Source organism: Perna viridis, chromosome 1 (genome assembly GCF_037379345.1).
Source record: "Perna viridis isolate PV_CMFRI_1.1 ecotype Kerala chromosome 1, ASM3737934v1, whole genome shotgun sequence".
NCBI classification, from domain to species: domain Eukaryota; kingdom Metazoa; phylum Mollusca; class Bivalvia; order Mytilida; family Mytilidae; genus Perna; species Perna viridis.
Genome location: NC_142445.1, coordinates 38,452,872 through 38,674,810, shown reverse-complemented (window position 1 = coordinate 38,674,810; position 221,939 = coordinate 38,452,872). Strand labels below are relative to the sequence as shown.

General features: G+C 32.0%; 10 protein-coding genes and 2 long non-coding RNA genes across 33 annotated transcripts; 5 read left to right on the top strand and 7 right to left on the bottom strand.

Moving 5' to 3' along the window:
- Positions 1 to 1,334: 1,334 nt before the first annotated feature.
- On the bottom strand, positions 1,335 to 18,958 carry LOC148628673 (uncharacterized). The gene is made up of 9 exons (XM_088592282.1): positions 18,802 to 18,958; positions 17,691 to 17,801; positions 16,329 to 16,427; positions 14,500 to 14,598; positions 13,773 to 13,970; positions 13,064 to 13,162; positions 11,562 to 11,657; positions 10,977 to 11,075; positions 1,335 to 9,854 (listed from the first exon to the last, which is right to left on the bottom strand). The coding sequence occupies exons 1-9, from the start codon at positions 18,811 to 18,813 to the stop codon at positions 9,720 to 9,722; spliced, it is 948 nt and encodes a 315-aa protein (XP_088448408.1). The 5' UTR covers positions 18,814 to 18,958; the 3' UTR covers positions 1,335 to 9,719.
- Positions 18,959 to 21,402: 2,444 nt separating this feature from the next.
- On the top strand, positions 21,403 to 74,259 carry LOC148628671 (MYCBP-associated protein-like). Of its 12 annotated transcripts, XM_088592117.1 has the most exons (22): positions 24,470 to 24,589; positions 27,346 to 27,461; positions 50,219 to 50,370; positions 51,110 to 51,219; positions 52,894 to 52,952; positions 53,686 to 53,792; positions 54,303 to 54,474; positions 55,156 to 55,275; positions 56,188 to 56,251; positions 57,394 to 57,598; positions 57,987 to 58,105; positions 58,597 to 58,819; positions 59,411 to 59,483; positions 61,178 to 61,365; positions 61,875 to 62,021; positions 62,721 to 62,831; positions 64,278 to 64,402; positions 65,705 to 65,811; positions 69,827 to 69,940; positions 70,492 to 70,577; positions 71,429 to 71,626; positions 73,041 to 74,259. In XM_088592117.1, the coding sequence occupies exons 2-22, from the start codon at positions 27,362 to 27,364 to the stop codon at positions 73,131 to 73,133; spliced, it is 2,673 nt and encodes an 890-aa protein (XP_088448243.1). In that variant the 5' UTR covers positions 24,470 to 24,589; positions 27,346 to 27,361; the 3' UTR covers positions 73,134 to 74,259. The 12 variants fall into 12 exon arrangements, with proteins under 12 accessions (XP_088448283.1, XP_088448243.1, XP_088448292.1 ...); XM_088592157.1 differs by lacking the exons at positions 24,470 to 24,589; positions 27,346 to 27,461 and adding an exon at positions 21,403 to 21,487; XM_088592166.1 differs by lacking the exons at positions 24,470 to 24,589; positions 27,346 to 27,461 and adding an exon at positions 28,130 to 28,285.
- On the bottom strand, positions 26,507 to 44,868 carry LOC148628672 (uncharacterized). 2 transcript variants are annotated; one of them, XR_015924155.1, is made up of 6 exons: positions 44,723 to 44,830; positions 43,076 to 43,161; positions 38,766 to 38,844; positions 36,579 to 36,683; positions 30,988 to 31,865; positions 26,507 to 27,287 (listed from the first exon to the last, which is right to left on the bottom strand). It is a non-coding gene; the product is annotated as an uncharacterized LOC148628672 (long non-coding RNA). The 2 variants fall into 2 exon arrangements; XR_015924154.1 differs by lacking the exon at positions 43,076 to 43,161 and having other exon boundaries at positions 44,723 to 44,868.
- Positions 74,260 to 75,726: 1,467 nt separating the features above from the next.
- LOC148628669 (mitochondrial fission regulator 2-like) lies at positions 75,727 to 87,441 on the bottom strand. Of its 2 annotated transcripts, none has more exons than XM_088592186.1 (9): positions 87,374 to 87,441; positions 81,472 to 81,585; positions 80,718 to 80,939; positions 80,124 to 80,275; positions 78,621 to 78,868; positions 78,156 to 78,328; positions 77,558 to 77,676; positions 77,109 to 77,292; positions 75,727 to 75,934 (listed from the first exon to the last, which is right to left on the bottom strand). In XM_088592186.1, exons 2-9 carry the CDS (start codon positions 81,544 to 81,546, stop codon positions 75,857 to 75,859), a joined length of 1,251 nt encoding a protein of 416 aa, XP_088448312.1. In that variant the 5' UTR covers positions 81,547 to 81,585; positions 87,374 to 87,441; the 3' UTR covers positions 75,727 to 75,856. The 2 variants fall into 2 exon arrangements, with proteins under 2 accessions (XP_088448312.1, XP_088448319.1); XM_088592193.1 differs by having other exon boundaries at positions 81,472 to 81,572; positions 87,374 to 87,423.
- LOC148628670 (uncharacterized) lies at positions 84,529 to 86,803 on the bottom strand. 2 transcript variants are annotated; one of them, XR_015924153.1, is made up of 3 exons: positions 86,453 to 86,803; positions 84,960 to 85,081; positions 84,529 to 84,616 (listed from the first exon to the last, which is right to left on the bottom strand). It is a non-coding gene; the product is annotated as an uncharacterized LOC148628670 (long non-coding RNA). The 2 variants fall into 2 exon arrangements; XR_015924151.1 differs by having other exon boundaries at positions 84,529 to 85,081.
- A 25-nt stretch (positions 87,442 to 87,466) lies between the features above and the next one.
- LOC148628668 (armadillo repeat-containing protein 1-like) lies at positions 87,467 to 98,999 on the top strand. Its single transcript, XM_088592203.1, has 9 exons — positions 87,467 to 87,584; positions 91,039 to 91,118; positions 92,405 to 92,479; positions 93,404 to 93,495; positions 93,829 to 93,942; positions 95,344 to 95,425; positions 95,911 to 96,027; positions 97,757 to 97,831; positions 98,089 to 98,999. The coding sequence occupies exons 1-9, from the start codon at positions 87,572 to 87,574 to the stop codon at positions 98,281 to 98,283; spliced, it is 843 nt and encodes a 280-aa protein (XP_088448329.1). The 5' UTR covers positions 87,467 to 87,571; the 3' UTR covers positions 98,284 to 98,999.
- A 3,994-nt stretch (positions 99,000 to 102,993) lies between these two features.
- LOC148628666 (uncharacterized) lies at positions 102,994 to 128,999 on the top strand. Of its 3 annotated transcripts, none has more exons than XM_088592051.1 (2): positions 102,994 to 103,130; positions 125,638 to 128,999. In XM_088592051.1, the coding sequence occupies exon 2, from the start codon at positions 125,661 to 125,663 to the stop codon at positions 128,970 to 128,972; it is 3,312 nt and encodes a 1,103-aa protein (XP_088448177.1). In that variant the 5' UTR covers positions 102,994 to 103,130; positions 125,638 to 125,660; the 3' UTR covers positions 128,973 to 128,999. The 3 variants fall into 3 exon arrangements, with proteins under 3 accessions (XP_088448177.1, XP_088448170.1, XP_088448161.1); XM_088592044.1 differs by lacking the exon at positions 102,994 to 103,130 and adding an exon at positions 121,843 to 122,557; XM_088592035.1 differs by lacking the exon at positions 102,994 to 103,130 and adding an exon at positions 125,146 to 125,266.
- On the bottom strand, positions 109,044 to 113,943 carry LOC148628667 (uncharacterized). Of its 2 annotated transcripts, none has more exons than XM_088592071.1 (2): positions 113,344 to 113,943; positions 109,044 to 112,340 (listed from the first exon to the last, which is right to left on the bottom strand). In XM_088592071.1, the coding sequence occupies exon 2, from the start codon at positions 112,190 to 112,192 to the stop codon at positions 109,076 to 109,078; it is 3,117 nt and encodes a 1,038-aa protein (XP_088448197.1). In that variant the 5' UTR covers positions 112,193 to 112,340; positions 113,344 to 113,943; the 3' UTR covers positions 109,044 to 109,075. The 2 variants fall into 2 exon arrangements, with proteins under 2 accessions (XP_088448197.1, XP_088448189.1); XM_088592063.1 differs by having other exon boundaries at positions 109,044 to 112,221; positions 113,344 to 113,942.
- An 11,562-nt stretch (positions 129,000 to 140,561) lies between the features above and the next one.
- LOC148628665 (uncharacterized) lies at positions 140,562 to 145,013 on the top strand. 2 transcript variants are annotated; one of them, XM_088592011.1, is made up of 2 exons: positions 140,562 to 140,668; positions 141,960 to 145,012. In XM_088592011.1, exon 2 carries the CDS (start codon positions 141,966 to 141,968, stop codon positions 143,613 to 143,615), a length of 1,650 nt encoding a protein of 549 aa, XP_088448137.1. In that variant the 5' UTR covers positions 140,562 to 140,668; positions 141,960 to 141,965; the 3' UTR covers positions 143,616 to 145,012. The 2 variants fall into 2 exon arrangements, with proteins under 2 accessions (XP_088448137.1, XP_088448147.1); XM_088592021.1 differs by having other exon boundaries at positions 140,634 to 140,785; positions 141,960 to 145,013.
- A 12,181-nt stretch (positions 145,014 to 157,194) lies between these two features.
- LOC148628664 (regulator of MON1-CCZ1 complex-like) lies at positions 157,195 to 182,810 on the bottom strand. The gene is made up of 21 exons (XM_088591995.1): positions 182,662 to 182,810; positions 180,620 to 180,696; positions 179,293 to 179,377; positions 178,465 to 178,527; positions 178,069 to 178,155; positions 177,157 to 177,228; positions 176,632 to 176,700; positions 175,720 to 175,823; positions 175,359 to 175,445; positions 174,646 to 174,751; positions 173,919 to 174,030; positions 171,500 to 171,544; positions 170,906 to 170,959; positions 166,750 to 166,808; positions 165,834 to 166,007; positions 161,947 to 162,045; positions 160,479 to 160,556; positions 159,644 to 159,817; positions 158,904 to 158,974; positions 157,935 to 158,089; positions 157,195 to 157,426 (listed from the first exon to the last, which is right to left on the bottom strand). The coding sequence occupies exons 1-21, from the start codon at positions 182,770 to 182,772 to the stop codon at positions 157,350 to 157,352; spliced, it is 1,959 nt and encodes a 652-aa protein (XP_088448121.1). The 5' UTR covers positions 182,773 to 182,810; the 3' UTR covers positions 157,195 to 157,349.
- Positions 182,811 to 185,580: 2,770 nt separating this feature from the next.
- LOC148628663 (nuclear receptor-binding protein-like) lies at positions 185,581 to 207,556 on the bottom strand. Of its 4 annotated transcripts, XM_088591949.1 has the most exons (16): positions 207,366 to 207,549; positions 205,782 to 205,904; positions 205,103 to 205,204; positions 204,664 to 204,753; positions 204,111 to 204,151; positions 202,985 to 203,079; positions 200,823 to 200,876; positions 196,252 to 196,332; positions 194,991 to 195,014; positions 193,558 to 193,616; positions 192,849 to 192,953; positions 191,451 to 191,583; positions 190,817 to 190,916; positions 190,278 to 190,328; positions 188,686 to 188,983; positions 185,581 to 187,778 (listed from the first exon to the last, which is right to left on the bottom strand). In XM_088591949.1, exons 1-16 carry the CDS (start codon positions 207,480 to 207,482, stop codon positions 187,692 to 187,694), a joined length of 1,560 nt encoding a protein of 519 aa, XP_088448075.1. In that variant the 5' UTR covers positions 207,483 to 207,549; the 3' UTR covers positions 185,581 to 187,691. The 4 variants fall into 4 exon arrangements, with proteins under 4 accessions (XP_088448075.1, XP_088448086.1, XP_088448097.1 ...); XM_088591960.1 differs by lacking the exon at positions 194,991 to 195,014; XM_088591971.1 differs by lacking the exon at positions 200,823 to 200,876.
- Positions 207,557 to 209,600: 2,044 nt separating this feature from the next.
- On the top strand, positions 209,601 to 221,316 carry LOC148628662 (protein phosphatase 1G-like). Its single transcript, XM_088591936.1, has 10 exons — positions 209,601 to 209,802; positions 211,367 to 211,436; positions 211,732 to 211,923; positions 212,764 to 213,365; positions 214,687 to 214,979; positions 215,428 to 215,521; positions 217,164 to 217,398; positions 219,284 to 219,413; positions 219,958 to 220,051; positions 221,032 to 221,316. The coding sequence occupies exons 1-10, from the start codon at positions 209,692 to 209,694 to the stop codon at positions 221,200 to 221,202; spliced, it is 1,992 nt and encodes a 663-aa protein (XP_088448062.1). The 5' UTR covers positions 209,601 to 209,691; the 3' UTR covers positions 221,203 to 221,316.
- The last annotated feature ends 623 nt before the right edge of the window (positions 221,317 to 221,939 follow it).

Below are 221,939 nucleotides of genomic sequence, written 5' to 3'. Positions count from 1 at the left end.
CAGCATTTGTTTTCTGTGGCTATGGATTTATTATTTTTCTAAGTTTGTTTCCAATTTTTTTTAAGGGAGAAAAAAAATCATCACCAGAAATGTGAAATAAAAACGTGTTCCACTCCCAACTTTTCAAAGCTTAAACAGTATATTTGAAAACAAAAAATGTTTCTAACTTGTTGTGAAAAGGAATAATAAATTGGTTTTCTCCAAAGGGGAAAACTAATTGTCTTGGAGAAAAACCTTTAGGCCCTCCTAGAAAATCCAATGGTTGCTGCCTTTAAAATTTCCAGATCTGTCCCTGAACTGGAGCTACTTTTTCTAACTTTAAAAGAGTGGATCTTTCATTAGTATTCTACCACAATTTGTAGTAAAGGGTGCAATCAATATGTGAATAATATTTAAAAACATGTTAACTTCAAATTTTCTAAAATTCTTGAGTCTTTCATCTTTCTTTGGACAATATTCTATATTCTAACAATTCAGTGTTTATTTTACTTAACAGGACCCTGTTAAATAATTTGGCTAACTGTGATCTGAATCCTTGAGATATTGGGCCCTGACTCTCAAAATGTTTAAAGAAACTTAATCCTCGTCACATCAACTTCAAAAGGACCTTTCCTTCTGTTTGTAGCAACCAGGGTTAAATCTGAAACATTGTTTAGTGATAAGAAACCTTGTTCACTAATTTTTTATTTGCTTACCAGTATGCTAGCCCTTGCTATAAAATATGTCGCATGACCAACCATCATAATTTTTTAAAATCATTTTTAGTCCGAGACTATTTTTCTATCTACAATTAACAATATATAAACATTTACTGTATTCATAAAAATCCATTCTTAACACTATTTCCTAACACTAATAAACTTTTGCTGTTTTCACACAATCTCTCGAGACCATTTTGCACTGAAGTCCAGGAAGTCTAAGACAAAGACAATTTTCTTCTCCTGGGGGCCCTGGGATTTTCTTGCAAGTTTGAAATTTATTTTTTGTTCAAGAGCAAAAATAATTTTTTCAGCAGCACCTAGAGATAAAAATTTTATTTTTTATTTTTTGCTCAAATTTAGAATAACTTTATTTTTCAAAAAAAATCCCAGCCCCTCTCCCCTCAATATATTGAAAGTAAGAACCAAATGTCCCAACACAACAATAGCCACAAAAAATATTTAGTTCAAGAAAAACTCACTTGAAATCTTAATTAACAGGGCCCTGATCACAAAAACTCATTTAGGACTTGAACTATGAAGGGTAAGAATTCTCGGGAAACTGGCCAATGTCATTCAAGATGTTCATGAAACAAGGCCCTGATCTTGGATGGATAAGAGTAAATAAAATCAAACTTGTATGTTGAAATTTTTACTTTTTCTGCATTTTCTCATTACACATTTGAAAAATATAGGCAATGAATCATAGCACAATGGTAGTTGGTAAACAATCCAGATGAAACCAACACAATTTTCAAAGCTTCATCATGTTTCTAGTTTAAAAAAAACAGTTATCTAATAACCATTTAAAGATAAATTTAGGAAAAATTGGCCCAAAAATGTGTGAAAATTATCTTAAGAGGCACATCAAATTACAAAAATTATTACTTCTTTTTCAGTATTGAAACCAATTAGCAATACCTTTATTCAAAATACATTTGAAATATTTACACTGATGCAAGCTTTTTTTTTTTGCAAAATTAAAAAAATACATGATTTACAATAACTCAAAATGCTTTGCCTTGCAGAGATTCACTATGTGTACATATATATCTGAAATAAAATATCTATAGCATTCACTAAGATAGACAGCATAATTCTCATAAAACTATTCAATATAATTTAAACACTAATAAATAGAGAATATTCAAAATAGCAAAATTTTCAAAATAGCGATATATCAAAATGACGTAGAAAAGCATATCATTATGGCAATTTTTTTTTAAAATAGGGAACTTTTAGTAAAATACAGGTAAATTACTAGTAAATCTCACATTTTTTTTGTGAAATTACCCTTTCCGTTAGCCAGAATAAATAGATACACTTGTATAAAAATGTATCTATTATTCTGTTGTGCCCTGCTCACCAACAGGGAGGTGGAAGTAGGATTGTATCCAGATGTGTAAAACAACTGTCTTTTTCAATTTATAAAATCCACTTTAAAAAAAAATGCTTCTATCAAATTTTTCTAAATTTGATACATTTTAGAATAAATTTATCTATATTTCAATGTGCTTTTAAAAATTTCACTATCTTGAAAATTTGCTTTATTGATCTACATGTACTACATGTATCGCTATTTTGATATTCCCTTTTTTGAAATGTCACTGTTTCGATTTAGCCACTAATAAACTATTGGAAGAGTTAAATTTTGTCCTTCAGAAAAATCAAAGATACGTCATTTGCAAAATGTCCGACTTGATTACAAAATCAAAAATTAATCCAATGCTTGTACATAAAAAAAAATTTGCAGTCTTTCTTTACAAACTATACAATATTTGTTAGGAAGGAAATATTGATATCAAAAATAGAAATGTGACCATTATTACTCAAAAGAATACCGTATAGCATAAAATTTTTGCAAGGTTCTAATTTTCGCAACATTCACGAGGTTTGTTAAATCGCAAAAATAAAAGCTCGCCAAATTTAAATCCAGCTATTTGAAAGTATTTTTGTGTACACTGTATCTATGGAAGAGTAAAATAAAAATAGTGAATATTTTATACTCCTTCCAATAGGAAACTGCAAAATTTGGCATCCCACTTTCCGGTATATGACCAGATGAATACTGCAGGTCAACTTTAATTTTCAGAAAACATACATAATTGAATAAGTGTCTGATCAAATACATCTTGCCTACAACTATTTAAAAAATTGCACAAGTCAAAATTATTAACCCTTCAGGATGACTCATCACATCCTTAATTCCTTAAACCCTACCAAGCTGAATCACCATCTGCATTTGAGACTCTGAAATCCTACTAATACAAAAACTTCTTTTAAGGAGTATACATGGCTACAAGCAACCTAATTTTTCATATTTAAGGAAACATTTTTATATATTTTCAATAACAAATTCAAAATTTAAAGTCTGTATCAACAGCCACAAAAAAGCTTGTTTTCAGAATAGAAATGTGCAATAATGAGTTTTTATAGTTGAATACAAAGTGAAACAATTAAATACACAGTTGACATTGTTTTGCAGTAGTGTAATACACAGTACAATATAATCTTATAAGGAGCACCAATATACATAAATGCCAAGGCAAGACTCAACTTCAAACACATTACGATTAAATTATATACACAAAAACTCAAAACATTCTTCATTTGCAATTATAAGGGTTATTCAAGTAAAAATTCTTTAGAGAGGACAAATGCCTCTAATTCTACTACCTTCTCAAGTAAATTGCTACAGAAACCTTTTTTTCTCACTTGTGTGAATATCAAAATTACTGAAAAAAGAAAAGTTGCTTCTATCAAATTATCATTTTTCAAAACAAAACTGTTTTATTCTAAAAATTAACTTGTAAGGTATGTTAATGTGACCACAAATTTTTTGTTACAAAAACCACAACATCTGAAATTGCAAATATGGGAAACACCTTGGTTCATGCCCAATACACAAGAGGTACATAAATACATGTAGTATGTACTGTGAACTTCACATGAATTCTGATAATATATATAGACAGTAACCAATTTCAATATTTTGTAAAGGTAGGTTTGTGCAATTTAATTCAATATCATTAATAAAAATTATCGAATTACTCACCCTTAAAAAATTAAGTACCAATATATATCTACAACCTTGGATATCATAAGTATATAATACATGTATTGCTGGAAAATATCAAATTTATTTGCCCAGCTTTAGGAACAGTCAGATCCAAAGCTAATCTGAATATTTCGGAGCGAGAACAACTAAATATATTGATATTTTCAGCAATGTTCATGTATTGTTTTTATCCTGCAACCACATTTTCTAAATAAAACGTGAAAGTTTCCACAAAATAGCAGATTTTTTTCAGCAATCGTTCAAGCACAGCAGTCTGAGCATGTACCATTTAACTTGTTAACTGTTTCCTGTTTTTGACTGAACCATAACTGAAAAGATAACTGGGAGATCTTATTGTGCTGTAGCTGAATAAAGCTTTGCGTTATTCAACACCCTTTATTTGTATAGTAAAAGCTTAGTTGCAGGATAAAATCAGATAAGAATATAGTATACTTTACTAGTGTTAGAGCTACATTATAAAACTATCATAACTAAATCTTTACTGTGACTCTTCCCCCATCTTTGTCCAGCCTGTGCCTTTAGCCACAAGCCCAAAGCCTGAGACTAGTAAAAATCTATTCAGGTTAGTGTAAAAATCAGAGAATTTTGGTTGCATTCTTAAGTAAAAAATGACTGAAACTGACTGTTTGGGCTAGCAGCTGAAAGAGTTGATGGCACAGACTTTTTGTCTAGTCAGACAAAACTTGATATTTATTGAACTGCTATACTAGAAACACTTCAAATTATACTAACAATTCATAAGTATCATATTTACAGTACCTGTATACAAAATAAGTAACTGACGAAAAATAATTCATTAATACTAAAAACATCATTGAAATATCAACCCATCCCTGAATAACCAATCAATTCACCAATAGATACTGGGTTATTTTTATTATTTCAATAATTTTTAATTGTTCTTCATGATGACAAATGTTTATTTTTCTCTAGCACATACATTTACGTTGTTTTAGTCTTTACTACTTCAGCTGGGCTAGTGTCATTCAAAAGCTATTTTCTTCAACAACAAAAAAATTGTAGACATTACAAATGAATGTACAAATCTATTAATCTACAACTACTTAACCTTTGAACTACATTAAACATAGAATTTATTGAGGTTTATTTAATTTGGCAATGTCAGCATTTGAACAAAGGAGTCAAAACTGGTTACTATAACCAATTTTTTTTTACATACAATGAAACAACTGCCTCTTTCCTAAGATGCATTAATTGATAATCACAGACTTGTACATTTGACAAAATTGGTAACTAATGACAACTAAATGAAAAATATTTATAGTTAAAAGCAATAAATAATCAGTAAGACTTGTACAAAAAGACATTCTAACCATCATCAATAAAAAAAACTATGTCAGAGAACAAAAATGACATTCACTTGCAATTAACAAGAAAAATAGTCAATAAGAATCATAAATTCTACAAAAAATGCTCTAAAACAGAAGAATTTCATTTCTAACAAGAAACATAGCCTATTTAAACAAAAAAAAAGATTCTCATTGAAAAACATAGTATCTGTTGATTACAGGTAGAATCATATGTTGGTTAAGATTTCAAGCTAGCCCACTACTTAATACATTACAATATATTGTAAACAACTTCAAATCTAAAGAGGTAAAAAAACTTTATGCTTATCCACTTTTAACTAGTGTTAAGTTATTCACAGTTTGCTAGAGGAGACATTTCAGAGTATATGCCATGGAGTACAAGCAAAATAAATGCCATCATACAATGAAATTTTCAAAACTGCTACCATTTTGACAGTATAAATATAATATCATCTTTCATTCACTATATACATAAATAGATAGAAGACAACATTAGCATTACAAATATGATATTGTAATTGTAATTATTTTCGTGGTGTACAAATTTTGGCTATTTTCACAGTGGAAATAAATGGGAAAATAGAACCTGCGCAATTGATTTTTAAGTGTCAGTCTTTGTAAGAATCAGGCAGTGGGTGAAACATGCTATAAAAAAAACCCCACCATTTTGATACTGTATTTGACTGCACCATCAGGATCAAGGAATAAAGACAATATTCTGCTGGAAATGAACATTTCAAGAGCAGATAACTCTGTCAAAAACCTCATTTTTCTAATATTCTATTGAAGAAATTATAAGCAAATCCAATGATGTTGAGATCAAATAATGGTCTTTTCAAATAGAGAAAGTATCCTTGAGTGAAATTTTATTGTCAGATTGGTGGGATTTTGACATTCTTGTATTTTGATTTTTCCAATTTTACCTGATTATTACAAATACTTACACTTACCACTATACATGTGTAACGTTAAATTAAAATTAATACCTGAACACATGTTCATTTGACAGAATAAGCAACAATTAGCAGTTGCAAAAATTGATACATTTACAGTAATTCACTGTGCAAAAACCTTTGTGGTCTGTATTATCTTGACATCTTAATTAACCCAATTATTTATCTAATATAAAAAAATTACATCTTTAACCCATGTGCAATGTAAGATAATCAAAATACAAAATGTACTACCCTCAGCCTTGTGCTCTCCTTGATATATAGGTATAAAAAGTGAAAAGGTACATTAGATAACATTGTTTACTTGAGTAAATGTAACATGTTCATCCATGAAAGTCAGTTTGGTAATATATCCTTTTTCTCATGTGCTCTTGTGATATATATAGGTATTAAGTGTGAATAGCTACATTAGATAGTATTGTTTACTTAAACATATGTAAGTACATGTTCATCCTTGAAATTAAGATTGGAAACACTCTTTTACTACTAACAATTTAAGTAGCACTCCAGCTAAGGATCATGCAAAATGTGATTCATGGGTAAAAAGCCTACATAATTTTTATTTTTGATATTTTGTTTCAAATGTCATAGTAAACAGAAATAAACATGTGGTTTTTCATATAGCTCGTGCTCTTAGGAGATAAAAATTACATAGAATGCACTGTAGATATCAAAATTAAGGGAGATAGCTCTGTAAATAGCACTCAAATAAAATAGAATCTACTGTATTTTCAATGTAGATTATCTCCTAAGAGCAGGCAAATTTGAATGAATAATTACACATTTCATAGTATAGACCCATAAAACAACTTAATTACAAAAATAAAAATATGTAGCCTTTTTGGGGTGTATCACATTTTTCAGATTTTGCATGATTCTTACAAAGACAGCTACTTAAGCAATAAAACTATTTATAAATTTTACAGTTTTGCACACAGTAGTAAAGTTCAGTTGTACACCTTAAAAATATAAATAATTGCAAGGCTTGAGGTTATTAAAAAGAAAACAAATATTTATAGTAGTTTGAAATAGAGAAATTGTAATCCACAAGTTATTGTTAATGGTACTGTTTCTCAAAAAAAGATGCTCATTTCAGTATTTCCCATGACTCCAGTCGTATATATTTATGTGAGTTTTCCCAATTTTCAATCAATTTTAAGACTTGACCTATCGTAATCTTAAATAGACGATAAAACTATTTTCATCAGCATCAAACTGGTTGATTACTTGTAAAAATATCTTTATGACACAGGGCAGCTAAATAGGGTACAGCAATTAAAATGTAACAAATAGACTTCTTCACAAGACAGTACAAAACTTTCCCCACACCAAACAAACATAGTTTCATTCACACTAATAAATATAGATATAATATGGCAGTAATAAATAATGACTAAAAGTATACAGCAAATGGTGGGTAAAAAATTTGATTGCAACGTATTTCATTGTATTTAATGAGGTATAGGGAGCAAGCAATCTAAATTGCAATCACACATGCTTTAACGAAAAGAAAACAAAAGCCATGCATAATATTCACTATCTAATGAATACCTATACAAATTGCAATAAGAATGTAATTTGCTGTACATCAAACTCAATGGTTTCTACAGGTACTGGTAGTCTTAAATGATATAGCATACTTTGTGTACAAAGTTAAGGTAGTTCTTGCTTACTTCATAGGGATGGAGCGTCAGCAATATCCTAAATGTAATTACTCTGAAACATGGTTCTGTCAGAAACGACATATTTCAGAAATGACCTATGCAGTTAGGAAGTTACTGTTTGAGTTTAAACTCAGATGGACCTCATGTTTAATAGAAAGTCACTCATATTCCTGTTGGTTGAGACATCAGTGATATAACAACATAGCGGCACATTACACAGGCAAATATGCCAGATATGATAATCATATGGTGCTCGATTCATATGAGAATCATATAATATTTAACATATGATAGTCATATGATTATCATACACTTCTCATGTGTAAATTTTGGCTTGAAAACATATGACAATCATATGTTCGTGAAAAACATGAGATTATCATATGTAAACCAAAACATGATTATCATATGGGACTCGATTTATTTGAAAATCATATGATGCAAACCACATGATTCTCATGTGTGGCACATTTGCCTGTGTATAAATTTAGTTATTTTAATACAAATAGTTCCTTTCCTCATAGGCAAAGACTAAAATCATTTTAAATCCATACTGGTAATTTTTTTCAGTAGCAGTGCATCCCCATCATTATATAGGAAGTATGAAATGAGATTTCAATAATCCATAGTAATTAGATGTAAAATGAAATTCGAGTAAGACAGCAAACAGTGAATATACCGTGAGCTGAATTCTTCTCAGAGTAAGATTTTGTTCAAATATCTTTATTATTAGTAAAATATTCAAATGAAATTCTATACGTCAGACCAAATTCAGATCTTTTTGACTTTATGCAGAATACAATATTCAGGATTTGATTGAATCTAACTTACCCTTCTCTTAAAGTTTAAAATAAGAGAAGAAGCATTCTATTCCACCTATTAAGATAATAAATTAGTTACATCAATTATAATTCATAGTTAATAAATGAGCAGAGTATGTTCATAAAAATATTAAATTTGTATAAATAATAAGATGAATTGTGCAATAACTTACAACAAAAATGCAGCCTTCCTCAACAACGCAAATAACAAACAATGGGTCTAAATACTGGAAATATATTCGTTGAATCGTGGATTATCAACTTTATTATGCATTGCCTGACTGTTTACCCTTTATAATTCCCCCAACCCGCAAGTTAAATAACAAAATATTCAGGTACAAGTGAGGGATTTGAGGGTTGGAAAAAAATTGTCAGAAAATTTTTGTTAATTTTGGGCAAGAAAGAGCAAACAATAACCTGGAAACCCATACCCTGTATAAATATCTGGATATGAATGATCCCTACCAACATTTTTTTTTTTTTTTATCAAAAAAACTTTTTTCTAAATTACTGAAATTTCTAGGGGACACCTTAAGCTTATCTACTACAACAGGCATTAAAAATCTATCTAAATAAAAATTGTTGCTGCATCAACTATATAAGTATTTTCTACAATCTCTTACAAAAATGGAACACTTCACATCAAAAGCAAACAAAATATCATATTGTGAAAGTACTTTAATTCGTGGATACCAATTTTCATGGATTAGGGAAGAAACACAAGTTAATGTATTCTTGAATTCATGGTTTTGAGGATTTCATTCAACACATCAGTGGAAATCTCCTATTCGTTGGGAACCAAATTTCGTGGTTTGACATACCCACGAAATCCGCGAAAATTGGTACCCCATGAACAATAATACTTTCACAGTGAACAGCAGTGTAGTATGTTTATATAACATTTTAACATGCACCAAATTCTTGAACATCAATAGAGATGTTCCATGCATCTAAAAATAGCCATTACAAAATGAAAGTAGATGCACTCATTTTCTCTTGTACAACCATTCATAATCAAGCAGATAAAAAATCATTAAAAATAAATTGTGACATCACAGTTCTATATCACATTGGCAAGTGTCCAAAGCTTTTCGGCATCATAAAAAAGCTTTCACACATGCAAATTCAATAAATAACAGTTCAGTTCTCATTCCTCTCAGGTCTTTCCTTCTATCAAGATGGGGAAGGAGTTGAAGACCCATTAGGAATGCTGTTTCTCCTATCTGTACTGGTTTGGTAACTTTCTATGAATTTGGATATATGTTCATTTCCAGCTTCTCTTGCTAATTCCGCAGCTGTTCTCCCTTCCTGCAAAAATAAAACCAAATTTGTCTTAAATTTCAGGCTAAGGATTTAGACTGATTGTCCTATAATTCAATTTGATAGTTTATTTCTCATCTGGGCAAGATAGCTTACTTTCCATAAACTAACTTGGTACTGTGACTTCATTAACATCGATTGGTCAACAGTCCACAATTCAAATAGTGCCTAACTAAATAAGACTTTGATGACGAGACAATTCTTAATTCTTTATATCAATTACAAATTAAATCAGGATTGTTTTTGATTTGTGACCTAGTTATGCTTGCTTAACTAATTTTGGGGCAGTTAACGCTTGATCATTAACCAATTTGCAATTCATGAAGCGTAAACTGCCCAAAAGTTCGTTATTTCACATTACCAGGTAAAAAAAAACAGTCTTTAAAAGGCAAAAATTTCATGGATTTCAGGACAAGAATGTTTACCAATCAAACAGACCCTGCATTGCACATTTACTCCAACATGCTGAGCAAAGATTTTTCATGTGCTGGCTCGCAGGAGCAATAGTCCAAAGGTAGACTATCATCCCATTCAGACACAGTATTTTGACTCTGAGCCAACCATTCATTATTCTATTTCCCATATGCTGTGCTTGGCAGAGAAGCAGTTGAGGATCAAACTCAAGACATCTCCTGCACTTGGGGCAAGAATGCTACAACCAGACCATGAAGCGGTCTCTTAGGCTAAGTATACCCTACTAATTTCAAAGTTTAACTTTTATGAGTACGATATATATCAGTGCTCTTTCATTTGTTTTGTACCGATGTCTATATTTGGTACAATTTTGAATTCTTTGCAAAAGTTAAGGTCCGATAACATTAAGCTCATTTCTGATTATTTGCTAAAGCATGACCAAAGCTCGGCCCCCTTTCTTTCTGTTAATATTGTTTAATCAACAGTTCGTTAAATCTTAGCTGACCCAATTTTTAAAAGCAAAATGCATTTTTCATAGTTTGATATGATTCAGATGAGCAGTTACCTTTATTGGGGGGGAAGAAATCAAAGTGAAGTGGAAAAATGAACAAATGAACAGACAAATAGACATGTAATTTTCTAACCCCAACCATGTTTAGCAAGGTATAAATAAATAAACGAATGAAAAGAACTAACCTTATTTTTGATTTTGGTATCTACTTCATAAGACATCAACAATTTAATCACTTTCAGATGACCAAATAAAGCAGCAGCATGAAGGGGTGTCTCTCCATTCTGCAAAAAAAATACAGAAATGCATGAACAATGTTTGTCAAATTTTCACATTTACCATGTAATTAGCACTGGTCTGTACAATAAATAAAGATCAAACAAACAGAGCAACTATGAAAAAATGGATTGGAATTTCACATGGGACCTTCTAAAATTACACTGCTTTCCCTTTGTCTTCTAAACTTTAACTTTTTTAACTACCAGTCCACCTAAAATTCATGCATATGATAACTTACAGAAGACCACGTTTCTAGCTTTTATAGTGAAATAACATTCACATGATACCTATAATTTACCCGTATTAGCCTGTTATTTTCATATCAGCTCACTGTACACTTTCATTTAACATAACATCTACTTCCAATGAAATTGTTATTGCATACTGACTGTGACGAGACTTACATATCCTATACTCTGAAGAATTTCTTAAGTCTGCAATATTCAGAGCTAGATATTTGTTTCAAAGTACAAGTACTTTCTGTGACAAACCTTTAACATTCCTAATTCTGGCTTGTGTTTAAGTAACTGTTCTGCAACTTCTAAGTGCCCTTTGTGACAAGCTTTAAACAAAGGTGTTGCTCCATCCTAGAAATTAACAAAAGACTTACAGTAACAATTATACATGTATATGAATGAGTCTTGGTGAGCTTGTTCGCAAACCCAATGAGCCTGCATATTTGATAGTCAGCCCAACATTAAGGTCTACTTGAGAGATTGAAGTAAAAATTAATCCCAACCTGTCTTTAATTCAGTGTTTTCACCAGGATTTTTGGATACCTTGGTATTCAGTGCATGTGACATGGCGTTAATAGGTACCTTGTCGAATCATGCAACTTTGTATTTAATGTATGATATAAAAATTGATCTGTGTATTAAAAAAGTACAATTATGCATTACTGTTTGTGTTTACATGAATTATCTATCAGTAAATACTTCACCTTTTTTCTTCAACTGGAATAACTTTAATACCATTTTTTATTTTTACTTTTTATATTTAACACAAAAATTTAAAAAATATTCTATCAAATTATGATAAGTAATTCTTCATCAACATTTTCTAATCAGGTACATGTAATAGACTACTCTGGTCTGAATATTCATGTTTCCAAAAATTTTCAGGAAGTCAGTAGTGTGGAGTTGACCTATTATATGAGAAAAAACATAAATCTTATCCTTGTTATTTAATGTTGACACACTAGTTATTTTGTTTTGTTTTTTAATTTATTATCATTATGTTAAAATGAAGTTTATTCATGAAAGAAACCCCATATCATGACTTACAAAAAAAATGTAAGTCCATATTTTCTCATAAATTATTATTGGCTTCAGAAACGTGACCTGTGCAGTCATGCCATGATCAACAGACCATAGCATGTTTGAAGAGCTAATTTCCTTGTAGGATGTCATAAATGACCTCGGGGCACACATGTTTCCTGTCGTAATTGATTTTTAATCATCATATTTAAGTTTATAGCAGCATTCTGGTATCATGATAGCACAGTCCTGAGGTCAATAGCGCTGTAACACACAGTGCTTTAAGGGCCTAGGGAGAACACTGTTCAACTGTTACCAACACTTAACCCAAGTTTGAGGAAAATCCAACAAAAAAAGGAAGGTATTATCCAGGTGAAAAGCCCTACAATATTTTATATCTCCTTGAGGTCCCCCCATTTATAGATTTTTTTTTATAAATCATTCCTATGCAAGCCTTTATGATAACCAACACATCCTGCAAGTCCTAAAGAAATGAGACAAAAAAATGAAGGCAGTATTAGAAAGATAACATACTGAAAATCAATCGACTAAAGAACAGACAACCCAACCAGAAACATTATACTCTCCAAAACTCTACCAACTAGATATTTATTGAAACTACCCCTTTAAAATGAAAGAAGCAACTAAAATTCCTCAGAAATTGGGAGCTGAGATTATGTGCATCTTTTCTTTCTTATTCTTATATGATTGGCAAACAACCTATTCTAAGAAAATACCTCTCTGGTTGCATCAACTTTGGCACCTAAATTGAGTAATTCTCTGACAACCTGTGTGTGTCCCATCTGAGAAGCTATCCATAATGGAGATGCTTGATCCTATAAAGAAAAAAAATTATGGCAATTAAATTTTAAATTGTAATAATAGATTTTAAAGGGTTATTCAACTCCTTATTACATATGTAATTGATTTAAAGGAATAAAAGTTTACTAGCGTGCCCCTGACAACAGGAAAAGAACTTACCAGGTTAAAGTAATATCACAAAAATTTTGCAAGTATGAGGAGAAGTTGAAGTTGTCGCATTTATTTACAAATATATAATATATATTTAAATTGTGAAAATGTTAGCACAGCAGGTTATTTTCAAGTGTGCACCAAGAGCATTGATGTTATTGTAAATAGACAGAAAAAATATCACAGACATTCCTTAAATGCATTTTCAGAGTGTCAAAATTTAAGGAATAAATCAACAAAAAAGGTTGATGACATCCAAGTCACATTACAAAATTTGGTCTATGAGATGATGGACAAATTTTTTTGTCCAATCAGAAAATGTGCTACTTCTGAAATTTAAATCATAAGAGTATACACAATTTTAACCTTTAGCATTGTACATAAACCTGGCTCTTATCACAAATTACCATATCTTTAATTCTTCTACAATGTATATAGTCAAAAGATACCATAATAGTCTAACATTATCCATACCTGTCTACAAGAGTCAACTTCAGAGCCTTTCGAAACAAGGTACTTCATTAATCTTACATGACCATTCTGTGCTGTGATAAAAAGGGGTGTGGCACCATCAACCATTTGGGCATGTAGATCTGCCCCTTTGTTTAACAATTCATCTACAACCTCTTGGTGATTACACTGACAGGCAACGAAAAGTGGAGTTCCACCATCCTGTAAAATTAATTATGTTAAAATCAATTTCTTTTTCCACAGAATTCAAAATATGGTGAATATAATTAATTTCCTTCATATCTCTTTGTGAAAAATGAATTTGTAAGTCCATTTGTTCCTACTTCAAAAGAGGTCTCCATTATAAGTATTCATTGTGTTTACTGTTCAGTTTAAAGCAGATCTGACTATTTTGGGGTGGTACATTTTTGGATGAATCTATTTCAAAGGTAAACTTTTAAAATACATTGGTCACAGAACTTTACTTAAGATCAATTTTTTGTCAATTTAATAACGGGTCTAAAAAATTTTTTTATAAAATTGTGAAAAAAAAAGTTTCCTTGACACACTTTCAACAAATATATTCAATACTGCCAATTATCTCCCCTTGTACATAACTTTTATATCTTCCCAATATGTATGAAGTCTTGTTATCTAGTTAAGAAAGTAAAATGTTCTTTCCCAAGATCATGTACTTGTTTTTAACTCTAATAGACATCTACTGAATATCATTTTTAAAATGACAACTTACATAGCTTGCTAAATCTACAGAGGCTCCACTGTCTAACAAAAGCTTCACAATATCTATAAACCCTCCTTGAGCAGCAAAAAATAAAGCACATGTACCAGTCTAAAAAATAGAAGAAAATATAAGAACAGTATTTTTAAAAAATGCAAAAGTTTTTTATCATAATTTGAGAGTTACATATTTTTCTCTCCTTCATTTTGATTATTGATGCAATTATTGTCATAATTGATACACAAGTACACAACAAAATAAGTTTGTTTCAGTACTTAAAACAGGACATGAATATATTGTATATTAACAGTAAATCTCATGTCTATATTAGCATTTCATTAATCCTATATGAAATTTGGAGACATGAAAACATACAATGCAAGAACCAACAAAGCTTTAGTTGCTTCGACCATAAATAAGCTGACTTTTTGTTGTTTTTTTTCCTCTCCAGACTTTACTCTGTACATTACTCTAGTTTGCTACAGTACATGGTTTGCTTTTTTATTGTTATAATACAGTGATAGATGTACTTTATATTTATTTGTTAAAACTGCAGGATGGTCTTTAAGCATGCCCAATACATACATGTAATTCAGCGAGAAATCATTTGCTCTACCTCAAACCCTACCCCCATGTAAGTTATGTCATGCATGTTCATCAACAGCCCCTTCAGTTAAGACTAAAGTTCTATAGTCTGAAAACTGTGTTAAACAGTGTTTTCTATAGTATAAAAAGGTTTTGACTGACTAATATAATCAATTTAATGAGTTCTATCAATTATACACATGCAAAGTGTCCTTGTAATACACAAGCAGTGTGTCTTGGTAATGCAAATGCAGTGTGTCTTGGTAATGCAAATGCAGTATGTCTTTGTACTTAGCTTGCAGTGTGTCTTTGTAATACACATGCAGTGTAACTTTGTAATACACAAGCAGTGTCTTTGTAATACACATGCATTGTGTCTTTGTAATACACATGCAGTGTGTCTTTATAATACACATGCAGAGTGTCTGTAATTCACATGCAGTGTGTCTTTGCACTACACATTGAGTGTGTCTCTGTTCTTTTCACTAACATAACAATAAAACAGTTGTCCACTGGGAATTTTTTAAATTTACATATAAATAATACTATGTCTAATCTAAGTGTTCCTACAAAAACCATACATGTACATCAATTACATGTAATTACAATGTTTGTACCAAAATATAGATAATACCCCCAAGGCAATATGTTTTGGTATTGTCAGTGTTGTGGGATAATAATAGTGGATTAAGATTGAATGAGATCTATAAAAGTGTCACTACTGGCTTTTGGATACAGTGTACTAATATTGTCTATGATTTTATTTAGAATGACTTCTTTTGGAGTTGTGCAAACTTTACTATCTTTTGTGTTTTATATTACAAGCAACCTAATCATGTAACTTTATAAAAAATGGCATAAAAAAGTACAAATATTTAAAAAAAAGTGTCGCTTTTTATGTTATTGATTTTAGAATGAACACATTTTCATAACTAATGCTGCTACATGTACACTATAAACCAGGACATTTTCGTGTCAACATTTTTTTTTTAGATTTTTGTGATCAATCTCCTTTTGCACAGTTTTTAATCTGCAATCTTTCCCCTAATAATATTAAAATGTTCTTCAAAAATATTCACAACAGTTTTATTTTCATACTACAGCTCCAAATACAGTGAAAATAAAACTGCCAATAAAATTGCACAGTTTACAGTATAAAAGTATATATACAACAAGGTTGTCTAACACTTGTAACACAATGCCTAGTAAAATATATTTTGAAGTCATTTCTCATTATGCAGGCTTTTCATACTTACCAATCTTCGAGAATTAGGATCAGCACCCTGCTTCAACAATTCTTTAACACAATCTAAGTGATTATTTGCTGCAGCCAAAATCAGAGGTGTAGTTCCTTCCTAAAATGAGAAAAAAATTACATATGCTACAGCATGTACATTATGAGCATATAAGAAGGGTTCAATTAGTGTGGCTCCAAGATCCAAGACACTCTTACTTTGACCTTTGAATTTCATTGACCTACCGGTATGTCTTGTACCTTCAACCCTTTCCAGAAGAGGAAAAGGCATAATTTTGGTGTTTTTAAGATCCAAGACACTCTTATTTTGACCTTTGACCTTTGAAATTCATTGACCTACCGGTATGTCTTGTACCTTCAACCCTTTCCAGAAGAGGAAAAGGCATAATTTTGGTGTTTTTCTGAAGTAGACAACTCCTTTGAAACTTTGAAAAGTCCAGCATATATTTGAACCTCTAATTCATGTACACCTCCTTCTTAAGATACTGATGTAATGTCTATACTGGTACTACACATGTTTCTTTACTATATAAGACAAAAACACAACATTTTCTATGTTGAAACAATTAAGATCATTCTATTTACAACAACTGAATATTGTATATTTTATTTTCCAAATTACAGGGCCCATAAAGAGCACATAAATCAAGTTCAATGACTGATGTAATTAAGTAAACAATAACACATTACACAGTAGTACTCATGTATCATTACACCATCATAAGCCTCAGTCAGAATCAGAGCCATAACAAAAGCACATTGTTATCAAATAATAATAGTATCAATGCATGTTCTTTTTAGGTCAAAGGAGCTACTAATAAAATCACCGATTCTCTCCATAATAGACAAGTTTTTTTCAAGTGTTAATAGCCAGAAAAATTTTGAATATTTATCTAGATTACCAAAGTTTTACAACAGAAATTGTAATGTTATTGGTTACCTGCAATACCTCTACATTAAAAACATTGGGGTTGTGACATGTATTGGCTCAATGTACTAAAATTAATGCATTCCAATTTGGGTTGTGTAATGAAGATTGTATAAATTTATATGTACAAGTACTACACTATTGCTACATTTTGATTTGTTAAGACTAAAGTTCATTTAGTGAGACATACTATGTTTTATTTTTTCACTGGTTATTTTAGAGAAAACCCCAAACTTGCAGTTGGTCAAACAAATTTAAAATGTTTCAAAAAATCTGCTATATGTACATCTACAGCAGATTTGTAAAATTGCATCTACATGTACCTAAGAAACAAATAAATTAACTTTTTTTGTTACTACATGTAGTTCTTGACTTAAGCAATAAGCTATAGTTCAAAATGCCAATGACATTCTATTTAAACTCTGCTCCATGTACCTTATCTTTACAATCCACATGAACTTTTCCACTATCTAGTACACGTTTAAGCTTCTCAATGTTTCCTTGAAGTGCTGCAAGATGCAGCTGTTGATCTGATGGTGTTTCTTTCTAAAAAAAAAGAAAAAAAAACAATGTGTCAAGATAATATATATAAATGTCTTTTTGAAGAGTTATGGGTTCTTAATACAACTATGAAACTTGTGCTGTCAAACTAAGACAAGCTGCAAGTGCAAGGTAAAATTTTGACTATGTATATGCATGTAATATAATCTTTACTACATACATGTAGATGAACTTAACAAAGTCAAAATGAGTAAAACCACAACAATGTCAAAGTATAAATGATCATCATTCCTAAAGTTTTAATTTCCTTGCTCAATATTATGATCTTACTATATGTCACAATGAGAACTTGAAGTGGAAAAATTATATATAAGGAAATTGGCTCTGAAACTGAACATCAATGAAACTAATGTTTGAACTTAATGATCCAACTTAAGTTCCTAGAACCCAAACTACTTAAAAAAATAGTTGAATCATATTCATATGAAAGAAAAACCTTCTTTAAAAAAAAATCCTTATGTAACAAATAAGACTGTTCCTAGAATACAAAAACTGGATTTCTATGAGTTAAATGCAGATTAGTCAAGCAAGTTCTATAAATTATGATGAATTAAAAAGTAGGCAATACACATGTACCTTGTCATTTAGAAGGCACATCAGCATCACTCAGGCAATTCAGGGTTCACAAATTTGTTAAGGTACTATTTTGTATGCTAACATAATGTATATCCAAATACATGGTTCAACTTCAAATGTTAACTTTATGACATTTATTTCTTTCAGTTTACAATGCACAACATCTCTCAAATAACGAGACAATAGTATATCAATATGGAACGACTGTAGTGTTGGAAGCTGTTAAAAATACAAAATGACATTTTCAAGGAATATCTAATTTAAAGCAAATGCAGAAGTGTTCGTAAATACAGCAGCTGTCAAATTCTGTCCGCTGGTCCTACTTCAACAATTAAGTTATGATCGAAAGAATGAAAATGTTAGTATTCGCTCATTTTTACCCTAAGAATTGATTTGCACATTTCATTACCTTGTACGACATTGCGTAGACGGGGCGATAACAAGATAATCTGTCTACAAAAGGTCAGTAATCAACGAAATTCTTATCTCCCAAGTCTGACAGATTCCCATTCCACAACCGGAAGTGTGTGTTTGATGAAAGAAAACAATAATATCATGCACAAAACGGGACTTTTTTCCGGTATGTGAGGAATTTCGAAATCAAATCTCTGTATAATATAATCGATGTTATTTTATAGCATTGGTGTTAAATATTTTAACAGAGAAGTTAAAACATTTATCTTTTTTAGTTTGTTATAAGTAAACTGTCATTAAACTGCTATATATGGCAAGCATCATTTCCCGATCTTATGGCTTAAAAGAAAACGATGTACTACCATGTGTGAACGGAAGTTGACGAGTTTTTGAATGCAAGAGACCGTTAAATTTTCTATTTTTTATGACTTTTGAAATCTTCAATTTTCAAAGCAGATTTTTATATAGCAAAATCATTGATATTATATACATGCCCCGCCCGGATCCAGACACTTTGAGCTAAAGGATGGATGTCAGCCGAGGTTCCGCAGAGGTGGTGATTGGACATTGTTTGCCATTTTTTGTCAATTGTACACATTAAAATGACATTTTTTTCAATAAAAAAGGGGGTGCTAACCCCCGGCACCCCTCTGTGTTCGCCACTGTGTGCGTAAAATGAAGAAAAACTTTTGCTTTTTCATATTTTAAGCCATGATTCCCTATTTAAGGATATCAGTAATTCATATATTGATATGTTATTAAATCATCCATTTATTGGTATCAATAATTCCTTTATTGGTAATTATCAAATCATCTATTTATATATATATCAGTAATAAAATTATGAACTTGTTGATAAATATTTATTAACATATTGTAAAATATGGTTCACAAGTTAGTAAATATTTGATCACGTTATCAAATATTTATCGATATCAATAAATGTGGAATAAATTCCAAAAAAGACTTGCCATAGATGAATTTTTAGACACATTATCTCTCTTTATTGGTCTTAAATCATTAAAATTTTTATTAATATCTATTCATTTTTTATCCCGCAGTCTTCATATATTAATTATTTACTGTGCAAAAATAAATTTATATACTGTTCATTACCTTTGTGGGTATTGATATATATTGTATATTAATTGCGAGACAAGAACTTATTCCTTTTCACAATCATCTATTCACTTCTTTGTTTCTTCCTTATAATGATTATGTTGTCTATGATTTTTACTTTATTGCTTTATGCAAACTTTGTGCTGAAAGTAATTATCAATATTATATATTGCGCCGTATATAAATACTGCATTATATCATGTATTTAGATTAAAATATAACTTTTTTGTATATGCATTATAAGTGTTTGTTAAACCCTATATCATCTATCATATTACCCTATATCGCATAACCTATATCCCATACCTATAGGCCGAGATATAGGCTAAAAACCACTAATTCCACTTTCCATAGGCTTCTATGCTAATTTCACAATATTCAATGGCTTCTCTGGACTTTACCTTAACTTTAACCTGCAGAGGACTATATATCAGCAAGATTCTACATATGTCAGCTCACAATCCTCAGAATGGCATGTGGGGTTAGCAGACTTGCAGTGCAGTACTGGTCACCGGAAGTGAAGGGTCTATAAATAGCATGGGAAATCCCAGTGTTTTCACAAGATAGCGGTATATTTAAAAATCATTGTGGAGATTAGGCTTCACATCACAAGAAACAAAATGCACCTATAAAATGTACAGAAATGTTTTTCTGTACAGAAACTGTTTAAATTTTTTAAATAAGATGAGAACTTTTTTCACAGCACTATGAGGAACAGGGGTAATTTCTGCGTAGGACTATTTTTGCGTACCTTCCAAATGCTCATTGGTTGAATTGGTGGTCTGTAACCTATAGGAGTCTCGGGTTGATACAGCATGTGATACAGATTTTGAAATGTAATATTCAGTATATAATAACATGATATGCTATGTCCAGAGTGCTGTGTCGAAGTTCTCATATTCAATTAGTACACAAATTGTCATTATTCGATTAGTAAATACAATTTACCGAGTTCAGCACTGTCCTACTCTGACGATAAACATACTTACCAAACGTACTTTTCAACCAACGTTTGGCATCCGTCGTCGTCGTCCGTAAACTTTTTCAAACATCTTCTCCTCTGAAACTACTCAATAGATTGTATTCAAACTTTGCCTGAATGTTGTCTGGCAAGCTATTGTCTGACTTGGTGCCATCCTAACCTCTAGCATCTGATGCGTTGAAAGCCACCGCAAATGTGAATTAGCTTAACATACGTTTTAAAACATTTTAAGTATTTTATTTACATAAAAGAAATTTATCCTACCGGAAATCGAGCGATAAAAATCCTAAATATTTGTTAAATATCTAGAAAACATTTGCAATGAAGACAATTGTCAAAATGACCAGCAATTTTGAATTAGGTCACTAATTTTACAGAATACAATATATTTTTGACAAAACGAAAACTTAAAGTTGGTAAAGGCAATGCGTTGGTTAATTTGATATGTTCGTTTCGCAAATTTTTAAATTCGTAATTTAATCAAACGGTATTACGCACTCAAAAAGCTTAAAACCAAATATGAAGTTCATTTTAACTGCATTTACAAAGGATTTCCAGGATTGCTGGATTTTCTCATCACGTAGGTCATTTATTTTTCTTCAATTTAGTCACCTTCTACCGTATTATGGTAAAGAAACTGTATAAAACGCTTTAAATGGTTAATAGTTTTCTTAAATTCTGTCGATTTCAAAGAACGGCGGAACGAGCGTTATGCAATATGGCGCTCGGAGATAAGAGGTTGGGATATGAAGGAACGGAATTCCAACCTCTTACGTTGGAGGAGTAGTAGGGTATTAAATTGTTCAGCATGATGGGATGGACCTATGCCGAAATTTTCAAAAAGATCCGTTGACGAATGAATGAGTTATGGTTCTAAAATGGATTTTTTCCCTGAATTTCACATTTCCTACAATGAAAATCTTCTCTGAAACTACTGGATGGGTTCAAACAAAACTTTACGTGACTAGTATGTAGAATATTTTTAGCAATATATACGTGTGGATTTTTGATCTTGTGAAAAACATGGCCACTGTTTCTAAAGATAGACCATAGGGGTCAAATTGAAGAATTATGCAAATAACTCAAAAACAATTGGGTTCAGCTATAATCTGGCAGGAGTTAAAATTTTTCAGCATGATGGGAATTCCTACATGCACGTGAATACCGAAATTTTCAGAAAGATCCGTTTACAGGTTACAGACCACCAATTCAACCAATGAGCATTTGGAAGGTACGCAAAAATAGTCCTACGCAGAAATTACCCCTGTTCCTCATAGTGCTGTGAAAAAAGTTCTCATCTTATTTAAAAAATTTAAACAGTTTGAAAGGAAAAACATTTCTGTACATTTTATAGGTGCATTTTGCTTCTTGTGATGTGAAGCCTAATCTCCATAATGATTTTTAAATATACCGCTATCTTGTGAAAACACTGGGATTTCCCATGCTATTTATAGACCCTTCACTTCCGGTGACCAGTACTGCACTGCAAGTCTGCTAACCCCACATGCCATTCTGAGGATTGTGAGCTGACATATGTAGAATCATGCTGATATATAGTCCTCTGCAGGTTAAAGTTAAGGTAAAGTCCAGAGAAGCCATTGAATATTGTGAAATTAGCATAGAAGCCTATGGGAAGTGGAATTAGTGGTTTTTAGCCTTACAAATGAATGAGTTGTGGGTTCTGAAATTGATTTTTTTTTAATCTCCTCTTAGACAACTTGTAGGATGGATTGTAACCAAACATTGCATGAATGTTTGTTAAGATGTCCTTAACAATTTTTTATCTGTCGAAAACATGGCCTCTAGTAATAAAACGACGACTTTTTGAAATAACTTGAAAACCAAAGGGTTTAGCCTAATTTTCTAGGGGGATTGATCAGCATGGTGGACCGATCGACCTATGCTGAAATTTTCATAAAGATCTGTTGCCCAATGTTGGAGTTATTGCCCTTGAAGAGAAAAAAATGACAATAATATGAAAACTGGGTGGATAACTAAGATGCTCTGCATTGATTAAATAATTCTTGCGACAATAGTACGGTAAGGTCAAGAGTCAAGCCTTAGAAAGCTATAAAGACTATTTTTGACAAGGTGAGCGATTCAGGCTCTCTGAAGCCTCTAGTATATTCTTTTGCGGCTGACTTTGTAGAAACTGTTCAAAAGTCGATAACGGTATTTACCCAGGTCTTTTAATCGCACTTTTCGCAATAATAATGTATAGTTACGACAGCTCTCAGAAATGTATCGTTCGTCTCAACCACTTAAAACTGCTTGCAACCTTGACTTACCTTTTTTAATCACATGAATGAGATCAACGACAGACTCGATGATATGCCATTCCTTCTATGAAAGCATTCCACCCATCTTCATATATGCGTATGTTAATCGAGATCTAGAATAACCTTGATCAGTTTTTTAAAACTTTTCAGGCAATATTAGAATAATTTTTTACTATGATAACTGTGCAAAATTGCAAATGACATCAAAAGTCTGTCATAAATTGGTCCTAGTTTTTTTTAAATATTGTAGACTTTTCGTGTGGAAATTGTTTGCGATACCGAACGTTATATAGGTAAACAAGATGGTGGGTGTTGGGAGACTTGGGGAAACATTTTAGCATCTTTCCTTTTTTCACTTCTTAGGTTTGTTTAGATAAAGTTCTGCAAATATACCCCAGGGTTCGTATATACTTTAGAAAAGGATCTACAGTAGAAAAGTTAAAATATTTTGAAAATAAATTATAAGAATTTTTTTCGAATGTTTATAAAACTCCGACTATAACCACCGTGATTTTAGGGCGATATTATGTCAATTTCTACATTGAGAAACTCCAGTCTTTGGCGTTGACGAAAACCTGAGAACAGTGCTCCTAATATCGGCTGTTCGGTTTGTTTTATTTTTTTATGTAATTTCTGACGATTTCTCTCGTTTGTTTGCTGTGTTTGTTCTTGAATTTCTCCTTCGGCGCATTGTTCTTTTACTTATCCACTAACTTATTCGTTTAGAATTTATGCAAACAAAACAGCTAAGGTCTTAACGTTTTTTCTGTAGTGGAGTATTGAAACATGCTGTTTTTAGTCAATGAAGTATCCCAATTCAAACAAGTGCAAATTATATAAACTGACTCTTCAATGTGGTTGATTTTAAAGAGAAGATAGTGCATATTTTAGATGTAAGAAGAGGGCTAATAGGTATATTCCCGAGCTTATACGAGAATCAGTCATAAACTTTCTTTTTAAGCTGTTTGGACTGAGTCCTATAATTATTTATTGCATAAGAGAAAAAAACTACGCGTGCTTTTCTTCTGAATGTACGGCAGTACAAATACAATAGCGTTTTCATCGAACTACAATTGGTCTTTTGATTAAATTTGCAAACTCCCCATCCCAATAAATACACTGGGTGTATACAGAAATACTAGTGTTTTCTTGGTACATAATTATTGGCATGGTATTGATTGTGTCAAACATTCTTTGTTGCTTGGACAAACGAAAATTGAAGCCTCTTCGTGTTTGTTTAAGAATGTGTATTGATTTCTAGTTGTTTAATTACCTGTCATTTTATTGCTAAGTACAAGTACATGTATGCATTAGGGTTGAGCAATTGGTGAAATTCTAGTTCTTCAATCGAAAATCGTTCATAGGTAATGTAGTCGGGTACTTTTGATTTGTGGAGCGGCAATGTAAGTTCCTTTGTGTTTATATTATTTATCCATAATTTGGCTGATAGATTTACTTAGGATGGTGATATTTCATGGAAATAACGTTTCTCTTTCTCTTTCATTTCACTATTTGTTTGTTTTTAAGTTTTCCAATCTGCAATCATATAGCCAACATAACAAGGCGTATTCATTTGGATTTAATTGTAGTTTTGTCTGTTGTGCGTCTGTCGTTTCTTTCTGCATCCAGTGTGTCTGGATCTTATCTTGCGCGCGTTTGGTAGGAAAAAAGAACCGTGGTGTCGATTTGATAATTAGGGCGAGTTGTCTTTGATTTTTAACTTGGTGGAAACTGAACTCTAGAGCATTCGACTTAAAGCCTCGCCTTTGCTAATAGTAAAAAAGCTTGAATTTATATTTCCCCTTATTCACCATACCTCCAGATTTAAAGTCGTTTCTGGATGATTATACTAGTTGATATGTTTATCTGGTATTAGATAGAGAAAAAATAGTTTGTGGAAAACCACACAGATTTTAACAAGAAATAATTTTAGTCTAAAATTGTTAAATGTTGGAACTTTTGGTAGTCGGTCAATTTTCGTCGAGTTTGAACCATACGTGTCCAAAGGAAAACTATTGACCAAACTTTACGACAAACGTGATGACTTTTCATTCAGAATTGTCAACTTTCCTTTCATCTGTGGCAACATCCCTTCAGCACCTGCGTATGGAGTGTTCATATCACAGCGTTCATATCATACGTTATGCCAGAGCTTGCCGAAACTACGAAGACGTTTTGTATCGCGCTAGAATTCTGAAAATTAGGCTTCTGGAACAGGGTTATGTTGCTACAAGATTGAAGTCATCACTACAGAAGTTTTATGGTCGTCATCATGAACTCGTGGGTCGCTACGGTGTATCCATCTGCGCCATGAAAACTGATTTGTTCAACGTGTCATAGTTTTCCTTTCGTCTACCCCGGACTTGACTTTTTATGAGCAACTCGGCGGGTGTTTCTAGAAAAGCAGAGGACGCTTACCCTACCGGTGCACCTTGGCCATGCATGTTACAGGTTTCCAGTGGAGTCCGAGTTGCTCATTTGCTTCTATTACTTTGTATGTATGATTTTAGTTAATTTATGTTCTTTGTTGTGTATGTCTGTTTTCCATGTCTGGTCTTTGTCCCTGGATTACATTCTTTTGATTACCGCTATATCCTTGGTTCCCTTGATTACTCTTCCAATAGGCCGTTGGAATGCCTATGGGAACAAACTGTGCGCACTATGGCTGTCATGTTTCTTTCTGGATTTTACAATGACTGTGGCAAAAGCAAAAGGAGAAGCGAATAGTCCTGTCATTCAATTTCACTTCCGTTATGTAGATGTATATTCTGAATAATCCTAACTTTTTGGATTCCTTTGTTTTATCTATCTAAATGAACTTAAAATAATATAAACAACCGATATATCTCGGTCTGTTTCATACTTAGACATTAACCTATTCATAGATGACACAGGACGCTTGATATCGAAACTTTACGACAACTGAACGTGACGATTTTGACTTTCCAATTGTAAATTTTCGCCAAATCCGAAATGCGAAATACCAACATCACCATATGGAGTATATTTTTCGAAGTTGATCCGTGGAAGTCAAGCTTTTGACTGAGGCACGGGTATGTTAACCTTTGTTAAAATCATCACTTTAGTAGCTTTATTTACATCGTCAAAAGTTGAAGTTTCTGTCTCACAAATAAGACAATTTAGATTTCACGTCAACTAACATTTAACATGACGCTTAGTGGATTTTACTCACTTGCAATGTAACGAGTGTCACTGGTGAAACAGGACATGGTTACCCATCCACAATGCATGCACCTCGTGACCTGATGTAATCACTCCCGATCTTTTTTTTTTTTTTTTTTTTTTTTGTGGGGGGGGGGGGGGGGGGGGTCATATTGCAAGTGCTTAGTTTTGTCGTTTAGTGGGTGTTGTTTTGTTTTAATTTCCTTCCATTCTCGTAGGTTTTAATAACATTTCTGTGGCCATTTTCACAAAAATTCGTAAGAGTAAAATTAGTCGTAAGTTATGACGTCACAATACTTTTATTTACTATGGCGTCATAACTTACGACTAATTTTACTCTTACGATTTTTTTGTGGAAAGGACCACTGTTGTTTACAATGTATGTATGTGGGTCATCTCTGCGACCTGTTTTCGCTTTTTTGCCATGTCTTCTGATTCTGATGTCCCCGAGTCGTCCCTCTGTGTTGATGCGACGGTGTTTTTGTCGATATTATAAAGAAAAGCTTTTCATGATTCGGGTAGAACGCACGCAGAAACTATAAATTTTATCATTATTAGAAGTTAAATATACACATAAATGGTTGAGGCAAAAAAGAATTCAATTATTTCATCAAAACCTATTTGATGCCTCACTTGTAATAAATAACATTAAATTTTACGCAAAATGAAACAAATATGTCTATGCACATTATCGAAACAGACGCATCAAAGGTGTAAAAAGCATTTGCTCATAAAATTTACCGCTTATTCAAACTTGATTGAAAATACAACATTTTTAGTGCATTATTATAAATCTTGATGTAACAACCATTCGATGTCATCAAACTCTGTTCAATGTGTTATTGGATTCAGATAGGTTTTTTTTTCTTTTTTGATACTGTACTTGAAACCAGATCTTTAAGACGAATCTGTGTGTATCTGAAAAAGAAAAGCAATAATAGCATTTACTTTTAACACTATCAACGTTTTCACTCAGTTAAAAGCAGGAAAGTATGGCGTCAGAGAAATCATCTTCAAGTACATTGGACAGAAGTCCTTCTGTTAGGACATTTTCGGCCATCAGTCGCATGAAGATGGGAAGTGCTAATAAAGGTAGGTTTTCTGCAATTCATTTAAGTGTGAGTCTGTTTAAAACCAGGTAGGCTTGATTCATTATGTCCCAAGATAATCGAAGACAATTTTCAAATACATTTGTTATGGCCTTAAGAACAACTCTCCTACGTTCATTTCCTTGGATCGTGTTATGTACCGTGAATTATTTTGTGACTTCTTTTGTGTAAAAATTCTGACTTGAAATTTGCCCGTACTAATCAGTTTTAGAGCGCAACCAAATTTTAAATGTTAATATCTCCAGAGACCAACTTTCATTTGCACTCTTATTGTCGAATACATATTTTTATGATGCCGACTGAGGATTTCCAAACAAAAAATATTTGGGATTAAGAAATACATGACTCACTAATCATAAGCTTCTGTCTTGTTTTTAGATGGAGTTGTCCTTAAAAGACCATGTAACTATAGACTTCAGCTGTTCTGTCGAACAAATATGTATAACGAGAAAAAACACAACCCGTGTGTTCACACATTGTAAAATTTTTTTTTACAATGTGTGAACACAATTTGTGTTTTTGTCTTGTTTTGTTTTGTTTTGTTTTTGTTTTTGTTTTCGGTTCGAGTGTTGCTGCGGCGAGAGTAATTGCGAAAGCATTCTTATTTGAGACGACCCCTGACAGGTGCCCGGAAGCAGATACGTTTTTCTCGCGAGATATTTTGTTGTGCATAGAAACAACATGGCCGCCAGAATTTGAGCAGTAGCCTAGATTTTACAGTTCATAGTATTTTTTTGACAAGATACAAGATGAGTAAACAAATGAAAGGAAAACAGTCGAGTGTTCAGTCGAGGCCGAGATCAGGTGGTGCGTTAAACAAAAATCTACACCTTATCTCCGTAAGCCATCGGGTTATACACCCGAAATAAAGGAAAATAATACGAACACCTGTCATCTTGGCCCTCACTTGGCATATTCTGTTTAATGAATAACCCAATCATATACACAGTCAGGTGAAACCTTTAATGCCCATAAAGGGTTTGGGCTGATTAGTGCTTTAGGACCTGAAAGATTTCACTTAGGCGTGTATTGACTATTCACTTCGGTCTATTGTATTTGTAGTATTGACAGATCTACTGTATACTTTACTATTTCAGTGTTGATTTTATATATAGATGGCCTGGATGACAATCATTTTCACATGAAAACCCCTACCATGTTTACATTTCCACATCGGGGGCCCACTTCTATTTACAAGATGATACAACTGTAGGATGTGCCGCTGGAATACTATACCAGTTTTCAAATTTGTGAATAGGTGGGGAAACTAAAAATAATTATCAGGGATCTCCATGGATCAAAATGAACACATGGCTCACTTTCCAGTTGGACAAATTTTCATCGTGGCAGGTGTCCTTTCGCGCAGTAAATAAATTGCCAAAGAAAGTATGATAAGGTTGAATGAGACATGTTTAATACATGTAGCACAAGCTATATTAGGTACAACATAGAAATTAATAATCAACAATGGTAAATCTTTCTGTCTGTTCTGTCTAACTCAAATATACCAAGGTGAAGTTTTCTCTTCCCTAGGCTTGACCATAGGTCCACAGCTCTAGAGAAATTAAACTCACTGATAGGTGTGATCATTTTGTTAATATCATTAAAAAAGCTCTTTATAATTTAACCACAAGAACTTACACAGTCAAATGTTGGTTTCGTCGGAATCTGTGTCATTAAACAATATTTTTGAACTTTTGGGAGTCGAACTATCACCCTTTCAAAAAAGTTAAGCAAATTGGATTGCTTTTCTGTGTCAGATAAATGCAGAGATCATTAAGAAATTGTTGTATAAATTTAAGATCATCTTCCCCCTCTGTGATCTTTCTCAAAATTCAACTCTTGATACTTTCTATTTTTAGTGAAATGAAAAGTTATCAAATTTGCGTTTGACCGATTCAAGATTTGTTTACATGTACGTTTCATTCCCTGACACATCAACCCCCTGGAAATTACGAATCAAAACATTGTATTACCTTTAGAATAAACACACATGCCAATCATCATATTGATTATGACAGGTATAGGGGATTAATAAGCAAGAGTAATTGGGAATACAGTGCTGATTTGCAATGCGTGACACAAATTTGAATACATGGCACACACGAAATGAACACATAACACTCATTTTGAATTTATGGTGCACAGAAAGTAACACACGGCACAGGGCCTTGCAAAAAGAGGTCTTGGAGAACCCTGATTATATAATAAATCAAGAAAATTGACATTAGGAATTAAATGGATAGACCAAAACATTCTTTTCCTGTCATCTGTTGTAATTATTTTCATATTTGTAGACTTATTGTTATCACATTATGTATATACACAGAAATAGATAGTGGTGCAATATTATACCAGTTCGCAAATCTGTGTTTGATAGGTCTACACACCTACGAATATATATATAAATGTAGGACAACTTTTTCAGTGTACATAAGGACTAGTTTTTTCTTACATGTATATGTGGCTGAAAATACCAAAAAATGCATATATGGGAGAATTTCAAAGCTAGTTTTAGTTTTTATACAAATTAAAAAAATTGCAGTTGTATTATAATGGTAAAATTGCAGTTGTATTATAATGGTACATGTATCATGCTATCCTCATCTGATTAGTCACGGTCCTATAACAATCTGGATTCAATAGACAATTACATGTAAGTTTCAGGACAAGACTTGGGTATAAGTGAATGGATCTTTATGAAATTATTCCACAAAGTGCCATACCACAAATAGAGGGCTTGGAATGATTGAACTGTTTATAAATTAGGTGATGAAAAGGGGCCAGAAACAAGCATTATCATGATATCCAGACAATAATTTGTCTATGAGTAAATGAATCTGTTTGAATTTTGAATCACAACATGCTACATCACAAAAAGAAGGCTTGGATTGATATTGGGGGTTGTCATTTGAACTGTGTATGAAAAAAAAACAGGACAAAAAGGGGACCACTTTGATTTTTGTCAAATTTTTATCTTGTGTCAAATATTAAACCAGAATCAAAATTCAGTGCTGCATCAAGTTTGAATGGTGTGTCCATACTTGCCCCAACTGTTCAGGGTTGGTCATCTGCAGTTGTATCATGTTGCGCCCAGCAAAGTGTTATTATTTGAGTTTTTTTACCATCTCCTCAAATATTGGAATAAAAGGATTGTTCAGATGGTACTGCGGTACAGTTTATCTTATTTTTCATCTCAATTATACCATCTATTATTTGGATATACAACAGCTGTTTCACTTTGATGTTATCCAGTGTTCTAGGATTTTTTCAGAATTTTAGAATTCCACTGGAAAACTCGAAGCGAAAGAAGTTTGCTTTCCATTAAAAAATCAAGCTGTCTACTTGCCAAAGGGAAAGTGGAGCATGATAAACAACTTTCACTTACCCTGGAAAGTGGAATCCTAGAACACTGTATCATGTGTATGCATGTGTTGTGTCTATTACATTGATGGAAGTCTCTATTGCATCAACACTTCACTAGATATTCCATATACCAATACACATACCTTATATTCACTGTGACAAAGATTATTTTCCTGTTCAGGGTTTGACACTAATTTTTCTAGCTAGGTAGCCCAAAGGACTTTCTGATCGATAAATTAGATAGTCCTCAAAATTATCTTGCGGCCCTGTCTTTAGGTGCATTTGTATAGTAAGATTTTAAGACTAAATTTAGGTAGCCCAAAGGACTACCAATTCAAATTTTTAGGTAGTCCTCTCTAAAAATAGGTAAGCATAGGACTACTGAACTACTGTTAGTGTCGAACACTGCTGTTTCTTTGAATTGTCATGCAGAAATCTGTTGATATTCCTCTTACATTTAATTAATGTCAGTTGTGTCTGAATTTTGCATCACTATTGGTTTGTGCATCTGTTGAATGTTTAGAATTATTCTTCTTATTTCATTGGTACAAATATTTCCATGCTATCTCATATGCAGTGGTTCTTAAATGAGAAAATACGTCTTTTGATTAGTACATCTGGATTGTACTAGTAAACATATTCCTATCATTCTGTTTGACTCTTGGTTGGTACAACAGCACTAATTTCAGCATGTTGAATTGTTTGATCCTTTTGTCACATTCATTAAATTCTACCCAGGTTTAGTAATTAGTTGCTCATTTCAGACACTGGACATTCCTTTTAATCAAAAATTTCTGGCTGATTGCAGGCTTTAGCAAAATGCCTGTAGAAGTTGTCAGACCAAAACTCAATTTTGACCTTTTTTCTTCCTATACATCCAGCCAAAATATCTGAATATTCCTGCCATGTTTATCATATGGTCTTCCAAATTGTCCCTTTACTGTTGATGTAGTCATGTTCTCTGTATACTATGTTGCCTCTCCATATGATGAACAATTTTTTGCCATCTGTCATGATTAAGCTGAAGGGAAAGCAAAAAAAATATTAAAACTTCCATAGGGTACTGTTGTAAGCATACTGCTAAATTGTATTTTAAGATATAAAGTATCTCAAAGTAAATATATGGCTGGTGCATTTTGACTGATCAAATAGAATAATTTCAGTATATACTTTTGTGGACTCCTTATGGAACAGAGTTCAACATGCTGAGTTATTGTAATGCTGTGCTCTGGGACACTATTTATTATGTTTGTACATGCATGGGTATTATTCTTAACCAAACAATGGATATTCCAAGCTTTACCTCATACTTTGTGATTCTTTATATATATACAAAGATATATTATTTTTTTTTTTTGCAAAAGTCATCTTTTTTAAATGATTCAACACAATAAAATAAATTAATTACAAATGAATTGAATTATGAAATTTTGTGCCAGTGTCATTTGAACTTAACAGGATGAAAACAGGATCTACATGTACATCTGAATCTGAACGATTTTAATTTGATATCAAATATATTGAATGTTTCTGTAAATACAAGTGGTTGATGTGGCTGTAGAAAAAATACATTCTTTTGCTTAAAATAGACATCATTAATTAAAATTTCAGCTGATGTGTTTATATTTATATCCAGTTGGCACTAAATTTCTTTTTATCACACGTTTCTTCTATTTGTCCCTAATGGATTGCTTAAAGTTCAGTAATGATTCTGTTTATTTTATTGAAGTTTGCTTTTGAGTTATTTCCCTTTGTTCATAAAATTCAAATTTATGTAGCTTATCTGGCGTTATTAAAAAGAGTGTTACTGGCATTTATAATTTTGATTAAATATGATATTGGGGATTTGGATACATAGATAGTGTGTATTACAGTTTTATTACCCCTATAAAATAAACACGTAGTGTCTCCAGCGAAAGTAAAATTCAGATGATCGATCTTTAGTGGTCAATTTATATGTATTTATGGATACTTCAAAATTTGATTTTATTTGTTTTTCCAAACACATCCAGGTATAATTTACAATTAGTACTGTATCAAAAACTTTCAAGTTTGTATGGAACTTGTAAAATCTGCAGTTTACATGAATATTGGATATCTAAAATTTATTATGCAACCAATTCAAAGTTCAAGTGTATGCCTGACTTTTATTAACTTAGATAAGATGAATATAAGTTGAAAATTTCATTCTTATGTATACCTTATGTTGTCAATGGGGAAAACTTAAAATTTAAAAAGCAGTGACTATGGAAATGAACTTTTTGTGTCTTTCTGGAATTTCTGTTGTATGGAATTGCACACAGGAGATGTAATGAGAGATTGGAAAAACTTCATAATTTTCAGTGGAAAACTTTATGCAGAATTCATCTATTTCATGTGGTCTTTTTCTGTTCCTTTCTAAACATGCATTAGTTGATTTACAATGAGTAAGAAAACTCTTTTATTTGACATTAAGTGTGAATAAGTTTAATATATTGTGGATTTTGAAAATGACAACAAAATCGGTCTCACGTTCAAAATCCAAAAATAAACTTTTCAATGACAAAGTGTCCACTCCTCTGGACAATGGGCAATTTAGTAAATTAAATTTGGAACCAAATGAGACACCAAGTGCTCTGATAAAATTAAGAGGATCAGTCCATACTCTAAGGATGGTTGCTAGACTCAGCATGAACAGTAAGTAATTAAGTAGCAGTCTTTATAAAAATCAGACAGAAGGTGATTCATGCATCTCAGAAACCCATGGAATTTACTTTTTTTTATTATTCAGAAACAGTTACAGACCATATTGACAGTCATAGTTTTTTATTTTATTGTTGCACTTTTGAGATAAAAATTATATAGATTGCGTATGAAATTAGCACTTTGTAAGAGTTATGGTTCTTGATTTGGTTTTTTTGGTTGATTTTAGTGGGATATGAATGTAAGGTTTTCTCAAAAATACAGAACTGAATACAGGAAGGACTATTGTTATGTAATATAGCATGTGTAGATTGAAAAAATAGAGTTATGGTTCTTGATTTTTTTTTTTTTTTGGTTGATTTTAGTGGGGTATGAATGTAAGGTTTCTCAAAAAATACAGAACTCAAAACAGAAAGGACTATTGTTATTTAATATAGCATGTGTAGATTGAAAAAGCATGATTTTTTATACCATGAATCACCTCTACCAAAGGCAGTGTCTGAATTTTAAATGGAGTAGTACTAAAGTGCTTAATCACTAAAGTCAGTTATGTGGATCTTGATCAAGTAGCTCTTATTGAGAATGGATGAAAGGGGTTAAAAATTAGGATTGTTTTAGTTAATGTTATGCTGAAACCAGGACCTTTTGTGTTTACACGCTTCCTTCAATACTATGAAAACCATTTCTTACTTGCAGTATTACACGAAAAAATGCTTGTCAATTTTCTTTCTTTTTATAAAATTTCCCTGAGCTTACTTCATATTTATGGGTATTCCAAATAAATAACATTTTTTCAAAGAAACCCAACTCTCCCAGTGTTCTAGGATTTTTCAGAAATTGAGGTTTCCTCTGGAAAAATCCATATAAAATCAACTTTCCCACAGTCAATGACGGCTTTCCTTACAAAACAAATCCTTACAGCATATGAAGTTTTCAGCTTGCCACGGGAAAGTGTAAATAAGTACCTAACTTTCTCTGATCCAAATTTCACTTGCCCTGGGTAACGAGGAAATAGGAATCCTAGAATACTGTCTCCCAATCAATTGACTGGGTTTATGAATCTTTGAAACGACTGTTTTGGCTTGTGGCTATATTCATTTCTTTGAAAATGTAGCAATTTCCAAGGTATATAATACTGAATGGAATGACTTAAAAGGACCAACTAATTTAAATGGGTGAAATGGAAACCATCCACTTGGCACAGACCTTTACAGTTACCTAAAATTACCGTCTCCCATTTCCTGTGGCAAGTTTTTAACCCAGGAATAATTGAATTTATACCCCTTGCTATGCGATCATGGTCTATTCTTTAGTGATATTTGTCACTATGGATAGCCAAAAGATGAGTGTATTGTTATACCCCCCACTTTGAGTTTGGAGTTTATAGTGATAGGGGTGGCCATCCTTCCTTCCTTCCATTACGCATATGGGGTACCTATCTCTTATCTGTTATTTTTCCAACACAACTGAATGGAATTTAATTAAGTTTTCCCGGTATTTTTATTACATATGCCCATTGTGAACTTACTTTTAAAGATTTTGAACTAAATATATTTGAAAGTCAGAAGGTAAATATTATTTTAAAAATGGGGGAGTTGGGATATCAAGTTGGTGAGCATTACTCAGTTTTTCTAGTTTTTTTCATGTACATGTACTTACAGTACTTTTTTAAAATTAATTTTCCATTGTTTGCAAAGGCAAACCATATTGGTTCATTAATTTGTAAGGATGAAAAAATGTTGCTTGCCTGCAGTTTACAAGGAAAAAGCTATTGATATGGAAAGCCTTGTGTATAAATAGTTGCTGCAGAGGTCATAAGGTAACCTTTTGCTTTCAAAGGTGATTAGGTTAAAAATTGTTGCATAGTTTGAAAGGAAAACATATTTGTTATCAGAGATGAATAAAGATTTTTTTTAAAGAGGAGGGAGGTGGTCTGGTGTACCATTTCTTAATTTTTCATAAAATTTTTCAACCCCTGTAACCAAACCCTCTAGACCCACCACTGCTTGTTGCATGGGCAGTTGACTATGGATAAGAGTTAACCTTATTTGTTTCAGTTGTTCATTTACGTTAGATTTAAGTTGCTACATGGTTTGAAGTGGAAACGAAGGTACTGGTACAAAGATGATTATAGATTTGTTAAGTCTATGAGTGAAATGTTCAAGGCTTCTTATAGATAACAATTCATTGACTAATCTTAAGTGCTAGTACAGCTCCTGTTAAAGTTTTAATCATTTAGTTCAGTGACATATTTTAACAGTGCACCTGTTAAGGCATCAGCTCTTTTAAAATTAAGCTAATTAAATTTAAAACTTCTTGTTCAGATTTAAGAAAAAATATTATAAAGCATCAAGTTACACAAGATTAATTTGTCAAGTCGCCCTCTTATACAATGATAATAGTCATCAAGTCTTGCCCCCAACCTTGATTACATGCCAAAATAATAGTTTTTTTCCACTTGAACTTTTTAGCTATTAACTAATCTTTTAATCCATTCATTAATGAATGATCCATAACTCTGGTAATAATGTCCTTCATTGATTTATTATTCCATGCTAGTTATAAATGTAAAAGAATTGTTAAAAGACTATATTAGGATTATCATTATTGTCTTTTTCATATCTAAAAATCTATCTTTTCAAATTTGGATTTCATTGATTTCATCTGTTATATAGAGGGGAAAAAAGGGAAAAGAAATGAATTTTCTACATGGTTACATGGATATTTGTTAGTTTAAGGAAGAAATTTTCAACAATATCTTATACTGCAACAAAAATAGTGCATTGCTTTCCTTTTCAAGGATTTACCATTTGTGTGGTAAGAAATTAAATTGTCTTTCCTTCCAAAAAAAATTAAGATTTTGTTAAAGCGTACTTTGTTTTATGTCTGATTTAAATTTATTTTTATTTATGAATAAAAAAAGTATATTTTCCTTTATTTACCATTCATATATTACATGTTATTCCAGAAAAAATCTGAAGAAATTTTTTTTTTTAAATATTTGAACTTTAGGTTATGCAGTTTTATATATATTTATTTCATTAAATCTTACCTCTGTGGTACATCATATGTAATGGAATTTTTCACAAATTTAATGAAGTTCCACTTTCTGTTCGCTTCATAATGAATTCTGGTTGCTAACATAACTTTTCAAAAGCTGAAATTTAAATCGTTATTTTAATTTGTTTTCATGATAATTGACCCCTAATTTTAACGTAATTGTACACCATACTTATTTCTAAGTAAATGGTCAGTGACAAAAGAGCCTTTCGTGATAAGTGTTAGACCTTTTAAAATGATCTATGCCTTGTTTGTTTTATTATTTGAAATGACTGGCCTCTGCTAATAGCTACTGCTTTTTCAGCTGATTTCAAAAGGTTAAACAATGAAACATGTTAGATTTTAGATTACTTTGTTACTCGGTGGTTTTACTTTTCAATTTGGGTGGAGAGAACAAATATTTAGGTAGTAACTTCATTAAATTTGTAGGTTTGAAAATATTGTTTGATCTGCCATTTGGAAAGACTCAGAATTGCTTTCAAATATTTTTGGGCCGTGTCTTTGATGTTTGGTCAGGGTTTTGGTCTTTTGTGGACGGGTCACAAATAAGTGTTTTAAAACTTCATTTTAGTGTTTAGGAAACCAATGAAAAGACTTCCTGTGAATTGTTAGGGAGATTTTATATTAAGTTTAGGATTTATTTTTCTTTGACAAGGTAAACTTTATCTAAAATAGATCATTAAAACATCGAACAATGTTTAGAAATACTGGATTTTATTCTTTACTGAAATAAAGGCATTCCAAAAGATGCACTATTGTTAATCAGCTGATGACTGTAACTACTTGTACACGTTAAATAGAATTTGAAAAATTTACCTGAATTTATACCAAAAATAATAGTACAAGTATTTTTAAAAGAAACTTACATATGGCTTTTTAGAAATCAGATTTTGTGAATATTTTTTTTTTTTATAATTGATATAGGAAATTTAATGTCTAAGTATAAGTTTTCCATACCATTGAACTTTGTGTAATTTGCTACAGATATTGTAGCAGATTAGTCAAAATGGCTGGGTTAGGCAAGGCTGGCCTCTTGCTGAGAAAAGCTCTTGGTAGCAATTTACCAGGGGGAGACCAACCTAAAAAGATGTCAGCTAGTTCTGATGACAGTTCCAAAAAGTCTAAATGGGGAGATACTAATAAGAAAATTTCAGCATCTGCTTTCTTAGGTAAGTTATTTGTTTTATAAAGGTATTGAGTGGTTTCATCCTGATTGTTTGCCAGGTGTCACTTTGTCCTGTTCGCCCTGGGTCATTTTATACCGGATTTTTTTTTTGTTGTAAGTTAATCTATTTCCCTATCATCCATGTGCATTCTGTGTATTTTTATTTTAAAGAGCATGTTTCAAACATCAAAATTGAAAAAACTCTTTAATTGATGACTTAAGTAAAAGAAAATTTCATACTCTTTCCACCCTTTTAGGTTCATGTTTTTATTTTTAAATACATTTATGGAAAGCAATAATTTCTTAATCAAATGCTGACAATGCTGGATTTATTTCCCTTTGGGCTACAAGCCTTGAACTACTGCAAGTAGCAATATGTTGGTGTGCATTTTATTAAAATATAATTATGTACTAGTTTTTTGCTTTTTTCAATAATTTAGTATTTCTATTGATTTATTGTAAGATTAAAATTGTCTATACTCATTGTTAATCTTCCTTTAAAATGTGATTTTTTTTTTAATTCAAAATATTTTTTATGATATACATCAAATACAATTAAGTGTAAGTTTATGTAAGAATCGGGCATAATGGGAAAAATCAGAAACATGCATGTCAAAAACCCACAGAATTGGCAATATAATTTCTCGCAAATTTGTTTTCTCTATTTTAAAAGACCATTTATAAGATCTGTGCACCTCTGGATAGAACTCAGAAATTTTTCAGTAGAATGTTATAAAAATGAGGTTTTTGACAGAGTTATCTGCCCTTGAAATTTTCATTATCAGTGCACATATCATTTAAACAATAACTCAATTTACCAACTCAATATACCAAAATGGAAAAGAAATTTTGTCTATTTTCCATGATTCTGAAAAAAAGTGCACAAAGTCCAATTAAACTTTCAAAATGATAGATTTTTTCATAATATGTTTCACCCACTGCCTGGCTCTTATTGAGACTATCTTTTAACAAATAAAAATAAAAATAAAATAAAAACTGCATTTTAAGAGTTACCTTGTGTTTTTCCCTTCTGGTATTATCACACTTTCATCACTAAATCATCTTAATTAATTTGTAAGAGTTCCCTGGATCCCTGGAAAATTCAAATGTGCTTTAAAATAAATATTCATCTAATGTATGCTTTTCAATTACTAACTGACATTTTTAATAAATTCATTTTAATTTTGTTTTGGGGACATCTCTATCAAACACATTCCAGCATTAAATTTGCATAGTCTTTTTTATGGAAAGGTGCCTGAGAAATCCAAACAGGGTATATTTATAGAATAAACATCAATCTAAGGCTAAACAAACGAAGCTAGAGTATTATTCATAATTAGCCTGTCAGATTTGTATGATCATGTGTATATGTTAAGTAAATTTCCTGGGTATTTTTGCATAGGGCAAACTATTTTTGTGGTTACAAAGGCTTGACTCTCTCTTTTATTTTACTTTTGATGACAGGCTGTTGTCTTTTTGTTTGCTTGTTTGTTTTTGTGTTGTAGCACAAATATTGTCTACTTCTGTATTGTTTGTAAATTCTTGTTGGAATATTTGAATAATTTTCATGAGAACCTTCAGAATTGACAGTTTTTTAAATGTTTTTGGTTTAAAAGTGAATCTGGAATTAAATTAAAAATGTAGGAAGTTCTGACATGGAAAAATTGTACATTTGTAACTAATACAAAAGGTTGAATTATATACTTTTTTGTTAGTACTTGATTATTATGGATCCCATCGCAAAGAGGAGAATGTCAGTTCAAATTGGTTCGGTTTCAGCCTCTGTTTCAAGTGGCCGTAAACACAATTCAGCCCCACCCTCTGCAACTAGGAGGGGTGGGGATAGGAGATTTTCCATGATTTCGAATACTGGATCTAATGATTCAAGACGCAGGAGTGCAAGTAAGGATTTTATCTTCAGCAGTATTGCATTTATTTTATAATTAGCAGTGATTTATCAAATATTAAGAAAAATTAAGATAAAGGTTACTTCTTCTCAGACTCTCTCACCAAAATATCAATCTGCTGATCACAAAATTTAAGAATTTATATTTAAAATAACAATAAATTATGGAGAAAACCTATAGAATAAATAGGATAATCTATTGTTTATCATAAAAAAACAAAATAAATTCACTCATAAGAAAACGGAAAAAAACCTGTCTAAGCCAAAACACTCCTAGAAGTTCCTTTTCATAAGTTTAAACGTATTGAGTTAGTTTAATTAGTTTAACCCAAATTAACTGCAAACCTGTCTTAGCTTTACAAATTTAGCAGTTACAAAGGGCTTCGATTTAGACAGGTTTCACTGTAATTTTATTTGTGAAAATAAGCAAAATAAGAAATGGAATAGGTTATGATTGTTTTACTTGAAATTTCTTGTAATTCACAATAAAAGCTTATGGCATTTTTACACACTGTTTTATAAATTGTGAAGAAAAATATCTCAACCCTAATTTCCAGAGCTTTAAATGATTAAAGTTATTTTACTGAAAGGTGAAAAAATGAGACTGTTAAAAATGGGGAAGAAGGTATCTTTGAGCTTAAAAAACCAACTAATGTGTGTGTAGTACAGACTAGTTATAATTGTTTAATATCTGTTTAGAAAAGACTATATCTGGAAGAAGAATGAATAAGTTTGTCTAACTTGTGTCTAATCCCTTTTGCATAATTATGCAAGTAAAATATGTTTAAACTAATCTGTTTAGAAAAAAATGAAGAGAAAAGTTTTGGAAAAATAAAGAATCATTTCTTGTAATAATTAAGATTGTTGATAAAATAAGAGATATACTAGAGCGTGTAATTATATTAAGCTTATATGGTATTTCAAGATATGATTCTCTTACAAATTAGAGTTATTCCCCTTTAACTTGTTTGCGACCATGTTTGGTTGCTAAGAACATCAATATTTTCAGTGTAAACAAAATTATAATCTGTAAAGAATAAATTACCCTAACCTGTCAAGATAATACTATGTTCAACTAATCACATAATTTATCATATTTTAAAGGGAAAATGAGATTTTAATATCGTCTTATTAAATTACATATTTCTTCACTGTTAAGAAGCTTGGGTTACACAAAAGCTCAAAGTTTATTAGCAAATACAACAAGGTGAAGAGAAGATGAAAGGGTTCTTTTGTAAAATTCCCATATATAATTTTATAATTAGAAGAAAATAATTTCATGTATTTTGTATAAAATTGATTTTTCATTGCCTTTTCAAGTTTACACTTATTCATAAGGATATAGGCTTTCTGAAGTAAGGGACAGGTTTAAAATGAAATTTGCATACTTGAACTAAACTGTAAGAGTTAAAATAAGCTTACTTTATTTTATTTAAGTAACAAAATTCATCTGTTGAAAAAAATATCAGGAATTTAATATATGGTGGTCAAAACAAACTGCTTTCTTTGAAAAAAAAAAACATTACTGTAAATTAGTTTGCCATTAGTGAACCACCATCTTGAAGTGGAAAAATTTGGCTGGGAGAAATTTGGGTAGGATACTTAAGTACTACTCCAGATAAGAATTATGCAAAATCTGATTCTTGGTTGGAAAGCCTACATATTTTTATTTTTGATAATTTGTTTAAAACGCTTAATTAAACAGTCTGTAATATGTTGCTTTTCATATAACCTGTTTTCATAAGAAATAAAAATTATGTAGTATGTACTGTAAAATTTCAAAATTAAGGGAGATAACTCTGTATATGACACTAAAATACAATAGAAACTGTTGGATTTTTAATGTGAATTATTTCCTAAGAGCAGACAGATTGGAAAGAATAATTATACATTTCATCATATAGACCTATAAAGCAACTTTAACAAAAATAAAAATGTGTAGCCACATATTACAGAATTAGCAGCATTCTTACAAAGACTACTTCTTAATATGTATTTGCCAGTTATCCTTAAACTGTGTTGTAAATTTATCGCAAAGGACAATACATGATTTATATTGCAAAGAGACATTTATTCACAACACAATTATTTCTATCCTGAAATAAATCTACCCCTTAGCAGTGTAAGTGTAGATTGGGTGTTGCTGTCTTTTTTGCAATACACGAATCATTTCTGTTAAATTTCTTACTTTATCTTGCTTTTTTCCTTTATCTTAAAAGTGATACTTTGTGGGTTGACAAAACTATATGCATATTCATTATTAAATAAGTTGTATCTAATTATTTATAAAAGGGGTAAATCCTATCTTGAAATTAAAAAATAATGGTGTTCCAGGCTATCATTTGCTTATTTTGCCCAGTTTGTTCCTTTTACCCTAAGTCTACTAAAAAATAACCAAACTTTTCATCAGAACCCATCCTTTCTTCTTGATCTATCAAGTAAGCAGTCTTTGTCATATGAATTTCTGACAACAAACCCGAGCTCAAAAATTTTAATGAACTAATAAAGCACTCATTGACATGTTAGCCGAAATCTGCAAGGCCCCAGCATTTTGACCAGCCATAGCTGTCGGGCTAGTGTCAGTTTCGAAAATTGAGTAATTAAGCAAAGCATTTACTCAGCGACTTTCTTTTAGATTATTGCCTTAAGTTAGTCAAGCTGGGTAATTTTGTTATTACCCTTCATATACGTAGGTACACATTAACTATTCTCTAATTATATTTTTATTATTTTTATCGACATTTAAATCTGTCAGGTTTTCTATAAAGGTATCAGTGATTAAATCTATTAGCTGCTTAAGCCCTTTATTGACTTATTTACTTCAATGATTACAGTTTGCATTTGTACTTAAGATAATTAAAGCTTAATGATAAGTCTTACTCGAATAAAATTTTTAAATTTGAATTGCATGTGACTAAGTATAATGTTTTTTATTTAACTCACGATGTGTTAGTTTGATAATTTTTTTTCGTATTTTAATCAATGTTTAAAGTTAAAGTATGACACATAAGGCCAGATAAAATTAATTAGTAGGTTGTCATCCCCTCCTACCCCTAAAAAATTAATTAAATTTTTTTTTTAAAATGGGGGGGGGGTTTCAAATTCATGATTTTTTTTTTTTTTGCATCAATTTTTAGTATTTTGATACCATAATATACAATTTCTTGGCCACTTTAATGATGTTTCTTCTCTGACAAGGATGTGGCTATAGATTTAGAAGATAACTATACTTCAAATAACTAAAATTAGGCTAGGAAATATCTGGTAAAAAATAAATATAAAAAATAAAATCCTCCCACCCACCCCATATTTTTTGTGAGGGTTGAATAAAAATCTACCATTTGTGTTTTCTGCACCTAACATGAAATCACAGAATACAAAAAGAAATTAAATGTGTATTCATGCATCTTCAACTCACTCTGTAGTGTGTTTACATCTTTCACCACTCCACTGACTCTTGGGCAATACTTGTGCTCTGCATATCTTTTCTCCATTGATAATTCTCTTTGAATAAAATTGAATTTTATTGCTAATTTGCTAGTTAAAGGTTCTTTCAAAGTCAAGATCTGGGATGCACACTTAAAAAGTAACAGTGTTCCCCCATAAAACCAAGACGTCAAAGGAACAGTTAAAAAAATATTTTGAAATGAAATATTTATTTCCCTTGCCTGTGCATTAAAAAAATCACATTTTCACACACTTATTTGGAGAGAAAAAATACTGCATTAAAAAGGACACAAAGTATGAAAACTTTCCAGAATTTCAGATTTTGTCTTTGTAAGAACCTTATATGGGTGTGAAATTTGTAAAATGTATTATTGTGGAAGAGTCAGTCAATTTTGAAGGAAGATATTGGTGTTAATGATATTTGTACACATTATTCTATCCATGTACCATACAGGTATTGATCTAAGTCAGGACAATAAGTAAATCTATATAATGACTTGGGTTAGGAGGAATGATCTCTGAAATTGCGCAATAAAGTGCTATATCCCCAAAGGAAGGTTGACCATTTAGGAATAAAAGGGGAAAAAAGGACCGCTCCAAAACAGGTCAAATATTTATCCTGCATCAAATGTCTAATCAAAATTCAAGGCTGTATCAGGCTTAAATGGTGTGTATATACTTGCCCCAATTGATCTGGGTTCTATCTCATTGATTGTATCAAGACATACCCTGTAAAGCATTTTATTGTGGGTTTTTGTTTTTATCCAATCAAAAAGTATGTTACTTCTGAAATAAAATTATATGTAGATACTAAAAACACATTGTAAATGTTTGTTTTTTCGCTTTTGGGTTTTCTTTTTGCAGCATGATATACCATTGGCAGTGTCTGAATTTTATATGGATTAGTACATACAAAATGCATCAATTTGGAAGTTTTTATAAATTATATGAATTAATATTTACAAGGTGTAAACACAGATTTTACAAAATCTTTTTGCTATTTTTTTTTATTGAAAATGTGAAACTCCAATTATAATCAGTAACAAATTATTATGTTCTTTTGACAATAGACAGACAGACATTAAAGAACTCTACTTTCAAACTGAGTATTTTGATGGATTCATTCAGTAAAATGTTTTTGAGATTTGTAACTGCATGTATTGTTTTACCATAGGTGTAGGAACTGGTACGGTTGGTACTGCTCCAACCGTACCAATAATTTTGACAGGTACAGCATGCCCTGCCAAAAATTTTCACATTTTCACAGTAAGGCCTTGTGTCCCTATTTCAAAAACAGTACCAATAATTTTTTGCTTCCTATGCCTATTTTTACAGTTGAAATACTAGCAAATTTGTCTCTATTGCTTAAAATATTACAATTTTAAAAAAATCCTTCAGTTTTTTAAACAAGAATTAAATTTGTTTTAAATTTGATGCTGGAAGAAAAATTATAAGACAATTAAAGGAAGTACTCAGTTAACTCTCTACTAATGCTTGTTATAGTGTAAATTTCAAACGTAAATATTAAATCTTCGAAATGAGATTACTCTTTGGTTTTGGGAAGTCATTCCTTAAAAAGTAGCTTAAAATTTATAGATCTTTTGACTAAAATTCTTACCTTACATTGTGAGCTCATGTGAGTGGATTAACTTTTTTCTCAGAGTGAGGTTTTTAAACCAACATCAACTTGTTCGCATAGGTAAACTGCACATTAAGTTGACGTCCACTGAAATTTGGCCAGAATTAAAGTTCTGCATGACAAGACTCTTTCAAACGATACCTTTTTGTGATCATAATTATTTAATTACTTCTTATTTCTTACCTATGAATGACACCAGTGTGACTGGATAAAGTTAGATCGAAAATATTGATAGGTTTTTTGTGTGTATCAGAAGTTCTTTGCAAATAGTCATTAAAGGAGAATATGGAATGAAAGTTAATCCTCTTACATTGAGTGGAAGATCCTTTATAGGAAACTAATTCCTGCTGTGAAGAATTGATGTAGAACTTGTTTGTAATTTGCACCAAACGAGAAAATCATTATCAAGATACTTCAGTGAAATTATTTGGATTGTTCGAACTCAACTGGAGATTTAATGATAGTTTTAATGTATTGCACTATTCCATAGGAAGTAATTATATTGTCATAAACTGTGCTTGGTATCATTTTTCCATAAAATATGTATATACATGCATAGAAATTTAAATAGACTTGAAAAAATTCAAAATTTTTAGAATTTTAAATGGAATAAAAAATGGATTGTTAGTTACGGTTGCTACTGAGAGCTTTAAAGCATCGAATCAAAAAAAAAAAAATTGCGTTATAACTTGTGTGATAAAATTGGAAGTGAGAACTTTGTTGATTTTCAAAAGTTTTTACTATGGTAAAAGAGGAGGGTAAACTTCGTAGGCCCAGTAAAGACCATGGACATCCAAAGGAAAGACGTATGTCTGTGTTGTCTCAAACTGGACGTAAGTTGGACAGGTTTTTTTTTATTTCTACTTTTACTAAATAGAATGTAAATCTGTATTAATACAGTGATGTAATCTGTATTAAGTACATTTTTTGTACACATAAGGCAAGTGGTCTTTGACATATACTCAAAGAATTTCAAGAAAACCAAAAACCATATTTCATTAGAGCATGTATGGGATAGATATAGGAATAATTTGAAGTACGACTGGGTCTTAACCATTTTTGACAATTAAATATAGTATAATGCAAGTTTAATTACTGAACTAATTTTAACTTACATTTTCTTCTATGAGGAGAAATTGTGCAGAAATTAAAACATCATGGAGGCTTTTGTGTCCAAGCATTTGTTTTTGAACAGCAAATTAGTTATGAGGCCTAATTGATCCCCTCCCCCAAACGATCTTATAGAGAAGAAAGTTATGCAAGTGATATTAATATTTGTGTTTATTGCTATGACAAAGTAATTTTTGAATATTGTGTCTTATGGTATATATATCAAAGAGACAACAACCCCATGAAGATGTAGATGTCAGCCCAAGGCCACCAATTGGTCTTCAATGAACAAATAGGAAACCCTCACAAGAAGGTAGGCTTCAGCTGGCCCCAAAACATTATTATACACAGGTGCATCAAAATAGTTGCTCTTATATACTCAAGTAACATGAAAAAGATAAACTAAAGGTGGAAACGAAACAAGACATACATAAGTCAGAAATTCTTGACTTGGGAAAGACTGTCATTTTTTTAATTCAAATTTCATAAATGTCTTAGGTGAAAATGCAAGAGGTCTAATCTTCCCCTTTTCTTTTTTTTGGTAAAAAACAGGATTCCACATGTAACAGTAGCTATAAGTTTGATAATTATTTATGAAATGTCAAATCAAAATGGTTAAATTCAAAGTTCATTGTTCTATAAGCAGATTAACTGATCTGTTAAATGATATAAATGCCATTACCAAACCTAACCCGCATGTTTTGAAAAACAGGTGATTGACCTAGCTCTAGTACATTTACATGTATTTCTGCCAGGCAACATTTAAACAGTGATTTACTTCAGCAAATAAGTACCATAAACACAATTTATTTTCATATGCAATTTATTTTTCGCAAAAATATATTGTCTTGAATAAGTGCACTTGTATTTGTCCTGTAACTAGGCTTATTGGTATACCAGTAGTATACAAATATATGATGTCAAACTTTGTACCTTAATTTTGTCTTCTGTTTACTTTTTGCATTTTGAGCATTATCTAAATCAGAGAACAGGTTACCAGTTTTAGGGTGTTTCCTAATATGTCTGATAAAAAGATACCGGTACTATTGAATCATCTTTTTTTCTGTGTATATTTTAGATTTTTAACTGTAAACTAAAGTTGCTAGATGAAAACAATACATTTTGAACATTGCCAGAAATATCAAATTTGTTTGGTACTCTCTGAAACAGTCAGAATCACTTGGGACATCCTCATGATTTGACTGTTTCTAAAACTCATACAAATCAATTTGATATTTTCTGGCAATGTACATGTATTGTTTATGAGAATTACTAAGGTGTCAGGTCTTTTCCTAGTGACACCCTAATGTTAAGACCTATTGGTATTTAAGAGTGTAATTATAGTAAACTGAATTACCCAGACCTTATTGTTAAAGCCTTTTTTTATTATTATACATCATGGAAATTAGGTCTTCATTTTATTACATGAAAATAAAATCTTTACAAAGCTCATGAAAGAAATTAGAATACCTTGAATACAGTCATGATCTTAAGATACATTTTTTGTATTTACTCTTTGTGGTAATTACTTCCAACATGCAAATTAGGAAATTAGAAGTAATAAGCTGACGTTATGAACTTCGATTTTAGTTAAAACATTTGATTAAAAATTTCATTTGAAAATGATTATAAGTTGTGGTATAATTATTTGGCCTGAACTTTTCACTCAGTACAAACTACTTGAGCTCAGAAAACGGATGGCTTAGATGTTTTTTTTTTTATTTTTTGTTACTTCATTAAAAAAAACTCAGATTCTGATTCAGAGTCTGAGAAAGCAAAATATATTTCAAAAAATAATTTGTAATCTAGAATTGTATTTAAAATAACACAAGTGAATACATTGAATATTTTTTTTCTCATTTTTCTTCAGGAAAAATTAGTGGCCAAGGATAAGAGGCATCTCTTTTTGCAAATCTAGTGACCCACCACTTATGTGTTAAAATTGACATGCAATTATTTTCAAAATGATATTGGTAAAAGCTACTTACATTACCACTGGCAATTCAGGGTATGAATCAACATTGCATGTTGGATTTCAATATAATTACCCATTCTTCATACCTAATGCATAATGCAGTTTACCAGAGCAATTATATCGACTGATTTCTGAAAGGGTCATAATTCTATAGACTTAAATAATAGTGTAGAGGGGGTTGGTGCAAGATAAATTGTAGTAACAAACCAACGTCGACTTATAAATATTGTAAAGGCTATAGGGTTAGATAAAAAAAATCTTGATTGAATATAAATTGATAAACTGCATGCATTTGTTCCATTCTAAAACCATAAAATTAGATTCTTATGATAGTTTGTTAGGGATATTTAATCTTTTTAATTGTTACTAATTTGTTGGTTTATTGGAAACCACCCTTGGATTTATTGACAAATATCATGGCTGATTTTTGTACCTAGAATTCTGGATTTTGCAGCTTTTTATGCCATTTTTTTGGGCGTTTTTCTAGCTCTTCTGATTAGTGATCTTTTGTCTTCGTAACAATGCGTAAGTAGAGTAGTGAAGTTGGAACGTGATTTGAATAAAGAAGAACACCTAAGGGGTAGGTTTTTGAATTGTTGTTAGGTAATTTTAAAGATGACTATTTCAATAGCTCTTAAAATGCTTTGTGATGTATACTAAACAGTTATGACTGTCTTAAACTGTCGTGAAAAATTACGATCGTTATGTTTTTTATGGGGATATCTTTTTAACAAACAACCACGTAGAAAATATAATGTATTTTATTGTCCATTAAAATGTTTTATGTTGACAATTTATTTACTTACATCTGAAGTGACATCAGAGCGGTAATTCTTTCATACATTACTTATAATTTCCATTGAATTGTCAAACTTTGGGATGTTATAGAAGGATAGAATTTAAAAGTTATGCAAATACTCCTGCATTGAATTTGAATTAATCTTCTTTTTTAAATAAATTGAAGTAATTTGATCCCTTTTTGTAGGATACAAAAAATGCTTGTGTATGCCACTTTCATTTTGTATCAAGTAGCCTTACATGGTTCTAGTGTTGCATGAGAAATCAAAATCTGCTTTATAAAAATACAAAACTGGCTTTGTTGTTCAAACTGATAAAGACTGTTAAAACTGTGTTAGTCTTTTAAGATTTGTGTTGTGATAGGCTTTAGTTTGATATAAGTATTGAATTGGTTTATCCAGGAAGTCTGAAAAAAAAGATTGGGACAGATTACTGTTTGATCAAATGTGAATTGTAATAAACTTATTTTTAATGCATTGTCCTATCTAGGGCAAAATGAAGGGTGCTGTGCCTCGCCCCTATCAAGCCTGTGCCCCTCTGCCCCTATTGAGTTCCTCCTTAGTGCCCGTTAACAGTTATCTGAATGTCCCTTTAAGATTAAAAAAAAACCAAAGATCAAAGTTCTTTTTTGGTTGAAATAAACATGGTATGTGTTAAAGTGTCCTCTATATTTCCTGCACCCCTTTACTTTCAAATCGTAACCAGAACACTGTAATGCAATGTTTTTTTAGGAGGGGTACCTCTAATTTTTTATTTATGTGTAAGGAGTAATAGTTTTCCTTTATAGTTTGATACTAGTATTATTGTATCCATACCCTTGCATGCCCTTTTAACCTCTGACATTAGTAAGATAAAGGTTCAATATTTTGGTACCCTTTACAAAAAAAAACTTGCTTTCTTGATTTGAAATTGCAGAAGTGTTGCTTTTGTTAGACATTTTAGTTTACCAGTATAACGTTTTTGAGTCTATGAGTCAAAATCAGTGAGTGTAAATTTATGAGTTTATGAGTTATGATTGCATGTATGAGTCTAATTATATGATTTTATGAGTTATAACTATGTGTATGTCTAAATTTATGAGTCACTTGAGTTAGAAAAGGTAAATATTTCGAGTCTTGTACAGGATAAAATACATCTTACTGTTGATTATCTTTTCTTTTTGCTCTAATATTTAAGTAATGTGACCCAATTTGGCCTGAACTTTTCACTCCGTACAATGACAGAATGCATTGGCAGATCCAGGGGTGCAGGGGGTTGTCACCCCTCCTTTTTATTGGAAAATTTGTCATTTTGACACGTAGATTGGACAAAAAATGGTAAATAATGACCTAGCCCCCACCCTTTTCTGATGAAATCCAGCTGGCACCCCTCCTTTTCAAAGTGTCTGGATCCACTTCTGGTTTGGAATCCTCTTGTTTTATATGGCATCCAGTTTCATGGATGTTTGACCAACTTCTGTCACTTTTGTGCATTTGCTATTTAGCATTCTATCATGATATAAATAAATGCCTTCAATAAAGACTGACTCAACAAAACAACACTTGATAATTATTAGAGGAAGTGTTCTCAATCCATTGTTTTATCTGTTGTAGATAAGATCAAGAGAGGAAAGAACCAAGGTGGAACCCCTGAGAAGTCAGCAACACCTTCCCAAGATGCCGAGGAGAACCAGTCACCCACCAGAAATGTACTATGGAATGAGGAGATTGAAAAACTCCAGATCAAAGAAGAAGATCTTAAAAATGTAACCATCTTTGTATAATTTTGATATGAGTATAAAAGTACAGTAAAACTGTACTGTTGTGCATGTACATATACAACAATATTTATTTCACAAAAAATCATAAGTGTAAAATCTGTGGTAAGTTATGATGTCACAAATGACATTATAACTTAGGACTAATTTTATACTTTTGATTTTTTATGAAAAGGACTACTGGTTTGTTTTGTTCTTACATAGATTCTTAATGAGAAAATAAAAAAGGAATATTGGTAGAAGAGGTCAAGAGCTGTCAGTAGAAGTTAAAATAATGATAAAAGAACTGTTTTAAAGTATTGTCTCTCAAAGATTAGTGATGTTTTGACAATTCTTAAATCTAGTTATTGATATTGTATATCCTAGCTTTTCATTCTGTATATTGAACATTTAGTTCCCCATCTTTTTTATATGTTCTTTCACTGAATGGAATGTTTTTCTTGTTGTGCATTTATAGTTCAAATGCATGTTTTACCCATCTGAATGGTTCTGATAGTTTAGATCATGTGAACAATAGACTCTTTCAATAGTATTGATAGTTCTATTTTTAAAGTCAAGAAATGCAGTTCAGTGAAATGTTTTTTATTTACTTTTTGTCATATGTTGTTTACATTAAGATGTATTATACAATGATTTTTTTATGACAAAGAAGTCTAACTTTATCAATAGACAACTGTTTACAAAGATAAATAGACAAAATGGGTCATTTATTTTTCTCATTTTATAGATTGTGGACCAGTCACCTAGGAAGGAGAAAGACAGGTCCCCAAAAACTGCTAAAATCATTGTGAAGAAAATGAAACCTGAGTCTGAGCTGAACAAACCAAAGCCTAAAATGTAAGCTGCTTTGTAGTGAACTGTGAATTAAATGCTACATTGTGTTATTGGGACCGATGTATAGATTTCAATATTTTTGCATTTATAACAATTGCTCTTTCTTGTCTGAGTTTTTCATATTCTAAGACAGCACACTTTGGTAAGGACTTTCATTGATTTCCATTGACAATGTTAGGGTAAACTGACTGAGAAGTCACCAATAAAAAGAAATAATGACAATTTTGTGGCTTTGACAGAGGTAACATCAGGTTGGCATCTCGCCCTTTGCAATACTGATAAAACAAAACCTGTCCAAACCAACCCCTGAATAATTTAAAAACCTGTCTAAACCAGACACTTTTTACGTCTCCTCATATGAGTAATTATTTGTCTATCCAAAACAAAAGGGGTTAGGTTAAGACATGTTTAGCTGTATTATCTTCCATCTCAACTTTCATAATAGATGTATGATTCAAAAACTTAAGTGTCAGTCTTTGTAAGAATCAGGCAGTGGGTGAAACATGGTATGTAAAAAACCCACAATTTTGAAAGTTTAATTTGACTATAATTTGCACCATCAGAATCAAAGAAAAAGACGAGATATTCCATGTCTCTTTTGTATACATAGAAATGCACTGAATTTGAACATTTCAAGGGAAGATAACTGTCAACAAACCTCATTTTTCCTACATTCCGGTGATGCAGAGATCAATTAATGGTCTTTTCAAAAAGAGAAAGCATCATTGAGTGAAATCATATCGTCAGATCGGAGGGGTTTTAACGTTCATGTTTCTGATTTTTCCTATTTTGCCTGGTTCTTTGGTTGTTACAAAAACTTACACTGGAAGCTTGTCTTGTGTCTTTGATCACTTAAAGTTGACACAAATATATACCGTCTATGCTGCTAAATTTTTTTCATGGTAAAGACCCCTTAAAAAAGTAACGAACCTATTTGTGGTGCAAAATTGCAATACAGGCCCAGTTTACACATATATCTATGATGCTGCTGATTCTTTCTTCATGGCATAGAATCCCACTTAAAGCTTAAAACCAACTTGTCCTTGCAACAATAATGCATTTCCTATGCATAAAATTCAACATGACCAGAATAAGCACTACCCTTTTTACACATCCCGATTGTTGTGAAATGTTTTTTTTTTTTTTAATGTACTTAATTTTACTTCTTATAGAAAATGTAACTCAAGATATGAAGTTTCTTTGTCTTGAAACAAAAGTAAAAAGAAATTTGATATGGAAAGGTTAAATAAGTGTTACTATTTTAGTATTTATATAATATGGATTAGAGCTTTATATAGAAACCTGAAAAAAACATAATGCCATGAATGCTTTTGTATTTGAGCCTTTAAGGCAAGTATCCTATTGATTCTTACAAACTATTATAATGTTCTTTAACCATTTTGTCAATATTTTTATAGCTTTTGGCACCTTATATTAATTTTTGACAATATGTACTGCAAGATCATGAATAATATTGACAGTTGATATGTGACCAATCTTGACTACTTGAGTCTAAATTTCTTTTAAGTGTAATAAGATTCATGTTTTTTTGTCAATATTTTTATAGCTATTGTTATCTTAATTTTACTTCAGAAGAATTGCACTGCAAGATTATGAATAAAATTAATGTTTGAATGCCCACAAACAAGTAAATCTAACTGTTCTTTGTCATTACAGTGTCACTGTTGCAAGGCCAGCTCCACCAGATGCACCCATCAAGGAGCCAGACTATTCTGGTGAGATTTTATATAAAATAATAATGCTGGACATTATTGCTCTTACAGGAAAATATTCAAACAATAATAAAAACTAGTGACAAAGATGTAGGGGAAATGCCAGTGAGACAGCTACTCAGCTACTCATACACAAAAAAAAAGTTCAACGGGGGGTACCTTTAGCTTAACAGCTCTTACAGCATATACAACAACAATGTTCAGGGGATAGACATGGTCTTCTCTTGAACTGCCTTTGGTATTTAACTGGACAAGTAGATTTAAACTTTCTACCAGACACAAATTAAAATACTTATGTTTCTTTTCAATCTCCTTGTCAATTGTCCAGTTTATTACCAAAGGCAGTTCATTAGACAATTACCAGTTAATCTAGGGAAGACAATCTCTATCCTCTGTATATTATCTTTTTACTGGCTGTAGCTGCCCAAAATTAAAAAAAAAGTTTTATTTATAGTTGTTCTTTAACCAACAAATATAAATCAATACAAAATACTGGTAATGCAATTATTTCCATTATTTAGTAAACATTTGTCGTATAAAAAGTTTTTTCTACAAAAAAATGTACATTTTAGACGCTGTTCAAAAGCATTCCTTAAAAAGAGATGAATTTAGTTTACCATGTAAACTTATTTGACAGTGTTATTTGAATCAGATGAACAAATGTGATGAGACAAAAATCCTTGATTCAAATACTTACTTTCTCGGCTGGGTACAATATCTTAATTTATGTTTGCAGGTTTTGCTGGTCCAAGATATTCCCAAGATGGTGCTGTTATACCACACAGTCTGCTTGGAAACTATAGTGATTTTAAGAAGATAGCAGTGGAAAAAGGAGATCTTTTGGTGTGTTTCAATTTAAGTCATTTTTTTCCTGCAGTTTTGAGTACTTTGTTGCTTTTCCTTGTAACGAAGTACAGATAATATTTTTTTTACCTGAGTCAAGTTTTAACAAGAGCTCTACGATACTTAATTAATTTTAATTAATCATGCCATCAAAGGTTGGGCACATATACTGTGAAAATGTCATTTTTCATGTACCAATTTTTGTGGCTTTTCATGGTGTGGTAAGCCACAAAATCTGGTTCCCAACAAGTAGAAAATTGTCCATTCATTGTTGAATTCTGAATACAAGAATCTGTTAACTAGCATTACTACCATTAACCACCAAAATTGTTATCCTCAAATAAGGGAACTTTCCCAGTAGTTTTATTTTTCGAATGTGTTCTCATTCTCTTGATAGTCAAACTTTTTAACATATTTTTATAAAGATTTTTTATGACTTTATCAACATGTTTTAATTTTCTAGAATAAAAGCATGTAACATGGATATATGTATAAATTTTTTATTTGCAGGATGTATCTGTGCCTGGAGGTGAAGCTGAAAAGGAGAACACAATCCCCACAGTGAAGTATGAGAAGAAGAAGAGAGGTTATAGAGCTCCTACTCATGCTAATGAAAACAAGGCTTTACACAACTGGCAGATGAAAATGATTGAGAGGAAGAAACAACAAGGATATATCTCTAGTATGATGATTTTTAGCCAAATTTAATGTAGTAGACCTAGGGTAAGGGACACAACTCTTACAAATCATTGGAACATTTGCATTCGGCATTTTACACCAATTTCATGTAAGCATCAAAGTAACTTAGACTGATTTCATTCTGTTTCAAATGAAAGCTTGGTAGGCTTTGGTGAAATTAAATGATACAAACTTATCACTGATCTCAAGAGTTATGTCCCTTACCCTAGGTCTACCTCCTTATTGTAGATGTTTGTTTTATGATTTTTAATTTACCTTCCTTCAATCAAGGATGATTTACTTCCATTTTTTAGCGGATTCTTTTATTTACTGTATTTTTACTTCTGATTTTACCATTTTCCACTTTGTTGTTTGACCTCATAAAATAATCACTGTTTAATACAGAATTTAAAATATGCTTGTTTTTGCTAATGTTGCCCTGAAAAAGAAAAAAGTTGAAAAGCAACGTTCACCTTGACTCAAAATAGAGAGAAATTAAATGGAAATATATACATGTATCGCACACCAAAATTTGATTACATGAATTTTTTGCTATGTATATGTATAAAAAAACACAGTATATAGATATAAAAAAGGCAAGGTAAATGCCTGAGAAAGTAATTGTTTTACTGGTACAGCAATAAAAAAGAAAATCAGTAATGGCAGTATTGGTTATTTGTTTTAGAATTACTCCAAAAGAATCCAGAAGACTTAGCTATGAATGCTGCAGACAATTACCGGAGGATACAAGAAGAAAGATACATACTGGATAGAACTATTCCCCTTGCTGATTATGGAAAAGGATGTAAGTAAATGCATTTTGATGTACCTATCTAATCATACTGTGGGACTTGCAACTTTTGTAAGTGAAGATTTTTTGCCTATCAAATCCCACCCCATCATTTGACTTGTTGTTGGATAAGGCAGGGTGTCTGAATATACAAGTTGGAAAAAAATATTAGTTTAAAGTCATTTTAAATAGTCAGATTATACAGGAACAACCTCAGTGGTCTCAGGGTAGCATACTGGTCTTGAGTGCAAAAGAGTTCATGGGTTTTATCCCCTGCCAAATCAAACCGAAGACTTTAAAATTGATAATCACTGCTTCTCTGCTAGGCATCCAATGTTTTAGGGGATAGAGTGAAGATTGGTTGGCTCGGAGTCAGAATAATGTGTCTTAGTTGGGTGGCATGCTTAGCTGAGGGCTGTTGCTTCTTTGAGCTTTAAGCACAATAAATATCTGCACAGCATGTCAGACTAGTACAAAGTAGGGTCTGTTCAATTGGTCTGTTGTTCTCATACTGAAATGCATTAAATATCTGTCATAGGAAGTTAAACTATGAACAATCAATCAATGGTTTTAAAGGATTTGTGAATTCTTAGAAGTTGTATTAGATTTGATTTATTTTACATGAAAAAAATTGAAAGCTAATTCTAAGTAAAGGTGACTTGTTGATTTGTAAATAAAGATGAAATTTTGAAAATGTGAGTTGTAAATTGTAACAATTTGTTACAAAAATAACTTCAATTCAAAAGCTTTCTGATTGATGAACTTGCAGGGTACATTGAATTAGAAAGAAAACACATTTTTTCACTCCAACACAAACAAATTTTGCAGAAACATTTTTACACAAACAAAAGTAAATAATATACAAATGCAGATATAAAAAAAAAATGTCTTCCCTAGCAATTTAAAATGTTTAAAATTGTTTTACAGATCGTGTAGGAAGTGAATTCTGGAAGCAACAGGAACAGTTTGGTGACGACGACACTGGAATACAGTAAGTTGTTAAATTTAAATTGATGGGTTTTTTTATTGAGGATGAAACTGCTGAGTTTTGACAGTCCAAGAAATATCACTAATGGCCAAATGGAGAATATCCAAGTTTTGCTATACTTATATAGGAATTTCTTATTTTAAGGCATTGATTTGAAAATACTGTAGACTGTTTAATCATAACTAGTAATCACTGCCATCCATGAACATTTTAAACCATTAAATAGAATTTAATTAAAATTTATATGAAGGTTGAGTACCATATTGAGGAAGATAAGAATCATTGAAAACTTGTAAAGGGAGATGACAGAATCAAAGTGGGGATATACTTTGGTGATCCTGATTACATAATTCCTAGTTCTAGTTCTGATAGCTTTATTGAAAATCATAGTTAAAGGTTTTTGTAGTTCTTTAAAATTACTGTATATTTAATACAAAACTATGAAAATCTATGTGTACATAGTTGTAACAAAAAATGATTGTAGGATTATACTTTTATATATATATGACTGATAATTTACAGGCGTATGCCCACAGACCTAAGTTTATGTTCAGGTCTAAGGTATAAATAGTGGTTATATTTGTTGAGTTTTATTATCTTTTTCTTTTTCTTTTTGTTCTTTTTAGGGCTTTTGTTAGAGATTAAGCTATTTATCAAATTTTACTATAATTTACCAAGGTTTAAAGGTCATTCTTACAACTCATCAATTCTTTACTTACCTGGTATTTATCCATTGTATTTCATACTAGTGGACCATTATAAATCTTTCTTGAAGACTTATTTTCAACTATTTTGTCTGTGAAAATCATTGTTTTTGTGTTGTTGAATCAATAAAGACTGGTTACAGGCAAGTATTAGAATATTCAATGGTATCACTTGTGTCTAGGTATATCTTTATGCACAATTTTTTAATTTATTTTTAACTTTGAAAACAGTTTTTATGTACCAATATTTATTTAAAATGACTTTCAAAAGCATGTCTTGTAATAGAGGCAATTATTATCTTTAATTATAATTTAGTAAATATTATATTGATAATTAAATTCTTTCACGATCATTTACATTTATAAAAAATTAGGAAAGAAAAAAAAAATTGAAAAATACCCTAGCATAACTGTAATACTATAAAAAAACTTTTATTCCAGTATGACCCTTACTCAGACTGAGAAAGGCTACCCCCAGCCAGTGACCCATGTTGGTATACCCAAGAGTGTGAGGAACGAGAAAGGCTGGCATTGGGCCCCCACCCATACAGCCCCTGTACACTATCCTTGGCATAAAGCCCCATACCTGGAGAAAAGAAAGAAAGAACTTCGCACATACATTGAAGAACTTGACCCTCATCAACCTGTAAGTAAATGAATGATAAAAATATTTGTTGTTAATTAAACTGGTTACCTTAATTTTCAATGGAATCGATTTTCATGGAGAGGATAAAAAACATTTCATTGTTTACTTGAATTCCTGGTTCCTGGATAAAAAAAGAAGAGTATATCTGTATTTATGGTAACAATATTACCTAAGCAAAGCTATTTTGATGAAGATTTTGTAAGGTAAACATTTGTTTTTTTTTTTTTTGCCAACACATGTTTCCTAATGCTGACATTTTAAGACTTTTCTTCTACAAAGTTAAGGAATTGTATTGTATTCCGAACTCATAAAGTGTTTATCCGATACTCACCTCTCACTTACTAACTTGTGGTAAAGAGATGTAAATTAATAAATTCTATGTTGATAGGACTTTGATGGTTTAGAGATAATCGGCAGTAACCAACCTGTGGTGAAGAGACCAGAATCTGAAGTAGACTTTGTCCGTGATGATAGAATGTCAGTCGATGATCTCGATGACAACTTCTTGTGAGTTTCAAAAGTATTACATGTAATCGTAAGATTATACAAAAATAAGAATAATACATACCACATTAAATACAGTTTTTTTTGTTTTTTTGTTTTTTTGGGTTTTTTTTTTTTATAAAATTGAGATTGCTTTTGAGTATGAAATATAATTTTAATTATAATATTTCTCAAAAAAATTAAACTGATGACATAATTAAAGATAAGAGATGGTATAGAATAAAATAAGCAAAATTTAATAATATCAAATGTCTTTTTTTTTTATTTGAAAAATGATGCATTAGCCCAAATTGTTTTCATCACTAAGAATATGTTTTATCATGATTTTGTTTTCTCAGTCATAACATCCTTTCTTAAGGTAAGGATTTTCAGTCAACCATTGCTTGTACATGTGTTAATTTTTTTTTACATGTTTGGACTGTGGAAAGGTATTCTGCAAAGATGTAGAGCTATTTTTTTGCCAATTTGAACCAATATAAAATGTAAAATTTCAGAGATAATGATAAGGACCAAGGGGATGATGCTAACCAGAATGTGTTTGGACCATCTCTGAGCTTTGCCGGACAGCCTGCTAGATGGATTGGTAATGGATATACCTATGCTGGACAAGTTGGTATTGAGGGCAGGGTAACTTTTGAGACCAATGCTGCAGAGAGGGTTACATCATATCTATATATAGTAAATGATGGAACAACTGCTGTGTATTATGATTGGAAGGTGAGTTTGAAAAGAAAATGTATTAACAATCATGTAATGTCGAGTAAAAGTAATGTACCTTGTTGATTTTTATTTTGAGAAGATATTGTTAGAAAGGAGATATTTCATGGAGATACATGCTTTGTGGTAAAAGCACTATAGATAATTAAGAATTGGCTACAATAAAAATTTTGTCTATTGAAAAATAACAATTTTCCACATGCATATTGTTTATTGCGCGAAATGCAATAAACAAAATATGCTCATGGAAAATTTATGTTATTTTTCAATAGACAAAATTTTTATCACAGCCAATTCTTATAAATGAATTTGAAAACATGTTTTCATCTTTAAACATGAGAAAAGTAGCTCTGAATTTAACTTAATAAGGGTGTGTCAGTATTTTTTTTATCCATTGAGATATAACAAAATTATTTTAACCAATCAGATTACAGTATTTATCTCAAATTAATTTATTATGATATGAAATAAACCACTTTTATACTAAGCATCATGATTTTAGCAGTTTAGATTTTTCACTAAATATCACAAAAGACACTAAAGAATCTCATTTGAAAGTTTGAATGTAGCCTTACATTTTTTGTGTTACAGAAAATGCCAAAAGACAACCCCTTTGACCTGGTTCATGCACAAGTACAAAGATTTTACTTCAACAATAGTAGTGGTAAGTTTCAAGGAAGGACTGTTGATTCATTTGTAACAAATCGTTATGAATCATGCATGCCATAAGTTGTTTATTTAAGTTTTTTCTGGTATCTTTCTTTTCTTCAATCCTAAACCTTTGTGTACTCTACTATTTATATTCTGCTGCTGTGTACTCTACTATTTAAATTCTGCTGCAACAGCAGTCAAATACAAGCTAAATCTTGGTTTCTGTTTTTTTTTTCATATTTGATTTTATTATACATTTTTCTAGTAGTCCTCACACAAATCTTAGCTTGTGAAAGGATATTTTCTCTACATGCATTTAGCTTGTATTTACTGTTGAATTTAATCATTGAACTGCCTTTTTTTCTATAAGATAAAAAGTCCTGTATTTGGATCAAATGATGCTGATTTGATTTATGATATGGTAGAAAGATGTATAAGTATTTCACTGTCTAACCAAACCATGAAAATAAAAAAAACTGTATAAACCAAACCATGAAAATAAATAAACTGTCTAAACCAAACCCTCCAAAAAAAAATTAAAACTGTCTAACCAAACCATGAAAATAAAAAAAACTGTCTAAACCAAACCATGAAAAAATTAAATTAAAAACTGTCTAAACCAAACCCTGCAAAAAATAAAATAAAAACTGTCTAAACCAAACACTGAAAAATATAATAAAAACTGCCTAAACCAAACACTGAAAAATAAGAAAAAACAGTCTAAACTAAAATAAAAACTGTCTAAACCAAAGACTGAAAACTAAAATAAAAACTGTCTAAACCAAACCATGAAAACATTAAATTAAAAACTGTTTAAACCAAACCCTGCAAAAATAAAATAAAAACTGTCTAAACCAAACACTGAAAAAATTAAATTAAAAACTGTCTAAACCAAACCCTGCAAAAAAATAAAATAAAAACTGTCTAAACCAAACCATGAAAAAATTAAATTTAAAACTGTCTAAACCAAACCCTGCAAAAAATAAAATAAAAACTGTCTAAACCAAACACTGAAAAATATAGTAAAAACTGCCTAAACCAAACACTGAAAAATAAGAAAAAACAGTATAAACTAAAATAAAAACTGTCTAAACCAAAGACTTAAAACTAAAATAAAAACTGTCTAAACCAAACCATGAAAATCAAAAAACTGTCTAAACCAAACCATGTAAACATTAAATTAAAAACTGTCTAAACCAAACCCTGCAAAAAATAAAATAAAAACTGTCTAAACCAAACACTGAAAAATATAATAAAAACTGTCTAAACCAAACACTGAAAAGTAAGAAAAAACAGTCTAAACTGAAATAAAAACTGTCTAAACCAAAGACTGGAAACTAAAATAAAAACTGTCTAAACCAAACCATGAAAATAAAAAAACACTGTTTAAAATCCCTTTACATCAATTTAAATCTGTAATTGATTTTTGGTATACTAAACACCTATCTGAACCAAACAAATTTTATACTTAAAAAGGGGATCAGTTGAGACGTGTTTCACTGTACCATATAGTATTTAGTGGAAAAAGAAGTAACATAGAAAAATTTCTGTCGCATATACTAGACACACAAAATTGCCAAACCTGTTTAAGTCAGTTATGATCGAAAAGTTTCAAGAACAAAGTGAATTTGACCAAACTTGTATTGTTTATACTTTACCTTTAAAGATACATGTATATTACTAAAAGACCTGTTTCCTTCTTAAAAGGTGTGATACTGCCTGGGGAAACCATGAAATTTCCATTTGTATTCAAGTCACCAAATGCTGGTGTATTTACTGAGCAGTGGAGGTTTGAAACACGACCTGTCTTGTGTGGAGGAGCTTCACTCATTGTTACACTCAGAGGTATTGCCCTACAGGAGGATAAATTCCAGAAGGAGAGAGAAGAGCTGGAGGTACTATTTCATGCATGTGCATAAACTTTCAGGTGTATTTAGGAATCACCCTGTCTGTCTGTTTGTGTGTCTCTTTGTCCACATTTCTAGTAAGCACAACATTTCCTAAACCACTCAATGGATTTCAATGAAATTTTTGAAAGGTTTGGCATTTATTATTATTTCTCAGTTTCAAAACTTTTTGTAATCATTAATATGCCCATCCTCCCAAGTCAGGGTTTTGAGTTCACCCTCGCTCCCTCAAACCCCTGACATCACTCATTCATATTTAGCGGATATTTCATATTGCCACATCAATAAAAAGAGAAAAAGACTCCTGCCTCTTAATTCTTTATGGATATAAACATTAATAATAGAAAAAAACACCTGCCTCATGAAAATTGGTCTGTGAACCAAAAACGGATTTTATTGGCCTAAGAATAGTAACTCTTGTAAACATAGTGAATGTGTCATATCATTCCACATTTTGAAACTACCTTTTAAAGTTTTTAATGTCTATTTTTTTTCAGCGAGATTTACAACAGAAACAGGCAGAACAGATTGTGAGAACAATCCTACATAATATTATAAATGGAATCAAGATACAGGATAGACCTCCATCTCCTGTTGATGCTTACATTACAGAGGAAGAAATATTTGATCGGAATAATCCCAAGGTATCAACTAAATTCATAAAACTATTTGGAAGAAGTTTAAAAAATGTAATGTACTTGTCAGATCATTTTTGTTGTAGTTTTGAAGACTATGCTGTAATGGGCCTGATAATCACGACCTTTGCTGAGAAATTCTTTTTTAAACCTGATGTTTATGCCTCACTAAAGGGACTAAACAAAATTTGTACTGATGTCGTTGGGAACTGTGGCAGTTAAAAAGGCCTTTGTTTTTACTGTCGCCACTATCTCTTAATGTTGTTGATATGTAATGTCGTATCTTTAGTATCTGAATAGATTGTCAAATATGAAGTCATTTATTCAAGTTTAACCAAAACCCTAAACACCATGCAAATTACTGAGACCAAAACCTTAAGGAGGTACCCCTAGGGTAGGGACACAACTCTTACTAATTATTGGAATGCTTGTATTCAGCATTTTACACCAATCTCATGAAAGCATCAAAGTAACTTGGACTGATTTCATTCTGTTTCAAATGAAAGCTTGATAGGCTTTGGTGAAATTGAATATGATACAAACATATCACTGATTTCAAGAGTTGTGTCCCTTACCCTAGGTGTACCTCCTTAAAATGTTGTTTTAGATGTGAAAAAACATCAGAAAAATTTTACAAAAAATCTTAGATGTTAAATATTCTAATTATGTCAACTGAAAATTTTTTATACATATAATTTATTTTTGCAGTTGTTTTACAACCATGATGCAGTCCAAGCTCTCAAACAACTGTATGCTGAGATCAACCCTGAAGAGAAAGATGACAGAATATGGGATCTATGTGTGGAAGATCTCAAAGATGTAAGTAATTGTTTGGAAAATCTCAGAGATGTTTTAATTATTGGAAAGGAAGGTCTTTGGGATGGAGGTAAAACTTCTTTTTAAATATTCATAAAGATGTAATTTAAACCTGTGAAGATGAAACTGTCAGATGTAAGTTTGGCTATTTGTTCGAATTATTTAAGATGTAGATTGTAAGATTTTCAAAAAGTGAGCAAATAGTTTATCATTTATCACAATGATGTAAGGCATGACTATTAAAGTATAATTTAATATGGCAAGTTGCATACAACAGAGAGATAATGAAAAAAATTAACTATTTATATTTTTAAATGAAATTTGTTATCAAATCATTAAATATCAAATGCTACCCAAAATATATTATATTATATTATTATAATAATACATATGTTAAAAATCAAAAATCAGTTTTTATATATGTTATTGAAATTTTTAAAATTTACATCATTCAAGATCAAATTTGCCAATTTTTTTACAGTGTAAAGCATTGTTGTTTGTAAGCAGCTGAAAATTGCCTTTTCACTTTCTTTTCTTTGTTTGAGTTGTTGTTCAATTTTTACTTTATATATAAAAGAGCTTTAAATGACGTGTAAGTGAATCTGTAAATGACGTGTAAGTGAATCTTTAAATGACGTGTTAGTGAATATTTAAATGACATGTAAGTGAATCTTTAAATGATGTGTTAGTGAATCTTTTAAATGATGTGTAAGTGAATCTTTAAATGACGTGTTAGTGAATCTTTAAATGACGTGTTAGTAAATCTTTGAATGACGTGTTAGTGAATCTTTAAATGACATATTACTGAATTTAGTGTTTTGTTTTTGTTACAGTTTCTTGTTCCACTTCATTTATTTCTTGGTTCATTTGACAAGGTGAAAGTGTATAAGTGTTTTCTTTTTTAAAAATACAAATTAAAAGATATAACTCTTTTACTTCATTTTATATCAGCTAGGTTTATGGTGGCTGGTTGGGTACATTTTAAAATTTTTTAGGTATGAAGAAAAGAAATTTCAACTTCTTACCTAAAAGGGAGCAATAATTCAAATGATTGTTGACATTGTTTCAGTGGCTATTTTTCTGATGCAGTCGGTAAAGTTTTTCTTTTTATCCTTTGACCTTAAAGACACTCTTTCATGAAAACGCAAGTCTTCTGATCGCAATGCTGTTTCCCGATTGGCCAAATACTGATAACTTATTGGCATTCAAAAAAACTGTATCGAAAATTGAAATTGCGTACCATGTGTTATTTCCTGAATGAAATGTAGAAAATTGTAAGTAAAAAGAACAAATTTTACTGTGTCTGATATCTTTTTTAAAGATAGTACTGGTTTATGTTATGCTGAAATCATTTAGACTTATAAAAAATCAAACTTAGTTCACTATGTAAGTTATATTATTACTACAACTGACAGTAGCTTCATTGTTGTTTACAATTGTTTAATGTAGGAACTAATGGCAATGGAAGAGGATGATGAAAGGAAGGAAGACTTCTTACATCAGATGAACACTCATGTGTCAAAGATGTCCTACTGTCCTAACAAACCTGTTAAGAAAGATCTCTATAAAGCAGGGTTAGACATAAATTTGTTGTTTTCGTAATGTTTTCATTTCCTATAAAGTAGAAAAAAAATATTGGTTTCGTATTTGGTTGTTTTCATCATACATGTAGTTTTACTTGCAAAAAGAATGTGTTATTTTGTAACAAGCCGTCTTTTGTATCATAATATGTAGCTGTCTTTGTAAGAATCATGCAAAATCTGAAAAATGTGATACACCCTAAAAAAGACTACATATTTTTATTTTTGTAATTAAATTGTTTGTAATTATTCATTCAAATCAGCCTGCTCTAAGAAGATAATCAACATTGAAAATCCAGTAGATTCTATTGTATTTGAGTGTCATTTACAGAGTTATCTCCCTTAATTTTGAAATCTACAGTGTATTCTATACAAATTTTATCTCCTAAGAGCACGGGTTATATGAAAAACCACATGTTAATTTCTGTTTACTACAACATTTCAAACAAAATATCAAAAATAAAAATATATAGGCTTTTTACCCATGAATCACATTTTGCATGATCCTTAGCTGGAGTGCTACATAAATAATATTTTTGTCACATGTTGCAGAATTGTAATAAATCTAGCTCTATTTTATTCTTTATTAAAGAGAAATTTGCTACTAAGGTCCTTTAAAAATGCTTTCATTTTTGTCAGAAAAAATTTTTTTGTTTGTTGAGGGTTTTTTAATGAGATTTAATAGGTACATTAAATTTATAAACTTTCTATTATTTACACCAGAAAACATTTTAAAGATTTCAGACATTTTGTCCCTACAAAAAAGTCTTTATCCTTGTATTATACACCGTAAAACTCAATTTATCTTCCTATTATACTCCCTGTGTGTGAGTGGGTGTTATTTATGTATCACCTCGTCATTTTGTCTGTCAAAATTTTCACTTTATTTATCTTGGCTCCCATTGATGGATTAATTTCAAATTTGGTGTGTGCCTTTATATAGATAAGGCATGTGTTGTAAGCTATATTGATTGCTTTCTTCCTGTTTTATGGGACTTCGCCATTATTCACAATATGGAATGTACTGTTTTTCACTATATGCAATGATAGAGAAAATATTGCCACAAAAATCTTGGTTCCCAATAGATGGATTGATTTCAAATTTGGTGTGTGTCTTCATATAGATAGGGTATATGCTGTAAGCAATCTTGGTTGCTTTCTGATATCAACTTCCTGTATGAGTGGGGTATGCATATAATGACAATGCAGCTGATGAGAGTTTACTCCTTGATACACATGTACAGCTTACCAAAATTTGAATATTTATTTAAGACTGTTATTTTTGTATTTTTACAGATATGAGTTGTTAGTGGAAACAATTGATAACATAATAGGAGAATCAATGTCAATACGACAAGTAATGGGTCTGCCTGAGAGAGAAACGTTTGAGCAAACTGAAGATCGTAAGTATTTTATCCTGCATTATTGGTAGAGCTCACAATTTTAACTCAGATTAAAACAATTAAATCTGTAACAAAGAATTTGTGTGTGGTGTCTTTTAACATGAAATAAATTTTAATAAACTTAATTTGCAGTCCTTATAAGAATCATGCAAATTCTATAATTTGTGATACATCCCAAAATAAGGCTTCACATTTCTATTTTTTGTAGTTAAGTTGGTTTATAGGTCTATATGATGAAATGTATAATTATTCATTCGAATCTGTCTGCACTTATGAGATAACTCACATGGAAAATTCAATAGTTTCTATTGTATTTTAGTGTCATGAACAGAATTATCTCCCTTATTTTTGAATTCTACAATACATTCTATATTATTTAATCTCCTAAGAACAAGGGTGATATGAACAGCCACATGTAACTTTCTGTTTACCATAACATTTTGAACAAAATATCAAAAATAAAAATATGTAGACTTTCCAATCATGAACCACATTTTGCATGCTTCTTACTTGGAGTGCTACTTATTAAATGTGTTTGTTATGATTGTTCCACTTATGTTTATTTTCATTATTTTAAACAAATAATATTCTGTCTTATGACTAATTGAAATGAAGCATCATTTCTTAACAACTCAATATATCATTTTTTTATCTTTAATATTGCAGTATTCAACTTTAATGATAAACAATTTTTAAGTTAAAATCTCCCTTTCAAGATTTTAGGAAAGCAATGTTATTTTGATTTCTTGCTAAGCAACAAAATTTAATTAACTTCAGGACCAATTGTTTTCCCAATGAATAAAAAATATTGCAAAACAGACCAAGCTTGCTTAGAATGAGTTTACATTTACAGGCTGAACACGAAAACATATACTATTTGGTAGGAAATTATCTTAATTTTCTATTCATTATTTCAATAAAGTGTTTTGAACTATTTGTTCTTTCTCTGGAATTTGTATGTACCAGGTAGATGCATTTTAATATTGATTTCTTTTATTCTTTTGATATTATTTAATTTGTAATTCATTAAGATAGACCTCAAACATTTAAGCATTTAAATAACATTCTTTATTTTTTATATTTCTTCCAATCATAGTTCAAGAAGGATTTACTCGTGAACGATCACAATCATCTGTTCATTCAATATCTTTGGAAAGTGAGAGTGAGTTGTCTCCCTTCTATTCTGGCATGTTAAATCTTCAGTTTGTAGTTTTTTTTTTAGGTCTATCCTTTCTGACAAATACAACTTAATTAAAGTGTTCTATCTGATTAAAAACAAATCTTTTCTTATTAATAATACTAGTTATCAATCTTTAAAAAATTCTTTTAATAAAACTTCTTTCTGGATTGAAACTGTTTCAATGCATGAAAATATATAAAAATCAGATTGCATGGATTGAAAGCATGGTGCTTTAAAGGATTTCCTGTAATGCAGTTTTCTGGCAATGCTTATGATAAATATTCAACCATATTGCTGTGATAAACTGATGGAATTTAAAATTACAAATTTTTGAGAGTTACCTCTCTTTTCTAGTACATGTACTAATAGAAAGTGTGTCATTAACAAAACAGGGTCAGTCTTTTCAATTTAAGTTAATGGTATTAAAGAACTTTTTAAGTTGTTAAAATAACTGAAAACATTCTTAATTTTTTATTTTGTTTTCTACTTCACAACACAATTTTTAAGTTTATGTTCATGTATTCACATTCAGAAAATTAGTTTAACAACACATAGTTGAAAATCTTCAAGAAGTGTTAGCAATAGAAATTTATGTAGTCATCAGGTCAGGAATATTTTCAAAACTTTATAACAGTATTCAAACAGTGTCATTATTTAGAGTAGAGTTATCTTTCTTTTGCCGTCCATTCTGTATACAGGGTGATTAACAAGCATGTTGTGATTATGTCAAAATAACTTTTTCTGTATTACTATCAATAGAAACTAATGTAAAAGGTAATCTATAGACTATTAGTATAGGTAGCATGGTAGAAGGTTCTAATATAAGGCACATGGCTGACTTTGGTAATAAATGAGGCTTTCAACAAGATCTTTACAGTATTTTATGCCATGCAGACAGCCTTTTCAAAATCTAGAGATTTGGACAAGGTTTTAACATCATCTGTATAGTATGATTATATTTAGTACCATTCTGTGTAAGAATCAGGCACATCATTTTTCTCAGTTGGTCTGAATAGCTATTTAAATTTATCCTCAAGCATCTATGACATAGATATTTTGACTGCTTATATAGGGAAAAAGTGCTGCCTTTTTTCCATATTGCATTTTAACTAAATTTGATGTATCAATATCTTAACAAGGCAAACTTTACAAACACTTTGATGGTTGTTTCTGGTGGTCATGAAGTGCACTGGTAAATACTTGGATAATGCCAAAAAACCATTGGGTTTTTTCCTTCATGTCCCACACCGTCTACACATTTTGCCTGATTCTTAAACAGAGAAGTACGTAACACTACAAGAAGAATTTCATGTATTAGTTGTGTATCAGTTAAAACTTCTTAATCTACTGCAGTTTTTATCTTATTCCAAATAGGTGAATTTTCAACACTGGTGTGTTAAAAAAATGAATATTTTAAACTGTCAGAAAACTATTATTTGTCAACACATTTATTTGTTACCATGTCTTCATGTGCAAAGTCTCTTGTAAAACTGCAGGGTATGGTTTCCATAGATTCTATTAAATGTGGATGTGGGAAAAACTTCACCTGCAAATATGACTTATTTGTCAAATTCTTCCATGTAATTAGCACAGAATTTTTCCCTGCCCTATACCCTACAAACAAACAAACAAACAAAATTATGTGTATATAGATTTTATGCTCCACTGCAATTGTGTACCAGTATTTGAATAATGAATGATTTAAAAAGTGATACATTGCATAATTAATTTTGAGCTTTCTTGGCTACTACTGAAAATGATTTCTTGAGCAAAATTGTGAAATTATGTTTTTTTTTCCAATTTTTTCTCTGACTACCATATGTAAATTATAGAGTCTAGGATTTGCATATTATGAATAATCTTAGACTTTAATTTTGATAATTAATTTTTGCACTATTTTCACTTGGTTGCTGGTCTTAAGAATAAGGGTTTTTTTTTCAAGTTTTCAACATATTTTTCCCTGTGGGTTGTTCAGTTTTATAGTAGATTTAAACTTATTAGTTATTTTTTCAGTCTGTATTAACCATCTGACTGAATAAGCACAACTCTTTTTTTGAAGTTATATTAATTATTTTAGCAATTGTTCCTTTGGTTCACTGGCAGGCAAAACATGTTTACCCTTGTAAAGAAATAAAATATTGCAGACAAACAAACTGTTGTTGTCGACTGTTGTTCTTTAAAGATTCGCAATATATACTGTAAACATATTGATTTTCACTATTTTTGCGGTGGACATAAAATCACAAAAAATAGTGTCTACAAAATTGATCTCTAACATAATATAATGCTAAACAATTTTTTGAAAGAGTAATCAAGGGAACCAAGTTTCTAACGGAAATCAAAAGAAAGCAATCCAGGGACAAAGACCAAACATGGAAAACAGATTTACACAACAAAGAACATTAAGTAACTGAAATAATACATACCAAGTAACAAAAGCAAATGAGCAGCTTGGACTCCACTAAAAACTGGGAGCATGGACCAGGTGCACCAGTAGGGTAAGCATCCTCTGCTTTTTTAGAAACACTCACCAAGTTGCTCATAAAAAGTCATGTCCAGGGTAGACAAAAGAGAAAAGGGAAACTATGACACGATGAAGAAATCTGGTTTCATGGTGCAGATGGATACATCGTAACGATCCATGAGTTTATGATGAAAACCATAAAATTTCTGTAGTGATGCCTTCAATCTTGTAGCAACATAGACCTGTTCCAGAAATCACGAAATTGGTACCCATGAATATGTTCACTTGACGGAATCCGTGAAAATTAATGTGTTTACAGTACTTAACATGGAACTGTTCATACAATATTTCTCAATGTTTCCAACTGTCAGGGAGAATGTTCAACCAAGGACATTCAACCTTAAGGCGACCAACATTGGTAGTTGGGGCTACAAAGACCTTATTGAAGGGTCAGACTTTACCAAAAGTAGCAGAAGATACTACTGGTATAAATGTTCTCAGTTTGTTGAGTTCAGTTTCTCAAGTTAATAAATTTGTTGTATTTCGTTATGCAGAATATGGTATTAATTGCCTGTTTCAGCTTAATTTATTTGATCGTTTCATCCAAACTATTCCAATGGTTTTACTTGCGTTGACTTGTTATCAAGACTTACTATCTATTGTTTTGTATGGAAATTAAACCTAGTAAAATGTTTAAAAGGTCATAAGGTGTGTTGATTACTTTTGGTAAGAATTTTATGAAAACTTAAACTGTGATATTAGATAATTTATTTAATACATGTGTATAAATGTATATGTGAAATTCTACTTAGAATACTTTGGTCTTTTTTTCCTGTTTTGTACGTTGATAAATTTTGCCAAAGGATTATACTTTTGAAATTAGGAAACTGCTTGAATCTAAATATTAACTGAATAATTGATTTTTTTTCTTTTCATTGAATCAAATCATTATTTTATGTACACCCATTTGCTTGTTTGTAAGAAAAAAATCTTCAAATTATGTGACCAGAGTTAGAATTCTGAGGTCTAATTTCAGGTTCAAAGTCCAGATCATCTAAGACTCCAGGAATAGAAAAGAAAGCCTCACCTGTCAAAGATGCTAAAGCAGCAAAGGGGAAAGAGGTAAGGGCAAATTAGTTGTAATTTTCTGACCCACATGCCAATGTCATTAATAGTTTAAAGGAGGTAGACCTGGGGTAAGGGACATAACTCTTGAAATCAGTGATATGTTTGTGTCATATTCAATTTCACTAAAGCCTTCCAAGCTTTCATTCGAAGCAGAATGAAATCAATCCAAGTTACTTTGACGCTTACATGAGATTGATAAAAAAAAGCCTGAATACAAACATTCCAGTGATTTGTAAGAGTTGTGTCCCTTACCCTAGGTCTATCTCCTTAAAGGAGATTATTAGATAGTTTCAGGACTAACTTTCATGTCTGTACCTACCTTTTTGTGATATTTGGGTATTTAGAAATAGAGATCATACATCTTTCGGAACATATTTTGTTCTTGGTTCAAAACTTACATGCAAGTTTGCCTTTGAGGATCTTAATTAAACATGCTACAGAAGCTTTCTGTGACCATGTGATGTTGAGGTCATTAAGTGAAGGGGCTAAAAAGAGATTTTTTAAGCTTTATCATGTTGGGAAATGAAGAGAGTAAGACAGAATAAGAAAAATTGGATCAAAACTGCAAAATTATATGTTAATTGTACAAATGTCTTAGTCTGACGAATTTGAAGTTATGAGCTACCTTTTAATTTCGGAAAGTATAGTTCTTTCAGAGTTGTTTGAATTTTTTTTTTTCAAACTCTGAACAGGTCTCAAATGCTTAAAAAATTCCAAGTTTCTAAAAGCAATGACTAGATAATTTACCTTGCAAAACCTTTTTTTTTCTTTCTGGCAGTCTTAAATGTTTTACATACAATATGAAATGAACATAATCAGTAAACTGTGTGTATTTTTTTTTTCAGCCTGCTAAACCGGATCCTAAAGGGAAGACAACCCCAGGTCCACCAGGAAAGAAAACCCCTGGAAGAGGTTCATCCACACCACATCACCAATCTGATGGTCATGATCCAACACAAACACCAACTAGTGTCCCTGCTAGTCCAATACCAGACTCAGATCCTGTTCAGTATAAAAAATATAAAGAAAAACTGCTTGCAAAGGTATGTTGTCATTTTTATTCTTGGTTAGTGGAGTATATGTACATGTAATTTGGATATTGTCCTTTCAGATTATGCTTCAGAAAACAATCACTTTGAAACTGACCCATAATTGTTAAGTTGAAGCAAAACACTGAGGTACAACAATTACGTTTTTACCTGAAGTGGCAGTTCTTTTAATACATTGAGTACTGTAATAGAGGATGAAGTCCTCCTAACTGTAATCAATACAAATTTAACCTTTGACCTAAAAAGCACTGAGCGCCCGATTTCAGTCTGACTTGAAGTTAATCTGTAAAACAGAGTAAGGATCTTTACTAGTTTTAATTATTTAACACATCTTAAGTTTTGGTAAATTTTTAAGTAAATAAATCCCATTTGATGTAAAACTTAAAGGCATTATAATTTTTTAAAATATCAATATATTCAACATACCGGTAGTCCTCTGACAGGTAACACCTGCATCATATTTTAGAAATGCTTTAATTAAAGTCTTCGTTCTCAAGCCTTCCTTGGCCTTTTTTGAGTGTGCCTTACTATCCATCTTTTTTTGTTATGTCAATTATAGAAAAACAAACCCCCCCCCCACTATTTTTTTCTACCTAGTAACACTGTAAAAATGTTATATCTTCATAAAATGCCTTCCTTGTTGGTTAACATGAAAAATGAGCTGTGAACCAAGAAATTAATTTTGAATGGCCTAAGCTACTAAGCTACTAAGCTACTAAGCTACTAAGCATGTATGTATTCTAAAAAATGGTAGAATGCTTCCCCTACTGATTCACCCAGTTTAGGTTTCATAAAAATCTCAAATTGTGAATTTCCTAAAATTTTTTCTTAAAACTCTTTAAGGGATCCAATGGGCTGAAATTCAAGTTGAGGAAGAATTTGAGGGAATGGTTTCCCTACTGATCCATACCTAGGCTTCTGGGGCTCATTTTCTCACTTTTAAAACTAGAATGTTTCTATTTTTGCCATGAGAGCTTTCCTTATACCACCCATGGGTGCTTAAACAAGAAAATAAACATGTTTTGAAGACATTTTGTGACTACAAATGTATTCTTGGGGCAGGGCATTCTGAATTGGCACACTTTTTAAAAAAAGAGAAAAAGTTTAAACACTGCCAGAAATGTAAGATAAGGGTATGTCAATTTATGTTTAGTTTCCTTTAGTTTCATGTGTTTGTTTTTAGTAGAGTCCGAGTTGCTCATTTGCTTTTGTTACTTTGTATGTATGATTTTAGTTACTTTATGTTCTTTGTTGTGTATGTGTTTTCCATGTCTGGTCTTTGTCCTTGGATTACGTTCTTTTGATTACCGCCATAAGCTTGGTTCCCTTGATTACTCTTTGTCTATTGACTTACAATTTTTTCTTGAAAATTAGTCCTTAACTATTCTTCATCTTTTTTTCATTTCAGGCTCATTTTATCATTGGAGATATGTTGGATAGGATGGAGAATGTATTTGAATGTGTCTTAGACAGTGAAGAAAGACCACCATTAAAACTTTGATACTAACTTGTATTTTGTATATTTAATAGAAATATATTTATACAAATATCTGTGATAAATTAAGTATAGTTCTGCCTAAAAACCAGGCAGGGGGTGATTCATCATATTTCATGATAATCAATGTAAATGTCCAAGTTCATTTGTTAGGTCCTAAAAACAACTCTTCCTGCATTCATTTCCTTGGATCTACTATACATTGTGAAATATTTTTGACTGGTTATAGTGAGAAAAAAATTGGTGGGAAATTTTTCTGTACTTTTATGTACCGATAGTACAAGGTAACCAAATTTTAAGTGTTAAACAATATATCCAGTGGAGAACTTTCATTTGCACTTTTATTTTTGAATAGTTTCTGTGAGGCCTACTGCAGGATTTTCAATCAAGACATATTTGGGATTAAAGAATGCATGAATCATTAATCATAAGCTTCTGCCTGGTTTTAAGGCAGAGCTGTTCTTAAATATAAACACTTTTGATTGTGTCTTTGAAACTGTAACACTTGTATTAAAACTGGATAAATCCTGTGACTTTAAGAAACTTTATTATCTTTAGAGGGAAAACTGAACCATTACTTTTCAACAAAATACATTTTTGGTAAAATTATTAATGTGTTATTTTTTATGTAGATATATTTTGTTTCAAGATTCTGAATCTTTCATACAGCAATGCAAGAAATGACTATATGTTTATTTTATGTATCATTTATTCATCTTGCAAGTTATCAGCTGGTTATCTTTGCAAGTAAAAAAAAAACATTAATGACCATGTTCTTAAAACCAAATCGTATTAAAATAGAATAAAAATGTGAAAAACACTCAAAAACATTGGATAAAGATTTTTGTTCTCTGAAGGATAACAGTTGCCACAAGAAAATTTCTGGATCCAAATCCAATTTTCAGTTTTCAGGATAAATGAAAGTGCTAATTGCACATTAAAAAACTTTTCCTGTTAATGATAATGTAATGTTTTCATGTTTACAAGGTTTAGATAATTATGTATACATTCCAGTTATAGCAAAGGTATTAAAATTATATTTATATTTGTTAAACTGCCGAGTTTTGCAATATTTAATGTATGTCAATTATGGAATTGATCCGTCCAGTTTTTAATTAAATTTTTTACTTGCGTAATTGTCTTAACTGTTTAATTAAAAAAATATGCACATGTGGTTTGACCCTTGCCAAATCTCCCATAGTCTAAATTTGATACTGTGAAAGTACTTGAATTTGTGTATACAATTTTCATGGATTAGGCAAGAAACACAAGTTTGTGGATTCTTGAATTCATGGTTTTGAGGATTTCAGTTTACATATTTATGGAAATCTCCTATTCGTTGGGTACCTATTAGTACCCCATAAACAATAGTACTTTCACAATAGTTGTAGCTTTTCTTAAAGCAGGTTGCATTTCCATTTGGGCACAGTAGTGAGTACCACTTAGTAAATTAATCAGAAATGGTAAATTCATATGACGGACTTCCCTGTGAGATATTGCCTGTAAAAAATAGGGGTACCCTGAGAGGGCAGTTACATCCCTGATATTTTAGTATCACTGCAGATGCATTGGACAGAAATACCAAGAAAAATTAATAACCAGTGTCCACTGTGTTGACCAATTTTTTTTCTCTGTGATGAACATTCACCAATCAGTTGATCTATTGTATTTTTTTCTACATAAAAGTTGGGAGACGCTGCTTTTCAAGTAACAGTCAAGTTATTTGTTATATCATTAGGTACTGTACAACCAGTAATTTTCAAGGATTGCTTATTTTGGTGTGTTTTAGGGGTCTGTTCAAAAATGACAAAAAAATAAATTCTGCAAAATATTTACTCTGGACTTCAAAAATATTAATAGTACAGCTCATAGCATATGCCAAAGTTAGAAAAAGTCAAAATTTCCTGATTACCTCCAATTTACCAAGTTTTACACCTGCCACACTGTAATTTGAACCCATAGAATATCTGTGTCAAATTATTGGTGAATATACACCAATATTTTTTCAGTTTGGATCAATAAAAGCTTGCTGTTTTGAGCCACTCCTACTATATTTTGAATCAGGACGGTGTTTTTCATTGTTTTTTGCAATTTATGTTGCCTCATAAGAATTAACTGTTTCATCAACATCTATCCTAGAAATCTTGAAAAATGAGAGTAAAACAGGCTTCTGTACAAGAGATGGTGTAAGATTGAGTCAGGTTGAGTTTTTCTCTGAAATAATAAATCAACCTAAGTCCAAGTATTTCTAACAGTTTAATGATTTGTATTCATAACAACATATTGTTTCTGAGTAACTCTTGAAATCCTTATAAGGAAGACAGACACAATTCAAATGTTTTTTACTGTTTAAGCAGGAAACAAAATTAATTCTTAATATTTCCTTCTTAAGTTGTTCCTTAACACATATTTCTAAAAAGCAAACAAGACCATGAAAACAAATGACTCGATAGTTGTGCAACCACTCTTCATACCTATATTTCCCCTACTAAACTATATGCATGATTGAACATATGATAGTTCAGCTAAATCATAATTACACTGACTTGTATTGCATCTGTATCAACCTAATTCTTTGCCAACAAAAACAAGTCATATATAAACTTCTGATTAAACTGTTTTTATTTTGATAATAAAATTGAGCACATCATGTAATATCTTATTTAAAAATAATGTTCCCGTGTACATGTAAAAGCAATTCAAAAATAAAGCTCATGGCGTCCATTTTTCTACAATCTTAAAGGCCCAGAGAGTCTAGACTTCTCTTCAAACAAATTAGACCTCCTCTTTGCTTTCCTCTGTCCAAACTGAAAATAAATACAAATAATCACTTTATTATTTTACACCATAAAATATAACAAAAGTGTTAATAGAACTAAAACTGAAAGGAACAATCAAATTGATTGTAGGTTTGCATCCCATTTTGTGCATTTCAGGACAAACATTTGATCAATTTTACAAAGCAAGTTCTGTAGCAGTTCCACACGGATAGAAGCAACAGCCTACATCATACTCGGACATTATTATGACTCAAAAAATCACTCTTCACTCTAGACATCAGATATGCTGCTGGCTTGTTGAAGAAGCAGTGACAACTTTTTTTGTCTACGGCAAGACTTTGCCAAGGATCAAACCCACCACATCCACACTATTCCATGAAGAATTTGTATAGTGTCAGATTTATAGTAACATGACAAAGCTCATATTTAAAATAACAGAGACAAAAAGGTTTAAGTCTGGATACAATTTATTACATTAAATAACCCATGTTATTCACACCTGAAGGTCGAAAGGAATCAAACCAGGTAGGTGACACATTGTTTTGAGGTTGCTTGCTCATATGCCAAAGATCAAATACCTATCATGCAGACAAAAAGGATACAGCTTGGACACAATTTGTTATGGACAGCCTGATTACTATAGGGACTCAATGACTTTTTCTGAAAAAGTACCTCTTAAGTACCAGTCAACATAAAATTCAGACACTGCCCATGGTAAAGTGATTCATGGTGTAGAAAAACCCACCAAACAAACTATGCTCTTTCAATCTACATATGCTATACTTTCACATAACTGTAACCATTTCTGCATTCAGATCTGCACTCATTAGAAAATCACACATTCATCTCCCACTAAAATTAACCAAATGAAACCAAATCAAGAAAGATAACTTTTGCAAAGTGCCAATTTCATAATCAATATACTTAATCTCCAAAGCACAACAACCAAATGATAAACCAAGACTGGTTGTATGGTCAGTAACTGTTTCTGAACAAGAAATAAAACTAAATTCGGTGGGTTTTTGACATGCATGAATCGCCTTCAGTCTGATTTTTAGAAAGACTGCTACTTAAATCAAATATAATTAAAAATTGGAAACACAAGAACACAAATCAAAAAGTGCTTAGATGATGTAAAACAATCTTCTAACGAAAAAAAAAAAAAAAAACCAATTTTTTTAGATTTTTAATCATAACCTACATTATGTGGACTATCTGTTTCTGGAGAACTAAACCCACAGCTGTCATTCTCTCTATCGACATCAGGGCTATGACACATTTGGTTGGCAAATTTCTTTTTAAGAGCTTGGGCAATAACTGATGCTGGATCATTGTTCGATTCACGTCTTTTTGGTTTCAGTTTAACTGGAGTGCCCCCAGGTGATCTGGAAAATGCATACTATATTTTATCTGGCTATTATAGAGAAATTAGTACAGCAGAAAGTTTCCAGTACCATATATAGCACACCTACTTATCAAAAATATGCCTCCTTTAAAAAATTTTTCAAGAAATGTTGTTACAAATCTCATTTTGAATTTATTTGCCCCCACATAACTGAACAGGGAATGGAATCATCATATGTATATTAACCATGAGTAAAATATCCTTCAAACTTTAAGCAATTAAGCTTATAGAATAATGGTCATTACCTCTGAATGCTTTTAAGTTTAACACTGCCTAAACCTTTAAGAACATCAGTCAAGGTTGGCTGTTTATTGGGTAAATCAGGTGTACAACTGTTTTCTTGGATTGATTGTAAAGCAGGTCTCTAAAATAAATAAAGATGAATAACAAAGTCAGTATAAACATTTTTTTAAGTTAGAGTTCATTTAATCAGTTTACCATTGCAAATACAATAGTTAAATTACAAGTCTCAATGTTCGAAAAACTGTTTAAGAGTTAAGAATACATTTGGTCATTTTACAATTGCAAGTTCAATGGTTACAAGATTTTTTTTAATGATTCTTACATTACAATTCTCAAAGTTTGAAAGACATGCAGTCTTGTGTATGATATATTGTAAAGCACAGTACTAATATCCTTGGTTACTCCTGGTGAAAGGTTACTTCTTGAAACATCTGTACAGCATTTTGAAATTTGCAAAATATGTGATTGGTATTTTTGTATTTTCATCTTTTTAAAAACAAATCTTAGAACAGACAAAAGTAGTTTTGAGTCAACAAAATTTTTACCAAATGTCATCCAAAATACTAGATCAAACTTTTTGCAGATCCCTGAACTGCTCACCTGTTTTTCCTCTTTACTGACACATTCTGGTGTTGAATGCTTGACACTAGGTACAGGAGGTGGTGGTGGAGGCGGAGGAAGTGGTGGGGCCACAGGACAGGGAGGGGCTACTGGTACTACAGGTGAAAGTTCTTTTGGTATTGTTCTATCCTCACTGAAAGACTGTGCAGGCACTAGAAAATAAAAGAAAACATGTATTCTTAATAATAGTAGGTGTAATAATATCATTTCTTAATGTAATATTGAGGTTGAAGCAGGTCAATCAAAATCTATTTTTTTTCAATTTCTCAATTGCAATCAAAAAGAAGTTTCTGTAATTCTATAATATAGCTTTTTTTCATTAAAACATGAAGTTGCATGTGTTGTCATGTTATACATACCCCATTCAAACAGGAAGTTGATGAAAAAAAGACAACTTAAATTGTGAAGATTTAATTAACTTAAGAATTGCAAATAATTTCCTACCATGAGATTTATTTACATGTTCTTGCGCTTCCACAAGCATTGCCATCTGTTGTCGCAGGCGATTTAATTCATCTTCAAGGTGTGAAATTTTCTGTGTTTGATCTGTTTCATTAACCTCAGTCAATCTAGTAGAAACTGACGAAATCATTGTAGAACTCATTGGAGACATACTAGGACGAGAAATAAATAAACCTTCATCTATCTCATCAAAAACATCAGTGTCCTCTAAATTTCTTCTTTTCTGTGCCCTATAAAATAAAGAATACTAAATATATATAGAACTCAGTGATTTTTGTTTGTCTGTGTGTGTGTGTGTATTTTGTTTTTTAACTAAGTGTTTTGATTTTGTTCCTTTAAAATTTTTTGGTTCAATTAACACAGCCTACTGCACATAGTTATGTTATACAAAAATAGATAGCACATATTTACAGAAGGAAATACCACATGGTGGGTGTAAAATTTTGCCATTTTTAGGCAAAAAAAAAGTTTGCAAAAATTTTTGCTGTTTCCAATTTTGGCAGATGTTAAAAGTGGTGAACTAAGTACATAAACCCACAGTAAATATTTCATGGAATTTGTTTTGGCATTTAGACAGACCACTAAATTTTGCCAAAATGAGCACCCCACCAAATTGACCAGCTATACAGTAAATTGCTCTGTCTTCACTCTTAGAATTATTTATATGTTACCTAGACAAAGCAAAAATTTATATTTTATACGTGGACAAACAAGAAGTAGCAAATGGTCTTCCTTTAATAAGAATTTTTAAAAGTCAAAGTACTTTGTGACATATTATGACATGCAGCGCATATAGTAATGATATGCTTGGGTAAGTGTTGATTTTCTCTTAAATAAATAACAATCACCAATTGAGCTGTTTTTGGTAGTATTAAAAGCAGGAGATTTAAACTTCTTTTAGACCAATCAGCAGTTGATTTGTTCCATAGGTTTTTAAGAGTCAGTCTTTGTAAGAATCAGGCACTGGGTGAAACATGGTATGAATAAAAAGCACCATTTTGAATTTAATTTGACTATTTGTTCCATCAGAATCATGAAAATAAGACAAGATTTTCCACATCACTTTGGTAAATTGAGTTATAATTTTATTGAAATGCATTGAAAATGAACATTTTAAGGGCAGATAACTCTGTCAAAAAGCATAATTTTTCTAACATTCTATTGAAAAATTTCTTGGCAAATCCAATGATGCAGAGATTATATAATGGGCCTTTTCAAATAGAGAAAACATCCTTGAGTGAAATTAAATTGTCAATGTCATATCGGTGGGTTATTGACATGCATGTTTCTGATTTTTTCCATTTTGCCAGGTTCTTAAAAAACTTAACTTCAATGTCTGACATAAATCAATTGTCCGTTAACTATCCAAGATGTTGTTGAATGAACTGTATTAAAAAAATACCATGATGTGAACACATACTGAAATAACACAAATGGAAAATAAGTAGCAATAAATATGATTCATGTCAGTTTACTTGAACCTACCTAACACGGACACAATTTTCACCAATGTCTTCTTCAACCCACACGATATCATCATCATCAGTTGTTGACATGATACTCGTGGTTGATATCACAGAATCGTCACTATCACTGTCATATATAAACTTTTGTCTCCTTGATTTTAATAAGTGGTTCTAAAACAGCAAAATTTTTAAGAATATCAAAGAAATGTGAAGAAAATACGAACACTATAGATTCAGATCTTATTTATTTGCATGTATATTTGCATCTTGTTCCTCTTAGTCCATTAACAGGCTAAATTTAATTTTTCACTTTTATAAGTTTCACTTCAGTCTATGTGAAAATCTATGACAAATTATAATGGATACAACTCGTCACAATTTTTGCAATAAATTGTTACAATTTCTGATTTCAAGAAGTCTAATTTTTTCTTAAATGTTTTAGCTGTGGACAATGGTTAAAACACAATGTTAATTTCAAAGGCCTCATTTCTACACTATATTTTTCAATTTCAAGTAAGAAGAAAAAGAAACTTGCATCACTGAATAAATACAAACGGAAACCTAAAATGGAAAATGAGATCTATAAATTTAACTCAACCAGTATATCATTCACCTGAATTTTGATTCTTTTGGTAGGTTTAATTGCCCATCTTGGACAGTAAGAACCTATAATTCTGATCAAGCTCCTGTGTCTTACATCATTTTGTAATCTTTCTAAAACATTGTACACTCTTTGTCTTCTTTCAACCACTCGATTCCAGTTGTAAGTTATGGCTTGTCTAGTACGGTAAATTCTTTCGCGTCTTCTTGCATCAACTTCTTCAAGTAATGCTCTCTGTAAAGATAATCCAGAGCATATACATGTATATATAAAATATTCAATGAGAAAATATGAATCAATTCACAAAATTCTAGTAAATGGGATTGCAATGTGATTTTTTAAGTTATTATTTTGTACATGTACTTCATACTTAATGTACTAGTATTTTAAAGTTCATTTTTTTTAAACGAGTGGCTATATCTTTTAAGTTGTAAAAGACATATTTTAACATTCATTAGATTAGGCTTCAAGTGGACACTCAATAATACATCTGTATCTCTACTGAATGTTGATAGCCCTGGACATTTGATTGAAGTGATGGTAAATTAGTGAATTCTTTTTCTGTTTAGTTACAGTACATGTTAAAGATTGTAAAAAAGTTGACATATGAGTGAACACACTTCAAGCATTATCATGACCAAAGGTTGCTGCTTTTACACAGATCATTGACAATATGTTACATGTACAATGAACATGTACATGTACTTCTTTAATTTCACTGTTCAGTGTCTTTTTACACTTATTCATCGTAAAGAGAAATTATTACCAAATCTTCAATGTCAACACCAAGGTAATCCAATACCACTCTAAGCACTGTTACAGCATCTTCTACGATATCCATTAGTTCTGTTTCTTCAGTATTATCCTCTATATAATCATACTAAATTACCAGCAGTGAGGATTAGAGAAAAAGAGACTTTAAGTACTTCTTTTGTTTAAGAATCAGGCAAAATATATATAAGGTGTGGCACATGAAGGAAAAAAACAGATTTTATTGCATTCACCAAATATTTATACCTGATAACCTCCAGAAATAACCATCATAGTGTTCATAAAATTTGCCCTTTTAATACATTGATAGGTCAAATTTAGATAGAATGCACTTTGGAAAAATGGTGGGAAATTTTCCTACACTTTTCCTTATATAAGCAGTCAAAAAATATATACCGCATATTATACGTCACAGATGCTTCAGGATAAAATTTTTCAGTTTTCTAGATGTACTGAATATATTAGACAAAAAAAGACCAAATTGAGAAATATATGATGTGCCTCCCACTGCCTAATTCTTACACAGAATGGTACTTATAAGAGGTATAATAATGATGTTTTTAAACAAGTGTATTTGCCACCACGACCCCATTTTTGAACTAAAAAATAAATCAAGGAAACTCCATTTTATCATTATTTTACCACAGGCTCACCATTTATGCCGCGATATCACTCGGGGTAAAATATCAGCATAAATGGTCAGCCTGTGGTAAAACAATGATAAAATTGAGTTTCCATGATTTATTTCAATTCTAATAGGACAATAACTGTACTTTTTTACATTTTCATGACCTATAACAGTCAACTTAGGCGCACCATATTTGTCCATATTTGGCTGTATACTTTACGCTTTTGGCTGTACACAATACGCTAGCTATGTCAGTTGAAATGGTTGCTAGTGAAACTTTGCTTTGTATTTTTTATAATGAAGTAAAGGGCGAATTAAGTTGAACAATGTTAGATATGGCAATAGTCATTTGCATTATAAGGTCACAGTGTTCACACATAGACAGGTACAATGTTTCATTCATTGACAATTGTTATTGTTTTATTTCATACATGATGGCACAAGAATGCATAAGGACAATAAACACCATATATCATGACACATTTAACCAATTTGGAAGTTAACAATAACAGGGCTAACAAAAATTATGAAAAGACTTAGGTGTTTTCATTTATATGTTTCTTCAGGAGGTTTTACCTTCCTCATATTATTACAAGTAACAAGGGCTGACAAAATTAAGAAAGGTGTTTGAATTATGTTTCTGTGGGTATCATGTTGTATGTTTTAATGTTCCTTACTCTATAATCAATGTTTCTTTTACTCTATACAAATGTAAATGTATACTCATGTAGCCCCATATGGGCTCTTTTAATTTGGAAAGTAAAATAGGGTATGTGTTCTGTTTAAAAATTTAAAAGTGTAATTTCATCACAAAGGATAGTTCAAATACAATAAATACTCCGAATTTAGACATGTATATGACATTTTCCAAACTTTCTTGGTAAATCACCCACTATATGAATGAGGGGTGGTACCCAAAACAGGGGTTACTAAATTATTTCAGGGCTTTTCCCCTTAACTAGGGAGGTCAGTCAAAATATGAAGTATATAGGAAATGTACAAGTTTATATTAGTTTGAAAGAGCCCAAGAAATGTAACTTACTGGTGCAAAAATTTTTAAAATCGGTCAAGGGGTTCAAAAGTTATTACAATTTAAATTTCAAAATTTTGGTCATTTTTCTTGCGAAGGCAAAAATGTCACATTTTGGGCACTTCTGTGGCCCACATAAGTCAAACAGGTAAATAAATTCATACATTGTGTCTTAATCATTTAAATAAAGCCATTTCATACTTTGATTTAAGCCATTCAGGAAACTTGTATCTTAGATACAAAGAAAATTACACTTTTTTAAAATTGGCAAAAAAACACTTTGGACTTAGTTTTTTTTTGCTATGTGTCAACAGCATCGTGAATTAAAGTGCCATTTTTGGATATTCATATTTGGAAATTGGAAGGTAGTAGAAATCTGATACTTTGCTGTTCTTTCAAGAGTAATCCATTAAACAGAAATAAATAAACAAATATTATGTCAAAACCTCTGATTTGTTTTTCATTGGAATCAGAAACACTGTGGCAGACCCCCTTTTTTTTAAATGCGTTTTTTCAACAAAAAAATACATTTTTGCTTACTAAGAATTCAAAAAAAATATTTAATTTTTTCTGTCATTTGTTTTGTGTGGCAATAAAGTTGCTTGACTTGAAAAATCATGTTTTTCAGCTCAAAAAAATTTTTTGAGGTCGAAAATTTACATTTTAGGGTAAATTTTAGAGCTATTTTCAGTGGAAAAAATGGCGAAAGGTCAGACAAAAAAAGACATTTTGAATTTAAAAGCAGTTTTTAGCACATGACAGTTATTGTTATTGTGATTGAATATGTAAAAACACATTTTTATCAAGAAATAATTGAATTATATTTAAAAACCAACAAGCAAATGTTGAAAAATGGGGGTAAATCGAACATTTTTGAAAATTTCAGATTTACAAAAAAAAACGCATATTTATGCTTATATTGATCAAAATATCAACCTACCATATACTTATGTGATACCATTTTAAAGCTTAGAATCTAAGCTATCACATCAAGATACTTTCATCTTATTTTGCTATAAAATGTTTAATGTGGCTGAAAATTTGTTAGGCCTATACCTTAAATGAAGCCAGACGATAATCAAAATAAACATACATTTTTGCCGCAAAAAGTGGCAAAATAATATTATATCAAGGTCTGGTCAATTCTAAGATTCCTAATGTAGTCTTGTAATGTTTTCTTGTTTAAATAGGGTCTTTTAACATAATAATCTCATTATTATGTTAAAATTGAATAAAATTTCAAAAACAAATGCTGTTTTCCCAAGAAATTGAGAAAATTTTTATGAATACATTGACTTGAACCAATGCGCATCCTTTCACTATGGAACTTTGAAGCCCTAGCTGTTTCCTCATGTGTACTATTATGTACATTCAATGATAATAAACAAAATATCATCATTTGATTAAGTTTAATGAACTTTTCGAAGTTTCCATTTCAGGCCAGAAGGGTTTCTTCACCAGGATCTACTATGTCTGCCAAATCTACAAAAGAAATTATGTACATAAGGACATTACACCTATTAACATCATTTACCTTATCAATTTACTTACAGTTAGTTTACTTTCTATTAAATCATAATCTGGTTTGCTAACAATCTGAAAAAATGTAAAACTTTATTTGATGTTGGTTGCTCACAAAGCGGTTGATAAAAGATGTGGCGAGGAGTTAAAAACACCGAACTTCCTTTTCCAGAATAATTATCTTCATTTCAAAACAAGAAGATTGTTTTATAAGGTTATATTAATGTTATGTTAAATAACTTAATATGAATAATTTCGCTGCGTGATCCTTCTGGTTCTTCTATCAAGTGTTGAACTCTCTTACCAATCAGGTTATCGGGTTCAGGTGTGTCTGGAACTACCCTACTTACTGTACCCCACATGGTCCTACCTCAGACTCAGCCCATATTCGTCTCATAGCATAGCCCACTATGCTGCTCAGGCCATCTGAAATAAACAAGTAGTGGAATTCAATGAATATGTACTGTGAAGCAGTTTTAAAGCAGAGTCTAAACACAAAACTAATCGACAGTTCTTGTAAGTAATATATGATTCAAATGTAAATGTTTATTTGTTACCATAATTAAAAGACTCAAAAGTTTTACTATTAAAATAAATAAAGCTACTAAACTAAATCAAAGTATAAAAACTAACTTACCATGAATTCGAAACATCTCCAGAACTCAACAAAATGAAACTAAAATGATGAAAAACAAACAGAAAATAAAACTAAATCATAATAAAATTTACATCAGTATTTACTTTTTATATGACAAAATAAAATAAATATTTAGGCAGCCTGTTTACTAATACTTTCTTCTGAAATAAATCAATAATTAGAAGAAAAAACACAGTACAAGTATGTTTCATATACATACAACAAAAGATTGGTATTATGAGTCAATCAATGTGATCCTAAAAAGGCAAAAAAAATATTAAACCATAATTAATTAAAATTTAATGATAAATAATGTATATTACTAGGATTTTAAACCTTTTCCAAGCAATTGTACATGTATATGAATATTAAATAAGTAGAGCATCTACAATCCTCTAAAAAATGAATATGTAAGATAGCTGTTAAAAATTGTACAATATGAATATATAAAGTAAACTTAAGAAGATGCAGGTCATATGTAAAATATGCAATTGCCACATATATAAATCTCATCAAATAAGTTCTATTTATCAAGTAAAGTACAAGCAGGGCTACATGATAATTGTTCTAATAAAAGTCATAATTAATATATATTAACTGATAAAATGAAAACCAGAAAAAAAAGTTGTGTATCATTTGAAGAAGCAATTTAAGGTTGAATTTTTTTTCTACATATGATAATTTTGAATAAATAAAACAGTTAAAATAAATATAAAGAAGGTTTATGCTTAAACATGTGAGTTTCATATAAATTGGGCACTACATATAAATTAAAATTGAATTATCAAGGAAATTAAATGCAATATGTGCAAATTCTCCCAACCAATAGAAAAAAAGCAAGGTAAAATACAGAGACTTCCGATAATATAGGAAAGTCGATAAAGTCCGAAAGATTTTGAATGGATTGCAATCAAACGTTGGGAGAATTTACCTCATTACATATTCATCGTTTAATAAAAATGTTATGGAAACATATTCCAACTAATGCTAAATGAGAGTAATCTTTTTTAAATCAGCTCATGCAGAATCAAACGAAAATCAGACCTTCCAAGAAGGTGAATATAGTTTTTAAGCTTGCAGATGATAAAAGGTCATTCTAGAATTTGACCTTACGGAAACAGGGCGATTAGGCTTATATTAGACATGATTTAGGTACTTACCGTAAGTGATTGGCCTCCATGGCCTAGGTCCATCGTTGTCTGCACCACCAGTCAAAAATCCGTCCAGAAAACAGTCGGTAAAAGGCATTTATCCACGAGTGTTCGAAAATCTTAACAGAAGCTATGGCGGATCAGTAACATCCGGTTAGCAAGAACGATAACCGGTCCCGCTTTAATTTTTGTGAAAACCACGCCCTGACCACCCTAATATCCAATCGATTCCGCAAGCTATTATTGTTTTTCTTCTGAAACCAGGGTTACGGATGGACGCAGAAAGGATTAAATTTTCGGAATCCGACTGTCAGTGCATTCCGGGTACGCAAAAACTTTTTTTTTTCAACGTTTTTCCTTAAAATTGTGTAAAAAGTATGTTTTGTAACCAAAAAATTAGCCTGACAACCGGATTATCAAAATTGAAGATATTTCCAAAAATTTAAGCCATAAATGAAGAAAATCGGTCCAGTAATAGCTTGCGGAATGAATTTTGAAATAGGTATGATCTTTGACACATAGTTTTTCAGGCGGCCATTTTTCTCAAAGTATCGTCACTTCAAACGTTTGTACCAAATGACCATCAACTCCAATAACAATGAAAGTTGTATATTTAGATAGAGAAATGTCTCATCTTCAATTACATATATTTTTTATTGTCATGCAATGGATTTTTAACCATTTTCTAACGTGTTAAAGTTGACTCAAAATTGAGAATTTTGCTCTCGCAAGAATATCGATGAACGCACTACCGACCTCCCTACCTTAACTGCTTAAGTTGAACTGTTCAACAAAATTATTATATCGTGATACATAATGCTTATTATTTGTCAAGTCTGACTGAAAAGAATTGTAAATTATTTGAATCGCTATTCTGGTGACTATTTTAACACAATCACGACATGGATGTGTGAGAAAACAGTAGTTTACCTAATTTTACACTAAACGTCTTTCCCAAAGTAGGCCGCCATTCATTCGAAATTCACTTCCGTTTCAGCGTAATCCAATCAAAAATTAACTTTCATCTTAACAACCAATCAAATTCGATCTAACAGCAGAGGGAAATTCAACTTCATCGGAAAAGATTGAAATTTGTGAAAAAGTGTAAAGAGCATCTTAACCCCCGAAATGGATGGACAATGTAAGAAATAAATGTTTATGGCCACCATTCTTATGTCACACTACTGATGGTCGTCTTGCAAATTTTGCCCTACCCAATACAGTATATATAGCCCATTACAGCCAATACAGGGGTGCTACTGCTATATAGTTAAAATATACTCAAATTGGCACTTGGTTTATTATTGTATTTTTTGTAAAATATTTTTAAGTAATTGATGTCCTTGCTGTAATATGATTATATGATGATAATGCCTAATCATTCTAATCAAAATTTAATTTGTTAAAGTGATTAGACTGATGAAAGGTTTAATTTGTTGTATTTCAAGTACATGAATACTATGAATTAGATGTAGTTAAGTAATAATGAAGTTGTATTTGGATCAAACGTAATGTATTCGAGTTTTCAAGCGTAATCTGATACAAGCAAGTCCATACAAGTTCTAACGTCATAAAACACAGTAGATTACATTTACATTAGCCAAACGTAACGTTACTAGTTCGCTCTATTTCCGACAGTTGTGTACATAAGAAAATCAAAGATTAAAATAATGTACCTGTAGTTAGCAAGCTGATTTATTTGTTGAGTAAAAGAAACTAAGTGAACATAAGGTTAGCAAAAAGCATAAAAGGAAGAGTGATTGGAGTTTGGTATTACTTCCACAATGTCAGACGACAGCTGTATTCACTGCTCAAAGATAGTCTGTCAAAAGGAAAAAAAATGACTGATCACGATAATGCTTATCTTATTAAATGCTGTACATATAGAATAAACACAAGCAATGAACACAATCAACTGGAGTGTAGCTGAAAATAAATTAGAAATAAATGTGATATTTACTTCTGTATTTTAGTCTAGTTGTTATTTGTGATAAATTTCACACCTTATTTTTTTTTTTGGTGTTTCATTTAATTTCACAAAGTATTTTTATTGCGTTGTATATTTTCCCATTTTTATGAATAATGCAATGAAAAAAATAAAATTATTTAACTATGTGAACAAAATATTGTAAATGAAAGGAAAAAATGAAATTAATTCAGGTGAAATTATAAAACATTTTTTATCACAATTAATACATGATATGTCTTGCAAAAAGACTAATTTTTTATCTATTCAAAATAAATAACCAAACAAATACCAGGAAGAATACTAAAGATATCAGAGGATTTATTTTTATATTATTAAATGATTAAACATACATTTATGATGGGTGCCATTTTAACTATACACAGGTGCCATTTTGACAAGTACCATCTTAAACAAGTGCCATTGTGACTAGAATTCATTTATAGGTGCTGCTGATTAAAATTTTAACATTTTCTTGACAAAATTTGATTACATTCTTGTCAAACTGCTCACCAAAATTTGATTCCTCATTGACAGTTGTTAGCTGAGACCCTTTTTAAAATGTTAAGAGTAACCAAGCCTAAGGTTTATGAAACCTGTTCGCCTACCAAGTTATTTTGCCTAATTTCCTTTTCACTTTTGGGTTGTTTCGTCTAAATTTCCAACTCACTATTTACAGATATGAACAATGTTTTTATTAGCAGATATATTGCATTATATGAACAGGAATGGCGATACTATAGTATTTGGAGCCAGCTGGCTCCTGAAAATTCCCAAATTTGTGAAAAAAGTTGTAAAACTTCAGATTCTGTCCATGTCCATGTCTGTTTACCTCACCATTTCGTTTCTTAATCCCCATCTGCATTAAACTGAAACCAAAAGTTCACATCAAAGGCACACTGTATTTTGAAAGTGAAAGTTGAAATGAAATGATACATATTAAATCAATGTTTGTTTGTTTGTTTGTTGGGGTTTAACATCCGAGCAGCAATATTTCAGCTATATTCAGATGATGAACATGAAATTGATGATACAATGAACATGAAATGAGGATAAAATGAAAATGGGATGGGACATAAGGATAATGAGGGTCAACAAATTTTTGATTGCCACTTGAAATAGGGAGAGGTGGGTAGGGTCGGGCAATTTAGCCTCCTGTGGCGGAGCCCTATGGTTCCTACTCCGGGAGAATACCACAGTAGGGTTCTTTAACATGCGAGGAAAGTGGCATCTTTCCCAACACGGTGCACCACTATGGTTTGTGGTCAAGTTTTCCATATTATAGCCTGACAACCCCAGCATGTAACACGCCAGGGGTACCCCATTCCACCACCTGGGGCACACATCCCAGTTGCTCTGTGGGCAGAGCGCCCTAGCCCCCGGCTAGGGTTCTGAGCACAATTTAGTCGCCTTTTACGACAAGCTTAGCGCTGCTGCAGGTCTATTCTTTTGACACCCGGACCTGCACGGGTCTTAAATCAATGAGACAGATAGAGACAATTATTTGCAAATAAAATGACTGCTTTATGTTATTATTCTTATTCTACATTTGTAAGTATAATTTTATGTTGAATATGCCTAGCCCAGTTTTAGGAATGAACTTTTCTAAACAATTTTGACTGAGGAAGCAAGGGAGTCCATTAATACTTAAATCTCATGGTAATTTCCCTATGAAGTTATGTGAAAAGTTCATTGAGGCAGATTTATTTTAAGGAATATATTCTCTGTTGGATAACTTATGTTGGTGTGTAGTTTGGCATGCCTTGGGGTAGTGTTCATTGCAATGATTTAACTCATCAAAATTGAATCAGTAAGTGTTGATTCCTACAGTCTTGAAAATTCCCAATTGTCATGATGTGGGACCAATTTGAAAATGATCAAAATCATCCCTGACAATACAGGAAGTGAAAAAAAATTAGTAGGTGAATGATAATATTAGGGGAAAGGACACCATCAGAGTACCAAGTTGTGAAATGTGAATTTTAATCTCTTTTTCAGTCATATTTCTCGAAATTTTCAAGCTAGTTTTTGTTTTTTCAATTTTATTTCTCAAAAAGTTTAATTACCATTTAATTAGTTTATTAAACAAACGTTAATTTGACATATTATTTTTTAAATCACAACGATTTAACAACTATATCTTCCTTGATCTTAAAAAAACATTATTTATATTAAACCAACATTAAAGTCATGTTTGTTAAATTGCAAAACTATTTAATTGCATGCAGAAACTTATTTAATTGGCATTTTGATTTTTGGAAATCCTTTCTTTTCTTAATTTAATTTTATGTAAAATAACTATTTTCTTCATTTATTATTGTATTGACCAGAAGAAACAAGCCTGAACCTTAATAAAAACAACAAAAAAACACGAAAACGAAAGTTTCCATTTATTTATACAATTCCATGTACTGAGTTCCAACAAACCTTCCTATGACATAGGTGTACACAGTGTTGTCTGACACAAGCCATTTAGTGTGACAAAATGAGCCCAGTTGTCCTGACAGAGAATTGTGAAGTCTAGTGCCAAGAAAATTTTTTATCTGCATGAACAAATTTTATTTCTAACTTCTTTAATGTGCATACTAATGTGATGTTTATATTTTATTAAAATATTTTGATGTTTCAGATAAGTCCTTGTCTGCCGACACTCTAGTTTCATTGAAAATGATGGCAAGTGACCCAAAGAAAAGAGGTTTAATAGCAAGGGTAATGTACATGGATAAGCGAAAATTCATGCAGGACCATGCTTCTTCATTTTATATGATAACTCTCAGCTGGTTATGAGATATTTTTGAACTCTACAGTGATACAAAATGCAAATTTCAGCTTTAGATTAATAAAAAAATTTTAAAAAAAGAAAAAAAAATTTTTGACAAAGTTGGGAAGTCCAGAATTGTTCCAGAATTATACAGCCCTACTGGACAAAAACTGGATCAAAAATAAGCATACTCTTTTAACAAAACTTTTGTCTAAAAAGTTGTTGGTTCTGAAAAGATCATAATCGATACTAATTTTCTATTTGGAGAAAGTAAGAGCATTGTTTGGCTTTCGAAATCAATTTTCTACTTAAAGTCAATCAGCATCAATTTTCTGTGTGAATTTCTTCCTTGCTCTTCATTGAGTGACCTGCAATTTTACCCCAAATAATCTTTACCGGAATGCAATATTGGAGCATATTAATACTACAATAACCAATAAAAATCCTGAAGTTTCCTATATCATGTTTGAATGCAGTTCTCAATTCACTGTAAGTGTTTAAAGTTTAATGACATGATAAATTGAGATATTGACATCAAAGAAACATGTTAATTACTTATACATTGCATGAAATTTATAAATATTGTGCAAAGTAAAATGTTGTAATGCACGTCCTTGGGGATGTAATTTTCACTTGTGAGTCATAATACATTTTGTAGTTCCAAATAATGATACAGAATTATTCTTTTATTGTACAGTACATGTAGATCTTTTTTAAAGTTACTAATGATAGGGTTCCAAATGAAACAGCTTTGCAATGTCTTATTTGCAGAAATTCAATATGGGAATTTATTGCACTCGCTTTTGGATATTTATGTGAGAACTACGTTTAAAAAGCTGCAATGAATTAAATTTTGCATTTTAGAATATATTATTTTACGACCAAACAAAGATGTTGTTTATTCTATCCCTTTTCTTTTGTTACTGTGTTCCATTTGGTAGGTGTAAAACTTTGTGATTTTGAATAAAAAATGTATGCGAAAAATTTTGGTGAATGATACAATGTAAGTGGTGCATGAAGTACTTAAGCCCTGTGTTAATATTTTGCAGATTTTTTAGAGTGTTTTTAGACAGACTGCTAAAATATGCCAAAATAATCACCTTGTGGAAATTAACCACTATATAGTATATGCTATATCAGTATAACTTAAATTATAAGATAATACTTGAATATACATGTGTTTGTATCCTATGCACAAAAATAACATCTGTCTAAATTATGTTTGTTTTTGTAGGATCCAACATTTCTTGGAGGCCTTGTTATGGTTTTGTCAAACCCAGACACGAAAATAGTTACAACAGCTCTAGAGGTAAACTTAAAACACATGTAGATAAAAAAAAGTAGGTAAATACCATAAAACCAGTTAAAGCAAACCCTGAAAAATAAAAAAAACTGTCTAAACCAGTCACTATTTAAGTCTATGTATCACATTATCAGGGTAGGAAACTCACTCAAATTCCAGTCCTGAATACAATTTTTCCATATATTTACTATATGGCAATATAAATTTTTGCTAAAATTAGCCAGCCCTGCCAAAAAAAATAGCCGGTCTCGGGCTGGCAGGCAGGCTATTATTTCTAACTCTGACATTATCAGGTATTTTAAAACACCTATTAAAACTGCAGCAATTTTAAAGTTTGATTTAGACAGGTTTCACTGTAGTATGTTATACTGACACTTTCGGCATTGTGATACCAAGTTATGGCAATATAGAAAACTTGATTGTGTTGGCATGATTAACTGTACTACTACAGGACTAAATCAACTTTGAATTATTTAACTTAACATTTTTCATCCTCTAAAGATTTGAGAAAAACATCATAAATCCAGACATGATTTTTTTTTCAAATTCAGATAAGAAATTTGATTTTTCAAATCCAGATTTTTCCATTAGATTTTTTTTTTATTGTATATTTACTTCCAATTTGATAAGTTTTCAATCATTTAGTTGGCTTAGTAAAATCATGTCTGTTATTCAATACATGATATGATGTAAAAGATTGTCCAGCTCAGAAAAAGTAAAAGATAAATAATACTTGCCTGAAGGATAACTTAGTTTTTGATTTGGGCAAATAAAATTTTCATAAACTTGACCAGTAAGTATAAGTTTAAAAAAATGTTTAAAGTTACACCCTGATTTAGGAGCTACTTCCAAACTGCACGTGGAATGTGAAAGGGAACATATTTTAAGGTTATGTATTTTAAAAGTGTCTATATATTATTTTTTTTGCAGACATTGACTCTCCTTGCTGAAGTGGCTGAGTACAGACCTGCCCTCTCGTCATTTCTTGGATTGAATGAGCAAGTAGGGCAGTTGGTGAATAGGTTTGTTTTTTTAGAATCTCTTGCCTTGTGGTAAACAATGCTTTCACTACACAGGAAAATATGCAACATATGTTTTAACACATGTCTTTTTCTGACCAATATGTTATTGCTGATTAAATTTTTTGTGCATATTAACACATGGAAATATGTGTACCTGGGGTATATGTTTTTAGTAATCATACTCTATTTATTTGGTCTACACTAGTTTCAAGAAATGTCTCAAAGTTGAATTTTTAAGCAGTCGGATTTATCAATCTTAAGGAAAAATTTTACGTAGTTCTTTTGATATTATGTAACCAGACCATTTATTTTTCCTGTTGGCTTTTTTTGCAGGGAAAATGAAACACTGTCATCACTGGCTGAAAACTTGATTGATCTGATATCACAAAAACCAGAAAAATCGGCTCCTTTGAGAGATTCCTTCAATACATCAACAACTAAGTCAAGGTGAGCTTGTAAACTGTGTTATTTACTGAAACTATGATTTTTACTCAGTATTTTTAATTGGTTTAATAATGTGTTTACTATTCGCTTGTTTTTGGAAACTTTTTATATACCCCTACTCTGCAAAAGGGGCTAAACTGTTTTACCCTTGTCTGTGTGTAAGTTTTTCCATAACTTCTTCCATCACAGTTTTCTAAGCAACTAATCATGACAACATGTTGAAATGTTAACCCATTCTTCCTGTAGGTATGCCATATGGATGGATTTGTTTTCAGAAGACTTTGACAATGACTTCCTATTTACTGAGGATTTGTCTATTATTTTTTTTTACTTTATATTTTTGCAAGTTTAAATTTCCGTCACACTTTTCTCAGCAACTACTCATCACATTGGCTTGAAATTTCAACACATTCTTCCTGTAGGTACGCCAAATAGTGGGATTCATTTTTGGAAAAAATTGACCACTTCCTGTTTATTTAGGACTTTGTTTATTTTCTTTATCTCATGATTAAAAGCAAGGGTATCACCAGTGAACCATTGCTCAGATTTCTTGGTTGTTTTTTTTTTTGTTTTTTGTGGTTTTTTTTGAAAATATATACTTGGAATTTGCTGGGTTTTATTTTCTTGGTTCTTATTACTTCTCTTCCAACCAGTCTGGTTTAGCAGGGTCCTGAAAATGTTATTTTTCAACAAATTAAAACCACCTTAGTGGTTTCAGGGTTTTTTGCTCACCTTGAGTGTAAGAGATCATTGGTTCAATCCCTGGCTGAGTCACACTAAAAATTGGTAGTCACTGCTTCTGCACCAAGCTAGTGGTATTTAGGGAATAGAGTGAAGATTGGTTGACTAGGAGTCGGAATAATGTGTCCAAGTAAGGTTGAGTGCCTTCCTGCAGGCTGTTGCTACTGTAAACTACATGTATCTTAATAAAGATCTGGCTCAGCATGTCAGATCAGTACAAAGCTGGGTCTGCTTGATTAGTCTAATAAAATATGTGCTACAGGATAATAAATTTTAATCAATCAATCAATTAGTTCATGAAATTGACTTACAGTTTTCTTGCATTTTATTTTTCATGACAGATTTAGCCTTACATTCAAAATAGTAAAACAATAATGATGCTAAAAATGTTCTGGTTAATAGCAATTTGATTTTTTTGCCAATTTTAAAACTATGGTTTTTACAGTAATAGTATTGGTTTATCAAATGTACTCCAGATTGTGTTTAAAAAATCAAAGCTTCAACTTTTATTTTTATGCTGATATAAAGTGTGTTAAGACAGGCTTTCATTGTTAGAGCATTGTCTCATGAGCATCTCAATTTAGAGCATTGTCTCATGAGCATCTCAATTTAGAGCATTGTCTCGTGAACATCTCAATTTGCCATATTTATTTTATATTTTAGGTATTCAAGCAGCAAAAACAAAAGTATAAGCAGTAGCAGAACAAAACACATAGTTCTCCAACTAAGGGGACTTGTAGTAAAGGTCAGTCTAGATTAACTCAATTACCTTGTACACATTGTATTCTTTGAAAAATTGTATGGGTATATACACCAATACTTTTTCTATTCTCTTTAGGTTCAGACTGGGTTAATGTACTGTCTCTAAGAGGAAAATGTAATAAATGGAATGTGTACAAGTTATTTTCTTTGTTTTTGTGTTGAAATTAAAATGCTAATACAAATTTTTAATCAAATGAAAAATTTGTTCCAAATCAGTGACTGTGCATTTTCTAATGCTGTTCAAGTCTATTCCACTTATCTCCCTTTGACAAAATGATTATGTAACTTCAGTAAGCTACATGTACATTTATTAGTGTTGTTTGGTTTTTTTTTGTTTTTTTAGGGGGGATAAAAATGAAATTTTCATAATGCTGTATAGTTTTATTTTAACATATGCATTTGTATATTACAGAATGCTCAATAATGTAATACTAATCTAATTATTTTATTTTTTATTTTTTTTGGTAGAATGATAAAGATGTTATAATGAGATTACTACTGCATGTGAAAGGAGTTGTTAGTATTACCTTTGACCTCAACCAAAAAAGGTGTATTTTAAGGACGAAACAGGATGTTAAACCTGAGGTATGAACTCTTAAAGTCAGAAAACTGATTCACTTGATGATTGCAAAGTGAACCCACATGTTAATAAAATATTATTTTACAATTGTACATATCGGGGTACAATACAGGTTTCCAGTACGATATGGACAGGTACAATGTTTTTTGTATTGAACACCCAACTGCTGCCTTAGAATACATAATTAAAGTTTATAGCCTGGCATATATTGGTGGGCAGAAAGTAATGTGACCATGCCAATTTGTATTACACTTTTGAAGTAGCACTTCAACTAAGAATCATGCAAAATGTGATTCATGGGTAAAAAGCCTACATATTTTTATTTTTGTCCCATGCAGCGCGTTGCGAGGGGACATGGAAATGCCGGGCGTCCATCAACGATTTCTTCCTGTTTTTTGTTATGCTTTTACTAAATAAGTTTGTTTTTGTTATGTAGCCTTCTTTTGAAGGGTTACAGATTAAGTTAGACTGGTTACGGTTGAATCATTTTTACAGAAGTTATGGTCCTTGGACATAGAAAATTTCAGTGAATTTACAGTTTTCTGCACTTTTTTTTGTAATGCTTTTACCAATTGATTTTATATTTTGTATGTAGTCTTACTATGAAAAGTTACAGGTAAGTTCAACTGGTTGCGGTTGAACGATTTTTATGGAAGTTATGGCCCTTGGAATTAGAAAATTTCAGTGAATTTAAAGTTTTCCACACTTTTTTTTTGGTGAGGGATTTGGAATGCTGTTCTTTTATTGATACAGAATATACTGTAGAATTCAAAATTAAGGGAGTTAACTCTGTAAATGACACTCAAATACAATAGAATCTATACCATTTTCAATGTTGATTATCTCGGGAGAGCATGCAAATGTGAATGAATAATTACACATTTCATAGTATAGACCCATAGAACAACTTAATTACAAAAATTAAAATATGTAGCCTTATTTGGATGTATCACATTTTTCAGATTTTGCATGATTCTTACAAAAACAGTTACTTAAGTGTTCAATACCACATCTAAATTGTTGTTTTGAATTGTAAATAGCTAATATAACATTTCTATATGAAATTTTTGGTTTTACATTACTGTAGTTTAATTTTGTAAGGGTTCCCATATTGGACTGAGGAGCAGCCAAAATCAAAATGTGGATATCTGAGGACTCTACTCAGCGAATATTGAAAACCGTTTACAGTTATAGCTTTATTAACCAGTCCACTATTTCATATTGCCTAGTCCAGTATGGACTATGGGAATAAAAATATTTCTCAAAACTTTGCAAATAACTTTAATTGTGCACATCATTGGAAACTCTCAATTCATGACTTGGCATTCTTCCATTCATCTTCATAGACAATGCAACATTAATTTTGAAATTCTCAGAAATTATTGAAAAAATGCTTGGCAAATCTGAGTGACAAAGAAACAACTAATATTGGGCTGGTCATAATTGGGCCAATACAGATATTGAGTATTAGTCATTTTGGCATACTTTTATTTTAAGCTTATATTCTGTTTTTAATCAAGATTGACAAGTAAGTGGTGGACATAAATCAAAGTTCTTCATTGGTTGATAAAAATAGCTGTATGAGAAAATTTTGACTAAGTTATTTCTTAGGAACATTTTTTTTTATAAAATACATACCAATTTGTGAATTTTGTATTTCCAACTTTTTTACCATATAGAAATTGGTATGCTGCTGTTACTTTCATGATATCAGTTCTGATTTTTTTGTTGTAGACTTTAGCACAAGCTGTAGCCAAATCACAGACCATGACAGCACAGCAGGTTGTGAAAGATGAAAATGGAGAAGAGGTAAATTTATGTAATACTTCATCCTAAATGGTTTTGTTTGCAGATAACTTTTTCAAGAGGTGTTGTATCCTCCACAAAAAAGGTTGATCATATTTTATCAAATGGGTTGATGTCTTGACAAATTGAATGACTTCATTTAAAATTGTTTCTTTGACCTTATATGTTTTAAAGGAACATCTTTAAGAGAAATGTCACCCATAGCTCGAGTTTTTAAACTACATTAATATTAACATATTTCGTTGATTTTTCTCTTACAGAAGCTGGTTTCATTTGGTTCAAATATGAAGGATGTTGATAAAGAGAACTCAACATTACCTGACTATTTACCTGAGGATGTAGATAGCCCTAAAGCTGGAACTAAACCACTGGCCAGGAACAAACCAGATGACCAGAAGTCAGTGGGGTGGTTGAGTTCAGCGGCCAATTTCTTGTCAAACTCTTTCTATTGGTGAACATTTTTGGGGGTTGGAAGACTTCTTGTGGCATTATCCTATTTTATGTGGATGTTAGTTATGTGAATGCTTTAAATCTGCTGCGTTAAAAATTTACTTGACAAGGAAACGGAAATAGTTGTGTATGAACCTAGCCTTAGGAGTGTGCTTTTGAACCTAGCCTTAGGGGTGTGCTTCTGAACCTATCCTTAGGAGTGTGCTTTTGTAAAGAGAGAAGTGTGCATTCATAAAAATGAATTTAAATGAGGAACTAGTCTTGTCAGAGAGCTTATGTGTAAATCATGTGAATCAAGTTATTGTATGATTTTCACATGAAATTTCACATAAAAAAAATCATTAAAATCGAGTTTCATGTTCCAGTCAAATATGTGTATGTCATTTGAAGTGTTATCAACACAATTTTTAAGTTTATCAGTGTTTGCATGTATACGGTTGTGTACTGAAAGATCCATCTGTTTCTATGGCAACTATCAAAGCTTCTTGATTAAGAAATCACCATCAGATTTAGTCTCTTTTGAAATATGTAAATGAATTTATTATTGTTTTTATCTTCTTTCTTTATTTTCTGACATTTTTTCTTTTCTTTACTATCTTCTGTTCTGTTAAGCATTTCATCAGTTCATTTATATTTTGTAATTTTATTGTGATTTTATTGTAAATAATTGATCAATGAATTTTTATTTACTTATATCTGAGTAAAGATGTTTTAAATGATACATCTGTTTTGTCTATTTACTCACAGGATGTGAGATGCTGGCTTAACTGTAAACACTTTATCAGTTTTTTACATTGTTCTTTCTCTCCTGACCAATATTTTCTCTCAGGCTATTTCAGTTATACAAATAAAGGGGCCAAATTCCAACGGTAATGCTTTGTCAAATCTACTATGATGTTTCCTATGAACAGAATAACACCAGTGTTAAAAAAGTTTGACAAAACTTCACATCTTGCCCTATTGGACTAAAAAATATATTCTGTCTGAACTGCTGTTGTAATGTTTGTCTTAGTCGAGTAAAATGGTTTTTTTTTAACTTTTCCTTCACAAAGTATTCTTATTTCAGGATCTATTACTCAGACAGCAAGTTAATTTGGTTAAAATCCTTTTGTAAATGGAACTCTAGGCTTGCTACAGTCTCTTGGTATTCATTTTTATACTCGCCACACGAAGTGGCAAGGTATTATGTAATACCCTCCAGAAAAGTTGTGTGCCTATCTGTCCTTCTTGACAGACTCCATTTGATAACTTGAGAACAGATAAATGAATCTTTTTTGAAACTTTGTTAAGTTGTTAACTACCATAAAATACTAGTCCTATCCAAAAGGCCGTTTTCAAATACAAAAAATACCAGTTTTATAAATTGTAAATTTCGATATGCTGTACACGTGTTTCAAGGAGTAACCTCTCATCATCAGCATTAAAATCAGATATGTAGGAAGATCATAATCAAAATATTAGTTGTATACAAGAAGTACTCCAAACCAAACTATCGAAAGAGGAAGCCAACTCCATCACCGAGAGGTTCTACGATATGCAATGCAAGGAATATGTGAAACACATTTTCAAATTTGGAATACTGCAAGATTTCATAAATAGGGTAGATAAAATATAATAAAATTCGGTGTCAGACGAGCCTGACTTCAAATCGGGCCATTTTGAACATATTACTATCCCCCTATTTTCACCATTATACAAGGCGGGTATCACTTAATATTGTTCCATTAATGCCCTATATTGAAAGCTGTAGTTCTGATAACGCTTCAATGATTTAACATTTAAATTACAACTTTCCAGTCCATGGATTTCTGTTCCCAACATTTCTCAAAGATCTATAATGAATAAATGAATTTTCAAAAATTCAGGCAGGGAATAATGGATCTCCTGATAACTCTATCTTGAACTTTATTTTTGTTAAAACTATTTTTCTTTTTTTGATCCGCAATTCATGTCAACATACTCCTTCCTTTTAGAAGGAATATTAATATCTATTGAAGCATTGCTTTTGATACGATTTAAGTGCACGGACAAAACGGATGTTTTCAACCTCTTATCATGACTGGCTCCTTGAACATGTGTAATTTACAAGCTTTTTTTCTTTCAAATTGGTGTTTCTAATGCTAAAACAAATTGAGAAAGATATAAAGTCACAATGTTTAAAAAAATGTTTAAGCTTGGTTAACGTTTTCTTTGATAACCGAATATTAGTTGGTTGATCATTATAAAATGTTATAAGTGCTGTAAATCTGGGTCTCTCTCTCGTGTAATTTCGTGTACAAACGTGATGACTTTTCATTCAGAATTGTCAACTTTCCTTTCATCTGTGGCAACATCCCTTCGGCTCCTGCGTATGGAGTGTTCATATCACTACTCATATGTTATGCCAGAGCTTGCCGAAACTACGCAGACTTTTTGTATCGCGCTAGAACTCTAACAAATAGGCTTCTGGAACAGGGTTATGTTGCTACAAGATTGAAGTCATCACTACAGAAGTTATACGGTCGTCATCATGAACTCGTGGATCGTTATGGTGTATCCATCAGCACCATGAAAACTGATTTATTCAACGGGTCATAGTTTTCCTTTCCTCCTACTCCGGACTTGACCTTTTATGAGCAACTCGGCGGGTGTTTTATAAAAGCAGAGGACGCTTACCCTACCGGTGCACCTGGTCCATGCTCCCAGTTTTTAGTGGAGTCCGAGTTGCTCATTTACTTTTGTTACTTTGTATGTATTATTTTAGTTACTTTATGTTCTTTGTTGTGTATGTCTGTTTTCCATGTCTGGTCTTTGTCCCTGGATTACATTCTTTTGATTACCGCTATAACCTTGGTTCCCTTGATTACTCTTTGTCATTCTGCTCCATATTTACACCAACGTCATTGACGTCGTTTCGTATTTTGGATGAATGATGACGTGATGTCGTCAAGGGAGTTGAAAAAAAAGCACAGCAATGGAAATGACTCTAAGCTCATTTGTTGTGATGTTTTGTATCATTTTCTAACTGTTTGATGCATTGTGGATGTTTTTACGGACAATTATAGTAAAAATGTTTATTATTACGCATGCTGGTTTGTTTTTTTAACTATCGACCGCTCGACCCAAGAAGCTATTTTCATCTAAATAAGGTTCCAAACCACAAAAGCAAGGTTGTTAATGATTTTGGGGGTTTTGACACCAACTGTTTTAGAATTAGGGCCAAAATCAAGCATTTCATAGAATTCAACTGTACAACCAGTAAAAGCATAGGAATATCTGATATTATTCCACAATTGTCAGACTGGTTTTGATTTCGGGGATTAAGACTTGGAGCATTTTAGACAATAAGGACCAGAAACAAGCATTTTCCTCATGGTCAATTTGATGATTTGAAGTTGAGGGACGACTTTTTGTTGAAGTTATTGCTCCTGAATGGCGAAAAATGAATCATCGCCCTGGGATCCTCTTGTGTAAGTTCTTGAGATTTGGCAATAATTCATACTATGGAAGTCAAATATGCAGACATTACTCCTACAACGTAAGACGTTGTAATTCCGTTCCCCCATGGCACCAAGTCAGAAAATAACTTGCCAGACAACCTCTAGCATTGCTGGAGTAATGCAGACATGTAAATAGTCTTGCTATGAATGTTTGTCAACATTTGGCAGTAAATTTTTTTTTTAAATGTTTCACTTAGTACCTAGTAACATGCACAATGTTGTTTATGTACACTGACATCTTAAATTCGTCCAGGTACATGTAAATATTTAAATATCAGTTGTATCAGTAACAAAAAGGTTGCATGATTCTGTCAAAATTATAGATTTTTTTATTTTCTATGAAGCATTTATCATGATTTTCAATGTACTGACAGGGCAAAAAGGATCTAATGTGCTCTTGTACCGAAATGATAATATGCTTCATATGACCGCAGGGGTCGAAACCTGAATAGTTGGGACATATATGGACACAACATTCCAATCTGATAAAGACATGATTCTGACTAGAATTAAATTAGTAACAAAACTTTATAAATTTGCAATAAGCAATTTAAGAAAACATATTCTCTGTGGTATTTGGAACCTATCAGCACAATTTTATAGAGATCAACACATCATCAATGTCCCAGAAATCGATTCTGCGATAATTGAAAATTACAGATTGCAAAGTGAATTTCCATACATCTTGAACTATTTTGTAAATTACTGGTCTGAAGAAATAAAAATTTGAAGAAAAAAATCTGAAACTGAAATTCAGAAGAAGCTTTGAACATGCTTTTGTTAAATAACTTACGATTTTCTTATTACCGAAAAAAGTGGGGGGTTTTTTTGGCGGGGAGTAGGAATTAAAAATCCCGGAAGCTTAATATTTTCCCCCGGAACAATTCGCCATGCCAATCCCCGGAAACGGAAGGCGCCTGTTCTAGCAAGCTATGAAAAAGATAAGTTCGACCTTCGTTATAACAGAGCAGTGTTGACCTAAAAAAATTATGCAAGAATACTACTATTACATGATATTCTTAACGTAATCGACAAGCTGCTACTGTCTAGCATTTTTACTTACATATTAAATTAGTATTGCGTATAAAGAAGTTATGGAAAGCTGATTTAAAAAAAAAAAAACACTCGTATATATTTTGCAACATTCAGAATCGTTTTCTTAGATGTTGGAGTTTTTTTTCTGGGACATATTTTCTTCTTTAAAAAATGGTTTTAAGAGTTTCGGGTCGGAATGGTCAACTGATGGGGATCAGCAGAATTTTGAAATGTACATTTTTTATGCTGAGTTTTCTTACTGCGGAACGTCGGTATTGTGACGTCAACCTTCCCAGAATTCATCAATGTGTCTTTCCATCACAACGTACAGAAGACGGGTAAGTTAGATTGAACACTAATAGATTTTTATCAAACTCTAGTTGAAATGAATATATACTTAATTCAAATCATTGGCGGATCCAGGGAGGGGGTGCAGGGGGTTGACACCCCTCCTTTTTATTGGAAAATTTGTCATTTTCATGTGTAAAATTGACAAAAAAATGGTAAATAATGTCCTAGCACCCCTTTTTTTCTGTAAAGCATATAAGGTTTTTCCGTATAATCAGAATAGGTCAGAAGAACATTTTTAAAAGATCAAAAAGCAATTTTCGGGGGTAGGGTGTGTATTCGAAATAATAAGGTGCAGACTGCTTCTTCCTTGCTTCTTTTGACTTTTCAACTTTGCAGGGGTGAATCCAGAAATTTAGAAAGTATAAAGGGGGGATCTAGAAATTAATATATAATGGGGGTTCCAGACTATCAATTGCTGGTTTTTGACCGATTTTTGCCCAAAATTAAGTTTAAAGTTGATTGCCGTCTTTTTAAAGTAAAGTCGCAAATATTTCACGAACTAAACAAGGATAAATAAAAATATAAAAAGGAATGAAAAACAACAAAAAGTTAACGACCATGAAGTGTGGCGCTCTTCACACGTTGGCCCATTATTGGTCATGTAGCCCATCCAACCACATCGCGTGCCAACCTTACCAACTTCGTGGGCTGAGCATCCAATCCCTGATAAGATTTCTAACTACTCTTAGTTGCCTTCTCCAACAAGCTTAGTTTTGGTTCGGGAGTATTCTTTTATTCACTGGGCGGGTTTTTAGGAATTTATAGACTACTTGACCGCTAAACATTTTGCAAAACATAATAAGAGCCTATAACCTTTTAAGCGTTCTGCGTTCATTAGCAGAATAGACTGATTGCTTTAACTGAAAATCGATAAAACTGAGCAATTTACGAAAACAAACTTCCGAAAATTTATTGAGCAGGGTCGGGTCCGAAGATTTTTAAAAAAGCGGAATCCATGCTATTATTTGCTCATTTTTATCCAAAGTTTACATGAAATCAACATTTCTTCCAATAAAAGGGGGCGGAGCTCCAACCCCCGGGCTCTTCTGGATCCACCCCTTTTGAGTGTTTGAACTAGTCTTGGACAGTTTTTTCTTGTCTCCAAACGCAAGGCACTCACAAGAGAAACGATATAAGGATGCAAATACACGCGAGCAAAATTCTTCATTTTTTATTTACAATTGTTTGAGGTGATCGTGTTTTCTGCACTTTCAACACATTCGTATCTTCACAGTTTCACTAGCTTTAAACTTTGACCTATGTTTCATTACCTAGGGCTACTGAAGTAGAATGTATATGAACGAATATAATCATTATGTAGACGAAGTCTTTTTTTTTTTTTTAATAAAATTTTATACTTTAACTGTCAGTCTATGTAAGAATCAGGCAGTAGGTGAAACATGATTATAAAAAGACACCGTGTTGAATGTTTAATTTGACTATTTGCACCATCAGAATTAATTCAAACAGACACGATTTTCCAAATCATTTTGGTAAATTGATTTATAATTTCATTGAAATGCAATGAAAATTAACATTTCAAGTGCAGATAACTCTGTAAAAATCCTTATTTTTCTAATATTCTATTGAGTAAATAGCAAATAATGGTCTATTCAAATAGAATAAGCATCCTTGAGTGAAATTACATTGTCAGATCGGTGGGGTTTTGACATGCATGTTTCTGATTTTTCCCATTTCGCACGATTCTTACAAACACTTACACTTAATAGTTTTATTCAGATGATCGATATTGATAAAAGTCTTAAATCGGTTGGTTAAACCAATCGATTAATTGGTCGCTCATTTCATTAACTGGTGGGCAGTATTTTCTGACTGACAATTAAAATATGATCGTTTCTATCTTTTCAATATTCAAATGATATGAATTTTGTATTTAGAAGCCACTGGGCGGGTGCCATTGTCCCCGCGGGTATTCACCAACTCAATAATCAGTCGACTTGTCTGATCCCGAACTATAAATGGTACGTTTGCTGAAATTTGCGGTTGCAAATAAATAGAACCCTTGAAAACACCGATGCAGTTATCCCTGTATATTAAACACGGTGTTCCAGTATAATGTAGACCACTTGACATACATTAGTAGACCTAATAGGTGCTGTTGAGGTTATTCCATGAAACACGTGTACAGCATACCGAAAATTCATATTTTTTGTATGTTTAGTATTTTGTACTCCTGACCACTGATCACCATTTCCACTTCAAATGTGTTTTTTTAAGAGTGTAAGTAATTGTTTATGTCGATGAACAAAAAAATATTTAAATTTTAAATGCGGACGATTACCATAAATAAAGATATTTAGATACTAGTTATCGATGGAACAAAAATAGATTCATAATTACAAATCTTTTAGGGTTCAACTAAAGTCAATATCTAGGACATTCCTTTATGAAGCGTTTTCATTCATAGTTTTAATAATACATTTAATTTAGCGGTGAAACATTGCTGAATGCATATTTATATGTATTTAACGCTCAAATCAAACTCATGAAAAAATGTTTCATAATGTCTATATAACATTAACAACAAAAGTTTAAACAGCATATTTTAGAATAAATCTACAGATGCTAAAACAAGATTTGAAGTCTGAAATTCATATATAGGCTAAAAACCACTAATTCCACTTTCCATAGGCTTCTATGCTAATTTCACAATATTCAATGGCTTCTTTGGACTTTACCTTAACTTTAACCTGCAGAGGACTATATATCAGCATGATTCTACATATGTCAGCTCACAATCCTCAGAATGGCATGTGGGGTTAGCAGACTTGCAGTGCAGTACTGGTCACCGGAAGTGAAGGGTCTATAAATAGCATGGGAAATCCCAGTGTTTTCACAAGATAGGGGTATATTTAAAAATCATTATGGAGATTAGGCCTCACATCACAAGAAGCAAAATGCACCTATAAAATGTACAGAAATGTTTTTCCTTTCAGAAACTGTTTAAATTTTTTAAATAAGATGAGAACTTTTTTCACAGCACTATGAGGAACAGGGGTAATTTCTGCGTAGGACTATTTTTGCGTACGTTCCAAATGCTCATTGGTTGAATTGGTGGTCTGTAACCTAAAGGGTCACTTTTTGTCTTAGAAAAAATTAATAACTATACAGGTATCTTCCTACACACATACTGAATGCATTTGCAAAGTTTCAGTGAAATGTGACAAGCACTTTTTTAAATATTTAATTTTTAAATATAGGGTAACCAAGTTGTGCGAGCAAAAAACTGACAATATTCTACCATACTTAAATGCATTAAATATTTGCAAAGAACTTTTTCTGACTTTTCAAATAAAAAATATCAATCACAATTTGTTTTTTAACAATATCAATGAAGAAATAGTTTTAAAAGTAATCATTTTCTGAGAAATTGGTCTATGTTTAAAAATTTATTTCTGACATGCCTCCCCCTTTTTCTTGATCACATGTCAAAAATCCTAAATCTTTAAATTTTCACAAAAGGTGATATATTTGACTTTAAATTTGTAAATACAGTGTTTTCACATTAAAACATGACCAGTAAAGGGCACCTAAAGCAAAGAAAGTACTCAATAATGGATTTTCCATGTTGCCATAGGGGAATGCTGATATGGCCTTAACCGCAGTAATGAAAGTGAGTTTTTCCTCATTTCTAACCTAATTTTTGCTCAAATCTACACAAAACTTGATTTCAAGTACTTATTACCACCATATTTAGGTAAATATAGCCCTCAAAGTTTAATATTTGATATTTTTACTAAATTTTCTACACTTTTTACAAGATAGGACATAAAAATCAGCCAAAAAGACCAATTTTCCATAATTTGGACCTATAACTTAAAAAAATGCATATTTTGAAGGATTTTTGTATTGTATTCCTGTCATGGCAAAGTTAACAAGATCTTCAAGTAGTTTAAAGCTATTTCAAGAAACTTTTCATTTTGCCATGGCTTCAGCTTAAGGCTAAAAACCACTAATTCCACTTTCCATAGGCTTCTATGCTAATTTCACAATATTCAATGGCTTCTCTGGACTTTACCTTAACTTTAACCTGCAGAGGACTATATATCAGCATGATTCTACATATGTCAGCTCACAATCCTCAGAATGGCATGTGGGGTTAGCAGACTTGCAGTGCAGTACTGGTCACCGGAAGTGAAGGGTCTATAAATAGCATGGGAAATCCCAGTGTTTTCACAAGATAGGGGTATATTTAAAAATCATTATGGAGATTAGGCCTCACATCACAAGAAGCAAAATGCACCTATAAAATGTACAGAAATGTTTTTCCTTTCAGATACTGTTTAAATTTTTTAAATAAGATGAGAACTTTTTTCACAGCACTATGAGGAACAGGGGTAATTTCTGCGTAGGACTATTTTTGCGTACGTTCCAAATGCTCATTGGTTGAATTGGTGGTCTGTAACCTAAAGTCCTGTTTCTTAATGTACTATCCAGTGCAAACTAGCATTAGTTTTCTTGAAAAAAAAAATGCCATTTCTTTAAATTCAGATGTTATGAGATATTTTGTGCCATGATCCAACTAAATATCCGAGACAACACTAATGAACATCAAAAATTAAAATCTACATTCAGTTCTGGCAATTTAATTGTCACAAATTATTGCTAGCTTGTACTGCACTAGATATTTAGGCTACAGCATATTTGCATTTCCGAACAAAAATCTGTTCAGATAAATGTGTACGTTTATTTTAAAATTTGATGCTCACACTTCTGTTGTAAGCAAATATGGCTGTAATAACATGTTTTGGGAAGGAAGGAAACATGTATATATGTAGAATATTGTATAAACAAGCATTAAGCAAAGTTTTCAGGAACATAATAATTACATTCTTGACTAAAATTATCTTGACAATTAATGTCCTTGATTTTGCCTTTAGCAGAACCTTAAGTAATATTCTTTATATAGTTCTTTGATATGGCACTCGATCAGGATACTGTAAAAAATGAATACAGGAATCATGAACTACCCAACCTACTGCGCCACAGACTTCACCCGCTCTCGGTTTTAGTGAGGTTCGTCAATATTGCCCCTTGTTGGTGTATCTTTGTGCTGTGATGCATGCCACTCGCATTTCGTCTGAAATGACGTCTTTTTTATTTCCTGGTCTTTTTCCCCCTATCTTTTTTGTAGTCCTAGTGTTCCCTTAAATTTTATATACTTTCATTGTGACGTGTTCATATACTTCAGCTACACCTCCCTAAAAGACCTGTTGTATTGAATCAACAGTTTTATCATCGATTATCTCGGACTAAACGAACATGCATTGAAAAACCAAAGCATTATTTTGCACATTCCTACCAAAACACACACACGTGCACGCACACACATAACCGTATTCTATACAGTTTTAATGCACTGTAAAAAAAAATATAAATCTGTTAAATGGTTTGTCTGTGATGCACAAAGTCGTATTTGACTAGTAAATATTTTAATTGTCAATTAACTCAACCAAGTTAATAACCTATTAGAATAATACTGTTAAATTTACTGCAACCTAGTCTTTGTAAGTAAAACGAGTGTCGAATGAAAATAAGTAAATTGATTATATTCAATTCCTGTATACAAAGTTATTCATAAAGAATCAAATCCGGAAGAAAAAAAGTTCTTTTTTCTTCTATTCATATATATATATATAACATATACTATGTTGAGGCCCCTGCCTCAGATATTACGACTTCTCTAACCTTTTGGAATTCATAATTATTACTATTTTAGGCTGTCTAAATTGTGCACTCGACTGGTATTGAGATTGGGCTATAGTGTTGCCTGTAAAGTTAATCGGATATTTTCTCTTATAACTAAAAACAAATATGAAAAAAAATGTAAATGCTTCCACACTTATGTTGGTCAAAAGGACATTAAAAACTTTAACACATCAGAAATATAGATTTAATAAACATTATAAATTTACTCCGATATATTGTCGCTGGAATCATTTGCATCATGCTGTGTTTGACAATACATTGTGTCGTCCCTGCATCCAATAGGATCCAATACTGGGAAAGCTCTTAGAAATTTCCCCTCTGCAAAAACCAATTCACACCAGTAACAAGGAATGTTGAAGCCAACATATCCAATGACGTCATCGAATTCCCTAAGTTGTCTATCATTAGCTGAAACCATATGTGGATCCCGCCATGTTGCTGCAATGGATTCCGTCATTAAATCGGCTGATGCGAATCTTGGCATTGTGCGATTCGTAATTTCACGATCTGCTTTTAAGTAGCGGTCGTAGTTTCGTTCAAGCTGTTGGATTAGTTCGTCTTCAAACAAAAACTTTCTTTTACTATATTTTTCATAGTTGGCGTCGGAATGTCGAATGGCTTTTTTGAAAGCCACCTCTCTCACTGATTCAAAGCATTTCATATGACTGTCGGTTTCGAATTTCATGATGCCATCATGTACAAATGAAGCCGGTATCATGCCAGTTGTGGTGCCTGAAAAACTAGCCACTACAATGTTGTCAATTTCAGGCTCAACCGTAATTTGGTTTTCTACTTGGTGCTCATTATCCGTTTTTTCATCTGGGTCAGATTTTTTTCTTTTATGAATTTTCTTTCGTTTATTTGAAAGTTTTTCGTAAGCTAATTCAAGGATATCTGGTGATTTGTCTCGTTGTTGATCATGCAGGAGATCAGTGTTTCCTGAATAACTCCTTTTATCAGGTGAATCTCTAGAAGAATTTTTCTGATTTCTTTCTTTCATCAAAGTTTCTAAGGGTAAAATGTCTTCCATATCACCATCTGCATCAGATATACGTCTGGGAGACTTCTTTTGACTAATTTCTTTTATCAACGATTCTAATGGTATTACCTTGTTTATAGTGTCCACAAGTTTGACGAGATCCTGTGCTTCTTTAAACAAAATGTCAGAGGAACTTTTTTCTTCATTATTAGTAAATGTTCGAGTAATTCTGAAATTTTCGTAGTTTTTAGAAATGTCACATTCTTCTTCGAGAGAATGGCTTTTTCTAAGGTCATGCCGGTGCCTGTTATTCCTATCCTTACTATTTTGACTCTCGATTCTTTTATGGCGATTTTTTCCACGATCATCACTTTTGCTACGCGTATTACAGCGCTTGCTAGTGCCTTTAATGTCTTTACTATTGCTACGATTTCTTCTTTTTCTAGGGGGCGATCTTGACCTCGACATTTCTCGACGGCTTCGTTCGTGACCTTTTTCGTTCATCCTGTATTGGCGAATATATTCGGACACAGATTCGTGCGGTTTCCGGGAGTATTCCGATGACCCACGACCTCGAAAGCGCTGACCTCTGAAAGACGTCGTAAATTTACCAAAATTTGATTCTTTAACGGTTTCGTGGCTGTCTAATCTGTCGCGAAGATCACTACTTTCTCTGGATTCAATTCTATATGTTGTATAATCTTGCCAGTTGTAGGTACTTCTTACTGGCCTACTGCGCGGTTTTGTCAAGAAGCAACTGGTATAAGGCCAATGACCTCTTGCTGTTCCCCTATATCGAGGAGAATATGGCCGAGAACGATAGGATCGTAAATTTGAAAAATACCCTCTACTTGATCTAGGGGATCTCGAAGTATAACGTCCCCTAGAAAAATGAGAATACCTATGGTGTTCTTCGTTCTTATCAGTTGGCGGTTCAGGGTCATCAACAATTTCGCCTGGTTCTAATTCATTGTCAGAAATTTGAGGGGACACTTTATTTACATTTTTTGTATATTCGCCGTTGTTATTTACAACTTCCTTGTTTTGTCTTGACTTATTTTTGGACATCAGTTTAATTGTATCTTTGTTTAATTTCACGGTGTTCATTGCAACTAAGTCATTAGAATCGCCGCATTGAACTTTGGTAACTGTCGATTTCAGTCGTCTTGTTGGACTAGATTTACAGCGCTTTGAATTGTGCTTTTCAGTAACATTATCTTTACCATGCAACAAGACTTTATTATCTTGTATAAATGCATTATTGCACTGGTTGACTCTAGAAAGATCACACATTGCATTCTTACAAGTAAGAGAAAACCTTGGATTACATAAGTTTATGATGTTCTCCTTATCTTTCGTGTCATAACTTTCGTGACTATCGATCTGGTTAAGAATACTAGACATTACATCGAAACAAGTAGTTTCTATGTCCATTCTCTTGTTGTGCATTGTAGATATTGTCGTGAAATCCTGGAAATTTTGGCCACTCTCACTGAAACTGAAATCGTGATTAATATTGTCTCTGTCAGAGGTTGTTTTAATAGGCGACATCGCTGACGAAGCACTTTGTCTCGATTTCCTGTGTCTGGATATCGAAAATTTTGAAAAACGAGTTCTTTCCCAGTCATCATCGAACTCCATTTCGTCGTCGGAAAAGAATCCGGATGACGAACCATCGTAATCCGACGTTGTTTCTACAGATTCACATCTTTCTATTTCTTTATTTTGTATTCGTTCCTTCACTGCGATTCCAGTTCGAACACGAGTTACGAAAACTTGATTCGCTATTAGTTCAGTCTTTTTAACTATACTGTTCATGATTCCATCGCCAAAAACTCCCTCTTGTTTTTCACTTTTTACAGGGGCCGAGGTTTTGTGTTCTCTCTTAAACTTTTGTTCTTTGATAGGTTTATTGTAATAATCGTTGTTCTCGGTATTTTTGTTTGCTACATTGACTGTTTTTCTGATTTCATGTTTACTACTATACTTTCTTTTTTTGTTTCTTTTTACCAAGTGAGGCATTTTAGGTGCCCTCATATTTTGTCCAAATATTTTAACGCCAAATGATTTACCCCTAAACCATTTTCGACGACAGAAAGCCATACCGATTCGTTTCTTTTTACCAAACTCGTGCTTTCTTTTCAAATCTCTTCGACGTGTAGAAATTGAGGTCAAAGAGACTGTTGCTTTTGACAAAATATGGGTTTCTATGTACTCATCGATAGCACCAATGCTTTCTGTAACATTGCTTGAAACCCCGTCATCGGAATAGTTTTCCTGTAAAACTTTAGTTGCATCAACAACAATAAAAACTCTAACCTCAGTGTAAGTTTCTGCCATTTCAATCGTCGGTAAGTTTCAATTACTCCCTAAAATAGACAATATACTGTATGTTGATAAACGATTACTTCTTTATGGCAGTTTGGAGGTTTGGCAAAGGAGTTGTCGGGGTCTAAGGACACATCCCCTCCCAGATGTCGGTAAATATCTGTTGAAAAAAGGAACATATTTAGGCATTTCTGGCGCTTTCTAAAATGAGGGGTGCAATCGTATCCAGCGCACCCCATTCCCCCATTCCGACGGCCTTTGTTTATTGTGCTAGTTATACAATAAGTATGTATACGTACATTCATGGTTCCTAGAAAAAGATGTAGCATTTCCTATCAGCTTAATAAGTGACCATTTCCTAAAATGTTGATTTTAACTGGCACAAGTGACAAAGTAAATCTTTGGCAGAATTATAATTTTAATGTTATTTTATCCGACTTTATTTCAAAATCCTTAAAACGAACAAACAAATAAACCGTATCATCCGATTAGTAACTAAAAGATCAACGAAAAGATGCAACACATGATAAACGTGCATGACCCAATTCATGGACGGATCAAGAAATTTGTAAAATGGGGGGAGGGGGTTACAGGCTACCTCATTTTACTGCCCACATTTTGCACAAAAAAAACCCCAAAAAAAAACATACATTTTCAAAAAATGGGGATCTAAACCGGATCCCTATTCCCAGATCCGCGACTAGACATGTAAACTTTGTATGCATACACGTTCATTGTCAAAATTTAGACTTAAACATTGCACATAGTGAACAGAGACGTTAGTGTGCTGTTATGCATGTACATACAATCAGATTTAGCAATTAAAAAATGAGGTTATCTTTGTTAGTCATCGTACAGAGAGCAAGTTTAGCCGCCTTATATAGTCAGCTTTATCTAAACAATAAAATAGGTTGTGTCAGTTTGTTTATCTTAAGTTAGAATCCATTCGAATTACAATGTAAATGATTCTTGTTCGCAAGATAAACTACCATTCGTGACCATGTGAAATTGACACCCGCTTGAGATGGCTTGTCATGCGTAACTTGTAAGGAGTTTAATTAGCTGATGTCTCTTTAATCTATTGAATAATCGAATTAAGCAACAAGAAAGATAGAAGTGCACCAACTTCAATATTAACGCAATATATTCATAACTTAACTTACCCAGCTATTAATTGTTTTCCAGTATGAAACGACGTTTTAGTTGCACTGCGCATTTGGTGCTTCAAATTGTTCAAAAGTTACTTTCTGGCTGGCTGCAATAATCTTAAGGTCAAGTTGTTTGTAGTTCGACCCCTTTCGTAGCTTTTATCGATGTTGTAAATAATGACTTGTTTCGTGTACTAGACCAAATGCACTGGATGGTCTAAAATAATCCCTTGTCTTATCAGTAAATGAAGAATTTTGCCGTCTACGTGTGTCATGATGTGACAACTTTTCATATCTTTCCTCTACATATATCATGGTAGCTGCGATCATGTTAATATCTCATTGCTAAATATTTTACCTTTTCTATATATTGGCCAAAACTAAACACGTGGCACTTTCAGATAGAGTACACAGAAAAGTATCTTTGTCGCTGATTATACAGTCATTTCTAGGTCATTCTCAGTGGCACTTATAGTATGATGATCATATTTCTAAGTTATAACCAAGTTGATTATAAGCATATCACTACATCCGAGTGGTAACTACATAAAACGCACTTGCAAACATGTATGTTATCAGTGATAATGATAACTATAGCTAATGCAGAACATACCGCATGAGTAAAGTACATGTATGTGTATACATGTACAAATATACGAATAACTGTGTAATAATCATTTCCCGATTTATTTTTATGTACGGCAAATGTCTAGTGGATATATATATTTATATCATAAGTCTAGTAACCACCTGTTTTTACTTACATGTACCACAGATTGATTTTTGAGACCGACAGATTATGTCGTAAAATTTATTTTTGTCTGCCATAATTTTCAATATTGACCTCAACCATTTTACAATCGCAGTGTGCGCAGTTTTGTTTGCATTATTACAATGACTAGAATTGAGAGAAAATTTCAAGGATCATTTATGCAATATTTGATTTCTGGCAAGAACATATTGGTGTGGCCCATCTGAACTCTTTTAACACGAAAATAGTTAGAGATATCTTAAATTTGATTGGAAAATACAGGCAGGGATTTTCACAAGGTATCCTCTGAAAATCGAAATCGGACTAGAAATTAAAATGTCGATCTTTGGGATGTGACCCATTTGACTCCTTATATCTCGAAAACCGTAAATGATATCTGAAAATTGATTGAAAAAAATCTCAAAATAGAACAAAAAATAAACAAGTTATTGTCTTGGCATCATGAAAATGTATATTTCTGGTCACCTTTTGGCCCCTAATTTCTGAAAAGTTAAAGTCTTTACCCCCAAAATCAATCCAAGTCAGTAAATAATATTGTGAAATTATAATTGACATTCCTATGCTTTTACTAGTAGGAACAGGTATATGTATTTAATTGCTTTAAAACCAATGTATGTTTATTTTATGATATAAAATTTTAGTGTTTACCACTGCACATTCGTGTACCAACAGTTTTTTTTTCAATACTGAAAGAGTACAAAAGTAATATCTTTTAATACACCAAATTTTCAAGAAATTATTTTTTGATATAGAACTGATTTGGTCTACAAAATAAGAAACATATTGAGAGTGGTAAATAGAATCAAATATTTCATGGCGGCACAGAGGCCGAACTCTGAACAAGAAATTTTGGAATATCGTGCACATCTTTTTGAAACCTGCATATACGTTCATTTGGTTTATTTTTTTTTTATTTGTTCTTGTGATTATTTTTCTTATACACCAAGTCGCGTTGAAGGTAGTTTGACGCCATCTTGGTGTATATTTTTACTAGTTTTCAAATAACCATTTTACTACTGATGAGGGATGATCGGAAGATGTACCTGATCGGATGGCGAAGCTAGATTTATTCCAATCTGATTAAAATCAGATTGGGTTTATTCATAATTTCGTTTCACTTTAAAGTTTTAATTATGCTTTGTTTCTTTGTTTTTGTATTTTTTGTTGTTATTATTGTTTTATACGCCTGTCAATTTTGACGGGATGTATTATACAGCTGTCCGTCCGTCCACCCGTCGCCAACACTTCGTACAATAACTCCTAAATGCTTTAAGCCATTTGAATAAACCTTTAGTCAGTTGTTCATAAATTTTGAACATTACAGCAAATGCCACAAAACCATAATAGGTTTGTTCCCGTTCTGCCCACTTTTTAAAAATTATATTCTCATTCTGCCCACTTGTCATAAATAAACAATCAGGTACAAGTTGTTTTAGTAATTATAGTCCGTTTTTAATATTACATGCAGTTCTAATTATCTTTTTTATAATTTCAAATTTGTACATAGATGCATAAATATTTTTTTCTTTTATAACAAAATATCTTTTTTTTTGTTTTACATGCAGTTGTAATTTTCTTTTTATAATTTCAAAAGATGCATAAATATTTTCCTCTTTTATACATCTACAAACTTTAAATTCTTGCAAATCTACACTATACAGGGCTAGACGTAAAGTCACACCAAGATTACCAACTACCAGAGCCGATATACAACTAGAAGGTGTATGGACACAAACAACAGCTGGTCATGAGTTTCTTCTGTTCGACGAAAATAACAACCAAGATATGCGCATTATTGCTTTTGCAACATCAGAAAATTTGATTAACTTGGCAAATGCCAACACCTTATACTGTGACGGAACTTTCTATACATGCCCGTCTTTATTCAAGCAGATATATACTATTCATGCCATGGTGAATGACCAAATGTATCCACTACTCTTCGCATTTTTGCCTTGAATGAACTGGAAGACATCGATACACCTCCAGGAACTACTACATTTACCGATTACGTCAAAACACAATGGGTAGAAGGTACTCCACAGTTATGGAACCACTTCAGCATTGACGGTCCTAGAACAACAAACCATTTAGAGGGGTGGCATAACAAATTGAAGAAAAAAGTCAACAACGCACATCCAAACATCTTCACCGTTATCCATATGTTCAAAGATATTCAGGCTGCAAATGAGATCAAGCAAATCCAACACAACGCCGGCGGAACTATTCGACCAAAAACCAAAAAGTACCGTACAATTGACAGCAGATTAGTGCAGCTGAAAGAAAGACTCACACATGGTAATATCACAGTTATTCAATATGCTGACGCAGCATCACACCTTCTCCATTTAGAGTGATATGTGACATTGACTTTAGATACTATTTGTGACATTTAAGTTCTTTATATATGAAAGTCTAGTGCAGTATGTCTAATTGTATGTTTGTGCTACTTTATTTATTTCAATGGTATGCAATTTTGTTTAAATTGTTGGATATGAATACTTTTGTTACCTTGCCTAATTTAATTAATCATAAATGTATGTGCTTTATCGGTGCTTATTTCAAGTTTAATGTTGTTGAATAAATTATATATATTTCCACAAAGTTTCTTTTTCTCTTTTGACTTGAATTAAATTGATCAGTGGACAACAGGAAGCAGATACTTAATACAAAATTATGGAGTAAAAGCACATGAGACCACAATACAGACTATATAGTTATTTTAACCGACATTTCCAAAAAAACAAAACAGTTATACCAAACATAGCCATTTAAAATGACAAGAAAAACACATTGAGTTGCACATGAGACCACAATACAGAGTGTATACTTATTTTAATGAGCTGACATTTCCAAAAACAAAACAGTTATACCAAACATAGCCATTTAAAATGACAAGAAAAACACATTGAGTTGCACATGAGACCACAATACAGAGTGTATACTTATTTTAATGAGCTGACATTTCCAAAAACAAAACAGTTATACCAAACATAGCCATTAAGAAAGACAAGAAAAAACACAATGAATTGCACTTAGACCACAATACAGAGTGTATACTTATTTCAATGAACTTATTCCAAAAAACAAAACAGTTATACTAAACATAGCCATTAAAAAGACTAGAAAAAATCGCATTGAATTGCCAACAAACAGTAAAACAGACTATAAGTAATTATCTATTGTTCTCTAATTAGTGTCATTACATCTGCATTCCCATTCTGCCCACAATATTTTTACCTGTAAATTTCAAAAGTGGGCAGAACGGGAACACACCTCATAATATATAGATAGAAATGAAAACCTGCGAGGCCATAAATAGTAGGAATGCTAAAACTGTCTTTGATATTTATGCAGGCCTGGCGGGTCCGAATATTTACAAAAAGGGGCAGTAGATCCGATCAAGAAACTTACATAAAGATAAAAAGAAAGGGGTTCCATGCTATCATTAGGCACTCATTATTTTTGCCAAATGTTTTACAAAACCATCCCGTTGTACCACTCACAGTATCGTGTATTTTTATTACGGTTATTGTTGACATTGTATTCTAAGACTTTGGCGTTTATCTTAATGTACGTGTGTCTAGAACTAGATGCCCAGGAGACTAAGCACTTTAATCGAAACATAGGTGTCTATTCGATAACTTGTAGCAGCTTATACCAACTGAGGACTGTAGCTAGTTAAGAGGGGCATGTATCTAAGGATTATTTCATTTCAATGATTGTGGCGGCTTAATTTTGAATGATTTGGCCGACAGTTTCGACCAGGAGGTTGATAAATTAAAAATATTTAGAAACTGGGAAAGGCCAACAAGTAGTTTGTAGCTCAATTGCGCAGTATGTCGGAGAGTTTTGTGTTCATTCATCAAGGTGTTCCATGTAAACCGACATCGAATCTGAATATTACGAAAACTGGCGCACTGCTGCGATGCATTATGAAATTGTTTTTTGTTTTTTTGTTTTTGTTTTTTTTTTTGTTTAGATACGTTTGAATTCAATCCCCGTACTTTATTTTTATTCCATTTTATTGCAATTTGACGATTATTTGAGGCGTAAAAATACAAATGATCGATATAAATTGATTCAGTACATGAATACTTCGATTGTTTATTGAACAACAGTAGAATGTAGGTAGGAAATACGTCGATAACACAATTTCATTAGACTTGCTACAAACCCCTTTACAAATGAAAAAGGTTTTTTGATTACATGTATCATTCTGATAGCAAATCGACTATACTTATTGTAGGAGGGAGCAGGATTTCCTTACACTTCGTGTTGCTTATCATTGTTAAAATAGACTCAACACATTTCAGTAAACAAAATCCTAGCAGTGAAAAAAAAACAAGAAAAATTACGACAAGACGAGGACTGTTATATCTAGGCGCGGATTCATAGCTATAGGACAGAACAGACGTACTCCTAAAAAATGGAAAAAAGATTTTTTTAGCATGAAACCTTTTTTTATCGTATTTGCGTCGCTTCGCTCGGCTTTTAATTTATTTCACTCTCTAACCAAAAATCCTCCCCTGATATTCTCACCAAAATCATGACAGCTGATTGTTGTGTATCAAAATAGCCGTAAAAGTATGAAAAATAGGCCAGTTGATATCCCATTTCCGTTTTGTTTAGTGGCAGATACATAACTTTATTTGTGGAGCTTTTAAGTGGAGTGCATCACAATTCAAAGGATTTCTTACTGTATACAAAATAACCACGCTTAAAAACAAACCGCCCATTCACTAAAGCCACCATAACAAATGAAAGAACACAATTTCTAAAAAAAAATTACTGAATAAGTGTGTGAAGTAATTGAATAGTTCCGTACATTTAGGTACTGATCATTTTATTCTTAAAAGTGTTTTTTTTTTTCCAGAAGCACGAAAGGATTCATTATTAACAACATGTAGAGTTAAAAACTTATTTGAAATACTACATTGTAAAGTAATGGGGGATATACTGAATCATATTTTTTCTGTCCATGGCTGAGTACACTTTCTTTGGAGAGGGGATAAATTTGGAACATTTTTTTTTCATCAGAAAATTCCAGCCCCTCCCCCTTTCTCTAGAAAAATGGTTAGTGCCTTGGTTTTTTTATTAATATTTCCAAATAGAGTGATAATTTGCTAATTAGTATTCATTATGAAAAGTGCTTTCATTAACCTTCCTGTAATGGCAAATTCCGTGGATAAATACTAATAACAAGTGTGAGGTGACATTAATGCCATCGGACACCCCAAAGACGAATACACTCCCCTCCCGTTTTTGTGTGAGCGAGAACAAAATGGTACAGTGTCTAACGAGAGGTTTTAAGGACCCAGCTCTGCAAAAAAAAAAAAAAAAAAAAAAATCCATAAAAAATCGGCAACTAGATTTTTCAATATAGGAAGCATGGCGATTTTTTAAGCATAGATCTATGATATAAGTAAAATACACATGTATTGAAACAAAGAAAAATGGAAATATAGTAAAATTAAAATTATATTAAATCTTTTATTCAGAAAAAGGTGGAAAATAGAAAAAAGATATAAATGAGAAATTGAGGTATAGGGATTCTGAACAAATATGATTCTTGATAACGCGATTCAAACTCGTTGTATTAACCACGAGTCGGATCGGATCGAGATGTTTAAATTCGGATTGCGATTCTTGATAATTTTACCGGGGTGCACTACCGACAACTTGAGATTGAGAGGCAACATTTTCACATGGAAAATTCAGGATGTGTTCTTGGATGAAGAAAAGTAAGTATAGAGATGGAAAAGGATGCGTGATCACTTCGTGAATGACCCGCGAAGGAGATGGACGCATCCGGAGCAATAAAGATTTTCAAGATAGTCCCCTGTCGAGGGATTCATTTGGAAGAGGTCACCAGACGTGATGCCATACACGTGCAATAGACGACAAAACGTACACAATGCAAACCAAAGAATGAACTGTCAATAGACCTCGTGGTAGACCAGCTGGAGGAAAGAAAAAAGTCAACCAGAAAACAGATTTGACACCTATAAATGGAACTGTATAGAGAGGAATTTGGAACAAAAATCGTGTAGCTGTATTAAGAACGTAAAACGTACAACGTCAGAATATCAAACACTAGTGGAAACCAGAGCGGAATATCGTGCATCCTTGTATAAGAAACAACGATCTTAAGAAATCAAGAAAGTTACAAAAGTTCAACAAGATGAATCATATTGATCTACGGTACCAGAACCTTATATAGTGAGAGGATAGTTCATCAAAAAAGGAGCTATATGGGAAATACAACGAACACCACCAGAAGTCATTTTATCGAGGAACGAAAGGAAGAGAAGATTAAATAGAGTGGAAAAAAAAGCCTTGACGTCAACGATACTCGGATGGCAAGAAGCCTCACAGTAAAGCGGAATCATAAGAAGATCGGATCGTCAAATCACTTGATGGGGAAGAAATAAAAAATGGTTTATGGAACATACCATTTAGCAGGACCCGGTTTTGAAAAACAGACGACACCTCGACGAATGGAACAATGAATATGAATTGTAAATAAAATATAGAACAAAAAAAATCTTGTTGTGTAATAAAACTAGACTAAAGAAAGACCTCCTTACAAGACAGAGTAGCTCAAAACCGATAATACTTATTAGCGACAGCATAACAAACATAGTTACTATCAAAGCCTCATAACACGGGTCAAAGTTTGGGTAACTTGAAAACATACTATAGCAATAAAAAGTTCCTTATAAAAAAAACCATCAAACAATACTTAAACAAAAAAAGGGGGCGAAGGACACAAACCACGAATGAAATTATGGAGAAAAAAAAGTTCAATCTCTTTATAATAACAAACGGAAAAAACCTTAAACGAGCACACAAGTCTCAGACAAAAAAAGGGCGTAGGAAACAAAGTACGAATAAAAATATGGAGAGAAATTTAAAATTCGTCAATGGTCTACCCCCATAACGGGTCAAATCAAGTACACACGACATGTAAACATTGAAAATATGAAAAAAAGGAATTTACTCACTAGATCCCCATAACACGATAAAATCGATGAAAAGGTTGAGTAGGTCTGTAATAGGTGATGAAATGGTCGACTATAAAAATGAAAGGCAATACACCATTCAAAAGCTATTAACGTTCCGATTGTAAATCTTACGATAGTCAATATAATCTTTACACGTTAGTCAAAATAGAAACATTAATTATTCAAAATGAATTTATAAAAAATATTAAAACAAAAATAATCAAAACAATGATAAAGATTGATTTTCCTGTTGTAAACATTGCACAACACGTCCTTACACCTGTAATGTATTCATAAAACACAATAAAAAGCGGTTAAAAATCAATCCACGGGCTATTGAAATCACCAGTAAAATGTTTCAAACATATGTCGAATCTGTGAGACATCTATTCAAATTACACAATCCATTGAACACAAAGATATCCAAATCAAAATTTAAAATCTATTCAAAGTGCCCATTCAGTTATTACACAAAGACAATGAAATTACAATTAATTTACAAAAATAATTAAAAAACAATGAACGATAATGAAAATGTAAAAATAAAAAAAAAGCAATATAAACAAAGAAAGATAACTCTTGTCATAATACATCCCCTTTTCTTATACTTACTTGTGTATAGTGGACACCCAGGGTCCACTTCCGGTCATACCCAAGGTCCACTTCCGGTCCACGGCCAGCGGATTTACGTCATGCGCATGCGCATTAAGTTGCTCCACCTGGCTCCACCTGAAAAATAGTAAGCGTTTCCCACATCCCTTCTACTACGTTCATCACAGCAACCTTTTAGAATTTAAATTGAAATGACTGAAAACTAAATTGAAAAGAAACGATTTTATTGGTACCAGTTGCCATTCTGATATTCGCGCTAAATTATCTTTCAAAAGAGTGTGCTAAAAATAAAGAAATTTCACAAGTCCTGCTAGCATCTGTTTAGAGCAGACGTCACTTTCGAGCGGAAAATTTCTGGACATTCCGAGCGAAAATTTTATTATTCAACATTGTAAAACATTGGATTCTTGTAATATTGATTACAATTGCGTCGTCTGGAATAATTTATTTACCGATAATGAAATCCTTTGACAGAGACCGTGGAATATTATGTGTATATGTTTTACAGCCCGATGTAGCTAGGATTAAAGGAGGGTACAACCAACCGACATCGTAAACGTGTAATTAGAAGAATAAAACCCCGTGGACAAGGAAATCATTGGTGCATGTGTACAACAATAAATGTTGGGATGTCACGTGCCTTGCTATAGTAGCTATTTGATCATGAGAAAGTGTGAATTAACGGTTTTATTATACATGGAACATTTGGCGGTACCTGAAGACTGATCAATTTGACACGCCCATATACAGATATTGTCGACCAATCGAGTTTTTATAAATTTCAACCAACGTTTTTAATATTTTAATCAACTTTAACCATGTGGACGCTGTTTAAATGGTAAGACTTTTTCGATTTGTTTATTCAATTGACATCTTAGAAATGTACTGTTCACAAAGGGACAGATCCAGAGATGTTTAAAGAAGAATTTTAAAAGGGGGTGTTCCATTCCATGCTATAAGAAGATAATAATTGTTTACTCATATATATAAAGCCTAGTTGTCCGAGTAGTCTAGGTCGCTGGACTTTGTGCAGGCGGTGTTGCCATAGATGTCACAGCGGGACGAGTTCGAGTCCCGCGGAGGGGACGACCAAAAATTTGCTTCGCAGATTTGACAGTTCAAACATCGTTGGGACTTATTTTTCAGACCCTTCTATAAGTTTCTTCTACATTATCTTCCCTGTATCAATTTGATCAAATTGAGCAGTGTAGCGAATAGAGTCGTCACATTCTGAGACGTTATATAGATAGATAGATAGATGGATATCGATATATATATATATATATGTATGTATATCATAGTAAAAAAAAACGTATGTACAAGTACCTCTTTCGAATGAAATAAGAACTCATATTGCTTTTGTATAACTGTTTTGAAATAGACATGTTGTAATCGCTGCACGTGCATGTCATCGATTTATACAGCATGCAGCAACATCTTTCATCTGTTACATTTCAAACACAGACATTGAAGACACATTAGATACTTTTGGGCAACATTTGTTGTCTAGTTGCATAAAAATAACAAAATATGCTTAATTTGTAGATGACCCTTTGTTTTTTTCTGTTATGATGTTACATTATAAAGATCACTTCACTGCCTTTTGTTTATTTCTAAAACTTGCTTGTATATAAAAACACTTGCAGCTCTTGATGAATGTAATATTTCTCAAATTTATCAGCCTTGTTGATTCAGTTTATACATGCTGATTGTCTGGATCAAGCTTGACCTGCAGTTAACTGCCTGAACTGTATCCTGGATATTAGATGAGCCCTTCTAATCCCGGATGGCATTATCTCCATGACTCGGCTAATACTGGTCTCACTGTATGACTAATCGCGTATACCGTCATGACTGTGAGAACGGAAATAAACGCTTGAGTTTCAGATGTTTTATTTTTTTCTAAATGATGAATGCTTTTTAATATCATAAAAGTTATAAAATAGAGATTATAGAGTACATGTTGGTTTTTTTTTTTTTCTTTTCTTTTTTTTTTTGAAAGACAGAGAAGGAGGGGCGCCACTCTCATTATGCTCGAAACGAATGGTTGATTTTAATAGAGCTTCATACCTGAATTACCAGTAAATATACAAATTTCACAACTTTACTAACATGGTCCAGTTTGTATGGTTATTTTAATAATAAAGATATAGTATTGTTCTAAAATTATTAGCGGTATTTATGAATAGGTGAATTCATGAACGGTTCAACAGAGAAGAGGAAGAGTAAAACACAATCAATAAAGCCTGTATTATAATCTGATCGGAAGCAAATGTACCTTGTGATTTCTAAAATAAATAATCATTTTTCTTGTATGTTTCAAAGTTTTCTCTGTCCATATATCACGTGATTTGTCGCGAGGAACTTTTTGTTTACATTCGTTTGCTTTGGCTTGTAAGAGTGAGATGTACAATTTAAATTGAAATATACAAAATATAGAAAAAAAACTGGAATTCATCGGAACTCTGCAACACCCCCAGCCCCCTCTCCCCTACCACAATTTTTTGGATCCGCCACTGTCCGCTAAATGTTTGCGCGGAGGCAAGGGCTGATCGAGTATGTCAGGTTGGAGCGTAAACAGAATTACACAGCGATGAAAAAAAAATTGTTATAAAAAATGGATCTTCATTAATTATCGATGAATGTTTCGACATTCTGAGGAAATAAAATGTTTTCTAGCTTCAAAATTTTCACTCTAACACGGAATAATGTATTACAAAAATGGATGAAAATGCAGTATTAAATATGTTTTATCTTAAAATAGAATGGTTTATTATTTTCACTTCGACAGATGAATTACAAATCATGTAAATTTGAATTTCCTCTCCTATGACATCATTTTGAAACGTTAAAACGGAAACCAACAATGCCATAAAACCAGTTTTTTTTTTTTTTTTTAAGAAAAAGCATTTCAGATTAATTTTATACAACGTATTTATGCGTGGTCGTTTGCAGTGACGGTTCGTTACTAATGCTGTTCAGTTTAAATTGTTGCATGGTAACTGTTCGTTCTCTCGTAATAAACTGCACGTCATTTAATTTCTCAAACCCCGCAAAATTAAAATGAATAAGAAAAGGTTTTTTGTTTGTTGGGGTTTAACGTCCGAGCAGCAATATTTCAGCCATGCAGGGGTGGATCAAGACAATTTGAAATAGAGGGGTGCCAGCTGGGGTTCCTCAGAAAAAGGGGGTGCTAGGACATTACATGTATTTGCCATTTTTTGTTAATTTTACACATAAAAACGATAAATCTTCCAACAGAACTTGGTGCCAGCCCCCTTGTACCCCCCTCTGGATCCTCCACTTTATCGTATTACTCATACAACATGTCATTGTATATTGATTCATTGTTCATATTTCAGTTTAATTGCTTTGAAACTCTAACACGATATTTTCAAATGATACATATTTTACAGATATTGATCCATTCGACATCCTGAAATGAGGCATTTTTAGTTTTTGATCAGAATTTCCGGCACTGTTTCAAAACAAGCCTTGAATATTTAAATGTATACAGTTATTTTTAAAACAGTGATATTTATTTTACGTGAGTCATTTTAATTTTAATTTTATAATTAAGCGGTTGTTTTATTTGGATGTCATATATTTAAAACAATTTCTTGACTAATCATCCAGAAATGAAAAGAAAATTATTTATTTTGCATTTATCATACACGTTAAGTACGGGAACTGTGTTCCAAATACATGTACTTTTAAGAAAACTTCTCAAGCTTTTCTTGGTCTATTTGAAATTGGCAAGAGTGATGTATTATATTTTGCACAAATTGCAATACAATTTGGCGTGAAAACCAGGACCTATCAAGTGCTATTTGAAATATAGTTTTCACTGTAACAATTAGTATATTTCATTTCCTTATCATTGAGTTAACTTTCTCACGCTCGTAATATGTTTTGCAGGTCCATGTGATTGTAGCGGCAAAATGAATAAAATGGCAAAAAACTTCACTGAAATTAACGTTAGAATTGTTTTTGATGCTGATAAATTATTAAAAGAAAATTATTCTTCTGATGGTCATACTAGTCGTGTTAGAGACAGATTACAACTTCTAGATGAATATATGGAAATTGTCGACTTTTCCAAAGCGACAAATCAAGTAGAACAGAAAAAAATTGTTGGTTGCAAGAAAAGCGTGGAGAGAAAGATTGTTAAGAAAAACGACAAAACCCGATATAGCGGCAAACGATCGTTGCACAAAGATAGAACAAACAAAGGAGTTGTTTCTTGTAGTAAAGAGTCAACTGTTAAGCAAGACGCGACATCACAATCTTTTGGCGATGCTTTACAGCAAATTGGAATAAAAGAGAGGTTATTGGAAAAGCGGGAAAAAATAAAATTGACCAAAACAATATCACAACAAAAAGATAAACATAAATCAAATACGAACCCAACAGTTTGTAAAGAGGGACAAACCATTCTTGCATCTCAGAGATGGAAGTCCGAAGAGAACAGTTCTTTCAAGAAAACTAGTTCAAATAAAAATCATTCTTTTGACGTGGAAAATCCGAAAGTGCAGTTAAAAAAACCTAAGAAGGCATCCACATCTGAAGTAGTCTTTCACCCAGTCAACAGCAATTTGAATGAGAACAATAAGAAAAATATGTTCAGTATGAAAGTTGGGGGGACATCAACGCAAGACAGTTCCGTTTTACTATGTGAAAACTCAACGCAAGACCACTCCCTTTTACTATGTGAAAACTACGGTAAGGGAAGTCTTGAAAGTGAGAAAAAAAATATAGAAAAGCAGAAAAGTGGGGCATTTGGATCATCTCACAATATTGTATTAGATACTCTTTCTAAAAGTGCCACCACACGGCGCTCAAATATAACAAGAGCAACTGTTATCCATGATGATCAAAGTGTTTCATTAAATCAAGCATCATCGAACATCGACGAACAGAAAAAGAAAATACACGCCCAAGAAAAGATAGGTTCTAAATGCGAGAACATAGTCAAACGAGGTGATTCTATAGAAACAACGTCAGATTACGGTGGTTCATCATCGGAATTATTTTCCGACGATGATTTGGAATTTGACTATGACTTGAAAAGTACTCAATATTCTAAGCGTACAACACAGATAAAATCTGCAGAAAACCTTCCATCGGATAAATCACAAACTACGGAATTGTTTGGAACAAACTTTGACAATGTAAAACAAAAAGAAAACAACAGTAATTCAGAGGACAGCAACATGCATTTGCTGAGTTCAAACAACAATTTAGGCGGATCAAAAACAAATATTGTCGACATCATGACTGGTATACTCAATCAGATAGATAGTCGGGCCAATTCAGTTAGTAATGAGAAGTGTCGTAGGCTTGAAATTTCTGAATCAACATCCGCCGTAGGCTGTACAAATACGACACGTGACACTATAATAGCTAATAAAGATTATCGAAAACAAAACTCTCAAGGTGAGACGACGAGGAAACAGGACGTTAAAAAACTGAACTCTGACATTTCCAACAAAATTTATTCGGATTCGAGAGAAACAGGACGCGGAGGAGTAATCAGTTGCATAACGAAATTTGAAACGGGAACTCATAAAAACAATGAAAACCAAAATCAAGCAGAACAAGAAACGGGCGAATGTATTCCGAGCTCTCATGGTTTCAAACGGACGAGCTGTAATAATGACAACTTTGAAGTCACAGACATGGAACTTTCTGATATTTCAGACTCTGATTTTGAACAATTACTTGAACCAGGTGAGAAAATCCATGCCCCTGTAGAAGCAAGATATGAAAGTGTAACCCCGCAAAAAATGTTCTGTGCCGCGCAAAATCCATCTACTTCACAACTTCATTTGTCACAGACTTTCGATCGTTATAAACCTCACTTGTCGGAAACCAATGAAGACCATAGAAATCATAAGCCTAGTTATTTTATAAAGAAACCAGTAGAAAAAATAGATTCAATTTTAAAAGCTTGTAGTCCAGAACTTGTGTTTAATAATATATCATCAAAGACCAAATGCAACTGGCTAGACCAAGCGAAGGAATACGAAATGCCCAGATCATCAAATAAGGTTCATTATGATAGGGCACCCGGTTCGTCTGAAACTACAAGAAACAATCTTGAAACTGATTTAAGAAACCAGAACAAAAAGGAAAAAGAGCTGCATAAACCTGCACGTAAAAGTAGAACCCGATCGAGATCGCCTCTTGAGAGAAGTCTTAGTCGGAATCGTCTAAGTAAAGATATTAAACCAAAACATTGTCGCAATAAAGGCCCAAGAAAAGACGAAGAAAAATTGAGTAAATATGACACAAATTGTCTGCTTGAAATTAATCACAACATAAATAGATGTTATGAACCTTTTGGTCACCAATCCGCGCTTTCAAACAAAAGCAAAAACTTTAAAGAGTCGTCGAATAGAGGGAATCTTGTTGAAACAGTTAGGAGATTAGTACCCTTGGAATCTGAAAAAAGAAAAGGTGACATGCGCTGTACAGCGTCAAATATCGATTATGCAGATGAAATATACGAGGAACTTGATGAACAAGGTTCTTTGTCACTCGGTAAGGTGACTACTGATAAAGTATCGGCGTTCGGAAAAGTATCCCGCATGCAAATGAAAAAGCGAAAATATGGCGATCCCGATTCAGCGAGTGGAGTGGCGCAACTGAAGGATCAGCAAGTGCTGGAAGAACTAAAATCTGAATGTGTAGATTATGCGCAACCTACTGTTCATGACACAAAAGATCAAATATTTTTTGGTTCAATAATTCCAGGTTCTTTTGAAGTAAATGGAAAAATGAAATTTGAAACTGACTATCACATTAAATGTTTCCAATTAGTTAGAGACTCGGCATTCAAACAGGTTGTGCGCTATTCTGATGAAAATTTCAATAAATACGCCAAGCAAAAGTTTCTGTTTGAAGACGAACTTATTCAGCAGCTTAAACGAAATTTTGAACGATATTTAAGTACAGATAATGACAAAATCGAAAAAAGACCAAGACCTCGTTTCATCACAGCAGAAATTATGATAGATGTTATTGTAGAAACCTGGAAGGAGCCGCATGTCGTTTTCTCTCACAACCGACAACTTCGAGAGTTTGATGACGTCATTGGGTATGTCGGTTTCAAAATTCCTTGTTATTGGTGCGAGTTAGTATTCAGTGAAGGAAAGTTTCTCAGGGCTTTCCCTGTGTTAGACCCGATTGGACACAGAAATGACACAATGTACTGTCAAACAGAACCACAGAAGCCGGATATAGATTCCTAAGTCCAATTTAAAAAAAGTTAAATTTGATTTTACTTGTTCTTAAAGAAGACCAAATGTCAGCTATATTCAACACACTAATTAAAAGTTTTGTCACAAAAAAAATTTTTTTTAAAATATAATATTTGAAAAAAAAAGTGATCACCAAATTAAAACAATCGCTTATAAAACCCTTCCGTATTAACTGTGGGATAGTCGATGATCAGGCGTGGAGTATGCTCAACATAAACTTCCGCGAGGAAAATTATTTTGTTAATTCTACCTTTATCACGCGGAAGTGTATGTCATGCCAATCGACTACCCCACCCTCCCCCCCAAAAAAAATCGCTTATGGTACTTTCCTATTATCAAAACAAACTGACCACACGCAACTTAACAAGGCGTTGAAGCGTAAAAAGTACGTTGAATGCTGACAAATAGAAGCATGTACTAACAAAATAAATTAATATATGAAAAAGAAAAACAAATTTTACGCTCCAACAGGCTAATGATTTTATAGGAATATAGCTACTTCTCGTGAGTATTGCTTTGAATTTTTGAAAAATCGAGATTTTTTATGTTCAATAAGTACTGCCTATTTCACATCATAATAAATCTTACTTAGACAAGACACTGTCGAAACACGAAACAAACGACAAAGAAGATAATAAAACGCTACACAAATAAAATATGATCGAAAAAAAAATTAAAACAAAATTGAATCAATGCAGTAAAAATAATACAAAAATACATTTAGTATGACAGACAAAAAAAACATGATGAAGTGACATAAGATGGACTACAATTACGATCAAGGATACAACCACGGTTAATTCGAAAACAGAGTTTAAAGTCGAGTGAAAAGAATTGGAAAACTGGAGACAACACAACTAAAAGGTACATAATGCAAGCATAAATGACTTTGCAGGGAGCAACGACCAGCTGCATCGGAACGCTTACAAGCGTCCCCTATTCAACAGATAAAGGCTGACGAAGCGAACAAATCTGTCATGAAAATGAATTTGCACACTTTTAAATCGGTCTACAATCGTATTTTTAAGTGCTGATTTCGATATTCAAACAATTTATCTCTGAGAAGTTTGGCACAATGCAAAATGACCTTGTAAAACCGCTATGCTCTGAGTAAGTTGGGAGATGGAAATTCAATGGAATGTAACAACAAATAAACGGACAATGCTCTGTCGCGCATCGTCCAATAGATTTATAAACGCAGTATGATTCGAAACAAATGCAGAGTTGAGACTGTGGAGTCCTTAATCTCAAATACATCTGGATAGATACATGAATTCAAAAAAGTCTTGTCGACAAAAGACATGGCTCTGAATGACTTTCGACATTAGAGAAATAATATAATTTACAGTTGGAGGAGAGTTCATAACAACAACGGGAACATAATTATATTATGTTCCGCAATAGTGTCTCAGAAATGTGAAAACGTCTTTTAAAATAGTCACGCAAGCATGAAGATAAGAAACGAGAGAAAGGGCAACTGTTTGTTTTCGTTGCAAAGCTTACCAATTTTGTGAATAAACTCGTAGAACAAATATGTTGATAATCTCACGAAGTGATGAAAAAAATCTCTGATGATTTAAACTTACTCTTAAAATCTTAATATTTAAATATTAACATAATTTTGGGTTTGCTATAGCATCATTCATTCGATAATTATGTTCTCAAACATGCACAGTGAGTATTAAGTATCTTAGTCTTTAATGGAAGCCCAAAATTCATTCGTATAAAAAAATTTAAACATCAGATGCACAATTAATGGTATCATCTGAATTAAAAGGTACAGATTGCATCTATTGGTTAAGCAGCGGTTGCAAATACTTCAGGACTGGGTCCAGACTCTTTACAATGGAGGGGTGTCAGCCGAGGTTCCTCTCATAAAGGTGGGTGTTAGAACTTTATTTGCCATTTTTTGTTAATTCTACATAATGAAATGACAAATTTTCCAATTAAAAAGGGGTGCCAACCCCCTGCTCCCTTGGATCCGCCACTGTACAAGGTGGGTCTCCACACCGTCTCCGTTTTTGACGAATAAGTTCATAGTCAAAGTCATTCAGAAAAAAATGTAATAGTAGCTGCATAATAGCATTACCTCACTATAAGAAAGTTTCATGAAAATTCATCGAATGGTTTAAGAGTTGTGGATAAAAAGTGTGTGCCTCTCTTCCCGTATCTGAGTCCATGGCAGTTTATGATAGGCTTAAGAAAAATTAAAATTCAATCATATATTATTGAAATATCAAGAACATACTTGGTATTTCATGTAAGAATACCCACAAAAGAATTCTTAACATTCACTCTTCAATCTGGAATATTATGATATAATGAAAATTCCGTTTTGATTATACTAGTATAACAGTTTCAAATAATGTCAGTGACATTGGATTCACGCATGTTTAGGTGTGAATTTAGCTAAAAAGGGGTTTTTCGGAATCACGAGAAAGATCAAATTTACAGTTCAATGAAGAATGAATTCATGTGAAATTTTGAACAGAAATAGAAGATTTTGACCATCAGTAAAAAAATAATCTTCACAAAAGACCATAAAAAGATCATATGGATCAAAAATGATGAAAAGGCTTTTGTTTAAGGTGGTGTAACTTTAGATTGTTCCTAATCTTTAACTTTAAGATGTAGCAGAAGATTTGTGGGTGTCCGATTTCTGTCAATAGGAGAAAGAGTTCTAAAATTTAAGAAATAGGATATCCCTTAATAGGAAGATTTTAGCAAAAATAATTGTTGTATTAGATCAAACGTGGGAAAATAGGTCAACATTCGTAATGTAGAATTCATTTAGGGTGGGCTTATAATATAAAAATACTTTGGATTAGACTTCTTTTTTTTTCTTAATCTTTAATCTGAAAATCAGCGACTTCAAAGGGGTACAGTCAATCAGACAGCCCAAGTAGTCCAAAAATTCGAAATAACTTAAGCACCGGTCCATGTTAGATTCAGACACAAAGATGATTCATGGTGCAGAAAAACCCACCGAACAAACGATGCTGTTTGGTGTACATATGCTATAGTTTAATGTTACAATAGTCATTTCTATATTCAGATCTATTTTATTTTTGAGAAAACCATACATTCATCTCCCACAAAACTCAACGAAATCAAGAACAATAACTCTTACGAAGTACAAGATTTCATACACAATCTATATATAATTTCATCTCGAAAGTGCATACTCAAAATGACAAACACAGTTAATATAGTCTGTGACTGTTTTTGAATAAGAAATGAAAGTGAATTAGGTGGGCTTTTGACATGCACGAATCACCTGTCTGATTTTTATAAAGACTGGTACTTAAAACAAAGGTGTTTGTTGTTTGTTTGTTACGAAAAAGTAGGTTTTTTAGTATCCTTAACTGATTCTGCAAATATTTTTATTGATCAAGTCAATTTAGATGCTTAAAGACGCCTATGCAAAAAATACTGATGCTGCCTTGCATCCGGAGAAGATACTGTCAATAAGGGTCACAACAAAATTACCGAACACTAAGAAGATCAATAATCAAGTCAAGGCTAAAATAAAGCTGACAAAATAGATATTACATCACCGGAGTGGCTGGTACTGCAATAGTCCTGACTTGGTACAAGCATTTCGAACGAAATGGTTGGTTAAATCTAGGATTTACAGTGGTCATATCAGTACAAAGAATGTTTTACAAAATGCAATCATTACTTATTGTTTAGAAGAAACTAAGTATTTTTCCACCAAGGACTGATATCTGAAAAAAGAATTTGTCTGTAGCGCAAATAACTATGGTAAATCAGAGTAGTTAGTACTTGCTCTAGCGTAGCGAATCAATTGTGAAATATAAACACCATATGCAGGAGATGAAGGTATATTGCTACACAGTAAGGAAAATTTGTAATTTTAAAACTAAAGTCGTCTCTTTTATCATAAATCTTGTCAAATTCAAAATGTAGTTTATAAAAAAAAAGATGCTGAACAAGCTGTTTTTGTAGTCTCCTTTATCTAAAGCTTTGGTGGATATATTGAAGGTAACCATTTACCAAAAAAAAAAAAAAAATGGGCATAAATGGACAATACAACATATATGTGAAATAAAAGGATTTTTCCAATGTTATTTTTTTATTATTGACGTAATTCTGAAGATATCCAGTCTCGTATGAATACAAAAACAAGTCGGCTAGTACGATTCCGTACTAACGATCAGATGGTACGTATCAAATCTGACAAGGACTCGACTTCCAGTTCTTGGTCCTTTTCTCTTTTTTATCCACTTACAATCAAAATACCTTTTTGTAACTCGCGTGCGGACGCTATTGATTTCAAGTATTTTCTTCTGAGTAAAGTAGATTTGTAATTTCCAATGTGGAGATAGTTAAAAGAATCATTGTATATGATAAAACTTCCCTCAATTTGGACATGCTGTACAAATCGTTTAGCTTCTGTGCCGTTTTCCATTTATGTAATCTACTTTGAGATACATCAATGTGAAATAAAATTTTTTATCACCATTTCTATCGGGCCTGAAATATATCTTAAAGATTCTACCCCTTTGCGACATAATATTTGAGTTAATAAAACAGTAAGGTTTGTGTGGAGGTAGAGACCACTTTCACCAGTAGAGTCATTTTACTATCCGTTGTTCGTTTTTACGTCGAGAAGAATATGCCTTCAAAAATATTTCAATGAAATTTTGTAAAATACAATTTGTCAAAATGTGACTATTTTTTCTAAAAGCTAAACAGAATAACACACTGTTTATGCCAAATGTTACTATCAACATTATAAACTATTTTAGGAGGTTGTGGATTTTGAATGAAAAATTAAAAACAAAAATCGAGTGATAGTAGACCGGGTCCAAAGACAACTCAGCATCATCTTAACCGAAAATTAACGGCAAAGTCTTTGTCTCTATAAATAAAGAGATCGGAGAAGCCTTGTCTTTCTTCTGTCTGCAACGATATAAGAATTAACTTACTTGTCAATGTGCAGTGTTTCCAGATCAACTGCATCTGATACTTTTCATTCTGTTGTTAGGGTTCGACATCATAGTATCGAATGGTGGACGACGACGTCTTCGTCATGACCGTCTGCAGAATATACGCGTATCAATGGCGGATCCAGGACAATTCCATAACGATCCAAAGACCTTCAATCCCATCATTAATTGTGTTTAAACAGTAAAAAGTATTTTTATTTTTCTTGTAGGCCCCAAACTGAAAATGACTTAAAGATTATAACCACCAAAATCAAACACAATCCTGACTTTGGTGGTATGGAGCTTTGTCATGCTTGTGACATAATTTGGAAGAGATTAATACACGTGTACTCAAATTGTTCGATAGTCAAAATGTCCGCCAAGACGGCAATATATTATTGCATCCTACAACCGCACTTTTTTGCAGTTGCATAGAAACTCGCAGTATGCTTATTTTCAGACTTGTCGTGATATTTATTTCCCTTCAAGGGTTTTAGAATGTAGTATGATACCAAAATAAGGTACCAAAAAGAACAGACATTTCAGGAAATATACGTGATGAGTAGAGGTAATATAACCGCAGGTGTATATATCACAGTATCTGATATAAAATTACACCAGGTTCCGGAATAAGTCTGATTTTTTCTTTTTCTTCTCATTTCGACATTTTGTAGTTGTGGTTTTGCTTTTTCACTTTGTATTTTTGAAACTGGCAGATTTTCTTAAAAATTAGCGATTCTTGTGATATGTTGCTAAATGTGTCCATATAATATATTCCTTATAGCCCATTTGCTGGTAGGGTTCACCAAGCACCTCCCCCCCTCCCCCCACTCATCAACTTCATGGTGATTTTTAGATACCTTTATACCTCCCATTACCGAATCAATTTGTCGCCAAAGAATATTCTCGGATTCTTCTTCAGTATAAGCCTATATTTGTACCCCACTGGTTCAAAAAGCCAAGATTTTTGTGACTCAATTGTCTGAGCGTCTTAGCCTTCCTAGGATAGCAAAACAAACTAAACAAATTTAGGTATCATTGTATAGCCCAATGTATTAGCTTTACAGTGGTACCAAGAAAGTTGTGACAACACTTGGGGTTTTTGGGGTAAAATGAAAAAAGTACCCCTACCCCGACGAAAATCGTTTAAATTGACATATTTTTCAATGTCAAAACCCTTAGAATATTTATGCTTCAGTAAAAAATAGATTTTCTTTTTAGTATTTTCACTATTTATACTTATGGGGTTCTTTTGATGATTTTTGGCAATTTTCGTAGTAGAATTTATCCAAAAAACAAAAAAACAAAAAACAAAAAAAAAGCGAAAAATGAGAGTTTCGATTTTTCGGTCAAAAGTCACATTCGACTTTACAAGTTATTGCTCCACTAAAACGTCTCAAATTTGGCATCATTCGATAGATAATTTAATTTTCTACATAAATAAACTACGAAAAACTAAGTTTCGGGAAAGGATTTTCAAAAAATTTTAAAAAATTACTCCTACCCCTAGAAAACTGGTCTCGGTATCAAACATAATTCTCATTCACAGCATACTGACGTTGTAGAACTCATATTTTAGGCATTCATAATTAAGATAATGATGTACCTAACATATCTGATCAATTCATGCGCTAAACTTTTCATTTTAGGTGACATTACTATAAAATCGTAAAAAGGGTAATTTTCAGAATTTTAGAATTTTCTAATGTATCATCCGATATTGCATAATACCGTAGTTTAAACAAGCCTTTGTGTGATACGGTTTATTCATATGATGTCTTACCTTCAAAATGAGCCCAAGTAATAAGTATTTGAACATTTCCAAGTCAAGTTAGGTGGGAAATTGCCACCCCCGTGATAAAAAAAATGCCTCAACATGTACTAATTTTGGCATATGAACGGTATACAATGGACATGTTGGGTACTATTGTTTTAAATGTCAATGTATTCAACATATCATCTCATTTCGTATTTTTCAGTTTTAATGTGACAGTAATTAGTTTTTTTATAAAAAGGGGAATTTTCGGATTTTTTATATTTTCTTCAATTTCACATATAATTGGCAATTTCTTTAAAATACCGTACTTCAAATTCAAATACCATTGTATAGTGCCTAAGCTTTCTAACGAGCCCAAGTAATAAATATTTGAACTATTCAAAGCCCAAACAGGTGGAAAATTGTCACCCCTACTCTTGATAAGAAATGCCTCAACATGCACTAAAATGTTAATTTTGGCATATAATCGGTGTACAATAGACATGTTGCGTTCTAATACTTTAATTATCGATGTATTCAACATACCTACTCATTTCAGGCTCGTATTTTTTCCGTTTTCATGTGACAATAATGAGTTTTTCATAAAAAGGGTAATTTTCGGATTTCATATTTTCTTCCATTTCAACGGCAATTGGCATTTTTTTTTCAAGTACCATACTTCAAACAAACTTTGCATATACAAACACATCTCTTTTATCATAAATCTTGTCAAATTCAAAACGTAGTGTATAAAAAAAAGATGCTGAACAAGCTGTATTTGTAGTCTCCTTTATCTAAAGCTTTGGTGGATATATTGAAGGTAACTATTTACCAAAAAATGGGCATAAATGGACAATACAACATATATATTTATATCTGTATGTGAAATTAAAGGATTTTGCAAATGTTAAGTTTTTATTATTGACGAAATTCTGAAGATACTCAGTCTTGTATGAATACAAAAACAAGTCGGCTAGGAGAGGAGCACAATTAGTGCCCATTGGAATGCCGACTTGTTGCTGAAATATAGTCCCTCCAAATCTGACAAATATGTTATCAATGAGGAAATCAAGCATGCTACAAACCTACTATTCTTTTTATGGGTTGGGTGGCAATTTGTCACCTAATTGGACTTGGGAACGTTCGAATATTTATTACTTGGGCTCATTACAAAGCTAAGACATTATATAGTTGTATTTAAATATACAAAAGCTTGTTTGAAGTACGGTATTTGATAGAAACGGCCAAATATAGGTGAAATTGAAGAAAGTATGAAAATCTGAAATTCTCCCTTTTTGATGAAAACTCATTATTGCCACATTAAAACTGAAAAATACGCGCCTGACATGAGAAGATATGTTTAACACATCAATAATTAAAGCAACAGTACCCAACAGGTCTATTGTATACCGTTTATATATGAATTATTAACATTTGGGTTCATGTTTTGGCATTTTTGTTCATGGATAGGGGGTGATAATTTTTCACCTAACTTGACTTGGACAACTTTAAATATTTATTACTTGGGCTAATTTTGAGGCTAAGACGCTACATTAATGTACCGTATTACACAAAATCTTGATAGAGCTACGGTATTCTGAAAAATGGAAATAACGGGTGATATAGAAGAAATTCTGAAATTCTGAATTTCCCCTTTTTACGATTTTATAGTAATTATTTCCCCAAAAAGAAAATATACGCCTTAATTAATCAGACATATTGGGAACATCCTTTTCTTAATTATGAATACCTAAAATATGAGTTTTACGGTGTCGGTATGCTCTGAATGTGAATTATGTTTGACACTAAGACCGGTTTTCTAGGGGTAGGGGTAATATTTTTAACATTTTTTTAAAATCCTGTCTCGAAATATAGTTTTTCGTGGTTCATTTATGTAGAAAATTAAATTATCTATCGAAGGATAACAAAATTGAGATGGTTTAGTGGAGCAATAACTTGTAAAGTTGAATTTATGTGACTTTTGACCGAAAAATCGAAAATCCCATTTTTCGCTTTTTTTTGATAAATTCTACTACGAAAATCGCCAAAAAGAACCCAGAAGTATAAATTGTGATAATACTAAACAGAAAATACCAAATAAGCCATTTTCCACTTAAGCATGAATACTCTTAGGGTTTTGACATTGAAACATGTCAATTTAAGCGATTTTTCCGCGGGGTAGGGGTACATTTTTTTCATTTTACCGCAAAATCCTAAGTGTTATGGCAACTTTCTTGGTACTGTTGTAAAGCTGAGACATTGGCCTACATGATGGTTTATACATATGTCAGTTTACTTCGTTCTGTAGAAAGAAGAAGTTCGTAGAAGCAAAAAAACTTTAGAAATAGATTTTTGCCTCAATGAGATATAAAAAGTAGCCAAAAAAAAAAAAAAAACCAAAAATGGCTCAGTTTATTTTTTGGCGACAAAAAGATTCGTAAATAGAGGTTTAAAGGTACCTGAAAATCATATTTTAGTTGATGAGTGGGGATGCACGGGGGTTATCTTAGCCCACGTACTATTACGACTCCTAAAGTTTAAACAGGTTTATGAACGACAAAGGCTGAGATTACATCAAAAATAAAGACTGATTAATTTTCCAAAATAATGGGATAGATAGGTATGTACATACGAAGGTTGGGGCTCAATAACTGGACTACACCGCTCAAAGAGAGACTTACTTTACCAATTGGAAATTGTAATATGAATTAATGATAAACGTACGGACATATACATGTATTTCTACGTATTTAGTGTTCAAAGCATTTCTTTTTTCTTTACTTATCAAATAGAGTTATCTATCTTGGCACAGTAGTAATTGAAGTTACTATCAGTAAGATAGTTTTTGTCCCTGTTTGACGGGAGTAGGGGGGGGAGTATTTTTATTTTTTATTTTCATACTAATTCCTAATAGTAAGTAAATGTAAAACATCCCCCTCTCTCTCTAATTAGACGTAGTACAGAAGTCATTGCAATATGATTTCTCGTTGCGCAATGTAAGAATTAATACCTAATATATCGAACTCATGTTTAGCACAAAATATGCAAATTAAGCTAATTAATGAAATTTATATTGAGACGGAAAATCCGAAATTATCTTTCAAATATCACATACGGTTTCAGGATTTACTTACATTTGAACTTAAATAATTTTTCAGGAACAGAAATACCTACAAACGCCCAGACCGAAGACGACGGACGATGACAACATATTCATACATTATACAACCACATTTGTTTTGTGGGCGCATAAAAAAACCCAAAATACTACATTTTGAGACCTAGTACGGATGTTTATTTGAGTTTAGTATATTGAATTGTTAAAAAATTACTTAAATGAAAATACCATTCTATTTCGGACAGAAGCGCCAACCACAAAAACCAATTTAGGTATTATACTATAGTTAGACCGGTGATGCTACAGATATCACAACAAGCTTTGTTGACTGACCACAACACACTGACTGCACTGCAGAAGGCGGCGAGAGAATGAAAAAAATTGGGATCATTTGTTAATACTCGGCGGGTTTTTTCTAGAAAAGCAGATGACGCTTACCCAACCTTTGCATCGGTCCATGCTTCCAGTTTTTAGAGGAGTCCGAGTTGCTCATTTACTTTTGTTTCTTTTTGGTATTATTTTGGTTATTTTATATCCTTTGTTTGTCGTATCTGTTTCCCCTGTCTAGTCTTTATCCCTGGATTGCGTTCTTTTGATTTTGGCTAAAATCTTTGTTCCTTAGATTACTCTGACCAGTAATTTAGTAAACTTGTAAATTCCGGGTTTTCATTGTTTTCTCCAAACTTTTTCATGAGGTTCAAAATTTCTGGTCTTGGATTATGAATATACCTATTGGTATGTCAATAAATGCAATAATGCAATAAATATTCGGTATTCCGAGATTTTTCTGCACATGAACATAATGTAGAAGTAATGACCGTAGATGAAAAGTCGTTTTTGCGCTGCTCTTAGATAATAAAATGATAACTTTGTTCTGAACATGTCACCTGATAGCATAAAATGTTAAAATGCATAGACTGTCTTTTCATTTCTATCTTTGCCATTTTGTACTATGATTCATTCCATTTGTAACAGTGTAGATATTTATATTCTGTTCCATAATTAGTCAATTTTTGTTCTTATGTGCTTCTTATACCGACACAGCATACACAGGTACTTGGGGTAGAATTTTTTTTAATACGAAATCGTGTTATAAAAACAAATATTGCACTTATACTATCCATATGAAGTTTTCTGATATATATTGGGTCGACTGGTATATAGTCCTCATATGGATAGTGTAAGTGCAATATTTGCTGGTATAACACATGACTTCGTAATTTTTTAATCTTTTTACCAAATAAAAAAAACAAAAAACAAACAAAACAAATCCCGATCCCTGTGAAAGCATACTCCAGAAATACAACTTGATTATTTTATTTAACAAAATAAAAGCACCACGGGGGATTTCGTGCAAAAGAAAGAAATTGCTCAGCCTTGAGTTCACCTCAAATTTACCTTGTAGAGATTTGTAAGGATGGTCTCATTATCTAACCCCCGAAGATGTTCTCTTAATTTCCTCAGGTAACCCTTTTCCTGAAATATCTGTGGATGCATTACCCATGCGTTTAATAGCAGCTACATCATTGTTTTTTGTTGTAAACCAGATTAAGAGATTGTTCACCCCTTGAGAAGGGTTGGAATTTCTTGACAAAAGATTCTCTTATTTTTGTCCTTCAGCATGTTGATTTACCCCCCCCCCCCTTTGTAGATACCTGTAATAACTGTGAAAATATTGGTAGAATAGTTTGGCATTTAATATGATGCCAAAAAAGGTGTAGAATAATAAAACGTTATATTAATAAGTAGTCTTTGGTGACTATGGAATTTTAATACCAGGAAGTAAAAAGTTATCTTGTTATCAGATTTTGATCGACTGATATTTGAAGACTCTTCCACATTTTTCTGATTTGGAAATCTGGTAAGGCTATCAGTTTAATTCAATGCACAGTCCCAATGGTCATCCTCAGGCGGATAAAAGGGGTAGGCCGCCTCCTTTAGGCTCGAATGTTGGTTGCTTAAACATAGAAAATCAGGGGTAATTATGGCGCAGTACAAGGGTAAAATATAAGCATTTAAACATATGCTTAATTCGATTTTTGCATATGCTTTCACCGTATTTTGCATATATATGCTTAATTCGAATTTTGCATATGGTATATTATTTATGTATAAGCATAATTCGGATTTTAATATCACGCTAGAACTCTAAAAAATAGGCTTCTGGAACAGGGTTATGTTGCTACAAGATTGAAGTCATCACTACAGAAGTTTTATGGTCGTCATCATGAACTCGTGGATGTTATGGTGTATCCATCTGCACAATGAAAACTGATTTATTCAACAGGTCATAGTTTTCCTTCCTCGATCGTCAACCCCGGACTTGACTTTTTATGAGCAACTCGGCGGGTGCTTCTAGAAAAGCAGAGGACGCTTACCCTACCGGTGCACCTGGTCCATACTCTCAGTTTTTAGAGGAGTCCGAGTTGCTCATTTGCTTTTTTACTTTGTATGTATGGTTTTAGTTACTTTATGTTCTTTGTTATGTGTCTGTTTTCCATGTCTGGTCTTTGTCCCTGGATTGCATTCTTTTGATTACCGCTATAACCTTGGTTCCCTTGATTACACTTTCACTCATGCTAAATTATTTATGCGTATGCATAATTCGGCAGATCTGTATTTCGAATCCCAGGCACCAATTAGAACCAAGGGAGGGGGTTGAAAATGTCAAAAAAATATACCCTAAAAATTTCAGTCTAAAAATTGCAAATATAGGACTATTACAACGAATTCATTATGTGGAAAACTGGACTGCACTAGGCCGCAATAAAGGACATTAAAAAAACTCCTTGGACCAGTATTACATTTAAATGAAGTCTGAATGCTCAATTTGAAATGTCTGTCGACTACCTTAAATCAAAATGAAAGGACTTTGGCATAAAAAAGTAAAGGGGCCATAGCCCCAAATCGCCTCTCAAAGTATTCTTTCAGTTAGTAAATATTGTATAAAGATAAAACATTCCGCTAAACTGATACTGTTGATAAACTGATACTGTTAATAAACTGTCTTTCGAAAGACAAAGAAAACATAGTTTAATAAGCATGAATATCCAACCCCTCAGTAATTAATTGGTTGGTGTGTTATGCTAACTGGACTGTTCATTTAATAGTGATATTCAGTCCCTGCCAATAATGTTAAATCTTTGCTTTAGGTGAACATGTCCACAAAAAACTGCAGTGTATGCAACTTGCAGGGGAAGAAAATCGCTCCAGAAGCATGGTGTCCAGAGTGTGAAGAATTTCTTTGTTCCTCATGCAATCATCATCATCAAATCCAAAGAGCAACTGGAGACCATAGGACCATTCCATTTGAAGATTACTGTAAATTACCTCCCTTTATACTCAGCATTCAACTCACTTGTGAAGAGCACAAAGAGACATACCAATACTACTGTAGGTCACATGATTACCCTCTTTGTAAAAAATGCTTTTCAAAATCACACAAGAAATGTGATGACACTCCTGACATTGATGAAGTTATTCAAAATGTCAAAACATCGGCTGTTTTTGAAAATGTTTGGGAAGACTTACATGCAATTCATCTAACCTGCTTGAAAGCAATCAAAGATAGAGAAGAAAATTTGGACAGAATAAAAAGAAAGAAGGCAGGCTTATCTGCAGAAGTAAGAGAGAGAACAAAAAGTCTTATTGACCATCTGAAGAAACTAGAAAAACAAGCACTTTCCGAATTGAATGAAACTGTAAACCAAATAAAAGCCACTTCCAAAGTCCTGAAATTAGAAGAAAGAAAAATTAAAGATATAATAGGACAGAAAAAACTCATCGAGAAACATGCATCAAATTTCCAAACATTCATTGGAATAAAACATATGGAGAGAGAAGTTCAAGATTCAGAGGGGATCCTGCAAAAATTATCTGAAAAAGGAGACATGGATAAAACAGATATAGAAATAAAAGTGAAAACCAGTGTTGAGGATACTGTCTTAGGAATCAAATCTCTTGGAAAATTTTGTGTAGTCAGAGAAAGGAAGATCATACCAATAGATAGAGAAATATCAAACAGAGACCGCCAGGTGGCAGTGGAACCATGTTTCCCTAAACAACTGACACTTAAACATCAGTTTACATTAGAGGATGGGTATTATACTGGTTGTTGTACTCTGCCAAGTGATATTATTGTGCTTGCTGATTACAAAAATGAAAAAGTAATCATAATACAAAGTAATGGCTCTCTACAATCATCAGTCAGCTTTAAGGGAAAAGGTACAGCTGGTGTAACAGCCATCAATGAACACCATGTCGCTGTTACTAATTATAAATCACAAACAATCTCTATTATTGATGTTAGCAGTAGTAAAGTCATTAAAACACTTGAGATTAAGAGTGAAGTTAGTGGAATTACACATATGGATGGACATTTATACGTCTGTGTGCCTAAGAAGGGTTTAAGGAAGGTTAATGTAGAAACCGGAAAACTAAGCTATGTACGTCATGATGAGACTGTTGATGAAAATTCACATATAGACACCGATGGCAACAGGACCTGCTACACATGCTATAATGAGGACGCGGTTACTGTCCTAGATAATGACTACAGAGTTATATTCATATTTAAGAATGCCAAAATACTGTTAGGTCCCCAAGGTATATCAATGGACCAACATCAGAACTTGTTTGTGTGTAATCTTGCAAAAGATCAGTTACTCCTTATTTCTAGAGACGGAGATAAACATGAAGTTGTAGTCAGTAGGGAAGATGGGCTATATTGTCCTTTGGTCGTACATTATGACAAGGACATGAGAGAAGTTCTTCTGGTTGATCAAAAGTGTGTGGCTAGAAAATTCTGACCCAATTCTCTGTGATTTGATATTTTGTATGAACTTTAGTGAAGAAATTGTTACATGATTTAAATGGTCATAAATCTCGGTCATCTTTAGAGTTGCCGCAAATCGCTCTGTAATATATGTATTTTTTTTATATTTAATATATTTATTATTATATATCCATATATATACAGTCACACATCATCTAACATGCATTATTTGTTATTTTTTCTTCCTTTATCTTTGTATGTTTAAACAATGAAAATTTATCCATTCTGTTTATGAAATACTGATGTAGATAGATTTGTTTCAAGTCTAACTAATCATATGAATTAAAAAACTACTTTAAGAAAATATGTACACAGAAAAAAAATTATGATTGTAAAATTTAAATATAACGTTAGACCAATTACTTGGTACTTGTGCATTGATTGTACCACGTTCATCTGATCACACAAAAAAGTATGATAAAAGCATAAACTATCCAAACTTACGAGAAGTCAACCTTTAACTATTACTTTATTTTTATTTACATTTCATCGTATGGGCTTTCATTTTATAATTTGATTTATTTATCATTATTCTATTTTATTACTTGCGGAGTAAAAAAACATTCATCACATGGATAAATATAAACATTAAGTTGCATGCAATCCAAAACTTTTTATTATGTTAGTTATTTATAAAAATCTAAGTGTCAACCAGTTGCCTGTCACCCCATAACTATGGTAGTGTTGATTATTTAACTTGCCAGTCAAAACAGCCATACATAGTCTTTAATGGCGTTCTTGTTGTTTGTGTTTCTGGGTGTACTATACGTACGTTTAGTTCTTTTATGTTGTACATTTTTAAAGATTTTGTTAGTTAAACAGGAGGCTGTTGTACGCAAACAATTATTTGAAACTGTAAAAGCACTTATATTTGAACCAAGTAGAAGACATTTACAATGTAATATGTATTGTACTAGAATAAAAAGTGCAAAGAGACACCGAAAGTTCTACTTTTGCCCCCCCCCCCTCTAAAAAAAACAAACCCAGCATAATATGAGAGTGGAAATTTATAAAATAAATAAACTACTTTCTTGAAGACATTGTAAAAGATCAAAGGTAACAATGCAAATACCATATACTGCTTTTTTTGTTAAATTCTTTCAATTTTCATTACGAAAATGTTCCAAAGTTTAAAGTATGTCCTTAATATTTAACAGAAGATTCGCTGTGCCTATTTACAGTGAACTGAATTCCATTTGTATATAAAGTTAAATCGTAGAATTATCCGGTACCAGTCTTTTCATGCATCCTAACAAGCCGTCTTTTTTTACCCAATATATATTAATATTTTTTGTTTCCATTATTCGATACAAATGTTTACAGATTCTACTTCGATTCGTATAGTAAATTGTCTTTGAAAAAATAAAACACAATTGATACGAAACGATTTTGGAGAATAAATCTGTGATTTTTAGTGAACCGAAATGCATTATTGTATTACCTCTTCAAACCATTTACAAGACATTCAGCGATATGATTTCCGCGCTAATGGTACAAATAAATACAACTATCACAGCAAAATACAAAAAGTCGCCATCGTTATCCTATTTAGTACTAGAAGCGAAATGAATTCAGAAGCATTAAACATCACAAATATCATGCTCTGTGTGTCACATTTTAGGAAACTGAATGATGGTTATCAAACACCAGTTCAATGCTGCACTCACACTCAATAAAATGAATTCTCGAGGCATCAAGGAGTAAATAAACCAAGTGTATTTGTTACAATATAACCCTTTGAAATGTCTCACATATATTCTTCACAATATTTCACATGCGAAAAATTATGCTTTTTATCATGCTGTGTTCATTTTCGGTGAATTTTGCTACATAAAATCAATCTCAAACCCTTTTTCCACATTTTTTTTGTTTCGGAAAACCAGCAATAAAACTTTCAATATCACTTACACGATTTTCATCATATATTATTTACCGAAGTATTACCATATTCAGGGAACCTGAAGCACCGAGGCTTCATTCCTTGTATTCCACTTGCTAAAACTTCCCAGTGTTTGATTTGGCTTCTCCATTCGATATTTTTGGTTTTGAGTACGTTTTTTGTAAAGTTTCTTTTTTTTAACTTAGATTTTGCTATGCATTTAGTTCTAATGTTGTTTAACTCCTGGAAACACGTAAGCAGCATAGCGAAATTTGCAAATTAATGTGAATGGTACTTGTATATTGAAAGTTAAAGAATATACTTAAATTAATGCATATACTCAAGTTATTATTTGGAAACCGAGATATCTTCGCACGCACGAGCCCACCGACGATGACAGTTGATAAGAACATACCATTACATTATACGAACGCAATTAGTTTTTTTTGGATCTAATAAAAAGGACCACAACATATTTAAAGACCTTATTGTCATAGTGTTTATTTCTCGGTGAGGATTTCCGTACACAGTTTAGTCCCAAAATAACTTGTGTATGTTCATGCGTTAATCACATTCATTTCAGACAAAAGACCCCACACAAAAACCAAATCCCCCCCCAAAAAACAAAAACAAAAACAAAACAAAACAAATAAAACAGTCCGACTTCGGGTAAAACTTACCTGATGATCCTAAATGGCACACAAAAAAAAAAAACCTGCAAAATGTGTTGCAGAAGAAGGCAATGTGTAACAGAAAAAAATGGCAAAAATGGCTTAAATTATTTGTTACTTTTAATGGTTTACTGTCTTTTTTAATCATAAAAGATAGTAAACCAACATTTTTTATCGCTATGGGGTTTTGTCTCTTTGTCATATTAACAATATTCATTCTCGTTATATTTTTGGTCTTGGATGATGGATCTAGCAATACTGTGATAAATGTTCGGCATTTCGGTCCTCTTCCCAACACGGACCTAAAGGTGATGCTTCTAGATATATCTCTTAGATATTAGATGAAAGATTATAATTGATTTTTGCTGGTGTGACAGATGATGATAATACACAGTTATCTGTAAATGTCTTGATAAACATTTATTTCGGCAATATTTCTGTCTTCTCACGACTGTCCTAGTAGTGCATTGTAACAATGTTAATATTTGTCAATTTCTTTCTCTTCTTTGGCTCTCATTGGCACAAAGCATCCTCCATAAATACAAATTTGATTTTCCGTGTAAACACATTTCAAGCATCACGGTGACTTCGTGGAAGAAGCATAAATTGTATTGCCTTCTTAATTAATTGATTTCACCTCCGGGGCTGTCACAATAAAATCATTAGCTCCTTAAATATATCTTCTAATATTCCTTGCATTCTTCCAAAAATTTTACAATGTGTTAACAGTCACATCATTTTTTAAGCAGTAAATGTTTCACTGAAGGCCAACAAAATTCAATTTTGACCCATTTATCATATTAAGGATTGATTTTCTGAACTCCTGAAAAGAAAATGGAATAGTGAAACTTTTTTTTATTCAAAGCACTTATTAACTTTAAAAAAATATAATATGGAACGATTTCCATTTGTAAGGCTTTGAAAAACATATTGACGTCTAAAACTAAAGATATTTTTGTAGAGAAGATTAAAGATTTTCCATTTGCTGAACTTTTAACAGCAGAAAGTAAAACGTATTGAACTACACAGTTTTGAAGACTAAAAACATTTTTGCTTTGGAAGGAGGGAGAAACATCTATATATCGGTATATATTAGCATTGCTTCATTTCAATTCAATTCACGGTCCCATATGTTCCTTCATAGGCAGATCAAAAGGGTTCACCCCCTTTATGTTCCGTTGCTTATACATAAAGTATATACTATTTTGCCCAAAATTTAAATTCAAATGTCTAAATGAATTTTCTTGCATATATCGCATAGAAAATAAATTTCCGCCCCATCGCATAGAAACATTAAAATCTCACCCATCCCCTGCCTAACAAAAACAAACCTTTTGACTGTTGATTTTCAAATAATGTTCAAAGGAATTCATTGCCATTGATAAAATATTTAGCCAGACTAGTACGTTATGACTAGGCATCAAAAGAGGAGTTAATGGGGCCTGTTTCTTTTTTAAGTTAATTCTTAATATTGCAAATTTAGAAACATTTACAGGAACTTCCGGGGTCGGAAATTGGACTGGACTGGGAAGATACATTTCAAAATACTCCTTGGGTCCGTATTCAATGTAAATAAAATCGGAATACTTATTTTGAATTCCTTTATTTGGACTCCTAGAGCAAATCAAAGACTGAAGTCTCCACAGTCGCAAATCGTCAATTTGTTTTTTATGCCACTGATCTTGGCTTACTTTCAACATCCGAAATGGAACGAATGCGATAACGTTACGCACGCTATTGCGGCTGTGTTGAAAAAAAACACACCTATCTTAAATATAAATGACTATTAAAAAAAAAATTAAAACTGTGATTATGTGAAAGCGTAATCAAGGGAACCAAGGTTATAGCGGTAATCAAAAGAATGTAATCCAGGGACAAAGACCAGACATGGAAAACAGACATATACAACAAAGAACAGAAAGTAACTAAAACCATACATACAAAGTAACAAAAGCAAATGAGCAACTCGGACTCCTCTAAAAACTGGGAGCATGGACCAGGTGCACCGGTAAGGTAAGCGTCCTCTGCTTTTCTAGAAACACCCGCCGAGTTGCTCATATAAAAAGTCAAGTCCAGGGTAGACAAACGAGGAAAGGAAAACTATGACCCGTTGAATAAATCAGTTTTCATGGTGCAGATGGATACACCATAACGATTCACGAGTTCATGATGACGACCATAAAACTTCTGTAGTGATGACTTCAATCTTGTAACAACATAACCCTGTTCCAGAAGCCCATTTGTTAGAGTTCTAGCGCGATACAAAAAGTCTGCGTAGTTTCGGTAAGCTCTGGCATAACGTATGAGTTGTGATATGAACATTCCATACGCAGGTGCCGAAGGGATTTTGCCACAGATGAAAGGAAAGTTGACAGTTCTGAATGAAAAGTCATCACGTTTGTCGTATAGTTTGGTCAATAGTTTTCCTTTACCATCAATTTTTAATGTAGGTCAAGATATGAGGCTGACTTCACAGTGTCTGTAGTATCCTTTATCTCAAGTTCTTTTGGGTTGATGCATGGAATCAAATCCCCGAAATTAGGATTGTTTAAAGATAATACTTCATCTATATAGCGGAAACTGACATTGAAGGATCTAGCCAAACGATATTTTTTCTGCTTTATACTGTTGGAATCAGGACAAATTATAATTTCGTATTTGTCGCACATGGTACTTCTAATTCTTTATAATCAATTAAACGTTCCAAAAACCCGTAAAAACGTCCAAATTCCGTATGTCAGATGTAACACACTATAGGTCCAAAAAAGCTAAAATAGTGAATTGCGCTATTGCAGAGGATACGAAATTCGCCAAATTTTGCATGGAAGAATAATTTCATATGTTCTTTTTGAGATAATTATCGAAATTGCGTTAATTTTAGGCAAAAGTGTTGGTAAATTGTCAGATTTCTAATAGTGTTCAGTAATCAAATTTTATTACTAATGTATGTACACAATATTCTTTTGCGATTAATATTTCCTAAAAATGTACATACTTTTAGCGATTCTACGTCGACATTTGATAAAATTTTCAGTACAAACAAAAAAGTTACGTCTTTTCGAAAATATCTAGCGAAATGTCAGATGTCAATATTTTCTGGGTTCGTTGAGGAAAGTTCATGCTCTAAAGCAATTTTACAATCAATTGGCAATTTCTTCTATGAAATAATGGTACTTTGTAATTGTACATACACTTAGGAATACACATATTTCATTTTTTTATGATTTAAACCGTTTAATTCGAACAAAACAAATGTCCAGCAATTTGTCGAACTTTCACTTTTTGAACGTTTGGAACTTTTCCATCGATCGGGAAATAGGGAAATAAAACGGAAATAATTTCTGCTTTAGAAAACAAGAACACGACACTTATATTCGTCTCTGCAATTACAAGCATAGAACATGCAACTGAAAGAGACAAAAAATCGAAATCAATGGGAGTCAAACAGACTAAAAGTACCTTTATTTTGTGTTATTAACAAACGAAAGAATAAACCAAAAAAGAATAGAATAAATTCTTATAGTGTCGATCTGAGTGGAAGGACTGAAACGCAAAATAAAGTTGACAGAACTTTAAAAAGGTATAGAAAAGCAGAATGCTAATAGATAAAATGAATGTAGAAAAGGGATTCATAAACATTTTTTATTTCGGAAAACGCAAATGAGCAAATGAAATGAAAATCTTCATCAATGAGCGGCTTTCTAATGGATGTTGATGAAAGCCCGATTCAATTTTCTGAAGAATAGAAAGCTCTTTCAATTTTGAGAGGTCCAAATTCCGCTATAGGTACATGTAACATCAAATCATACATGTATAGCATAATGCACATTTTAATTATCGCAAAAGAAAGTTGCAATATTCTCTCTCTAGACAGCCAGAGTGTGCCAATATGTTGCGGTTGCATTCCACGCTGCGGTGCACATGCATATGCAAATTTAATTTACCGGTAGTACTGATAATCAAATAAGTTAATCTCTTCTTTTTTTCTGAGAAATGTTCAAGATGTTTCAATTGCTACCAATCAGAAATTATTGTATATTTTGCTTTACTGTACCTGTGTTTCAATAAGCAAGCAAGCCAAGCAAGAAGTGTCGACAAACGTCCGTCGAATTCTGACGTTACCAAATGTGCCGCAAAAGCGTGCGTAACGTCGATATGCTCTAAAATCGGGTGACTTCCACTAGAATCTTGGTTTCCTTGATATGAGTACACTTTCGTAACCGTGATGAACCGAATGTTTTCCAACAAAACAACTGGTTACCAGGAATCAGATTAAACAACTGGCAATGGCTATATATAGATATGTATTGATAATGTATATGATCTATATAGTCAATTGTAACAAGCCCCTGTGTCTGAATCGGAAATCGCGTGATGTTTAATGCTAACCGATCATTTAATCTTCTAATGTAAACTTCTCGTTCTCATACAAGCAAAAGAAAAAAAAACGCTCGTAGAACACACGTGTACGATATTTAATAGGTACATTTTGATTTCGTATGAAACTAGTCCTAACTACGAAGCTATGACGGTAAACACGACACCGATCTGCATCTTAATGTGGAGTTGTGATATATAATAATGCAAATCATATGCGAATGTAGAGTACTGAAATTACGATTGCAAGAAATCACTAACAATATAAGCGACTTAAAAATGAAAGACTTTGAAAAGTGAAGGGTCTATGCTCCCAAATTACCTATCACAATATTTAGTAAATATACTAGTATATAAAAAATAACAGTCTACTTAACTGATAGTGTTGTAGTGTTAAAAAGTTGATTTCCTATAACTAAGAAACATATTTAATCAACCATGAAAATCCTATCACTCTGATAATTAAATGGTTGATATGTTATACTAGCTGGAATGCATATTTAATAATGATTCAAAACACTACCAATAATGTTTATTTTTATCTAAGACGAAAATGGCCACAAAAAGCTGCAGTGTATGTGAATGGCGGGAAAAAACAAACACTCCGGAGTCATGGTGGCCAGATTGTGAAGAATTCCTTTGTTCTTCATGAAGTCAACATCATCAAATCCAAAGAGCAACAGAAGACCATGAGACCATTTCATATGAAGATAACTGTAAATTACCTCCCTTTATACTCAGTATCCAACTCACTTGAGAAGAACAAAAAGAGAAATTCATATACTACTGTAGGTCACATGATTGCCCTCTTTGTAAAAAATGCTTTTCAAAATCACGCAAAATATGTGATGACACTCCTGACATTGATGAAGTTATTCAAAATGTCAAAACATCGGCTGTTTATGAATATGTTTGGGAAGATTTACATGCCATTCATCAAACATGCTTGAATGCAGTCAAAGATAGAAAAGAAAATTTGGACCTACTACGCAGAAATAAGGAAGACTTACTTTTACAGAAGTAAAAGATATATTTATATATTTATTGACCAGGTAAAGAAACTTGAAAACCAAGCACTTTCTGAACTAGATTCAATAATGAATGAAACTTCAAGCAAAGTAAAGGCTACTGCCAAAATCCTGGAATCAAAAGAAAGAAAAAAATCAAGATATAATGGGGCAGAAGGAACTTATCAAGAAACATGCATCAAATTTCCAAACATTCATTGGAATAAAACAGATGGAAAGAGAAGTTAAAGATTCGGAGAAGATTATACAAAATTAATCTGAAAGAGGAACATGGGTAAAACAGTGATAGAAATAACAGTGAACACCAAAGTAGAGGAGACTATTTCAGGAATGAAATCTCTCGGAGAAATGAAGGTAATTAGAAAAAACAAGACCATACCAATGGATAGAGGGAAACAAAACAGAGGTCAGATTACGGTGGAAACAAGATTCCCTAAACAACTGACACTTAAACAACACTTCACATTAGATATCGGGTATTATACTGGTTAATGTACTCTGCCAAGTGATCTTATTGTGTTTGTTGAATACAATATTGAAAACCTAATCATAATACAAAGTAATGGCCCTCTACAATCATCAGTCAGCTTTAAGGGAAAAGGTGCAAATGATGTAACATTCATCAATGAACACCATGTCGCTGTTACTAATTATAAATCACAAACAATCTCTATTATTGATGTTAGCAGTAGTAAAGTCATTAAAACACATCAGATGAAGAGGAATTACACATATGGATGGACATTTATGCATACGTGTTCCATAAGTATTGAAACCGAAAAAGTAAGCAATGTACGTGACGATAAGACTGTTGTAACAAATTCAAATATAGACACGATGGCAACAGGATCTGCTATACATGCTATGATAAGGACACGGTTACTGTCCTAGATTCTGACTACAAAGTTATATTCATATTTAAGAATGACCAAATACTGTTAGGTCCTATAGGTATATCAATGGACCACCATCAGAACTTGTTTGTGTTTAATCATAAGAAAGATCAATTACTCCTTATTTCAAGAGATGGAGATAAACATGAAGTTGTAGTCAGTAGGGAAAATAGGCTATATTTTCCTTCGGTCAAACATTATGACAAAGACATGAGAGAAGTGATTCTGGTTGGTGGAATGTATGTGGCTATAAAATTCTCTGTAATTTGATATTTTACATCAACTTTAATGACTTATTTAAGTAGAAATTGTTACATTATTTAATCATTATAAATCTTGATTTCAGAGTTGCTGCAAATCTCTCTGTAATATAGATATTTTAATTAAACCTAAAATGACTACTATTATACATCCATCTGTGGTATACACTCAACCAATACCAGCATGCATTATTTCTTAATTTTTATCCTGAGTCTTCGTATGCTGAAACAATGAAGATTTATCCATTCTGTTTATGAAATATTAATGAAGAAAGATTTGTTGCAAGTCGAACTATAGTCATATGAATGAAAAAAACTATTTTCAGAAAATATATGCATGGAAAAAGCTTCTGATTGTAAAATGTTAAGTAGATCAATTACCTGGTATATAAGCATTGTACCCCATTCAAATCATAAAAAAATGATAGAAGCATAAAGTATCCAGAATTACGATAAATCAACCTTTAGTTACTATTTATATGTTTTACATTTCATTGTACAATCTTTAATTTTTGTAATTTTTTTTATTTATAATTACTTAATTTATTTATATATTTTAAATTATATATATCTTGCAGAGTTCTATGAAACATTTTAGTATATAGCTTTCACAGGAGATACAAAGGTAAATAAGATTGATTGTATATTGTCCATCAAGTTATATACTGCACCCACAGATAGTTTAAATTTAGATAATGTTTTTTATGAATGTGAAGATTATGACATGATTGTTATTGTAATTACAAAATCTATTTTGATTGTTGTCTAAAATTGCACACAACTTCTTTCCGAAGATAAGAAGCACAATGTAAAATCTACAACTACTATACCATTTTTAATGAATACTCTAAATTTGGAAAAAAATATCTTAATATGGTGTGTGTGTGTGTGTGTGTGTGTGTGTGAGATTGATTGATTGATTGTTGGGGTTTAACGCCCGAGCAGCAATATTTCAGCTATATTCAGGAGATGAACATGAAATGGGATGATAAAATGAACACTAAATGATGATGCAATGAAATATGGGATGGGACACAAGGATGACAGGGTCGACAAATTTTGATTGCCACAAGTTAAAAGGGAGGGATGGGCAGGGTCGGGCAATTTAGCCTCCTGTGGCGGAGCGCAAAGGTTCCTACTCCTATCGAATACCATAGCAGGGTTCTTTAACGTCGAGGATAGTGGCATCATTCCTAACACGGTTCATCACTATGGTTTGCGGTCAGGTTTTCCGTATTGTAGCCTGACAATCCCAGCATGTAACACGCCAGGGGTACCCTATTCCACCACCTGGGGCACACATCCCAGTTGCTCTGTGGGCAGAGCGCCTAGCCCCTGTCTAGGTTTCTGAGCACTATTTAGTCGCCTTTTGCGACAAGCTTAGCGCTGCTGCAGGCCTATTCTTTTGACACCCGGACCTGCACGGGGCGTGTGTGTGTGTTGAACTACAGTAGTAAAATTGACTACTAGTTGTACCATATTAACATGAATATTGTAAATTTGAAATGGTACACCTATACATGATTTGTTTTGTTCTTTTTTTGTTGATAATTTTGAACCTGAATTGGAAGTGTCGTGACAAAGCTAATTAAAAACAAAAAACAAACAAAACAAAACAAAAAATAAAATAAAATAAAAACAATTTACAGTAAAAGTGGTTGTATCCGTTAGTAGAGATAAATTTCATGTATAAGCAGAAGTTCCTTTTATTGGCTGATTCATAAGCAATCGGTGTTGCAGAACTTTTTTTTCGAAATCCCCCCCTCAAGAAATGCTGTTCATGTCACAAACTTTAAAGAAAACCTTGTCCTTCAGTTTAGTTTAAACATATTTTATTTGTCGAATAACGTACACAGGGGATTAGACAAAAGTACATCTTACTTATGAAGTCTTTTTCCGTTAAAGAAATATACAATAATATTGTGGGCATGCGCATACAGAGATATATTTTTTGAATATTTATCATATAAAACAGATGAAGAAAGGGAGGAAAAAGCTTTAACGGTTTAAATATGGAAGGGAAAAGATAAACAAAGTGAGACGCGTACTTTTGTGTCATGGTGTGCTTGTCCATTGGAAGTAATAAAAACTTTAGCAACAAGGAATCTCTTTGAATTTTTTTATATATTCAAAAACATATTTCAATAATAAAACGTTTTGTTCGTTGGATAGATTCTCATGTCCTTGTAAAAATAGTTCGAGATTAATTGGCAGATTTCCCTGTAACCACGCAAGATCATTCATTAATTTCTGCCTTAAGAGACTATATAAGTGACATTCGAAAAAAATAGTGATATTGAGTTTCTACTTAGAATCACCAGCTGCAAGTTGTTTACCAACAATGTTTACTTTATGAAGGTCATACTCCTCCTCTAATTTGTATTAGGACAATATTAAGTTGTCTGAGTCCAAAAGCATAGTGTTTTGGGATATTGGTTTTTACTTTACTTGATAATAAATCCAAATCTCTTGTTAATTGATCATGTTTATTCCAATGTCTTATCGTAGAGGGAATAAATAATTCTGCTGTTATAGAAAGTCTACAGAAGTGTAATATTATATCGGAAGTAAATTACACAGAAATTGAGGTGCAATTTGCTTGTTAATTGTATACATAATTTGGACTTCGTTTCTCTCGCGTCTAGGTTTTAATGTTTCCCATCCAGTTTCGCGGTAGATCTATCTTGGTTAAAATAGTTAATCCAGTTACAATTCTAGCTGCTTCAAGTTGGGCATTTTCTAACTTACCGGTGTTCGAATGAACTACACCACAGTTTTCCATGCATATTCTAAAATTGGCCGTACGTAAACTGGAAAGAGTTTTTTCTGAAGTATTCCTACAAATTTTATACATGTAGTTAAGCTTTCGTATCACGTTGATATGTTTCATAACACTTTTTATGATGTTGTCCTTCGGTCCATCCGTCTGTCTGTCATGTTTAGGGGTTACCTACTTCTGGAACTCAAAAAGTATAGAACCAACATTATTTAAACTGTGTACAGTGTTTTTATACATATTGAAGCCATTTCTCATCAAGGGTGCATACCTTGTGTTATTTGTGACTCTAAAGAGAAGAATTTTGCATAATATAATGTTTATGTAATTATTGATGATGAGAACCTCCTATTATAGACAAAAATGAATATGAACCACTTACGAGTTCAACTTCTTCATTCTAGAGCTATATAAAATTGATATTGCTGTAATTCTACAATTCATGATAAGGTAATATCATGTGTTTGTATAAGTTGAGTTTGAAATACTGTGAAACTTGTCTAAACTGAACACAGAATAAACCAGGGTTGCGTCATTCTCTGTAAGAATCAGGCAGTGGGTGAAACATGGTATAAAAAGCCCATCATTTTGATAATGTAATTTGACTATTTGCACCATCAGAATCAAGAAAAAAAAGACAATATTTTTCATATTATGTTATAATTTCATTGAAATGCACTGAAAATGAACATTTCTCACATTCTATTAAAAAATTTCTGAGCAAAACCAGTGATGCAGAGATCAAATAATGGTCTTTTCAATAAGAGAAAGTATCCTTGAGTGATATTACATTGTCAGATCAGTAGGATTTTGACATGCATGTTTCTGATATTTCCTTTTTTTCCTGATTCTTAGAAACACTTACACTGAATATCAGAGCTGAATTCCATTTGTAGTAACATCGTTTTAATGGGACATAGAATTTTTTTTCTGTCAAAAAGTTAATGTGCTTCATAATAACCAAAGTATTTTTACATATGGAGCACATAATGTATTTTGTTTTTCGTTACTCCATATTAAAGCAACTTTCACAAATTCTACTTTTGTCTAGTAACAAACCTTGTATGGATCAATAATGGAACACACATTTGTTGTTAATCGACAAGAGTTGCACAATTGAAAGACACCTAGTATTCAGCATAGTGGTCTATTTATCATCCCCCCCTCAACGAGTGGGTAGTATATTATAATCATCTTAATGGTCCGTCAGTCAGACCAAATTTTCATCGCAATTACCTCAGCTCCCAATGGAAGGATTAATTTCAAATTTGGTGTGTGGCTTCATATAGATGGAGCATATGTTGTAAACAATTATGGTTGCTCTTTGATATCAACTTCCTGTAGAAGTAGGAGTATGTATAGTAGACAATGCATGAAACTTCATGTTTGGCTAATGGTAAAAACAAGAAAAAACATTACTACAGAGAAACCTGTCAAAACTAAAACCCTGATTAAAGTGGAAACCTTTTCAAAACCAGACACTTTTTTAAGTCTTTTTATATCAGTTTAAATGTATTCTGAACCAGGATAAACCAAACACCTGACAAAACTGGACAAGTTTTACAGCTCAAAAAGGGTTCAGTATAAGCTGGTTTTACTATAATACAGCAAAAATACAAATAATTACTGTCACGATACAATCTAGTTCTTTATAAAAATACAAAATAGACTCAAAGGCATTAAATTTATTATAAACAATATCACAGACATAACAATTGGTCAACAATTCAACATGTCACATTATAAGAAATTGAATGATGTCATAGTAATACAGACACGAGCTCAATATTGCAGGTATATCTAACAAATTCAATACACAAGACATCAAGGAATTAATGAAGCAAGTGCATCAGTACCAAACAGTCCTTCAAAATGTTTCACATATTCTTCACAATGTTCACCTAAAAAGAAAAAGAAAGTGTTCATTCTTGGTGATTTTTGCTATACCCTAAGATATAAAGTAGAACTTCTTAGAAGGCAACTTAATCTAGAAAAGTATTAAGTCTCATATCTAATTTATTTTCTGTTTTCTTCCTTTTCGCTCATTTTCTCCAAACTTATTTACGGAAAAAAAGTTAAAAAGCTTGTGATATATTGATAAATAAGAATTAAACAAAACATGCTCATAGAACATAAATGCCCTAACCACCAATAATATTTTGATGATGTTTGAAATAGAAGTGGATAACCAACACAATTCATCAGGGAAAGCTTCTTTTCAAATGTTGTCATTGTCATATATGGTTTTCAAGTCCTAAGTAAACTTACGTAATAGATAAGTATGTACATATAATGGTTGGAGCTGAAAATTGAGATTATCTACCTTAAAGGAAAGAATTATATAAACCAGAGAAGAGTTTACTATTAAGGAAATAACTTGAGCTTGTTCACAGTGTAAAGTAATGTTACCTGGTGGAAACCTTGGGTTCTGTCGTAATCTGATGTTCCTCTGTTCAAAAAATTTAAATACAGTATAAAACAGCATATGATCATCTGTGTTCATGGCAGCTTCTAGAAACTTCCTAGCGGAGACTGTATCTATAATACCTACACTTCTTATGAATCTGAAAACAACAAAGCACCAACTAAAATACTGTAAGCAAGCTACAATGTTAATAAAATAGCAGTAGTTCAACTTGGGATCTTGAACGTAAAAATAATATAAGTCTCAGACACTGCCAATACTTTGCTTAAGCACATCAACAAATAATTTCAACCGTTTTACTTTAATATTTACAAGTAAAACCATCCTTGTAAGTTCTAAAATGTTAAATGATAAAAGCTGCAAAAGTCTGAAGGTCATCCACATACACAGTAATTAGGATATTATACATGTACATGTATAATATTTTCATGAGTTCTTTATGCTGAAGTTCAGTAAATTTATATAAAACACTCATAATAGCAAACAAATTTCTACATTACTAAGACAACTTGCAAACTTCTTTATACTAGTAATTATTTAAGTTTTTGGCAATTCATGAATTAAAAAACCTGTGTGATCTGTTTTTAAAACATAAAGCATTTAAGTTTTGAGTTTACACATATATATCTCTAATAACATACCTTATAGCAGGAAGTAGCTGGTGTTTACACATAGATATCTCTAATTACATACCTTATAGCAGGAAGCAGCTGGTGTTTACACATAGATATCTCTAATTACATACCTTATAGCAGGAAGTAGCTGGTGTTTACACATAGATATCTCTAATTACATACTTTATAGCAGGAAGTAGCTGGTGTTTACACATAGATATCTCTAATTACATACCTTATAGCAGGAAGTAGCTGGTGTTTACACATATACATCTCTAATTACATACCTTATAGCAGGAAGTAGCTGGTGTTTACACATAGATATCTCTAATTACATACCTTATAGCAGGAAGTAGCTGGTGTTTTGACAATAATACTTCAATTATTTCTTCATTTGCTGTTGTAACTCTCTGGAAAAGTCAACACATTAATATTTTAATTTGTTTAAAGACTAAAGGAAAACTACAAAGAAGAAAAACAGGGTTATTCTTTATTGAATGTATGTTGAATGCATTTTTTTCTCGATAAGGACCCAAATGGACCTTACTTGTGTTAAATATGGAACCATTGTTTACTTGAAAGTTTATCATTTGTTTGTTTGTGGATCAATGAACAGCAAACCAGATTTCTTTAACAATGTCCATACCACTTGCAAAATAATTTTCTAGAAATTTATCGCCTACTGTCAACGTTTTAATATTCACAATTCTGTAAAGTGACCATATTCGTGGGTATAAATTTTAGGGGAATAATTAATGATAAGCATTTCAAAGTGATAAAAAGCAATATTGCGCAGGTACTAATTTTCACGCTCATCTTTTCATCAGGAAGATAACAAAAATTGACAGACAGTGTTATACACCCATAACATCATTTAAAGCTTTATTTTTGTTTGTTTACGTTTTTGAGGAAAAGGTTTATGAAAAGTTTACAACAACAGCAAAGAACAAGAACTAGGGTTGTTAAATGATGACAGATAATCAGATCGTAGATTTTAAATAAGTGAAAAACAGGATGCATTATTTATAATGAAAAGCACTGAGTGTGTCAAAAAAAAAAATCAGTAAAACTCCACTTACTTTTAACATATCTAACGCTAGCTGATGAGCTGGAGTATAAACATGTTCTAAGGACAACATTAGACAAGCGAGAGGTTTAGAATCTGCTAAAACATGATACTGTAAAAACTGATGTAGCTGGTAAAAACAGTTGTTCCTTACTAATATGTTGATGATCAATTCATATAAATAGTGCTGTAAAAAGAAAAAAAGTAATGTCAATTAATTTGTAAAAATGTACCACAGTAATATTTGTCTTAACCACACCCATTTTCGACTTTAAAATTTAAAGGGACTTAAAAAAAAGTGTCTGGTTTGAAAAGATTTTTCAATTATTCAAAGTGTTGTGGTTTAGACAGGTCTCACTGTATAACAAAGGATATTAATAGAAACTGATATTGGGAGACTCAGGTCTGCATTTTTAAAGTCTCATGGTCCATAACCTCCTTCCAAGGGAAAGACCTCATTCTTGAAAACTAGAAACTTCAGCTGATTCTATCAAAGCTATATACATTTACGATATAGACAAACAGTACAAATTTGTTGAATGGTCACAACGGAAACCGTAAGTTTCAACAAACTAGAGTTCTTATTCAAGTAAATAGAGTTCAGATCACCTCCTAGCGAACTCGTAGCGTTTCAATGTTTAAGTCAGTCAAGTTGATTGTATTTTTACTGAAGTCTAATAATGCATACCATTTGATGTATAACTACTTAAGCTCTTCTTGGTGTCATGTCCAACATTGACAATAAACTACACAAATGATCACAACATTGAATCCTGTGACAAATTTAACCATGTATACATTCTCCTAAGACCATGAATTATTGGATCAATCAATCTTTTTCTACTTACCTGAACAGGTATATTACACTGGCTTAAAGACCTGATGTATTCAATCAATACAGCTACTTTGAACTTATATTTTATTTCCTAAAAGAAGAAAAAAATACAGATCTCAAGAGTTAAGTCTGAATTCAACATATTTTTATAATTCATTTTTTTGTTGTATTTTCCCACCACTGTCCCCCGTTTGGGGAGGGTTGAGCACTCACAAACATGTTTAATCCCCTGCATACTGTATGTGCCTATTCCAAACCATGAACCTACAGTCCTGTAGTTTTTTTTTATATACCTTGTTCTTCGTTTGACGTTTTTTTCTACAAAGTGGGCCAATTTTTGTCTTTTATGAATAGCTTCACTTTGTTTATTTTGGCACCTATTAAATAGCATTATGGTATGGGTTTTGCCCATCGTAGAAGACTGTGGTGACCTGTAGAAGTTAAGGAGGTAGACCTAGGGTAAGGGACATAACTCATGAAGTCAGTGATATGTCTGCTTTTGGTGGATGACTGTCTCATTGGCAATCACACCACATCTCCTATTTTTTTTTATTAGCATGAATGTAACTTAAAAGATAATACTGGCCAGTATTGCCTTGCATATAAAGCAGCGAGTCTATATTTAGTCATTATTTGGGAAGCCAAAAGTCCTCAAAATCTTGATCATTATATTTAAACTGATCTTTTGTGTATGTCACTGACTTTCAGTTTTACAGTATAAGAAAACAAGAAAAACTTTAGTATTAAAATCCAGGACAGATTGTACTATACATTTATAGTTCTGTTTAACAACTGATAATATTAAAAAATCTAAGTGAGCGCACTCACAATATCCCATGTGTCAATACAAGCAATCTGACCAAGGAATATCATCATCTCTGTGAAAATCATTCCCAGCCAAGCATTAAAAAAAAAATACCTCCTTGACCCATTTTCCCATCTAAGCTTTTCATGATGACAAGTCTAAATAACTTTCAACTAAGTCCAAAAAATGGTCCCCCTTGACCATTTTCTGTGATAATCAATCCTATTTAAGATTTTATTGCTACTAACCATTCACCAAAGTTTGAAGGTAATCAGTCAAAACATGGAGGAGCTATCCCTGTGACAACCCTAAATCATTTATTTTTAACTTATCCCCCTTCAAAACAAGTGGTTCATTTTGACCCAGTTCAGAGTAACATGATCTTGAGAACAAAACTATTACATGCATTCATGGAAACATATGTTTAGGACCGCTATGGAAATGTATCTATATTTGTACATCAAAACTCATGAATTGTATATTTTGTCCCAGTCAAAGTGAAAACATATGCCTTCAATGGTTAAAATCATCTTGGAAACATTTGTTTTCCTATCAATTTTTTAATGAAAGATTAACATATTCTTATATTTCAATTGAAAACATATGTTTCAGAACCATATGTTGCTATTTTTCCTGGGATAACAGACTAAAAATGTAGGTTATAAATAAATCCTACCTTATTGTCTTCAAACTCCGAAAAAACATGTGTATACATTTCTGACTGGTCAACAATAACTTGTGATTGGATTATATCAGGGACAGGAACTTCACCAGCCTAGAAAATATCAAGAAATATACGCAATTTTGCATCAATTTTCTCAGAGTATAAAATTTGTTGAACTTTCATTGGAGATAGTTAAGCAGTAGTGCATGAAAATGCAGAAAACAACATGAAAACTAACTACATAAAAATATGAAGTAGCATGTGTTGTTAAGCTAGGTATACACCCAATCATTCACTAGAGTGAAATATGGGTCCCATAAAACATGAAGTTGATATCAAACAGCAATAAAAAATTGCATATTGCTTAATCTATATAAAGCTACACACAAAATTTGAAAACAATCCATCTATTTTGAGTCAAGATAACTGCAAAAAAATACAAACAGACAGGCAGATAAGATGACAGAAAACAAAGTGATTTCATTATATCATACACTCATTGACTTTGGGTATAAATTATCTGAATAGAATTACCGGGTACAGATAATTAAAATAAAGTTTTTTTTAAGTAAATGAATAAAATGCATTCACCAGACCTAAACATTGTCTGGCGGTTAGGACAAAAAAAAAAATTATTAGTCTTGTTTCCTGCTACCAACAAGAAATCAAAGTGCTGTGTGCACTGGGGTTTTTTGATTCTTGTGAAAATTGAAGCATTGAGAAAATTCAAAATATTACATGATGTAAAATAAAACTATAATCATACATTTGCATTTTCCATATTATTTAGAACTGTTTTTCCAAACATGTATAAACTATATATTTATCAATTACCAATTTCTGAAGTAAAAACTGTAATCATTACATAAACTGTATTCAACTTCACACACATTTACCAATTTTTTCTGTTTCACCTTTTTCCCAATTTTTTAAACCTGTCCAAAAGTTGATTTGCAATCACATTCAAAAGTATTTCAACAGAGTATTATCCTACACTGTAATTATACTCAAATGGAACTAATTTTAGCTTAAGAAAATAATTTCCTTGATCAACATATTAAGATATTATATTGTGCTAGACTTCTAACAAGTAGGCTTCTGGAACAGGGTTATGTTGCTATAAGATTGAAGTCATCACTACCAAAGTTTAATGGTCGTCATCATGAACTCGTCGATCGTTGCAGTGTATCCATCTGCGCCATGAAAACTGATTGTTCAACATGTCATAGTTTTCCTTTCTTCTTTCGACTCCCCCAGACTTGACTTCTTTAGGAATTACTCAGCGGGTGTTTCTAGAAAATCAGCAGTTGCTTACCCTACTGGTGCAACTGGTCCATGCTCCCAGTTTTTAGTGGAGTCTGAGTTGCTCATTTGCTTTTGCTACTTTGTATTATTTTAGTTACTTTATGTTCCTTGTTGTGTATGCTTGTTTTACATGTCTGGTCTTTGTCCCTGGATTACATTCTTTTGATTACCACTAGAATCTTGGTTCCCTTGATTACTCTTTCAAAACTAGACAATTCGAATTTTCCTGCCAATTTTGCTTGATTAAAATCACTGCTCTTCACTCCCTGTATCAATCATAAAATATTGATGATAGGATGGAGATTTTAACTGATAATTGTATTAAATGGAACAAGACAAGCACATTTAATGCTTCTTGGCACATTACTGCAAGAACTTCATTCCCTAAAAGCTAATTTATTACTAAAAATCCAAAAAGGAGTCCCTCATATCCTCAGTTCATTTGAAGACTAGATCTTAATTTTATCAATTTTGTTAGAGTAATAATAGAATATTATTAAGATGAATAATTGCCAGAAACATATTTACAGGTTATAAAAGATGTATTGAATGATACAAAAGGAATTACATTTAGACTATATGTAGTGTTCTGAAAACAGTAGGGAAGTTCCAGTCATAAACCGGTGACATAAGGTATTTTGATAAATCAAAAACCCCCAAAATAAGGTAGGTAGGTCAGGATATTATTTTATTTTTCAAAAACTTTGCACTGAGTTAATGGGGAAACAATCTAGACTTGAACACAGCTTGAGTCAAAATGGCCATAAATGTTTAAGGTAGGCACAAAAAACGACGGTAAGGTAGGGTAACAGGAAAAGGACATTATTTTTTTGCCTTAATTTATATAAAATTATTTGGCTGGCAGTGAAATACAATTCAATAGAAAAAAATATCCTGTAGTATAAATAAGTAAATATGAGAAAGGCACTTATATGCAAAGGATTTTTTTTGCCTAACAGTATGTAACATTGAATCATAGGAAGTATCAGTGTAGTGTCAAGTTGCCCTATGTTGGTCACCTATCCATAGGTGCTGACATTCGGAAGTTGTTAAAGGTGGGAGGTGTGCCCGGAATATGTTTTTATGACTAGTTTTGACAAATATTTATAGAACAAAATAAGATGGGAGAAATCTCTGTGAGTGCTGCTAAATATTCTGCTTTGACATGGACATGTAAGCAGGAGAGTGTTGAATTTTTTCAGAAATATCTGGATGCTCCTGCCGAAAGCAGGAGAGTTAACACAGATATGTGACCAATGTCTTCTTTTGTTAACTTGATTTTCAGACGTATGTTTGTTCATATTACATGCAAAAAGTATTTCAGTAACACCAGTCCAGGAATACCATTGTTCGACATCCTTACCATAATTGTTAGGTTCGCTGGCATAGGGTAGCTAGCATATCATCAAGTTCAAGATCAAATTCAAAATTTAAAGAAATAATTCATAAATGACGCAATATTTTATGGTGATTTTTCATTGCCTTGATTTAATTTTGTTGATTTTGAATGTCTGTCTATTTTTTCAAGATGTCTGCTGCACTTGCAGCATGATACTTAGTTAGAAATGACTGATTTCACCCTAAAGTCAAAGTTGGCAATGTTAAAATTAGGAAATACAAGCTGGTAGCCTTGACCATATTTTTTTTTTATAATATTTTCTTTATGTTCAGCTAAATTTTACCCAAAAGTTTGGTAGCCCAGCTCAAAATCTAGCAGCGATGGGCTACTGAGGGACTGCCACTTTTTATCCTTGGTTGGTCATAAACATGCCTTTGTGCCATTATTTGACTTTTGAGTTTATTTTGAAGAAGTGTCATAGCTCAGTTATTTTGGATTTTATTACTTCTGTTGTTTGGGCCTTTAAGAGCTTACTTTAAGGTGAATTTACACCTATCTAAGACCTTTTGGTGATCTCTATTAGTACTTACTCCTTTTATAAACATTATACAATGGTAAATTTGTTGTGTTTCACAATATCTGTTCCTTTTTCTATTATATCTTTTAACATTTTTTATTCTTTGAAAACATCCATTTTTTTTGTCTAATAAAGGAATTTAGGCTAGTCAAACCATATGTTTCCAGACCAAGTTGTTAAATCCATTGTTCCATTATAATGATGACTGTATACACTACACATTACAAAGAATGAACGTTTCAGTTTTTGTAGGCTTTTCATAATATTTTGCATGCCAATTACCATTGCTGATTCTTTGATACTTTTGACAAAAAAGGTGATTGACATTAGAAATTCAAAAGGGGACTTTAAAATGCAGATACATGTACTTAAATTTTGAAAGAGGAATCAAAATCAAAAGGTCAGTCTGTAGTATGGACAGTGTAAATATAATGATACTTCTGAACAACAGGATCCGGTTTTATTAATTTTCTCAATCTGAGGATTTTGTCAACTCAAATTTTGAATAATCTGCAAGCTTAAAATTTGAAATTGAGGAAAAAATGAGAAATTTTAGGAAAATCTCAATTTTAGACTTTTTATGAAACCATGAAACTATCCAAGGCCCATTTAGTCAATATAACACTATTCCGCTTTTGCCAGATCCTTATGTGAATTGGTATTGCTATAAGCACTTACCAACACCTGAACTTCTTTTTCCAAATGTCTCTGGTAAACTTTGTTGAGCATGTCTAAAACTTTGGCTATGACAGACAGATTAGCTTGCTGTCCTGGTAACAACATTTGACGACAAACTTTGAGGATGACAGATTTACTATCTTGTCGCAGTAACAAGAACTTCATTAACTTGCACTGAAATAAACAAAGATAGAGATATTGTTTAAGTTGTAAAACCTAGCTCCTTTCATTTTACAAACACCCGCAGACAAAACTCGACATTACACATAACAAGGTTATAACCCCCTGCATCCTGTTGAACCCTGCACATTTGGGACCAGTGTGGACATACCAAACTTACTGGATACAATTTTTATGGTAGATATACTAAGCACTTTTGACACACAATTTGCTGCCATTTCTTAAAGGTCCAACTTAAAACAGCAGTCAGTACTTTTTCTGTTGACAATACAATAACAGAATGTAAATTTACTTTTAACATAAATTCCTGACAATATGCACACCACAATATGGTAATTTAACACCCCATTAAGTTTCATAACAATCCTTCAAGTCCTTGAAAAGAAGTTGCAGACAACACCTGAGGCTAAGTTTTGTTGAAAAATGCCGCAGTCAAACAGCTGTCATTTCTACAATTTTTGCCCAAACATAAATTCTTGACAGTATGTGTATCTCCATGTGGTTATATTACATCCCACAAAGTATTGTAACAATGCTGCAAGCTGCTAAGTTTGGACAGACAGACAGGCAATCAGGGTGAAACCTTTATACCCCCAAAACTTTGTTTGAGAGGGGTATAATAATTAATGACTTAAAACAATTAAACGGTTTTGGCATAATGAAGAGAAACCATTTCATTGGTAACTGATAATGATTAAACCAGTTTAGACATAATTTATGCCTGACAATTTCTTACCTTATCTGGTATCATAGTCACCAAGGGATCAAGTTTTAACTCAACATACCATAAACATCCTAAAAATACAAGAAAATACAAAATAAAGTGTCCATGGTAATTTAGACAATAACCTATAAACTCAGCATGTCTATATTTCAATTTAATTTTACAATAGTACAACAAACCTTTCAGCTGACAAACGCATTCAAAAATTTAACTATGTAAGTTATCAAAGTGGCACATAAAATTACACACCCTGATAACATGTCTGGACCTACATAACCACCATATATTTGTCAGCACATGAATACTTTTAATAAAAAATCAACATATCAACACCAAAGAAGTTAAGTGTAAGTATTTTTAAGAATCCGGCAAAATGGGGAAAAATCAGAAACATGCATGTAAAAAACCCCCAGTCTGACAATGTAATTCAGTCAAAGATGATTTCTCTATTTGAAAAGACCACTATATGTATTTGATCTCTGGATTTGTTCAGAATTTTTCATTAGAGTGTTAGAAAGTTTCAACAGATCAAACTTTCTTGACAGCAATCAAAGCAAGGGAAGAAAACTTAGAACGACTACAGAGAAAGAAGTAAGATCTATTTTCACAAGTAACTAAAATTACAAACAAACTTATTGACAAATTAAAACAACTTGAAAACAAAACACTGTTTGAATTAGATTCAGTCATATTCAAGCCAAATCATAAACACTACTAAACTACTAGAATCAAAAGAAAAGAAATTAAATGAAATAATGGGACAGAAGGAACTCATTTACCAACATGCATCTAATTTCCAAGCATTCATTGGAATGAAACATATAGAAAGGGAACTTCAAAATTCAGAGGGAACTCTACAACAATTACTTGAAAAAGGTGAAATTGATAAAATAGATATCAAAATAGGCGATCACATTCTTGTAGAGGACACCATATTAAGAATGAAATCTCTGATAGATGTTGAAGTGACAAGAGAAAAGGAAACTACACAAATAGAAAAGAACAAGCCAAACAGAGCTCAGATGATGGTTGAGACAAAATTTTCTAAACAACTGATCCTTAAAAAGCAGTTTACATTAGATGAAGGTTTCTTTATTGGCTGCTGTCTCCTGCCTAGTGGACTCATAGTATTTGCTGATTATGACAATGCAAGAGTAAAAATATTTCAAAGCAATTGTTTCCCAAGTTCTCAAATCATATTCCATGGAAGAGGAATTGTTTGTGATGTAGAAGTTATCAATGAAAACCAAGTTACAGTTTTTAATACTGAATCACAAACAATATCTATTATAGATATTGACAGCATAGGTATGAAAGTCCTTAAAACACTTAAAATTAAGAGTTGTGTCTCAGGAATCACACATTATGATGGTAGTATTTTCTTTTGTGTACCTGATAAAGGTATAATGAAAATCAAAATAAAAACCGGAAAAATAAAAAAAAGACTCTTTGTAAATTCACATATAGACACAGATGGTGAGAGAATTTGCTACACATGTCCTGATGTGAACACAGTTACTATCCTTGATTTTGACTTCCATGTTATCTTCCTTTACAATGAAAACACAATAGTAGAAGGTCCTATTGGGTTATCAATGGACCTACACCAGAACGTTTACTTATATCAAGAGATGGAGATAAATGTGAAGTTCTTTTCAGTAAATATGATGGGTTGAACCAACCTTTAGCTGTACATTATAACAAAGATAACCAAGAATTACTTCTAGTCGATAGGATATGTGTAGCAAGACTATTTTCTGTGAACTTAAGTTAGAAATAAAGGTTATGTTACTCTCCTATTACTGCTAAGTCTCAATTTTTTTAGTATTATCTTGATTTCACAAATTAACTAAGGACATTACAGCAAATGATATAATGTACAAGTCTTTTTATTAGTGGATACCAATTTTCATGGTTCGGAGAAAAGCTATCTGTTCATAGGTTCTTGAATTCGTGGATTTGACAACTCTTATCATTCACACAAATGGGAAATTTTCCCGAACCCAGGAAAACCACGAAAATTGGAACCTCAAAATCAATAATACTTTCACAGTAGCTAACTTCAGGGTTTAGTCCTTTATCAAATGACAGTACTTTAACTTCATTATGTAGTTTACTGGAAAATAGACGGTGAGATTTAAGTTCTCTGTAAAACTTGGATTAAAATATCTATGAAATAATGGAAAGTTTATATTCCATGGTTAATCTCCAGACAAATACCTTTGAAGACATTTGATCAGATAATGGTCATTCTAACAAGGAAAACCAATTCTATTCTTTGAACTTTACAATATTACTTGCTGTACATGCTGTGACAATGCACATCATCAATCTGTTCTTCCACTATTTTATATACTTAAAAAATAAATGAAACAAAAATGGTGCCCCTGCCCTTTACATGGACACAATTGTTCAGCCAAAAACACTTTAACTAGACAAAAGTGATCCCCTTCCACTTTACATGTACACAATTGTCCAGCCAAAAACACTAAAACTAGACAAAAGTGATGCCCCTGCACTTTACATGTACACAATATGTCCAGCCAAAAATACTAAAACAGACAAAAGTGATGCAACTGCACTTTACATGTACACAATTGTTCAGCCAAAAACACAAAAACTGGACAAATGCCCCTGCACTTTACATGTACACAACTGTTCAGTCAAAAACACTAAAACTAGACAAAAGTGATGTCTCTGCACTTTACATGTACACAATTATCAAGCCAAAAACACTAAAATTAGACAAAAGTGATGCAACTGCACTTTACATGTACACAACTGTTCAGCCAAAAACACAAAAACTAGACTAAAGTGATGCACCTGCACTTAACATGGACACAATTGTTCTGCCAAAATACTAAAACTAGTCAAAATTGATGCCCCTGCACTTTACATGTACACAATTGGTTTTAGTTACCGTAAGAAGATTTAAATAAAATGAATAATGTTATCCAATCAGAAACAAGTAAATCACTTAAATGTAGAGTACAAGCTACCCAAACACAATGGTGGATGGTTTAATACAAAGGTTAAGGTCACCATAAATGTAATTGACAGCTATTCAAACTTAAAAGATAAATGTCTACATTTTGTGAGTACAATTTCTTGCAGTTTTCTGTCCACCGTGAAAATAGCGAAAATTAATATGTTAATATTAAATGGCAGCCATAGTGGTATCTTAAATACTGCCATTTGTAAAAGAAATATTTAAATTTTTTATTATGTAAATTGTATTTCCTTTTCATTGTTTACAAAGTTTTTTTATAGTAGCATACCATGCTAAATAATTAATATTCTACAAAAATATTGAATTAAAAAAATTATAAAAAAGACAGAAAATTTGTTTGAGGTATGTGTATATTTATTTGTGATGTCTAAAGCATCAAAATCAAGTCAAACTATTTAATGAATATCATCATTAAGAAAGTTACATTTATAACAAAAAGAATTAAATTTTCATACAATAATATATTGGTTTTGTGCATTTTTCAATTAAAAACATTACATGTATTATATGGTATTATATATAGTAGTTTATTCCTCACAAAAATATATAGTTTAAGGTTTTACCATGTTTCATTCAAAGAATTTTTATTTAAAAATGTTAACAAGTGTGTCAAGGACGTGACACAAAGACAGACTGTTGGGAAATTGTATAGCTACCTAACTACAAGGCAAAAGGATCAGTAGAAAAACTGTAGGCAAACACATTTGTTGATACCCCCCATTTTTCTCTTCAGAAACCATACAGCATACTCCATAAGTGATTTAAGCATTCAGATGGAAAAACAAAATAAGAGATGCACAATGGCATCATGCAAAAATTTCATCATCCAATCAGCAGTCATGGAGGAGTTGCAGAAAAGAACAGGGGATTGACGAATGGACGGAAGTACACCACAATCACTAAGTATCTACAACGAAACGGGGGGTATAAAAAAGCAATAGAAACAGCATTCTTAAAATGTTTTTGATTATGTGATTACTTTGCTGTTTCTCAGGGATTATTTGATTACTAGACCTAACAGTGAATTATCTGATTATCTAGAACCCTTCTTCTGCTTACCAAAGCAAATGAGTAACAATTATGGGACTATAAATATTGGTAACTATGTGATTACATGGGCCCCTCCATGTAGTACCTCAAAACATGGAACAAACTTACCTAGCTTTGCATCTATTACTATATTAGGCTGAAACACAATCCAGTTTGCTGAATCTATAATCTGTTAAGGAAATCAATGTGAATTGCTGTTTTTAAGACAATTGGTCTTATAGAGATTTTCCATTAGAATTTCTGAATATAAAATCTTTTTCAGCCTGATTTGTGAATTCATGTCTTCAAGGAATTCAGACATGATTTTACAAGGTCAACAAACAAAGTGGATATTGGCAAAATCAAAAGTGACTATACAGCAAAAAAAGGTATCATAACGCTAAAATCCAGATTTGAAGTACAGGAATTCTGCTAAATAGAGGGAAAAAAATAATGTCTGAGAATTAGTAAAAAAAATATTTTCTTCAATTATTTTCATCTACATCTGAAATTTGCTATGATCAATATCTTATTTAAAATGTTATTTTTTTCATCAGAAGCTTTTCGTGTCTCAATATTTCGGTTGTAATACTACGAAGCTTGGGAGATATTTTATTGAAGAATTTTAAGTCCAGATTGATACCACTTGAATGCAATACATTCCTTTTTAACTGCACGCTTTGAAAGAAAATTATCATCACCAATCATTGATGTGAAGGATACAAAGCTCACAATTATATTCTGTAGCTGTTGACTGTAAACTCAATGCTGAAAATATAATTAAACAAAATTCAAATAGCAATTACATGAGTGGACAAAATTAAACTGTTTACATGTGAATATTGATAAAACAAAGATTATGCATGTTAGTAAAACAACAACTGACAGATGTGATTTCTCGTTAATGCTTGGTAATACAACAATTGACTTTGTTGATAGATATCGCTATCTTGGTTTAACAGTCTCTGAAAATATAGACTACAACATATCTGTAAAAGAACTCTCAGTTGCGGCTAGCAGGGCACTTGGATCGTTAACCTCCAAATATCTTCATATGGGTAACATGGACTATGCTACATTCGCAAAGATATACGAAAATACTGTCATCCCCGTAATGGACTATGCGTCAGGCGTTTGGGGTTTGAAACGATATGATGTATTAGAAAGACTTCAGTATCGGGCTATTCGTACTTTCTTAGGTGTTGGGAAAACCTCACCAATTCCAGCAATAACAGGTGATATTGGATGGACTCCAGTACATATAAACAATCAGTGTAACGCAATTAGATTGTGGTGTAGACTTATGAACTTACCGGAATTCAGAATTTGTCGAAAAGTGTTTAGTTGGGATGTTGAGATTTCGGCACGATACAAAAATACATGGTTTAATAGTGTTAAAACAATTCTGAACAATAGTGGTCTGGCAAATTTACTTAATCATACAGACAATCAAGACTTGATATCGACAAAGTACATTATTGACTCAGTAAAGACTACACTTATAGACAATTTCAAAATCGAGTGAAATACAAAAGTTCAAGGCATGCCAAAACTTAGAACATATAAGCTATTTAAGACCGATTTTAGTACTGAAGCGTATGTGAAAAACTGTTTATCTACGAAACAGCGATCAGTTATTGCCAGAATACGATGCGGGACACTACCATTAGAAGTGGAACAAGGCCGCTATCGCAATATTCCGTTAGACCGTAGATTCTGCAAAGTGTGTAACTCTAACCTCATTGAAGACGAAAACCACTTCCTACTTTTGTGCTCTGTTTACGCAATTAGGCGAAATGAACTTATACAACAACTATCTTCCATAAATTTTGACTCTCCTTTAGATGCGCTAAAAGAACTGCTGACGAATAATTCCAAAATTGTTACAAACTATATCATAGACTGTTTAGATATACGACGTGGTGTTATATAAAGACTTGCTTATTCAAACTTATTTCACCTATAACAAATGACGTTAAATTTATAGAACCCTCATTTTCTACTTAACTTAATGTGTACATATGACAGTGCTTCATAAGCCTATCTGGCTGGCTGAAAATATATCTGTAATCTATGTATTTGAACATGAAAAATTCAGGTTGCACTTTAATAAATTATTTATTCATTCATTCATTCATATAATGTAGATATTGGTACTTTTATCAAATTTATCAATAAAACAAATTCTAGTAGTTCACAGAGTGAAAAAAAAGTCCTATTTCAACTAACCTGTTCATTCTAAGAAAAACTTATGACTTTTATAACTTTACATGGGAAACTGAGCAAGCTCATAAAATAGATACCCACTTCACATGCTTCAAACTGTATAGAGTAAACAGAAGAAAAAAAATTTGGATTACTGTAAACATTTTATTTTTCGCAGTTGCTAATTTTCTCACATTCTGTCAAGTGAACAACATGCATATTTATGCTCGCAGGTTCCAAAAATAATTAGCATTAAATAATGTTCAAATCAATTTTGTGGGTATTAATTTTCACAGTTTTCTATCCACAACAAAAATAGTGATAATTAGTACACTGCAAAAATTATTATGTCTGCAGTGATCCCCCTTGCAGACATCCACTTATAACTATCTATTTGCAAAATGTACAAATGGTACCTAACCTTCAAATATAGTTTCATCAAATTACATTAAACTGTGCTGGAAAAGTTGCACTTGTGAAATTTGATGATGTAAAAGTTAAATTGGATCAACTCCCTTTTAGGATTATCTGATAATACCAGTAATTATCCTTATGCACAAATATATATGATGTCTGACCTTCCTCTAAAACTTTATAAAAACTAATGGTGTAGTTTAGAATGAGTTGCAATTACAAGATATGCGGAGAGACTAACGGATGGACAGACGAACATTCATTGTGATTCCTAAAGACAAGTTTGTAGTGATATGATAAGCAATTTTTAAAAAAAAGAGTGCCCATGTTCACATTACATTCCCTATAATAAGGTTCATTCATATGCAAGAAATCAAATTACTTCTTGACAACATCTAATCACTGATAATATCTGAAGCCTAGATTAATGAGACTGAAGACTTATTTATAAATAACTACATGGTAGTAACAATTTGAAAATGCAACTAAAACGAGACTTACTGACCTATTTATAGATACCTACATGGAAGTAATATTTTGACAGGCTTTAATGGTAATGGTGACACCACAGGGTAGTGATACTTGGCAAAACCATCTGTTTCTGTTTCCAACTGGATGTCAAATATCACTGAGGTCTGTAAAAGAAACAATGTATTATTATCATACATGTAAGGAAATACGGTGTAAAATCCCATGCATTTAGTACCAGTAAATTGATTGATTGATTGGAGTTTAATGTCCTTTGGCAGATATTTTATGCATTTCAGGACAAAAATGTTCAACCAATCAAACAGACCCTGCTTGTATTAGTTCGACATGCTGAGCCAGGTTTATATTGTGCAAACTCACACATGTAACAACCCTTAGGGAGGCACTTCACTCCACTCGAACACATTATTCTGCCTCCAATCCAACAAGACATCACTCTATCTCCTATATGCAGCCATTTTTAAGTCACATTCAATGTGAAGAATAAGAATCAGTATTCTCAATAGGATAACAAAGTGGAAATTCTCCTACTTATATGGATGATCTCTGTAATTTATTGATATTTTTAACACAGTTTTAAAAATTTTGTGACTGGTGGATTGTTACTGGTGTTGTGACGTATTGGGGGAGAAAACCTGCGGGTGAAATTACGAAATTTATTTCACAGTGTGAATTATCAATATTTTTTACACAGGACACATTCGATAAATGGCTGCTATTCATATAATAAATTCCTTCAAACAACATACAATAAGATTTACCTTTGATGCTTGATGATGAACCACAATTAAATTATCTACGATATTAATAGCAAATCTTCCACTCATATCCAATCTTAACACATCTGTTTTCCGTGCTGGGGCATCCCTAATTAAATAAAAAATCAACTTAGTACCTATTGTGTTCTCATCAGAAGAAATTTTGATTGGAGATCAGGACTCAATTTAACAAAAAGGTCGTAAGTATTGAAGTCATAACAGAAAATGACATTGTGCCATCATATCTTAGAACATATCCTTAGAGGTTCCAATTTTCGTGGTTTTCGTGGGTTCAGGAAAATTTCCCATTCATGTAAAATCAACTACTACTTTATATACTCAGTACAACACTGTGCTGCAGAAAATTTTCCAAAAGTCAAAATAATCTCAGAATTACATGTATTTTTTCACCTGAAACATGAATATTTAGACTTATTTGATTACCATATAGAAACAGTTTTACGAAAATAATATCATTTTTTGTACTTTCAGTTTCTATACTTCGTACTACCGGTATATAATTTAAACAATAAAAAAACTAAAGAAAGATTTTTAAATCTAGTGAATTCTCCATACAGGAAGTTCACTTATTATGTTTGAAGTAAATTGGGTTTGTGTGTGTGTGAGTGTGTGTGTGTGTGTGTGTGTGTCTTTTTATACAATAAAATCCAAATAATACTAATAGGGTACAAATGTATACCAACAAGCATTATCACCTTGATATCTGATATAAGACTATTTCAGCACCCTGTGACCCTGGCCTTGGTTGGTGCCTTAGAATTACAATGAACAGTTGGTTATATCTATATAAAGAAAAGAAAGTAAAACAGATAAATCTTCCTGTTGCCTGAGGTCTATCTACTGTAAACAAGGAACATTTTGCCATTTTTTGTTTGTTGTGGATTTGGCACTCAAACAATTTTCACACAGTTTCGAATGGTTGTTTCTCAAATCAAATTACATTTGTTTAATTTTCACATTTGAGGTCTTAATGCAGAAACAGCAAAAATTAAACTGCTGCAGAAATTATTGTTTACAAAAATAAATCAATGAAAAACATACAAAACAGTCACCTACATTGTTGCCATAGAAACATCTCTTTCCATTAAAGATGTTTTTGTTTGTTTTGGTACCACTGGTAAATCAACTTCAAACTTTGGAAGTTTTATAACAGATCCAGCCTGAAATAATAAAACAATTTTGAACAATTCCCTAAGACTGAGTGAGAGTATTTTTTTTCATATAAATTTTCAGCATAGGTTTAAATAAACTGATTTAAACTAGATCTATATTCCATAGAAGTTGTAGCTGAAAATAAAACACCATACACATGATAGTTTACCTCAAGTCAGAGTTGGAGAGTTTTATAGTCATTCAAAATTTTTTTTTTTTTTTTTTTTTTGCTCTACGGTCATTTTTATGAAAACCTATGAAGGAGGGAACATTTCTCTCTGCCTTCTTAATACCCAACCACCCCCTAAAAATAGTGATAAAGGTGGTTTTTGTATTGCTCATTGTAGCAAGAAGAAGAGATTGAGGAAAGTTTTTGTGTTACTTTATCCAAATCGTGATACATATTTTAATGAGGCACCCTTAAATGAAATTAGGGAGGGCTACAGAACCAAGAAAATACTTTCAGTTGGCCTTATCAAACAGGTTTATCTAGAAAACATGAAATTTAAACCAATAAAAGAATCATCCTCACTTTGTTATGAAGACATATTTTCAAGACCACACCTAAAGTACACAAATAACACACATTAAGTTATGTTGTAACAATAAGAGTTCTCCCCCAGGATTTTTGGATAGCGCTGTAATCAGCGTGTGTGACACAACCTTAATGATAGGATTAAAAAAATTTAACAGTGAATATTATTTCTAATGCATCCAGATTCTAAAAATATATTTGAAAAAAAATTCAGATTCTAATGGAACATTTTCAGTTGTAATCTAATAAAGATTTTATGGCTTATGAGTAGAAGAACTTACTCTGAAGTAAAATGGATTTAAAGTATTGCTGAGATTCCCTGAAGCTACAAGTAGCAGACTACTATCTGCCTGCAATATAAACAAGAGATAATTGTAGTACAGCAAAATTTTAAAATAAACTACGAAAAATTTTCCCTTCAGTGCAATTTTCCGTGATTTACTCTTTTACAGAATAGAAAAAAGGAACACAACAAATAAACCGGTATATAACCTTAATACAAAATAATAAATATGTTCACAGATCGCCAAAAGGTCTTCAACACACCTTAAAGTAAGCTCTGAAAGGCCCAGGCAACAAAAGGTTAAAAAATCAAATTAAAAGTAAAAAGTAAAATAACGACATTTGATAATTAACCAATCAAATTAAAATCCATTTAACCTTCAATATCCCTCTATGCTGCATGCACACACTTAGGTTCAACAACATTTTATTTGAAATCAGGTCACCTTTTGCTTTAGACCATTATTTTTTGCTCAATTCAACAACAGTAAACTAAATGCTTTTAACTTATGAGTACAACTTACAAGCCATTTATGCCAAACAACTCCAGTATTTATAGTCTTTAGGCATTTTAAAGTTCTTCTTTCAGGTGTTATCTATGAAACAGAATGTGATGCATTAACATTTGCAAATTACTTAAATTAAAAAAAAAGCCTAAATGACAATGAAGTGATTTGTGTTTAAGTTGACTATTTTAGAATATTCTGTTAATAAAAAAAACTAGAGGCTCACAGGAGCCTGAATCGCTCATCTGTCAACAAGACTTTAGTAGGACTATCTTAAGGATCATTTCAGCGATTGAAAGTTTCTTTCTATCTAGTATAGTTTTCAAGATATTGGCTGAAAACTGTAAAAAAAAAAATGCATTTTACATCTTTCAAGGACAATAACTCTTCACAGATTAAAATGAAAATTTGACCACAGATAGATCTCATCATGCTGAACACTTTCACTCACGTCAGAATTTGACTAAACCTAACGGTTTTGGAGATATATGCAAAAAACTACTGGTCTATATTTAGTAACAGTGGCCACGGTTTTCAACGAATCAAAAATCCCCACATGTGTTCTATGCAGGATACCCCAAGGAACATTCATACCAAGTTTGGTTCCAATTGGTCAAGTGGTGTCAGAGGAGAAGAGTTTTGAAAAATTGTTAATGACGACGACAGATGCCAAGTGATAGCAATTGCTCACTTGGCCTTTGGCCAGGTGAGCTAAAAAAAGATGTCAAATCAAATTTGCATTTGCAGGGCAATTAACTACATTTCAGTCTATAAATTTGACAACTATTTTTTATACATTTTTATCAGAAAAATTTATGCCAGCTATTTTCATAACAGCTATGTGCTTTTCTGAAATAACTTTATACAAGAATAAAAAAAAACTCTTTTGAGAACGTTTGGTTAAGGTGAGCACAAATACACAAACAATACCTGATAAAATTCTATGCCATGGTCAGTTATGAAGCATATCTCATTTGTTGATGTCCAAACAAAACCACTTATAACAGTAGATCTTCCCTAGAAGAAAGACATTTGGTACATTGAGAGGATATTACTTCATCAGGAACTAAGATATCATAAAATGATGTCAAAAGGTGCTATGTTTACAAACTTTTTTCATGATTATCTCCCCTTAAACAACTCTTACATGAGCAGTTGCGAGTTGGATACAATAAGTTAATGGCACATATTTCTGGCTTATTAACACATCTATTAACCAGAAGTAATTCAATGAAAGTTAACACAGAAATCATACCACTATACAGTTTGGAAATTATTGAATGAGTTATTATTCAAACTTGAAGCCCTTTATACAGTGGAATTTACCTTGCAAGTCTGTGAGTATTCCAACTGATCTGTCTGACCATCAGGCATAAAATTTATAAACTCCTGGAAAAGTTAATTGATATTTTAAAACAATTAATTACAAACTTAATGAACATCAAAGAAGAAAAGCAAACAAATGTTTACCTATTAAAACAATACAACTTTCATGGACTAATTCATTGTTACTGACCAGAGAAATATACATTACAAAAAAAAAAACAGCTCCACTAAAGCACACGATCTGTGCCCCCAGTTTCATATAAAGTTCAATAGCTCTGAAACAAAAGCTTTCTAATAAGATATTCTAAGACATCCTTAAAAGACTTTGAGACCACAACTGTGGTTGATTTTTGATTGCTATATGAGCAGCATGCCACTTATTGGGCATGGCTTGTGTGTGTTGTAAATTACTGCCCACCGTAATCATGCAAACAAACACATGTAACATTCCAATGTGCATCAGCTATTTTCATTTATTTCAGTAGCATGAATGAACATCAAATTGAAATTTAATAAAAAAAAATGTTGTGTTTTAGAAAATCACTTACAGACATACTCGCTATTGCTCTGGGTAAAATAATGTGGCATAAATGTTCAGTCCATGGTAAAACAATGATGAGTTTCTGTGATTTATTTCTTAAACATTAACAAAGAAAGCTTTCATCTATGAAGACATGCATTGTACAAAAATATAACTAAAATCCATAAAAGTATATTTGAGATATAGAATGAAATTTGGAGGAACAGACAGGACAGACCCAGTTAAATTATGATAAAATGGTATGTTCTCAGAGTATCTGGAGGGTTAACACTTTGAGGTTTACTTACAACAGATTTTTGTGATCTTTGAACTCCCAGAATTCTTTTGTCTGGGGAGAACTTAATTGATAATACATCCCCTCTGCTTTCCATTCTGAAAAAAAAAATATTTACTTGCAATTTCTCTATGGGCACTGTGTTTCAACACTGCATTTGGAAATGTAATGACAAGTCATTTCAATACACTAATTCATTGCTTAACATTGACATTACATAAGTATGGATTTTACACTGAAAACCATGTTTGAGTAAAACAAGAGGCTCCCAGGAGCCTGAATTGCTCACCTGCTTGAATTCTGTCATTCAAGGGCAGTAAATTTAAGAGGAATTTCTAACATAGTTTCCAAGATATTAGCTGAAAACTAAAAAAAAAAAAAAAAGGAAACCTGTCATTTTTTCCTTTTCAAGGGCAATAACTCTTACATGGAATCATCTGACACCTTAATCCCTGAAGACTTTTGTAGTCCTAATAATATGGATCATTCAGCTATTGAAAGAATTTGGCTAAATCTAACAGTTTTGCAGATATATATGCAAAAAACTACTGTCTGATCCATATGTTCTATTTTTAGTAATGGCAGCCATGTTTTTCCACAGATCAAAAATCTCCACATCAGTTCTATGCAGGATACCCTAAGGAACATTCATACCAAGTTTCTTTCCAATTGGTCGAGTAGTGTCAGAAGAGAAGATTTTTGAAAGAAATAACATAAAAAATAGCAAAAAATATTGAAAAAGGGCAACAACTCAAACATGGCTTAACAGATTAAAATGAAAATTTGACCACAGATAGATCTCATCATGCTGAACACTTTTACCCATTTCAGAATTTAGCTAAACCTAACGGTTTTGGAGATATATGCGAAAAGCTACTGTCTGGCCCCCATGTTCTATTTTTAGTAACGGTGGCCAGGTTTTTAACAGATCAAAAATCCCCACAACAGTTCTATGAAGGATACCCAAAGGAACATTCATAGCAAGTTTGGTTCAAATTGGTCAAGCAGTGTCAGAGGAGAAGAGTTTTGAAAAATTTTTAATGATGACGACGACGATGGATGCCAAGTGATGGCAATAGCTCAATGGCCTTGAGAGGAGTTGTAAATTTGAGTTAAGCACTAACAACAAATGGAAGGGCAGCATGGCCAGTATATACATCCCACTTTTCAAGCTGATGGTATAAATATTTTGGTCTACAGATAAAAAATGTTTATGAATAACTACATCAAGGCACAAATCATAAAAAAAAATTAACATTTTATGTTACAATCACTGTTTTTCTTTCTTTCTCAAACCCAACCTAGCCAGTAGTTCTAGATATGTTCTTATAACGATATACCTGAATGTCATGGAGTTGATATCCTTTGGTCCTTTAACAACAACACCCATTGCACCACCGGAGCGTACAGTGAAGACCTGTTATTGAAATAAATTGATTCCATAAGAATAAAATACATAGATTCAGACCATTTAGCAAGCACTTGGGTTTCTTTAATCAATACAGTCAGCTAATCCCTTTTGGGATTCAGTTTTCAACATATTTTCTGATTTATCTGCCCAATGAGGACACCGAATCCTACAAGAGAGTATATAGGCAGCAACCATGGCCATAAAATTAAAACTTCCCAGAGCATATATGATATATGATTGTAGACTTGTAAATATTTATATCAATCAAAAATCAACTTTAAATATAACTACCTTTAACATTACAATGCATGTAATAATATATGGAAAGGTTGTTGGAGACTGACAGAGATGTGAAATATTATCATGGTTAACTCTCAGTCAGTTTTGCTCCACGTATTTGTCAATAAAGCTTCTCAAATCTCAAAAACTACAAAAACAGGAACCAATTGGACTACAATATACCTAGTACAAGTAAGTACTCCAATGGAAAAAAAAATTTTGTATAAAATATATATAAAGTCTAAAGGAATCTGCCAACCAGCAAACTTAATATGGGTATTGGATCGACAAGTCATGACGATACAGCACCAACAAAAAAATTATACAAGTCTAAAGGATTGTACAACGATACCAATAAAGATGTTAGTACACTATAATAAAATATATAATGAGCAAAATTTTCAGTCAACAAATGACCTTCTTCAGTGCCTTAAATAAACAGAGTGTGTATGAACATGTATATAACATATTAATATATTAATACATCGTTAGTTCAAGTTCGAGTCCCGCGATGGAACGACCAAAAATTTGCATCACGACGACTCTCTTCGCTGCAATGCTCCATCGGATCAAATTGATACAGGGAAGATAATGTAAAACTTATAAAAGGGTCTGAAAAATTCCCAACCATGTTAGGACTGTCAAATTTGCGAAGCAAATTTTTGGTCGTTCCCTCCGAGGGACTCGAACTCTTACCGTTGTGACATCTGTGGCAACACCGTCTCCACTAAGTCCAGTGCCCTTGACCACTCGGCCAGCTAGACTATATAAAATATAGCTTTCGCTAGCCAGGTCATTCCTCCTTGTAAGGTTAATCTAGGGCCGTAACTTAGAACACGATTTATGGTAGTACGGGACAGTTTATCTAGGTGTTATTATGTAGGATAGAGGATCAAATTAATGATGCATGTCACAACAAATCAATATTATACAACGTCTCAGAATGTGATGACTCTATTCGCTACACTGCTGCATCGGATCAAAGTGATACAGGGAAGATAACGTAAACTTATAGAAGGGTCTGAAAAATTCCCAACCATGTTAGAAGTGTCAAATTTGCGAAGCAAATTTTTGGTCGTTCCCTCCGAGGGACTCGAACTCGTACCGCTGTGACATCTATGGCAACACCGACTGCACTAAGTCCAGTGCCCTAGACCACTCGGCAAGCTAGGCTATATAAAATATAGCTTTCGCTGGCCAGGTCATTCCTCCTCATTATATATATATATATATATATATATATGGAGTTACTGCACATTGACCACTAACTGACTAAGTTATGATAATTACATACAAAAACACAGAAATTAGCTTTTTCACACAAAATTTAAAATGTCTATGTATTCATGGTTTTATTTTTAAACTCTGAATAAAGTAAGTGTATATGTATTCAAAATTAAAAACGACACATAACAAGCCAAATGCACCACAAAATCTTAATCATTCTAAATTGGTTCTTCAAAAATTGCCAAATTGCTGTTTTTCTCCACATAAATTTTGTTGGAGTAGCTGGTACAGGTCAAAACACAAGCATGATACACAGCCACAGCAATGCCAGTCAGCAGAGTGACTGGACAGGATCTGTGTTGACCATAATATCAATAATGTTGACCAGTGCCGCAGTGGCAGTGTCAGTGACAGTGTCTGTGATCCTTTCCATTATTGATTATCCATTGAATTACCATAATTTACCTGTTTGTTCGCATCATCGTAAAATACATTGGTCACTTTATCCACTGGGTCGAATCTTATTGGATTTTTACAAAGTTCAATGTAGAAACTCCCTTCGTCTGGTTGCGCCATTTCGATCTTTTAGTCGTTTTGTTCGATTGGTAGAATAAGTCTAGAACTCTTCCGAAAGAGAATATAACAAGGAGCGTTCGATATTGCAATGTAGTCACGGGTATAACTGTAATTGCGTTCCTGTAGATTATGCAGTAGACTAGGTACATATTTAAAATCGAAGTGGCAGGTAGCTATGAAAAAAAAATCCATGAAATTGTTAAAATATAAAAAAAATAAGTATATTATGTAAGTTATTTATCGGTGGACATAATTTTACCACAGAGGAACTGTGCAGTAATACTTAATTACTGGGACAAATTCCTATGAAAGGTAGAATTTTAATTTCTTGTGTTAAATATTTGGAACATGTATTAAGCTTAGAGGGATCCTTGGTTAAGGATATATTACAACAAAACTTTAGGTTTCTGAAATTCTGAAATAGAACATTATTTAAAACAATTTATATTAAGAATTAAAGATCAATGCAGTCAATGTGACAATACAAAAATAAACATCTCTTCAAAATTATATTTTTGTCAGAACAATGATGATGGTTAAAGACCACTTTATAAATGTTGATAAAGAATCGCACAGCAATTACAAAGACTCATCTTATACAGAAAAAGTAGATAGAAAGTGCCAATTTTGCAAATGATGAGTAATTGAAGATTAAGGACATGGATAAGTCTAGTGTAACCTGTGCAAGTTATCCAGTGGATAAATATTTATCCAGCGGACTAAGTTTTGAACAACTTGGCCCAGATTGTACGAAGTATCTTGATCTCCATTAATTGATCCAGTGAACCTCAAGTTCTTATTTCATTTGACCACCTGTCTTGTTTGGCCAAACTCAGAAATTCAAGGATGGCTTTAGATTTTATGTTTTATACATTTTTGTTAGTTGCCATACATCCATTTAGAATGTTATTTTTAATTATTGTTAGCTTATAATTATTTAAAGTAGTACAGTCCTCTAGGAATTTTGAAAATTTTAACTTTCAATGCAAAAGAGTAATCAAGGGAGCCAAGGTTATAGCGGTAATCAAAATAATGTAATCCAGGGACAAAGACCAGACATGGAAAACAGACATATACAACAAAGAACATAAAGTAACTAAAACCATACATACAAAGTAACAAAAGTAAATGAGCAACTCGGACTCCATTAAAAACTGGGAGCATGGACCAGGTGTACCGGTAGGGTAAGCAAAAGTTCAACATGAAAATCAGTTTCCCACAATCAAAATTGGGTTTCCAAGCTTAAAATTTCATGTAAAAAAATCTTTATTTGGAAACGATATAGTTCAAGAATAACTTTCCCTGGCCTTAATAACTTGCCTAGGGTGACAGGAAAGAGGAATCTTAAAACACTGTAACATGAAACACCAAAAAAATAATTTTCTGCAAAACCAAAGTATTTTTGTAGTTTGAATTCATTGTTTTGTTTAAACCATATGTGCACGACATTATACTGATAAGAAATGTATTTTCCATGACAAATGTAATTACCGGTAACTATGATTTGTTTGAATTGTGTTTCAGACAATAATGCAAATTATATGCAATGGTTTCCACTTTTGAATTCATTGGAAAACATTTTGCTTATGTACATCAACATCATCATTTTCCCCATGATTAAAATGTAATTAGCCATCCTCTGACAGCTGAATCCCTTGTCACACAGACATCACTGAAATTGTTTATTCAGGCACAATTCACCTATTATCTGAGTAACATCATCAAAGGTTAATAAATCCTTGTTTCCACTAAAGATATATTCAAAATGCAGAAACATATCCACTTCTCTAAATGAACATGGTAGGTATTTAAGGGAGCAACATTTGGATTTTTATGGGGTTGATATTTTAACTTTTTTATTTGTTTATTTTTCTTCTGGTAACTTCTGACTCCAATCTTTACTTTTCATTTTCTGCTTTAAAGATTTAATTGCCTGTCCAAGATTTTCTTCCTTAAGAATTTCAATCCTACCTTTAAATTTCAATTTAGTCATTATGAAATGTTTTTTTACTTTATATTTAAGAATATTGATATTTCATTGGCATGTAAAAGCCTTGACCTTTGCACTTTTCTCATTGAAGCATGCAATTGGTCAACACACAACCAATAAACATCAAAAATGAAACATTCAATTCCTGTAATTACATTCGTTATGGTTCTAATTTTTTATGTCATCTGTATCAAAGCATCCACGATGGCAAACACAATTTCAGTTATTTTTATAACACAGAAAATATGCAATACACAGTGACCAATAAAAATAGCCAAGTTTTTATATTGTTGGTGTGGCCTACATAAATTTCCAGGAATATGTTTTATTGACTTGTGACACATTTATTATGCTGAATTTTCAATGAGATTAGCATATTTGAATGATATGCACAGTTAATATAATTATTGGTACATAAATAATAACTAACTTTGGTCTGTTACATTAAAAGGTATGAGGTACCTGAAGGAGGCACCAATAAAAGTTCTATCAATGTTTTGTATTTAACTTTATAATTTGTCTAGAGACCTGTACACCCACCCATATACAAAGAATAAAAGCACCTCCCCCTCCATGGCCCCTGGTATGCTTTACTGGAACAGCCCTTAAAATAATGCTGGTTTTTTTTTTTTTAATAGAAACTCTGGTTGGTTTCTTTAAAAATTACTTGAATAGAGAAAGAACAACAAATTCTTGATTTAGGCAGTTATGTTGAGAACACCCTTCCCTCATTAAATACATGTGTGTACAAGTAAAGATATTTCAAGAGCTACAAAGACAGCCCAATCTGTTTTCCTTCTCATAATAAGACTCAGTCACATATTTTTCTCATTTATTAAATTATCCTCTGTACAAAATTCACAGAATCTTATCCTGTCAATCATATCACACAGCATTAACATGAAGTCAAAGATTGATCTAAGGAAAGTAAAGATAACAGCATTTTAGGTACATGTACATGTATTAAGCAGTTTAGCATGGACTTTAAAATTAAATGATGAATCACAATAAGAAGAAAGAGTCAAACAACGAAGATCAGTTCAAAGTTGATTCAAATCATTTCTGCATTAAAACTTAATTCTGTTTTACTCAAAAAGGAAAAATAAAATTGGTGTTTCAGCCTAACTTCACAACAAAATAAATAATTTGATGAATTTTAAGTATAATACATTGCAATTTTTTCAGACCATAAGTGTGGTTTTAGTTCAGAATAAAAAATTGTAATTTTCAATTTAAACAATAGAGATAGATCAATCATAATTTTATAAGAACAATTTATTTTTTTTTTCTAAAAATTGTCAAGTCATAGACAGTTAAAGTGATACAGGAGAGTCGTCAACTGTTGTAAGTGGTACAGGAGAGTCATAGACAGTTAAAGAAACAAGTAATATTTCACACAGACTATATGTATATATACAATTTGAATACTCAGCACTTTCAGAATAGAACAATAAATTAAAAATATCAATAACAAAAAAACAATATATTTTCCTTTTTTTCATAATCTAAACTACAGTATTGCACTAATTCATTGGAATTTTTTAGATTAGTTTTAGATGCACTTGTATAATTTCATAGAAATTTTATTGGCAACAAAAAAAATAATCATATGAGAATACTGAAGATCTTTGTTACCTCACAAAAGAATTAATGGTGAGATTCTAGCTGTTTTGGGAAAGAGATTTTTGATTTATAAATTATCCAAATTAAGGAATCCATTTCTTTTGCTTGAATTTTTCATGAATCATTACAGATATTTCTATTAATTTTTAATGTTTTAGTTACTAAGTTAACATTAATAACAAAAAGTAATTCTATTTATGTTTTAGTACAGATATTTTGTTTTGGGCTTTAGTTCAGTGTAATAAGGTTGGTGTAAACAAAAGTAAAGAACAACTAAAAAAACATTGCAGTGCTAAAATCCAGAATAAAATAATCTTATTTCTACTTAATTAGAAATTAGAAAAAAAACATGCATGAGAAGGATATGTAATGGAAATTGCTAGTGTTTGTTTTACCGGTACTTTTGTTTTGTTGGTACATAAAAACAGCTAAATACCTAAAATACACATGATCTGCTTAATCTATTAATAAATCACAGAAATTCCATTTTATCATTGTTTTACCACGGGCTTGCCATTTATGTCACATTGTTTTACCCTGAGTGATAGCAAGGGGTTAACATAACAACATAAATGGCCAGCCCATGGTAAAACAATAATAATAAAAATATATTTCTATTCCTATATGACTAGTTTCTTCATATTTTTTATTAGATGCAGTCAGTGTGTTGCATGAAATATTGGTCATGTGTTTATCCCTTTTTTTAACATGGCTGTGATCTAAAGAGCTTTGAAGTCCATCATATTAGAATTTAACACAAACTAAATCTCAAATGCCATAAGAAACACAAAAATACATGTAGTATTAAAACATAATTAAAATTGTTATACAAATATATGACTTCATAAAAGTCTCTACATGCAGATCAGTGCAAAACAAATTGAACGGCACAAAAATATTTGGAGTAATTTTAAAACAATTCTTTTGTTATAACACCGTCTCAAATTTACTGGTAAAAGTGTGGAACTCTAATAAATATTTTTTCATCAACCACTTAAATGCTAATGTGTTTGGTTGTGTATAATATTGGAAGTATAACTTCACTTTGCAAAAATAATTTGCCTAAATCAAAATCATAGGTCTTAACTTCAACATTTCACTTCTTTCCGCTGACTTGATCTGGTTTGTAGGTTACTTCATCCATGAAGCGAATAGAATGGATCAACTCTGTTCAGTTTGAACTGAAAGCATTGTGCTGATGACTGAATTTAAGCAACAATCAGACCATGTAACACTTTCTTTCCATTAAAATACGGAAATAACAAGAAAGTGCCAAAATTAGGAGCCAGTCTGAAATCTGCTACATTCATGATCCCTCTACCGGTACATGTGATTTTGTAAGCACACCCATCAATTGATCGTTGATTAACTTAGCAATAGACTCTTTGTCAGTCTGTGAAAAAAAGAAACATAAACAAAAATAAATACATATATTCTTTTTTTAACAAGTTTCCAAATTATTCAAAAATCATAGTAAACAATAGCATTTTTTTCATGTTTTGTGGGAGTTCATAGTGCAAGTGCCTTTTTAGTTTGTTTTTATTTTGTGTGTTGTCCTTCCTTATCTTCAGTTTTTACATACATTCCTGTACTTTATTCCAATGTCTATATTGCGTATGTATTTACACTATTATTGAATGAAGGAATAAATGTTTTGTAACAATTCAAGAATGGGTCTGTCTGAAAACAAGGCAGGGGGCAATTTACCATAGCTAATGAAATTGTTCAAAAAGATATGTTACTTCCTAAAAACAACTCTTCCTATGTTCATTTCTTTAGATCTGCAATATATTGTGAAATATTTTTTGACTAGTTATAGTGTAAAAATTCTGAATGGAAATTTTCCCATACTTTTATGAAGTAGAACATAACCAATATCTCCAGTGGGCAACTTTCGTTTGCACTTTTTTCTACGAGACTTACTGAAGGATTTCCAATCAAAACATATTTGGGATTAAGAAATGCATGAATAACTAACCATAATATTTTGCCTGGTTTTAAGTCAGAGCTGTACTTAAGTACATACAATACATAATTTTTGCACATATCAAATTAGAATTAAAGTTTGTTTTTGTTTGCAAAAACATATTGTTTTTGTCTGCAAAAACATATGTCTCCCCTCATCCTGCAAACTGTTCTGAGCATTTTTGGTTCAATAGTTTCAAAGGAGTTGCACTGACAAGGTAATTTATGAGGATTTTTGGGAAATTTCTAAGTTCAAAGGGGCATAACTCCTCACATTTGCGGTCATAATCATAGAGACATTTTTCCACACATCTCTTTACTGTAAGCCACAATACCTTGTTTATGAATCCATAATGAACTAATTCTTGGGCGAGTGTTTCAGCATTATCATCCTTTGTAAAATCTGCTGTTAACTGGCGGTTAATTTTATCATCCATTTTTAATTGCAATGTAATATGGAACTTGAAGGAATCGTCTCTTTTTATTGTACATGCAGATGCTGTTACCATTCTACTTTCAACATCAGAAGCATTTTGGTCCTCAGATTTTTGTTCATCAACTTCAGGTGTTTTTGGTCGTGGTTTGTTTGGGGGATCTGGCATTGTGAAAGCTGTCAGAGGATAGATACCATTCCTGTAAAAGCAAATACATGTCAAAATTTGAGCTATTCTAGAAATGATCAAACTGTTGAAGAAAATCTAGAACTTGAATAAATTAGATATATTGCAATTAGGCTCACAAAAAATAACTCCAAGTTGAACCATACAACCAGTAAAGTGAATTATCTCCCTTTCCTGCATGGAATAATAATTACTCCTTTTCGTGTTCTGTATCTCTTTATATAAATCAAACCCTTACATGACATTTCATCAAAATTCATTTTGTAGGTTTACAAGGCAATGTGCAAACCAGGTACATGAACAGAGAGATGAATATACAAAATGAATCATATATACTCCCTACTGTATTTCTGTGGTATCATAAAACTCTGTGAAAAGGTTCTCTAAATGATTGTGTCAAGATACTTTAGAAACTTTCAATAATACTTCATGGGGGTTGATTATTAAAAACTGGTTATTTGCCTCTTATGAACAATTCTTATAATGTAGCAAAGGGAAAGAAACAACAAGTGTATATGGGTAAACTATATGCTGATCATTAAAAGAATAATCATGGTAAAATGTGGGGGTAAAACAACAAAAATAAATCAAAAATTAAATATCAGCCTTCATCTTATTTTGGTCGTAAATTTATTTTTGGTCTCACTAACCACTTCTAACATTTCCATTACTTTACATGTTAAAAAGTAATTTTCAAAGTTTCACTGTGAATTAGCAGGACAAATGACATCTTAAAGTTGCATACCGTTGCGAAGCTTGGAAAATAAGGCTTCCCAAATTCATTATGCTAATGGTATGATGATTGTAGAAATTCTTCACAAAATTTACTTGAATAAATAATACAGAAAATCCACATTTTTACCTGTTCTGCTAACTGACAACATGGAGGCAAATTACTCACACATGTAAACAATATTCATACGTTTTTGTAGTTAATTACATATATGATTTTAAAGTACACTTTCTCAGCTTTATTTTAACTACTTTTAATCATAATACACACAAATAATGCACTTACAATGCATATGTCTAGGTTCAGTGTGTTTTTGATACTACATAGTAGGGTGGCCATTTGACCCGGAAGTGGTTAGTGAGACCTTAAAAACATTTTATGAAAACAGGTCACTTTGTTCTGAACCTTCAAATATGTAACACAATCATGATACCAGTTCTTTTTTCAAGAATCATCTTAAATGACTATTAGATTATAAAACTTGTTAACTACAATGCACTGAGCTAATTGTTGACTGAATATCAAGTTTCTCTTGTAAGCAGTTTGATGATATTTTAAGTCAATCAAGACTTACCTGACATCTTCTAAAAATTTCTCCAATTCTAGGTTTGGTACTTGAGATCTTCTGAAATTTATAAAAAAACATTATACCATGAATGCACTTTTGGCCTAAACAACAGTTCACTGTACATTGAACTTTTCTAAAATGTCAAAAACTACTTTTAGGGCAAATTGTATCGTACTGATTTTTTTCCACTTAAGAAATGACATTAAAAGTGCAAACTAATCCATGCATGAGTTAAACCTCCATGCATTTCCAGCTTTATATTTTGGTCATTTATGATTACCAACTGATTATTCTATTTATTATTAAGATTTTCTCAAAAGTTTATTGTTTTTTTACATATAAATTTTTAACTTAGTAATCGGTGGATTGATATTCCAAATCATTAATTTTTTTGGCAGGAAAAAGTCAGAGAGTGAAATAACCTAATTTATTTTAGAGGGAACATTCTCTGCTTCCTATATAATAATGACTTTTATACCTAAGTGAATTGTCTTGTAGACATTTTGCAAACATATATATTATCTTAGTAAAAATCTTTTACTTACTTCCATTGGAGAGGGTCTTTAAATTTGATTACAGCAAATACTGAATTAGGATCTGATCTTTTAATGAAAGCTTCATCTGTGAGATTCTCGGGAAGAATTGCTGCAAATAGTATCATTGTAAACATTTTTAATTCACAGCTCATTCATAATTACTTTTTCTAATAATGTTTTACGAAATTAATTCACCAAAATGATTAAATTAGGGGCATTGATAGACAAAAGTAGTTTTTGTGTAAAATTATACAATACAACATATCTGTAATTGCTAACAAGAGTCCGCTGTTTAATGGGAGTTAAGCTGGGCATAATATAGAGGAAGAAATAAGCAAAAACTTATCCTTGTTTGTGCTCACTTCTCCCATTCGCCAGAAGTTATTTGTTATAGATTACATAGACAAAAATGTCAATATTGATATTTTTCAAACGGAATTTACTTAAACTTCTCCGTTGAAGATTTAAAGAGACTGTCTGGGTCTTCCATGGATACCCTCTTAACAATTAAATAGGAATTAAACAGTTCTTTTACTCTGACAGAGGATTATAAAATTTACTTTGATTTTCTGTCTATATCACATTCCTGTTTATATTTCTCAAGTTTTAATTTTTGAACAAATGCAATTAAATATTTACTTACAAAGACTTTTAACAAATGTGTGAGCACCAAGCAGTTTCAATGAATGTACTTCAAACAATATGGCATGAAACAAAAGCTCTCTGGCCTTTGGTCTTTTTGCTGGATCTTTTTGTATGCATTGTGATATAAAATCCTACAAAAATAAATCAAAAATTAAATATCAGGCTTTATCTTATTTTAGTCGTAATTTGTTGTACTTTACATGTTAAAAAAGTAATTTTCAAAGTTTCACTGTGAATTACCAGGACAAATGACATCTTAAAGTTGCATACCGTTGCGAAGCTTGGAAAATAAGGCTTCCAAAATTCATTATGCTAATGGTACGATGATCGTAGAAATTCTTCACAAAATTTACTTGAATAAATAATACAGAAAATCCACATTTTTACCTCTTCTGCTAACTGACAACATGGAGGCAAATTACTCACACATGTAAACAATATCATATGTTTTTGTAGTTAATTACATATATGATTTTAAAGTACACTTTCTCAGCTTTATTTTAACTACTTTTAATCATAATACACACAAATAATGCACTTACAATGCATATGTCTAGGTTCAGTGTGTTTTTGATACTACATAGGGGGGTGGCCATTTGATGCGAAAGTGGTTAGTGAGACCTTTTTTTTTCATAAGAATTCAAAGCCCAATGTTATCTTTACCTCTATTAAATCATGAATATAACAAAGTTTCAGATTTCATAAGGACTGAGTATGCACCATAAGTTGGTTTCAAAGCCCCTGGTGAAAGTGGATGCAAGAGTGATGTATAAGACTTACAGTATGACTGAAGTCCCACTAATAACAGATGATAATTGAGTATTGCCCATTAACACTCCCCTTAAACAATCCATGCATCATCTAGTGTTTTCCGATGTGCTAACAATGACATTACTTTTTATTAGAAAAAGGTGGTAAAACCTCTATTCATTTAAAAGTTTTAAAATTAAAGATAAATTTGATTTTTTAGATTGTCATGCTCTGGGTAAAGAACATGAACAGATTTTCACCAATATATATCCTATAGGCCATAATAAAAAAAAATCCTAGCTTCTCATCTCTGTTGGACCCGATTTATAATTATGTTTTTTTTAGGTAACTTCCAGTTTGAAAATAATTTTTCACTGCTATTCCTTTTTAAAATGGTTCCAAATTAGATGAGACTGGTATAGTAAAGACACATATACTTTTATAGAGCTGTTGCAACATGCTTCTACTGGTTAAATCAATCACTTAGAACACATAAATGACCATAACAACAATGCTAGTTTCTGCATGAGAGATAGTTACTGAAGGAAAAATAAAATATAAAAAATAAAGTTTGTCCCCCGCCCAAATTATTCAGAAAAGTTGGATGAGAATCTATGAATTTTTTTTTATTACAGCAATATCTTACTCTTTGTAAACGATTCTCCAAAGACTCCAAAGTTCTTTTGATATTTTCTTCTGTAACATGTACACTGGATTCACCTCCATTGCCTTGGAAACCAAGAGCTGCTATCTGTAATTGATAAAGTGGTGAATATTTATCATACAAGATTGTTACATATTACATATATCCCCCTTCACAGACAGAAACTGGAATCCCTATTGATATTCAAAATGTATATCATTGAACTGGCTATGAAGTAAAAATTTCAAAACTTCTACTGGTCAAGTAGTTCTCGCCAACTGATTTTTTGTTATCTCCTGTGAAACAAGTTCATGCCCAAATTTTAAATACAAAACATCTAAGAGATTACTGATATTGCTATTATTAGCTATTATACAATGATTTTCATCAAGGAATATAATTTTGGTGAGCATATTGGTGAGAAGCGCTTCTGTCTTGAAAATGACAAGATCTACTCTCTGACCAGTACATAACAACAAAAATATTGCGCGTGACAACAAAGATAGGAACATGGTCAGAAGATAAGAGAGGGCAAATTCATAAACAAATTTATTTATAATAAAACACTGTAGATTCGATTGCAATTTTCAGGAAATGAACCCCAACATTTGTCAGGTCAGAGTGCCACAAAACTATAAAAATACTATCTCTCAGACTTAAGTATTTTCCCAAGATTTGTGGCCCTGGGGGCCTTTTCTTCCATTATAATTACCTCTAATGCACAAATTCCAAAAGAGTAAATATCAATTGGTGGTCCAAAAGCACCAGGATCTGTCAAAATAAAAGAGATAAATCAGTTGACAATGATTTAGTTCTTATACCACTTAAATTTAGATATAATACATTTATAAATGCCAAATCACTATCCCTTAAGTTTTTAATATTTCACTAAAATAAATAAGTTAAAGAAAGTAGCTATACAATGAAAAAGGGTCCATGAAATATTAAACAATCTATAAGTATTGTCATATGCATCAGAAATTATAAGAAAAAAAATATTTGTTTACAGTACCACTTCTCTAATATAAGACCAAAACAAATAATATGTCTGTTTTCTGCTACCCTACCCACTATCTACCCTAGTTTTTTGTGCCTTCCCTAAACATTTTATGGCCATTTTAGCTCATACACTATTCAAGTCTAGATTGTTTCCCCATTAACTCAATGTAAAAAGTTCATGAAAAATCAAGTAATTTCCCTACCTACCTACCCTATTTTTTTTATGCTGGTAGCAGGAAACAAGACTTTTATTTATTTATTATTTTTTTTGGCCTAAGAAGCTTAAAATGAAATTACTGTACAATGAGAAAATTATAATTTAATTGAACTGTCAACATTTATGACAAAAATGAGAATCAATCAAGTGCACTTAAAAAATCAAATACTACTAAGAGAAATAGACCTGTTTATCTATTGTGAATTAAATAATGAAAAGTTATTTAAGTCGACTATAACTCCCAACACCAGAGTAAAACTTTTATTTGTGGCAAAATTTTCCTGTATCTAACCACAGAAAAACAGAAACAAAATTCTCTTGGGTCTATGTGTCACAAAAAGATAACAAAAATTCTTGAGTCTGAGAGCTTTTTTCAACTTCAATGGTAAACTTAGTGATTTATTAGTGGTATCAATTTCTTCTTTTTAAAGTGAAATATAATGAAAACTGTCTATTCCAAACCTTTTTGAATTTAAAATTGGTTTGGTTTAGACAGGTGTTCAGTTTAAAAAAGTTCAAAATATGTTTAAATTGATATAGAGACTTCACAAAAAGTGTCTGGTTTAGATAGGTGTTCAGATTATTCAGGGTTTAGATTTCACTGTACTCATAATGTCACTTTCATGAACCCAGTTGTATGAAGTTACTTTTTTTGTTGGTATCACTTTTAGTGGTTTGTCCAAATTTAATTGTTTCATGACTTTGTAAATTTATGAATACAGGATAAATTGAAATCTACTATTTTATTGCCCCCACCCCACAAACAATAGTTATTCCACAATATATAGAAGAAACCCAGAAGTTCAGAACAACTTTATGAAAAGTAAGATGAGATAATTTATCGTTATGCAACATACTGATACCACTGATTTTGAGAAAAACTCTTCGACTTAAAACTCAATCTTACAAAGCAATGACCTAAAGTTTACCTGAATGATCAGTTATTGTAATATCTGAGAAAATAAAGCATATTTGCTACAGTAGATGCCAATAAAAAAAATCAGACATATACAGTGAAACCCCCTTCTGGTCTGTAGGGTGTATTTGGTTTAGATAGGTACTGTAAACATATTAATTTCCGAGGTAGCTAATTTTCATGAACACAATTGTGGGAATCAATTTTCACAGCTTCAAAAAAGTGATAAGCAATACATAAGTGTCAAAATATATTGCTGTAACTATTTGCTGCCCCCTTTTTTTTTCACCATGAAAATAGTGAAAATTAGTACACCATGAAAATTAATGTATTTACAGTACATTTTGTATTCAATTTACCCAGGTTCAAAATACATTTAAACTGATATAATGAGATTTAAATCAGTGTTTTGTTTAGACAGATTTTACTGTATATAATTGGTCATTCATTTAATCACCATTTCAGTTGAATGAATATTGGTAAACTTATATTTACTGATAAAAAACATACCAGTAGTTACTATAAATACACAGATAAGTGCAAGGATGAAACTCTGTCTAACATACAACACTGTGTCTAATTCCCAATAAAATATAACCAACCAAAACATGACCATCTAAGTAATAAATCAAATGTTTCCTATATGTGAAATTACTGTTTTAAGTGTCAGTCTCTGTAAGAATCAGACGGTGTGTGAAACATGGTATGAAAAAAAAAAACAACAAAAAAATCACCATTTTAAAAGTTCAATTTGACTATTTGCATCATCAGAAACAAGGAAAAAAGACAAGATATTCTATATCATGTTGGTGCATTGAGTTATAATTTCATTAAAATGCACTGAAAATGAATATTTAAAGGGCAGTTAACTCTGTCAAAAATTTCATTTTTATAACATTCTATTGAAAATTTCTAGAGCTATTCCAGTGATGCAGAGATCAAATAATGGTCTTTTCAAATAGAGAAAGCATCCTTGAGTTAAATTATACTGTCAGAAGAGTGGGTTTTTGACATGCATGTTTCTGATTTTTTCCCAATTTGCCTGATTCTTACAAATACTTACACTTAACAAATAAGAAATCAAGATAGAATTATTCACAGTGTTGTATACAGTTCTCTAAAATGTTTGATTATTCAAATCAATTGACTTCTAGACAAGAGGGGGTTCAACGCAAACATACTCAACCCTGAAAAAGATTACTCGAGATCTAGATGAACATAGTCCTACATGTATAACTAATTACATCTAGCCACAAATCCATAGAATTACATACCAGCATACTCAGGAGCAATACAATGCATATTCTTAATGTCTTTCCTGTATGTCTTTACATGATGCATAGCATCTGGTGCCACTGAAAAATATCATAAAGCTCTGTAAAATATCGTAAATCTGTAACATTCAGATTCAAGAATGAAAAACCATGTCATAAAAAAAACAAAAGGTGTGTGACATTTTTTTTTATATAAAATGTAAAATATTGATGTACCATCAAATGGCATGTTAAATCTGTTGTGAAAAAAAAACAGTACCAACAAGAAATTGCAGAGAAAAATGAAAGTAAAACTTGGAAAACAACAAAGCTAACAGTTCTTACAGACTAACAGATACATAGAAGGAGAATAACTAGGGTATAACCATATACCCCTTCTCTCTTTAGGAGCTGGGAATCATTACTAATTTCTGTAGTACTTTTCCCTTTAAACTACAACAACATTTCTGTTAAGTACCAGTCAATATAAAATTCAGAAACTGTCCATATTAAAGTGATTCATGGTGAAGAAAAACTCACTGCACAAACAATGCTTTTTCAATCTACATATGCTATATTTTTACGTAACAGCTGTCCTTCCATATTCAAATCTGTACTTTTAAGAAAATCATACATTTATCTCCCACTAAAATCAACCAAATCGAACAAAATAAAGAATGATAAATCTTGCAAAGTGCTAATTTCATGTACAATCTATATGAATTTTATCTCATGAGCACAACACCAAAATAAAAAACTATAACTGGTTATATGGTCTGTAACTGATTCTGAATAAGAACTAAAAGTGAATTTGGTGGGTTTTTGATATGCATGAACAACCTCTTGTCTGATGTTTATAAAGACTGCTAAATCAAAATAAGCCATCTATGCCACTTCAAAGATAAAATAAGGTATATGACAAAGAAGGTTGTTCAGGATGGTTTATAGCACGACACATTTTTTCTGTTGAGGAACACGTGAAATAAACAGCTGGGCAGATGTTTGACAGAGTTCGACCAAATTACATTTATACAAAGAAAAAGATTCTGGACTAAAAGAAAATTCTATGATTCCAATGACAACTTATTTAGAATACTAAAAGCCTAAAATCTCCATGTAGCAACACACATGCATAAGTGAGAGTTTCCAGACATTTAAATATGTGACCATCACCATTTATACAAGATATAATTTTTTTTCATTCCTCTCCTTATATTTTGGTTTAAGAGGCAGAAATCATTCAAAGTAAATTTTTACATTTTTTTTTTAATTCTAGTACATTTTTGTAGTTCTGAACTAATATTGAAGAAGATGTTAATATAATAAAAAAATGAAAAAAAAGGCATGAATTAAATTCAGTAAACCAATAAACCCCAAAAAACTTCTAAAAGAGTTCAAGTAACTTCAATGGATACCAAAAGGCTACAGTATCCATATCATAAGTTTTGATAAAGGTGACATTAGGTTCAAAATTCTTTGAACAATCTCAAGTCACTTAATAACAAAGCTTTCCTCAAAGCTTCTAGTATGATTTCTTTCTTTCTGTTCAAAGCTTTCATCATTTCAGTATAAGCATCATTCAATATAGATATGTTTTTCTTTTTCAAGCTATTTATTATAGTAGCATGTTCATATGATATGAAATGATAAAATGCTTCACAGTGCACAGCTTGATATGACTGCAGAGGTCGAAACTCTTAACAGTTGGGGCAAGTATGGACATACCATTCAAGCTTGGTGCAGCTCTGAATTTTTATTGCAATTAAATATTTGACACATGAAAAAAGAATTTGACCAAAATTGCAGAGGCCCCTTTTTGGCCAATTATTCCCCAATAAGCACAACCCCCAAATTGTCCAGACATCATGAAAACAGTTGTTTTTTTGTCCTTTTATGGCCCCTAATTCCTAAGTGGTTTAAAGTACAAAATCATTCCTAGCCTTTCTTTTTGTGGCATGACATTTTGTGGTACAATTTTAAAGAGATCCCTTTACATATACTTAAGTTATGGTCTGGGTCATCATGAAAATTATTGTTCCTTTTTGGCCCCTAATTCCAAAACGGTTCCATTTACATTCTCCAAAATCAATCACAGGCTTCCTTTTGTGATATGGCACCTTGTGATATCTATACTCAAGTTATTGTCCAGACGACAACAGCAGCATGTACCATTATACAACAGAAAATTATTTACAGTCATATAAAAATAATGCATTCCCAATAATAATAGAAGTACAGATGGCAATTATTGTAGACATCTTATTATCAAGCTGTATATCTTGTATTTAATAAGTAAGATAAAATCATTCTTAAAGTAGGATATTCCAAATATGTATGAGTAACAAACTAAATCTGGCTTTTAATTGGTTAAAACTCAATCTTGATGCAGTCAATACAAAATGCGTATGATATAAGTCAATACAAAATCTCTTTCAGTCTGGCAGAAATGTTCTTATTTTCTTGTTGAACATATAGGGAAAAGGATCAAACTATGATGTTGGTCACACAGATAAAAAAATCTATTTCCAAAAAGTTTGTTTTATGCCAAAAGATAATTATTACTGTGTAATTCAAGAGAGAAACATAAAGAAAAATAGCATGCTGCTTTGAAGCATATGATATCCAAACCCTAAATATATTTGTGGCAACTCTGAAATGAAAAAAAAATCAGAAATGATTACAAAAAAAAAAGATTTTGGGCAAAAAGTCGAACCATCCACATAAAAATTATTGTATGTTGGACAGCACAGTCAGACATGCAAAAATATGCGTCTACTATGGCAAAGACTGTCCTTATATCATACGATTAAAAGAACAAATTGATATACATGTACTAAGCATGGATATCAACCTTCGAGGTGGTGCCAAAATATCAACAGATATTCCAATAGGTTGATTTCAATACATTTTGTTGGGAATATGGATTTAGGTTTCACAAGCTCATGAAAATAATGAAAATTGGTACCCAACACACAATAATATAATGTATAGTATACTCATATTTATCGAAAATATCTAATTTCACTAATATTTACAATATTACTCTAAATCATGCAACAGGTTCTCTACAGCATGCATGTCCAAACCATTTCAGAATTACATTTATAGAAAACAATGCTAATATACATATGCAAACACAGAAAAACTACCTTCCAATAAATTTTCTACTACAATCATTCATCCACATACACAGGCTACAGATTATTAACATTCACAAAGGCCATACAACCTTCTGATAGATTTCATTTCTTAGCATGCAAGATCAATAAATATAATGTATATGGGTTAACAATATATTGGACATTGATGTGTTTTTTTTTCACTTGCACTTAATATCAAGAGTAAACTTAGGAAATTTAAAAAAAAACTATCCTTGAGAAAACTGAATGAATGGACCTTTTTACTAGTTCACTATGGCATTTTTTTTAAACACACTCCTTCCAAATGCAAAGTACAATTTTTTAATGCATTAAGTGCCAGTACCTACCTAAGTATGCATGGTTAAAAAATGTTCAAAACAAGTAAGTATTAATCCTGAAAAAATCCTGCCCTATTAAAAGGAATTTATTTCATTATTATTATTCAAAACATATGCAATATCATGCAATACTGGACAAGAAATTACGTCCTTAAATAAACCAACAGGAACAAAAAAAGAAGATTTTTTTCTCATATTCTCCATAAAGAAAACCATTTCAAATTTACTGCTTGCATAGAAATCATGTTCCTCATCATAAAAATCTAAAAAGGCAAAGATATTTGCAATATTATACCAGCAGGAAGATCATCAAATACTAATTCACAATAACTCCATTCCACATTACGATAAATAAAACAACTGCCAAGCGGAGAATAAAAATCTGCTATCAAAATTTCCAATCTGTCACAAAATTTTAAAGAAAAATAAAATCATGATATGGTAGCAAAGCTCAAGTTAACCATTGTAAATTCTAAAAAAACTACAGCAAAACAAAATGGTATCCATTAGCTTAATAATATCTCTCAATTCTTAGGTATTAGGCCTAAAACTGTTAGATTCTGTTACTACAATAAATGATACACTGGTATAAAACTGTGAAAAAAACACATGTGGTAAAATAAACAAATAACTTAGACAAGGAAAAGGCTTTAAGTGCAAAACTTTTGTCAATTTATTTACAATTCACATGTTTAGATATTGGAAAACAAATAACACTATGTACAAATAAACTGAGGAAGTGCAAACACATCTAGATCGGGAAAATAAGAAAGAAGAAAAAAATCTAATCTTAATGTACATACAATCAGAAGCATAGAAAAAGTGGGGTGGACTAGCTGAGAATTCTAAGACTTGCAGTAGTAATTCAAGAAATAAAGTTTGTCGTTTTTTGTAGTGTTTCAAATTACAAATAATTTTTTTTTTATTACCAGTATTCCTATTGCCAGATACTATTATAAGCATGAAATTTACAAAAAAGAAATTGAAACCACATGTCATGATACAAAATGAGACAATGTTTGGATACAAAACAATGATTATCATGATTAAACACCATGAAAAGAAAACATGCGTTTCCACCACACTATTCCAGGTTATAGTTGCATGTATTAACCTTTTGTGATGATATGTCCCGGTATTCCCGTCACATAACAAACTGCACCATACTCTATAGGGGAAATAAAGCAAAGTCAAAATAAAATCGTAGCATTAGGTCTACTGGTACTCTGGGAGACAATTCCTGAAGTTTTCTATGCTTCAACTAAAAAGTTGAGCCTATGAATTATCAACACCATAAAATATAAGTACTAGGTGGTTCAAAAAACTAGCCTATGTAATAAAGAACTTTGATCCAGTGTTCAAGCTTGACCGAGACAGAGTGGACATAGATCCATGCAAGCTTCATTTGGTTTTACCATAACAAAATTCAAGTAAAACCAAGATATTAGATAAAAGCAAAATAAAGATGATAAATAATCACCCAAGGAACAATTATTGTAGGTTCTTTATTGTCCTTTTCATACCATATAGCATATTATTCCTAAGGGATATTGTCAAAGTACTATTGTTTGTAGGGTACCAATTTTCATGGTTTTCATGGAACCATGAAATTTGGTTCCCAAAGAATAGTAGATTTCCATTAATGAGTAAACTGAAAACTTCAAAACAACGAATTCTAGGATCCACTATAATTGGTATTCACGAATTAAAGTACTTTCACAGTACTAAATTCGGCAAATTATGACACATATACAAAATTACCAAAACAAGTCCTGTTCGACGTTTCTTTTGGAAATCAGTTTTTTCAATACACAATTTCAAAAACAAAACAAAACCTTATACTTTTTCGGTATATATTTTAACTTATATACATTAACAAACTGAAAGGGGAATAACGCCCTCTTGGAAGAAAATGTTAATGGTATGCAGTATAAGGGATAACTCCACTCAGCTCTTATTGTTAAGCTGGAACACTGTAGTGGTAATGAGAGTTTTGAGCTCACTCACCAATACCTCCACCTACAACATATTACCTCTCACGTAGTAGGGCATGTGTTATCTCCCCTTTTCCCTCCAAAAATAATTTTCCTATCCTGCAATTCCTAATATTCTTTATCTTAAGTATAAAATTACAATTTGATTTTCAACACCTAAATTTGAAGAAAAAAGTACAGTGCTTACTGGCAAGTCAGCGCTTGTGAGGCTTTTTTACAATAATTAAAGCACAGTATCGTTGGTCCATTCTCACCAAAATTAAATTTCCAAACATATGGTGCTATATGTATAATACAGCAAAGCACAGAACAAAATTTGCTAGGGGAGAAAACTGCTTAACATGCTCATGTTGTTATTAACAATTAATTTTTTAGGCTGAAAATATTATGGGGTTTAAACTACATGTACTATCTACAGGGTTTTTTCAAAAGGCAGACCCAAAATTTACACACAGAGTGGCCATGACCCAGTATTACCGGGTATACCAAAGGAATCTCAGATCATCACAGCATTGTTCAATATAAAAAAATCTGTCTGCCCTAGGCCTTGTAAGATAGTAATCCTTTTTCAATTTTATTAAGTTTCATCAAATGAAAGTTCATAAGATATTTCTATAAAATGCTTGAAGGAAAACAGGCTATTCCAATAACTCTTTGATATCTTCACATCTACACAATCAACTGGCTTTCAACAGCAAGCAGGAAAAGCAAAAGGAAAGAAAAACTGCCTAACCAATGTGTCAAAACGTCTAGAAATATCATAAAAAATTTTAATTTTCAAACTATATAGATCTCTGACAGAAACTTGAAAGCTATTTCAAATGAGAATTGCATTTTTATTAAAAGAATACAGTTTTAGTTACTGTGTATTGAATTATAATATCCCCAATATATTTTTTTTTCTGCTCTTCTAAACTAAAATGAACCAAATATATACATAATAAACTGAAGCAGGATAAAAGGCAGAACAAAGCAGAAATATAAAATAACTTATAAAAAATATGCAATCCAAACATAAAAATAACAAACTTAAAATCAAATACCCAAACCTACAGCTGTGTATTCAGAAAAGAGAAAGGCAAAAGATGTGGGAAATATCTATTTCTGAAAAGATAATGACTCAGAAAAATCTTTCGATGCAATATCAATATATATTGTCTTAAAATTGCCTTCCTCATCTCTGAGAAATATATCAATAACAAAAATCAATAATATAGAGTGTGTTTGCATGAATGTGACAGAAGCTAGATCCTTAACCTTTTCACTAGTTTGCTTTGCCTACCTGAACCAATTTTGATGAGTCCATTATGTTGTATAAAAATTGTATCACAGGCTAAATTTCCATGGGTAATGGGAGGATTACAGGAATGCAGATAGCTGAAATATAGTTGTGATTCTAATTATAATTTTTTTCAGTAAATAAATATAAGTACTTGTTATCACAAATAATGGTTAAATCTGTTGTGTCATATCAAGATAGTAATAGCCATCTATAGTGAAAAAAATGTGTTCATTAAAGTTACCTTTTTTCTGGTGTAATTATACAGTGAAACCGGTCTAAACTGAACCCCTTTTGGGCCTTCAAATTGATTAGGTTTTAATGGACAGGTGAATGGTTTCCAAGGTTAGAAATACATTCAAACTTATAAAAGTGTTTGGTTTAGACAGGTTTTCAGATTACTCAGGGTTCCATTTAGGCAGGTTACACTGTATTTCTTTTGAGATACATGTATTTCCAATTTTGACTATTTATCAAGCCTTAATTAACTAATAGCTGTACTCAAAGCATTTGCTAGGCCCATCATCCTTTATCGGTGTTACAATCCAATACCTCAGAAATGAAAATTAAATAAAAAAAAACAAAAAGAAATAAAAGTAAGCTTTCTTCAATGATGACAAACATTTTACTAAAAAATTGCAATATCTTGCACAGTATTTTCAATTAAATGTCTAATAACTGGAAAATCACAACTTTAATATCAAGAATAAAGTTCTATGTCTCCAAAAATTTATATAAACCAAAAGAAAGCTTGCAGAAATAGATCTATTGATTGATTGATTGTCTGGGAAAGCTTAAAACATGTCTACACTGCCAATAATTTCCAAATAATTATTAAATAGATAAGTAAATGTAAAATATTGTATCAACGTATTAAAAGAAAAAAACAGTGCCTGCACAATTGCACAATTGTCAACTACCATGTCTACAAATTTTTACTTCCATCAGAATATTTTCTAGCAAATTTGCAACTGTTTGTGATGTTATGAAATCCAGTTACCAGTAAAAATCAGAATATTCTGTGATCATAGTATTTTTAAAAGTTGTATGGCAACCATGTCAGGAATTTTGAAAAACAAAATATATTTTATTAACAAAGGAAGCACTATTTAAATCCACTTTAATATACCTGAGAGCTGACAAAATCTGTGTACACCAACGTTTCCATGCCTACAAAAAAAACCATTCATTGAATTTAATTACATAAGCAAATAATTAACACCATACATTGACAAGCAACTTCCTAATGAAGTCAATGCAAACTTGAGTAATATAATATTTCCAATAATGACTCATGGGGTCGAAAGAATTGGATCAATGTAAAACCAATTATTGCCTGGGTACAAAATTTCTAAGGACAACCCCCCTCCCCTGATATTTTAGTGGTTGAATAGAAATATATGATAATAGCATGCACAAATACACAGAAAGGGGGTAAGATACTATTTTCAAGAATGCTTAAATCACAAGTTATTTTTTTAACTTGTCATATTTCAAAAATCTGATTAGTGAAAGTCTTTAGTAATTGTATTTGTTTTGTTTCAAACATTATTATTAGGCATTATTACTTTTTTTGTTTACCGTATGTCTGGCATAAAAAAAATTGTTTAATGTATTAGCTTTTTCTCAGTAATGAAACTGATTGATGGAATATTCCTTTATCAAATAGGGGAAAAAAATACCTTCAAGTTGAAAGTTTTGTTATTTTTTCTGGTTTTCTTCATGAACTGAGACAGGGAGCCAGAAGACATGTACTCTGTTATAAATATAACCTGAAAATAAAAATAAATTACAAATAATGTAGGTTTAAGATGTTCAACTACCAGCAGACAGTAGACAATTTTAAACAAAGTTGTATCAATTTACTAAAAACTGGATCTGACTATTCTGGGAATATAGGCTCTTTCCTAGGGGAAGAAATTTTATCAAATTGCTTAATTTGCAAGCATTCAGGGTTGTTGGTTTGCCTTTCCCATATTTATAACAGTACAATGACACTGCAGCATGTTATCCATGGTTTTGAAGTTATCCTGACATTATCATGAAATCTGTAGTTAACGAAGAAGACATTGTTCATGAACAGTACCCTTAAGTACTTCTGTAAAAATAGTAGATACTTACCCTGGATTTACCATCTTTGGTATCAGTCCAGTATTTGTGAAATTTCACTATATTTGGATGATCAAGCTGAATAAGGTTATCAAACACTTGTCTTATTTTGTCCTGAAATAAATGATATGAAATATCGTATTACGATAAAATGAGCTATTTAAATCAGTAAGTTTTGATGTTCTGTTATGTAGGCCCCCAAGGAGAGCTAAATGGTAATTACTATTTGCAAAAAAAACTATGAAATGTCAGAAAACAGTTTCTGGCACAAGAATTTTTAAACCCCCATAAAGCATGACATTACAATCGAACATCAGAAAAGTGAACCAAAATTTGATCAGACTAAGCTTGGGATATGAACTTGAGTGTGTCAGGTTTCACCAGTCTCATTTTATGTAGTACATTTGTATTTTAGAAAAAAATATAAAAAAAACTTATTACTAGGCTGTCTTAACCATTCTGACAGATTTATGTTATACATAGTTTTAAATAGTGTTCTGTCTTCATATTTGTAAGTGACAAAACTATCTTGCAGTAGAATACAAGTATCATTTCATTGTTAAAATTTCTTCCAAAATAAACTTAGTAAGCATGAGTTGAATTCTTTCCAAAACTAAGTTTTTTTTTCAAATGTATACCTTGAACTAAATACTATCATTAGACTTGTACTGTGACTGATGTTGACACAAACCTCTTGAGCTTTCAAATTTCTATTTTCAGAGAACTGCACTTCATTCCATACAACCTCCACCCCTTCCTCTGTGTCCATAGCAAGAAAGGCATAATCAATACCTGGCACATCTCTCTGCTCTACCTAAAACCAATGTTGAATGAAAGGAATCAATTCTAAGAATACAAATATTTACCATTACCACTGTGGCTGCCTTACAATTTTTTTTAGTAGTGTTCAGTTGTCAGAGAAAAAAATAAAACAGGGTTAGAAATTAAATTAAGAAATCCTACAGTCAAAAATTTTCTCAAGTTAATTATAATATTTTTGAATAAATTGTAAACTTTTTGGGCAACCTCATATTCTTCTTTGGGTATCAGATCATAATGCCAAATGCCATAACACTCCATCAAAGTGCCCAGTCATATAATGTGAGACAAGTTGTCCCAAGTCTACTAGAACTTGGGTCATCATCAACAGGAGAGTTCTTCGTGATGTTATCACTTACCTATGATTTGGATTTGGTTGGCACAAAATCCATTGAATGGCATGGGGCATCAACTTTAAATCATGATAACTTTTTAATTTTTTACAATAATTGAAAATTTCCTTTGGTTCCCTACACTGCCAATAAAACTCTTTTTAATCCATGGAATTTTAAAATGAATATTCAGTAATTAGACTATATTAGCATAAAAATTTAAAATTAATTTTTAATAAACACAGAGGTTTACATATAAATATCATTTTAAATTTATTTTTTAAGTAAAATATTCACATACAAAATATGAATTATTTTATCTAAATGAAATATTTTACAGAACCAAAATTGGGATATAAAATAACAAAGCTATAATTATAAGTTTTGAAAATTGGGATTCTAATCACAAAATTGTTAATTGTTTATTTAGTTGTTTATTTGTCAACCAATTTTACGCTTAATGATATGCAAATTAGTGAATATGACATCACTAATGAGATTGGCAAACTCTCCTATAGGGCCATCCAAGCTTAAAACATTGTCCTCTTGCAGATTAAACCTGCCTCATACATGTAAGTTATATTATCGCTGATAAAATCATATACAATTTGTACCTTATACTTTAACTTTGACAATCCCATCTTAAAAATGTGATGGCATCTTTAGAGGACAATGTCTTAAAAAAGGACAGAGCATCAGCAATGTTCTGTATCACTACATATGCGTGCGGATGCTCTAAAAGATGAATGGCTCAACGTGTTTTTGTCGAGTGACATACTTCGGAAATGATATCTACAGTTAGGTGATGGTTTGAACTTTAAATACATATTTACAGCGTGTGTTATATGAAATCGTGCATATTCACATTGATTAAAATATCATCGATGTAACAAAATACATTTGTAATTGTAGTAGTGGATTAACAACTATTTTAATTGTTACGAAGTCAAATGTTTATTTGAGTATAGTATACATATTGCTCCATCCCCAATATGCAAAGCCTTAAATCATATTCATAGGCAAACATATAAAATCAATTTATTTCCATCTCAAGACGGGCTACAGGGACAAGTGGGAGTGTCATGTCAAGTCATTCCCGTTAGGAGCCGTACTTTTCAACATACCTCTTCTCTCCTCTTTTGCCACCTTCCACATGGTGAGTACTCTAAAACTTCCCCTTCGTCTTCAGACTCATCAGCACTATCTGTTTTCTCTGGCTTCTCTTGGTCAACATCGCCCATATCGAAATAAAATCACTGATGTCGAAAAGTGAACAAAATTTTTAGCAGACGGAAATTGATTACTGATTCGCAGCAAATAATTAGGTGTATAGTACCTGTAAATATAAAAACGAAATCAAGCACGGATTAAACAAAACGAAACAAACTAAAACCGTTCTATTATTTAAACAGAAAACTAAAAGAACGACAAAGGTTCGAAATATTACAAAAAACAATGAATGTGCATTTTCGGGATTTCCTAACACTGCTCTGGAATATAACTTTTTTCCCAATTATACAGACACTGGCATAGATGAGTTGCACTTACAACTGAGTTAATTCAAAATACTTGAACGGTCCTATTAAAACTTTCAAGTTGGTCAAAACATACAATCTAAGAATACAGAATTGCCAAATTTTCTGAAACAATGAGGGAACAAATACCGGAATGGAGTTTTAAAAAATTCAATGAAACACGGCATAACAGTAAGCCTTTTAAACCAAGTGCTTACGTGCATGAACAGTGAGGTAATTTGTATGTTATCAAAACTTAATATCGCTCAGGGTGAAAAGATCAAACCTTAGAATTCTGGCTGATCACGGAAGACGAATATAAAATCATTAATAATTGTAATATTTGATGAAAGTGATGCAAAGTGAATGATGCAAAAAGGAAATAATATAATAGCAAAACTTTATGGAACTCGTTACTTTGCTAGAGACGGCAAAATTGCCTCTGCAACTAGAAAGCATTTTTATAAAAAGAAAATTGCCAATTTACAATTGCAACGAAATTTAAATAGGAATTTACAAGCAGTATATTAAAAAGGGTATTGTTAATAATAAGACTACAATTCGGTGTTCAAAATATCTTAGTGATCACTATTTCGTAAAGTGGGCAATATGATCGACGCAAGACCAGCTTTCCCACATCAGTGCCACGGTAAGAAAATTATAACGAATTCTGACGCTGAAGCTGCATTGCTGAAAGAGAAACACAAGACAACAATGAGTTTGATTCAGCATTTAACCGATTAGATTAAATTGTTCCACTCCATTGTACGGTTTCGAAGAAGCTGTTCAGTAGACGCATAATACTATGATACTAATACCATGAGTTTATAATCATTAAATGCAACAACAAAAAAAATCATTCAGTTTTATATTTTATTATTTTTACAAATAATTTGTTTAAAAAGGAAACGTGGCGTGAAGTCGTACATACAATTACAGTTGGATCATACAAATACAAATATGCAGCCCCACTAGTGTATAACCACGAAAAGGAAAAATTTAAATGACCACAGAGGTAAAGCTCCATTATTACTAATTTAATAGATGAATCAATTTAGCAAAACTGGTACATGTATTTGCTTTGGGCTTTTCCAGTTCAACAAGGCCAGAAGTCATAATCAACTCAGTTTAAGGAATGTAATACTGAATGTTTTAACATGATTATAACACTTATATAAGACACTTAACATTTTCCGAGACCCTGTATTCATGTGTTTTCCTCTAACGTCCTTTGGCATAGTGTGGCAGTCTAGCGATCTTGCTTTGAACATTGAATCAGTGGAATTTTTGTTAGACGCGACCTATCACTACCATTTCATTGGTTTCAGGACTATCATTTTCTGTTTCATAGTTATTTTATTATTATCGTGTTTTCAAACTTAACATGTTTACAGGAATCGACATATTTTTAAATGTTTGCAGACTGTTACAAAACTTTGTCACAAAAATATCTTGACAAGAAAACTCTTAGATGTTGTTTATTTACATACTAGTTTAGTTTAAACAGTTACTGATAATGGCAGTGATAATTTCACCATGTTTATACAATAATGATGTAGAAAGTTATGAAAGCAACAATCTGATATAAAAAGGATAGTTTGTTTATTTCGTTTTGAAATAGCTAAAGTCATTTTCGTTTTGTTTGATTTTCTCAAAAATTCGCTTTGAAGTTTGCATATACTCACTCGTGATCTCAGAATAAAAAAAAAACTATATTCACTAAAATACATCATCAGTAATGTAATTTATCCGTTATTGTGGGGAAAGATATTTTTATAAAATGATTTATAAAATGCAGTTGAAAAATACAACTAACCACTGAAACAAAAACAAATTTTCACTTCGATCCTACAATTGCATGTCACATGACCAACCGCGAAATACACATGTGGAAATGTGAATGTTTATGTCCTGAATTCACTTAGTTTTCTGAAAAATGGGGGTGTATTTGTCAACACCAAACACAGAAAAGAATTCCTGTGATGAGACCTGTAAAAATTTCACATATGGAGCATCTTCCATGCAAGGATGGAGGATGACACAGGAGGTGAAATTTATTGTTGATTATTGTTATTGTCCCCTATTGGAATTCAGTTCCCTGTTCGTGCTTTTATATATAATTTATGTTTCATGAATACTGTTCACATGCATATGAGACATGCAGGATATGTTATATGTTATTTAATCAAATGAAATTGCAAAGGGTTAGGAACAGCATAATGCAAATTCTTTGATTGCTTGTAGTTTACAAATTACAGTTTCTTGTGAACAAGCTCTTTAAAATATTTAATTTGATGTGACAGACTATAAGATCAAAGACTGAATTCTTCAAAGTTGCTAATCTTCAAATATTCTCTGTCAATGATTTTGGCTTACTTTCAACATCTGAAATGGCACGAATGTGATATACTCTAAAATTGGGTAACTTCCACTGAATGAATCTTGGTTCCCTTGATATGATGGTGTACTCTTTCATAACTTTGATGACCTGAATGTTTTCAATCATCCAGAACAAGATTAAGCAACTGGGAATGGCTATATATAGATATCGGGATCCTGCTAATATAAATGACCCATATAAACAAGTAGTCAATTGTAGCGAATGCCTGTATTTGAATAAGGTAACTGGGTAACATAACATGAACATGAATTCAGTGCTAACCAATCATGTCATCTTTTAATGTACATTTTTGTAAACTTACCGTTCTCATACAAGCAAAAAAACAAACATAGACATGTGTATGAAATGTTTTAAAAGAGGTACGTTGCGGCGATCTTTGGATGCTTATAATATTGACCAGGGAACCAGATTGGGAACCAGATTAAACAACTAGCAATGAATATTCATAAATATCGGGGCATGCTAATGTATATGACCTATATAGTCTTGTAACATGCCCCTGTGCCTGAATCGGAAACTGGGTAATGTTCAATGTTAACTGATCATTTCATGTAATCTTCCCATTCTCGTACAAGCAAGAAACACAAGGCATACAACACATATGCATGATATTTAAGAGGTACATTTTTTTCTCGTATGAAGCTAAAACTATGACACTATGGTGGTAAACACCGCAAAGATCTGCAGCATTATGTGGCATATAACTATATATTTATGCAAATCATATGCAAATATTAAGTACTGAAATTACGAGTGCAAGAAGTCACTTACAATATTAGCAACATAAAAAAAGAGACAAAGAACATTATAAACCTATTGAGAATCACAAGAGGTGCTTGTTTAATTAAATGCCAAATTAATTGATACAATTACAAATCTGTCACAAGAATCGGATGTACACTTCATCAAATCATTGTAGTAGCAAAATTGATTTAAAGGTGTAAATGGCCAGCCACCACCTTTTTTGTAAAAGAAGTGATGAAATCGAGTAAATGTATTTGGAACCATTTCTTCAATGAAAATGTCTTGACAGTTAATGATTATTAAATGTGAACTTTTAGTAAGAACCACAAAGCAAATATTTGAAAATAGAATGTTCAGGTATTTTAAAAGTGATAAACCCTCAGACAAATTTGTTTTGTAAATACTCAAAATTCTGTCATTTTTATGATTTTTGAAAAAAAAGTTCACCATTTTATTAATCTTTAAGGATGCTCACAACTGTTTACCAGATTATGAAGAGAATTCAGCCCTGTTTGCAGTTTACGATGGTCATGGTGGTAAGTTTTATATGTTGTAAATTTTTTCGTAATACACAATAAGCAAATGATTTTGTTTATGTCTATTGATGGTGGTTAATTTTGGAAAACTTATGATTAACATTTTTTGTATATTTTTACACTACATTTGTATGTTGTCTTTTGTTGTATTTTTGATTTAAATTTGGAAATTCATACACATATTCTGTTGATGAAATACATGTACCAAATATATGATGGTAATCTTTGTACCGTCTTATCTTCATTGAACTCACTGCCTCTCTTTCAACATGTATCATTTTAACCTTTATTACAGGTGCTGAGGTGGCGCAGTATTGTGCCACTAACCTTCCTTCATTTTTGAAGGAATCAAGATTATACAAGGAAGGAAAATACATTGAAGCATTAGAAGAGGCGTACTTAGGATTTGATGCCTTACTTACTACACCAGAGGTTATTAAAGAATTGAAGGTGTTGGCAGGAGTAGAATCAGATGATGAACATGAAGGTTTATTCTCTTTTTATACATCCATCATTTCTTATGACTGCATTCATTGTAAAACTGCTGCCATTAAATTACACCCAAAAATAGTAATGAGCATACCATGTGCAGAGCTGTTTGTTTATTATTATTTCCTGTATATTTTAGTGAGGTATATTTTATTTCTGTAGAAGTAAATAGTCATAGTACAATTATATATTACAGAGGTAATTATCTTTAAAGGATCTCTGTAGTTTTTACTAGTTTTGATGGCCAGTTATGCTCTAAGACAGTGAACCTCTTCATATTAATGATGTTAAAAATTATAAAGTTCATGATGTTACAGGTCAGTTTCATAAATATGGCAAAAAAAAAAGATTCATAAAGTAGCATAGACAGGTTTGATATTGATACCAATGGGGACTTAGCAAAATCTCATAACCACGAGCAGAAGCATGATACAGTACCTGAACTGATCCGTGCATCAAAAATTGCAATCGGTCATCTATCACCAGTCAGTTTCCAATCAGTCATGGAGCCGTCAAACCAATCAATGAAACTGGTGGTAGCATCACATAATCACAGCACGGTTATTATATTTAACAGGTTTCATTGTTTTCTTTGTCAGTTTTACACATATTTACATAGTGCAATAGATTTAAACATCAATTTATATTTTTTATTTTTACATTTGTTTTATTTTTAATGGATCTGCCATTTCACAAAACACAGTTGCGACTAGATCAGTCATGGGTTATCAATCATTAGCGGTTATCGATCCATCAAATCGTTGCATGGATCAGTTCAAGGACTGTATCATGATTCATCTTCATCATAGAAATGACAGCTTTGCACTTTTCATTTCAGATGATAAAGCCCAGAGTTTAAAGCAAAAAAAATCAGAAGCAGAGTTGCTACGACAAGAAGCAGACATGCCAATCGAGGAGTTGATGGCAAAATATGAATATGGAGAAACTCCACAACAGCCAAGGGCTAGGCTTTTACGCAAAAAAGGACATGCTACTAATTCACCTGTTATAAAACCTAAAAAGATGTCCTTTCCTTCGGATGCAGGTGAAGAAGCCACAGACTCTAATAAAAATGCTAACTTGGATGTTAATTTAGAAGAGAAAATTTCAAACGGACATGCAGAAAATGAAAATAATCTTAATTTAGAAAAGGAGAGTCAAATGAGTAGTGTGACTCCATCATTATCATCTTCCGTCCAGCAGGACACAGTCAGTAGCTCTGTTGATGGATCATTTTCATCTTTGCCAAGTTCTTCAAAAGAAAAATCCCTCACAGCTGACACATCAAACAACCAGGCAGACTCATCTGTTTCATCCAATACATTGCTTGGTTCATCACAAGCTACATCTTTGAAGGGTGCATCTAGTTCTAGTCACGCTGGTGGAAGTGGATCCAGTAAATCAGAATCTGATCAAGTTGGAAGCACAGAGTCTGGAGAGGTATTGTCAATTTTGAATATTCTAATTCAGAAATGTTCAATGAATGAATTGTCTGAAAGGTTGGACTTAGTAGTAGTATTAATGGAAACTTCCACTATCAAGTTCAAGTAGATTCTTGGCTTTGTGCTTTGTGAAATTTTTATATTGATATTCTTTGTGGTTATGCATATGATAAGGTACATCAATATCTTACTGCAATTTGTACTTTTTATCTTTTTGCAAAGCTGTACTTACATGTAGTTATTCACAAGAAAATTAGACGTCAGGATGTCTTCATGTTGTCTTCTCAAATTCTGTTCAAATGACTTACCACTGTGAACAAATGGCTAGGGAGAGCTTTCATGAATCCAAATGTGCAGTATTTTTAATTAATAATAATATAAATTGGAAGAATTAACCAAGTCACATTTTTATGATTGGTTATCTTTTTCGAAGAAAGTCATATAAAGTGTGATATTTTCAAACTAGTAAAAACTTAATTTTCTATTTCATCGTTAAGAAAAGTAGTTTTACATTATGTCACCTACATGCTACAAACATTGAATTAAAACAGCCACCTGTTGTTATTACACTACAGTTAGTGTAATTGTTTTGTTACTAACCTTAACAGTCAATTGTATTTGAACCAAAATAAATTTTTACTGATCTTAGATATGGAGCTAGTGAGTAATGACAATGGAAGACTGTCATTTAAGTAACTTAATTGTGTTTGAACATTGTTAAATTACCAATATCTTCCTGCAATGTGTACATTTTATCTTTGTGCAAGGCTGTAGCCACATGTAGTTATTCACAAGAAAATAAGATGTGAGGATGTCTTCATGTCATCTTCTCAAGTTCTGTTCCAGTGAGTTGCCTCTGTGAACTAATGGCTCGGGAGTGCTTTCATGAATCTACAGTACACCCAAAGAGTATAGATTCTCAAATTCCCATTTCAAAGTCAATTTTCAGAGTGACTCCAGGAAATTCCCAAAAATGTGTTAAAAATCCTGGGGTGATCTTGGCATACTTCTTCCAAAAGGCAATAAAATACTCCTAGCTGGGATTTTTTATTGCCCTGATTATCCTTTGAAGTACCACCTACATCCTGTCTTACTGCCAAAAAGGTAATAAAATACTCCCAGATGGGAGAAATCACTTGGAGGATTTCAGGAGTGGACACTGTAAAATTCTGTGATCCATTGGACACAGAAATATAAGTAAGAGAATCCTCCCTCTCTTGGTGTACTGTAAATGTACAGTATTTTTAAATAATAATGATAATGCTGACAATCTTACCTTAACATCCTATAATGAATAATGTTTCTCTTCCTGTGAGTAGGCTAGCAGCAGCAATGAAGCCAGAAACGCAGGTAGTTCTTCAATTAGTGGTGGTGCATCATCATCAAGTTCATCAGAAGCTGCCTGTGGATCTTCTTCAGATGTGATTGGTGGATCTGGTTCATCCTCAGGAGGATCATCTTCTAAGTGTGGAGAGGCTGGATCCTCAGGAGGTAGTGGAAGTGGGGCTAACGAAGACAACTTGGCAGATGAGGATGATTCTGAAGAGGACATTGAGGAACTGATGGCAAGTGGAGATGAAGATGAAGATGATGACTATGAAGGTGCTGGAAGGTAAATAATCAATAGAATCTGTGTCTATTTTTGATCACTGTAAAATTATAAAATATGATATTAAGATGGTAAGTTTATCGTAATTGAGAGCTTTTTAAACATAAAAGATACATGTATTTGGTAGTAGTAAGTAGGACACATTGGTATAATGAAGGCAAGAATTCTACAATTAGGGCTTTTTGAATTACTCAGAAACCTTCCTAGTTAAATGGTATACGTTACCAGTATATTCGTTATTTCAAAAAAGACAGAAAAATTATAAAACTTTTAAAATATGTAAAAAAAAAAAAAAAAAAAAAGGGACAAAAGTAACTTATTTATTGTATCTGTTTTATGACAAGACTCAAGAATTCCCAGTGAAAGATAATTTGGTAATTTTCATAAGTTAACTCCTGTCATGAGCTGGATTCTGAAATGAAACTATGATATTTTAAATCTTCATTTACAGTGACGAAGAGGATGAAGATGAAGATGAGGAAGAAAGTGATGACACAGATGAAGAGGAAAGCAGTGCTCCAGTCATGAACGAGATGACAGAAGAGGTATGGTTTTGGTTTTGGTATTTTCAGCTTGAGAGATGTATATAAGCCTGTTTTTTCACAATTTTTAATACATTGTTGTATGCCCTTACTACTTATTTGCTGCTGTTACACTTAATGGCATATGGGACAGCAACAAAGGTAGGCCACTTCTGCCTGTCTTGCCATCTTCTTGATTGCATCTGTTGAGGAGGTCTTTATTAGTGGTCTTACATGGCCATAATATTTGAAGTTTCCAAAGGTTCTTTGTATTGTAAAGTTGGGAGGGGGGGTTGCGGTTGTGTCAGTGTTAATATGTCAGGGCTGTGGTCTTTACCACTGTAGAAAATTATCTTTATAGTATAAATGCACTGGTAGCGTGGCAATATACTGGTAGCTAAACAGTAAGGCACAGATTCTTTCATGTTTCATAAAGAACATTAGCCATTCAATTTAATATACTATTTATTATGGACAAATAACATAAATATAACTAACAATAACAATTATGTTATGAAATCCCACCAGAGCGCTAGAGAATAATCAAGGACCCCGTATTTGGTTTGTTTATAAATAGTAAACAGGACTACTATAGCAGAACGCAGGGCCTAATCTATACATCAAAAGCAAGGAGAAGTTTTAGTAAATTCTGTTTGAAAAATGACAATATTGGCATTTTTGTCTGTGTAATCTATTACAAAAGCTCCCTGTCAAAGACAAATGGGTGAAGTGAACACAAACAAGTAGAAGTTTTTGTTCATTTCTCCTTCTAGATAGGTCCATTGATGGAACGGGATTATTATTGGGAACTGGGTCAGATCAATAGGTCGTAAACTACGATCATATATATGTATATATGGGGTACGTACACAGGGAAATAATTCAACCTGGTTGTTGGTTTATAAAGACTGATGGAGCGCTCTGGTCACTTATAAAGGGTAATTCAAGTATCTAGTCCTGGTAATGGGTCACAGTCTCCCAGAAGCAGATGATGTTGGGGGTTTTGTACTCCTTTGATTTTGTGGACCCTTGGAACTATTGATTGGTTGAGTGCCCCCAAGCATGGTAACAGATGCGCACATACGTAAAAACGATAAATGGGGAAAATACCGGAAGAAGATGGCGGCGCCCAGTGATTTAAATGACATGATACACTAAAAATTTTGGGGTAACAATATATCCCTTACACATGAAATGACTGGTGAGAAACAGGACAAACTAAAGAGGGGACCTGAAAATGGGGGAAAAATAGTGAGGACGAACTTGTACTTACAAACTTTCCCAAAATACTTAATAACAAACAATAGCATGCCTAAATATACATAATGAGATAATTGTGAGTGTCTACGGCATTCACATGAATGTTCCATTCAAGCTTTAAAGAAAATAAACAAAGAAAGTTCTTGAGTAGAACCATAGGTTACCGAACCTTTACATCAAGTATAAAAGATTGTATGTCCTTGATGTTTAAATTTCCTTTCATAGGCTACTGTAAAACCAAAAAAATATTAGCACTGTTACACTGCCAATAAATATGCTTTCAATGATATTTCTATCTTTATCTGGTATATGAACTGCAGTAAATATGTTGTCAGATAGATTTAAACAAAGCCATGAATTTCGTTTGTTCTGAAATAAGTTAATGATGTACAAATCATCTTTGTAGCCAGGGTCAGACAGTGGCACCACAGCAGTTGTAGCCCTGATAAAAGACAAACAAATATTTGTTGCTAACGCCGGTGACTCACGCTGTGTTCTGTGTCGTGGTGGCAAAGCTATCGACCTTTCTGCAGATCACAAGCCTGAAGATTTAATTGAAAAGACTCGTATAGAAGCTGCTGGAGGCAAAGTGACAGAAGAGGGTCGGGTTAATGGCGGTCTGAATATGTCAAGAGCTATAGGTATGACCATCAGAAATAATAATTTTATTTTGCAATAGAAAGTGCAGCATATTCTTAATAGTGTTAATTCAGTAAATGTATTTGTAGTCAGATATGTGGTGTGAAACAAAATCTTCATTTTGAAATAGAAATGGTTCCTGAATAAGTTCCAAAATTTTATGTTCATTTGAAATTTAATTTCACTCAGATTAAAAAAATGAGTTTGTGATATTACATGGGAGGAAAGAGAAAGGGAAGTATTCGCTATGGTTTTAAGTCATTTGGCAATGACTTGAAAGTACTGTGGTTTATTTTAAATAGAAGAAACAAATGCATTTTGTTGGATATTTGAATTTTTGATTTGTGGGAGAATAAAGGAATTAAAAAAAGTAACTATTTGTTGGCATTTCCTGTACAATTTAATATTTCAGCAAAGATTTTTTGTTTAAGAAAAAAAAACAAAACAAAAATCTTAGTTCCATTTAGTTTTCAAGTAGATATCTGTTTCTCAGCACTTGAGACAAGTAATTTTCATTATGAATGAAGGTTACATACATACATGAAACATCCATTGGTAAATTATGATTCTAATTTTATTTCCCTGATTTCAAGTAAAAGTAAAAATTCATTTGAATAAAAATTTTAGGTACCATTGCCATTCTTATCTTACAAATATTGTAAAACCCTGTGTTTACCAAATGCGGCATCTATGTCAATCGTTACTGGTGACACTCTAACACTTTATTTATGGTTTACACTGCCATGACATAATGCTTTAGAAGATGAATACCACTTTGTACTGTTTGTCCTGCTTTTAAATTTCTACATATACAGTTTATGCCAGTATTTTATTGTTCATGGCCTTATATACATAAGTTTTACAGACTGATTCAGGTTTTAAACAGATCTCTGACATTTAAACTTTGCAACTACCTTAAAGCCGCTTGGAACTCATTTAATTGTGTAAATACCTCGATTTGATAATATTATTTTCTGTCATTATAATTATGTCTATTTTGTTCTCCTCTACTGGCTGACCTATTCTTTCACTCTTATGAGGCTGACTTAATAGCTGATCTGATCCAAAAGAAGGAAAATTGTTTAGCTAGATCCTTTAATCTCAGTTTTCGCTATATTGTTGACGTGCTATCATTAAACAATGCTAGTTTTGTGGATTTTATACATCACAACTTCCCAAAAGAACTTGAGATAAAGGATACTACAGACACTGTGAAGTCAGTCTCATATCTTGACTTACACTTTGAGATTGATGGTAAAGGAAAACTATTGACCAAACTAAATGACAAATGCAATGCCTATTCATTCCATATTGTCAACTTTCCTTTCATCTGTGGCAACATCCCTGTTTCTAGAAAAGCAGAGGACGCTTGTCCTACTGGTGCACCTGGTCCATGCTTAACTATTTTAGTGGAGTCCGAGTTTGTATGTATTATTTTGGTTATTTTATGTCCTTTGTTGTGTGTGTCTGTTTTCCATGTCTGGTCTTTGGCCCTGGATTACATTCTTTTGATTTCCGCTAGAATCTTGGTTCCCTTGGTTACTCATTGTTGCAATAGCATGTATATGCTTTATGCAAATAAAGATCATTCATTCATAACTCAGATAGCCCAAATCCCAATAGGCTCTAAATTACTGTTGATGTGTCCTTTAATTAAACAATTAAGGGATGATAGAATTCAACAGCTCAAAATGGCTTCCTTCACAATTTCACATGTACCATACAAAAAATCTATCTTGAATTGATTTTCATTCACATATATAATTGTTTGTTGCATTATTGATTTCATATGTTCATGGACACCACCCATGAAACAATGAAAATAAGTACCTCACAAATAAAGATGAAACTAAAGTATTAATTGGTTGTCTTATGATATATTATTAGGTGACCACTTCTACAAAAGAAATATTGAGAAGACTGCAAAGGAACAGATGATTACTGCCCTTCCAGATATTGAAACTGCCTCGCTGCAAGAAAATGATGAATTCCTTGTCCTTGCCTGTGATGGCATATGGTAACTATTTCAGGACACATTTAGAATTTGATATTTTTGTGAATTTATCATCATAGTTGAATTTTGCTGTAATTTGCCCAAATCAGTTGGGTATCTGTCATTACATGGTCCACAACATTTTCTAAAACTGGAATTATTAAGTGATTTGAAACAGAATGGTTCCTGAATTTGAAAAGTTTTGTCCATTAGCCACCTTATGTGCAGTATGATGGTGTTTCCCAACAAAAAAAAGAACACAACGTAGTCTCGTTCAAGATAAAATACTAGTATGTTGAAATTTGTGTTTAAATGAAATGGTTAGTCTATAAGTTGGAAAGATTAAGTCAAATATCCTATCAATGGAAATTAACATTGTTTTTTAGCAATTAGAGGGATATTGTTTTCAATACTATTCTAGCTAGGCTTTTGAGTGATTGAAGTAGCAGATTTCTACCTAGAGAGCTATTTATGTCATTGCTGTAAGTTTCACTACCTATGATCAGACCTTGTAAACTTGGGGTCTTTTTTTCTTGTACATATAGACTATAGCTGTTTTATTATTCAGGAACTACATGACCAGTCAAGAAGTTGTTGATTTTGTCAGGGAAAAGTTGAGAGAGGAAGAGAATAGAAAAAAGCTTTCATTGATATGTGAGATGGTAAGCTGTCAATAGCCTATACAGTATAAAACTTGTGCTGTATTAAGAATTTCAACAAATAAAAACTTTCTTGGTGCTATAGTTGTACCATATTTATTCTGTTGTGTGGTGGAATGGGTTCATTGATTACATAGTTCCCTCATACAAAAGGCTTTTGATTAGTAGTCACTGCTCCTCCACTGTAATAGATTGAGTGATAATTGGTTAGTTTGACTTGAATAAAATGTCCAAGTTGGATGACTTGTCTATCTCTAAGAGTTTGTTTCCTTAAGCTGACATGTTAAAATCTGTTAAGTACTAAACAGCGTCTGTGTAATTAAGTTCTCTCATTTTAATAACTGAACTTGATAAGCTTATTATGCATGTCAAAAACTTACCAAATTCAGCTTTATTTCTTGTTCAATAACAGTAATTGATCACATAATCAGTCTTAATTTTTCATTTGGTTGTTGCACTTTTGATTGTACATGAAATTTGCATTTTGCAAGCATTATTGTTCTTGATTTTGGCTTCTTTGGTTGAATTTTTTGGGAGATGAATGTATGATTTTCTAAAAAGTGCAAAGCTGAATGCAGAAATGATTCTTGTTATGTGATAGTGTAGCATATTTGTACTCAGAAAAATATTTGTTTGGTGGGTTTTTCTTCATTATGAATCACTTTACCATTGGCAGTGTCTGAATTTCATGTGGACTGGTACTTAAATCTAGTTGATGGTATGATTAAAACTAAACAAGTATGCTATATTCATCAGATAATACCAATTTAAAAAAAATTTTTTTTTTCAATCGCACTTTATAACTTCATCATCACTTATAGTGTGCTTGACTATATTTAAGACTGATTCCAAAGCACAATCATTTGAACCCCTGTTGAATGCATTTCCTACCATAAAATCTACATGTAAAACAAAGCACATGCAGATGTTTCAAGAATTTATTATAGTTACGTCATTTTTTTTTTTTTATTTTTTTTTTTCAGTTATTTGATAAATGTCTTGCACCAAACACTCTAGGAGATGGAACTGGATGTGACAATATGACTTGTATTATTGTTACATTTGATCAAATATGGAACAATAATAAAAATAAGAGACCCGCTGAAAATGTTGATGAGAGTGCCGAAAAGAGAAGGAGGACGGACGATACATAAGAATTTTTATTATTGTTGGATTTTATACATTGTTAATGTGTCATTTTCTAATCATGTGCTATATATATCATTTCGGAAAATATTGTCATGCTAATTAAACTTTTTGTAAAAGTTTTTTTTGTAGTTTTTGTTAATTTAGAGAAAGCACAATAATTCAAGACCTGATTTTCTTTTGAACATTGATTGACTGGTTACTGTTAAGATTGTATATTCACGTTTGACTTATGAAAGTGTAAGATTGCTTAACTCAGATTGGGAAAATGTTGGTATGGAATTTAGTATTCTGGTCAGGATAATTATTCCATTCTACTTGCAAAGTGGGGGTACATATTGATGGGGGGATCTTTTCTTTCATTTCTACTTCTTTCCATACCTCTATTGGCAGAGGGGTATCCTCTTATCTGTTATTCCTCAAACTCCCTGAATGGAATGTAAAGAAACATTTACAATATTTGTTAAATTTTAAAGATGTGCTCCCATCTCAATTTGATTTCCTCAAAAGTTGAAGTCTTTGGATTTTTTAATATGTTGAATCTTTCACTAAGTTCTCTTGCTAATTTGATATGATAAAGTTATACATTTTGTATTAGATTTTTATTTAGACAAAAATAGTCTTAATTTAATATTTCAATTCAATTCATTGTTGGTCAGACATCTTTGCTCAATCAAAAACTTACCTAAGTTCAGAGTTGAATCAACCTTAAGTGAAGTGTAAATAAAGTTATTGCACCAACACA

What these genes read in the sequence shown, in the direction of transcription:
- LOC148628673 (XM_088592282.1), bottom strand. An exon ending in AAGTTGATGCAACCAGAGAG is followed by an intron (nt 11,658 to 13,063) that starts GTATTTTCTTAG and finishes GTTAATTTCTAG; the next exon opens with GATGGAGCAACACCTTTGTT. An exon ending in ATACCAAAATCAAAAATAAG is followed by an intron (nt 9,855 to 10,976) that starts GTTAGTTCTTTT and finishes TTATTTTTGCAG; the next exon opens with GAAGGGAGAACAGCTGCGGA.
- LOC148628671 (XM_088592079.1), top strand. Translation starts at nt 33,334, where the DNA reads ATGACAACAAAATCGGTCTCACGTTCAAAATCCAAAAATAAACTTTTC. An exon ending in TGGAAAAAGGAGATCTTTTG is followed by an intron (nt 53,793 to 54,302) that starts GTGTGTTTCAAT and finishes TTTTATTTGCAG; the next exon opens with GATGTATCTGTGCCTGGAGG. An exon ending in TTGATCGGAATAATCCCAAG is followed by an intron (nt 62,022 to 62,720) that starts GTATCAACTAAA and finishes TTATTTTTGCAG; the next exon opens with TTGTTTTACAACCATGATGC.
- LOC148628669 (XM_088592186.1), bottom strand. Translation starts at nt 81,546, where the DNA reads ATGGATATCGTAGAAGATGCTGTAACAGTGCTTAGAGTGGTATTGGAT. An exon ending in GTGTTGACATTGAAGATTTG is followed by an intron (nt 80,940 to 81,471) that starts GTAATAATTTCT and finishes TTATCTTTACAG; the next exon opens with AGAGCATTACTTGAAGAAGT. An exon ending in CCAAAAGAATCAAAATTCAG is followed by an intron (nt 80,276 to 80,717) that starts GTGAATGATATA and finishes TTGCTGTTTTAG; the next exon opens with AACCACTTATTAAAATCAAG.
- LOC148628668 (XM_088592203.1), top strand. An exon ending in TAGTTACAACAGCTCTAGAG is followed by an intron (nt 92,480 to 93,403) that starts GTAAACTTAAAA and finishes TTTTTTTTGCAG; the next exon opens with ACATTGACTCTCCTTGCTGA. An exon ending in AAGATGAAAATGGAGAAGAG is followed by an intron (nt 97,832 to 98,088) that starts GTAAATTTATGT and finishes TTTCTCTTACAG; the next exon opens with AAGCTGGTTTCATTTGGTTC.
- LOC148628667 (XM_088592071.1), bottom strand. Translation starts at nt 112,192, where the DNA reads ATGGCAGAAACTTACACTGAGGTTAGAGTTTTTATTGTTGTTGATGCA.
- LOC148628666 (XM_088592035.1), top strand. Translation starts at nt 125,227, where the DNA reads ATGTATACAGTTATTTTTAAAACAGTGATATTTATTTTAC. An exon ending in AACAGTGATATTTATTTTAC is followed by an intron (nt 125,267 to 125,637) that starts GTGAGTCATTTT and finishes TATGTTTTGCAG; the next exon opens with GTCCATGTGATTGTAGCGGC.
- LOC148628665 (XM_088592021.1), top strand. Translation starts at nt 141,966, where the DNA reads ATGTCCACAAAAAACTGCAGTGTATGCAACTTGCAGGGGAAGAAAATC.
- LOC148628664 (XM_088591995.1), bottom strand. Translation starts at nt 182,772, where the DNA reads ATGGCGCAACCAGACGAAGGGAGTTTCTACATTGAACTTTGTAAAAAT. An exon ending in GTCTTATATCAGATATCAAG is followed by an intron (nt 174,752 to 175,358) that starts GTGATAATGCTT and finishes TTATTTAATTAG; the next exon opens with GGATGCCCCAGCACGGAAAA. An exon ending in AAAAAGAAGTTCAGGTGTTG is followed by an intron (nt 162,046 to 165,833) that starts GTAAGTGCTTAT and finishes GATATTTTCTAG; the next exon opens with GCTGGTGAAGTTCCTGTCCC.
- LOC148628663 (XM_088591949.1), bottom strand. Translation starts at nt 207,482, where the DNA reads ATGGGCGATGTTGACCAAGAGAAGCCAGAGAAAACAGATAGTGCTGAT. An exon ending in CAGATTTTGTCAGCTCTCAG is followed by an intron (nt 203,080 to 204,110) that starts GTATATTAAAGT and finishes ACTATATTTCAG; the next exon opens with CTATCTGCATTCCTGTAATC. An exon ending in ATTATGGATTCATAAACAAG is followed by an intron (nt 187,779 to 188,685) that starts GTATTGTGGCTT and finishes TTTTTTTCACAG; the next exon opens with ACTGACAAAGAGTCTATTGC.
- LOC148628662 (XM_088591936.1), top strand. Translation starts at nt 209,692, where the DNA reads ATGGGGGTGTATTTGTCAACACCAAACACAGAAAAGAATTCCTGTGAT. An exon ending in GAAGCACAGAGTCTGGAGAG is followed by an intron (nt 213,366 to 214,686) that starts GTATTGTCAATT and finishes TCCTGTGAGTAG; the next exon opens with GCTAGCAGCAGCAATGAAGC. An exon ending in GACTATGAAGGTGCTGGAAG is followed by an intron (nt 214,980 to 215,427) that starts GTAAATAATCAA and finishes CTTCATTTACAG; the next exon opens with TGACGAAGAGGATGAAGATG.